Raw genomic sequence first — 285,709 nt, 5'->3', positions numbered from 1 at the left:
TGCATGACTCTGCTGTGATGTCATCACATGCTGCATCCATGGCTGCATGCAGGGCCATTTGACATGTGAATGCTGGTCACAAACCTCCCACCTCCAGGCAGAGAAAAACTCCTTTATCGGATTAAGGAATGGGAGTAGGGAGGGAGATATTCAACCAGCATTGTGTCATGTGCTGTAAACCACTGTCTGACCAGATGTGAGTGGTGAAAACGGACATAATCCCACACAAAAACATACTTGTGGAGTTGGCCTCCACCCCTCTCATTCTCAGGGACTGCAGTATGTGCCTGTAAAGAGTGTCTAAAAAAGTCAGGAGATGTTGTGTATTGTATGGGGGCGGTGGCGCTGTCACTTGGTGTTCGCTCGCTCTGTGGTATAGTATCGCTTCCTGTTCCTGCTCAAACACAGTGGTGTTTCTGAGTAGCTTATTTGCTTAGCAGTTTAATTAACAACTTTTAAATACATTCTTTTTTTCACAGTATAATCTACACGTGCTTCATCCGAAGCACACTGTGTACTCACTACCCAATTTATAGCCAAAGTATTCACTCACTGTCTCTGTACTGTTTCGTTAGCTTAGCTTAGCTCGTAGCCGACCCGTTAGCACCATGGCTACTTCACCTGTCCCTTCTGCACTTTCTTGCTCATTGTGTCAGATGTTTAGTTACTCCTCGGCCTCCTTTAGCAGTAATGATATCTGTAACAAATGTAACATATTTGCAGCTCTGGAGGCCAGGATTACTGAACTGGAGACTCGGCTTTGCACCCTGCTCTCACCCTTAGCTAGCCAGGCCCCTGTAGCTGGTGCAGCCGAAGATAACGTAGGCCCCGCTAGCTGTTCCCCGGCAGATCCCAAGCAGCTGGGGAAAGACGGCTGGGTAACGGTGAGGAGGAAGCGTAGTCCTAAACAGAAGCCCCAGGTACACCACCAACCCGTTCATGTGTCTAACCGTTTTTCCCCACTCGGTGACACACCCGCTGGGGGTCAAACTCTGGTAATTGGTGATTCTGTTCTCAGACATGTGAAGCTAGAGACACCGGCAACCATAGTCAATTGTCTTCCAGGGGCCAGAGCAGGCGACATTGAAGGAAATTTAAAACTGCTGGCTAAGGGTAAACGTAAATTCAATAAAATCATAATTCACGTCGGCAGTAATGACACCCGGTTACGCCAATCGGAGGTCACTAAAATCAATATTGAATCGGTGTGCAACTTTGCCAAAACAATGTCGGACTCTGTAGTTTTCTCTGGTCCCCTCCCCAATCAGACCAGGAGTGACATGTTTAGCTGCATGTTCTCCTTAAATTGCTGGCTGTCTGAGTGGTGTCCCAGAAACGATGTGGGCTTCATAGATAATTGGCAAACCTTCTGGAGGAAACCTGGTCTTGTTAGGAGAGATGGCATCCATCCCACTTTGGATGGAGCAGCTCTCATTTCTAGAAATATCGACAAATTTATTAAACCCCTCAAAACATGACTATCCAGAGTTGGGACCAGGAAGCAGAGTTGCAGTCTTACACGCCTCTCTGCAGCTTCTCTCCTCCTGCTACCCCCCCAAAAACCCATCTCCATAGAGACTGTGTCTGCTTCCAAAAAGACAAAAAACAAACTAAAAACCAGCAACAAACAACTTAAACATTTACAAAGAAAGAACAATACAGTATCCACATCTGAACCAAAGAGTAAAACAGTGAAATGTGGATTATTAAATATTAGGTCTCTCTCCTCCAAGTCTCTGTTAGTACATGACTTAATAATTGATCAACAAATTGATTTACTCTGCCTTACAGAAACCTGGTTGCAGCAGGATGATTATGTTAGTTTAAATGAATCAACACCCCCGAGTTATTCTAACTACCAGAAATCTCGAAGCACAGGTCGAGGGGGCGGTGTGGCAGCAATTTTTCACACCAGTCTATTAATTAATGAAAGACCAAGACAGACTGTTAATTCATTTGAAAGCCTGATGCTTAACATTGTCCACCCCAGCTGTGAAACTCAGAAACCAGTCTTACTTGTTATCATCTATCGTCCACCTGGGCCTTACACAGAGTTTCTGTCTGATTTCTCAGACTTTATATCTAATTTAGTTCTGAGCTCAGATAAAATAATTATTGTGGGTGATTTTAACATCCATGTTGATGCTAAAAATGACAGCCTCAACATGGCATTTAATCTGTTGTTAGACTCAATTGGTTTCTCTCAAAATGTAAAAGAACCCACCCACCACTTTAATCACACTCTAGATCTTGTTTTAACATATGGCATAGAAACTGAAGATTTAACAGTGTTTCCTGAAAACCCTCTCCTGTCTGATCATTTCTTGATAACATTTACATTTACAATAATTGATTACGCAGCAGTGGAGAGTGGACTTTATCAAAGTAGATGTCTTTCTGAAAGCGCTGTAACTAAGTTTAAGAATATAATCCAGCCACTGTTATCATCGTCAATGCCCTGTACCAACACAGAGCAGAGCAGCTATCTGAACGCTACCCCAACAGAGGTCAATTATCTTGTTAATAATTTCACCTCCTCACTACGTACGACTCTGGATACTGTAGCTCCAGTGAAAACTAAGGTCTCTAATCAGAAGTACCTGACCCCGTGGTATAATTCTCAAACACGTACCCTAAAGCAGATGACTCGTAATCTGGAGAGGAAATGGCGTGTCACAAATTTAGAGGATCATCATTTAGCCTGGAGAAATAGTTTGTTGCTTTATAAGAAAGCCCTCCGCAAAGCCAGAACAGCTTACTACTCATCACTGATTGAAGAAAATAAGAACAACCCCAGGTTTCTCTTCAGCACTGTAGCCAGGCTGACAAAAAGTCAGAGCTCTTTTGAGCCAACCATCCCTTTAACGTTAACTAGTGATGACTTCATGAACTTCTTCACAAATAAAATTTTTATCATTAGAGAAAAAATTACCAATAATCATCCCACAGATGTAATATTATCTACAGCTACTCTTAGTTCCATTGATGTTAAGTTAGACTCTTTTTCTCCAATTAATCTTTCTGAGTTAACTTCAATAATTACTTCCTCCAAACCATCAACGTGTCTTTTAGACCCCATTCCTACAAAACTGCTCAAAGAAGTCCTGCCATTGATTAATTCTTCGATCTTATATATGATCAACCTATCTCTAATAATCGGCTATGTACCACAGGCCTTCAAGGTGGCTGCAGTTAAACCTTTACTCAAAAAGCCATCTCTAGACCCAGCAGTCTTAGCTAATTATAGGCCAATCTCCAATCTTCCTTTCATATCAAAAATCCTTGAAAGAGTAGTTGTCAAACAGCTAACAGATCATCTGCAGAGGAATGGTTTATTTGAAGAGTTTCAGTCAGGTTTCAGATTTCATCACAGCACAGAAACAGCTTTAGTGAAGGTTACAAATGATCTTCTTATGGCCTCGAACAGTGGACTCATCTCTGTGCTTGTCCTTCTTGACCTTAGTGCAGCATTCGATACTGTTGACCATAATATCCTATTAGAGCGATTAGAACATGCTGTAGGTATTACAGGTACTGCACTGCAGTGGTTTGTATCATATCTATCTAATAGACTCCAGTTTGTACATGTAAATGGAGAGTCCTCTTCACACACTGAGGTTAATTATGGAGTTCCACAGGGTTCAGTGCTAGGACCAATTCTGTTTACATTATACATGCTTCCCCTAGGCAGCATCATTAGAAGACATAGCATACATTTTCACTGCTATGCAGATGACACCCAGCTCTATCTGTCCATGAAGCCAGATAACACACACCAATTAGTTAAACTGCAGGAATGTCTTAAAGACATAAAGACTTGGATGGCCACTAACTTTCTGCTTCTTAACTCAGATAAAACTGAGGTCATTGTACTCGGCGCTGAAAAGCTTAGAAATATGGTATCTAACCAGATTCTTACTCTGGATGGCATTACCTTGGCCTCCAGTAACACTGTGAGGAACCTTGGAGTCATTTTTGACCAGGATATGTCCTTCAATGCACATATTAAACAAATATGTAAGACTGCGTTCTTCCATTTGCGCAACATCTCTAAAATTAGAAATATCCTGTCTCAGAGTGACGCTGAAAAACTAGTTCATGCATTTATTACTTCCAGGCTGGACTACTGCAATTCATTATTATCAGGATGTCCAAAAAACTCCCTGAAAAGCCTTCAGTTAATCCAAAATGCTGCAGCAAGAGTACTGACAGGGACTAGAAAGAGAGAGCATATTTCTCCTGTTTTGGCTTCCCTTCATTGGCTTCCTGTTAAATCCAGAATTGAATTCAAAATCCTGCTCCTCACATACAAGGTCTTAAATAATCAGGCCCCATCTTATCTTAATGACCTTGTAGTACCATATCACCCTACTAGAGCACTTCGCTCCCGCTCTGCAGGCCTACTTGTTGTTCCTAGAGTATTTAAAAGTAGAATGGGAGGGAGAGCCTTCAGTTTTCAGGCCCCTCTTCTGTGGAACCAGCTTCCAGTTTGGATTCAGGAGACAGACACTATCTCTACTTTCAAGATTAGGCTTCAAACTTTCCTTTTTGCTAAAGCATATAGTTAGGGCTGGACCAGGTGACCCTGAATCCTCCCTTAGTTATGCTGCAATAGATGTAGGCTGCCGGGGGATTCCCATGATGCATTGAGTTTTTCCTTTCCAGTCACCTTTCTCACTCACTATGTGTTAACAGACCTCTCTGTATTGAATCGTATCTGTTATTAATCTCTGTCTCTCTTCCACAGCATGTCTTTTATCCTGTCTTCCTTCTCTCACCCCAACCGGTCGCAGCAGATGGCCCCGCCCCTCCCTGAGCCTGGTTCTGCCGGAGGTTTCTTCCTGTTAAAAGGGAGTTTTTCCTTCCCACTGTCGCCAAAGTGCTTGCTCATAGGGGGTCATATGATTGTTGGGCTTTTCTCTGTATCTATGAAGCGCCTTGAGGCGACATTTGTTGTGATTTGGCGCTATATAAATAAAATTGAATTGAATTGAATTGAATTATGGAGCAAGAAGGGGAATATGGGTGAAGATGCCATTGTCTGAGATGGCTGCACACATTGTAACGCCGGCCCGGGACATCAGTGGTTGCTCTCTGCCCAATGTGATTTCTTCCACGCCATCTGCCTTTGGCCAGACTGAACCCGCCTCATCAACGTATATGAATGTGACAGTGGTTCCCTGGCTTCCAGCTCCATGCTTTCTCCATGCAAACTTTTTTGCTGGGCCCCCCTTTGTTTTACAAGAAAAATGTTCGCGAAAACTGAGATTTTTTAAAACCCCTGTTTTGCGTTTACGTGTGGACGAGGAATGCAGAGTTGGTCACGCAACGTCAAAGGTATGTGCCTGTTTTCACGTCACGCTGTGGCCACGTTATTGTTTACATGAGATGAACTGCAGAATGATAGAGACGAAATACTGTTAATCTGACTGTCTGCAGGTTTTACACACAGTTACTGTCCCTCCATTTACAAAGGCAGAGGCGTCACGGTGTGATTATTTTACATGTAGTTGTTTTTTTCCTGTGTAATAATATTCAACATTGCAATCAAATCAAAAAATGTCTCTCTGTACAAAATGGGTTCAAAAACATAAACAGCTGTGGGATCCTGTTTGTCTGTGATTTGAACCGAGGGAACAAATCATGTCAGGATCAGCCTGATGTTATTTGTATCCCGCTGTAACTTTACTGTATAAAGAGCAAACATCTCCAACATGTCAGGAGTAGTTAGTCATTACAACAAGTGTTTGTGAACTAAAAATCAAGAATGTGGGATCCTGTTTGTCCGTGATTTGAACAGCCCAGCGCTGCTCCTGATGCAGGGAAAACCAACCCTGCAGGGAGACCTACCTCAGCACCTGTGCAGGTGAAACCAAAGGGAAGATTTGCTTCAACATATTTTCTAGTCTTTAGCTCAGAATGAAGTTGGTTTGGAAACATATTCAGCGATGCTTCATCTCCTGCTTTGCGTTTCTGTAGGCGCCCGTGCTAACAGTGTCCAAGCGTTTTGTTTTTTTGCCCCCCTTTTCATACCGCGCCCCCCCGCCATGGCTCTGCGCCCCCCCTAGGGGGCGGGCCCCACACTTTGGGAAGGTCTGCTTTAGAGGGAGAGAGAGAAATGTAACAACTTTTCCTGTGTAACAAAATGCATTTTGTATGTTCTGTGAGTATTTACACAGAATTGTTTTTCTGCTGCATGAAACTACACAAAGTAAAACAGTTCACAGTGCTGAACATCAGAGTATAGAAGACGTGTTTTCCCCGTACATACTGGTGACAGATCTCCTTCACTCTTTCACTGTTGGGTTCAAATGCACTTTGTACAACTGTTTCGTGCACATTTCTTTTCTCTTGAGCACGCTGTCAATTGTTGTAATTGACACAGATCCAATATTGCCAAACACATGGTTATCCTCTATGACAGCGCTTTAAATTTCTTTCAACTTTCTTGCTTTGTTTGCAGTCACCGTTGCACAAACGGCTTCCTCTTGCTGCAGGTAAAAAGGGGCCGTCTTCCACCTCTGCGAGGCTGTCTTTCAATCCTTTGCGGTTCAGATTACAGTAAAATTACAATAATGTGCACTAAACATGAGATATTATGAGATGTTGGATTACTGTCCAGTACTATACATACCTGTTCTCCCTATGAAATGTTTGAACGATTGAGTTCACAGTGGTTCTTCCAACATTTGGTCGCACCCTCCGACCAGCCTCATCCACTGTGAGGCCGTGATTGACAACATGGTCAACAAGTGTTGCCCTACTTTCATTAGGGATCTGCGTATGTGTTTGGCGTCTTCTTCCTCTTCCCCTGTTTTGTCCCCCCCCCCCCCCCATCCTCACCCCTCTTCCACGGTTCATATATGCTTGCCAATTGAGGGTTCATGGGATTGATCCATGAGTGGCTTTGAACAAGTGGCCTGTCATTGGTTACAACTAATACATCACACACCTCCTCATCAGTGAAAGCTGAAGTTCACCTGAGAGAAATTGTTCAATTTCAGGGACATTTCCAGGAAAAAATAATTTGGAAACATATTCAGCGATGCTTCATCTCCTGCTTTGTGTTTCTGTAGGCGCCCATGCTAACAGTGTCCAAGCATTTTGTTTTTTTGCCCCCCTTTTCATACCGCTGTCAAATTCTGTCAAAACAAACAGTAGAGTTCATTTTGACTGACATGACATAAGCAAATGATGATGTTGTCGAGGGCAGAGGATTGTATGAAAGCTGATACATGTTGAGAGGAAGGAGACACTGCTACTGCACAAACGACTAAATGTTGTGCAGGTTGATGGTTTTGAGAATTTTTATTCTGATCTGAGAAAAGCACCAAAGCGACTGAGAAAAACTGTATTTGTGTTTTCATCCTGCAAGTTAACAGATATGTGATAAAGGCTCTTCACCCCTGATGAAACACCAGGACAGATTCAGCAGTGTGTGAGGAAGAGGAGGAGAAAAAGGAGCCAGCAGCAGCTGAGAGGTGCAGAGAAGAACAGGGCTGAACAGACAGCTGTTGAGGGGCTGCTAAAAACATTTAAAGCAATTTCTAGATTTTTGCTTCCTGTATTTGCAGACATATCTCCAACACAAACTATAAGCTCATTTCTGTCGCTTGTATCTTCTTCGGTCACCTCCCACAGCTCGTGACCATAGGTGAGGGCGTAGATGGACCAGTGAATCAAGAGTTTCGGCTCTTTCTTCCACGACGGACCGGTACAGCGTCCGCATCACTGCAGCTCCCTTCTCCTGTCACTTGTGAACAAGACCCCAAGATACTTAAACTCCTCCACTTTTTAAAAGTCAGTGTAATCAATATCATGCTGTTCATCCCGCCCACCTTTACTGTGCAGCAGTTGTTATATAGGTGAACAGCTCAGAGATCCAACTGTACTGCTGTATTTGTACATCTATGTCACAACTGCACCTGAAGCTGAATTTCTTCTTGACCTCTGCTAACCTCCCCTTCCTTTAATCTGTGAAAATGTGGAACCGAGCCAGGTCGGGTGTGTCCGTATGCCCCTTCTATTCTTCATGCAGGATGAAAAATAAACACCTGCGCTTGAAGCTCTCCCATAGGTCACCCTCCTCTCCCTCCTCGTGATCTGATCATCAGTAGACATGCTTGGACATGTCCAGGTCTGTGTGCCACCGATGACCCTGCCAGCATTTTGTCCAGTCTCTGCAGGGCCTAGCAGATGCAAGTGTGGGCTGTTTGGCATGGGACATATGCCATGTGTCTCTGAGGCCATCTGGACATCAGCATCCACAGCTTGCTTTCCCTGCTCTATCATCTTGCCCCCACTGCCTTCCTTTATCTGCATTCCTCGGTCATTTCCACCTTTTTTAATCCTTTTATGGTTTCTTTCTTTTGCTGCATCTACTTTATTTACATGTCAGGCAAATCAACCAATCCGATCGATCGATCGATCGATCGATCGATAGATAGAAAGATAGAGAATAGAATAGCCTTTATTGTCATTGTACAAAGTACAACGAAATTGGAGTGCCACTGCAAAACGCAATAATGAATATAAATGTAAATATAAAAAGTACAATAAAACAACCGAAGTACTCAGATAATAATAAGTACAATATATACAGGATAGCAGCATAATATAGTGACAATGGCAAGTATGGTATAGTTAAGCAGGTTTAATAGTTTTGTGTTTATTTACTACGGCGATAGCTCTGGGAAAGAAGCTATCCCCGAATTTGTCCTAGAAAGGGCCCACTAAAACATAAACGCTAACATAAACTAGGAGGATTCGTTTTTCCCATTAGGAAGATGTGGAATTTCAGATGATGTGAAAAAGAAACTAGTTTACAAAAGATGTTCTGATTGGATGACGAGCCATTTTCAACATAAGTTTAGTAAATTCTTGGGTGTAGAGAGTTACAAGCTGACTGGAGAAGTACATTGTCACACCGTGAATTAGACTTATTCTTAGACACACTCGTGATATACTTTATAATACATAGTGGGTTTGTATAATATCCTGTGTTTCAGGACGTGTGACATTTTTTCATTGATTCTTTTTCATAGCTGTACTGATTATAGCTGTTTTCACTGTAGCTCTGAACGTTAACCAGATGAACTGAGCCTGTAAATCTCAGAATCAGCAGAGTGGTTAATAACCTGCCAGCTGCATAGTACAATGTGTGCATAATATTTAAAGAGTCCATGTGAGAGCACGGTAATTGTCCAGAGACTCCACAGTGAAGGTTGATGTTGGGAGCAGCTACGGGGACAATCATGCTGAGCTGATTCCTCATACGGGACGCTGACTAGATAAGTGGAAGAGAAAAGATAGATGAGTTAGCAAAAATGTATAAATATTGTTTCACTTGAGAATTAAACAGTTTAATTCAAAATGCAGCAATTTAGGGCTCTTAACTGCTTTCGCTCTGCATACATCTCACTCGTTTCAAAAACACTTTTTTTAAAGACCCTCTCAGACTGCTTTAACTACCAATTTTCCGTCACCTGAAAACGTTTAATGTTTCTAATGTTTTTACCTTTCTCTGGCTGTGACTGCTTTACCAAAGTTACTTTTCAAATTCAAATGTTGTCATGCAAAATGCACAAAGACCCTTCAGGTAGTCTGTATCAATTTAACACAAATGAAACTGCATCGAGATGCGTAGATAAAATACTTGTAAAATAAATGTACAAATTTCCTTCTGTCCCGACACAAACAGAGTAATATAGTGTGCACCAGGAGGATTGCCATGATTTAGCCCGAGGTTCTTTGGTTTCCCTGATGTTTAAGCGGATGACACATCACGGCAGAGCCACCTCATCACACCAGGACGCCGCAGTCTGTTTACACCTACAGGCCAGTGGACACTCTCAGTGATGAGGATGTAACATCCTGGACAGGGAGGAATGCTGGTTTGAGGGCGGAGTCAAGGAGGACATTTACGTGAAAAGGGAAAGACCATGCAGGGCTCTAGACTAACTTTTTTTCTTAGGCGCACCCAAATTTTTCAACCGCATCGCTTCACATCGCAGTTTTACATGTGCACCTTTTTTTGGGGGGGATTGGTGTCTATACAGACAATACTCATTTGTAAATGATTCACTAACAATCTTGTGCTTGTGCTTGAAGTGCTTTAGCACTCTTTGGCAATATTGTAGACAATATTAAACTTAATCATCACATCGGCTCCTCTGACGACCTGTTTGCTGCTGCTGCCGCTGAAAGGCCGTGGGGGGGGACACTCGAGCAGTGCATTCATCACGATGTGTTTTTCAGCGTTTAAAGATTGATGGCTCTGTGTCAGAGCTGGCTTCAGACAGATCAGGCCTAACTTAGCAAAAAGTTATCAATAGTTCTTATCTCATCACCCACAGCTACATCCACTTCTGTTGGGCCTAGGCTGCTCACTAGGGCTGGCTATCATCACTGACTAGGGATGGGTATCGTTTAGGTTTTATCCGATACCGGTGCCAAACCGGTACTTTTGAAACGGTGCCGGTGCTTAAACGGTGCCCAAACCGGTGCTTAAAGAATGGAAAACACAAAATTGGTCCAAAAACCTCTCATGTTCAGCTGTTTTTTTGTAAAAAGATAACAATGTTAGTCTTTTCTGCAGGTATACGGCATATATGGTATCACTCTGGGCTGGAAGCAGCTTAAACAATGGAAAAAACACAAACTTTGTCCAAAAACCTCTCATGTTTAGCTGTTTTCCACTTTTTCTTCGGTCATTTTAGCCTTTTTGGCCAGGGTGAAGGGAGTATCTGACATCAAACAAGAAGACAGCCGCATGGTGTTTGCTAGTTCACGTTACATGCATTAATTTAATAACGCGGTTAGCTTACTCAACGTAAATTACACACGAACAACATTAAGCTACTCACGCAGAGAAGAACGGCTGCTGCTGCCATCATCATTTCTGCTACACTGGCAGGGCTAGGTTCATCGGATTTAAAGTGTGACCTCCTTTGACAGTATCAGCTTAAAGCACTTGTTGCAGGCTGCTGAGTTTGCATCTTTTGCTGTGAAGTACAGCCAGACTTTTGACCGCTTCGCCTTGGGCATTTTTAATCTGTAGCTCTGCTCTAAAAGAACGTACGTACCTGGACCCGCCTACTATCCTCGAAACGTAAAATGATTGGCTAGAATCTAAAGTGTATCATTCCATACCAGTTGGTGGCGGTAATGCACCTTTCAGTTGTTTGCCAACCGCCAATAGAAATGTAAGGAAGAAGAAAGTGTATCACAGCTCAGGAAAAAAAAAGCACCGAAATAAAGCACCGAAATACGCGCTGCTTTTCGGTCTGGTTACTACCGTTTATGTCAGAACCGGTGCCATGATGGCACCGGATACCGGTACCCATCCCTATCACTGACTTCTGTAATCCATTTGATTCCAATTCAAGACATCCCGATTCAATTCAGAAATATTATAATTCTGATCATTTTTCAGTACTGACATTTGTGAGCCTTCATCAGAGGTGTGAGCATCACAGCAGAGGCCTTTGTGTCACAGTAACTGAGAATAAAACATAAAAACATGAAGCAGATTTTCCTGCTTTTTATAGCAGATAAACTTAAAAATATTCTGCAATTTTGCATAATTGTAAAAAGTTTAAATTTCTTCATCATAACAGCAGAAATTAGGCTTTCCTGTCCGAGGACATTTAAGTAAAAAAGAAAAACAAGACAGCGGCTGACAGCGCTGTAAACAACGGTAGACTGATGGGTAATGAGCAGTGTTGGGTAAGTTACTTTAAAATAGTAACTTAGTTACATTACTAGTTACTTCTATCAAAAGTAACTCAGTTACTTCAAGTTACTTGTTACTTTCAAAGTAACTAGTTACTAGGGAAAGTAACTTTGGTTTTACTCAGAATTCTCTTGTTAATGTGTTGCTTCTGTAACTGTATACCCAGCCAGTCTTCTAGTTTGCTTACTTGTCACATGTGCACTGTGCCACCTACCAATAGAAAGGAAAAGATAATGTGCATATTTCCACGAGAGAAATTCCACGCCTGGACCGTCGTTGACCGCCGCCATGATTCTAGCCTACGTCACAGCATCATGTGCGCTTTTTACATCCAACACAAAAACTGCAGTCGTGGTGCTTTGATTGTACTCAGAACTCTGAAATTCCGCCTTCTGAATAGGAAGATGTAGGTAACAGCAGACTGCAGATGAGCTGCATACAGGGCTGGACTGGGACAAAAAATCGGCCCAGGCGTTTTGACTAGAGACCGGCCGCCATTATAGGAAAAATCATAAAGCCTTTGAATGAAAACAAATGCTGTTGTGACAGTGATGTTCACTGTTTTGATGGTATATATGCATCAATCTATCAATCGTTTTTTGTAAGATTCAGATAATTATTTTTTTAAAAGCTAGACATTTTAAATGAGAATAAGAAAGAAAAGTATTTCTTTGTGCCCCCCTCTCCCTGTTAATGCCCTACCTGCCCCCCTGGCAACACTTTGCTAGACCCCCCCCCCCCCCTGCACAGTTACCAGCTGTCAGCTGCTTAGAAAAGGATCCTGGGGTTATCTGTCTCTCAGAAACAGTTCATAACTTCAACTCATTCATGTCACCTAAAAGGTAAACCTGTTTCTCCATCACCTGTTCAGCTCTGATGATTCAGTAAGGACATCTCCTGGTTTCATCTTCATGTTTCCCTCTCACCAGATAAACAAACCCACATCATGACCAGCAGCTTTACAGCTGTGGCTCCAGCAAACATCAGCTGATACTAGAAATTAATATTAAATCAATTATAACAACAGCTGATCAAGCTTAAACGTGCTGCTGTTGTTTAACGCGACATCGGCTGGTTTCTTCTTTCTGGCGCAAAGTGGGCGATAAACAAACAAGAGAGCCGATCAGCTGATCATTGATCAGTTTTCATGATTGAAGTAGAAACGGGAGAGGGAAGGGGGAGAATGAAAGAAGAAGAGGCAGCTGTGCAGCAAAGACAGAATAACTCCAGCTTTGTGCCTTTTTCATTGTAGCTGAATTCCGGGACAAACTGTTCCTTTTCACCTCAAAACGCTTAATATTTTCTCTGAATACCAGACGGGACGGTTGGCAACTCTAATAACTTATGAACAAAATAAAGTTCAACATCATTAACTTCATAGCACCCACCCAGCTGTATAGAAACTCTGTCATGCTAGCTAGTACGCAGTACAGAAAAAGTCAGCACAGCTAAAATAAACTCCACCTAAACTTGGTTTATATCTGACCCAGATAGACTGCAGGTCATAACTTCTTACCTGAAGTTCAGTTCACACTTGGACCGGCGGCCGCCTCGGGTCTCTTTTCCTTCTGTCTCCACTTTCCCTCATCCACCTGCTGCCTCCACCACTTGCTAATGTTACAGAATCTGTGGAAGCTCCGCGATGCCACCACACGAAGTAACGAATAACGACCCTATCTAAATCCCAGTAACGACTAACGCGTTCCTGATTTTGGCATAATAACTAGTTACCGTGCTGGTTACCACAAAAATAACGTAGTTACTGTAACGCGTTACTTAATAACGCGTTAGTCCCAACACTGGTAATGAGCAAATGAATAATGCCAAAAACAGAGATTTGAGAAACTGTTCTTGAAGTACAGAGAGAGAGAGATCTTCTTTTGCTGCCGCTTCAGTGAATTTTGGTTGAAGAGAGACAAAACCTGCAGCTCAGACTCTAACGCAAAAAAGACGTCAACACAAAGTGCGACGCATCAGAGTCAGCGAGCTGTCGGCGTTCAGCCCCGACGGCGTGTCCATGTCTGTGTCGTTGGGTAAGAAAGCCGAGAAAGAGAAAGCTGATTCTGATGTGTCCACTCTGTGTTTACGTCTTTGTGCAAAACCCACACGGTGGTTTGAAATATTTGGTGGTTGTTGAAATAGTTTTGTGAGCTTTAACCTGAGATTCTGGCGTTTCTGGCAAAATACATTTATATCTAAAAGTCGATTCAGGATTTCATGAATCAATATCGCTTTATTCAAGACTGACAACGTACGATATGTTTAAAGGCAGCAGCCAACCAAGATAGATGTGTTTGTACACAGGGGTGAACAAACAGGTACAAGCAATGATTGCCTTGTTTCTAGATTTATGTGGTAATCGTTTAAAGACATTTGTTATCTTATGTTTATTAAGGTTTCTAGATGTTGCAGTATTTGTGTAAGCATCATCTGATGAAGTTTAGTTCAAAATGCTCTGTTAGAAAACTCTACGACAATCTCCAGCTACTTGGTGGAATGACCTTCTTATTTATTAGGATTAAAGACACATGATGGCTGACAGCCGTGGGGTGAACCTCTGTTTGAAATGTTACTCAGCTGCTGACGAGGGAATAATCCAGACTAGAGTAAGAGTTATGGACATGAGTGATGGAAACTACAGGGTGGGCCATTTCTATGGATACAGCGTGATAACATGGGAATGGTTGGTGATATTAAAGTCCTGTTTGTGGCACATTAGTATATGTGAGGGGGCAAACTCCTCAAGATGGGCGGTGACCATGGTGGCCATTTAGAAGTCGGCCATCTTGGATACAACTTTTGTTTTCTTTTTTTTCTTTTTTTTTATTCATTATCAAGAAAAGCATAAAACACAACAAGCAAACAAAAAAGAAAAAAAGAAAAAAAACAACACTCTCACTCTCACCTAGACTCTTTGTCCACTTTACTTTATTCCCTTTGGAGCTTAGCTGTCTGTGACAAAAAAACAATATTACAAATGGGGATTAAGAATAACCCAATCATTTAAATGGTAAATGGCCTGCATTTGTACAGCGCTTTTCTAGTCCTTAAGGACCCCAAAGCGCTTTACACTACATTCAGTCATTCACACACTGGCGATGGCAAGCTACATTGTAGCCACAGCTGCCCTGGGGCGCACTGACAGAGGTATTTATAATACAATAAGGGTCTGGGGGGAAATGCGTAAAAGGTTGAGTAGAGAAGATTGCACTTCATTCTTGACTCCTTTACTGAGAAACAAAGATTTTGTTCCAGGAATGTCTCGCAGTATGTTCGATAAGTGGCACAAAAAGGGATTAAGGGTAATTGGCGATTTGTATCAAAACAACACACTGATGAACTTTGAGCAATTGCAGTCAAATTTTAATATTCCTAGAGACCATTCTTTTGGCTTTCGCCAGGTTCGGAACTTTGTTCTAAAATTCCTCAGAAATAGTTACATATGATGATACTGAGACGTTTCTTATTAAGCGAAAAGACAGAACTCGTTTTATCTCAGCGTTTTATTCTCTCCTATATCCTCTCAGTAGCAACACATTGAGCGCTGTTCATAAATGGGAGAGAGATCTTAATAATCAATATACTGAAGAGGAGTGGAAAGGAGCCGTTAACATGGGTCGTTCCACTTTTACTTGCAACCCAATACAAAACCATACATCGCCTTTATATAGCTCCTAATGTCTTGCATAAGATGGCACCTCATATTTCCCATTTTTGTAGTAAATGTCAAAAAGAAACTGGCACTTTTTTTCAGAACTTTTGGGAATATAAATTAATCAAAGGATTTTGGAGCTTCATATCTCAAGAACTAAGTAATATTTTTAACTCTGTGGTTCAAAGGGACCCCGGGTGTTTTCTTCTTGGCCTCAAAAGAAGTAACATTGAATCACTTGCAGCGCAAATTCTGTGACAAACTATTGCTGGTAGCTGGGAAAGTATTCTCATTAACTGGGTTAAGGATAAACCCCCCTCTGTGACTTTGTGGTACAGAGAATTATTTAAAGTTATTCCTCACGAAAGAACTGCTGCTATTTTAGGAGGAAATGAGGGTCTCTTTCTCAATGTTTGGTCCCCTTTGCTTTCTTATTTGCCAAATGATTTGTCCCAACTGTTGAGGGGGGGTGGTTGCAATTAAGATGTTCTCAGTTAAATAGGAAGTAAGCGTAAAGGACAACAATTCATTCTTGGAGTTTATCTTTTTCTCTATGTGGGTATATATGTGGGTAATTGAGTAAAAATATGCTTTTTTTGTTTGTTTGTTCTCTCTCCTCTTTACCCCATATGTGTATTTGTACAGGTATATAATGACTTTAATATATTCCCTTTGGGGTTTTTTCTTTTTTTTCTTTTCTTTTTTGTTTGCTTGTTGTGTTTTATGTTTTTCTTGATAATGAATTTTTAAAAAAAAACTTTTGTCTTTCCAATAGGAAGAGGGTCATGTGACACATCAAACTTATTGGTAATGTCACAAGAAAAACAATGGTGTGCTTGGTTTCAACGTAACTTTATTCTTTCATGCTCCGCTGGAAGCCTCCTGTAATGTCCTGCAGGGGCAGTCAGAGGAGTCTAAGGCTGATACAGAGTCAGGCAGCACGAGCACGGTTATTTCCAGAGGCAAAGATTTTATGTTTACTTTTGACACCAAATGTAGAAGAAAGAGACGGTCGGTATTCTGCTTACTGGCAAGAACAGTAATTATTATTAGAAACAGTAACACAAGTTACTGTGGGATGTAGCCAAATTCAAGTTCACTCCTTTTTTTGCACACACACACACACACACACATGGTCTCAGACTAGGCTGACAGTCCATCTGTCTTTATACAACATCTGGAGCCTCACTGAGGATTTCTTCTTTGTAAAACAGACAGCGGTGGATGGAGCAGCTACAAAGTTAGCTTTTCTTCATCTCGAAGTTTTTAAAAAAATTAAGCCAACAGAGCAAAGCACATGATCAACAAACACTGCCCTAAACACGTTTGTGTTGCAGGTCTGTTTTTAGTCACCAATGTGGGCTTGCGTTTCCATGGTGATAATGATCTACCGCTTTAAATGACGCTCCCAAGCAAATACGTTTTGTCAAGAAATTTTTCTAACCAAATTATTCAAATTACTCGATGAGTCGTTGCAGCCCCACATCTTATTTTATTGTTGTGATCCAAGGTAATCCCTTTCCCTTCCCTGTTTAGGATTTCTGTGACTGAAACAAACAAACTATTGTTAACCAGTGGAACTTTAAATTATTTTTAAATAGAAATAAATAAAATGTTTTCCCTAGTAACATAAGCACATTTACATCACAGCCCTCTCCCATGTTTGTTTCCACTTCCTCTTTTGACTCTGCCGTTGTATCATAAAGACACAATAAGACCACGTTAACGAGTTCAGGGCCTCCATGTTGCTATCACAAACATTATTCATTCATGTAGTCAATCTAAAGCTTCACTCACCTAAGCCATGTCATTGTAATCACTCTTTCACATTTAGCACACGCGTGATGGTGCAGTAGAGCAGATGAAGCATCGTGAAGCTTTGGCCCATGAGTGCAGCAAAGCTTCAGTGCTTCATGAAATGTCATCTCGCCATCATTATACAGAAAAGTGAAACCTTAAACCCTCTTCCTCTCCCTCCACAGAGGAACAAATTGTATGTAACATACAGTTCAATTCCATTTTATTTATTTCACACCAAATCATAACAACAGTGGTCTCAAGGCCCTTTAGACTTTAAAGCAGGGGTGGGGAACTGCAGGCCTCGAGGGCCGGTGGCCTGCACATTTTAGATACGTCTTTGTCCCATCACAGCTGACTCAAATGGCTAAATGACCTCCTCAACATGTCTTGTAGTTCTCCAGAGGCCTGGTAATGAACTAATCATGTGATTCAGGTGTGCTGACCCAGGGTGAGATCTAAACCTGCAGGACACCGGCCCTCGAGGCCTGGAGTTGAACAGCCCTGCTTTAAGGTAAAGACCCAACCAAAATACAGAGACAAGCCCAACACTCAGATGACTCCTATGAGCAGCACTTCAGCAACAATGGGAAGGAAAACTCCCTTTAAACAGGAAGAAACCATGAGTGAGGAAGGAACACTCATTATGCATCATTGGACCCTAGCAGCTCGGGCCTTTTGCAGACAATAAAGGGAGAACTCAGTGTCACCTGATCCTCCCATAACTATATGCTTTATCAAAGATGAAGGTTTTCCTGACACGTTTTAGGGGCACACTAACGTCATGCCGGGTGCCATGGGTATTTAACAGCATCCACGCTAACACAGGGTGTAGCTGCAAATATGGAAGTTTGACAGAAAACAGTGAAGGTTTACAGCACAGCCCCTAGAATATTTCTAATGAGGTATTATGTACTTTACTAAAGCATTCCATAGTATTCCCATCTCTCGATTTTCCTGGTGTGCATTTATATTCTCTATTAGTTATGATAATGACCCTAATATCACTTAAAAAGTCACAGAGTTGCTTTTGGGAACTGTTTACATTTTCCCATTGCACCCATGCATCACGCGAGTTTGACTGCACGTTTCATACATATGCCAGATAAATAATATACATCTACAAAATGTTCCTCATCTTTATTCTTCTTCTCAGTCAGTCACATTTGTTTTGATTGTAAATTAAACATGTTAAAGTGTAAGTACTGACTTTTCAGGTTTTTATTTCCTGTGTGATAATTTTACATAATTAAAAATAAGACGTCTGATCCTTGTATTCATTTTGAAGGTACAGTTTAAAATACACTCATTTTGATTTCTAACACATTAAGTTTAATACAAAGTATCAGATCAGTATCATTGAAAACAGGCTGAATGTTACTTGGTATCAGATCAGAAATCACTGCTATCGCACATCATTAGCTCTCAGTGCTTGTACGGTTGTCACGGTCTGTGGAGACAGGCCGTGCGGTGGTGTGTGTGATGGACCCAGGTGCGTACACAAGTGAGTAGACGGGAGTGAACTTAACAGAAAGCGAGCCTTTATTATGGCTGAAGACAAAGTGTATAAACACAGCAGGGATAGGTGACTAAACTAGACTATAACTAAACTGGGAAAACTAATACTGTGAAAAACTAAGAAGACTCAGAGACGATGATGATGATCACTGCAAAGACTGACCGTGAAAACATGGAGGTGACAACACAGACGACACTGAACACAGCAGGACTGAGGACTAAATACACACATGAGGTGATCAGAGGAAGTGGAGACACATGAGGACACAGCTGACTCGAATGAAACATAATTACAGGGGAGAGTAAACCTGAATGCAGTGAACAAAGAACACCAGACACTTTCAAAATAAAACAGGAAACCCAGAGACATAAAGATAAATCATGACATGAACTTAACATAACCACACAGACATGAAACATGACAGGGAGGCTGAGTACAGGGGGAGATGACAGAAACAATAAAGGACTAAATAGCCACCTAGAAATTAACTCGATCAAAAATGGATACAAAAATACATAAAACACTGGGTCACACGACCATGACGACGGTGTTTAATGTTACTGCTGTTTCTGACACACTGATTCTCTGTCAAACGTCTGTTTGCTCGTGTTGGCCGAATGGAAAAACAAATTAATCCCTCGTCACAAAGTTATTAGCAACATCAGGGGGAGAATTCACAGACCAGTGACGCCGAAACATGAAATCCTGCAGCGTCAGGGTGATGTCGCGGCCTCTTCTCCTCTCAAACGGTGTGCACGCTAAGTAACCATGGTTACAGGGGGATGCTTTCAAAGTCATAATCCCAGTAAAACATGTCAGGTTACGACACACATGTGAACTCAACAATGTGTTCCAGCACTAAAATAAATCTACTGTAATGTTTGCTGGTGTGACCGTAATGATGCTGACTTTTAAAACAAGGTTATTTCATCATTGTAATGACACATCGTGGCACTAATGCTGCTTCAGCAGACATCTCAGTGCATTTTGTTTTAAATATCAGTTTAAAATAAGCATGTGTGTGTATTTAAACCATGCCAGGAACAGGATGACAGAGGTTAATGTGCTTTGTCCTGTTCCACATTCACTGAGGATTAACGAGATCTAGTGGACATTTCAAGTAGCTGCACAGAATAAAGTTAATGTAGATATATGCAAAGAATAGTGTAAATGTGGAGTGATTATTATTATGAAAATGAAAACATAAGTTAATGTGGTGTGAATGAGACACTGTGGGTCCATAAATCACAGTTTTGAGCCATTTTATTGATTCTGGCTGCAGCTCTCGGCTGTCAGCCGTACATGCATCACCTCGATTCCCCGTGTTTCAACGCGGCGGGCATGATTGCGGCCCTGCAGGCCACGCCCCACCACAGTAAACAAAAAAGGAAGTGACGTGATTGTGAACATAGATCTCATTAAGTGTTAAAGTGCAGAAGATCAATAAGCAGCAGCAGGATGCTGTTTGATGCACGTCTGCAGCTGCATTAAATATGGTCTCTGTTCAGGTTATGTGGCATAAAATAACGCATTCATCATTTGCTTTTCTGCAGTCTGGTATTTTTTGAATTATTGGTTGAGTAAGTCTATAAATTAAGTTGACACATCACATGTCCTGAATACTTAATAATCACATAAAATATATAACAAGGACAAAGGAGAGAGCAGAGGAGATGAAGAGTGAAGCAGCCAAAAGAGCGAGAATGATGCTGAAGAGCTGAGCGTCCACAAACCAGGAGAGTTCTGTTAGTAACACTTTGACTCATGCACCAATCAAACCAAAGGAAGCTTCTTCATTTTTGATTTTACTATAAAGAAATCAAAAAGTCGGTATAATGTTCATTCATAAGGAAATGCTCCTGTCTGCATTCTGACCCTTCAACCTGCCCCGACAGACGGATGGATTTAAGAACTCTAATTTGTTTCAGCAAGTGAAGATACAGCTGACACTTTGCAGTGCAGAGTTGAGTTTTTGTTTGTTTGTTTGTTTGTTTGTTTGTTATTAGAAGGGGGATATATCTAGAAACAGCTGCAGTCCCTTGGGCAGATGGTAGGACACTAATTGTGGCATTCATTGAAAACACACACACAAAGGCGGCGCAGCACCATATGTCCTCGGTGCCCTTGTGTGACCGTGGCTGCACCCTGCTGTTCTTTATGGGTGTAAAGTGGAAATAATTGGCTCGCTTGTCTGGGAGAGGTTGGCGAGATTGTTAATCAAAGTGAGAGAGAGCTCTCAGAGAAAGGTCAGAGAGACGGGGACAGAAATGAGAGAGGTGTAATATTTAAGGCCAGGACAGGGCGTGGAGAGGTGGACGGACAGACACGAGAGGTAAAGACCAACCATTCTCCTTCCCTCTTATAGCTCTGCTCTTTTCTTCATTAAGGTCACACTGTCACGCTGTGAAAACAACACTGGGAGAGGCACACACACACACACACACACACAGTAGCATTATTATTATGATTCTTAACTTCCTTCCCTATTTTGTATGAAGTTCACACGTATGTTCACCCAAAATACAACATTAAATTAATGTTGGTTGTAGCTGCACGTGCAGAATGTTTTGGTTTTGTAGAGAAAAAGTCGAATAATTCAGCCAAGAACTGTGGGTGTTGCTTGAAGTGCAGACTTTTTTAGTCACCACCTGTTTTGAATCATTACTCACGTTTATCACCCCAGATGACAGCAGCCGCCTCCTCTAACTGTGATCTAGCACATATAAGTGAAACTGAATCAAAGTGAATGTGCCTGTTTTGAATTTAACGATGCTACTGAAAACTTCAACATAATGATCATTAACATCAAAAATGTAGTTTAATAAAAAAGTATCTACAGTCAAAATGCCGATGTGTGAGTAACAAACTGCAGCCTTACTTCTTCCACAGAGATTACGAGGGCAGGTAACAGGCGCTGCAAGCAAAGACATCAGTAATGAGGTGAAAGCTCTCGATTGGTCGTCCGGCGCTGGAAATGGCCGGCCTTCACCGGAGATCCCTTCAGAGATTTACTCCATGGAAGAGTTGAGGCATCTGAACAAGTGATGAAAACTGATGGTCGGATGATGCGGCCTGAAGCAGCAGGGCACAACATGACCTGCTGATGTTCCTGTGTGACCGCAAAAACAGCAAATAAACGTCACAACAGATGGCAAGAGTCAACGATCTGGAGAAACTTCATTATTGTTCCACTCGTACGTTTTATTACTCTGATTTCAGCGTTTTCGCCTCACGGCTGAATCGCGCAGTTTACTTCGTGTGCACTCAAATAGAGTGGACTCCACTAGCGCCACCTGTGGCCAGGTGCCATAGCTACAGCCAGATTAACTTGTGACACATCTGCTCTGCCACGTTTTAATTCCCATTTCATGCACAAAACATTAGATTTTTCTGAATGTACCACAGACCTTCGAGCTGGCAGCAGTTAAGCTGTGCAGTAAGCCTGCGGTGGCTTGTGTGTCTACATCAACATGGAATAGAGCAAGAACTCTGTGCTAGTTTCTGATTACTGCTCAACGCTGGTAGACTTTATGATGGTTCGATGCACAACTTCTTATCTACCTTGGGAATTCAGTGCTGTGCTCATTGCAGCAGTGTACGTCCACTAACGGCGAGGAGGCGACCAGCGAGCTGCAGAACTCAAACCCTGATGGACTGTTTGTTAGATTTCAACCACACAAATCTCAAGTCAGTGGATCCAAAATGCCATCAACATGTGGACTTTGCATCAGTTGTTTACACAAACATTCCCAGCACGTACAGAGTGAAGCCCCGCCCCCACCGTGGATACTCAGACCACTTGTCTGTTATGCTAATTCCAGTATACAGACCCTGTAAACCAGCTCAGAGACAGGAGAGAACCTGGCCTGCAGGAGCTCTCTCTGCTCTTCAGGACTTGTTCAGGGAGGCTGCAACAAACGGCGTCCACACCAACTTGGAGGAGTACACATCATCTGTGACCAGCTACATCAGCAAGTGCACCAATGATGTCACTGACTCCAAGACTACCATAATACTCTCCAGCCCAGTGGTCCTTAACCACCACCAGTGTCATGTGCATTTACTGAATCCCTCTTTAGTGAAAATAAAATACGATTTTTTTCAAATTCAAGACATACATATGTTTCTTACCGGTGCACAAAATGAGCCGTGCATGTCACGGCGGAGACTCTGCTGAACCCCTGAGACCGACTCACCAAACCCCTAGGGTTCGATCGAACCCAGGTTAAGAACCACTGCTGCAGCCTTTTTGACTTTTATTTTTGGGGTGCCAGCTGGAGGGTTCTCTCACAAAGGAGCTTTGCTCCTGGGTCAATCCCCCACCTCGATTCAGGAGAACACAAACACATACCCCATTAACCCAGCTAACACCAGCTGACTCTCTAAATTAGAAGATTACAACACTTATCCTCACAAGACTGTGTGTTAAAAAGTGAGCCCACACTCTGCAGGCTCTGCAGGCCCTCGCAAAGAAAGTCCAGCAAATAAGTACCCGAAATAATATGAAAAATGCTGTTTCCAGGGATACAAACAACCTCACACACACATACGCTGGGTAAGTTGAATTACTGCCACCTTAAAGGTGGTAAGACGTCTTGCAGGGATGGACTCTAACAGAGACGTTGATAGTTTGGAGAAAGTGCTGACTTCCTCAAGTTAACTCACAGAGATCAGAGAAAATGAGTGTAAATATTAATAGTATTAAAAGTGACTGTACATAATGACATGTCTGTGAGAAGGTTATGAATATTATTTTCTCTTGTGGTTAAAACGTTTTTACTATTTACCCAGAGTTAGACAACGACTGTAATAATAAGATCGTCCACCTCTGTGTGACGAGGGTTTGGCAGCTGCTCAGCACGTTGTTGACACACGATGTTGAAGAAGTTATAAAACAATCAGAAAGAAATCTGCTGTAATGAAATGTGTTCACCACTGCTGTATAATCCATCACTGTGCTTTTAAATGTTACTAAGAACTGAAGGTTTACAGGGAATACTGTTCTTACTATTCAGGACTAAAGTCTTGGATGGGCTCGTTTACATTTTGAGAGAGACCGTTCATAGATCTAAAGAGTCGAGGCTCAGCATCTCCATGTTAAAATCACTCACAGCATTTATTTTATCTCGACTGATTAAACCAGAAAAAAGTGTGAGAAATAAGAAAGACCCTCTGAGTGAGGGCGGGGTGGACACCTGGGGGTGCTGGACTCATGCAGAAACTGATCCTTCAGTAATCAGAAGGATGAGTAGGCAGAACAAATAGTATTAATTATTAAAACTAACAGGGACATAGCATAGGGAGCATAGTGGCTCTTTAATAATCCACACATTACAATATTCTTTGGTGGAGATGAGGACGCTGTGTTGTTTTTTTCTTGCTTAAACTTTTTTTCTATTCTTAAATCGTTTTTTGCCAATTTTTGGTTTGTTGTGTGACGTCTGGGAGCAGAGACACTTTCTATGGACATGGAGGAGACAGGAGAAGAGAAGCTGCACAGGCATGTGAAGACTGCAGTATACCAACTGTAACGGTGGCTTCACTCACTGCCACAACCTCATCTCACAGACATTTGAATATATGTCCGCCATTATGGCGCAGGAAGCCACTGCAGCCATGTACACGGTGATATAGGAGGAGGAGGAGTCAAAACCAGAACTTGACCAGAACAACTTAATTTTTCAAACATCCTCGTCTGTATCTCTGTGAGTCTCCCTACAGGAGACACGAGGCACCAGAACATAAGCTAAGAACTAAACTCTTCACCAGAATAAACTGAAACATAGATTTATATGATTAATAATCTAAAGGCACAACAAGGGAATCAGAAAACAATTCATAATGCAAAATTAAACCAAAACATAAGAACTCAAAATGACAGAACCGTGACAGTGACGTTGTTGAACACAGCTGGTTATTCAGTCTTGAGATTCCTTCCTGTTTCAACCATCATAGGTCAAGTTTGGCTTCTTTTTCAAGCTTTCAACACTATCATCACCTGGAGGACCAAGAACTTACTCAGACAAACTTTCAATTTGATCTTAAAAATGATTGTATGTTTGTTGGGTCCCTGCAATAAGCTCTGAAACTAAGATGAATATACAGCGTTAAAGCAAAAGAAAATGTGTGATGAGTTTTCTCCTCCTTCACAAACCTGTAAAAGATGCTTTGACTCTATAAACTATAACTACTTTCAGATAACCTTTAAAATGTGCATAAGACATTAAAATATATTTTTAAGCATATGGTCTTTTCTTTGTTCTGTGCTCTGAAGCCAGCACCTCCTGACCCACAGCCTCAAACACACGATTAAATGTCACAGTGAGGAGAGAAAAAAGGAAACGAGAGAACGGGGAGCAGAAATTCCATCTGTCTGAATTCTAATGAGAACAAGTTACAACTGTGTCTTTCACAACTTCAGAGGTGAAACCGTGGGAGTCACTCTGAATGAAGGTGAGGAGGTGTTTCGATTTACACCACTGTTAGAGTGAAAAACGCCAGAATGTGTCTGTGTCTGACTTGACCTGGATATCAGGCACAGACAGGACTGTAGCTGGAATTCTAGGAAAAATATCCCAACAGATGACTCCTCTGTTGGGGTATTTTGTTGGATATCTGTTATTTTACCACAGGTCAAAGGTCAAATGGACAAATGGAATTTAATTTTCATCATGTGCACTTCTGCTAAATTATTATGGGTCATGCATACCTGCACACCCAAATCAGGATGTGCTATTTTCAATACCAAGGACACTCCGAAGGCCGTCGTGTGAGACCTTGGTGATGATGTGAGCTGTATGGCATGAAAATTTAATCTTTGATACAAAAGTTGTTATTTCTATTATGAACTGCTGAAATAAATTGTGAAAACTGATGAGAAACCGTCTTTTTGATTAATATCACACACGTGAAGTTGGATTCAAAAGACAAGCATTAATTTATCATCGTGTGAGCAAAACCTGACGTGTGTCAGCAGCTCAGACAGAGTTTAGTCCGGTCTGAATCAGCACAGTAAAGCAGCACACGTTTACTGCCAGTTGTCTTCAGCAGAACAGCGTCAGCATGTTGGCTGATATACTTTTAAAAATGTTATACACACACACTACTGGACAAAAGATTTTTACAGCTTGGACTGTTTGGGTCTTTATCCTGCTGTAGGATGAAGCCCTGACCAACTAGGTGCATACCAGAGGATCCTGCATGGTGCTGCATGAATGCTGTGGTAGCTGTTCTGGTTCAGGGAGCGTCTCTGTACCAGTCACTGACCCTGGATCAGCAAACAGCCCCAGACCATCACACTTCCTCCTCCATGTTTGACCGTTGATGCCACACACTGTGGAACTTTCACCTACTCCACGGCGTACAAAGATCCTGCGTGAAGATTTCAAATGTTGATCCATCCGTCCATGAAACCTTCTTCCAGTCTTCAGTAGTCCAGTGTCGGTGTTTCATGGCCCAGACGAGCCTCTGTGTCTTATTCTGACGTCTGGCTTTCTTGCTGCAGCTCATCCTGTCAAACCTGCAGCTCCAAGTTTCTCCTCACAGCTCAAACTGAGACTTGCTCACTATTAACTATGTACATCCTTCCAGTTTGGGTTACCTTGCCTTTCTTTAAACCTCTGACAGTTCACCACTTACCTTTGTACCATTTCAAGCTGTTCATTGGACTTGAACGACTTAAATTGCAATAATTGGAAAAAACTTTGACCGGTAGTGTGTATATATGTATATGTACGAATACATATATTATTCCTAAACATTCAGGTATCTGAGAGCATCTGATGGATGTAATAAGTCACATGTTGTTTGTTTTTAAAGCTCAATGAAAATTGTAGACCAAATATTCAGATACATCAACCAGAAATGACCACAGAGAAATAATCCCAATGATCTTGAAGCGGTTCTGATTAACCACACACAGGACACTTAACTAGGTTTAACATCAAGATTCATAGAGCAGAATCAGGTCCAGTGTATGAACACACACAAACACAAGCGCAGGCATGTACGGTCCTCTCACTGAAGATGTATGCTTCTGCTTATCTTCAGTGTGACCTGGCTGATTCCTGTCCATCGATAAAAGCAGCTCCACAACACTTGTGAGCATCAGAACTGGACGGGTGCAATGGAAGAAGGTCAACTAATCTTATTAAACATTTCTTCTTTTATATTAAGGGTCAAGCTTTGGTTCTTCTTTCACATTTTCTGCATCTCCTGTGGAGAAACTTCCGGCTCTGATTCTTCTTTCTCCAATTACTTTTTCAACATGAGCTCAGGCCAACGATGCCCCAGATGCTTCAGATAAAACAGAGGGCTATCCTCCAAGTTCAAAAACTTAAAATACATGTTTGTTTTTTTTCTTAGTGGGATTACTGGTAATGGAAGAAGGAAGCTGGCTTTGACCGTGGCAGATGGTGATTGGTTCCTGCTCACCTGTCATCAGACCATCCAGGTTATTTATCAACTCTGATTTCTGTTATTTCTGTTAGTTGGAACAATATCAGCATCTGATCTCCTACAGCCAGTGCTGCAGTTAGGGTCTTTAATTCTTTGGACAATAAGAGTTTTTTTCTTGTTGTTGCCTCTGTGCACCATCACTGTGGAGTTTAAACAACAATACCAATAAAATGCCAACAGAAATGAAGCCTTTCAGTGTAAGGGGTCTAACAACATGATTTAGCTGGTGAGGAATTAAAGCCATTTTGACAGCACCCCATTTTTAAGCTCAAAAGTAATTGGACAGTTGACTGACAATTTATTAAAAAGAAAGAATGAACAAGTCAGAAAAATGTAAGAAGACCACAGAAGACATGATTCAAAAAGTTTTCCTTAGACAAACGTATTTGCAGCATCTAATGACATTGGTATGAAAAAGCATTTGCCTCCTTCCTGATTTCCTATTTTTACATGTTTGTCACACTTAAATGTTCCAGATTATCAAACACATTTAAATTTTAGAAAAGGATAACACAAGTAAACACAAAATGCTGATTATAAATGAAGGTGTTTATTTTTAAGAGGAAAAAGATCCATGGTGGTCCTCTGTGTCTCTATGTCTCCTCTGTGTCTCCTCTGTGTCTCCTCGGTGTCTCCTCTGTGTCTCCTCGGTGTCTCCTCGGTGTCTCGGTCTCTCTTCTGTGTCTCCTCTGTGTCTCCTCGGTGTCTCCTCTGTGTCTCCTCGGTGTCTCCTCTGTGTCTCCTCTGTGTCTCCTCGGTGTCTCCTCGGTGTCTCGGTCTCTCTTCTGTGTCTCCTCTGTGTCTCCTCTGTGTCTCTGTGTCTCCTCGGTGTCTCCTCTGTGTCTCCTCGGTGTCTCCTCGGTGTCTCGGTCTCTCCTCTGTGTCTCCTCTGTGTCTCCTCTGTGTCTCCTCGGTGTCTCCTCTGTGTCTCGGTCTCTCTTCTGTGTCTCCTCTGTGTCTCCTCGGTGTCTCCTCGGTGTCTCCTCAGTGTCTCCTCGGTGTCTCCTCATTGAGCTTAGCTAGCTGTTGTTATTGTTCTCTCTCTCTCTCTCTCTCTCTCTCTCTCGCTCTCTCTCTCTCGCTCTCTCTCCCTCTCTCTCTCTCTCTCTCGCTCTCTCTCTCTCTCTCCCTCTCTCGCTCTCTCTCTCTCTCTCCCTCTCTCTCTCTCTCTCCCTCTCTCCCTCTCTCTTTCTCTCTCTCTCTCTCTCGCTCTCTCTCTCTCTCTCTCTCGCTCTCTCTCTCGCTCTCTCTCTCTCTCTCTCTCTCGCTCTCTCTCTCTCTCTCTCACTCTCTCTCTCTCGCTCTCTCTCCCTCGCTCTCTCTCTCTCTCTCCCTCTCTCTCTCTCTCTCTCCCTCTCTCGCTCTCTCTTTCTCTCTCTCTCTCTCTCTCTCTCTCCCTCTCGCTCTCTCTCTCTCGCTCTCTCTCTCTCTCTCTCTCTCTCTCTCTCTCTCTCTCCCCCCACCTGGGCAGAACTCATCATGGGTTCCTGCCTTTGGCACATGCACTCCAGCCACGACTTAAGGTGGTGTTTAGATTACACCGGCCTTCTTGGACTCCCTGGGTGGGATGCTTGAGGGTACTCCACTCGGAGACTCTGTCGTCCTGCTGGAAGACTTCAAAGCTCACGTGAGCAACGAAAGCCAGACGAGCCTGCAGCATCAGAACCTGAGCAGTGTTCTGTTACTGGACTGCTTCCATAACGAACACCATGTTTGAGCATAAGGTTCTCCATAAGTGGCACCAGGCCACCCGAGGCTGCAGGACGATGATCGATTCTTTGTCATCAGATCTGCGGCCATATGTTCTGGACACTCGGGTGAAGAGAGGGGCTCAGATTAGAGCTACAACTCCTCCACATCAAAAGGAGCCAGTTCAGGTGTCTGAACACCAGGACGCCTCCTGGGTGAGGATGAGAAAATGTATGCATGCAAACACTACCAAAAACATAACCTAGTTGGCAGAGATAATAAAGGATGGAGTGAGATAAAGACAGAAACGTGTGTTTAGCTGATTCTTAGCTTCTGAATCCAGAAAGTTTGGTCTAGTTTTGTTGTCTACCAACAATGTTCACCATCATCTCATCTGTGTAATTTTACTGCATCAAGATACTATAGTTAATCTGACAATGATAAATGGATATAAACAACAGCTATAAATAACAGCGCGCCAACGTTTCACTGGTAGCATGAAATTATTCTAATACAGCTCACCTCCACCTCCCTCTACATTTTTTCAAACTCTAATTATATTTTTTTAACTGCCACTGAAGATAAGAGTGCAAATGTTATTCTGTGTAACAGCTAAGTTATGACTCTCTCTGACATTTTTTAGAAGAAATTATTAAAAACCCGAGACAGATGGCTCCTTTCTTATGTAAAACTATGCAGATAAATGTATTTTCTATTAGCATATATTAAAGTGTTGAAGACAGTGTCAGTGTGCTCTCTCTGCACCTCTCATGGCTCTGCAACCGTTTAGTTTCCAGTGAGAAATTAACTACCTCCAGTATTAGGAAGCACATAATGAAGTGACAACTTCCAGTCCTCACAAAGCGAGATGAGGAAAGGTAGAACTGAAGGGATGTAGAGAGATGTGACTTAGCTGAGGAAGCTCCATCCAACACTGAACACTTGATATTTCATCCATTACTAGAATTTACCAATGTTTTTAAAAATATTACACCATGTGTAAGAAACATGTCCGTGATGCAGAGACCACTCATCCAGTATACACACAGAAACTATTCATGAGTACATTAACACCTAAAGTCAAATCAACAGTTACACCATCTCAGTGATTCTCAGTGTGTGACTCACCCCAGGTGACAGGTGGGGGCAACCTGCCCGGTGTCATGTAAACTAATGTTTAGTTTCAGAATCATTTCTAGTGACAAGTGTCACAAATAGTTGTTTGAAGTGAAAGTTTCTGTATTTTCACAACAAAAGTTACTGATGAATTTAATGTGAATTAGAAATAAGTTTACACTTAATTATAGAAGGTTGGGAAGCGCTGCTTTAACTGGACTGCAGGAGTATAACGTGTGCACGGGGAAACACAAAGAAATCAAATTCAGCGCTGCTGCAATGTCTCATCGTTAGATGGTAAGAGACACAAAGCAAAAATATAAAAGCGCTAACATTTAGAAATAGGATCCTTCAGACTTGTTTTATATTAAATAAACTTCGTCTGCTTCTGTTGTGACTTTTTTATATGAATATAAATGCAGAAACGTTCTCTTTGAAACAATTCAATTCAATTCAATTCAATTTTATTTATATAGCGCCAAATCACAACAAAAGTCACCTCAAGGCGCTTCATAGATACAGAGAAAAACCCAACAATCATATGACCCCCTATGAGCAGCACTTTGGCGACAGTGGGAAGGAAAAACTCCCTTTTTTTTTTTTTTTTTTTTTTTTTTTTTTTTTTTTTTTTGCCTGTCCCGTTTGGTTCTTTTGCCATCAGAATTATTGTCTAAAGGCGAAGAAAGATGCCCAACGGATTTTCTTTACCAAATTGACCATCCCAGCTTTGCCGTAATGGTCCATTTGATTCACCTTTTATTCTTTATTTTATTTTCACTTGCTGAATACGGGACAGACTTGACTGGGGGAAAGAAAAGGGAGAAAGAAAGAGGGGAAGAAAAACAGTTGAGAAGAGGGACGGGGGAGAAGGGCAAAAAACAAAAACCAACAGAATAAGCAGAAGAAAAAAAAAAAAAAAAAAAAAAAAAAAATACATATATCGATCACCTGGATCACCTGTTGAGAAAGAAAAAAGAAAACAAGCAGAAGAAAACGAGAGTAATACAATAAACCACATCACAATGATATATGGGAATATGACAGTAAATACTAAATATTAAACATTATTGTGCAGCACGTAAGATCGACAGCACAGTGTGCATTGAGGTAGGAGCCAAAAAGGGTGTAGTTTGTGTGTGTGATCACCCGTGTGTACACCTGTGAGCATGGACGCGCTTGTTTTCTTAAAAGGTTCCCTCATGTAATGATCTGCTAGAGGGTGTGGGGGGCCACTGCCCCGTCCTCCAGGGCATGAAGCAGGTATGGAGGAGATCAAAACCCCAGACATCCAGAGGCCCCCAGAACACAAGAGACCAAGGAAGACCAACAGAGGGGCAGCCGCGCCACTGTCCCAGAAAGAGCTGAGGAGAGTCCCAGATGAGGGGTCACCCAGCAGCCACGGAGCAGAAGCCAGGGGGGGCTGCAGTGACGTGCCCGTGAGCTCCGCCGGCAGCCAGCTGTGCCTGAGTGACCGAGCCCCAGGCCGAGAGGCCGGGGGCACCCCACCTCCGAAGTGGCCCAAGCGAGCCCCAGGCTCCAGGCCCCGATAAGCAGCCGCCAAGGAGTGAGCCGGTGTGTACCCGGACGCCCACCCCCGGACACAAAGAACCACCAACGCACCGACGTCTGAGGGAGTCCGCCCCCGGCAGGGGAAGTGGTGGGGGGAGATAGGCCTCCAAACCTTGGAGGGCCTGAGCTGTCCTCAGAGAGGTGGCATCTGATACCCAACCTGACATACAGACACAGACATACAGGCACACACAGATACAAACATCCATTCCCACCCTCATGCTCTCATATGCACTTACTCCACACTCAACCAACGTGGAGACAGACATAAAGAGACGCTGTACACACAATCACACTCCCCAAGCGTACTCTACGAACCGGGTCTAGGTACCCTTGCCCCTGGAGGGGGGAACTGCACCCAGACCCAGGTTGTGTTACCCTTTTCCCTGCAGTGGGGAGAAGCAGACCGCCCCGACTCCGCAGCAGCAGGGAGGCCCCACACTCCGGACCCCAGTCGGACGGCCAACTCCTCCTCCTAGCCCCCCTGCTCCAGCAGAAAGCAGAGAACGAGGGTGAGAGAAGACTCCTAACCTCCCTCCACCCGCTCATTGTAGTGTTGATGTATGTGTGTTCTAAGGTGCGTTTAAAACCCAGGAGGGCATGGAGCTACCTGCCAGAGAGCAGCAGGTAAGCGCATAGTCCCTCCTGCTAGCCCTCAATGTCTACGTGTATTTAAAATTGAGAGGTGGGCAACGACGCCGGGGGTGAGGTGTACACCCTGATGGTAATTGGGATTCCGTGTAGCGTGCCCACCCCCAAGATCCTATATTTATGTGTAATGAGAATGTGAGTAATGTGAATGTCTAAGTTGCGGGATAAAATTGAGGCAGAGGCAGCCAGAAGGGGACAGAGGGGGGGGGGGTTACCTCCTCTGCACCCTGGTGACACACCCCCACTCCAAGGCCCTGCATGTGTGGGTGGTTGTGGTGGAGCGGGAAGAGGGAGGCAGCTGGAGATGGGGAGGGAAGGAAGGGAGGAGCAAGTGACCCCTCCCTGGGGCCAGCTCCCCCGCTGACCCCAGTAGGCACCCCCATACTCCGCGACCCACCAGGGAAGGGGGGCCCAGGCCCATCCGAACCGGGGCCCAGCGCAGCGGCGCCGCCCGGCCCCACAGAGCCCGGGGCAGTCCACTCAACCCCACAACAGAGAAAACTGCACCCACCCCATCATCCACTCATCTTCCAGACTACATAAGACAATAGACGCCCAGGCTGAGATCTTCCTCCACCTCTCCTGTATCTCCCCCTCTTGCAGAGAGAGTTCCTGAGAGAGGAAAGCCCCTGCAAGATGTGACAACCCCCCCCCCACCAGTTGAAGAGCCCCCCAGCTGGCTCGGCGCACCGGCGGCACCCTGCGCCAGTGGCGGGCCCCCATATACCCACCGGCCCACAACCCCGGCAACACACCAACCAGGACCCAGGCCCCCGAGGCCCGGCCAGGGCCCCAGGCCAGAGCCGGAGTGCCCCCAGAACCTCACGCCCGTCCCGGACCCACCCAGGGGCAGCCAGGCTACCAGGTCAGTAACCCCCGTCCGTCAGCACAGACCCTCCCCTAGCCCCGCTGCACGTAGCCACGAGGAAGCCGTCACCTAAGAGCCAACAGAGCCCCTAATTGGCCATGACCGCTACCCCGGGTTGAGCCCCCCAAGGAAGATGCTCCCGGGGAACCCCCCGACGCCCCAAGCCTGACCCTACCCCCACACCAATCACAACAGTGAAGGCGAGACCAAAATATGACCCCCCACCCCCACTAGGTGATGGAGCTGATCAGAGGAGCCCAGAGCGATTGATCTGATGTGGTGGCAGAGGCTGTATCAAGACTAATGTAATCTAATAGATAATTTCTATATTGGTTAGAATTAAGATTGTTTTTATTTTTCCAGTTCATGAGGACTGTTTTCTTGGCTATGCATAGAGCAGTGAAAACCATATGGGCTATATTCTTTTCTGAAGTGACATTATCTAAGCTGCCCAACAAACACACTAAGGGGGAAGTTGGAATGTTACATTTCAGACACTTTGATAAGTCTTCACATATCTCGCGCCAAAACTTCTGAACTGGTGGACAGAACCAAAGAGCGTGGATATAATTGTCCGGTGAATTGGTTTGGCAGTGTGAGCAGTTGTTGGTAGATGCAAAGCCCATCTTGAACATCCGATGACCTGTATAGTGCACTCTATGTGAAAAACTCCCTTTTAACAGGAAGAAACCTCCAGCAGAACCAGGCTCAGGGAGGGGCGGGGCCATCTGCTGCGACCGGTTGGGGTGAGAGAAGGAAGACAGGATAAAGACATGCTGTGGAAGAGAGACAGAGGTTAATAACAGATATGATTCAATACAGAGAGGTCTGTTAACACATAGTGAGTGAGAAAGGTGACTGGAAAGGAAAAACTCAATGCATCATGGGAATCCCCGGCAGCCTACGTCTATTGCAGCATAACTAAGGGAGGATTCAGGGTCACCTGGTCCAGCCCTAACTATATGCTTTAGCAAAAAGGAAAGTTTTAAGCCTAATCTTGAAAGTAGAGATAGTGTCTGTCTCCTGAATCCAAACTGGAAGCTGGTTCCACAGAAGAGGGGCCTGAAAACTGAAGGCTCTGCCTCCCATTCTACTTTTAAATACTCTAGGAACAACAAGTAGGCCTGCAGAGCGAGAGCGAAGTGCTCTAATAGGGTGATATGGTACTACAAGGTCATTAAGATAAGATGGGGCCTGATTATTTAAGACCTTGTATGTGAGGAGCAGGATTTTGAATTCAATTCTGGATTTAACAGGAAGCCAAAACAGGAGAAATCTGCTCTCTCTTTCTAGTCCCTGTCAGGACTCTTGCTGCAGCATTTTGGATTAACTGAAGGCTTTTCAGTGAGTTTTTTGGACATCCTGATAATAATGAATTGCAGTAGTCCAGCCTGGAAGTAATAAATGCATGAACTAGTTTTTCAGCGTCACTCTGAGACAGGATATTTCTAATTTTAGAGATGTTGCACAAATGGAAGAACGCAGTCTTACATATTTGTTTAATATGTGCGTTGAAGGACATGTCCTGGTCAAAAATGACTCCAAGGTTCCTCACAGTGTTACTGGAGGCCAGAGTAATGCCATCCAGAGTAAGAATCTGCTTAGATACCATATTTCTAAGATTTTCAGCGCCGAGTACAATGACCTCAGTTTTATCTGAGTTAAGAAGCAACAGTATGGAATAATTGATTATTCCCAAACCTGCTTAGGTGCGAGGTTCTTGTTCAGCATTGGTGTCTGATCTCACAAATGCACTTCTGGAAAAATGGTCAAAAACAATGGTTGGGGGACAGAAGACATCTGGAGCTTTGGAGTAGAGTCAGAGATGAATAATAACTAATGATTAAATACAGAGTGGTGCATAAACACATGATAAACTGGTTCATATGAAGCGTTTTTCTACTCAGAGCACTCAACACGCTTTACACCACTTGCCTCATTCATCCATTCACACATGCACTTTTTTCTATGCTCTTTCTATGTAAGTACTATCCAACATTCACATGCATTCATACTCCGATGGTTAGTGTCTTCCCCGAGGATATTTGGCATGCACACCAGAGCAGACAGGCATCGAACCTGCTCTCCCAGTTAAGCTACAGTCACACCAACACACTTCAGTGAGTGAAGAAGAAGAAGACGACCTCGGTGCATCACAGGAAGGCTCCAGCAGCATAGGCCTACTACAGTGTGGCTATGGGGACACCTGATCCTGCCCTGACTATGAGCTTTGTCAAAAAGGAAAGTTTTTTTGTCCCAGTCCAGCCCTGGACACGACACGCAGTGAATTAATCTGAGGTGCATCAAAAAATAAATGACCGGGCCAGCGGTGCACATCGCAGATTAGCTTGCATAGACACATTAGTTGTGCCGCTTCTTAATGACGGTATCTTAGCTAACAACCCCAACTACCAGATTCAGCTTGTAATTGGCTAAAAACACTTAGCCTACTGGAGAGAGGGACGTTGCTAGCTGGCAGTCTTTTTAACCTCTTAAGCCCCAACACCCCCTGATACGGGGGCAAAAGGCAGGAGATCAGGTAGGCTTGGGGCTTAAGAGGTTAAGCGATGTTGAAATTTCCACATTCAGACACTTCAAATGCTTCAGGAGCTGTCTGCTCAACGCAGCATCAGCACCATGGAAATACACGGATACATCATAGACTCGAGACTGATCAAACCAGAAGCTTTAATGAGCAGCTGGTTTGTCTCACATTAACTGGCTGAGTTAATGCCAGTTAATGCAACATCGAAGCAGCTGATTGAAATAAAAAGCTCGACTCTGTGGGGGTCAAAGTTTGCAGAACTACAGAAGCAGCTGGTATCCACAGCTGTGCGTGTTCATGGAGCTGCATGTTCACCTGCTGGACGTCACTACCTGACAGGTTTAACTGTCTTCAGAACATTGCAGAGGCCTTATTGACAGTATTTGGCTCTAATATCTGTGTGAGCAGATTTTCTCTCACATGAGTCCTCAGGTCTGAATGCTGGACACTGGGAGACCTGTGTCTCTGAGTGGGAGCCCAGAGATCACATTAACATGTGTGTCTGTATTAACAGACATGCCATATTGGCCCAGTTTATTTTTCTTATCATTGTTGTGAGGAGACCATAGATAGCATTTGTATTTTCTGTTGTTCAGTTCATTTGCTGTTATGGATAAAAAGTCTTTGTTTCAGAATAGCTGATAACTATTCGCTGACAGCTGCAAACATCTGTGAACAAATATGATTCTATAAAGTTGTTCTATATAGCGTGTAATTGTTAATATAGAGCGTTATTAAATTTATTGCTAATGCATCATATGGCACACTGACTTCGGAGGAAATTTTAGATGCACTCATCATCAGAAAGGTTGCCGACCCGTGGTCTACACCATGGATCTATATAAAAAAGTTAAGTTAATCTAAGTTTGTCCCAGCCTCTGAACACTGGACCTGCTCTTTAGCCTCTCCAGGATACTTGAGGGTGCGTGGGAGCTTGTCCAACCAGTCTACGTGTGTTTTGTTGACTTGGAGAAACCATTCAACAAAACACATGTAGACTGGTTGGTGAGTGTGGACGCTTCATCTCTTTGCTCTTTAAATGCTTTGCTTCTTTTATTGATTTTTATGCTGATTTTTTTCTCTTTTTTCTGTATGAGCTTACCTGCGATAGCTTCTGGACACTTATAGATCATTAGGACTAAAGTGTTCTTAACAGAAACAGCAACATTTTTATAGTTACCTTATCCTCAGCGCTCCGTGTGTCTGTGGCCTACACACAGCTGAAGCCTGATTACAGCATCTGGGCACTGAACAGCCTCAATAGCCTGGAAAGGTACTAACCGCTAGGCTAACTAGCAACAAGATGCCTTCCCTCTCCACAGATGACTACCACAGCCTCCTGCAGAAGATTGCAGTACTGGAGACAAAAATTCATCGCTTAGAAGTAAATGTGGAGGTAAATGGACTGTGTGGAAATGAAACAACCTTGCCTTTGATTCAAAACAATGGCGATGAGCAAGCTAGTACACAGCTAAGGAGCACAGATAACATGACCAAGAAAGTAGACTGTGCATTATTATAAATCCTCAAGCGATAATAATAATAATGTTTAATATTTTGTATTTACTGTTATATTCCCATAGATCATCGTGATGTTGTTTATTATGTTGCTCTTTCTTTTTCTTTGCTGGTTTTCTCTTTTTTCTTTCTCAACAGGTGATCCAGGTGATTGATATTTGTATTTTTTGTCTGCTTATTTTGTTGTTTTTTGTTTTTTGCCCTTTATCCCCGTTCCTCTTCCCCGCTGTTTTTCTTTCTTTCCCCAGTCAAATCTGTCCCATATTTAGCAAGTGACAATAAAATAAAATAAACAATAAAAGGTGAATCAAATAGACCAATACGGCAAGGCTGGGATGGTCCATTTGGTAAAGTAAATCCGTTGGGCATCTTTGTTTGCCTTTAGACAATAATTCTGATGCAAAAGAGCCAAACAAAACAAAAAAAGATGATGTTTACTTGCTTTTCCTTCTAATTTACTTTATTTCTGTTGTATATTATTTTCAGTCATTGTCTACTTTTATTTTTATCATTTTGATTAATTATTTTTATTATCATTATATACTAATAATATTATTGTTATTGTTACCTTTGCTGTCATTGCTATTATTGTGGAGGTACTGTAAAACACAAAAAGAGGCATAAGTCTTGTGCGGCCTTTGCATTGAATATGTTCTTCCTTCTAATAAAAAACCCTGCAGTGTTTCAATGATGTCTCGTTGCTATCATACCAAAGTGATCTTTATTGGCTGATTCAGTCCTCCTACATGTGACCATGAGAGGATTCTTGGCTCTCTCATTTGTTAATAACAGGTTTTTAAAATTCCCTTACTAGATAAACTTTACACCGCTAATTCATTTTAACAGGCAGAAAGCTAAGATCAGTCCCCTGTGTTTGCTTCTCCAACTCAAGAGACGTCTTGTGTCTGAGCTTGCCTCGCAGAGCCACTGAAAGGAGCACTGAAGCATGCTAACTCTGGACACTGTGAGACTGTCAAGCATGAAACTGGATTATTAGCATCTTGGCACTGTATACATGCAAGCTATTTGGGTGTATCAGCACTGGAGCAGAGAGGTTAACAACCCAAGCAGGGAGATTGACTAGGAACTAATGAAGCATCCATACCTTTCCCATTCTCTGAGTCTATTTATCTGTCTGCATATTCTACCATCTGCCTATGCAATGCTCTATGGCCACTGCTCCACTGCTTCACCTCTTCCATCTGTTCACATTGGTTTCCATTTCTTCATCAGTATTTTTTTCAAATTTTTCAGTTCATTGGCTAGTGTCCTACCTAAAATTATAATTATTAAATATTATATTATTTTGATTAATTGAATATGTCGAGGAGACTGGAATTAACACAGATGAACTATTACACATCATTTAACTAAACGCAGATAGCACAGTAACTATCAGATACACTAATGAGTGTTTATTTACAGCTGCCGGAGGCTCGTAGAGCATAGGACCAGCATGTGAACACACTAACCCTACTGGAACTTTTCTGGCCCTAAACTTTCAGACACCAAGTCAATAAAATGTAAGATGTACATGTGTTAGGTTGTTTATGTTTAGTGCTGTCAGGAAGCAGCAATGTGGAGTCCGTAGCTAGCTGGATAAGCTCGCCTGAGCTCCCAGCGGAGACAGGAAGCTGAGATGGCTTGCCTGAGCTCCTAGGTGAAACAGGCTGTGTTGGTTGCAAAACCTCCAGGTGTCCAGAGGCAGCTGAGACCACAAGCTCAGCCTCTAGGAGAGCTTCGGTCTCTACGTGGCTCCTCCTCTCTCTCAGAAACACACTGACGGCAGGATACCTCTCTCTCACCGAGCCCGCTGGGTCCATTTTGTGGTTGCATCCTTCTGTCATGTCTAGTCCTGTGGCAGACAGGATGAGGATCCAAATGCAGGACTTGAAATAGAAGGTTTAGCTCACAGGTGTCAAACTCCAGGCCTCGAGGGCCGGTGTCCTGCAGGTTTTAGATGTGTCCTTGATCCAACACAGCTGATTTAAATGGCTAAATGACCTCCTCAACATGTCTTGAAGTTCTCCAGAGGCCTGGTAACGAACTAATCATGTGATTCAGGTGTGTTGACCCAGGGTGAGATCTAAAACCTGCAGGACACCGGCCCTCGAGGCCTGGAGTTTGACACCCCTGGTTTAGCTGAAAGAGGCAGCTTTCATGGCTGTGCAAAACTCTGTATAAGAAAAACAACTAAAACTAGAAACAGACTTTGGACAAAACTAGGAAGCCGAGAGTGCTAGAAACACATAGCTACGAGGGACGACCCGACAACGGGCAGAGGAAAACACAGGGATTAAATACACAAAAGGATAATGGGCGAATGAGACACAGGAGGAGAGCACAGCCGGGAGTAATCACACACAACGAGACAGGGGGAAGCAAAGCTGAACACACTACACACAGGAAAGGGAACTATCAAAGTAAAACAGGAAGCATGACACAGACTGAGACATGGACTTGACGCTGGAACCGGGGAAGAACAGACATGAAAACATAACTAGATGTGACACAAAGAACAGAGGCGAGGCACAGAGACAGAAACCAAGAGACTAGAAACTTTAAATAACAATGAAATCAAAAAATATTAATAATTCAAAGACGCAAAACACAGGACCATGACAGCAAGCCAGCTATTTAGCACTTACCTTTTCTTTAATGATGAACAACTTCTTGTTCTTCACCTCCCACACAGGTGATCTGCTCTGAAAGCCTTTTGTTTCCTTGCTGCAGTGTAACTGCTTTGAAGTGAGGGGTTCTCTACAAGCTACATGTAGATGTCCCCGAGCTGGAGCTCAGGAAAGACATCGCTCCACTACTGTGTGCACATATTAGTGAAGGGTTCTCCCATTCCACCTTAACTATGAAACCTGACTTCAGTTCAGACTAATGCGTACTTCAATGACCTGTAGCAATCAGCTGGTAGAGATGCGACCTTACCAAATGAGTTGTAGCCGTCTCTTGTTACTGTCAGAGTAATGAAAACCTGACCGCAGCCAAAATAATTCGCGACATAGTCTCACACATTAAAATGTGCCACCACAAACTGTGACTGTCTGTCGTGTATTTCACAAAGACAGGCTGTCCAAAACCAGAATAGTTCGGTGTAAAGGGCACAGATTTACCAGTTTGGTTTTCAGTAAGTTAGACAGTCATACAGTCCTTATACACACTGTTTCTTTTGTTGTTTTCCCTTTAATCTTTATGAGAATTCTACTGTTTGCTTTCAAATGAATTAGATCCTTTACATGTTGCTGTTCAGTTTTTTTACTGGGATCCTCAGGATGCTCCCTTGTTTTACAGAGCTCTACTGCCCCCTGCAGGTAAACCATCAACACTACACTGGATCCTGCTGTAATCTGCAGCGCTGTGGTTCACTAGTCTATATGAAGCTTTCTGTTTGTGTTCATGAGCCTCTTCTTGCCTGCTTCTCAACCTTCCCTTTGCAGTTTCATTGCACTGCAGTGTTAAAAACAGTAAACCCAACAACCCCTTCCTGTTGAATTAGCAGACCAAACTGCTCTCTAAGATTTACAGTTTATAGAAAAATGCTGAAATAAACCTTCATGCTGTGTAGCCCTTCATCACATGCCATAACTTTTAGTGTCTTTAGTCCATGTTCACACATCACATCACGCATGATCTGATAGTTCCTGAGTAAGCACTCTTGGCTTCACATGAATGTGTTGGTCTTCTCACCTTTCGTGACTTTCTCTGAGTTGATGGAGAAAAAACATCTTGGCAAACAGAGAAGGGCACAATGACTATATTAATTTTATTGATAAGAACTTCACATCAATAATAGTATATAGTATATAAATGATAATAATTCATTATTGTAGTTATTATTGTAAAGCTACAGTTACCAACTTGGCTCGACACTGGCAAAAAAAGAGGAGACTCCATAGACACAGCTTAGCTTGCTCAGTTTATTTAACAAAGAACTCAACAACGATGGTCTGAGTAATCATACCTGACTGTAAACACATGTACAACACACTGCAAGAAGACGCCTGTAACAAACAACATCACAGAGGTTGGCAAGCAGCTTACCAGAGAGTGAAGACCAGAGAGACTGCAGGATCTAGCTCTATACTCCGGTCACTTCCTTTTACTTATCCAAGAGCTTTTTTTCTTCATGTCACAAACCACCATCCAGACCATCTCCCTTCTCATACGTGGACTTGGCTGTGTTCTCCTCTCCAGTAACTGCAACAGAAAACTTGTTCTGCCCTGGCTGCACAAGGACTGCTGCTGGACGAGGCTGTGGCAAGGCACCGACTGATGAGCTGCTGTCTTCAGGAGTATGACCTACATCTCAGTTTCCAGGCAGCGATGGCTTTTCAGGCTTGAACTGGCCTCAAAGTGCAAATCAGACTCCTCACTGAGCTAAAAATCCTCATTTGTCTCTGCCCCAACTGATTGTAAGGTTTCTTCAACAATGTCCTTTGTCATGTATTGAATGACAAGCAGGACCTGATGATTGCAGTCTGTAGAAATATTGGTTCAAAGTCAGAGGAAAAAAAGATAAAAGTAATTTTATATTTAGCAAAGTAACCCCTAAAATCACTACTAAAACCTGCATACACACACATATGTATACACATACATATATACATATACACACACGCTTGCAAAAGTATTCGGCCCCTTGAACTTTTCCACATTTTGTCACATTACAGCCACAAACATGGATCAATTTTATTGGAATTCCACATGAAAGACCAACACAAAGTGGTGCACACGTGAGAAGTGGAACGAAAATCAGACGTGATTCCAAACATTTGTTACAAATAAATAACTGAAAAGTGGGGTGTGTGTAATTATTCAGGCCTACAGACCTCCTGTGTAGGCCGCCCCAGATGATGGAAGAACCCAGTGTGATAGCAACCTTTGTTTTCTGTAATGTTAGAAGTATCATCCTCAGATACAGGAGAGACTGAACTTTTACATAATGATGGTATATTCAGTCCTACAGAAGGTTATATCATGAAAATATAAATTACTTTCTCTGGTTTCTCTGGTATGAATGACTCTGAGCTACTTTACGCTGTTAGCAAAAATCTGTGTGAAAGAATTCAAGATTATTTTTTTTAGTTCACCATACAAGTGAAGACCTTTGATTATTATTTAATGCTGTCAGAAAAAATATCATTTCCTCTTCATGCAGCTGACGATATTCAGTGTTTAAACAGCTACTGCAGATTCTTAAACACCAAACTGAGTTCATGCTTTGGAAGTGGACGAGGATATAGATCTCTATAATGATGTTCCATCCCTTTGACTTTTTGTCTTTACATACATACATTTCCAGCACTAACTCAGAGCTTGATTCTGCTTGGGCTTGTCACTAGTGATGGGATTTCCAGCTCTTTTTAGAGAGCCGGCTCTTTAGGTTGTTTTGTTGCTTTGATTAATTTATTATTAACAACAATACAAAATTATGCACAAAAGGAATTACTAATGTAAAAAAAAAAGTGGTTTTATTTATATATGTTTATATACAAATACATATATATGTACAGTGGCCCCTAGAGACAAAACACGTACAAACTCCAAAACACATTTCTAGCATTAACTGAACTTCCAAAACAGCTACCTAGATCACTTAAATTACACAATTGAAAGCATGAAAGCATATGTGTATTGTTTGTGTATTTATACACAAACACTCATATATATTCAAATAATAAAACATTTTAAAAAAAGTTAATTTACCTGTTACTACCACACACCAAATCTGGTCGTTGGTACTTCCTGGCTTGTGTAGCCACGAGGTAACAAAAGCTCAACACTGCCCCCTAGCATCCTGGAGCACTTCTGTTGTGTTTTGTACGTGTTTTGGAGTTTGTACATGTTTTGTCTGTAGGGGCCACCATAAATATACTTTTATTTATTCACTCCACATAAAATGTAATAAATAAATCATATAATACAAAAACCAACTAGTCACAGTTCAACTTTTAACTATTTAAATTTTCAGCTTTTTCCTTTTAAACAAATTTAACGTGAAACAACACAAAACACTGCAAACCACAACACAATTAAATATAAATTAAAATATGAAAACAAAAAGAACATGCATATTCTCTGTCATATGGACCTATGGACATATGGATGTTGTTCTCTGAACATCATGCTGCCAACTTCAGGACTTCCTCTCTGTAGTCTTCCTCGTCTCCCTTTGAGATGAGTCCGAGTACCGTGGTGTCATCAGTAAACTTGATGATGAGATTATTGTTGTGGGTCGAACTGCAGTTGTGGGTATAGAGAGAATACAGGAGGGGCCTCAGCACACAGCCCTATGGGGAGCCGTGCTCAGTGTGCAAGTGGAGGAGAGATGGGGGCGGAGTCTTACAGTCTGGGGCTGGTTTGTGAGAAAGTCCTTTATCCAGGCACATGTGAGGGGGGGAGGCCAAGAGTGACCAGTTTGGTGATGATGATGTCCGCCATGATTGTATTAAAGGCTGAGCTGTAGTCCACAGAAAGCATTCGGACATAGCTGTGCCGCTGCTCTAGGTGACTCAGCACAGAGTGGAGGGCTATGGCGATGGTGTCTTCTGTGGATCTGTTTGCACGGTATGCAAACTGGTGGGGGTCGAATTCTGGGGGGAGGTAGTCCTTGATGTGCTGAAGGACTAGTCTCTCAAAGCATTTCATGATTACCGGCATGAGGGCCACAGGGCGCTAATCGTTCAGGCTGATGATGGGAGACTTTTAGACAGATTTTGACAGGATGGGGTGGCTGCCTGATCCAGTGAGAGGTTGAAGATTCTGGTGAAGATGAGGGTGAGCTGGTGGGTACATGCTTTTAGCACCTTGCCAGGTACTCCGTCTGGACCTGCATCCTTCCTGGGTGTGCAAATCCCCTGCTGACGCGGCCTCAGGATGTCTAGAGGCAAGAATCAAGCGCACCCAAATGAGCGAATCAGTGGTCATGTGCGCATCACGCAGAGAGTGAGAGACGAAAGGCGCAGAGCATGGCAGTTGTAACGCAGTTTTGTGTGATTCCGTGTGCGTTAATGAAACAGTAAGTGTTATTACCTTTGACAGGTTAACTGGTATGATAATATTTATAGTTGTTTGTGCATGTTAAAGCTAAAGTTATGCCTCGGTACATCACGTTAGGTTTATTTAATTATTTAATTAATTTGCACTAAATCAATAGCAGTGGCCTAAATCTCCTCCAATAATTACATCCCACAGTTAAAGGATTTTTCTGTTGTTTATTGTTTAGTTTAACTGTTGTTGCTTGCCACGTTCTTTCCTTAGTACTAGCAACTTGGAAGATATGAGGTATTTAGCCAACTTGTGGTCTTACAGCGACCCCTTGTGGCCATTGTAAAATATGGTAAATGGCCTACATTTGTATAGCGCTTTTCTAGTCCTTAAGGACCCCAAAGCGCTTTACACTACATTCAGTCATTCACCCATTCACACTCACATTCACACACTGGTGATGGCAAGCTACATTGTAGCCACAGCTGCCCTGGGGCACACTGACAGAGGCGAGGCTGCCAGACACAGGCGCCACCGGGCCCTCTGACCACCACCAGTAGGCAAATATGGGGTTAGTATCTTGCCCAAGGATATTTGGCATGCAGCCAGGAGGCAGCCTGGGATCGAACCACCGACCTTCTGATTAGTGGCTGACCTGCTCTGCCACCTGAGCTACAGACACCCCACTGTTTTTACTGTGTCTGTAAAAACAGTGGGGTTGTGTCTGTGTCTGAGTAGATGATGTGTTCTGATTGTTTCTTAGTTATCTTTGACCCTACTAATTATAGTATTACCTGTTTCTGTTTCCAGACAACCATGCTTATAGTCACCTATACTGTATCTGCTACAATTATAAGTTCATATCTGGCTGCATCACAGTTGGATTTATCATGGCAAGCCCTGCTGTAACCAGTTCTTCTGTGAAGCTTAATTAAAGACAGTGAACTAAACTCCTGGACTGCTGCAGTCTTTCTGACCGAAGACTTCTGCTTCAGCCCTGCTCCCATCCTCATCCTCACCTGGTTCCTGCACCGCACCACTCACTGTAACAGAACACAATGTCAGACGTGTGCTCCTAGCAGTGAACCCCAGTGTAGAATATATATATACTGGAAGTGCTAGGTATAAATGTCTGGCCTAAGAGTGAGTGAGATTGTGACTGAATCTGCAGGTAAATTAATACCACAACCATAAGCTAACTTTAATGTTAGTGCCTCTCAACGCCTGGGGTAAAACGAAGTAGCCTTGTATTTCCACAGAGACACCATACATTAACACTTCTGAGCTAAACATACAATAGAGTTGAGGCGGTCATTTTTAGCATCTACGTGGATGTTAAAATCATCCATCCATCCATCCGTCTTTTTCCGCTTTATCCGGGGCCGGGTCGCGGGGGCAGCAGCCTAAGCAGAGAAGCCCAGACCTCCCTCTCCCCAGCCACCTCCTCTAGCTTGTCCGGGGGAACACCAAGGCATTCCCAGGCCAGCCGAGAGATATAATCTCTCTAGCGTGTCCTGGGTCTGCCCCGGGGCCTCCCAGTGGGTCATGCCCGGAACACCTCCGCATCACTGCAGCCGCAGCTCCAATCCGTCTGTCGATCTCCGGCTCCCTTCTCCCATCACTCGCGAACAAGACCCCAAGATACTTGAACTCCTCCACTTGGGGCAGGAACTCATCCCCGACCCGGAGTGGGCACTCCACCCTTTTCCAGCTGAGAACCATGGCCTCAGATTTGGAGGTGCTGATCCTCATTCCCGCTGCTTCACACTTGGCTGCGAACCGCTCCAGTGCGTGCTGGAGGCCCCCACCTGATGGAGCCAACAGAACCACATCATCCGCAAAAAGCAGAGATGAGATTCTGAGGCCACCAAAGTGAAAGCTCTCCGCCACTTGGCTGCGCCTAGAAATCCTGTCCATAAAAATTATGAACAGAACTGGTGACAAAGGGCAGCCCTGGCGGAGCCCATCACCCACCGGGAATGAGTCCGACTTATTGCCGGCAATGCGAACCAAGCTCTTGCAACGGTTGTATAGGGATCGAATGGCCCATAGCAATGGGCCAGACACCCCATACTCCTGCAACACCTCCCACAGGACACCCCGAGGGACACGGTCGAATGCCTTCTCCAAGTCCACAAAACACATGTAGACTGGTTGGGCAAACTCCCATGCACCCTCAAGTATCCTTGAGAGGATAAAGAGCTGGTCCAGTGTTCCACGACCAGGACGAAAACCGCATTGTTCCTCCTGTATCCTAGGTTCGACTAGCAGACGAACTCTCCTTTCCAGCACCCTGGCTTAGACTTTCCCAGGGAGGCTGAGGAGTGTGATCCCCCTGTAGTTGGAACACACCCTCCGGTCTCCCTTCTTAAAGATGGGGACCACCACCCCGGTCTGCCAGTCCAGGGGTACTGCCTCTGATCTCCACGCAACATTGTAGAGGCGTGTCAACCAGGACAGCCCTACAACGTCCAGAGCCTTCAGGAACTCGGGGCAGACCTCATCAACACCAGGGGCTCTGCCACCAAGGAGTTGTTTAACTGCCTCAGTGACCTCGCCCCCGGAAATTGGCGGGTCATTCCCCTCATCCCCAGACTCTGCTTCCTCCTCGGAAGACGTGTCAGTGGGATTAAGGAGGTCCTCGAAGTATTCCTTCCACCGCCTGACAATTTCCTAAGTCAAAGTCAGCAGCGCTCCGCCAGCACTATACACAGTGCAGGTAGAGCACCGCTTTCCCCTCCTGAGACGCCTGACGGTTTGCCAGAATCTCTTCGAGGCAGTCCGAAAGTCTTTTTCCATGGCCTCGCCGAACTCCTCCCACACCCGAGTTTTTGCTTCAGCCACTGCCCGAGCCACATTCCGCTTGGCCTCCGGAGTCCCACAGGCTAACCAAGCCCGATAGGACTCCTTCTTCAGCCTGGTGGCTCCCTTCACCTGTGGTGTCCACCATTTGGTTCGGGGATTAACACCACGGCAGGCACCAACCACCTTCCGGCCACAGCTCAATGCAGCAGCTTCGGCAATGGAGATGCTGAACATGGTCCATTCGGACTCAATGTCCCCAGTCTCCCTCGGAATGCTGTTCAAGCTCTACCGGAGGTGTGCGTTGAAGATCTCGTGAACTGGGGCCTCTGCTAGACGTTCCCAGCACACCCTCACCCTGGACCCTCACCGGGTCTGTCCAGCGTCCTCCCCCGCCACCTGATCCAACTCACCACCAGGTGGTGATCAGTTGACAGCTCAGCCCCTCTCTTTACCCGAGTGTCCAGAACATATGGTCGCAGGTCTGGTGATACGATTACAAAATCGATCATCGACCTGCGGCCTAGAGCGTCCTGGTGTTTAGGACGCTCTAGGCCGTCCTATAGTGTCCTAAATTTTAAATCATGCTTTTTATATGTTTTTATTTTTTTTAATGTCTCTGTAAAGCACTTTAAATCACCTTGTTGTTGAATTGTGCTATATAAATAAACTTGCATTGCCTTGTCTTGCCTCTTAGTTCTTGGTTCTGTTCCCGTGGGTTCTCTAGTTTTAGGTTCCAGTGTTCAGTCTAGTTTCGTGTTCATGATTTTGGTTTTATTTCAGTAATGTTTATTTCTCTGACGAGTCATCCCAGTGAATAAACGGCACTTGTTTACGAGTACTGCGTTTGGGTCCTCCATCCTGCCTGCTCCACAGCAAACTACGACTTAGGGGTGGGCGGTATAAACGGTATACGGTAGAAACAATATAAATTTGGCCAACAGTAGAGATTTTGACTAATACCGCTCTACCGCGATAGCGCGTGTTGATGGCGTCATCAAGCTGTGCCTGTTTTGGTCGAAAGCATTGCAGTGGCTGCAAACAACATCATCTGCAAATTAAGCCAGGCAACAGTAATAGAAAAGAGACAAAGCACTTTTGGGGAATATGGGGAAAGCCAAAAACTGCACTTCCTCCACTTCCGTAACATTGATTCATTAATGCTGAATTCTCTCGCAGCTGCTCTATTCCCATGTTGTTGCAGTATATTAATGACTAACCTCATATTGTGGATGGATTATCTCAGTTCTCCTGATTGAAGTTTGGTCCGTTTACAGCATCCTGCCATTCAATTTCATTTGTCCCTAACCATCAGGAAACCTCACGTTAACTTTTATCGAGTGGAAAAAAGTTAGTGTTCATCCTCCAGCTTCACTGTGCTAATGTTATGCTAACATAGCTGTTTTGCTAGCGATCATGTAGGACATCATTATATACCAGCTAGCCCAACTTCAGTAACCCTACAAACGTCACTGCTGTTTAGTTTTCTGTCTTCATTTATGTTGGAAGTGATAGCAGAGCTGTATGTTTGAATTTTTTCAGAAATCTCTCAGAACATGGCATATCATGTTTAGGTGGAAGCTAGCGAGCTAACTTCCGCTAACTTCCTGCTAACTTCTAACTCTAATTTAATAAATTCTGTTTTCATGGATGCCTGGGTGTGAAACTTAACTGTTACACCTGGTAAAGCAGCAACGCTGATCATTTGAATGAATTTAGACAGTTTTTAATTCTCAGTGATGCTGTAGTGTTCATTTGACTTTGGGACCTGAAGCAGACGGAGTTTTGGACCCAGGTTACTCCGCAAGGCTCCTGACTACGGCAGCGGTAATACTCCAACAATCCATCAAGCGGTGCGGCTTCATAGCTTACCGAAGTCGCACTAAAACATTTTTTAAAGAGTTTTGAGCGCCGTGTAGCACATAGAATCGGTTCGAGGTCAGTAGGCACAACCAGAATTCATACATAAGGCACACTGGATTATAAGGGGCAGTGTCGATTTTTGAGAAAATGAAAGGATTTTAAGTGATCCTTATAGTGTGAAAAATACATTATATAGAAGAAAAGAATATATCGCGATATATATCGTTGCCGCACATTCTTCAAATTATACCATGATAGGGATTTTAGGCCATATCACCCAGCCCTACTACGACTGCTCCGTGACAGCTACTATTTCTTCAGCTCAGCTTGACTTTTTAGGGCTTAATTTTTAGGGTTTTCCATTGGGATTGACCAGTTGTTGGCATCACTCAAGTAGTCATAAAAGCAACTCCCTCACAAAAATCAAAACCATAATTTTTGAAGCTCAGCAGGAAGTGCTGCACACAAACTAACACTATGGTCCCCGAGACTGAAAGAAAGCTGTAGACAAAGCAGCAGGTATATTACTGCCTTGACATCCTCCATTGTTGTATTTTGTTTGTGCATCATATAAATGGGGGGTGGGAAAGAGGCTGAGACTGTGGCGATATATTCCTAACCATTTTGAAATTTTGGCCAATCATAGATGGCCCATGTTAAGTCTAATTGTTGAATGTTGTCATTGTGTTTCTTAAATTTGACAAGTCTGAGTTCAATCTATAGGATCAAGACGTTCCTTTGTCTCTGACCACCTCTCCAGCCACTCTGTGCTGGGGGAGGTTTTATTGCAGATACATCCTATCTGAAAGATCTGTTTCTTGTGTTGTAAGCTTCCTACTTTTATGACCCATTGTAACCATTGGGTGTTTTATGGTGGGAGGTACTTATGTTGTGTTGTGTATTGTAACTGTCATGGGAATAAAAAGGCTACGAGGAAGCTGCTCAGGGACAGGTGAGGAGCATTGCTCCACCGCCTGGTTCTGACCAAACCTCTCACTCGTTAGCGAGTTAAAGACCGGTTGAAGATGTTCTGTCTTGTCTTCTTCATGAGGAATAAGTCTCTAAACTAGCGGGGTCTGTGGTAACACAGACCCAACAGCGCATAGAAGCAGAACTGAGTCCTCTGTTGGAGGGACAGTAACTGTGTGTGTGTATATGTAAGCATTTAAACACTGCAGAGAGTCAAATTAACAGTAACAGTATGTTATGTATGTATTTTGTCTGCCATTGTAGAAATTCATTTCAAACAATAACGTGGCGCACAGTGTGACGTCAAAAAAGGCGCACACCTTTGACACTGCGTTTTCTCCGTTTTCCTCACGTAAATGCAAAAAGTAAGTTTTTGAAAATCTCCACCCTGGCAGGGATTTTAAAAAAATCTCCATTTTCAGTGACCTAAAATGCCGTTTACGTGTGGATGAAAGGTGCAAACATTAACATTGGCATAGATAAAGTTCTGCTTTGTATGTGGATTTGTGACGCTTCTTCTCCTTTTTCCCAAGTAATATTCATAATCCAGGTAAAACAGAAGTAAAGCAAACCTTATAATTACCTGCTAAAAATGTGTTCTGATTAGGGGTGGGTTTTTATAATTGATTTATCAATTAAAATCGATTCTGGCTTGGATAACGTAAAATCGATTCATTAAAATCCTGAATCGATTTTTTAATATAAATTTATTTTGCCTGAAATGCCAGAATCTCTGGTGAAATCTCACAAAATTTCAACAACCACCAAACAGCTAAGACAATAAATGAGAGCAGGAACACGGATTCTGCACAAAGACTTAAACACACAGCGCGACCCGCAGATCAGAATCAGTGAGATGTCGCCTTTCTCACCTGACCGCACTGACACGGTCGGGGCTGAAAGCCGACAGCGCGCTGATTCTGATCTGTCGGCAGGTCCGAGCTTTGTGTTCACGCCCTTTATGCGCTGATTCTAAAGCTGTTAGTTTTATCTCCCTCCAAACAATATTGACCGAACCAGCAGCAAAAGAAGATCCAAACTACGCTTCACATAAACATCGTCATGTATTCACTCTGACTTTTATTGTTTTGCTTCTACCATGATGCACAGCTCGCTCTCGCTCTCTCTCTCTCTCTCTCTCTCTGTACTGTTTTCTTCATTATTCGCTTGCTTGTTACGCACAAGTCTACTGTTGTTTACAGCGCTGTCGGCCGATGGGTTTTTTTTTTTCGTTTTATATACTTCCGAAAAGAAAACCTAATTTCTGCCGTTCAATACTGAACAAATTTAAACTTTTTAGAATTATGCAAAATGCAAAACGCTGTGTCTCTAATAAAACCGCTGTAACTTCAGAGGTAACGTTCATGTGTTGATTAATGGTTTTCTTTCGTTTTTGATCTACTGCAGAATATTTGTATAAAATCCCAGAACAGGAAAATCACCTTCATGTTTTTCTGTGTTTTATCTTCAGCTACTTTGACACAAAGGCCTCTGCTGTGACGCTCACACCTTTGATAAAGTCTGGAAAGTGTCAGCTTCCTTTTTATAGATACAAAAATATGTAAATGTACTGATCTGAATTATAATATTTCTGACTGTCAAAATTTCCCAGATTCAAATCAAAGTGAATCGAATCGAATTGAATCGAATTAAATCGAATCGTGGATCGAATCGATTCGGGACCCTGTGAATCGGAATTGAATCAATTCTAGAAATCAGTGACGATACCCAGCCCTAGTTCTGATGTGTTCTTCTATCTGTAGAAGAACTTTAGATTTGTCCATTATTGGAAGATCAGCTCCTTCGGTGTGTAGGTCCGTATTTGTCAAGGATCATTTTTTCCAAATCTCAAATACTTGTTAACTAAACATTTATGAATCTAAATGTACATATAATAAATAATTGTTTGGCCAACCTTGCTTAAACAATAGTGAGGCTTAGGGGCCCAGATGTCAAATGGGATTAGGCTTACATCCATGGAAGCGGAAAAAGAATTGGATTATTAGGATTTTCCGAGCCTGTCAGTGTCAGTTTCTCTCTCATGGCTTGGGGGAACTCTCTTGATGACGTTTGATGTCAGAGCAAATGTTGATGAATAGTTACCTACGTCACAACTACTATGGGGTTTCCTCCCAGTGGGCTGACTATTCCTTTGCACACAGACGACCTATCACTGGCTCTGTCTGCTTTATCTTTCCGAGCCCTACAATAAGCCCTACATGAGCGTGTTCTGACGCACCACATGTCGCATGATATCAAGCCTCCACTGATGTATTGTTCACTAACAGTGACAATGTTACCAGCACAAGCATAGACTAAGGAAAGTTTCATATTGTGCACGCACACAGACATGTTTGTGTGTATTGTTATTGGGGGCTAAATGAATGAGGAGGGACTATCAGCATTTATGTCTGCAGTCACAAAGACAAAATACTGCAAGTACATAATAATCAGTCTAATCTGATAAAAACTGCTTCAAAGGTCGGGCACCATTCCCCCAAAATACAAGTCAAAACATTACTGCTTCATTCAGGAGCAATGCTTCTGCGTCATCATGCTAACAAGTCAATTCAAAAAGAAACACAGCTGGAGTTACAGTCAGGGGAAAAACAATGATTTGAACCCCAGCTGATGTTGTAAGTTTGCCCTCTAACAAAGAAATGTTCAGTCTATATAACTGAACAGTGACAGACGGGACAACAACCACAAACTCCAGAACAATGTACTTTTAAAAAAAATCACCTTTGGAGTTTTGCATTAAAACGTAGGTGAAGCTGATCATTGCAGTGAGTAATCAGCCTGCTGTATATGAAAATAGATACTAACAGAAGCCTAGCTTGGCTAACTGATTGTTTATCACTGCTTTAATGATTCTGATAGTAAAAATACACCCTGAGTGTCAGGAATCAAGCGATCCCCTATCAGAAAGCACCTGGTGACAGTGGGAAGGAAAAACTCCTTTTCAACAGGAACAACCCAGGCTCAGGGAGGGGCGGGGCCATCTGCCATGATGGGTTGAAATCTGAGACAGAAGAAGAAGAGCAAGAAAATGAACCATCATGAAAGGACAGGACCCACACAGTATGCAGAGGAAGTGGCTTATTTTTAGAAGTCGCACCAATGGCTAGCAACGCAGCACTGAAAGAAAGCATTAATCATGGCAGGACATAAGGCAAGACCCCAGGTGCAGGCTGTGCAAAGATGCCCCTGAGACAATCCAGCGCATAACAGCAGGGTGCAAGATGCTGGCAGGCAGGACATACGTGGAACGCCATAACCAAGTGGCCTGAAGCTGCAGGTTTTGTCACTCTCCATCCAAGCTACGCTTCACGTTTGATAAACATCCTCATGTTTGACTCTGACTTTGGCTGTTTTACTTCCACCAGGATAAAATCACACTTCGTGCACTCTCTCTCTCAGTGTACTTCAAGAACAGTTTCTCATCTCAAATCTCTGTTTTCTGCATTATTCGCTTGCTTGTCATGCACCAGTCTCGCGTTGTTTACAGCGCCGTCGGACGCTGTTTTGTTTATGTTTTGTTTTGTTATTTCAAAAATGACCTCCAACAAGAAACGTTTTAAAATGATGCCAAACTACAAACTGCTCAGCTGTGTCTGTAATCAGACCGCTGTAGCTTTGCTCTGCTTCACTTCAGCAGCATCAGGTAAAGTGACAGAGAGAATCATATGTTGATGGTTTTCTTCAGTGTTTGATCTGCTGCTGAATATTTTCAGTTACAGTCCTAGTTTACGGCTACATGAGTGGCCAGTGTGGCTCAGAAGTCTGAAAGTCTCTTTCTGATGTCTTTGTTTATTATTTACTGTGTTTCTGTGTGCTTGCGTGTTCCTCTTTGTTTTCTGTCACAATGTATTTTATTGATATCCCAGTTTGTGTTCTTCTACGGCATCTATGACTCACAGGCAGATATGACAGCAGGTGGTGCGTGATGTAATACGGGCCACATATAAGTGTGTTCTCTGTGTGCTGACTCTACCTGAGGACAAAGCAAAATTAGGAAACGCGAAACGTTGCAAACTGGACCCCCGCTGGGTTTTGAGGTGTTTCAAGATGTCTAAATATGCACACTGAAAATGTTTACCGGGCGTTAGAGAGTGCAGGAGCTAAGGTATTGTCTTTATGATAATTCTCTGATCACTGAAGATTTTATCACCAGGTTTTATTCACACTAACTAAACATTCAGTTGGATAAGCACAACACAATCGTTGTGTACTTCTATGACTGGTAGGTAGAGTATGTCATCACCAAGGTCCAAGCTCCCACTTCTTCTGTATGGGATCCTCCTGTGCAGCTCCTCTGCTCCGCTTCCAGTTATCAGCCGGACGAGACAAACGGTACGAAGTGCCGGATCGCTGGTTTCACCCAGCAGCAACATCTGGGACAAGAGGGAAGTGACAGCGAAAGACGGAGAATACCTGCTGGGCATAAAGAGACTGAGAAGGCTTTACTGCAACGTGGGCATTGGTTTCCACATTCAGGTCTTACCCAATGGGAAGATCACGGGCGTGCACAATGAAAACAGATACAGTAAGTAATTTTTCCTTTCCCTGATTCATCACCTTTATCATTTGTTGCTACGATAAGAACAAATATAAAGACCCAACTATCTCAAAAGTCAAAGTTTGGTCGAGTGATTTCTGGATTGAGGAGACTGCTTGTTGCATGCAAACATACTGTACATTATTATATTCTTCTGTTTTGTATCTCTACATCAAAAGATAAGAAATCATGCAGTTGCATTATGTTAATAAATAGCTAAAAATAAATAAATAAATAAAAGAATTCTTGCTGACAGTCAGAAAAATAAAGTCAGGTTTGCAATAAACTTGAAAACAATGGCCAGCAGGGGGCGGGTTTTCTGCAAAAAGTCTAATTATGTTGTCTATAAGAAAATCATTGGAATCACTGACACGTGTTATTTAATAAATGTTTGTAAATTATTCTCCAATAATGAGGAAATGGTTTCTCAGTCTGTCAGATCAGCACATCGGCTGCAGAGATATGAAACGAACCCAGAAGTCGACGTGATTTCATGTTCAAATGTTCCCAGAACACTTTAGAGTGACTGAGTTCAGGAGGCAGAGCAACACGTGCTAAAGTGTCCTCTAACAAAATACCCCAAAATGAATCTGTGCATGTGTGTGAATAATACATTAGTGCTTGCAGTGAAAAGCACTTTAAGTTTTCAGTTAAAGTAAAAAAGTTCTTTATAAGCACCAGTTTGATCACTGGCCTCCAGATGTTGCCTCACAGAGCAGAGCAGAACCTTTAACCCAGTCTCCACTTACATCATCCCAGAGCCCCATTTATAAACCAGGCTTATAATTGTGTGGATGCTTTAAGGCATCCACACTATTGAGTTCCTGTTTCTCTTTATTCTTTATTATTAATCTTTTTCAAGTGGCTTCCGTTCGTTTTTTGGCGTGTTTTGTGTTTTTGTGCTATTTTCACCGTTCAAATTTCACAATATTCTGCTATTTCTGCTAATTCCAGCTATATCTTTTGGTATTTTTTGCTATTATACTTTTTAAAATATTATGCTTTTTTCCTTTAATTTGTCCCATTGAAATGAATGGGAAACTTCCGCAATTCTGCTAAAACTTGCTTGTTTTTGAAACTTAACTACTTCCTCACATTTTCACGTAGAACAACCATTAAAACTTTAAAATGTTCTCAAATTATTGGGCTATTCAGGTATAAATCAGCTTTTTCAAATCTTTTACTGTTTTATTTTTATCCTTCTTAAAGTTTTGAGTTGCAAAATTGTGATTTTTCAGAAAATACATGCGTTGTTATGGTTGCTATGCACTTGGCTTTCAGTGTGCCACTGTAGGTTTCGCAGTCTTCTCTTCATGTCCGAACAACTTCTTGCTACTTGCTCAATTTTCACTCAACTTCCACAAATTATACATCAAAATGTAGGTATTTTTGCTGGCTTTCAGAAAATGGCACTATCATTGTTGTGGGATTTATAGAATTTTGGCAAATCGCCTCAGACCAACACAAAGTCTGAAAACTCTCCATAGAAAGTCAATAGAGAGTTTGTTCAAAATCACCGCTGGATTTCTCTAATGAGAGGCATATTCGAATCGCCATATCTCCTTAACGAAGCGAAGTCAGGACATGAGGCTTGTGCCAATATATCTTCAGACACTCCTGACGCTCACAATTTAAGATTTTTTTTCTCACCTATTACCATTTGGCCATGAATTACGTTTGTTTGAGGGCAGGAAATTTGTCCCTCGCTCAGATTTCTTCAGATTTCAAACTCTGGAAATGAGGCAATTTTTTCTCTCGTCATATCTTTTTAATGGATTTCCACAGAGACCTGAAAATTTCCATGACTGTTCACCAAAGCCTGCTGTCTCTTACGGTGAAAGAATGATATCAATACTCCAAATAGATTTAGAGTTACAAAGCGTTATTTGAGGGGAAGTCAAGGCAGTTTTCGCTTCGCCTCTACTCAGTTATGGTGCATTACAAGTCAAATATCTTTAATAATTCATATTTTAATGATAAATTGTGAACACTTTAAGATTCCCCCATCTCTTCTGAAGAAAACGGTGTAAGAATGACCATTCTAGCCCCTACGGTTAGGAAATTATGGTCATTTGTTTGAGTTTAGTCCTCACTATGAGAAATAGACTGCAAAAATCCTGTCTCTCTGCTGCGTGTGTAAAAACGGCTGCACCTGTTTTGGCGGGAAAAAGTACACGGCCTCTCTGATTGGTGGATTCAAATTTAGCAGCTCCCAGGCTGCTTGACTGACCTAAAAACTTGCTTCTCTCTCTTTCTGTGTGTGTGTGTGTGTTATAGTATTTCTGCTTTTTATAGTATTTCTGCTAAATTATAGTATTTCTGCTTTTTATAGGATTTGTGCTTAAAATAGTATTTCTGCTTTTTATAGGATTTGTGCTTAATATAGTATTTCTGCAAAATATAGTATTTCTGATTAATTATAGTTTTTCTACCAAATCATATTACAGTATTTCTGCTTTTATAGTATTTCTGCTTTTTATAGGATTTGTGCTTAATATAGTATTTCTGCTAAATTATAGTATTTCTGCTAAATTATAGTATTTCTGCTTTTTATAGTATTTCTGCTAAATTATAGTATTTCTGCTTTTTATAGTATTTGAGCTTAATATAGTATTTCTGCTTTTTATAGGATTTGTGCTTAATATAGTATTACTGCTTTTTATAGGATTTGTGCTTAATATAGTATTTCTGCTTTTTATAGGATTTGTGCTTAATATAGTATTTCTGCTTTTTATAGGATTTGTGCTTAATATAGGATTTGTGCTTAATATAGTATTTCTGCTTTTTATAGGATTTGTGCTTAATATAGTGTTTGTGCTTAATATAGTATTTCTGCTTTTTATAGTATTTCTGCTTTTTATAATATTTCTGCTTTTTATAGGATTTGTGCTTAATATAGTATTTCTGCTTTTTATAGTATTTCTGCTTTTTATAGTATTTCTGCTTAATATAGTATTTCTGCTTTTTATAGTATTTCTGCTTTTTATAGGATTTGTGCTTAATATAGTATTTCTGCTTTTTATAGGATTTCTGCTTTTTATAGTATTTCTGCTTAATATAGGATTTCTGCTAAATTATAGTATTTCTGCTTTTTATAGGATTTGTGCTTAATATAGTATTTCTGCTAAATTATAGTATTTCTGCTTTTTATAGTATTTCTGCTTTTTATAGGATTTGTGCTTAATATAGTATTTCTGCTTTTTATAGGATTTGTGCTTAATATAGTATTTCTGCAAAATATAGTATTTCTGATTAATTATAGTTTTTCTACCAAATCATATTACAGTATTTCTGCTTTTATAGTATTTGTGCTTAATATAGTATTTCTGCTTTTTATAGTATTTCTGCTTTTTATAGGATTTGTGCTTAATATAGTATTTCTGCTAAATTATAGTATTTCTGCTAAATTATAGTATTTCTGCTTAATATAGTATTTCTGCTTTTTATAGGATTTGTGCTTAATATAGTATTACTGCTTTTTATAGGATTTGTGCTTAATATAGTATTTCTGCTTTTTATAGTATTTCTGCTAAATTATAGTATTTCTGCTTAATATAGTATTTCTGCTTTTTATAGGATTTGTGCTTAATATAGTATTTCTGCTTTTTATAGGATTTGTGCTTAATATAGTATTACTGCTTTTTATAGGATTTGTGCTTAATATAGTATTTCTGCTTTTTATAGTATTTCTGCTAAATTATAGTATTTCTTTTTTTTTTTTTTTTTTTTTTTTTTTTGCCTGTCCCGTTTGGCTCTTTTGCCATCAGAATTATTGTCTAAAGGCGAAGAAAGATGCCCAACGGATTTTCTTTACCAAATTGACCATCCCAGCTTTGCCGTAATGGTCCATTTGATTCACCTTTTATTCTTTATTTTATTTTCACTTGCTGAATACAGGACAGACTTGACTGGGGGAAAGAAAAGGGAGAAAGAAAGAGGGAAAGAAAAACAGTTGAGAAGAGGGACGGGGGAGAAGGGCAAAAAACAAAAACCAACAGAATAAGCAGAAAAAAAAAAAAAAAAAAAAAAATACATATATCGATCACCTGGATCACCTGTTGAGAAAGAAAAAAGAAAACAAGCAGAAGAAAACGAGAGTAATACAATAAACCACATCACAATGATATATGGGAATATGACAGTAAATACTAAATATTAAACATTATTGTGCAGCACGTAAGATCGACAGCACAGTGTGCTTTGAGGTAGGAGCCAAAAAGGGTGTAGTTTGTGTGTGTGATCACCCGTGTGTACACCTGTGAGCATGGACGCGCTTGTTTTCTTAAAAGGTTCCCTCATGTAATGATCTGCTAGAGGGTGTGGGGGGCCACTGCCCCGTCCTCCAGGGCATGAAGCAGGTATGGAGGAGATCAAAACTCCAGACATCCAGAGGCCCCCAGAACACAAGAGACCAAGGAAGACCAACAGAGGGGCAGCCGTGCCACCGTCCCAGAAAGAGCTGAGGAGAGTCCCAGATGAGGGGTCACCCAGCAGCCACGGAGCAGAAGCCAGGGGGGCTGCAGTGACGTGCCCGTGAGCTCCGCCGGCAGCCAGCTGTGCCTGAGTGACTGAGCCCCAGGCCGAGAGGCCGGGGGCACCCCACCTCCGAAGTGGCCCAAGCGAGCCCCAGGCTCCAGGCCCCGATAAGCAGCCGCCAAGGAGTGAGCCGGTGTGTACCCGGACGCCCACCCCCGGACACAAAGAACCACCAACGCACCGATGTCTGAGGGAGTCCGCCCCCGGCAGGGGAAGTGGTGGGGGGAGATAGGCCTCCAAACCTTGGAGGGCCTGAGCTGTCCTCAGAGAGGTGGCATCTGATACCCAACCTGACATATAGACACAGACATACAGGCACACACAGATACAAACATCCATTCCCACCCTCATGCTCTCATATGCACTTACTCCACACTCAACCAACGTGGAGACAGACATAAAGAGACGCTGTACACACAATCACACTCCCCAAGCGTACTCTACGAACCGGGTCTAGGTACCCTTGCCCCTGGAGGGGGGAACTGCACCCAGACCCAGGTTGTGTTACCCTTTTCCCTGCGGTGGGGAGAAGCAGACCGCCCCGACTCCGCAGCAGCAGGGAGGCCCCACATTCCGGATCCCAGTCGGACGGCCAACTCCTCCTCCTAGCCCCCCTGCTCCAGCAGAAAGCAGAGAACGAGGGTGAGAGAAGACTCCTAACCTCCCTCCACCCGCTCATTGTAGTGTTGATGTATGTGTAGTCCCTCCTGCTAGCCCTCAATGTCTACGTGTAATTAAAATTGAGAGGTGGGCAACGACGCCGGGGGTGAGGTGTACACCCTGATGGTAATTGGGATTCCGTGTAGCGTGCCCACTCCCAAGATCCTATATGTATGTGTATGTGTAATGAGAGTGTGTCCCAAGATCCTATATGTATGTGTAATGAGAGTGTGTGTATGTGTAATGAGAGTGTGGATTATAGTATTTCTGCTTAATATAGTATTTCTGCTTTTTATAGGATTTGTGCTTAATATAGTATTTCTGCTTTTTATAGGATTTGTGCTTTTTATAGGATTTCTGCTTTTTATAGTATTTCTGCTTAATATAGTATTTCTGCTAAATTATAGTATTTCTGCTTTTTATAGTATTTCTGCTAAATTATAGTATTTCTGCTTAATATAGTATTTCTGCTTTTTATAGTATTTGTGCTTAATATAGTATTTCTGCTTTTTATAGTATTTCTGCTTTTTATAGTATTTCTGCTTAATATAGTATTTCTGCTTAATATAGTATTTGTGCTTAATATAGTATTTGTGCTTAATATAGTATTACTGCTTTTTATAGGATTTGTGCCTAATATAGTATTTCTGCTTTTTATAGTATTTCTGCTAAATTATAGTATTTCTGCTTAATATAGTATTTCTGCTTTTTATAGGATTTGTGCTTAATATAGTATTTCTGCTTTTTATAGGATTTGTGCTTAATATAGTATTACTGCTTTTTATAGGATTTGTGCTTAATATAGTATTTCTGCTTTTTATAGTATTTCTGCTAAATTATAGTATTTCTGCTTAATATAGTATTTCTGCTTTTTATAGGATTTGTGCTTAATATAGTATTTCTGCTTAATATAGTATTTGTGCTTAATATAGTATTTGTGCTTAATATAGTATTACTGCTTTTTATAGGATTTGTGCTTAATATAGTATTTCTGCTTTTTATAGTATTTCTGCTAAATTATAGTATTTCTGCTTAATATAGTATTTCTGCTTTTTATAGGATTTGTGCTTAATATAGTATTTCTGCTTTTTATAGGATTTGTGCTTAATATAGTATTACTGCTTTTTATAGGATTTGTGCTTAATATAGTATTTCTGCTTTTTATAGTATTTCTGCTTTTTATAGTATTTCTGCTTAATATAGTATTTCTGCTTAATATAGTATTTGTGCTTAATATAGTATTTGTGCTTAATATAGTATTACTGCTTTTTATAGGATTTGTGCTTAATATAGTATTTCTGCTTTTTATAGTATTTCTGCTAAATTATAGTATTTCTGCTTAATATAGTATTTCTGCTTTTTATAGGATTTGTGCTTAATATAGTATTTCTGCTTTTTATAGGATTTGTGCTTAATATAGTATTACTGCTTTTTATAGGATTTGTGCTTAATATAGTATTTCTGCTTTTTATAGTATTTCTGCTAAATTATAGTATTTCTGCTTAATATAGTATTTCTGCTTTTTATAGGATTTGTGCTTAATATAGTATTTCTGCTTTTTATAGGATTTGTGCTTAATATAGTATTTCTGCTTTTTATAGTATTTCTGCTAAATTATAGTATTTCTGCTTAATATAGTATTTCTGCTTTTTATAGGATTTGTGCTTAATATAGTATTTCTGCTTTTTATAGGATTTGTGCTTTTTATAGGATTTCTGCTAAATTATAGTATTTCTGCTTAATATAGTATTTCTGCTTTTTATAGGATTTGTGCTTAATATAGTATTTCTGCTTTTTATAGTATTTCTGCTTTTTATAGTATTTCTGCTTAATATAGTATTTCTGCTAAATTATAGTATTTCTGCTTTTTATAGTATTTCTGCTAAATTATAGTATTTCTGCTTAATATAGTATTTCTGCTTTTTATAGTATTTGTGCTTAATATAGTATTTCTGCTTTTTATAGTATTTCTGCTTTTTATAGTATTTGTGCTTAATATAGTATTTGTGCTTAATATAGTATTTGTGCTTAATATAGTATTTCTGCTTTTTATAGTATTTGTGCTTAATATAGTATTTGTGCTTAATATAGTATTTCTGCTAAATTATAGTATTTCTGCTTTTTATAGTATTTGTGCTAAAACATAGTATTTCTACTAAATGTAGTATTTATGCTTAATCATACTATTTCTATATATTACTGCCAGGTCCCCAGGCAGCCAATCCTCTGTGAGGACTGAGACATTCAAATTTACAAATCAGAGACTGCATGGCTTCCCAGCCAGCCAATCATATCTGAGGGCTGAGGCATTCAAATTTGCATATTGGGGCCTGCACGGCTTCCCAGCCAGCCAATCATATCTGAGGTCTGCCGTTTTTTCTCTCGTCATATCTCAGCGACGGTTGTACAAAGAGCAATGAAAATCGCAGTCAAAGTACACCAAAGTCCACTGATTCACCCAGTACAAGAATTATGTTTCTAGTCCACCTAGTTTTTGAGTTACACAACGTTTTGTAACTCCAAAAAACGGCGTTTTTCGCCTCTCACCGCGATCTAATTCTGACTGCTCATCACCCTGTTTTCCAGGCGCCCGCTCTCTTCCCCAGTGGCACAGTTGGTAGTGACATGGTTCTGCAACACAAACGTCGTGGATTCAATTACACCTTGGTCAACATGTTTTTTTCCCTACAAATTAATACACTATCACAGACCAGTCATTCATATTGATTATTTATTACAATTCTGCAAACTTTTATGATTTTAGCAGCTTTTCTAATATGGACCTCACATTCTTGTTAACACTCCATGGCACAAATACTGTTCCCTTTAGGCTCTGTGTGTGTGTGTGTGTATCAATATTTCTCCCATTTTAAATTATTACTCCTCCATAATTGTATTTCTGTTAAATCAAAGTACTTTTACTACATCTTAGTACTTCTGCTCAATCATAGTATTTCTGCTAAATCATAGTATTTTTGCCAAATCATGGTTTTTGTGCCAAATCATAACATTTGTGTTATGTTATAGTATTACTACTAAGTGGAGGAATTTCTTTCATGTTACAGTATATGTGCTGATTACAGTATTTCTGCTAAATCATATTATTTCTACTATATTATATTTCTCTTTCTAAATATAGCATTTCTGCTATATAATTGTATTTCTGCTATGTTATAATATTTGTGCTAAACTAGAGTATTTGTGCTGAAACATAGTATTTCTGCCAAATGATAGTATTTCTGTCAAATTATAGTATTTGTGCTAAAACATAGTCTTAATTTAAAATTACAATATTCATAGTTCATCACAGTGTCTCTGGTAAATCACAGTATTTCTGCTATGTTGTACTATTTTTCTAAATCATAGTGTTTCTGTAATGTTTAAGTACTTTTGGCTAAATATATTATTTCTGTTATCTTATACTATTTCTCCTAAATTCTTGTATATTTGAGAAGTTATCATGTTTCTGGTAAGTTACAATATTTCTGCCAAGTATTATGTTTCCTCTAAGATATTGCAGTTCTGCTAAGTTATTACTTTTTAGCAAAGTTCCTTTGCTTCTGCAAAGTTTTTACAATTTCTGCAACTTTTCAGCTTTTTCAGATAGTTTTTGCAGACAGCTTCAGCTTTAAAGCATCCACACTGCATTTTCGCAGGAAATGCAAATTTTTCTAGTTAGTTTTGAATTCAAATATGATCTTTGCAGTAAACTGTGAGTAAATAGATATTTATAAAACGTATCTGATCTGATCTCAAAAGCAAAGTGATCTTCCTGCTAGGTTGACGCTGCTGTTTGGATCACAGTTACAGGTTGAATGGATGAATTATTAAACACTTGATTGGAATTATGGGGCACAGACTCAGTAATGACTGCATGACTGCACTAATGTGTTTGTGCATTATAAGCTTCTCATCTGACCACCTTTTTGGGCTCAGAGGTTTTGTGTTTGTTGTTTGTCTGATTGATATGAGCAGTTCTTCTGCTGACGACACACAGAATCCAAAAGAAGGAAAACACAGCCTGATGCTTCAGGTGAATCATACGAGAAAATAAATGATCTGAAACTTGCAGCAACGTGGCAAAATACAAACTACACAAGAGAGAAGAGGAATGTGCATGTCTATACGTATAGTAGTGACATATAAACACATGCAGGAGATGGCGTTTATGAAGCGTCTCCTTAGCCTTCATGATATGAGAGGTCAGTGCTACAGGCCTGCAGCCCCTGGATGCTTCTTCTAAGGCACTGGGACCAGTCACATCATTTTCCAAAGCACTGGGAGTCTGTGGAGTTGCTGTGGAGGCTGACGCTGTAGAGGTGATAGCTAACACAGGCCTTCAGCACTGATGCTGTTTATGTGAACAAACTGGAATCAGATAATCAAATCAAAATAACAAAGTGCATATTTGTTTTTGTGTCGTGGAAATGGAGAAATATTTTATAAGAATGAGCCTTTAGTGTAAGTGTGTCTGGTTCAACGCCATTGTTCATGTCACAAACACAAACTTTCAAAAGAAGGCCGTGTCGACCCATTATGGTGGAGAACATGCCAGGCTCCAACCCTAAAACAGAAAGATTATATTAAAGTATTTGTTTTCTATGTTGTTTTTATGGGTTTTTCAAGTTTCATTATATGACATGAACCATTTCACTAAGAAACATAAACATACAGGAGCTAATCTTCTGCAGATATGCAGCACCTGATGACTTTACTATAATTACCAACTTGTCCTTTTCATGTTTCTCTCCAGCCCTGCTAGAAATTTCTCCGGTGGAGAGAGGAGTGGTGACTCTCTATGGGGTGAGAAGCGGTCTCTTCGTTGCTATGAATGACAAAGGGAAACTCTACGGCTCGGTAAGAACCTTTAACTGCTGTCATTGTTGCACACGGGGGCTTGTGATGCATGCATATGTTCATGCTGTAACCCTCCACCAGCCACTCACTGACATTTGTAATAAATTTAATAAGTGGAAATGTTTTTGAAACGAGCGGCATCATGCTAAATGCTAAACTATTTATGCCTTAAATGGGCATAAATAGTTTAAGTTACGGTTTAACTGGCAGAATGAAATGACTGCTGGATGGTGATGGTGGTCAGCCAACCCACTCCAGGACTATAAATGAGACAATCTACACTTACTTGTAATTACACACACACACACACACACACACACACACACACACACACACACACATCTGCATTTGTATTTGTTGGCGTTTCAAAAAGGTTTTGAGGGAAAGTACATTAAAACAAATGATACAAACTGTGATTTACTGAAGTTTGTAGAACGCATCTCCAAAAGTTGATTCTGTTCATCTGTTCAGCGTTTTGTGGGAGAAATGTTTCATCATCATCAGGTGACGTCTTCAGTCTCAGCTGACTGCAGGTTTCAATCTTATAAACAGACATTTGCATAATGACTGAAACCAGCCGACTGAAGGAACGATGGGCTGGGAGGTCAGTTTCATGATCATTAATATAACTGTCATGATCAACAACCACTGATCAATGGTCCCATTCACAGAGAGTTGGGGAATGGCTGCGATCACAGCATTTAAGATGGTGACAGATGGACCCTTAGGCCCCTCCTCCATTCAGAGATGGTCTTTCCCTTTTCACGTAAATGGCCTCCTTGACTCCGCCCTCAAACCAGCGTTCCTCCCTGTCCAGGATGTTACATCCTCATCATTGAAAGAGTGTCCACTGGCCTGTAGGTGTGAACAGACTGCAGAGTCCTGGCCTGACGAGGTCGCTCTTCTGTGTTGTGCCGTCCACTCCCGGATACTTGGGGTGGACCAATTTTTATATTTATTCTTTTTTTTATTTTATTTTTTTTTTTTTTGGGGGGGGGGGGGTTAAAAGCCACAGAGATGTAGTGTTTATTAAAAATGTGTCTCAGCTGCTCCAATACTCCTGACACGTACGGGATCACTACAGGTTTTCTCTTGGGCAGCGGTTGTCCTTCTCTCCTGGATCGGCTGGAGCTTTCTTTAGGAGCCTTCACAGCTTTGACAAAAGTCCAGCTGGGATAACCACATTTACTCAGGTACATCAGGTAAATAAGGGTACATCTGTCACCATCTTACATAATGCTGTGATCGCAGCCATTCCCCAACTCTCTGAGAATGGTACTCATGGACATTGATCAGTGGTTGTTGATCAATGGTCATGAGAATTTGCATAATTATGATTAAGGAACTGACCTCCCAGCCCATTGTTCCCTCACTGGGCTGGTTTCAGTCATTATGCAAATGTCCTGTTTATAAGATTGAAACCTGCAGTCAGCTGAGACTGAAGACGTCACCTGATGATGATGATGAAATCTTTCTCCCACAAAACGCTGAACAGATGAACTTTTGGAGGTTTCCTTACCTGGATGATTGAGCATCAAGACATTTGTAAATGCAGTTTGTGTTAAATTGTGCTGAACGTTATGCTGAAACAAAGCGTGTCTTATTTGTGCCTAATGTGTTTGTGATAGTTGCTCTCAGGCTTGTTCATTTATCTGGAAGATCAAATTCAGTTAAATCTAAAATCTTAAAATTGAGACAGTAGTTTTATTCAAATTCATAAGAAGTAAAAGAGTAATCAGCTAAACATAAGTTAGACACACACCTAATCACCAGCTGTTGTCCTATATGTACACATTTATACAGACCTGCATGCACAACTAAAGATTGCTTCAGTCGTGTCTTAATGTGCATACGACTGAACTTTCAAAACAAACCGAGCACAGGAAAATAATACTCCAAAAGCTGCTTCAGTCAATAAGCTGTGAGGCTGATATCAGAAATAAACCTGCTCTAGCTGCTCACACACTGTGCAGAAGCAGAAACCTGACACATGCCGGAGGACAGAAGCAGGCACCGTGGGGTGCAGCTGATCACAGCAGTTCACAGGGACGTGTTTCTGCTCGGTTTGTGGTGCACATGCAGAAATATTTATTTAGTTTATGTTTCTTTTCTTTACTGTCTTTGTTCGGTGCTGAAGGCGTGCATGTAGACATTGTGACATCAGATCACAATCAGCGTTCTAATCATCAGTGTTTGTGCCACGGATGGCAGCTGGAACTCTAACCCAGCGTTTGCACTGACAGTGTTTTACAGTTTGGATGAATTCAGTTGCATTGGAGGCTTTTCCAGCAGCAGCATCTCAGCTGGATTCCAGTCTGGACCTTGACTGCACCACTCGAAAACATTTTTTTACTTACATATCAATGTACTTGTTTTTATGTATTGGAGCCTTTCAGATGTGGACTTGATGTGTGTGTCGGATTATTGTCATTCTGCAGAAACGCTGCCCTGAACTGATGGGGGTATTGTCCATGTTTCTGGCAGAAAACAGAATTTGTGACTCCATCGATAAGCAAGTCCTCCTGGTCCTGAAGGAGCAGAGAAGCTCCCGACTATCATAATAACACCACTGTGTTTGACTGTTGGTACGGTGCTCTTATTACAAAAGAGTGGAAAACAATTCATTTTAGATTTATCCAAACCTACCAAAAAGTTAAACTTTTACCATCAGGGCCTCATGAGCCTATACTGGTGTTTTTAAAAGTTATCTTTGACTTTATGACTTTCTGTGTCGTTTCTGGGATGCTTAGGACTCATATTGCACTGCTGGAAATAGTTTATTTTGATGCATATGCTGCTTTTTTGCAAATCTGCATTATAATATTTATTTTCGTTTTTCCTGCAGTATATAAAAAATTGGTGTATTTCAAAAATAAAACTATGAAGACACTCAAAATAAATTTCCTGTGGTGGGAAACTATTTTGTGCAATTTTTTTGTATTTACAGTTTTGAGGGATAAGCCTCTTAAATTTCTCTAACTAGAAATATATGTTAAAAAACAAAAACTATTTTCAATTTTTTTGTAGTTTATTGCACTTTTTTGCAATTGATGTAATTACTATGCACTTAATGCAGACATATTATTAAAGTTTGGGCTATAATGGTTGTATTGATGTATATCAACTTGAAATGTTCCCAAAAATGGCTCCACAGCATGTAAAAATATAATATAAGCTCTGGCGGACTTGGTTCTATGGTAGGTCTTAAAGGGTTAAAGCTTGTTCTATGTACTTTTGTGACATCTTTAGTGACTCCTTAATACACTCTGGAGTGATTCTGATTCTTTGGCTCTTCTTCCTAAGTGTGTGTGGTGATGCGGTGACACATCCAAACTTGTGTTATGTACAGATGTTTGAGCTGATGGTCTTGGAATCTACAGCTGTTTAGAAATGTCTCCAAGAGCTCTTCCCAACTCGTGTAAATCTGTCTTAGATCGTCGCCGAGTTCCTTGGGACCAATCCATTGAGAAACTACCAGTTGTACTCAGTTGTGATCACTAACGAGATGCTAAATTTGTTTCCACCCTGTGAAAGAATAATTCACTCTTACTCTCGATGAAACCTCAGACACACACTGAGGAGTTCTCACATCCAGGCTGGTTGTCCTGTGGGAGCTGCTGCACCAACATGACTGCACAGAAACAGGAGCACACAGACTAAACGCTGACATGTAAAATCTTTCATGTTTCTAACGTTTCATCTTCCTCTTCCTCTCAGGGACACTACAACGATGAATGCAAGTTCAAGGAGAATATCCTGGCCAACAACTACAACGCCTATGAGTCCGCTGCGTACCCTGGCATGTACATCGGCCTCAGTAAAATGGGCAAAAGCAAAAGAGGCAACCGGGTCACACCCAAAATGACCATGACACACTTCCTTCCCAGAATATGAATTATGATGTGAAAACGCTCGACAGTGTAGACTGAAGTGAAGGGCTCCAACTGACATTTTGTGTTGTCCATTCTACAGTGAACAATGCTGCAAACTGAGACGCAGTTTAAAAACCAGAGTAAACGGCGTGAGATTAACCGACTGTGAACTCAAATACACTAATCACCTGAATTTACCTCAAAACTACCAGATATAGTGACAAGTCATGAAGTTCATCCTAATGAATAAATTCAATTGTTTTAACCCCTTTTTTAAATATGTTCATGTATAATGAATATCAATCGGAGTTTTTGAGGAGGAGGACTAAGTCATGACGGTCGTGAATCGCTCTGTAAAAAGCATCACTGACATTAAACGTTTGAACAGTTTGGTGCAACTGAAAATTCCCCAGTTTGTGCTCATAAAACATCAAACATCAAACCAAAACTGAGCTCTTCTCCTCTGGAAACTCCACCATACCAGTCACTACATACGACACCACACAACATACTGCATGCACACTACACCACACAACATACTGCATGCACACTACACCACACAACATACTGCATGCATACTACACCACACAACATACTGCATGCATACTACACCACACAACATACTGCATGCACACTACACCACACAACATACTGCATGCACACTACACCACACAACATACTGCATGCACACTACACCACACAACATACTGCATGCATACTACACCACACAACATACTGCATGCACACTACACCACACAACATACTGCATGCACACTACACCACACAACATACTGCATGCACACTACACCACACAACATACTGCATGCATACTACACCACACAACATACTGCATGCACACTACACCACACAACATACTGCATGCACACTACACCACACAACATACTGCATGCACACTACACCACACAACATACTGCATGCATACTACACCACACAACATACTGCATGCACACTACACCACACAACATGCTGCATGCATACTACACCACACAACATACTGCATGCACACTACACCACACAACATGCTGCATGCATACTACACCACACAACATACTGCATGCACACTACACCACACAACATGCTGCATGCATACTACACCACACAACATGCTGCATGCATACTACACCACACAACATGCTGCATGCATACTACACCACACAACATACTGCATGCACACTACACCACACAACATACTGCATGCACACTACACCACACAACATGCTGCATGCATACTACACCACACAACATGCTGCATGCATACTACACCACACAACATGCTGCATGCATACTACACCAGTGGTTCCTCCCAGCCTGGATGTGTGGAAGAGACGGATCCACAGCAAAACGTTGCTGATTGCTGGTTTGTACGGTCAACTGTCAATGTCTGATGTTTGCACTTAAGTAGTGTTTTAGTTTTTTTGAACACTAGTATAACACGCTACTGCTAAATATTGGCTGTATATTGATTGTAATGTAAACTGTCATTTGGTTAAACTGGCGCACGCCCCTTGAAATGTATTTATTCTACATATTCTAAAGTGTTACATTTATGACACATTGTTTATCTTATTATTCATAGAGTTCTAAGCTTTGTGTGAATAAATGCGCATCTCATTTTTAAATATGTTTATGGTCTCATTATAAATATTAAGTAGTCAAACCTAATCAATCATCTGCAGTAGAGAAGCTCGATTGAAACTTGAATAAAAGACATGCCGAGCTGGTTCGAAGTTGAAAACCAAAGCACTAAGAGCACGAGAGGATTGTGTGTTCGATTGTGTAGAAAGTGAAGGCTTCAGCTCGGGATTCCAACATGTCAATGCTGCACGAGTGGGAAAGCACACTGGTGGCAGCAGCAGCAACATGCTGATGATGTTTACCTGCTGCAAGAGTGACGAGGAATGTGAGGAGACATGCAGCTGGTTCGTGTACGGCTGCATAAGAAAAACTATCAGCCAGAAAAGATTTGTTTTATTTCAAAATGAGAAACTTTCCTTCCAGGCTGGCTTGACAGGTTGGTCGGCACCAAAGCAGGAACCAGTAAGACGGATTAGTGGATGTGTGTTTGACTGACCTGGCATAATGGCTGATAAACACCTAAGTAGGATTTGGACATATTAGGCCTGAGCATGATTGCCTTCCCTCGCTGACCTGTGCTTGAACTACATTTAAAAGTCCTCAGCTCCTTTTTAAAAAGGACTCTTGCAGGCAGAGTTTGGGGCCAACCTGCTATGTTATGGTGAGCTGCTCCAAATCATGGGTGGGACAAAAACCGGAGGCTAGTGCAGCTGACAGAAGCTGAGCGCAGTAACCCATCTCTGTTCATGCACTGGAGTTTCTTCTCTCTTTGACAGGACTGCACGTGCCCCAAGACCCTACAATATGTGAAAGAAACCAAAACAATCACACAACCTGCAGTGAACAAGCACCCGGTGACCCTGGGGTGTGTAAAACTCCCTTTGACAGGAAGAAACCGTCAACAGAATCAGGCTCAGGAAGGCTTGTCCACAGTTGTGGGTGAGGATAAAGAGCAGAGAGCATATAATAGTGCACTACCTGGTGACTAGCTCTGGTTATGGTTATAATACTATGAGCACATTAGCAGAGCAAAGATGGAGGATGAGCATTAATGTTTTATCGCCTCAATAAAACTGTGAGGCAGAGACAAATGCAATCATACGGCAAAGATGCTGACGATGGGCCGAACTTCACTCAAGAGCACGTCCGTGATCATCCATCCACAGCAAGGTTCATCATATAATTTACTATACAAATCCTAAACTGAGGCTTCATGTACACATTCAAATCTTAGTTGCATCTTTTCTGAACCATTTAAATATTTGGTGTCTGTTCAAACTGTGGGCTCATGAGCTACAATGCACATTAACAAAGAGGCCTGCAATAATCAAAGATTATTTTTAGGAGCTTGTTTCTATTAAATAAAAAGATACAAAACATTTCAATACCTCCAATGGATGGAGTAGGAGTTTGGACCCAGCAGTGTAAAGGACAGAGTTTACTTTGGTATCCTGATGGAAAGCTGCTGATGGATTTACAGTCAAACTGATTTGATTTAATCTTCAAACTGATGGACAGTGTCAGAGCTAAATGCACGGAGTGATCTGGAACAAACATACAGTACAAAGCTCTGACATGCAGCAGCCACATTACAAACTAACTGTATTACTCAGGATGCCAAAGGAAACTCATTGATCGACAGGTTGAACAGTTTTTTGTAACGTTTGTTTCTTGAAGCACAAAGTTTCTGTGGCAGTGAGCAACGACCAAAAGGCCACGTAAGGGAATTTTGTGTTATTTCCAACTCGCCGCCATGTTTCTAGCCTACGTCACAGCGTCACGTGTGCTTTTTACATCCAACACAAAAACTGCAGTCGTGGTGCTTTGATTGTACTCAGAACTCGGAAATTCTGCTTTCTGAATATGAAGATGTTTTAATACCAGACTGCAGATGAGCTGCATACAGGGCTGGACTGGGACAAAAAAACCCACCAAATCCGGTCGTTGGTACTTCCTGGCTTGTGTAGCCACTAAGTAACAAAAGCTCAACACTGCCCCCTAGCATCCTGGAGCACTTCTGTTGTGTTTTGTATGTTTTTTGGAGTTTGTACGTGATTTGTCTGTAGGGGCCACCGTAAATATAGTTTTATTTATTCACTCCACATAAAATGTAATAAATAAATCATATAATACAAAAACCAACTATTTACATTTCAACTTTTAACTATTTAAATTTTCAGCTTTTTCCTTTTAAAGAAATTTAAAGTGAAACAACACAAAACACTGCAAACCACAACACAATTAAATATAAATTAAAATATGAAAACAAAAAGAAGATGCACATTCTCTGTCATATGGGCCTGTATGAATAAACTTTCTGAATCCTTTATCATCTGCAACTGAAAATAGTTGTGGATGATTACTATACCTTTCTAATGTGACGTTGTTGTCCCTGCCTCTCTCTCTCTCTCTCCCGCTCTGTTCCTGTGCTACTGAGTGTAACTACCGCCCCTCCCCCCTCACAAGGCTCGTGTGCGGAGTGAAGCGGGAAATGTGTGTGTGTGTGTGTGTGTGTGTGTGTGTGTGTGTGTGTGTGTGTGTGTGTGAGTGTGAGAGAGAGAGAGAGAGAGAGAGAGAGAGAGAGAGAGAGAGAGAGAGAGAGAGCGAGAGAGGGAGAGAGAGCGAGAGAGAGAGAGAGAGAGAGAGAGAGAGAGAGAGAGAGAGGGAGAGAGAGAGCGAGAGAGGGAGAGAGAGAGAGAGAGCGAGAGAGAGGGAGAGAGAGAGAGAGAGCGAGAGAGAGAGGGAGAGAGAGCGAGAGAGCGAGAGAGCGAGAGAGAGAGAGAGAGCGAGAGAGAGAGCGAGAGAGAGAGAGAGAGAGAGAGAACAATAACAGTTCACTTCAAAGAGTCGGCTCTAAGAGCCACTTCGTTGGCGACCGACACATCACTACTTTGCAGTGCCTTTTGGTGCAGCTGGAGAACCACACACAGATGCAGTCAGCACACTTTCAATGGAGCAATGGTAGGAGATGATCAGCAGCTCCTTCTTCAGGTCCATATTTCAGAAAATGGAGACACTGTTGGGCCTTCTTTAAAACCTCAGAGGACTTTGAGCTCCATTTCTCTGAGTGTGTGTCTATGTGCACACCCAGGAACTTGAACTCTTTCCACGCACTCCCCGTTGATGCCGATAGGCTGCAGCTCAGACTTCCTCCTCCTGAAGTTGAGTGTGGCTTTGTTCTCAAGTTATCACACCATTGAAAAAGCACCAATGGCCAAAAAAAGAAAATTAAACTTTGAAAGGCCCCTGAAATCCTGGAGACATGTTGCTCAACACCACTTATAAAGTTACTACTAAGGGTTGTCTGCAGCACAGCAGGCAGTGCAGGTCTCGACCCCTGCTCCAGGCTACATGCCAAATACACTTGAGCTGTGTGTGGAGAGAGAAAGCACCTATGCAGGAAACTCCTGGAAAAAGGTGTTTGGAGTGCTCAGGTAGAAACTGCACCACCATAATGAAAGTCTCGCCTTCATTATTAGATGTAAAATCTACCGTGGTGGAGCACAGAGGTAAACCGTATCCATGCAAACGTCTTCATGAGAGCTCTCATTTGAACCGTAGTCCCTACGACAAGAACAAAGAAATGAAACACAGCGTTTTCTTTTTGTCAGGATTTATTTAACATGTGCAGTATTCACAAATATCCAACTGTGATTCGTAGGATGACGGTTCCATAACACACGGGCTGGAGATAAATAGCTGGGCCAAACCTGCAGTCTGAATGGACAAGACTAAGCTAAGAAGTGCATTGAATGGATCATAAATAATTGGCCACAGTGAATTAGTGCTTTCAGAGGAATACATTTATGTGGTTCAGGTAACTGAGAAACCATCTTTTTGTGCTGCAGACTGCTGATGCTTCCCTGCACAAAGGATTCAGGCTGAAGCTTCTCCTGAGCCACTTCTCCAGCTACACTCGGAAACTTTGATACTTCTTGGAAAAAAAGACTTTTAGCAGATTTTTTCCTTTTTCCCTTAACGGTTGAGGGTTACTGTGGCAACCTACGGCGCCTGTGTGGTGCCCAAACCCACAGCATTTGCGTAAGCTGACAGCAAATTCACTACTTGTCTAGTTTCCAGTGTGAGTCTGGCTTCAATAAGCCAGTCCTCCACCACTCTCCTGGCCTCTCCTCTCAGCTGGTTCACCAGTTTAGCTGCTAACTCCAGGTCCCCGTGCTCTAAGCAGTAGCTCGCATATGACAGAAGCTTGAAAGGATCTAAATCCTCAGAGCTCAGCTGGCTAGGTGGAGCTTCCTGCCTCTTCTCAAACAGCAGTGCAGCTTGAAGGTAGGACAAGAAATACTGATACAAGGAGTTACGAGATTCATCGATGAGAGCGACGCGGCGGGCCAGCGATCGCAAGGAGTTGAAACGGGCACGCAGAGAGGCCTCGCTGTACACGCCGCGCTGCAGGGATTTCTCTGGAAGAGCCGACGCCAGCGCCAAGGCAAAGTCGTTGTCCTGGCAGCTGTCACGAACAGCCTGAGCGGCGTTCTCCAGAGGCACAGTGGGCACGTCGGCTTCAGCAGTCTTCAGGGAGTAACTGAGAGCCTCCACAGAGAGCCACAGCTGGTGGGCCTTACGAGCCTCGTCCTCTGCTACCACGTGGCCTGAAAAGACAAAGAGCTTTACATGACCGAGTGGAAAAGTCTGTGTGCACGTGGACATCCAGGCCCTTTGCACACCACAACCTGACTTTTATTATTACAGGAAACAAATGATCCAACTATTCCAACACATCACATGACCAACATTCATCGACACACATCATCATTCCTACATATTCCTCTACAGCACTCCAGACAACAACCTCCCCGACCAATCACTCAGTGCTATTTCTTTGCTTTTTTGGATGCGTGTGTCTCTTACTGTCTATAGCTTCTTCCACGCCCTTCAGTCTTGCGTACGCTGTGTTCATGTCCAAAGTGAAGTTGTCGAGCTGTTCCTGGGTCAGCTGACGGTAGCGAGTCTCCTGTTCCAGCATCTTACTGCTCAGTACCTGAACACAACCAAAGCAAAGCTCTGAAGGGCTGAAGGATGAAATGAACACAGCGTGCAACTCGCAGGAACAGAGTATGCTGCAGAAGCCCGACTCGTCTCAGGTGTCTTGGCCACGCCCCTTCTACAGGATATTAGTGGGGAAAAAAGCTTAAGATATGGCAAAGCTGTCAGCTTCCTGTATACAGCAGCATGTTTATTTTATCCTACACTACATCACAGACCTGCAACAAAGCAAAGGCCATCGGGGTGAACACAAAACAGTTTAACACTTTTACTGAAGACAAAAGGTTTGAAAATAAAGAAATGATCCAGAGCAGCATCTTTGCTCCAGATGTCAGTAAGCTGTGGTCACAGTAGTGTTGCAGCATGAAGGAAGTAGCCCTTCTTGTAAGTGCCAAGTCCTTTCAAATGCAATTACAATGTTTCTAACAGCTCAACAATATTATTAGGTACAAGAGAAAAGATCAGTTTACTCAGAAATGAAGAACGATGCGAGAACAGAGATGGGAGCACGTTCAGATTACAGTTACTGTAATCTGATTACTTTTTTCAGGTAACGAGTAAAGTAAGGGATTACTATCGCAAAAACGGTAATTAGATTACCGTTACTTTCCCATAGGAACGCTGCGTTACAGCTGTGTGCAGATCAACAATGGATCATATATCGAGTGCAGAGAGAGTATGAGCGTGCAGCGTTTAAAGCGTGGAAGTACTGACCTTACTTTGAGTTTGATTCCATAAAAAAAAAAGTGACAAAAACATTAGTGTCTGTTGTGCGTGGGAAGAAAACTTCTTTTTACAGCGGAAAAAACCCCTAAACTTCCGAGCAAACACCGAGTAGCTACGACGTAATGGGAAACTCACAGAGAAACTCGCGGATTCTTCCACTGACCGCTGCACACCTGCACCAGGGTAAACCTCCGCCTACCCCACTCCTGCTTTACAGGTGAAAATAGAGCAACAGGACCGCTAGTCTTTGACTTTATTTATTTTCTGCTGTGTTTTACTTGCATCTATTTGAAAGACTGAGTGTAAACACAAAAAATATTTATTTTATGAGCTGGAATGTGCAGAAAATAGGTTTAAATGTTAAACTAATTTCTTCCAGTCAGAGAATGTTGCAGATAATTTAATGTTTGCTTGATGCATAAAGTTAAAAGATTAAAACTAATAAAACAAGTTTTAAAAAGAGACTTTTCCATTTGATTACATTTTGTATGATGATTATGCAGAAAAAGTAGAATTGGGCTGAAAGATCTATTTATCACCTATTCAGGTTGTAAATCCTGTTTTTAAAAAGTAACTAAGTAACTAAGTAACTAATTACTTTTGAAAATAAGTAATCAGTAAAGTAGCGGGATTACTTTTTTGGGGAAGTAATCAGTAATTAGTTACTGATTACTTTTTTCAAGTAACTTGACCAACACTGTGCGAGAAACACGTGAGGAGAAACAAAGAGGGTTTTCAACCAAATACATTCATTACAACTCAAACGTGAGGTGAAACAGAGTTTGGATTCTTTGTATTAATAATAGTTTATGGCAACAAGGACATAAAGAGCTTTTACTTTGAGACACAGTTCAAACATCATCTTCTTGACTGTTTTTACTTTTAGCATTTTGTGCCACTGTTAACATCTATTAGCAAACTTTACTCTCCTGCAGGATGTTTGTCAGACAGCTGTTACCAGTGCAACCTGGTTTTATGGATTAAGTAACTTAACCAAACAGACCACGTTTTATATATTTTGTGTTTACTCTGGTTGCTATGACGCTCCAAACCTGGCACTCAGTGCTCAAAACTCAAAGCCACTGATGTCCTGTAAGTACTCATTTTGATGTGTAAGCAGACTCTGAGAGATCACCTGCTCAGCCTCAGCTTTCAGCTCGTGCTCCTGGACTTTGAGCACATCTTGGACGTGGTCTGTGTGAGCTGCTGCCTGCCGCCGAAGCTGAGTCCTCATCTCTGCCTCCATCACTTCTCTTAACTCAGCCAGCTGCGTGCACACAGAGGAAATCATGACACGTTTTAGATTCGCTCACATTAACTGAAAAATCAGAGCAATCTAAAGATATTTGTTCCTGCACCTTCCTCTCCTGGTCCAGCCGGGCCTCTTCTTTGACATGTTGCAGGGCAGTGTTGACAGCGCTGTCCAGAGCTTTCTGGTCCTCCAGTTTCTGTTGTTCCAACGCTGCATCAATGTGGATCTTCTCTCTGACCTTCTGCTCAGCCAGCTCTCGGTTCAACTGGTCAATGCGGCGATGTGCATGGGCGATCAGAGCGTTGAGGTCGTCTGTGGACAGTTTACCAGCTAACACACAAAAACAAGTTATCCTTGAAAACAGCAGCACATAGTTTTGAATGTATGACAGTAACTAAGAGTTACGGTGACCTGCAAGAACGTGAGGTTTTGACTGTAAATTTCAAAAACCCCGCGAACGTTCAGACGGTGGATTCAGAGCCAGCAAACGTTAGCTAACAAAAGACGCACAAAGCTTAAACAACATATTAGATCATGATTCGATTCTATTTGACGTGCCCGTCACAAATGATACAGGTTATCACTGATGTTATTAGTACTGAAACACTAATCATATGTTACTGCAGCCACAGACACTGAACGTCGCTCTAAAACCTCAACATCAGCATAGAAACCTAAATATTGCTCCTCATTAGAGGGGAAACGTCACATTCTTTCACTGTACTGTCATCTATGTCAGCAACATAATGAGTGTCCTAATGCATGCTTAATAATCTGGGTAAGTAAATCCCAGAAAGCTGATCCTGTTCTTCAGGACATGCTCTCTTTATTATCATACGAGCTGGGAGAAGGTGAAGGCATGAAAGAAAGCTCCAGCCACATAATAACATGGATGAACTGAGGCTACAGTACACGACTAACAACACTGGGAGGAACAGATGCATTGTGCTGATGTTAGAGACCTGGCTTTATTCATCCATCCCAGACACCAGCTATGGAGCTAGCAGGCTACACCGTAACATCTCTGTGGTCAGAGGCCTGAGGCTGCACATGCACGTCGACCATCTGGGAATCGAGCAGGTGCTTAAAGGTACATCTGTCACGAGCTTACAATGCTGTGATTGCAGCCAACTCTCTGTGGATCGTACTCATGGCCATTCATCACTACACATGACAGTTTCCATATTAACACTTATGAAACTGACCTCAGGCCCATCGTTAGTCCGATTAGCGACCAATGAAAACACAACGTCCAGCTGAACAAATCAAATCAAACTTTGTGTGTGTTTGAGTGTGCATGCATGCTCTTACTGAGCCCTTTCCAGTTGGCCTGGATCTCTGGAGTGAGACTGCTGACTTCCCTTTGAAACTGTCGTTTGGCTTCGTTAACCAGTTCACTGTACTGGGAGACGATCTTAGCCTCTGACTCTGCAGACTGAACCTTTGGTTGGTAACATTTGTTACCAGAAGAATAGAGATGTGAATAGAAAAGGACGAGTTAATAATCATGACAGTGGTGAAGATAACACAGCAACACGTTAACTGCACATAGTGCTGCTCACTAGAGTTTAATAGGTCATACACATGCTCAGAGGCTGTGGGCAAAATGATAATCATATTTCTGATGACAGAGAAAAAACATTTTATCAATACTCGCAGCTCGCAGGCAGCAACATTTGTAAGGAAATGAGGAAAATCAAAGGCATTTTGTATCCTTGTTTTAAAATAAGTGTATCTACTGAAACAAGGCGCTGATGCAGTGCAAAGTAGTGATGCAGTATTATATCCAGTCATATCTCAGCATAGAAGGAGCCTACGTAGAGCTCCCATCACATGGACTGGAGCTGCAAATATAGCTGCTGGGTTGAGTCACCTCCTTTTACAAAGTACTGTGCTTTGATGCTAAGGTAGCTCTTATGTTTGGTACTGGCCAACGGAGGCTAACGTGCTGCCGTCACTTTCAGACAGTTTACAGTTGAGAGGTGCAAATGTGAACTCGAGCCTCAGAAAGGAAGCAAACAGGTCACTTTAAGAGTAATCGACTGTAGTCGTACATAATGCACCAAAAAAGAAAACAAACTTTACCTTCATGACCATTTTGTCCAAGTCCACAACCATGTTATGGAGATTCTCCTCTGCTGCTAAAACCAGCGGGCGAACAGAGGATATCTTCAGCCCTTTGGACTCGTCAATCACTGACCTGAGACTGTCCAAGGACTCGCTGCGAGGAAAGAGATGTGCTGATAAGGAAGACTGCCAAAATAACTGAATTAGGCTGAGATGCACTCATCACACCCCTGAAAGCTGAGTGATTCTTACATGTTTCAGATTAACTTTGTGCCACACTGGTCATCAGAATTAAAGAAACACTTTTACTCTAAGCAGAAAAAAATCACATTTAAAGAAAGCTTGAAAATCATAAATGTTCTAAGTGGAAAAGAAGGAGAATTCCTCTTCACACACATTCAAGTTTGTAATAAGTATGTTTGTGTGTGTTTGTGTTACTTTGCTTTCGACAGAGCAGCTCTGGCATCGTTCAAAGCCGTGGTTCGATCAGCAAGAGCAGCTTCCAGGTCCTTCCACTGGTTTGACTTCTCGTCAGGAAGAACCTAAGTTTAAGAAGAACTTCAATAACTGCAAAACAGCGACGCTTCCCATTCAGTGTGCCGTGGCTTAAACATTACTAATACTACTTACTTGTTGGTACACCATCTATCTTAACCAAATCCCACAGCTTTTCCATTAACATTGAAAATTCTCCCACCCTTCCCTCCCCTCAGGTTAAGAGTTTGGGTGTCATACTTGATAATACTCTTTCATTCCAGTCTCACATTAATTACATAACCCGGTCTGCTTACTTCCACTTACGTAATATTAACCGACTCCGCCCCTTCCTTCCTCCCCATGCTGCTGCCGTCCTTGTCCATAGTCTTATTACATCCCGTATTGATTACTGTAATTCCCTCCTATTTGGTCTCCCTAAAAGGTCCCTTCATAAACTCCAACTTCTTCAACATTCTGCAGTTCGGATCATAACTCTACTCCGTCAAGAGCCCATATTACCCCAGTTCTTCAGCAGCTTCACTGGTTGCCCGTAGAAACCAGGATAAACTTTAAAATCTTACTTCTTACATACAAATGTATCCATAAATCTGCTCCTTCATATTTGTGTGACCTGCTCCATATCAACACCGTCTCCCGCCCTCTCAGATCATCATCTGCTGTTCCATCCTCGCGCACACGCAGCTCCACCCTCAGCTGTAGTAACACTGAACAATACTTGACTGGCATCAGATTCTATTTAGCAGTTATTATAAATGTGACCAGCGCACATGTTACCATTAGTCATTTAATGTAAGGTAATCCTATTACTTTGTTACTCTATTGAAGTAGGTATGTGTACTTTACTTGAGTATTTAACATTATTACATGTTAAATACTCAACAGTTACAGAAACCAAACAGACTAAACCAGAGCTGTGAAACACTAAAGAGCTGTGCCCAGAGATTCTACTGTACTCTACTGAAAACAATCTGAACATCACAGGCTTCCTTCAGCCACACCAGCACACTGTCACTCTCCCTCCAGCCTGCGGCCTTTGGCTCAGATTCAGTCCATCACAGATGGTCCATTTACAAAAATACTGACGCGTCCCCTCAGCTCCCAGCAGACTGACCTACTGTATGAAAACCCCGGGGGACTTCCTTCTCGAGTTAACTCATTCACCTCAGAACAAAGACTAAGTTCAAGGACTCAAACCCGTCGCAGGTTTTCAGTAGATGGACCTACGGTATCCAACGTCGCCTTCAGGCTGAGGGGTAAAAAAGGCCCTAAAGGGCATGGTGGCCTGTTTTGGTTTTCCAAAAGTACAATCACTGATTTGTACTTCATATTACATTTGGAGTACCAGCTGAGCACAGCCCCCATTTGCTGGGGGTATTAAAACATAAACGTTGGCACATGCCTTCCTTGCTGTTTACCTCTGCTTCCATAGCCTCCTTCAGTTTGTCGGTGTGCTGCATGATAGCCTGCAGGGCTGCTTCTTGCGCTCCTATGGCCTGCAGAGTAGCTTTGGCTGAGCTCGCCAGTGAGTCTTCAAGACTGGCTGATACGGCTGTAAAGCAGTCACACAGGAAGACGGAGACGATACATTTACTGTCTATGAAATTACACACGTCATTATTCACGTGGTCAGTATGCAACGACGTCACTCTTTGTGCGTTTGTGTGCTGTTGTCATCCTACATGCTGAAATATCCTGTTCCTCCTGTTCTTGTTGAGCAAGTCGAGCAGCCACTTCTTCTACTGGACGCTCTTTCATTGGTTCTGTGGGTGCAGGATGGACCGCTGTCGCCTCCTTGTGTTCATGGCACTCGTTGCACTCTTCGAGAACACACAAAAACACACAAACACAGACCTAAAACAACCCCAGTAATCCTCGAGACTGCTGGACTTTCAGCCATGAAAGAACATGAAGTGCTATTATTGTATGTTCACACCACAAATGAAGTTTTTGCAAAATCTTTGCAAATGTAGATGCCTCAGTGACGTGCACGTTAAAAACATTTCAACTTTGGTGCAGATTTGCTTCATATTCTGTCTCCGGCATTAAATGAAAACTACCATAACTACTTACTCAACCTGGACTATTGCACAAGTTAACTAGTCTCCATCCATGTTTCACACAACATGGAGAACTCACGGAGACCAGCAGGTCAAACCTTCTTGTTGTGAGGTGAAAATGCTAATCGCTACCATCATCCTGACCAACATAATAATCATATGTGCTGCATTTTGCAATGACTGTTATTTTGTTTGTTTCAACATTATGAATTTAATCGTGAACGTCAACAGATGCACAACAGAAAGCATCCTCTATTGTGGAAGCATGTATACTGTAAACAGAATTGGTCCTAGCACTGAACCCTGTGGAACTCCATAATTAACCTCAGTGTGTGAAGAGGACTCTCCATTTACATGCACAAACTGGAGTCTATTAGATAGATATGATACAAACCACTGCAGCGCAGTACCTGTAATACCTACAGCATGTTCTAATCGCTCTAATAGGATATTATGGTCAACAGTATCGAATGCTGCACTAAGGTCAAGAAGGACAAGCACAGAGATGAGTCCACTGTCAGAGGCCATAAGAAGATCATTTGTAACCTTCACTAAAGCTGTTTCTGTGCTGTGATGAAATCTGAAACCTGACTGAAACTCTTCAAATAAACCATTCCTCTGCAGATGATCTGTTAGCTGTTTGACAACTACTCTTTCAGGGATGTTTGATATGAAAGGAAGGTTGGAGATTGGCCTATAATTAGCTAAGACTGCTGGGTCTAGAGATGGCTTTTTGAGTAAAGGTTTAACTGCAGCCACCTTGAAGGCCTGTGGTACATAGCCGATTATTAGAGATAGGTTGATCATATATAAGATCGAAGAATTAATCAATGGCAGGACTTCTTTGAGCAGTTTTGTAGGAATGGGGTCTAAAAGACACGTTGATGGTTTGGAGGAAGTAATTATTGAAGTTAACTCAGAAAGATCGATTGGAGAAAAAGAGTCTAACTTAACATCAATGAAACTAAGAGTAGCTGTAGATAATATTACATCTGTGGGATGATTATTGGTAATTTTTTCTCTAATGATAAAAATTTTATTTGTGAAGAAGTTCATGAAGTCATCACTAGTTAACGTTAAAGGGATGGTTGGCTCAACAGAGCTCTGACTTTTTGTCAGCCTGGCTACAGTGCTGAAGAGAAACCTGGGGTTGTTCTTATTTTCTTCAATCAGTGATGAGTAGTAAGATGTTCTGGCTTTGCGGAGGGCTTTCTTATAAAGCAACAAACTATTTCTCCAGGCTAAATGATGATCCTCTAAATTTCTGACACGCCATTTCCTCTCCAGATTACGAGTCATCTGCTTTAGGGTACGTGTTTGAGAATTATACCACGGGGTCAGGTACTTCTGATTAGAGACCTTAGTTTTCACTGGAGCTACAGTATCCAGAGTCGTACGTAGTGAGGAGGTGAAATTATTAACAAGATAATCGACCTCTGTTGGGGTAGCGTTCAGATAGCTGCTCTGCTCTGTGTTGGTACAGGGCATTGACGATGATAACAGTGGCTGGATTATATTCTTAAACTTAGTTGCAGCGCTTTCAGAAAGACGTCTACTGTGATGAAGTTACAGGTTACATGTATTACAAGAGTCGTTATTACTAAAGGAAGCTGAGGAGTAACTCGACATCTGAGCAGGAAAGTGCAGGAGAGAAAGGTCGGTCGGCTACACACTTTGGATAAAGCACGTAAAGATAACATATCAATATTTAATTCAATTGGCTAAAACACTGCTGTGCTTGGAACAGGAACAGGAAGTGATACTCTACTGCACAGAGCGCCAACACCAAGTCAGAGCTCCACCCACAGGAGAGGATTTAATCGTATATACCATGTGCCCACTGTGGATTTGTCTGTGGTTTAGATACTCGCTCTTCTAAGCTGCCACGCAGAATTTTGCTTTGTGACTGCATAATGACAATAAAGAAGGACATGCAGTGGTTAGCACTGTAGCCTCACAGCAAGGTCCTGTTTCAGTGAAGATACCTTTGACTGCTGCTGCCTCTGTGTCACATGGAGCAGGGACTGATGGGACCTCACTGATGGCTGAGATGATATGAGTCGCCTCTGCTGAGGCCTCTGAATGGGACACAAATACAGAAGGCAAGAGCAGTTCAGGAGCTTCCACGTGTGTCACATGCACAAAACCACTCATACACACAGTAAAGACCATCCATCTACTGGTTTCATCATCACTTCAGCTTCAACTACAGTGAGGTAGTGTTTATGGCAGCATAATGGCTTTAAAGCTATCAAAGATACAATGGCTGCTACGAACTAAGAAGCCTAATGCAGTGCACAATGAAATTTCACACAGGAGCAACAACAGGAGAGTAGAGAAGACAGCTTACCCTGACAGGCTTCTGCTGGGGCTAAACAACAGAGCGCACATTTACAAACATCTCAAAGAAGAACAGGTGGAGCAGCTAACAAAGCACACCGCCCCCCAGAGTGGAGAGTTTGCATCAGCAGATATTAAATGTCGGCTTGGTCTCGTCCCAGAGACGTTTACAAGTGAGGCTGATGTGAATGAACTTGAATTAAAATAATATTAACTTCATAATGTAAATAATGATATTATGGCTGATAATCAGGCTGACTCTGGTGCTGCACGTGAACACGTTCATGAAACAGCTGTTTGGACACCATCACAGTGGATTTTAAATCAAACTGTCAACATGAGACTGACGTGACTTTGTATGACTGACAGCTGTTTTCAGAAAAGATCCATCGCTGCCTTTAATGTAGAATCCACGGACAAAACGCCACCTTTGGTTTTGCAACTGAAAGCGTGCTCTACAAGAGTCAGGTGACCAACTTTATACCATCACAGCTTCCTGGTGCTATTTCAATCAGCAGTTACAATGTCGGCAAAAACCGGTGACCTGGTACAGCACATTCATTTACATACATTATGAGGCGTCTCTAGCTTTTCTTGCACGCTCAGTCGTCCAGGTAAAGAAATGGCAGAAAGGTGATTGTGTTCATGTGGACGCAGCATCTTCAGTGTGTTAAAGCTGGTAAAATGGGTTGGGTTTTCAGCGTAACGCTGGCCTCACTCACTGTACCAACATCACTTTGGAGCGCTTACTGCAAATTCCAGAAAAACAAACCAAATACAAGTCCAACTGGACTTCATCTGTTTCATTTGTAATGGAGTCCTTAATCTCGGGGTCTTGTTCGCGAGTGATGGGAGAAGGGAGCCAGAGATCGACAGACGGATTGGGGCTGCAGCTGCAGTGATGCGGACGCTGCACCGGTCCGTCGTGGTGAAGAGGGAGCTGAGTGTAAAAGCGAAGCTCTCAATTTACCGGTCGATCTACGTCCCTACCCTCACCTATGGCCACGAGCTGTGGGTAGTGACCGAAAGAACGAGATCGCGGATACAAGCGGCGGAAATGAGCTTCCTCCGAAGGGTGGCTGGCCTCTCCCTTAGAGATAGGGTGAGAAGTTCGGCCATCCGGGAGGGGCTCAGAGTAGAGCCGCTGCTGCTCCACATCGAAAGGAGCCAGCTGAGGTGGTTCGGGCATCTGACAAGGATGCCCCCTGGGCGCCTCCTGGGTGAGGTGTTCCAGGCATGTTCCACTGGGAGGAGGCCCCGGGGCAGACCCAGGACACGCTGGAGAGATTATATCTCTCGGCTGGCCTGGGAACGCCTTGGTGTTCCCCCGGACGAGCTGGAGGAGGTGGCTGGGGAGAGGGAGGTCTGGGCCTCTCTGCTTAGGCTGCTGCCCCCGCGACCCGGCCCCGGATAAAGCGGATGAAGATGGATGGATGGGATGGAGTCCTTACAAAATGTGTCTCTGAAAGTGGTTTATCAGATATACAAGTGTCTATAATGAATAACTCAATAATCCAATGCTAGTGTTAGAATCCTTGAAATGAAGCTGTAATCACATCGTGGCTGAGTTCAAACCCACTGTGGTGGTGTTTGTGTACAAATACAACAGCCCCTTCCTGTCACTGCACAGATGCAATGAAACTGTGGGCGCTCCACCCGACTACTGTGAAAGAACTACAACAAAACCGAAATAGAAATAAAGCTGATAAAACTACGCTGTATCAGAGCGCGTGATAAAAGATGGCAACATGAAGCCATGAGTTATGATGACAGTGGGCGGCACACTTACCCTCTAGGCTCTGTGCAGGCTGACTGGGGGCGGGGCTGGAGTCTTTGACTGGACCCTCGGCGCCCTCCTTCTTCGCCGACTTCTTCACTTGTTTTTCTATCATAGAGGGCGGCTGGGCCAACTCCACCTTAACAGCAACCATTTAAATCAAAGCGTACGTTATTACAGTGTGGTTATAAAAATATGTTTATTCTTTCTATACTAATATTTATATTGTATTGTATGGACGTTCATTAGCTGATATTCTGAGTCGAATTTTAACAGACACACACTGGAAAGGTGGAGGTATGGGGGTGGAGGTATGGGCCATTGTAACGTACAGTGAATCCTCCTTAAACCATCAGAGACCAGATACTGACGGTGAAATACAAACAAACTTTGTGTCCTGTAACTGTGACTGGGATGAGCACCGTACCCGTTTCTTTATGGGGAGGCCAGGATCTTGGGCAGCGGGTCCCAAAGCCAAACCCAGCAGCCAATCTGAGTACGGGACGTTCTTCTCAACCGCTGCTCTGAATTTATGGTCCCATTTGGCATAGAGTACGGTCCCTCCAATGCCACCACTTACTGTCAACAAGCCAGTAACAACCACTTTGGAAGCACTACTGAAATGAAAAAGGACAAGCAGACAAGAATGAATGGACAGTCTCACTAACGGCCTTTGAGAAGGGACGCTGCACTCTGTGTGTCCTAGTTCAGCCGACTTGCACATAGTGATCTCAGGATTTTGTTGGCAGGCACAGCACATGTCGCATCTATGTGAGAGGCCCTTAAGAAGACAGCTGAAGCTCATGTGCTAGTCCTAAACAACTCATTAGTGTACTGTGTGTGTTGGTGTGTTACCTGCCCTCTCCTGCGGTGTAGTGCCGACACTGCTGCAGACTGGTAAGAGGGATTCTCCTGTAGTTCTTCTGGAAAGTGGTGAGGAAAGCGTGGCAGTGAAAAGAAATCCACGTCACACAGATCCAGAACGGGCACACATTCACAGCAAGGACAGAGCAACAAATTTCAGTGCAAGCAACAGACTACACAATGTCCTTATTGTCATATAAACGATTGGGGAATTAGGTGCAGAGATGCTGTTCATAAGGTAAAAACAGACTTTGTGCAATTTTAACAAGCCTGAAAATCAGTACTTTGTCTGAACACCTTTACTCTTCAAAACAGCCTGAACACTCTGAGCCATGCTTTGTAATTACATTAAATAGCCTTCAGAAACAGAGGTTTCATTCTCTGTCAGGACGATGCCACGCTGCTTGGGTGGACACGGGTTAGTTTCAGGACAGCTTCATCAACTGAAATTTTCAGTGGGAAGGTGGCAGTCAAGAAACCACAGATTAAGAGGAGAAACAGACAGGGGTGCGGTGTGCCAACATAAACAAGGACTGGACTGAAGCAGCGCAGAGCGCAGTCCCAGGAACAGCTCAGATACTGCGCAGAGCAGCCGAGCTGGAAGGATAGACCGGCCGCAGAGGCGCAGGACTATCCTGACAGGTCGATCACAACCAGATTTCAATTTTAAATTTCATGATATTCACACACGAGCTCGCCCATTTAACTGTAGCGTAAGTAATATATGGATTTTAGTAATAAGTAAGTAATAAGTGTAGCACAGTTTTTCACTTGCTGTTAAATCATAAAAATAATTAATCTATCGTGATTAAATCTAAACAATAATAAGCAAAACTGTTGATTTACCATTTAAAACAGATCAGCAAATGAAGTACAAAGCATGATTTCTGAGCAGGAAACTGCACTCTTATTTTGTAAATACAGATTCAGGTACATGGCAAACAAATCCGAGCTGAGTCCGGTAGAGACGAACATGTTTCCGTGTCAGCTGGAAAGAAGAGCCGAGGCTCAATAAAGCATCTGTGCAACAGTGTGATGCTGTAGACCAGGGATGTCTAACTTATTCCGGTCCACTTTAACAGGTGAAAGCCACTTTTCTGTCACTGTACAGAAGTCTAGCTGCACACTTAATCCCAGAAACAGAACATAAAGTTTTCGAGAGCGCACATCATGCGTTAGTATTTTACGAAGACAACCTGCAGCGTTTGTTCTGATTCATTATAAAGACCAAGTCTACGTGCAAACGCGTTTTAAAGGCTAGTGCCGCTAGTAGCATAAAATACTGCTCCGGTTAGCTGTTATCAAACCTGTGGCCGATAAAAGGTTAAACAGACAAGTTTTGGTTTTTGCCATGATGACCTCTCCGCTCAAACTTAGCCAAACTCGTTAGCTTGGTTATGCTTAAAACGCCATTATCCATCTGTCACCGGAAGAAACCCGGCTAACATTAGCATGCTGCGCTGTTCTCTCTGACAGCTTCCACAACCAACTGCATGGCTTCAAACACAGCGCTCGACAGCACCGAAGAGTTAACAGCCCGAACGAGTACATTCACTGTGGCACCTTGAAGCAGGCTCTGGGTCACTGAATGACAACACGCTAACGTTAGCCCGCGGCTTAGTGCAGGCAGCAGGCTTACCCGGGCGGTAGCATTAGCCCCTCTCAGACACGCTCTCAGCATGGTCGTCTCCTACTTTGGTTTCTGAGTTCGTAAATAAGTCAACCTGCACAGAAACAGATAATTTCTTTGCTGCTCTTCTTCGTCTTCTCACGCACTCTTCTTCTCCTCAGTACTTTGCGTGGATTAAACGTTTGCGTGCACAACAGCGCCCCCTTATGATGTTCCCGTCCTTCTTCCATCTTTTTTGGCACACAAAACCTTCGTCCAAGCTGGATCAGTGACATAAGTCAGACAGATGATCCTTATTTTTCCCAGCGCTCCTAAACTAAACTAAGCAGATTCTCACCAGTGCCGGGCAGTTCTGGTTATCTATACTCTCTAGCATACAACTCTGGTTATGTGTGAGCGCATACAGTATTCCAGTTTAACACACATTTTACACTAATTACTACATCAGCTGTGTGAAGTGTGTCAGAGAGAAACTCTGGTTTCAAAGTCACTATTTAAATCAATGATGGACCAAGTTTTCAACAGTTTTTAGCCAAAAATCACAAAAAACGAAGAAACATTGATTTTTCTTGATTGTTTTATTTGTTTGTTTGTTTTATTTCAAGTTCTATTAAAGATACAGCAGTAAGAAACAATTACATTTGTATTAAAACAACAAAACAGAAAAAGCCACAGCCCAATATTTCTCAAAGATAACTCAAACAACACATCATTGCCTCCGTTTCTATTAAGACGACTCCGAGTTCAGACAGTTTCTATGCATCTGGAATCTTCTCAGGTAGAATATGAGAGATGTAAGCTCACATTTGCACAAAACTAGACGCACACTCCAACAGGCCTCTCACTGGTACAGCAAGTGGGGTTTTTTTGAATACCAAATTCTGAAACATGCGTCGATAAAAATGTAAAATCTTGTCATAAAATACTCCGAACAGAAACTACAACAAATGGCCCAAACGATGGATGAAGAAACATATGGTGAAAACAAAACTTATATTAATTATAATCAGTGACGACCAGCCAAAGACACAGAGTGTGTCCACACAGACTCTTAGCCGGCAGCTGGAGCAGTTTTTTCTGAGTGGACTGTGTGAAGTCGATGTGGGGGGAGGACTGAACCATTCAATAACAAGCTATGCAATATTAGGCTCTGCTGTCCTTTGTACTTTGACCGGAGTACCGCAGTCTTCATCCTGAGCAACACAACACAAACAATATCATTTAATACAGTGTTTGTAAGGGTGGCTTTTTCATCTGTTGATTAAACTTTGCACAAAAAGTAAGGAGACCTGTGTTGTTGTTGTTGTTGTTGTTTCACCTTAAATGAGCCACATTTGCCAGAAAAATCCAAACAGCAGAGTTGAGAGAAAGCTGAGCAAACACGTTTCCTTTCTTTTTGTGCCAAGTTTACAAGCAATCCCATCATCATCATCATCATCTTTATTTTCTTAAAAACTGATGATCATCTAAACAACGGACCAGATAAATATTTAAACCAAGCTTCCAGAAAGATTCAGTCAAAACCTCTTAATCAAACTCTACGATCTGAACATTTCAGCAGCACCTCAGTGACTTCCACTCACCTCCACTGACAGGCTGTGTATCGGCAGCGAGGTCTGGGTGTTCTGGGCGTCAGTAATGGTTGGGAAATCTAGTTCAATGTCCATTACATCATCAAGGTTGAGCTCCTCACTGGTGGGAGAAGGAGAAGTAAACACATCATACATGAGGACGGCCAGCAGCTGACTGACGACGTGCAGAATGTGTACGAGTGTCTTACACGACATCGAGGGTCTTGTCCGGGCCTTCCTCTGCAGGGGGGTCCCAGGCATGTAGTTTGACCTTCCACAGTTTGATCTGCTGGTCCCAGGAGCGACGACTGTACTTCCTGAACTTATTGGGAGTTTTTGGATGAACGCCTGGCTGACGCATGTGTCTGAAAACAAGAAACACGAGGTTAATGCTGACCAGTGTGTCACACACACCAGCAGCGGGCAGACTGGATGTTCCACAGCACGCGTCTCTGTCGACCTACTTAGGAACTTCTTTGATGTAGCGGTCGTAGGCCAGCGTGTTCTTGCCATAGTTGATCTGTTTCTGTCGTCGTAGCAACACAGCTTCATCGGTTTCCATGTTATCTCCCTCTCTGGAGTCACAGCTGCAGCACACAGACACATTTAGTCCACATTCACGTGCACACAATACAAAAAGACACAAGTCTAACATTCAACACGACAAGCGCCCGACTTAATGATTTTACTCGTAAATGATTGTAAACACAAAGTTACTGTTGCGTTAAACAAGCCTGTGTTACCATTTAATGAACAAAACTGAGTTTTTACATTAGTAATGAGTTCAAAGCCTGTGACACGGCAGTTAAAGCGATGTTTGACACGTTGTGTTTCAGCCTCGCTGTCACAAGGACAGAAAACCCTCATCGTCTCATGGCAGATATATTTATCGCATCATATTCTGATGCTGAGCACTTTACTTTTTGTTACCATATAACTGAGCTCCATTAGTGCATCTGTTTTACCTCACTCACTACTTTGTTCAGTGATACTGCATTGATTTTATTTCATGTTTCCATCATTTTGGGGGTGAATACATTCTGTCTTGCCTTATTTAATGGTAAAACTAGATTGCACACTCGTATAGCTGCAGGTGGATGTGGTTTGAGAAGTGAGTGTTCCATCAGTTCATGAATATTCTGAGTTTAAAGGTCTGTGAGAGAATGAGATACCTTCCAGACGAGCCAGACGAGGCCCTTCTCTCCCTCTGGGTGAATTCTGCCCCCAGTATCCTCCTCCTGTAACTGAGCACAGTGCAAACAGTGAGTCTGCAATCCAAAACAGGAAGAGAATATCTGCTTTCATGTGCTTAAAAAGACACCTGAAATGATGCAGAAACTGTTTAATTACCGCTGCATGTCTCTGTGCACATCCCTCCTCATCTCATCGTCCTCCACCTGGCTGCCCCAGTCAGCCTGCCGACCGCAGCGGGACACTGAGCCTGTGCTCTCTGGTGTAGTGAAGCTAGGAGGACAATAGCACAGGTCACACACACACAGGGATGTTACTGCTACAGTTCCAGCAGATGTTGTGGCCACATGTCGGTAATGCAGTCAGTAACCTGATTTTTAAAGTGGTTCATTAGCAGAGACTGGCTTGCTTCACTCAGTTATAGTGTCGTTAGATTTTTTTTTTAAACACTACCATTCAAACTAAAATCATTCTAATAATTGACCAAATATTACTTTACAACCACTGTGTTATTTATTTTAATTAAAAAAAATGTTTTTCTTCTGGAGCCTACACTGGAGTTTGGATGTGAACTACACAGACCAAAGAAATTCTCACACATTTAACAAAGCACCTTTGAACAGGGCCATTAAAGCTGTGGGTTTTTGGTCCAGTCTGAAACATTTCAACAACAAACGCCAAAAATCCACAAAGCTTCAGCCGCCTCGTGGCTTTCCAGTTACAAGTCTGCTGCGAAACATGTTTATCACTTTCCACATTAACTGATCTCACTCTCACCTGGGATGTCTGCGATCAGGGTGTTTGTAGCTGGAGTCGGTGTGTCCGTTCCTTCCTCTATCAATATCATCTGCCTCGCTGTTGCTCCGCAGGCTCCCATTGACCCCCCTCTTCCTGCAGTGGGACCACCGAGATGGGCCAAAGCTACACAAGAAGACACAAAACACGTGCAGATTTAAACATGCTAATTCATTCTTGTTTTGATATTAGATTTCTGCAAACACGTCTCAAAAACATTCTCTTCTGTGTCAAATTAGAAAAAAAAAATCATGGCTGTTAAACAAAAGCAGCAAATATGTGCAAAGACTGCAAACACACGGTGGGACGCACGGCCCCACACAGGAAAACACTCATGATCGTTTCACGTCTCCGTATTCAGAAATGGCAAAGCTGCACTAACTGTCTCAAAATCCGGGAATTTCTTTTAAACCTTCTTAGACAGATTAAAGTCTAGAGAAGGTGAACTTTATTTAATAATAAATGGTTAGTTGAGTACAGTGGGTAAAACTGGAGCCATGCATTTCCTTTAATAGACAATTTCTCCCGCCAACTTCTTCCGATTGTGCGGACCATCATCTGTGAGGCTTGTTTTTCCTGGAGGACTTAGGACCGCGTATTCTAATATCAGACGTTTTACTTCACGTTATAACTACAGCTGTTAACCACCTGTCACGTTTCATCCACTCACTTGTGTGTTACACTTAGCATTCACAGTCCACAATGTACTCGAGTGTTAGCTTTAGCAGTTGTCTGTATTTAACCGTCACCTTTTTACCCGCACTGTTAGCTAGCATCACTGTCAGGTCCACTGTTCACGACAGAGCTGCTACAGACTGCTAGCTTCTACGAGCTTAAAGAAAATAAGGTAACCATGGATACTAGCAAGAACACTGCGTGTACTAGAGTCACGCAGGTCCATCAGGTACAAGAAATGTTTTTTAGCCTTCAAAATGTCCAGGTCATCTTTGCAGACAAAGGTTAAGCTAATCTGACGCAGTGGCTTCCATTTAACGAACACAGACAAAGGTTTAGCCGCTAATGACAGACTGAGGCGGGAATGTCAACAGACCTTTTTTCGTGCTCGATGTTGCGATCCTCACGTCGCCGCTCTTTGGTGAAGTCAGACATGTTCTCGGTTAAAAAACAAGACTGCGTAGCAGGAGACTTCTTTGTGCTCAGCTGGGAACTTACTCTTCAGCACTCACAGTCTGAAGATACGCGCCAACTCTGAAAGACGCGCGACCTCAAACGATCCAATTGGTCACGTGGCCGGAAGTAGGAACGGAGGAAGACCACAGCTGTCGAATATGTGCTGGGCTGAAAGGGTGTGCTCACGCTGTATCTATGGCGTTATTTTTGTGCAAATAACGCCATGTGTATCCCCCTTTGGCAATAGTCGTGCGGTTTCCTTGTGGCCTCTGGTATACGCAGCTTCTCTGAGCTGGCTCCAGGATGTTTAACTGCGGATGTGCTCGATCGACGAGTGGACAGAGAAGGGGCGGGTCTAAGGTGCTGCGCTCCGCCTTTCTTCGTCTTCTTCTTTATGTGGTTTATTGGCGGTTGGCAAACAGCAAAATGATGCATTACCGCCACCAACTGGTGTGGAGTGTGGAAAAGACAAGGAAAAAAAAATCAAATCCTCCTGAACAAATGGGTCTGCCTTAAGAACCAAAATACAGCCTGACAACTTTCACTTATAGATCTCCAAAAGTTGATTCTGTTCATCTGGACGTAGCGTTTTCTGGGAGAAACGTTTCGTCACTCATCCAGGTGACGTCTTCAGTCTCAGCTGACTGCAGGTTTCAATCTTATAAACAGGACATTTGCATAATGACTGAAACCAGCCCACTGAGGGAACAATGGGCTGTGAGGTCAGTTCCTTAATCATAATTATGCAAATTCTCATGACCATTGATCAACAACCACTGATCAAAACCCACTGATCAAAGACCACTGATCAATGGCCATGAGTACCATTCACAGAGAGTTGGGGAATGGCTGCAATCACAGCATTGTAAGATGGCGAAAGATGTACCCTTAGGCCCCCTCCTCGATTCAGAGATGGTCTTTCCTTCAAACATTTCTCCCAGAAAACGCTACGTCCAGATGAACAGAATCAACTTTTGGAGATTTATTTTCCTGGATGATTGAGAATGCATCAAGATGTTTCACTTATAAAGTTCGTGCAAAATAAATCAAGCAAGTCCAACTTCACTCTCATATTGTCCAGCTTTTTGATCAGTTGTCTCCTTTCAGCATCACACTTCTGACAATGCAATAAAACGTGTTCTGTTGTTTCCTGTTCCCTACTGCAGTCACACTCCCCTGTACAGTGTTTTCCTATTAAAAATAATGTGCTATTCAAACCAGTGTGTCCGAATCTAAGTCGAGATAAAACCGTCTCCTCTCTCCTGCTTCGTCCTGTACGTGCTTCTCATTTCCCCCACTTTCCTTTGGATTTTGTAAAACTGCTCCACCTTCTTTCTTTCTTTCTTTCTTTCTTTCTTTCTTTCTTTCTTTCTTTCTTTCTTTCTTTCTTTCTTCTCTTTGACGCGGTTCGTTCAGAGTGTGCTCATGTGTTCTCTCTCTACTGAATCTGTGACGACCAAAGTGACGCGTTTGTGAAGATTCATGTCTGAATGTGCCATTTATAAAAAGCACGTGGCAGCAGTTTAGTCCACAGAGATGTCGTGTTCATATGGTGGAAGAGTTCGTAATGCTGTAGAGAGACTGCATCACAATAGTTTCCCCCCATAGCCCATAAAAATAATTACATCTTACTGTCTTATATTTAAGTGCTGTGATCCGGTGGAACTCCATTCTGCTGATATCATTCCAGTAAAAGCTTTAGTTGTGACATTAGACAAATTTAATTAGATGTGCATTCACCAGAATCTCAGGAAGCTGTGACTTTACATTTTGTGACATAAGGAAAAGGACTTAGAACAATAAGGTCCTGCAGTCCCTGGTTCTGATTATTAGATTTGGAGCAGACGGTCCTGTAAGGTGTTATATTACCAGTGTCATTTAACAGGTGCATCATATACCATATTCTGTTCTGCCAGTTTATTTAACAATAAATCTTTATTCCTAAATACCACATATCTACTGTTCCACAGTGGTGGATTGTGAGGGCTGAAGTTGCTTGTAGATCATTTCAGTATAATAATTATGATGAAATTAGTCTTTGTGTTTTTCTATCACAATCACATCTTAGAAGAAAACTTGTGACCCACGGCTTCTTACATATTCAGTTAATGATATTAAACATAAAACTATCTGTTTTTAAAAAAAAATCTTAGCCATTTAAATGGTAACATTAATGCACTCAATAATGACTTTCATTCCTCTATTTATGCTCTTTATTTATTATTGCTTTTCTAATGTAGTGCATTTTTCTAAATATAAGTGAAGTTAGCCTTGTTTATAGCTTTTACTGCAGTTTTGGAAAGTGGACCAAACTGGAGTCTTCACATGCATTACATTTTTAGTAACTTAATTATGTCTATAACTTTTTCCCTAAATCCAAGCAACTCAGAGGAAAGACGGGAAATGCAATAAAAACTCATTTAACCCAACATTGTTTTTATTTATGTGCACAGCAGCTGTTCAATAACAGAAATACTGATGTAAATAGTATCTAAAAAGACAAATCCAAAGCACACAGATGACTGTATTACTATAAACTGTTACAGTGAATGTCTGCAAACCACAGTAGCTTGGAGCATTTAAAGCCACAGAGCCCAGTGTTGTTGAGCTTGTCACAGAGTTTTGTCATAGCGCTGCTGACTCAGCCTCCTGGAGACGTTGCTTTCGTAAGCTCCCCTCCTTTTCCTGGGAGGTGCTGGTGTTTACATGGATGTGCTCATGGTGCTGGCTGGGCTCTGTACCAGTACTGGGTTCCTCTGGTTTCATACCTCAGTACCATTTGGGGTTCAAATAAAAGGGAATGCAATGTTGTATTGGCCACAAGGAGACTGCCCATTTCACTAAAAAACTGGAAAAGAACTGTTCCCTTTCCATTTGATTTACTATTGTCCTTAACTTTGCAGACATCACCAAGTGTGTTCCATCTGCACACTTTGTCGGGGCAGAAAGGCTTAAAAGTGGCCTGACGACTTCTCTGAACTTTCTTGCCACAAAAAGTGTTTTTGTTTGATTTGGAGGTTGTGAGGTGTGAATTGATTGTATTGTGTCTTGCTGAGTTCATCATCTTCATGATAGCGGTGCAACTGCATCAGGTCTATGAATGAGTATTACAGTCTTCAGGACTTTTTACCAGTCTGTGTGGCCAGTGCCATGCTGGGGCAGCAGGTGGAGGGTCGCAGTAATGTTGTGGGGACGGAGCTGGACTCCCTTAGGGTGGTGTCTGAGAGGTGGATAACACCTCCCACCCACTCCATGATGTGCTGGCTCATCACAGGAGCACGTTCAGTGAGAGGCTGATTACCCATAATGCACCACTGAACAACACAGATTGTAGCCACCTGAATTCTGTTTTCTTACCACTCACGACTCAACTGCATAATCCTAGGTATGGTGGCTGAAGAAGGACAATCAACTCTGGCCACCATTCATCTGCAGTACGTGTAGGTTGTCAGTCCACCATTTAACTTTTATATGATGGCAGGACTGTTTATCAAAGGGAAAGTGTGACGCTTAGGAGCCAGCTAGCTGACACAATGTTACCTTTTAACCACCTGTTGTTGTTATTTAGCCGTCGTGTTGTCATCTGTCCAGAGAATAAAAAGCATGTTCATGCATGTTTTTCCTGTGTTAGAGCCTTGATTTCAATTAAAGACAGGAGGCTCGAGGTGAGGAAGTAGAAGAATGAGGGAGAGCAGAGATGGAGGAAAAACAGAAATCTATAAATCTTCAAATGTATGTTGTATGAGTACTCCGGGAGAGTAGAAAAGCTCTATATAAGAATCAGTTCATTTACCAAATGTTAAATTGTCATGTAGCATTAATGAGCTATTTGCGATATTTAAATTGTAAATAAAGGCCTACTGCAGATGTGGCCGGCAATTTTGGCCACTGTATTTAAAATGACGGGGAAACATTTTGAGTACAATTTAAAATATTATATATTTTAATCTTATGCATTATGTAAATTAACCAACTTTCCTGAAAATAATAACTTACCAGTGATTTTTTTCTTTCCTTTTTTAAACGATTGTTTACATCATGATTGTGTTTTCAGGATAAATGACGTAACATGCTGTTTAATGTGATCGCTGTTTTTATACCGTAGTTACAGCGTTACAGCCCATTACTTTAATTATGTCTGTAAGATGCGGAAGGATCCTCTCGTCGAGGCGCAAAAGTGACGCAGGCGCAAGAGTCACCAATTCGCCGCTTCATGTTTACCATAACAACTGGCGACGCTTTCTCCTGATTGGCTGCAGCTACATCCTGTCTTCCCAGGCTTCTGCCATTCAGATGCTATTTTAAACGCTTCCTTCGTGGATTAACGGGAACGTCCTTAGGAAAGGCGTAAGTCAATAATAAGATAGTTGGCTTCCAGTGAGGGGAAACGTTAGCCACAGTCAAGTGCGGATAGCAGCGCTGTGTCAACGCTAACATGAAGCTAACAGCGTTTCTTCTTCTGCGGGGAAAAAGCCAGTTGGTACTCCCCAGAGAAGTTCTTCTGTTGAGCCGAGATGCCCCAAAGATGGACGCTGAAACACAGTTTTGATAAGTAAGTGTACGATGGCTGGAAATAACACATCTGCTGGCCCTAACTAGCCTTTGTTGAGCTGACTGGTGACTCCATTAGATCATTGCCGATGTTGGAAACAGGAAGATATTAGCATGTTTCCATGTCTAGAAGAAGAGCACAGACTCATGGATACACTGTGAGCTTTTACACCGTCATCTTAAAAGAAGGACAAATGAAATTGGGACATGTACCTCCTGTTGTTGGGTGGTGTTTACATTAATATTTGTCAGAAAGTTCACAGACTGACACTGAAGCAAACATGGGCGAGCACTGAGTTTGTCATGTAGACACAGCAGAGAGCAGTGTGGCTGAACCATAGTGTGATACACAGAAAGCAAAGAGGAAACACTTGGCATTGAGTATAGCAGGCAGCATTTTCAGATGTCAGCTGTTCATAAAATGATTGTGGAGTTCATACCTTGGTTTCATATTCACATCACTGACAAATGATTTCGAATATAGACACTCTGTGACAACAGAAATGTTGGAGAGTGAATTCTGAAATAAACAGGTTCGTGCTTTGTCCTCCCACAGCTTTGTCTGCTATGGATCACAACATCCCAGAGATACTGAAAGATGCTGATGTAGAGCGAGGCCTGATTGGTAATACACATACACACACACAAACAAACACACACATGATTGGTGACCTGTCCAAGATGTGCTGTGATAGGCTCCAGCCCACGACCCTGATGAGGATAAGTGGAAGAGAATGGATGGATAGACTCGCATTACAGATTGTGAAGATAAAATATATTTTAGAAGCTACTAATAAACCAAGGGTACAACAAATAACTGAGTACACAAAGAGCATTATGGAAAAGTTGCAGATGAGCTTTGTGTACTGTGTGGTATTAGTTCTGCTAAAATAAAGACCATTCAAAACAAAACAGAAGGCTCACTGTGAAAGTTTGAACCGGTCACTGTCGGCTTGGATTAATTCTCCACACTGTGGCCTCTCTGCTCAGTTTAGCTGTGGTTTCCCCCACTGGTCTGCACAGCTGTGTGCCTGTAATCCACTCAGCATTTCCTCATTAGTCGCCACGTTAATGATAACACATGGCTAATGTGTCTGTCGGATAACTGCTAATAATGAAATGGCTAATGTTAGCGTGCAGGTTAGCATTCATGAGAACTGTTCAATACTGTAATGCAGCTGAAATGAGAACTTTACTGACCTTTGAGTTGTGAACGTTAGCTGTTAATGAGGGCTGGAGCTGTAAGCTCGTCTATTTGAGGCAGAGACAGCTCTGTTTGTATCCATACTGCTTCAAATAAGTATTTAAGTTTAATTTTAAGTTTAATATCGATTAATACAACCCTAGAATGTAAGCAACAAACGTATAAATGCTTTTGTAATTGATTCCAACCTGCTTTACACAGCTGCAGTTACAACAAGCAGCACAGAGCCCTGTTTAAAATGAATTTCAGATCGCTCTGCTGATTCCCCGTCTCTGCATTATTAGACAGTGGCACAGTAACCTTTAATGTTCCAGTTTAGATTTTACAGCTTTACTGTGCAGTCAGATAAACAGGATCACTGAGACCACACTGAGCAATGAAATGATGAACTAATTTCCTCATTCGTAAAGTGTCAGAGAGCACAGAGGAGCCAATTCATTGCAGTTTTGATTTCTACAAACACTGAAATGTCAGGAAGTTGCAAGTTTGCTGTTCTGTGTTCTTAATATGAGCACTTTTACAGTAGCATTTAATGTCAGCTCAGCATTAAGCCGACTCTGAACAGTAATGCAGAATCACATCAAACGTCTCTGCAGAGGGTTTTACACACAGACTCATCATTCGTTGGTCACAGTGAGGATCTGGACACAGTGGAAACATCTCAGTGAACATCAGGCTAAAATGGTTTTAATGCATGAAATGCATTTGGTCTGGAATCTTAATGGAGACGTGGGGTGTCTCCAGACCTCAGTCCGATCTGTGGAGCGAGCTGGAGCTGAAGAGGAGAAGACCAACAGTGCTGCTGAGATATGTGCAAACCTGGTCACCATCTGAAAGGAACGTCTGTGCTGTTCTCCACCAAATACTGAGTCATCGTTTGCTCGGGGATCAAATAATTATTTCACTCAATGACACGAAAAGTTCATTTAGAACTTTTATGTAACATGTTTTTCATTTTTGTTGTTTTATGAAATTAATTAGATTGTTTATTTCTTTGTAATGAGCCAACTTATAAACTCAGCAGTGGGTGTGAAGTAACCTGTAATTATTATATGTACATGGCCAGTCTGTGGCCACACACATAAAACATGATTAGGCCTAACAGGGACACCTCGGCCTCTGTATTCAACATGACAAGGCAACGTTACAGCTTTCAAAGAAATGGTGCCTGCACGAGAATGCATCAGTTTATTGGAAGATGTATTAACACTCTAACTAAACTATATGTACAGTAATATATATATATTTTATATATATATTACTGTACCTTGAACATATTACATGAACCAATGAAATGTGAGGGATTTTGAGCAGGATGAGCTACGACTGATCATTCATTGTTGTTGTTTCTTTCAGAGGAGTTTCACTTCCTGTTTGCTAAACAGAGGATCTGAGTGCAAATGGTATGATTTATATAAGCACACATAAACATTAATCCTCCACTGTCCATGTGAACATAGCTCCTCCCATTTCAGTCTTTTGATTTGATTTCTTTATGTTTGGAGTGAGACCTTGTAGTTTTTCAAAGGTTTTCTTCGCACTGCTTTTGCCTGTGCCTGACCCTTTACTGAGGACTGTTTATGTTGAGCCACTTCACACTGACCTCTGCATCATCCCGTTCGGGTTGCTGATTACAGATGTTCATGTCTCGTTCCTTGCAGCAAGCTGAGGTGTTAATCAGGAGCAGCTTTAACCCCAGTCTGAAGTGGTTCTTCCGGAGTCACAGTCAGGATCAGGAAGAGAAGAACTTTGTAGTGGCTCACAACCTGGTGTCCCGCTCCTCTGAGCGCCTGCTGCGTCTGCAGCAAGCGCTTCTTTCTGTGGCGCCTCAGTGGCAGCTGGTGGGCAGTGCACAGCTGTCTCAGGTGAATTTATACAGTTTGCAGTGTAACTGGATTGTGATCGGTGTGAATGAAAGCTCTCATAGTGCAGCTCAATCTCTTCAAAGATTATATCCTCAAAATTCTGACTCTTTAATTTTTGGGATGAGGTCATAATATTGAGCATTGGAACAAACATCGATCTTGTTGTAACTGAGTTCATAATCTCCTCTCCTCACTCCCACCTCCTCCCCCGTCTAATCAGGCCTGTTTTAAAGGAATGCCAGATGAAGCTGGGGTTCTTCTCCTGCCCTCCTCATCCTCCCTGCAGGGTAAATACAGAGCTCAGTGGAGACTCCTGGAGCAGCGATCCCTGCTGATTTTTATACACGAGTACACGAGGAGGGCTCGCCTAGCAGCCGTTTACATATCCAGTGTGAGCAGACTGTTGGAACATCATCAGCAACACCTTGCACCTCAGCAGGTTAGGCCGAGCTCTCAGCACTGTGATTATTGAAATGACGGTGTGATCTAAAGCTTACTGAGCACTGTGTCATATAGTCACGCGCTGCACATCACACTGTGCCAGAGGCTACCAGAGGGAACTGTCCAGTTGTGCTGAACGTTTGTGTCTTCACATTCACCTTCACTGGGTGATGAAGAGTCTGTAACAGATCACAGACGTCCGCCACAACCCTTAGTTGGATAATTGTTAAAAATGGTTGCAGGAATGCTTCTGTAACGTCGAACATTTGACATCAAAGAGTTTTAGATTTCTGTATCGCCACCCGTGCCTGTTCACACAGTCATTCTGCTCTCTTTTCCAGACCCCGTCAACTTGGTCTTCATGCAGGCTCGATCTGGGTTCACTGAGTCAAGAACTCAGGGTTCATCTCAATCACTGGTCTTGCCTGTTTTCCAAAGTCCAGTCTGACCACTTCTTGAGACATGCTGCTGGTCGACATACCAGGCTACTGCTAAAGATCAAGGAATCTCTGGACTTACTTGGTCTGCAGGCTCTGGTTTTGATGGAGCACTATGTCCAAGCGATCCTGTCCTCTGTATTCCAGACTGACTTAGACTCTGTACCAAAAGAAGTCTTGGAGGATATTTTAACAGGGACTTATCATTACAACCAGGTTGTTGATGAGCAGAGAGGTCAGCACAGCGCCTCCAAGCTAAAGACTGCAGTAATGCAGCAGGCACGTTTTTCCACATTGGATTCCAGTCTTCCAAGGATCAAAAGCCATCACCCTTCTCCTTTCTCAGTCAAAGAGTTAATGATGATTTTAGCAAGCTATCATGCAGAAATGGCAGCCAAGCAGCTGCACTACTGGGCTTCAGAGCCGCCCTGTTACTTCTGTCAGATCCACAGCAACCATGAGACTTGCACGTGTGCTCAAAACTCCACAAGTGTCAGCTGTGGGATTTCCACATTGAGATCTGAGTGGACCTGGGAGCAGCTACATTATACATATCCAATTTCCTCTCCTCTTTTAAGTCGTCCCACCCTCCAGATCTCTTGCCAAAATAAAAATACAACACCTCCTGTTTACATGCCTGATGTCCATTTGAACAAGCCAGTCTTGGAAAATCGTCCCTCTGTTTCAGCCAATCCCGCAGATACAGAACATAAAGAGGAGAACTCTAAAAAAGAACAAAGAACAAAATGCACGTCCCATTCTGCTTTTACTCAGACCGGTGTAGAAGCTTTGGACTTGGTTCAACCTGATCCGACACGTTTAGAAAGCGGCGCGCTTCTGCAGACAGCTTCACCTTTGTTAATGAGCTCCCAACATCTCCGAGGCATGCCACTGTCAAGGATTTGCCAACTTCAGCATTCCTCAGCAGAGCTGCTTTTTCAGGTGTTTGTTTCGTCCAGTGATCTGCTGGCTCCACTGGTTTCACATACACCCACACCAGAAAGACTCAGTGAACAGCCGCTTCAAACCCCAGTAACAGACGTGGTAAATGGGAAGGTTGACTCAACGATCTTGAGCGCTCGAGCACCAAATACACCCGATCCAGTGGAATTAGATAGAGAGAGCTCAAAACTGAACAAAGACCAAAATGTGGAGAGAATTCAACAGGAATGGGCTGAACTGGAAATAACTGTGCCAGATCCCACCAGCAGGTATGGTCACACCATTGTTACCACCTACTGATGTTACTGGTAGTGTTTCTGCATGCGTCCGCGTCATTCTTTGTAGGGATGTTGAGTCCATTCATATCTGCCTTACATGCTGGGCCAGACCTCTACTTTATTGTTAGAAGCAGACTATGATCCGTACAAGTGTGGTGTTAATTGTAAACATATAGAAAGTGCTGTATGGAGATGTGTCACATTTGATCTCTGACCTCTTCGTCAAGGTCAATAAATTGATCTAAAGATCAAAGTAGTAATAATGCTATATAGAACTACTTTCTTACCGCCTGTTTGTATTAATGACACATGGCAGGTTCTAAAAAGCAAGTTTGTTCCTCTGACGTCTTCTTCAAGCTCAATAAGGTTAAACTTTAATTAGTTAATTTTTCATAAAATTAACAACAATGAAAACATGATCTGGATTTATGGGGATTCTAAATATCACTCTACAGTTTCCAGTATGTTTACACTCAGGTCTAATTTCTGCCACATCTTTCAAGTTGACCCCAGAATGTGTTATTTTAAAGAAAGTGTTGTTAATAGAAATATGCTGTTATATCCTGATTGATCTTGATTCATTCGGGGAATATTTTGAAGTTCATGTAATGATGAAGTTAGTGCTGTTTTGCCACATGCATGAATTTGCACAATTCTCTTGCTTTGAAGTAAGATTGACAAAGTAAACCATGAAACATAGACTGAAGGCAGTTTTGTCCTGACAGAAGTTGTTTTTTTGTTCTTCCCAGTTTTATGTTGTCCCTGTTGGGCATTCCCAAACTAATGACTAAGCTGGACAACTGCAGGTGGAGGACAGTCGCATACAGTCTATCTGATAATATCATGCATTCATTCCGATTCGTACTGTCTTGAAAGTGACGCATTAAAAATGCAGATTCGGGCCAAGAAACACGGTCTGTTTCTGAAAAAATGATCATTCAGGCATGAAACCAACACCTTCAGATGGTGTAGGATTCATGGAAGTGAGTGCATGTTCATAAGCTACTACAGTGTTTCTATCAAAGGAGGGTTAAACATTAAGAGGTGATTTGTATCTTTCAGATCAGAGAAGGAGGAGATGTTTGAAGCAGACACAAAGACACTGGAGCCGGACCTTGTTTGCTGGTCTCACTCAGTCCAGTGGTTAGACCTGGGTGAGTCTCTGGTCTTTGCTGATCTGCTTGAACAGTATCATACCCTGCTGAGGGCTTTCTGCAGCAGAGCCCTGTGGCTGCAACTACAAGTCCCTGTAGCAGGACACACTGCAGGAAGCCTCAACCTCCAGGAGCACCACAGGGGTTTCCAGGTCATCCACCGGCTGTGTCAGGCTTCAGACACTGGTGAGAACATGGCCTCAGCAGCCACTGTGCCCACTGTCTGATGATAGCAGACATGTGGATACGTAAAGTACAGTCCAGGCTGAGCGTGTAGTGCTGTAATGTTTACTTTGCTGCTTTGTCTACAGCAGCTGTTTTGTGTCTGCGTTGTGTGTAAACTCTTCATAATTTATCTTCCTTTGGAATGGACACATCTCTGCTGCCTGTTGTCTTATCCGTGTTTGTGATTGGTCACATGAATCTATGAGCACATTCACATGAAAGTGGGGCAGCACCTTTGATAACTGATGCTGATAACCATCTTTGTGTGACTGCTTTTCCTAAACTTGGAGTCAGTGTACAGAAGATCTTTCATTTATCAGTTATGTTAAATATTTATGAAACTCCGGGGAAAGGCTCTCAGATACTCTGAGACTTAATGATGATCTGCACAATCTGAGTGCCTGATCGTTGTGTTTGCTTCTGGCACACATTTGGACCTGATGGATGGGGATGCAGTGTTTTTATCCCACAGCCTCTCATCAGTAATGATCACAGCATGTGCTGTCAGAAGGAGCTGGGGGAGCTGCACATGGTTGCTGGTAGGAAGCTTCTCTCTCAGGTTAACAGCAAAAACTCAGAGAGCAGCTCGACTGCAAAACTCTTTGAAAGGAGAAAAGCGAGCATATGAAACTGTGTTGTGTGTGACACTCCCTGTTGTATTTTGTAGGTCAAGTTCCAAAGGAGAGTGAAGCCATGCTGGAGGACATGAGTCTGTGTGTGTTACTGGTTACTGCACATGCTCAGTGGGACTATGGTTAGTGCGCTTAGACACACACACTAGGTCTGCTGCTCTGACCTTACATATCACATGTTTTTACATATATGTCGTTTTTGTTTTAGACACAGTGTGATGTCATCAGCTTTGATTTCATATTTGATTGGCCAGAGCTTTAAGAACTCTAATACACACCAAGTTATTTTTAAAACCATGTTTTACTTCATTTTTAACAGCAGTTGATAAATATAAAGTATATTATGGTGTTTTTTTTTTTATTCCTCTGCAACAATAAATAACATCGGACATCGCTCATCTATAAAAAAGAATAACATTATCTGCAGACTGACTTTGAGCTGAATCGCTGTCCCATGCTGTGCTTCTGCTTCGTCGTCTCTCCTCAGAATTGTGCCAAACTTTAGGTTCAACCCTGACAGATAAATGTTTGATAAATCAAAGAAGCTCGTTTGTGGTGACATCATCTGAAAATGTGACAACGTCAGCAACAATGGGGCGTTTCCTTCTGCTGCTGCCACCCCTCCTGTCTTCTCTGCGCTGCCATCAGTCACACAGCGGAGCCTCAGGTAAACGTTTCACCAGCAGCTCTCTAACCAAACCCAATGACATCAACTCATATCTCCAAAAGTTGATTCTGTTCATCTGGACGTAGCGTTTAGTGGGAGAAATGTTTCGTCACATCCAGGTGACTTCTTCAGTCTCAGCTGACTGCAGGTTTCAACCTTATAAACAGGACATTTGCATAATGACTGAAACCAGCCCACTGAAGGAACAATGGGCTGGGAGGTCAGTTCCTTAATCTTAATTATGCAAATTCTCATGACCACTGATCAACAACCACTGATCAGTGGGTCAGTGGGCTTTGATTGGTTGTCTCTCTTTAATATTGCAGAGTCTTTGCCTGTTTTTTCTTTTTTAAAAACAGTTTCTACACAAAATAATAATAAAATTGACTTGATCCCTGTTGTGTTTGTCTCCCCTCCACAGGTCCCTTCAGCCTCTTCCCCTGTACTCTGCAGAGGCAGACTGTTAGTTTGGTGCTGGCCTCTGTGCAGCTGCCTACTGTATGGGTGATGTCCAAGGCACACCAGTTCCTCTCCTCCTGGAGTCTCAATAAGTTCCTGCTTATTACACAGGGGGACCTCACAGTAGGTTACTCATATATTACAACCAGAACACTTGTTCTGTAGAGCTGGGTGATCAGAGGCTGTTTCATAAACACGATGCAGTGAACTCAGATCATATTCACACCACTTTGTACTAACACTGGAGTATAAACATTGCAAAGCATGTGAGCTGTGAGCTTCTAATGGCTGTCTTTGGTGCTGTACTTATTTGTGGCCCAAAGTTCATTTCATTTATTTCCCTTTGCTTCATATTTATGTATTAAGGATTTCATACGTTTCGAATAAAAAAAAACAAATTAGTTTGAGCAGTGGTGCCGAAACGTTTGGATACTTTAAGCTCAGTGTCAGTTTAAACGTGTTTTTGTGTCTGCAGGTGATGAGGGAGTCATTCGAGGTGATGGTGCATCAGACCAAATCACTAGTGATGAATTCACACAGTGACCAGCAGTCTGCTCTACACACCCACAGCCAGCTCCTCCTGCAGCAGCAGCTGGAAACGCTGGAGCGTGCTCGGTCTGCTCTGCAGGTGAGCTGTCTGCTTTCTCCTCACAGCCACGTCAGAAAGCTTCACTGCTGCTGTGCAGACGGGTGAACTGTGTGTTTAGTGTTGCTGAGGATCATATACCAGGACTATACAGAGCCACACATGATTCCCTAACCACATCTAACCAGTAATGTTGATGTCTTCACTGTCCGTCAGACCTTCTCTTCTGTGATGCTGAGGACATTCTCCAGTGACTGCAAGCAGAGGTCAGGAGAGATCTTTGAACACACCATGCCTCCTGCTGTACACTGGAAGCCCAGCCACAGGACAGGTACTCGTATCTGACCGTATGACTTCAGTTTACCTCAGTGTTTTATGTAGATTTATGTTGGAGGTAAGAAACTCCTTTGAGCACTTAGTGACCGTGTGAATAATAACTCCCGTGAAACGGGTTTTAAAACCAGAACCAGAGTCTTAAAAGGTGGCTGTAAGGTTCGGGTGAGAGGGAAGCTGACAGAGAAGTGTGGAGAACAACTATATGCTATATAAATAATATACCGGTCAGTAGAGGAAGAGGAGTTTCAGAGTAGTGGAAAACTTACAGAGACCGAGAGGACAAAGCACAAACTGAAAGACAGAGAAGTTATGAACAGATTTGAATAAAGACCACATTGATCAGGTGTTCTGGTTCAGGTGTTCTGGTTCAGGTGATCAGGTGTTCTGGTGATCAGGTGTTCAGGTGTTCAGGTGTTCAGGTGTTCTGGTGATCAGGTGTTCAGGTGATCAGGTGATCAGGTGTTCAGGTGATCAGGTGTGGCTCTTTAAGGAATGGTTTAAGTACAGCAGCCTTTGAGGCCAGTGATGTCTGATGGGCTCTTACAAAGTGAAACAAAGTGAAGTTGTTTTGTAGGTTTTATGAATTCTGAACATAAAAACTGCAGCAAACAGCAACACATTACTAAACAACTGAAGTTATTGAGGGGTTACTTTTATTCGGCTAAACTCATCAGGGCTGGGTTTAAAAATCGATTTTAGTTTCAATAAAGTGATCCATTCATTAAGTCCTGAATCCATTTTTAAGTATAAATGTATTTTTGTCAGAAACGCCAGAATCTCAGGTTAACTCACAAAACTATTTCAACAACCATCAAACAGCTAAAACAGCAAATGAGAGCAGCTAACAGAGTCCGCACAGAAACACAGAGCGTTCACCCGACGGCACGGACACGCCGTCGCTGCTGAACGTCGGCGTCTCACAGATTCTGACGCTGCAGGTTTCATCACTCAACACTCCAACAGCAAAGTCTCATTTCTGCTGTTAAACATCGAACAAATGTAAACTTTTACAAATGATGCCAAATAACAAACTCTCAGCTGTGTCTGTGATCAAACCTCTAACTTTGCTCTGCTTCACTTCAGCATCAGGTCATGTTCACTTATCTGCTATAAAAAGCCAGGCCAGAAGTTACTTTGGCACAAAGACATCTGCTGCGAGGATCACACCTGTGATGAAGTCTCACAGTGTCAGCTTTGTGTTTATACACAGATAGTTACACCGAGTTTGTAATTGCACATCAATATTCAAATAATTTGTCATTTACCAGCTTTAGAGTTCTTTCAACAGTACAATAAATGATCATTATAATATTTCTATCAGCCCTGCTGATCAGTGCTTTCAGACTAAGCCAGGAAAATACTCATGACTGTTAAAGTGTTTAAATGTTTTCATTCGGATTAACACTCAGTACTATGTGACTGTAATACAGTAAATGTCATTTTCCTGTGAGAGAGCAGGTGTGTGAGCAGGTGACCCTGTGCCACACCGCTGCAGTGCAGCAGGTTCGAGTCTCACTCCTGGCTCTTTGCTGTGTGTCTGTCTTCACTGCTCCAACACTTCCTGATCTTTGTCACTAACAGCTGCAGGTTGGACTTCCAGTCTGTTCCTTCCACAGTGACGGATCCACCCATGCATTATGAACAGAACACCAGCTGTCATGTTTGTGGGTCGCTGTCCTGGCAAAGCAGCAGCTACAGCGTGTAGTTAGTGTCGTTGCTTATGAATGCTTTTATATTCGCACCAACCACACTGAAAATAAATGACTGCTGTAATATTTCAGCAGCATCTCAGTTCAACAGAAGTTTGTATTTCAGTTGCATCGCGACGCTTCATTTTCTCTCTAAATGGCCTTTTTTGTTTGACGCTGTGTTTCCAAAGGTTTTCCCAACAGTCCCAGTGAATATGCATCTCTGGCAGCTCAAACTGTGATTGGTCAAGTGTTAGAGGGCGTGGCTCCTCTGTCTGACGACGCACGAGTCCAAGCATTGAGTATAACGATGACAGCGTTCATGGAGGCGTGGATGGAGCACATCCTGAGACAGAAGATCAAGTTCAGGTGTGTTTTAGAGCACAGACTGTGTTAGCCAACAAACTGACGACATGTCATTAAAAACAGCAGTTTGGTACGTGTGACTCTTCAATCCAATTCAATTCAATTTTATTTATATAGCGCCAAATCACAACAACAGTCGCCTCAAGGCGCTTCATAGATACAGAGAAAAACCCAACAATCATATGACCCCCTATGAGCAGCACTTTGGCGACAGTGGGAAGGAAAAACTCCCTTTTAACAGGAAGAAACCTCCAGCAGAACCAGGCTCAGGGAGGGGCGGGGCCATCTGCTGCGACCGGTTGGGGTGAGAGAAGGAAGACAGGATAAAGACATGCTGTGGAAGAGAGACAGAGATTAATAACAGATATGATTCAATACAGAGAGGTCTGTTAACACATAGTGAGCGAGAAAGGTGACTGGAAAGGAAAAACTCAATGCATCATGGGAATCCCCCGGCAGCCTACATCTATTGCAGCATAACTAAGGGAGGATTCAGGGTCACCTGGTCCAGCCCTAACTATATGCTTTAGCAAAAAGGAAAGTTTGAAGCCTAATCTTGAAAGTAGAGATAGTGTCTGTCTCCCGAATCCAAACTGGAAGCTGGTTCCACAGAAGAGGGGCCTGAAAACTGAAGGCTCTGCCTCCCATTCTACTTTTAAATACTCTAGGAACAACAAGTAGGCCTGCAGAGCGAGAGCGAAGTGCTCTAATAGGGTGATATGGTACTACAAGGTCATTAAGATAAGATGGGGCCTGATTATTTAAGACCTTGTATGTGAGGAGCAGGATTTTGAATTCTGGATATAACAGGAAGCCAAAACAGGAGAAATATGCTCTCTCTTTCTAGTCCCTGTCAGTACTCTTGCTGCAGCATTTTGGATTAACTGAAGGCTTTTCAGGGAGTTTTTTGGACATCCTGATAATAATGAATTGCAGTAGTCTAGCCTGGAAGTAATAAATGCATGAACTAGTTTTTCAGCGTCACTCTGAGACAGGATATTTCTAATTTTAGAGATGTTGCACAAATGGAAGAACGCAGTCTTACATATTTGTTTAATATGTGCGTTGAAGGACATATCCTGGTCAAAAATGACTCCAAGGTTCCTCACAGTGTTACTGGAGGCCAAGGTAATGCCATCCAGAGTAATAATCTGGTTAGATACCATATTTCTAAGCTTTTCAGCGCCGAGTACAATGACCTCAGTTTTATCTGAGTTAAGAAGCAGAAAGTTAGTGGCCATCCAAGTCTTTATGTCTTTAAGACATTCCTGCAGTTTAACTCATTGGTGTGTGTTATCTGGCTTCATGGACAGATAGAGCTGGGTGTCATCTGCATAGCAGTGTAAATGTATGCTATGTCTTCTAATGATGCTGCCTAGGGGAAGCATGTATAATGTAGACAGAATTGGTCCTAGCACTGAACCCTGTGGAACTCCATAATTAACCTCAGTGTGTGAAGAGGACTCTCCATTTACATGCACAAATTGGAGTCTATTAGATAGATATGATACAAACCACTGCAGCACAGTACCTGTAATACCTACAGCATGTTCTAATCGCTCTAATAGGATATTATGGTCGACAGTATCGACGCTGCACTGAGGTCTAGCAGGACAAGCACAGAGATGAGTCCACTGTCAGAGGCCATAAGAAGATCATTTGTAACCTTCACTAAAGCTGTTTCTGTGCTGTGATGAACTCTGAAACCTGACTGAAACTCTTCAAATAAACCATTCCTCTGCAGATGATCTGTTAGCTGTTTGACAACTACTCTTTCAAGGATGTTTGATATGAAAGGAAGGTTGGAGATCGGCCTATAATTAGCTAAGACTGCTGGGTCTAGAGATGCTTTTTGAGTAAAGGTTTAACTGCAGCCACCTTGAAGGCCTGTGGTACATAGCCGATTATTAGAGATAGGTTGATCATATATAAGATCGAAGAATTAATCAATGGCAGGACTTCTTTGAGCAGTTTTGTAGGAATGGGGTCTAAAAGACACGTTGATGGTTTGGAGGAAGTAATTATTGAAGTTAACTCAGAAAGATCAATTGGAGAAAAAGAGTCTAACTTAACATCAATGGTACTAAGAGTAGCTGTAGATAATATTACATCTGTGGGATGATTATTGGTAATTTTTTCTCTAATGATAAAAATTTTATTTGTGAAGAAGTTCATGAAGTCATCACTAGTTAACGTTAAAGGGATGGTTGGCTCAAAAGAGCTCTGACTTCACTCACACGTCACATAAACACAAACCATCTCCAGATGTTGACAAATGTCCTTTTGCTCTTTGTTTTTAGCGTGCAGGGCGCTCTTCAGCTGAAGCAAGACTTTGACTCTATTAGAGAAATGATCCAGTCCGACCAGTATGGTCTGTCAGCTGAGCTCCACCAGCAGCTGCTCAGCCTCAGGTATCACCATCTGCCTTTTTCTCTTATTCATTGTCATCTTCATCTCCCTGATTAACTAGTCAAACCAGTAACAAATATCCAAAACCAGCCCAAACGAGCCGACGTGTTCAATTCAATTTTATTTATAGAGACCAAATCACAACAACAGTCGCCTCAAGGTGCTTTATGAAAGCTTAGCAGCTGTACATACTCCAGATATCTGAGACCACTGCTTTACTGTGAGCTTCACACTGTGGAAGCCGTCATCTTTCTAGTCTTACTGACCACCGAACGTCACATTTTTCCATCTGCAATTTTAAATTACCAATCAATCACACAGTCAGTAAATATGCAACTTATAAAGTTACGTTGAAACCAAGCACACCGTTGTTGTTCTTGTGACATTACCAATAAGTTTGATGTGTCACATGACCCTCTTCCTATTGAAAAAACAAAAGTTGTATCCAAGATGGCCGACTTCTAAATGGCCACCATGGTCACCACCCATCTTGAGGAGTTTGCCCCCTCACATATACTAATGTGCCACAAACAGGACTTTAATATCACCAACCATTCCCATGTTATTACGCTGTATCCATAGAAACAGCCCACCCTGTGTATAAGTCACTTTGACGTGATGTCAGAGTGGGACTCAGTTTTCCAAATGCAGCTGCAGTGCTGGGACCAGATGTGCACAAGAAGATAATCATACAAATGTTGCTATTTTCAGTATTTAGTCACATCTTTGTTGTACACCTCAAACATTGTGACTTCGACTGTTTTTGGTTATCTGCTGGGTCTGTTCAAGTAAAAAATATTAAAGTGTTACTTTTTAATGTTTTACTGTGCTGGGAGAGTGTAAATAACAAGTGATGACGTTCCTCGGTGCTCTCTCTGTCTGCAGGGTTTTTCAGCAGGTGGACTCAGCAGTGGTGTGTCTGCTCCAGCAGCCGCAGGCTAAACCGTACGTGCAGCCTCGACCCTGGGAGCCGTTCACTCGCTGCTGTAAGTGTCACATCAGTCTGCAGCATTCAAATGTTCATCTCCCTGGTTCCTTCAGTACACACACATTTCAGAGGCGTGTTGGGCTGTGAGGAAGAGCACAAATGTTTTCTGTCCTTCATCAACCAAACACAGTGTTCTGTTAGGATTCACAGGCCTGCTGCTGTGTTGTTGCCGTTCATGTGACAAATACAATGAGAGGCGGTGGTGATGAGCCTGCTATAATTCTCCAGGTCCGGCTGACAGAAACAGGGACAGCACTGATGCTGCTGTGGGGAGTAGCATAGCCAACCTGAGGTGCATGGAGGGCGAGGACCTGCCTCAGTCTGATTCCTCATACACGCCTACCGACCTCCCTCCAGTAGACCCATCGACCCCCGCAGAGCCATACCTCGCTCCAAGGTACAGTTCTCCCATTCTCTCTATGGAGGTAGTGCAGAGATTCATCATTTGTTTGACACAGTAATGGTCCTGATGCACACGTTTCCCCTCAAAGTCGCTCCCAGTTAAGAAGTGTTTCCTTTGTGCTCACAGCCTGGTGCTGGGTGCAGCTCAGCAGGACTGGTTAGACCTGAGGATTCAGACCAGTGCCCGTCGCTGGAGGCTGCCCTGCCTGTCCAACTCTGAACACTGAACACTTGGATTCAGTAGCAACATTTGAAGAAATATCATGTAAATACATAAAAATAATAATTTTATTTTTGATAAATAGACATGAGGGAGGCACCATGAAGCAGGTACAACAACAAACCCCAGTCAGACACAATGGGAATCACAACACTGGTTAGAACTTCACGCTCACATATGTTTGAAATGTGTCAAATGAATGAAATGATAATTAATTTAAAAACAAAATGCTCTTATTTTCAGAAATATTTCTTTTACCTCTGTTTTATAAACCTGAATAAATCTGTTTGTGTTTGCATGTTCATGTGCTCGTGCTTCTTTCATTGCTGTTGTTAGTTTATCAGACTGGAACTGGACTAAGTGCACCATGAAAACCATTTGATGCTTCTCATCTCATTCAGTTGAATTCATTTCTGTGCTTTATGACTTTATTTCAATAGTTCAACTGCAGAACAACAAACAAAGGACCTGAAGACAGAAGCAAATGTTACATTGTGTTATAAAAGTGATTTTCTTTTACTTCTGTTCCCCTGTACTCTTGATGGATGAGAAGCACAAATCATTTCCTTACTAACCCCTCCTGTTGTTGTTTGCACTACTCAATGACAGGGAACACATTTCTAAACTTGTCCATCCTGGTTGTTATTAGTGCCACCATCTCAAAGCCATGCATCATCGCAGGTCTCGCTGCGTCTCGTAAGCTCTGTATGACTTCTGTTATACCTGCCTCACATTTACACACATTCTGTCTTGTTTTCACTGAACGCCAACTTTCCATTCTCTCATCTACCTCCTGCCTCACTACAGATCTCAGTATTGTCTTCGAACATCACGCTCTATGGACGCTGACTTCATCTGTGTCCATCACCACAGCAACCAGCAGTCGGGCTTCATGCTGAGAAAGAATGAGAGTCGCCTCTCTTCTTAACCCAGCTTCAACAACAACTCTATCATATCTGAGCTCTGCACATCACCCTTGTTCCTGGAAATAAATACGTACAAATCCTCGGGCATCCTCTCGCTCTCTAAGCTTGTGTCAAACAATTTGGTCCATACACAGGTAACAACATCTGTACCAACTCATCTTCTTCACAGCTGCCCTCCTCTTTATCAATCCTCTGTATTTCCTGATTCACTGACTGTCCTCCATCCTTCTCAACACGTTTTCTTCACTCGTTAGTGCGTTCCCATCTCTGTCTTAACTCACTGCAGGTACAAATCAACACAGACCCCAGGACACGACATTCTCACCATATTTCACTCACTAAACGACATATTTGCAACTTCAGAAATGTTGTGATATGCGGTATTGCAATAACATATACTGATTATTATCACCTTTCTCAACTGCAGATTGTGTGCATACAAGCCCTACATGACCAACCACAATGCAAAGTGTTGGATGCAGTGATGTAAAGCATGCTGCTGTGTAGAGCAGTGGAGGCTTGTCCTCTGGACTTTGGGTTTGGTGATTGCCAACAGAGCATTACTTCTCTGATCGCACTGTGCCAGGTGTAAAGTTTGGTGGAGGGGGGATTATGATGGGGGTTGAATTTCAGGAGTCGGTCTTGCCTCCTTAGTTGTAGTGAAATAAACTCATGAACATTTTCTTTGACAAAGAACAGCTGTACAGAATCTCAGTAGGCTCATCTTGTTCATTTGAATCTTTTCTGCTTATTTATTCATTTCTGTGTTATTACCAGTGTAGGGACTAGTTAACTACGTTAATAACTACCTTATTATTGTGGTAACGAGCACGGTAACTAGTTATTATGCCAAAATAAGGAACGCGTTACTCATTACTGGGATTTAGATAGGCTCCACAGAGCTTCCACAGATTCAGTAACATTAGCAAGTGGTGGAGACCAGCAGGTGGATGAGGGAAAGGGGAGGCAGGAGGAGCAGAGACCCGAGGTGGCCTCCGGTCCGAGTGTGAACTGAACTTCAGGTAAGAAGTTATGACCTGCAGTCTATCTGGGTCAGATATAAACCAAGTTTAGGTGGAGTTTATTTTCGTTATGCTGCGTACTAGCTAGCATGACGGAGTTTCTATACAGCTGGATGGGTGCTATGAAGTTACTGATGTTGAACTTTATTTTGTTCATAAGGTTAGTTAGTAGAGTTGCCGTAAAAAACGGAATTGTCTCTATTCAGAGAAAATATTACGCGTTTCGTATTGAAGTGAAAAGTTTGTCCCGGACTTCAGCTACAATGAAAAAAAGACACAAAGCTGGAGTTATTCTGTGTCTTTGCTGCACAGCTGCCTCTTCAGATGAGCTGAAGCTGTTATCGCTGCAAAGTCACTGAAGTGCAAACGTGTGAAAGGCGGACCAGACTTTCGGTTCGTCTTCTTACAGCCGGTAGGGGGCGCTAATGGCTCAACTCGGTGTTTGAAAACGGCATTTTGAAAAAGCGTCGAAGAAAAGAAAAGACGACGAAGAAGAAAACGTATGAGGAAGTGAGGTAAATATACTCGGACCTCGGCAGTAGTATGGAGAGCCCAGAGCTGTCGTTTACTTTGGCTTACATCGTCCTCTCCTTCTGTTTCGTGTTCACGCCCAATGAGTTCCGCTCGGCCGGTCTCACCGTCCAGAACCTGTTCTCGTCGTGGCTGGGCAGCGAGGACGTGGGCTTCATCCAGTATCACGTCAGAAGGACCAGCATCACCGTTGTGGTCCACTCCGCGCTGCCTTTAGGTAAACACAGGTAGAAGAACACACTGTTCCCCGCGATCCACGTCACGCACAGTGGGTGTTAGAACCGGAGTCACCATGGTAACATTTTGGAACCATGGGTAAGAAAAATAAGAGGCATTAAAAAAGGTTAGAACAGTTTAAATAAGTGAATAATTTGTACTTTAAGTCCACGCACAGGTCAGTAATGATGGAGGACACACCCGTGGGAGCGATAACACTTTGATTTTGAGCTTTTAAATCAGTGCTTGGCAGTAGACACGATTTTATACACGAGACCCCGAGCAGAGGACAGTCATGGTCTGACCTGGTCTTGGTTTGTTGCTCCGTGGAGGGGCCCTGTGCACCACAGCAGCAGCCACGGTGATGTTTGTGTGCCTGATGAACATGGAGCAGGGTTCGTGTTTGTCTGATGCTATATTGTGTCTTCTCTCTGCAGGTTACTACATGGGAATGTGTGTCGCTGCTCCAGAAAAAAACCTGGTTAACATTTACCAGGTGGGTTGGCTGGTTGACTGCAGCCTGCACGGGGCCACACCCTCTGTTGTGTACTTAAGGAAACACATTTATGTTGATGTAGATCCTGGAGAACAGGGCGGTGCATTTGGAGAGTGAGCCGTACTATGAGTTTACACTGGCTTATATAAAACATTATCAAAAAAACAAAATGCATCAGTTAAGTAAAAACACGACACTTTGGAGTCGGTCATTAACTTTTATCCTGTCAGGTTAGATGTAATGTTCACCACTGTTTTTAAGCAAAGTCAGAGAATGGATCGTTAGCATTCGCAGTTCATTCTTCTTTATCCATGTTGGCTCACTGGTAATGATGCTGGTGAAAGTCTGACAGAGACGCAGGCTGACCAGCAGATGGCAGCGCAGCATCTCTCTGTTATTTATTTAAACCAAAACTCTTCCAAACAGAAGAAACGGCTCAAGCTGTTCTGTTGTCATCGTCGTCCACCTCTTTTACTGCAACACGTGCCCACACTCTGCTACACTGCTTGGGTGAAAGTGATGTAACTGTGTGTGACAAACAGTGCATTTTCCACTGATTGTGTGTTTGATTTTTGCCTTGTTGATCAGAGTAAGCTGTGATGGGCTGTGACATGCAGGACCCACACATGCACACTGTCAAAGGACTGCTTCTGCCTACAGCCTTTTAGCCGACTCGTTCCCGGTGCAGCTTCCCTGTCTCTGGGTCCAGCTGTATTTGAAGAAAACCTTATGAGGCATCACATTTCCACGAGGGTTTCATGACTCTGTGGGGTAGAAACGTTTGAATTTATGCAGGAAATGGTTTTGTTTGCAGAATAGCACATTTGATGAATTGAAAAAAGAAGTCAGTTTTCCATAATGTAACCTGTAGGAATAACCAGAACACAGGAGCCAATAAGCAAAAGTGTTGGAATCATTTTGTTGTTGTTGTCTTTTGTTTAGTTTTAGTGGTTCCAACTCTCTTGATCATGAATCTGAAGCAGTGATGTCTTGTGTTGTTGTTTCTCCAGGTTAGTGACAACTGGAGAGCGTTTCTCCTTCTGTCTCTCTGCCTCCAGTTGGTCAGCTGGATAATTGTCTTCTACTGGTCCTGGCGTCGCTGGCACAATCATCCAATCAGTAAGGTGCTGCAGGCCCATGTGCAGCCCCCTTTCTCCAGCTGGGGCTCTGTGGCAGTCAGCATCAACACTGAGTTCAGACACATAGATAAGTTTGCTACAGGAGCACCGGGAGCTAGAGTCATCGTCACTGACACCTGGGTGTTAAAGGTGAGCGTTAATAAATATGTGTATAGCTTTTCTTTGGCAATGCCCTCATAGCAAGGCATACCTGCACAACTCTAGTTTCACGCACTGCAGAGAAACTCCGAGAAATCCTGATCCTGTGCTTTCCTACGAGTCTCAGTTGTCAGGACAACAGTCCACAGAAAGTCCTATCAGAAAAATGACCCTTATATCATAAACATCTTTTTTTTTCAGCCTCTTCTCGCCATCGTCAGAGAAACGTGTAAATGACTGTTTCTGATAGACTGTTGATCATAAATGAAACAAAGCGTCCGTTTGTTTCTGCTTTTATAAAGTCTGTGGTTAAAGGGCTCACAGCTGATTTGAGACCCGTCACAGTTAGGAACCGTTATCACAGACGGACTAGAAGGAACCTCGACCCCGTTCAGTTGAAAACTGATGATATTTATTATTGCCATTGTTTCCCTGCCCTCTTCGTCTCCAAGGCAACCATTTCGGAGACGGGAAAATTGCAGATTGGTTGCACGCTGTCGTAGTAACGCTGTCGCGGTAACGCTGTTGCAGTACCGTTGTCGGAGTGTCGCAGTAACGCAGTGTCGCAGTGTCGCAGTAACGCAGTAGCAGTGTCGCAGCAACGCTGTCGCAGTGTCGCAGTAACGCTGTCGCAGTGTTGCAGTAACGCAGTAACACAGTAACGCTGTCACGGTAACGCTGTCACGGTAACGCTGTCGCAGTAACGCAGTGACGCTGTCGCAGTAACGCAGTGACGCTGTCACAGTAACGCAGTGATGCTGTCGCAGTAACGTTGTCGTAGTAGCGCAGTGTTGCAGTAACGCAGTGTCGCAGTAACGCTGTCGCAGTAACGCAGTGTCGCAGTAACGCTGTCGCAGTAACGCAGTGACGCTGTCGCAGTAACGTTGTCGTAGTAACGCAGTGTCGCAGTAACGCTGTCGCAGTAACGCAGTGTCGCAGTAACGCTGTCGCAGTAACGCAGTGACGCTGTCGCAGTAACGTTGTCGTAGTAACGCAGTGTTGCAGTAACGCTGTCGCAGTGTCGCAGTAACGCTGTCGCAGTAACGCAGTAACGCAGTGGCGCAGTAACGCAGTGTCGCAGTGTCGCAGTAACGCTGTCACGGTAACGCTGTCACGGTACCGTTGTCGCAGTAACGCAGTGTCGCAGTAACGCAGTGTCGCTGTCGCAGTAACGCAGTGACGCTGTCACAGTAACGCAGTGATGCTGTCGCAGTAACGTTGTCGTAGTAGCGCAGTGTTGCAGTAACGCAGTGTCGCAGTAACGCTGTCGCAGTAACGCAGTGTCGCAGTAACGCTGTCGCAGTAACGCAGTGACGCTGTCGCAGTAACGTTGTCGTAGTAACGCAGTGTCGCAGTAACGCTGTCGCAGTAACGCAGTGTCGCAGTAACGCTGTCGCAGTAACGCAGTGACGCTGTCGCAGTAACGTTGTCGTAGTAACGCAGTGTTGCAGTAACGCTGTCGCAGTGTCGCAGTAACGCTGTCGCAGTAACGCAGTAACGCAGTGGCGCAGTAACGCAGTGTCGCAGTGTCGCAGTAACGCTGTCACGGTAACGCTGTCACGGTACCGTTGTCGCAGTAACGCAGTGTCGCAGTAACGCAGTGTCGCAGTAACGCAGTGTCGCAGTAACGCAGTGTCGCAGTAACGCTGTCGCAGTAACACAGTGTCGCAGTAACACAGTGTCGCAGTAACGCTGTCGCAGTAACGCAGTGTCACAGTAACGCAGTGTCGCAGTAACGCTGTAACGGTACCGTTGTCGCAGTAACGGTACCGTTGTCGCAGTAACGTTGTCGCAGTAACGCTGTCACACTTGTGGTCTGACCATGGAAACGTGATTCTGTGCACGGCGAACAAACAAACGCAGACCTACACGGACACAGAGAGACGGCGTGGGCTTCCCTGTGTGCTCTAATGTTGTCGCAGTAACGTTGTCCCTGTGTGTCTAATCATTGTGATGATTAACTGAGCAATGATACAAATCCATTCTGAGCTTTTCATGTAATTATTTTGGTACATAAATATTTTTAGAGCATCTTCACTGGTTTTCTGCATCTTAATATGTTTAGTTTTTTTAATGTTAGTTATTTATAGAGCAGGGACTTGGTAACTTCGCTGCATTTCAACAAGAATCCAACTGCTGACTTGTGCGCATGAGCTTTGTCTGCTCAGGCACGTCTGACCCTCTTTGTCTGCTTCCAGGTGACCACGTATCACATTCACATGGCCCTGCAGAGCGATTGCCACGTCACAGTGACAGAGTCCACACAGCACCTGAGTCCGGATTCAGCCTCGCCCACAGAGATCCTGACCCTGAGAGTTGACAGCATTAACCCTGCTGTCACACCATTCAATATCAAGTATGTGTTGTCTCGACAAAACGGCACGTCTCTTGTCAAAGAGAAATCAAATCATCTTTCCCACTCGTTCCAGGCTCAACTCTACGGAGTATGCAGAGCTCCGGGAGAAGCTCCGGGCTCCCATCAGAAACTCTCCTAACGTGGTGATCCATCAAACGCTCAGTGAACTCTTTTTGGAAACGTTCAAGGCTCAGGTGGACCTCAATCAGCCGTACGCCCTCCCCCACGGACAGGTACACACTGCTGCATTCATCAAATTGTGTCCAGTGCTGAGATGAGATGAGTCAGAAGCATGTGCTGTGTGCGTACACAGGAGTTAGAGCCCTGTATCGGCTGCATGCAGGTTCCAGCAAACGCCAAACTGGTCACGCTTTGCCGCGAAGCAGGTAAAACTACGCTGATCGTTTTTTGGGTGGGTTCGTATGTGCTCGTGTAACTACGCCTGTGTGATTCCTGTCTGCTACAGAGACCGATGATGACGATTCAGACTGCCAGCAGTGTCACTGCAGACCCATGTGGTGTCTGTTGTGTCTGGGTCGATGGTTCGCCAGCCGTCTAGACGAGCAGACACCGGAGACGTGGTTGTCCAGCAGGGTTCCCTGCCCTACTTGTAGAGCCAAGTTCTGTATTCTGGATGTGTGCGCGGTCCGATGACGGGCGCATGTCCCCCCCACACTGACTTTTAATGTTTCGAATGTTGACCAAGGGTTTCTGCTCAACATCCTCCAACCAGAGCGGCACCTGGACTGGATGTGGTCGTGTTCGATTTCTGCTTTTATGGAAACGAAATAAAAACAATCCTATGAAGTATCACTTATTTCATATTTGTGTGTTGTTACAGCACCAAATCTTCTCATGAAGGGCCCTTTCTGCGTCTTTTCTTATGCAGCGTAGCAACAAATATGAAATAAGTTTTAGATGGAACATTTGTGACATTTATCACGTGAGGGCAAAATTCTGATTACTGTGATGTGGAGCGAATGTACGAATCTACAGTTTAATAAAGTTTAACTCAACTTGGTTTGTATTTTAAATGTTTGTATGAATACCAAAGACTGAAAAACGGTGTAAATAATAAATGTAGTGATATGGAAGGAAACCTCGCAGACAAAAGCTGCTGCCTGCAGTGGATTAAACGATGCCTGGAAACGGGGTCACACATCCAGTCGGTGCCAGGCTCTCATGAAGTATTTGCATATCTGAGGCCCGACACTGAGCTAAGGCGACGCTGCATATAACACACGTTTAGTTCAGTTGTGTGTTCATGATCACTCAGTTTGTATGCAGTGAAACCCTCACCGTGGTCACCTGACTTTGTTTTTCAAATGTGAGAAAAATAATACAACAGATAAACGACACATTAATAAATGTTTTCTGTGCGTTTGTCCTGCTGTTTCACATTAGCATCGTTTCCTAGCAGGGGAAGTGGTACAGACGTCTGTGGATTCTCTTCATCTGTGACACTTTCATAATGAGTTCTTACTCTAATTTTAAGTCATTTGTAGATATATAGAAGGATACTTTATTGATCCCATCAGCATGAGCTCAGATTGTGGTCATAAATATTTTGTACTTGTAAATTAGGATTCATGTGTGTGCATAAAGCACCCCTCCAATAGCCAAACCCACCTGTTCTCTGATTGGATAGTTAAATTTGTGATTGACATGACATTGGCCAATCAGATGAAAGGAAGAAAAACTGGGTCAAAATTGGTACTTGAAACTTGAGTGCAGAGTTTCACACATATTTTTTGGCTAAGTCCACACACATCTTGTTTACACACACAAATCCTAATTTACAAGTACAAAATATTTATGACCACACTTTGAGCCCATTCATCAGTGTCCCCCCACATCAACAGGGACCCTCGTGCTTGGGCAGAAACTCGACCTCATCATACTCCACCATGGAGAGCCGAGGGGGGGATTCACCGCTGCGTGGTCATAATCCGACTTTCCGAGTGGGAAATTCAAGTTGAAGGAGTCTATAAAAGATTTCTGACTGGGAACTCACCGTTACCCCGGCCCAGATTGTAGAAAGGTACAATTCAAGCTTTTGACAGCGACCTCCGTGTGTGGACCCTGATGGGCTGCGGAGCTTCTGACTATGGACGAACTACCATCCACATTTGCACATGGACAAAGATATTATTTACAGAAGAAGGCGTCTTCACTTATCTGATTTTTTTATTCAAAACTATTTCTGTTGCACAGCTGTTCCTGACAGAGTCCATGAAAACTAAACGATTGACTCAGATGTCGTGTTTTATAAGGTTTGTGTGGGACACAGAAGATGTTCACAGCTGGTGTATTCTTGAATTTGTTCTTAAACCTTTCTCTTGTTAAGTGCTGTATCACTCTTATTCACAACCACATAAACTGAAGTGGTTCTTTAGGATAGCACCGGCTGCCACTACAGATAAAAACCAAAGAGGAGGAGCTGTGACAGAATATGTACGGAGCCCTGCAGGGGACATGGGAGGAAAAAAAATTAAGATGGACTTTTGCAAGATCTCGCAAAACTAACTCGAGATCGAGATCTTGCAAAAGTTGAATTCCAACAAGCTACTTAGTTGTATATTCCTCTTTCTGGGTCACAAAATAGACTTTTAAGATATTTTGAGGCGTGAATGTGTAAACGTCAGATATCTGCTCGGTTTGCAAGACATCACATATTTGCAAAAGTGCTCCGACGTTTTCCCGAGTTAGTTTTGCAAGATCTCGCGAAACTAACTCGAGATCTCACAAAAGTCCGTCTTAATTTTTTTCCTCCCATGTCCCCTGTGGGGCTCCGTAAATATGGGACAGAAAAATGAATGTAAGAACACTTCAGTGGGGTTGGAATATATCATTTATTTATTGAAGGTATTTATTTTAATTCCAAATCTGCATGGCCGTTCATTCATACTTTCTCTCACCTTAGGATTTGTACCTTAGTTTTAGCATCGTTCACATTTAATGTTGAATTCATACAAGAAATCAAGATGTTTAGTAATGTTGCTTAAATTGATATACAGAACAGAGAGTAGCAAAAAAACCTAGATTTATGTAAACATTGTCATATTATTGGTTAAATATTTAGGTAACTGCCATGTCGGGTAAATTAAGCAAAGTTAGAATGATCATTGTTCACATATTTGCAAACACTACTATCTATTATTAATCCTTCTGTCCACCAGGAAACATTATCAGCTATTTCTCAGGAAATCTAAATTGAATCTGACATGAGCCTCTTTGTTTGTACAGTCAATGCTCCTGTTTCATGCTTTTTTCATTCTACACAGTGCAACAGTAGCGTGTGGCCTGAGGCTGCTGTGTGATCATGCAGTGAGAAGAGGTGATTCTGGTAGCAGCAGTCTCAAAACATCAAACATCCTCGGGCATTCTTCCAACCTGCCAAAATAAAATCATTCCAGTTAATAAAGAAATGTGTTTATTGTGCGTGCTGCATGAGGAAGCATGTGATGAGGAAAGCGTTCATTTAGATTTAAACCAATGACAAAACGTGATAGAAGATAATCTTCAATCCGATATTATTTATACAACAGTCACCTCTATACTGTAAGGTCGACCCTACAACAATACATGCAGAGGAAAACTCAACAATCATACGACCCCCCATGGAAGAAACCTCCGGCAGAACCAGACTCAGCGAGGGGCGGGGCCATCTGCCATCAGCTGGGCAGTGTTATTATTTTTCATGTAGCAACAAAATGACCTTCTTCTGATACTCAGAGTGAAAAGAATCATTGTTTAACTATCACAGAATAATTTAAATGTATTAGTATTTACATGGTAACTGGACTGATGGCTCTTCTCTCCTCTCCTGCAGGACTCAACGCGCTCTATACAACACGCCACATTCGACACACCAGCACTTTCTTCTTTCAGTGCTGTTTAGCTAACATTCACGATGGATGCATCGGAGAGCAACTGGGGGGTAGTATCTTCTCCAAGCATATTTGGCATGCAGATTAGTGGGAGCCCAAACCAGCTGAGGTGGTTCAGGGATCTGACAAGGACGCCTCCTGGGTGAGGTGTGGGCATGTCCCACCAGGAGGAGGCCCCAGGGCCCATATTTCTCGGCTGGCCTGGGAACGCCTTGGTGTTCCCCCGGATAAGCTGGAGGGGGTGGCTGGGGAGAGGGAGGTCTGGGCTTCTCTGCTTGGGCTGCTGCCCCCACGACCCAGCCCCGGATAAGTGGAAGAAGATGGATGGACGGGAGCTTGGATCAAACCCATAACCTTCCAGTCAGTAGCTGACCTGCTCTACCACCTGAGCTACAGCCGACCAACATACCAACTTGTACTTGTACCTCACTTATTTGCTGCACTGTTTGAATGTTGATGAGGGACCTCGAGGAAATCCCACCTTGATTTGTGTGAGTGGGATTCAGACCAAAGACAGCCGTAACGATTCAGTAATTTGTTTTGAGGTTTTCCAAACACGTAAACACGTAACAGTGGCATTATGAATACAAAATACTATTTTCCTGTTATACAGGAATTTACCAGGAATATGCACATTTATTTACAGCCTGGTGATGCTCGAGATGTAACAAATTATCCTTGCATCCAATTTAGACATGACAACTTCACCGCCTCATTGTTACTCTGTGACCTCTTATATAATGTGTATTCCTTGCCTGCTGTCATAAATACCTCCTGGTTTTAATGCTCTCCGATGGTTTGATTTCTTTACTGCTGGTTTTCAATAACTTGTTTTTTCCTAAGAATTACTTGAACCCACTTGCAGACCTCCAAAGTCTGACCCGGTGACCTCGCTGCCGTGACGTTTCCATGAAAAGTGACCAGGCTGCCATTAAAGGTCCCTGGTTATATTTGTGTAAATATGATTAAACATGGAAACTTGCAGGAGTCCTGGATGTTTCGTTAATATTTGAATTAGCCACTTTGACATGTTTTGATGCATCTATCACTGTTACAGGCTTCATGCCCTCACATCTCTGATGTCGTCATGTTTACACTTTCATCAAGCATGTCAAATGTGAGACAGACTGCACAGTGTACATCCACGTGCCAGTATTATGTCACATTAATTGTACCACCCAGTGCAGAGATGAAGGACTGGCGTCCACTGTGTTGGCTGATATGCAGCTATAACAAAAAACCGTATGCATATAGCAACCACTATAAAATCTGATGCTTACTGAGAGTCGGGTAAATATTATCCGCCCTCATAGTGCCACCAAGTAACAACAGGAAATCAGCATTAGGTAACAAACATCATGTGATCTACATGAACCCTTCACTGTTGGTTCCTGGGTATTCTACATATCGCCACCTACTGGTCACAGGAATGTCACCGAGGTGAGCGCCGTGTCGTTGTTGCTCACAGCTTTTACTGGTAACGACAATAATAATGTTTAAGCAGCAAAACTTAGCTCAACAGCTGAAGGTGCTGATTGTCTCGTGGTCCTTTCTTCATCTTTGCATCAGTGCGTTTACTGCCAAGCTGACACTTGAGAGCATTATTAAATACCAGAAATGCCCTTATCGATATTTATAAATGCTGATATAATGAGAAAATATTGTTAATTTTACTTCTGTCTCCTCAAAACTATTTGTTAGAAAGTAAATAACAACCTTGTAATTAGAATTATTAATAGTGATTTTATGAAGCTGTTATAAACATTCTCACAGCAACAGAAACAAAGTGATGCAACAAAATTAAACACACCTGAGAAGGTTAATGGTAGTGTGTATAACCAGTATATAACCAGTATATAACCAGTCTCACCCACAGTAGCACAAAGTGGCCTCTTCAGTGAATGTGTAATGGTTTGTGCTCTCTGTTTTTCACATATGGATACAGATACAGCATGGTGCAGGTACAGAAGCTTCAACATTGGAAGCGGTTGCTTGATGGTTTCCAGTTTATTAGGTCTGTCCTGTATGATGAGTGACCTGCAAACTGGCCTACCATTGGAGGGCTGCCACTGGGCCCAGCACTTTCAGGAGATTTTTTCCTTTAGCCTTGGTTGGGGGTAGGGCTGCCACGATTAGTCGACTAGTCACGATTACGTCGACTATCAAAATCGTCGACGACTGATTTAATAGTCGACGCGTCGTTTGAAGCTTTGTAAGATCACAAAAGACGCAGGAATAAGTAGTAGGATTTAAGAGTGTAATAACGGACTGAAACAGAAGATGGCAGCACTGCATGTACAAGGATGCCAGCTGCCGTTAAACCCCGAAGAAGAAGAAGCTGTGTCCCAGAATTCATAGCGCAGCCCAGCTCAGTTTCCAACAATGGCGGCAGCTAGTTAGTTTTAATATTACTCTTATTATTCTTTCTGGGTCACAAAATAAACGTTTAACATATTTTCAGGCGAGAATGTAGCTGTGTAAACCTCAAATATCTGCTCAGTTTATCAAGACACCACATATTTTCAAAAGCGCTCCGACGTTTTCGGAGACCTCTGTTACCCACTAGCTCGATAGCTAGCCGGGGGCTAGGCTCACTAGAGCCGAGAGAACACCGGACTCCCGGCTAATTGTTTTCAAACCCACCGCCGTCTTTGGCTACTCAGGTTAAACATGATATATAAGTCACTTAGATAACTTAAAAATGTTATTGTTTGGCTTTTTTCAGTATTTTATTTGTTCCTGAGTAAATCGGTTTGGCTGAGATTAAAGTTATAGTTTTTACACAGCTGAATAAATGTCAAGCAGACAGCTGATTATCAGAAGTGTGAGATGCTCGAGAATTTACTCCGGTGTCCTGTTATATTTTAGATAGCAAGGAGTTTATTAAACTTCACCAAAACAATCTGCAAATTTCATTAAAATTTAATAAACGATCATCTTGTCTTTATTTTTAGTTAGCACATACCTTAAACACTTAAAGCTGTAAGCTAATGATAGTTATATAAGAGCAGATGGATGATGATCTGATTAGTCGACTAATCACAAACATAATTGGTGACTAGTCGACTATCAGAATAATCGTTTGTGGCAGCCCTAGTTGGGGGGTTGGTGTGACTCCCGGACCCTTTCCCCCCACGCTTCCCCACTGGGTGCTACTGCTCGGTAGTGAGGCCGAGACGCTCAGTCTGTCCCGGTTGTCATACCACTGTAGCCTCGTCACAGCGACCCACAGTTTGCTTGGGCAAAGGTGACGAGGCCCTTCCTGCAAACCAACCTCAGGACTGCAGTTGTTCAGCAGTTGAATGGCCCTTAATAACAGGCCAAACACCCCATACTTCCAAAGCACTCCTCATTGGATCCCCCAACAGACGTGGTCAAATGCCTTCACCTAGGTCCACAAAATACACGTAGACTGGTTGGACAACCTCATCCGATATCCTCGAGAGGATAAAGAGCTGGTCCAGTGCTCTGCGACCAGGATGCATAGTTCCTCCTATCCAAGTCAGCCACACAACATCCAGGGCCTTAAGGTAAATTATCCACTCCAGGGCCCCACCACCAAGCAGTGACCTCACCCACAGTCACAGTCATGCCCCTCATCTCCAGGCTCAAAATGTTCACTGCCCGACTCCATCCTCAGCGGGGGTCAGCAGCGTCCCCCTGTGAGCAGAGCTCCACGTCCCCATCCCGAGTCTTCTGACAGTTTATGAGTAAAGAGCAGACAAGAGGGTCAACGAATGTTGAAACTCTTCGACCGCGTTATGGCTGAACCCTCCACCAACAGCCACAACATTTCCCTGACAAACGTTAGAGAAATCTGTTTATATTTCCTGCATTTGAAAGAAGAAAATAAGAGCCGATATATTGGAATAATATCGGACTCTAACCTGGTGTTAGCTGTGCTGGTTAATGTTACAGGATGGAAGCAAAACAGCTGCTGTGCCCTCCACACTGATGCTGCCACTGCGTGATTAATGTAACTTTAATTTATATTTAGTATTGACATGACTGCTGACACGACATATTTACATGAAGAGTTTCAGCTTTAACTCGAGAGATTTAACAAAAGTATAGCAGGAACAGAACCTGCAGGCACAAACAAAGCTTTTTATTTTATATTTTTAAGATATGAAACGGCACAGCGGCAGTTAGACCTGTTTTTGTTCAGTCGTCTTTGTCCTGAGTATGTGCGAGCTTAGAGCCAAAGAAACAAAAAGGTTTTTTTCCTGCTAAACGTGTATACAGACTCAGAGGCTCTGAGAAAGCACACACACACACACACACACACACACCACTACCCCCTACCCTGTCTTTCCACCAGCTGCTGCTGTCTGACAAGCTGATGATGACTGTGTTTTTTCCCCTCCTTGTTTCAAAGTATGTTGGAGCAGATGGCCCGGAGAGGCAGAGCACGGGAATGTGTTAGAGAGACTGCTGGGGAATGTGCCAAGTGTGTGTGTGTGTGTGTGTGTGTGTGTGTGTGTGTGTGTGTGTGTGTGTGTGTGTGTGTGTGTGGTTTCAGTTCGCGTGCCTTCTCACTGCCCTCTGCCCTTTATGGCGCCAGCTTTACTTCCCCTTCACTCTAAACATCTGGTGTCTGGGGTTTACAGAACACGCACATGTAGACACACACACACACACACACACAGCACAAAAAAGCGAGCCAGCAGGGAAAAAGCTCTAAACTCGTTTACATCTAAAAGAGCAACGTGACTAGATTAGTGTGAAGTGCAGCAGTAAGAGTCGACCGACTCTGTGGTTCAACAAAAATCTTTCTCCTGCAGCTCACATGTGTAACGCTGCGCAACATGTAAATAAAAAGTGCAACACCTTTCATGCAAAACACAAAGTTCACATTTATTTTAAAGAGTTAAAGTTTTTGAATTGATACGTTCAGCACGTTTCAGCATCAGCTCTGCCTTTAACTGTGAGCTCTGGAGAACTGAGGAGAACGTTTGACAGCAGATATTTGATGGGCAGATTTCAGTTGCTCAATAGTTTGACGCCATCTTTGTCCTACTTTTTGTTTGATACTTCATCAGATATGTTCAATATATCTGCATATAAAACAGACAATGCTTTTGTTAAATGTCTTGAATTAAAGGTGAAATTCTGAACTTTCTACACATTTTGATTGTTTGATTTAAACTTAGTTGTGTTGGTCTACAGAAGCAGAATGACCCAGTCCAAACACTTATGGCCTGGCTGTATAAATACACAGCAGCGCTCTGGATTTGTTTCAGGAAGGTTGTGAAAACACTGACAAATCAAACGCTTGTGAAAAGGAAGCAGCCAAAGTAGCTTTAAGTTACTTCTAAAATATTTCTGTGTTTCAAACTTTTTATTCTCTTGCTAATTATGTCTGAGCACTTACTGTCACAACCAGGTCAACCACTGTTCTCCTCCAATCACACGACTATATGAGGACTAAGATTACTTCACTTTTTATACATTTTTCCAATGTGGTTTTATTTCTTTAGCACATCAACAGTTACCTCGAGGCACTTTATATTGGACCCAATAATAAATAACAGAAAACAGAGAAAATGCCCAAACTCAGATGACCCCCTATGAGCAGCGGTTTCCTCCCTTTTAACAGGAAGAAACAGGCTGATGGGGGCGGAGTCATCTGGCACGACCGGCTGGGAGTAGGAGGAGGAATACACAGCAATATAGATTTTACACCATCTACTAAAGTCCTCTGTACACCAACATAGTCAAACCTGGATCAAACAATGATGTGATGGAAGTTCAGACTTTTATCTTCAATTTGAGAAATTCAATTCAAATGTATTTACACAGAGCGACAAATCACATCAACAGTTGCCTCAAGGCGCTTTACACTGTAAGGTCGACCCTACACTAATGCAAAGGAAACCCCAACAATCATATGACCCCCTATGAGCAGCACTTTGGCGACAGTGGGAAGGAAAAACTCCCTTTTAACAGGAAGAAACCTCCAGCAGAACCAGGCTCAGGGAGGGGCGGGGCCATCTGCTGTGATTGGTTGGGATGAGAGAAGGAAGACAGGATAAAGACATGCTGTGGAAGAGAGACAGAGGTTAATAATAACCAATAATTAAATGAAGAGTGGTGTACACACACGGTGAGGAGCAAACACTCAGTGGATGATCTGAAAATCCGCTGAGTGTGTTCCCATTCTGGGAAGCCCCAGCAGCCTGGTCCAGCCCTAACTATATGCTTTAGCAAAAAGGAAAGTTCTAATCTTGAAAGTAGAGATAGTGTCTGTCTCCTGAATCCGAACTGGAAGCTGGTTCCACAGAAGAGGGGCCTGAAAACTGAAGGCTCTGCCTCCCATTCTACTTTTAAATACTCTAGGAACAACAAGTAGGCCTGCAGAGCGAGAGCGAAGTGCTCTAATAGGGTGATATGGTACTACAAGGTCATTAAGATAAGATGGGGCCTGATTATTTAAGACCTTGTAGTTTCAGGGAGTTTTTAGGACTTCCTGATAATAATGGCTCAAGAGTTGGGAGTTCATCTTGTAATCAGAAGGTTGCCGGTTCGAGCCCCGGCTCCGACAGTCTCGGTCGTTGTGTCCTTGGGTAAGACACTTCACCCGTTACCTACTGGTGGTGGTCAGAGGGCCCGGTGGCGCCAGTGTCTGGCAGCCTCGCCTCTGTCAGTGCGCCCCAGGGTGGCTGTGGCTACAACGTAGCTGCCATCACCAGTGTGTGGATGTGGTGTAAAGCACTTTGGGGTCCTTAGGGACTAGTAAAGCGCTATACAAATACAGGCCATTTACCATTTTACCGTTTAGTTTCTCAGCATCATACATGTCATGTCTTAAAAATATCACTTAAAAAGCTCATGTGTATTCTTTTAGACTGTCACAGTTGTATTGAAACAAACATCTGTAGCCTGCTGGTTCTGTCTGGCAGCCTTAAACAGTTCATGCAGTACTTTTATTAAATCCCCTAAAATCCATTCCTCTTACACTGTGTCTGCTCACAGACCACCACAAACCAAACAAAAGCAATTTAAGTATAAAACACACAAAGAAAGAAGAACTGAATAAAGAAATGTAAAAAAATATTGGAGCCCATGGAGAATGCAAAACACAAACTGGGAGACAGAACTGAGTGACCCTGATGTAAAAACACCTGAGGAGTAACAACAGGTGAAAAGAATCGTCTCTGCAGCCTAAGCCTATAGCAGCATAACACATGAATGATTAGTTATACTGCTAACTATTGGCTTTAATAAGGAAAGTCATTGGCCAGTCAGCAGAGTGGGTGTCGTCCACACTGGTGGCTCTGTCCACAGCAGCCTGACAGCTACAGTTCCACCAACCTGATTCTCTAAATGTTGGGATGCTGTCTCAAACATATATAAAAACAGAATGCGATGGTTTGCAAATCTCATGACCCCATATTTGACAGAAAACTGTCAAACAAACTGTTTAAATTGAGACATTTTACTATTTCCTAAAAAACGAGCTCACTTTGATGGAAGCAGCATGTTTAAGAAGGGGTGGCAGGAGCTCAGGAGGTAGACTGTGTCATCTAATTGGAAGCTTGCTGTTCCAGTGTGCATGCCAAATATCCTGGAGCAGAATACTAACCCCAGTGGCTGTGATGCACCTATCAGAGTACAAATGTGGGTAAATGTTAGATAGAAAGCACTTAGGAAAAAGTGCTAGCTCGAGCAGGTGAATGATGCACATTATACAAAGTCACTCGAGCGCTCAGGCAGAGCAGAAAGATGCTAAGAACCAGTGCAAAAGGTGCAGTGGGAGGAACAAAGTAAGTGGTGCAACAAAGAAACAGCTGGAGGAACATTTAGCAGCTAACAGATTAACTGGCAACAGGTAAGTTCATTAAAACTGTTCTGCAGCCAGCCCTCGTTTAAGTCTTCCTCTATGACACTTAGATGGGAAAGCACCATCGAAGCTGAAAGGCAGATCCAGGTTAGACCAACGTGTGCTCCCATGTAGCCTCAAACAAACACATGAAGCTGTTCAGCAGCACAGCAGCAAACTGCTCTACACAGGTTTGATTTTCAGTCTTAATGCTTCTCTACAGTAAGCTGAGAGAAAACATGTGAGCGTACGTCCTGCTGCTGTCGCATATCAGCAATCAAACACTCGTCAACAACATCTCCAAACGTTCTCTGAGAAACGTCGCTGCCATCAAACACTTTTCTTAAACTGAAACGTTTCACCTGCTTTCTGTGTTGTACTGTGAATAAAATGTGAGTTTATGACAGTTGTTCCAAAACGTTCACGAACTTTTGGAAACTACAGGAAGCAAAGTTAAGCCTGCAACGTGCTGTTCTGGGATAATGTGGTACTACAGTATCTTTAACATGTGATGGGGCCCAATCATTCGAGAACGTGTGTGATGAAAGTTAACTGTAAATGCATGTTTATGCAAAAGGACTTCCACCTCACCTTCCTCTTCTTGCTCCGCCCCTCGGCCTGCAGGGTCCGTGTGCACTGCTCAACACACTGAGAGAAGCTCACACTGCTGTGATCTGAACTGTAGTCCAGCTCCGCCAGCTGAGCCAGAGACAGGATGTAATTGCAGGCTATACGTAGTATCGCCAGCTTGGAGAGCTTCTGCCCGTACGAGTAACACGGCACCTAGAGCACGGTCCGTGGTTGGAGGAAGGAAAAGAGAAGGAAATGATTCTCCTTCAGCCTCTTCTCGTTTATTCAAAGAGAAACATATGGACTTATACTCTATTACTATTGTGAGTACATCACGTATTAGCTCATCACGTGGTACCAAAGAGTCTTTGAAGTTTAAGGAAACCATGATTTCAAACTTCCAAACCTTTTCACCATTAATGGAAGTGAGTAATATCTTCATAAATCTCCATATATGACCTCACAATGCTGAGAGTGGAGCCTCCAGAGGGACAGTGATAAGTAGTGTAGTTAAGGTGTTTACACCGTTACACAGCTACACTGAAACAGCTGCTATCACATGTTGTGATGTAGATTCAGAGATATACATGGATAAGCTTTACTTTACAAATATATGAAGCAGGATATATGGAATCATGTAACTAAAGAAAAAAATCATAATTAAGTCTAAACATGTCTTATATTTGAGCCGCGCTTCGCTTCGTCCACAGTGATTAGTCTTCTCTCAGTGAGCTTCATGAAGCAGCCACCTGACATGGATTCACCTCACAGGTGAGCCTGTCAGGGTTCACCTGTGGAGTTGGGACCATCAGGTTGGTGCACAGCTGACAGCCTGTTTGACTTCATATTATGGTAAGAACCAATCAGAGAAACAACAGCCCATCAAGAGCTATGATGAAACTGATCAGCATCTCTGGGAACAACATCAGACTGTTGGAAACCAACGACCTCATGAAGCTCATGGAGAGAACGCAGAGAGTGAATCAAAGCAAAGGCTGGATATGAGGAAGAATCTGAAATCTAAAACATGTTTGCAGATATTTCACAGCTTTTTGGTTTAATGCATAATTCCACGTGTTCATTCACAGTGTTGATGCCTTCAGTGACAATCTACAATGTAAACAAACAAACAAAAGCTATTAGAGAGAGCTGTGTCCAAACCTTTGACTGGTAGTGTACGATTTGTGGATAAATGTAGATCATAATCAAAGGGAAGTAAGGGTTAGGTGTACAGTTTTATAAATGCTGTAAATCACAGAGCTGATACTACTTAACACCTTTTGCATGATTTATCTGTTAATTCTCTCTGAAAAATTAAGTAAAGTGCATTCTCAATAGTTTCAAACCTTTTTCTCTTTGGCAAAGTGCAAACAAAGGCTGAGGAAAAATTCAGGATGGTGGACAGATAGTCACTCATCTACCCAGGTTTTCAGTCGTGAGACACCTTCATGGACCTTCTGTTCATGTTTCTTTTTAGGGAGATGATGCGTCTCTCAGAAGATGAACCCGGCTGTCAACCAGCCATCAGAAAACATATATTTGTACATAGAGGGACATTATAAAGTGTGAGTCTGACCTGTTTCCTCAGAGCCTCGAATGCAGCACTGATGGTATGGACACGGGTCCTCTCCCTGGCGTTTGCTAGCAGCCTCCTGGTCTGCTGGATGGCTTTGACTTCTGGAAGATGCCCAGATCCATCAGGACTCAACCCAATCCGCTTCCTCAGGGACTCCTGGTGAAACACGGGCCATGGGGTTAGGCCTGGGGTTAGCACACTACCACTGAGCTTACCCTCTAGGATGCATTTCCTACTTACTCTGGTAGCAACCTTTGGATTGTGGACTATCAGACGTTTTTTCCTTTTATTTGATTACTTATCAATCAATTAAATATATATTCAATTATTCCAGGAGTCCTCTTAATCTATAAAAGGTGAGAATTTTTGTGAAATCATAAGTCTGACAATTTAACCCTAAGAACACGATGTGGAGAAGTTAGTCAATGACTTGATTGGCCACATTTCATATGAACAAGTTTCAGTCTATTGGACAATTAATGAGGTAATTTGCTTCAGTTCATTGAGGGTTGCAAACATTGTGCACAGCTCTCCATCGGTCCCACCACAGCATGTCAATTCAGCTGTAGCTCAGGAGGTGGAGCAGGTCATCTACTGATCAACGCTTTGCTGATTCAGTCCAGCCTACATGCCAAATGTCCTTGGGTAAGGTTGTAGTTGGTGCTTCATACATTGTTTCTGTATTTTGGCTTATTTTGTGGTCAGATGAATAAAACCCCGTTTGGCTGTATTTAAATCGTTTTAAACCAGCTAAAGACCAGAGGACTGTTTACTATTTACTGGCAATTAAAACCTTTGAATTTAAAGAGAGTGTACATTCTTTTATGCACGATTATATGTGAAAGTACATATTCACCTTATGCGAAGAGACCTGTGGATCCATATGTTCGTGACACTCGGAGGACTGTGACACTCTGGGGGCAGACTGGCCTGGAGGCGCCTCTAAGGAAAACACCTGGTGACTGGCTGAGTTGCAGGTTGATGTTGAAGGAGGGAATATGGATTGAAGGCCCAGTTTTAGTCTGCTGGACAGAGGCTGGGAGATGGAGGTGGGCCAGTGGGAGATCTCTGGGTTAGAGAATGAGGAGGTGGGCAGCTGGGAAACTTTGGAAGCAGCGACAGGCACATTATTGCCAATTCTCATATCTATGGCACCACCACTCTGAGCTGCAGCCATGTCTTCTTTTAATCCTGACAGAATCCCTGTGGGACTGGCCATCGGCTCTTGTGACATCATCAGGTGCCTCTTGAGTGGAGCCAGCTTGTGGATATTACGCGACTCCATATGGGCGTCATCTACCCAGTCTGCATCGGTCACGTCAACTGTGTAGGTTTTCATCTTGTCGGGCTCGGGGCCATTGAAAAACCGTTTAGGTTCGCGGGACTTCCTCTTGAACTTCTTGTTAGTGCTGGGCACCGAGACCTGCTGCGGGTCTTTGTTATCAGGTCTGTTCCACATGTTACTCAGAGGAAGGGGGTTCTTCATTTTGCAACAGTTAGGGTAACAAACAGATAACGTAAAATCGGATTTGAACACAAAAAACGGTGATTTTGGAAATGTACATTAACTACAGAATCTTAAAAGTTGTCCAGTAAATCATTTCAGTTCTTTCGCTGTAGGAGCGAGCATCAGCTGAGCCGTCACCTCCTGGAAGAATGTGTCTCACTACTGCACAAAAATACTTTTGGTCCCAGTGTTTCATTCAGGAATACACCATTAGCTTATTACTGTGCAACACGTGATTTCATTGCACGGACAACTGCACAATCGTGTGCACTACTTCAGTTTTACACGCAGGTTTTCTGTGGCTCCACTCTGTCTTCATAGCAGTCTCCTGAATAATCCACGTTAGTACACAAAGCTGTGTAACATCTGCTGCTCAGTACAAGCTGTCCCTCTGGATGGAGAAGTGCAGAGCACTTATCCTCTGCTGTAAAGGTTTCTTTCTGTGAATGCAGTCCAGGCCTTCGCCTCAGAATTGGGGTTACAGTGGAACTGTCTGAGCGTGGCTCCAGTCAGTCTGCATAGCAGCACCGTGAATAACCCACACTGATACACACACTGAGCACAGATACGCTGGAGTGCAACTGCTGGACATAAAAATGAGAACAGCACATGAAGAAAGTAGCAGCTCTTCAGGAGCACGATCACACTCGCTACTCCTGCGCTACAAAAACACTTATTTACACTTTGCAAAGCCGCCGGGGAAGCAGACTCTCATCAGAGCTGCAGGATTTAAAGAATAACTTTACATACTCTGCGTAAGTGTCAGCATGGTACCGGACACAGAGTCACACGGTAGTTTCCAAACACCTCAAACTTCCCTGAAGGAGTGTCAGCAGCAGTTGCGGTGATACCCCCGGGATCGATCCATCCTCGGCGAACTTCTGGGCCCTTCTTAAGGAAAGCTCCGGTGAGCTGAGGTTTGAGACTCGGTGCGCTGTAGGCAGAAGCGTCGATCAGGGATTTGCGTTAAAAACTGAACTAGTTCACCGCCTGGACTCGCTCAGTTGTCACCGCACACATCGGCTCTGGTCCTCAGTGTCCTCCTGCTTCACTGCACGCGAATACAACCTCGCGCTCCTCCAGCTCCAGTCGCTGGCGTCTGACTGGCTGGAGCCCCCCTCCCCTCCGCGCGCGTGCACACGCACACACGCACGCGAGGAAGGATTTGCACATTGGTTTGTTGACGTTTTGTTTTTTAACCACAACTTCGCTGTTGTAGCAGGACATCCGCGACGAAACACATCAACGGTGTCATGTGCTGGCATGAGACTCACGAGCTGAGGTGCACGCGCTCACACGACGCTGCGAAACTTACAGTAAAAACAAATCTGCAGACAGTATTTCAGTTACCTGTGACTGAGATGAGACATCTTCCCCTGTGTAACTTGCTCGGTGGCACCACTGAGGGGTAGGGGGAAAAACCGTGGATACCGCAAACCATGACAACCCTAAAAGTAGAAATGGATCAATATTCTACTTAAGCAAGTAGATATTTATTAAGGGTATATGCTGATAACATTATTAGATTTTTTTTTACATTGATTGGTACCAAATACAAAAAAATATGTTAACTTTTTGGAAATGTCATCTATAAAAAGTATTTTTATGGCTTAAACATTTTTATTTGTAACATTAAGTATTGATAAATATTACTTAAATAATTTTTAAACAAAGTATAGCCAACTAAAACAATCTGTCACAGGCAGTGTGCAAAATATGATAGACTCCTTTCCAAAAATGCTGTTTATGTGAGTTATAATGATAATGAATTATTATTACAAAACACATGAAAAAAAATCTGTCCAGGCAAATGGCAGGACTCAAACTCAACGTGCGTTTATTTACAGAACCCTGTATATACAGTAGTGAGAGGAAGGGGGCGCCGGGGGGTCCAGGGAAAGGGAACCAAACTCTTCTGTTCACAGGTCACTCTCACGTCCCAGATCAAACTCCATGCTGACGCTCCTCACAAACACACTCATCACCCAACAAGGGTCCAAGGTGAAGAGCAGGAATCCGACTCAGCCGCCACCTTAAGTGGTGACCGATCAGATGAAGATGATGCAGCAGGTGAGTTGATTGTCAGCAGGTACATAGGAACCCGAGAGAAGTACTGTCCAGGCAGGGAGGAGTGCAGAGAAAAGAGACACACACACAATAACAAGCAGTGACAGGACGCCAGAGAGGACTGCAGGACCAAGAGATTAGAGATGCAATTAGACACATTTTTGGCAAAAGATTTGACTTCTTAAGAAATCAGTGGTGCTGGTTCAGTGTCAGGAGTGGGACAGCTGCCTAAACCAGAGATTAGATCAGTACAGCATGAAGCACGTTGGCACATAAGTGATTTAATACATATATGTATTACATTTCACATTTGTAATTGGTGCAGGCAGGTGCATGTTGGCTAAAATAACAGAAACATTATTTTCTGTTAGAACTGAAGTAAACTAACTAATATTAAGAAAGTCAAGCAGTTTCTCTCATGTGGACTTTGCTATAAGTTTCATTTCCATCTGTCTGTCTTTTTGGAAACATCAGCATCACCTTGGAGCACCTGAAAGAAACCAAACCAGTCTTTGTTGGCAAAAACAAAACAACACTAATGCCATGAAACAAACACGTTTATAAGGACCTTGTGAAGCAAACGTTGATGGTGACATGTTAATACTTTCTGTAAAATAAGTAAATAAAGACTATTTGACTGCTCTACTATTTTTCTAGAGCCCCTGTCAGTCATGGGACCTTAGATTCATCACTTTTCTCCCCCTTAGGGCGCCTCTGAGCAGGGGTGGGCACATGACAAACTGGGAGGGCCAGAGCTGAACTCTTATCTTTGTAGATCCTACAATTATCAGTACAGATGTTGCAATCAGGCAATGAAAATGTGAAATAGGCATAGTGAAAACACGAACATGAGAAACCACGACTAAGGAAAAGCAACAAGCAGAAGAGATTTGTTCGGGTCAAGAAACACGAGGAGACATCAGACCATCTCTGCTTTGGTCTGGTGATGTCACGGTTCTGGGTCATTGTGACCCAGCATTTTGAGTTCTTGTGTTTTGGTAATATTTTATATTATGGTTTTTGTTCTGGGTCCCTGGTTGTGCCCTTGTGTTTATTGTCTTGTTCCCCAGTCAGTCATGTCTCATGTAACTCTGGTTCCTGGACTCTGTGTTCCCTCTGTTCTCTGTCAGTGTTGCATCTCTGAGTTCTGTCAGTTTATTTCCTGTTTTACATTGAAGGTCTTGCTTCATGTTAGTGTATTCTGTTTTACTTCCTTGTCTTGCCCAGTTACTCCCAGCTGTGCTCTCCCTCTGTGTATTTAAGCCTTGTCTCCACCTCTGTTAGTTGCTGGTTTGTCTGCGTGTCTTCCTGCCGTGTGTCTCTCCAGGTTCCACGTCTCAGGTTTTTGTTCCTTGCATTATTATTTTGTAGCTGTTCCCAGTTTAGGTTTTTGTTAGCATAGTTCCCTGCGATGCTTTGATTTGTTTTTTGCCTTTCGTTATTAATAAACTTTCTCACAGCTACGTTGCCATCCGTGCTTGGGTTTGGGTCCACATCCTTCATCTCCTGACGATCTGCCCTGCAGATCGTGACAGATGAGTCCAAATTTGAGCTCTTTGGTTCCACTGTGTCTTTGTGCAGTGCAGAAAAGGTGATGGGATGGTCTCCACATGCATGGTTCCCACCGTGAAGAGTGGAGGTGATGTGAGGGGGCTTTGCTGGTGACACTGTTGAAGATTTATTGAAAACTGGAGGCACACTGAACCAGCATGACTACCACAGCATCCTGCAGCAACATGCATCACATCTGGTTTGCATTTGGTTGGACCATCATTGATTTTTCAACAGGACAATGATCCCAAACACACCTCCAAGCTGTGCATGGGCTGTCTGACCAAGGAGAGCGATGGAGTGCTTTGCCAGATGGTCTGGCCTCCACAGTCACCTGACATAAACCCAATGGAGATGGTTTGGGATGGACCGCAGACTGAAGGCAAAAGGACCAACAAGTGCTCAGCATCTCTGGGAACTCCATCAAGATTATTGGAAAACCATTTCAGGTGACGACCTCATGAAGCTCATGGAGAGAATGAAAGAGTGTGCAAAGCAAGGGGGGGGGGGGGGGGGGGGGCTGTTACGAAGAGTCTTAAATATAAACATGTTTTGAGTCATTTCACACGTTTATGTTTACTGCATAGTTCCACATGTGTTCATTCATAGTTTTGATGCCTTCAGTGAGAATCTACAATGTAAGTAGTCGTGAAAATAAATAAACTATTAAATGAGAAGGTGTGTCCAAACTTGTGACTGGTGGTGTATATGTGTGTGTAACAATTCCCCACTCGCCCTGTGGGTGGTCTCTATTCTTCAAGCTCGGGTCCTCTACCAGAAGCCTGGGAGCTGGAAGGTCCTGCACAGTATCTTTGCTGGTTCTAGGCTCATTTAAACAGATCTCGGGTGTTGTTCCTGGGATGTGCTGGAGCCACTCGCCCAGCTTGGGGGTCACTACACCGACTGCTCCAAATACCACTGTAGCCTTCACCCTCCACACACCAAACTAGTCAACACAGAACCGTATAAGCCCATCTTTCTTCACCACAATAACTGTGGGCTACTCCTGGCACTGTGTTGCTTTTCTTACTCCCATTTTTAACATATCAGACAATTCCTTCTGAACTATTTGTCTCTTATGTTCAGGCAATCCAAAGGACTGTGAACACCCTGTCACTACAGCGTATATTTCAAAATGGTACTCCTGTGAGATTTATATGGCTGGAAAACCACATATGCAAAGTGCTGTTGCAATGCAGCAGTTGCGATGTGCTCTCTGGACCTGTGTGAGATGATCATCACAATGGAGGGAGGCGAGAGTGGTGGAATTTGGCTCTGCAGTAGGTCAAAAACGAAAGAAAACCATTAATCAGCATATGAACATTACCTGATGCTGCTGAAGTGAAGCAGAGCAAAGTTACAGAGGTTTGATTACAGACACAGCTGAGAGTTTTGCAATTCTGCATAATTTTAAAAAGTTTAAATTTGTCCAGTAGCCTATTGAACAGCAGAAATTAGGTTTTCTTTTCGGAAGTAAGTAAAAGTAAAAAAAACAGCGGCCCACAGCACTGCAAACAAAGGTAGACTTGTGCGTAACAAGCAAGCGAATAATGAAGAAAACTGATTTTTAGACGGGAAACTGTTGTTGAAGTACAGAGAGAGAGAGAGAGAGAGAGCTGTGCATGAAGTGTGGTGGAAGCAAAACAGCAAAGTCAGAGTGAATTCATGAGGATGCGTATCAAATGTGAAGCATAGTTTGTTGCTTCTTTTGCTGCTGGTTTGGTGAATTTTGGTTGAAGAGAGATAAAACCTGCAGCTCAGAATCAGCGCAAAAGGGCGTAAACACAAAGCTGGGACCCGCCGAAACATCAGAATCAGCGAGCTGTCGGCTTTCAGCCCCGACCATGTCCGTGCCGTCGGGTTGGACATCTCACTGATTCTGATGCGTCGGCGTGTCCGCGCTTTGTGTTTACGTCTTTGTGCAGAATCCGTGTTTCTGCTCTCATTTTGGTTTTCAAATGGTTGTTGAAATTTTGTGAGGTTTAACCTGAGATTCTGGCTTTTCGTGCAAAATAAATTTATAATAAAAAAAGCGATTCAGTTATTCATCCCTCCTAAGCCAGGGGAGGAGCTGGACGTGTGGCCAGTCAGCATGCTGCTTCTGCCCGGCAGCCGTGTCTGTTGCTGCCACAAAAAACGGATATAAGAAATAAGGCAGGAAAGTAATTAACCCGCTGATGAAAATGGATTGTAAAATATTCAGTTGTGTGTCACTGCACGTTTTAAGCTTATGAGCGGAATAGCAATCCAGCGGTTAACACAACTAAGCTTCCCGGGAGCAGCAACAGCTGCACTCGCCGCAGGTTCGTCAGGTTTGGCTGGTTCGTCAGAGGCTGGGAGGAGGCGAAGCTGAAGGTGTGGGAAACCTTCCCAGATCATTGCTCCAACTTTGGTTCTGATGGTCCGGGGAACAGTCACTTATTTTTTATTTTATTTTTATTGATAATAATAATGATGATCTTACAGATTTTTCAAAAAATATTTCTATCTTTAAAAAGTCATGTTTGATACTCCGAAACAAACACGCGTCTTTTAAAATTCAATTTCTTCCGAAAATGTCTGAAAATGTGGCGAATCTGAAACTTAAAACATGGAGCTTGTTATGACAGGTTGTACCGTTAACAAACAGCAGACAACGTGAAAACCGTTTAATCTGGAACACCGGAAGTTCCGACTGTTTTTTTTCCTTTAAACTGCGACCATTCCTCCCAGTAGCTTGACGAAGTCACTACATTTGGCTTCCTTAGCTCTCGACTGGCCGTGCGAGCAAACCCAGAGATATACGTTCGGGTACAGACTGAGGTAGTGCTGTTGTTTCTATCTGTATCAAACGCAGCCTGTCTGTGTTAGCAGTGTCTGAAACTCGCTAATGAATGCCTAAGGCGAAGTTTGCTAACTTACAGCTAGCAGCAAGTTGAAAAGCGTGGCGGTGTCCGTCGTTCAGCTGGTCTCTGCGTTATATTGTCAGCGTGTTGTTATTACAGTTATTACCTACAACGAGCAGCGGAAGACAATATAGCGTTTTATGCTGTAACAAAGGTGATGATTATGCATGGAAATGGAAATTACGAGTCAGCCCGTCATTGTACCGTACATCACTGACAGTTTTGTTCTGATTTGACTGTCTGTCATAAAACTAAAGCGCCGTTGTGATCCGAGTGTGTGGAGGAAGTATTTTCTCTGAAGGCTCGCTGTTAGAAATGTGCACTAATCAAGCTTTAGGTCAAGTCAGCCGCCAGTCCTCCCTGACGACCTCTGCTCATGTCAGTGTTGTCAAATCTCGCGAGAGGAGCTAGAGTTGAGAAGTCACATGAAATATACATTTGTTTATGTTCTTATATCTGCTCAGTTTCAAATGGCAATACAACCAACCGGGGGAAATATCACCTTATGAAGAGAAATGTGATACGTTTCATCAGAGTAGTGTAATGGGAGGTCTGCATCATCCTTCAGATTACTTGGCAGCTCTGTTCTGTCACATCTTAAATGTACTCTGTTGGACTGAGATCTGGGCCCTACTGCAGGAAGGTGGCTAAAAATGAGTCTGTTAACTGTGAGGTGGTGACTGACAGACTATGTGAACGTAACATGCTCGCTGGCAGATTTTCTTCCTGACTTATCCCTTCCTGCTGCACCTGAACCAGCTCTCTGACACTCTTTCTTCATTAACACAACTGCTTTTACAACAATTCACTCATCAATATACATGTACAGAGACTTTTTAAGAATAAAATGTTTTGTCTCCATCTTTCTAACCCTGCCTCAGTAGATGATAATGCTTATGTCAGCCTGTCAGCCAGTTTTCCTGCAGTCATCATTCATGCTGTAATCAGTCACACTGATTGAGAAAAGGTCTGTCACATTAGGGAACTGGCACATGTTTGAGTGACGACTAGGCTGAAGTTATTTTAAACTTAAGTGGGATGAAATGTGTTTCAGAGCGAGTTGTTAAATGCAGGATGCTCAACTGTCTATGTTGAATTTGTTCACAAGTTAACATTCAGCCATTAAATGCTGGCAGAGTCTGAACCTCAATGTATTTTCCACTGAAAATATCCTAAATCAGTCACACACGGGCCAAAGTCTTGATTTTTCAAAAAGTATTATTAACAATATAATAACCTGAATTAAAAGGTTTGAGCAGACATGGTTAGTTGTCTGTATATTCAAGGAGAAATTAAAATAGGAATAAAAAACAGAATTAGGAGTGTTGGCAAAGCAGCTATATAAGTGTTCAGTGTTCCAGTGTTATTAGACCCAACGTTCGATAATGGTCAGCTAATGGAGTTAACAACTTTTTCACCCTTTAGCATCATGTTGGCCAAACAGAAACATGTCTATTACGATGCTAAATCACTAAAGCTTATTTACTTGCTAATGCTAGCTTTTTTCCATACCAAGCACCAGTCATAACTGATCTCAGGACAGTGAAAGCCGACCCATTGGCAGCTTGTCTCGCAGGTTGCTCTCCCATCAGTTTACTGTCATAGACCAGTGGTTTATCCATAATGTACATGTACAAACCACCAGAACAACACTGCTGGCCTCTGAGCTTACTGCACTCCAGCCGTTATCACTGTGAGGAAGACACGCTTTTAAAACAGATGCAAACTACTGTTTCCTGTGAGATTTGAAATTTCCTTTGTCTTCATGTATCCTCATTTTTACATTGGACATTCAAGCACTTCCTGCCTTGCTTGTCCTGACCGAACACGGCTGACTCAAAGGGAATCGTGTTCGTACAGCGACTCGTTTAACCTTTTTTGGGGGAGGTATATTGCTCAGTTGTCAAACAAAGATGTATTAGCATCTGACTTTTTTTTGCTATTTTCTGTTCTTAACAATCCTACAGGAAGTAAGCACTTTCAGAATAAAGCATGTCCTTCTCTTTGTAGATGCCAGGGGCTGGTCCATGGGTGTGAGCCGACTGGATGTATTCTACCGAAGGCTGCTCCTCACCAAACTCTTCATTGGGGGATGGGGGAAGCCTGAAGACCTCAAGAGGTATGAAGCATCTTGTCATGGCCCTTTCACATAGGACTGGGCATGCACTGCGCTCTGAAACCCAATGTTTTCTATATGTGCACCAAACAATAACGGTTTCCCGCCTGCGTTTAGCAAAGTGCAGCGCAAGTGTCCTGTCGGCGAGTACTACAGTTGTGCTAAATTCAACCACACAGTGAAGCCAACCACAGAAGAAAAGTTGATTCTTTGTGATATCAGAATCAGAAAGGGTTTTATTGCCAAATGTTGAGCAGGTTTACAACATTAGGAAATTGCTGCGGTACGTAGTGCAAACATACTGTCAAATAACGCTTAAATAAACATTAAAATTAAAAGTGCTAAGTAGATAGATATATACACGAGTGCAGGTGGTGATCAGTGCCAAACATGGAATGATGCAGTGAACACAGCGTAGGGTCATGTGTTAGTGGTGCCAACAGTCATATGGTTATTGTTCATGAGTCCAACAGCAGAGGGGAAGAAACTGTTCTTATGGCGAGAGGTGCTGGTGCGAATGGACCGGAGCCTCCTGCCTGAGGGGAGGAATTGTAGATGCCCACTTTACTCTACAGGGTGGCCATTTATATGGATACACCGTAATAACATGGGAATGGTTGGTGATATTAAAGTCCTGTTTGTGGCACATTAGTATATGTGAGGGGGCAAACTCCTCAAGATGGGCGGTGACCATGGTGGCCATTTAGAAGTCGGCCATCTTGGATACAACTTTTGTTTTTTCAATAGGAAGAGGGTCATGTGACACATCAAACTTATTGGTAATGTCACAAGAAAAACAATGGTGTGCTTGGTTTCAACGTAACTTTATTCTTTCATGAGTTATTTACAAGTTTCTGACCACTTATAAAATGTGTTCAATGTGCTGCCCATTGTGTTGGATTGTCAATGCAACCCTCTTCTCCCACTCTTCACACACTGATAGCAACACCGCAGGAGAAATGCCAGCACAGGTATCCAGTATCCGTAGTTTCAGGTGCTGCACATCTCGTATCTTCACACCATAGACAATTGCCTTCAGAAGATCCCAAAGATAAAAGTGTAAGGGGGTCAGATTGGGAGACCTTGGGGGCCATTCAACTGGCCCATGACGACCAATCCACTTTCCAGGAAACTGTTCATCTAGGAATGCTCGGACCTGGCATCCATAATGTGGTGGTGCACCATCTTGCTGGAAAACTCAGGGAACGTGCCAGCTTCAGTGCATAAAGAGGAAAACACATCATCATGTAGCAATTTCAGATATCCAGTGGCCTTGAGGTTTCCATTGATGAAGAATGGACCCACTATCGTTGTGCCCCATATACCACACCAAACCATCACTTTTGTTGTTCCAACAGTCTTGGAGGGATCCATCCAATGTGGGTTAGTGTCAGACCAATAGCGGTGGTTTTGTTTGTTAACTTCACCATTCACATAAAAGTTTGCCTCATCACTGAACAAAATCTTCTGCGTGAACTGAGGGTCCTGTTCCAGTTTTTGTTTTGCCCATTCTGCAAATTCTGTGCTGATCTGGGTCATCCTCGCTGAGATGCTGCAGTAGCTGGAGTTTGTAAGGGTGCCATTTGTGAGTAGCTAATATCCGCCGAAGGGATGTTCGACTAATGCCACTCTCCAGTGACATGCGGCGAGTGCTACGCTGTGGGCTCTTGCTGAATGAAGCTAGGACAGCCACTGATGTTTCTTCATTAGTGACAGTTTTCTTGCGTCCACATTTTGGCAAATCCAACACTGAACCAGTTTCACGAAACTTAGCAAGCAGTTTGCTAACTGTAGCATGGGAGATGGGTGGTCTCGTAGGGTGTCTTGCATTGAAATCTGCTGCAATGACCCGGTTACTGCGTTCACCAGATATCAACACGATTTCGATCCGCTGCTCACGTGTTAACCTCTTCGACATGTCAATGGCTGTGAACAAAGAGAAACTTGTAAATAACTCATGAAAGAATAAAGTTAGGTTGAAACCAAGCACACCATTGTTTTTCTTGTGACATTACCAATAAGTTTGATGTGTCACATGACCCTCTTCCTATTGAAAAAACAAAAGTTGTATCCAACATGGCCGACTTCTAAATGGTCACCATGGTCACCGCCCATCTTGAGGAGTTTGCCCCCTCACATATACTAATGTGCCACAAACAGGACTTTAATACCACCAACCATTCCCATGTTATTACGCTGTATCCATAGAAACGGCCCACCCTGTAGTTCTGATTTCTCCGACTTTTCTGATTTAGTACTCAGGTCAGATGAAATCATTCTTTAAAGTTACAGTAATGGATTACACAGCATTTGGGAATACATTAGATGAAAGTATGTTTTGAAAAGTGTTATAACTAAATTTAAGGACATAATTCCTCCTCTGTTATGCTCTTCAGTACTGTGCACCACACAGTACCCAAACCCTACTCCCACATAGGTTGATCATCTCGTTAATAGACTTACATCCTCACTGTGTACGACTCTGGATATGCTGACCCAAAAACAAAACCTCAAATCACAAGTACTTGACTCTCTTATATCTTAAACACACATTGTAAAGCAGCTGACTGATAAGCTTGAGAAGAAATGGTGTCTTAGTAATTTAGAAGATCTTCATTCAGCCTGGAAAAAGAGTTTGTTGCTGTACAAACAGCCCTCTGCACAACTAGGGCATTTTCCTGCTCATCACGTATTGAAGAACAACCCTGAGTTTCTCTGCAGTACTGTAGCTGATGACCAGTTAACTGCTTTACAGACACACAGCTGCTCTTTCAAGAATTTTGGAAATTAAAAGGAAGGATTGGCCTATAATTAGCTAAGAGAGCTGGGAGGAGTAATGCACAGTTTAATTACTACCACCTTAAAAGTTTGTAGCCCATCAGTGGCAGAGACTGATCATATTTAAGACTGAAGCATTAATTAATGGTAGTACTTATTTGGGCAGCTTTGAAGGAATTGAATCTAATAGACTTGATGGTTTGGAGGAAGTGATAGTTGAAGTTAACTCTGGATCAGTCAGTGTCAGTCTTATGTAAGGCAGCTGGGGTTGGTTCTTCAGTCAGTGATGAACAGGAAGGTGTCTTAGCTTTTTTTTTTTATAATTGTTGGTTTATCATTATTTTATATTCTAGGCTAAATGATCTTCTAAATTAGTGAGACCCCCCAAGAGGGTCATGAACCCCCTCTTGAGCCTCTACCTAATCACACGAGCCAAGGCATGAAAACGGGTGTGGGTCACAATTAGGGCTGCCACGATTAGTCGACTAGTCACGATTACGTCGACTATCAAAATCGTCGACGACTGATTTAATAGTCGACGCGTCGTTTGAAGCTTTGTAAGATCACAAAAGACGCAGGAATAAGTAGTAGGATTTAAGAGTGTAATAACGGACTGAAACAGAAGATGGCAGCACTGCATGTACAAGGATGCCAGCTGCCGTTAAACCCCGAAGAAGAAGAAGCTGTGTCCCAGAATTCATAGCGCAGCCCAGCTCAGTTTCCAGCAATGGCGGCAGCTAGTTAGTTTTAATATTACTCTTATTATTCTTTCTGGGTCACAAAATAAACGTTTAACATGTTTTCAGGCGAGAATGTAGCTGTGTAAACCTCAAATATCTGCTCAGTTTATCAAGACACCACATATTTTCAAAAGCGCTCCGACGTTTTCGGAAACGTCTGTTAGCCACTAGCTCGATAGCTAGCCGTGGGCTAGGCTCACTAGAGCCTTGAGAACACCGGACTCCCGGCAAAACGTCTTCAAACCCACCGCCGTCTTTCGCTACTCAGGTTGAACATGTAATATAAGTCACTGAGATAACTTAAAAATGTTATTGTTTGGCTTTTTTTAGTATTTTATTTGTTCCTGAGTAAATCGGTTTGGCTGAGATTAAAGTTATAGTTTTTACACAGCTGAATAAACATCAAGCAGACAGCTGATTATCAGAAGTGTGAGATGCTCGAGAATTTACTCCGGTGTCCTGTTATATTTTAGATATCAATAAACTATCATCTTGGTAGTACTTCATCAGGTGGTAACCTCCAGCTTACAGTGGAGCAGGTCGTGGATGAGATCAGCACCTCCTCAGCTGCAAACTGATGCGTCTGTTTGTTTTGTAGAATCTTTGAGTTTCGAAAGTTAATTGGAGACAGAGAGAAGTGCAAGTCTCTGGTTCCTAACGACTATCCCGTTTATATAAACAAGGTACATCATTTATTTCCTCTTTTCCTTCTTGTGCTGTTTTGTTTTTGTATTATTAGTTATTATTTGTGTTTGTGTGCAGACAGAGGAGCTTGCTGACTGTCATGTACAAGAGGGCTTCTTTATCTCTCCTCTGGAGCATTTGGTTCCTGGGATCCTGCCACAAGAGGCTATAAAGGCCAGGTACAAGAGGTGCTATTGTTTGCCACTGCGATGAAAGAGAGACAGAGAATAGACAAGATTTTTACAAACCAGTCCAGCTTCATCTGTTTCATTCAATGATCCACTTTTGCTCTTCTCATTCTGCGTCGCCACCATGTGCGTATGTAAACAAAGACACTGTGCATGCGCGTTTTACCCATATTCTATCGTGATATTTGATTTTCCTATCGTTGCCCAACATTACACTGGTATTACTGTGAACGGTATGATATGGCCCAGCCCTAATTAAAGATATAGTTTAATGTGCCATGTTCTGCTGTCCATCTGAGGTTGTATTTGCTGAATCTGGAGCTAGCCACATGCATCGTTAGGGCTGAAATGTGTTTGTGTTTGTGTTGAAAATGTTTGGATTTACTTATGCTGTGGGAATGCTGCCTGTAGACCTGCGGGTTTCATCGTTTGTGTTGTTTCAGGTTCCAGTTCATAGTTCCTAAGAGATGGCAGAAGAACAGACCAGTATGTATCCACTTAGCTGGGACTGGAGACCATGTAAGACTCTTACCTTTATTTTATATGAATGTGCTCCCAGGCATCCGCCACAGAACTCATAATGCTGAAACAAATACTTATAATACCAAACCAAAAAAATGTCTTTGCCACAGCAGCTTTTTCTTTATCAGGTAGAAAAACAGTTGTAGTTGTAACTTCTTTACACTGACAGAAGTGGAGTTTGACTGGTCCAGACCATTTAAGATCAAAGTGGGCCGTATGTTGACACCCCTGGAGTAAAGGCCACTGACAATTTTGTTTTCCTTTGAAATAACAACGAGCAGTGTTCACGTCCCTCCCACAATCATGTAAAAACACATGGATATAAAGAAATAGCTTTTTATCACCAAGTATATCATCCATTATCAGGCTACAGGACAGAGTCCCAAACACAGAGTAACCTGTAATGTTTCAATGTGCTCTGATGTTCAGCAGCTGTCAGAGTGCACCGAGCAGTGAAAGAAATAATTCATATGACGTGAGCTCGTGATCATCAAATCACAAAATCAATATTATAACAGACGAGCTGAAATGACCCGTCGCAGTCAAGACCCCAAATCAACTCAAGTCCTCTGACTTATGAAGAAGAGTGTAGTATGTTTAGTGCTGTTGTTCATTTGAGGTCATATTTACATAATTATAGAAGCTATTGGGGCCAGATGATTCCTCAGACCTAAAACTCGTGCTGTGTTTTTGACATTACTGCAAGAAATCCTCAGAAGTTGAACAGCAGACTTGGTTCAAGGTCCAGATTTACTGTGGAAGCAGAGAAACGCGTCAGACGAGAAGATTTAATAAATAAATGGTGTCAAAGTGTGTGGTTAACCCTGGAAACTGAGTCCAACAATCTGTAGGATCCAGGAGATGTCACTGTGATGATGACCTTGGGAATGCTGTTTCTATCCTTGTGTTTCTGTAACCTGCAGTTCTTCTGGCGTCGGCGGACCCTGATGGCTCGGCCCATGATCAAAGAGGCAGGGATGGCTTCATTACTTCTGGAGAACCCTTATTATATCCTTCTGTTGTCTTTAACAACATCGTTTGTTGGTAACTTTCTTTCACAGTAACTCACGTGTACAAACCAGTATGATGGGCTGTCGCTGCTGCTGAAACAAGCACATGACAAGTTTCTGTAATAACCTGTTTGTAAACAGAGTGTGCACTACGAGCCACATTCACCTGTTCAGTCACATGTTCATCGAGCACTTCTGTTACAGACACGTCCACACTTGGATGCATCGATTCACGATCCTGCCCGAGGACACTTGTAGATCAGAGGAGCTGGGCATCGATCCAGTGGACATGATTAGAAGACAGCTGTGTCTTATTGTTGTTTTTATTTAATGTCTACCACGAACGTTCCTTGACTGATGCTTCACATGGTTATCGAAAACCCAGAGACCAACTGTAAGTTGACTTGATTGATTAAACCAGTTTGGTTGTTGGTTTGGATAATTTAGTTGATTTAAAAAAAAAGTGATTTTTAACTTTGTGACACAACAAAGATTCTCATTTAGTTTTCATGTTTGCAACAAGAAGGAGAAAAAAGGCAGAAACGTCTTCGATGTTTCCAAATCAGATTCATGGGCTGATTCAAACACCTGTTGGCTTTATTTACATTTTAAATGCACCACTAAGGCTGTCGCTTTCAAGCATTGTTTGTTTCTGAACTGATTCATTTGACAAAGCGAGACTGTGTGAGTCACACTGAGCTGTTGGGTGTCGTTATAAAAACAGACTTCACGGCTCGATTTTTCTCAAAGTTCAAATGAATGTATTGTAAATTGAATATAGATATCATTTGAGTGTTTTAGACGATCCAGTCTAAAAAATGTGTCGGACCTGTTTGTGATGGGCGGGGCTTTGATCCTGGAATCAACAGTCCTGCTCCGCTGGCTGGAGAGAGAAGGATACTGGCCCCTGGGAATGACGGGCATCTCTATGGGAGGATATGTAAGTCAAAGAGACGTATTCAACAAACAGTTAATGTTTCAAATAACAATTTACCACTAAATGTTTAGTTGTCATCTTGTTATACGACAGAGCAGCATCTTATTCCAACTTTGTTTTATTGATTTCAACCACGACATACAAAGTTAGCAACAGCAAACCCCCATCCCGAATTCTCCCCCTACCAGGTCCACACGAGACAAGACGCCGCAGAGATCCAGTCTCAGGACCCACACACATAACAAGCATAACAAAAAGGACCAAACTAAACAAAAGGAAATAAATAAATAGATAAATAAAGTAAAAATAAGATCAAATAAAAAAACACCAAACTTATAACGTAGCCTCGCTCAGCTCACTTCAGTCTCAGGAAGTAAAGTGATGGTGTCCACCAGCAAGAGAAATGATTTCCAGGTTTTGTTACATTTCCTAATAGAACCTTTGAGAGACAATCTAAGTTTTTCTAAGTTTAAGTTAAAGAGTACGTCCCTCACCCAGTGGGCTCATGTTGGGGGGTGGGGAAGCTTCCACTTCAACAGAACAAGCCTCCGAGTCCGTAAAGTGGGACAGAGCAGCATCCTGGTTTCATTTGGGGAAAGAAACTTGCAGCCCGGTGTTATCTCTCTAAAGTGTGTCACTTGTGTGTCTTTGTATCCAGATGGCGTCCCTGGCAGTGACCAACTGGCCCAAACCCATCCCTCTAATTCCCTGTTTGTCCTGGTCCACAGCCTCCAGTGTGTTCACCACGGTAACGAGCAGTTCTACCTGCTGCACATCTACAAGGACACGTTCACTTATTATTGCTGTCATACTGTTTCTGCAAAGCTGATGTTACTGATCCAATACTTGTGTTAAATTCATGCTTCAGAGTCTGAATGCAGCTGAAACTGTGTCAAATTGTTTCAGTTTATCAAAATCAGATAAGACTGATAATACTGGTTGATCTGACATTTATTGATCTTTCACGAGTTTATTTGTGGTTGAGCAGGAGGAACAGTTAATGACTGAGAAGTGTGTGTGTGTGTGTGTGTGTGCGTGTGTGTGTGTGTGTGTGTGTGTGTGTGCGTGTGTGTACGTGTGTGTACGTGTGTGTGTGTGTGTGTGTGTGTGTGTAGGGTGTGCTGAGTAAAGCAGTGAACTGGACACAGCTGGAGAAGCAATACGCAATTAATTCCAGGTATGAAGAGGAGATCATCAAGCTGCTGGAGTACTGTGGGGTAAGTGTTCCTGCACTTTCACAGGAGTATAGAATATTACTCAGATTACTTTCACAACTGCATGAGTACAACTGACTGGAAAAAGTATCCGTGTATTCCTTCATCGCTCCCTCTGCACACACTGACACGCTGGTAAAATGTTTTTTGCAAAGATTGAATTTTTCTTTATTTACTAAAAGAAGAAGTTAAGTGTGAAACTGCTGGTTGTGTTTGTGGTGTTTGGTCTTGTGTCACACGTGTAACACATACATGACTACACTACATCTTTTTGTGCGTGTCCACTGCTGGTAGGCTGATTCCTTTAAGATGGGTCCCAAACTTGGAACGAATGTGGACGAGCATTTCCACGAGCTGTCTAAAGACCACAAACTGTCAGTGAGCCGGTGCACCAGAGTGGACGGAGGAAGTGACTGTGGGGGGGCCACAGGCGGAGCAGAGCATCTGTTGTCGCTGGGGAACAGTGTTGGAGCGAGCTTCGAAACTCTGCCGACGTGAGTGTTCGATAACTAAACCTGCTGATGTGTTGGAATTTTATAACATTTGCATTTTGTCCAGTTATTAGTCGACGTTGCTTCTTTTTCTTTTTTAAATGACTCATCCAGCTCAGTCACAGGAGGCTCCAGGCTGACAGAGGCGTGACTGAGTGTGGTACCTTAGCATTGCCTCTGTCCCGCACAGGTGGGCGTGGCTTTGCATATTGTTTTCCTCAGTAATGTTTATATGAACTGAACTGCAGCCGAACAATTTGTACTTTTTTCAGGCGTTTACTCACATTTCCACACAGATTGGTAAACAATGACAGGTGTGTAATCACACATTAATGCTGCATTGTTAGAGTCCAGGTGTTTCCATGTTTGGCCTTTTAAGAGCTGCTACTGATTTGAAAGAACGATGCTGTTGAACATCTGGTTGAGCATCTGTTGCATGTTTCAAACAGTGCACAGTAATATGCAATTTTCCATCAGTATAAACCTTTATGGTTACAGTATCAACAAACATGGACGTCCAGTATCGTGCAAAAGTCTTGAGCCATTTCACATTTTCCTGTTTTGCAGGAAAATGTGAAAAAGGGGCAGAAATGTGAAATGCATTAACTTAATAGTATACAGTGCACTGTAGCAGTGGTCTCCAACCTTTTTTGCGCCACGGACCGGTTTATGCCCGACAATATTTTCACGGACCGGCCTTTAAGGTGTCGTGGATAAATACAACAAAATAAAACTAGTACTGGTACCGAAAAAAAGAAGATTTATTCATAACACACGTGAAAAGACCCAGGAAAACCGAGTAAACGATAAAAACGATAACAAAATAACGCTGAAAACCGATAAAAACCCTGAAAACTATACATTTCACACCTGAGCCTCAACTCTCGTGGCCCGGTACCAAACGACTCACGGACTGGTACCAAACGACTCACGGACTGGTACCGGTCCGAGGCCCAGGGGTTGGGGACCGCTGCACTATAGTAAACAGTGGGGAAAATAATAACTTGATCAAGTGTGACAAGCTTCTGCAGGCAGCTTTCACAGCCACAAACATTTGACCGAAGGATGCAATGAAGTGATATCGATAATGGAATAAGAATAAGCAAGTCTTATCCCCAGTGAGAATGTTTCATTATTAAGGGACATAAAACCGTTTTTACGTGGTCATTTTTTCTGTCTCCTTAGAGCTCTTGGTGGATATAACACACACGGGAGAAGGACGGATGCTGCCGAACGTTGTCGTCCGTCTTTACACAAAGAATCTATAAGTTTCATGAAGGGAGTGATGGATGAGTGTACACACATGGCCAACTTCTCTGGTGAGTGCTGCAGTGAATGATTACACCTCTGCTTAAAGAAGAAGAAGAAGAACACTTGATTAATCCCTGTGGTCAGAGTTGCTCCCAGACATGAAGAACAGTAACTGGATAAAACAACATGTTACAAAGTTACAAATATATACACAAGTAGCTCAATTCTACATGTGCCAGTATACAACACAAATGTATATGGTTGTTGTCAGCAGCACATCACAGCCGTCAGAAATGGTTTTGACCAATAAGGTTGCAGGTGGTGTCGCGTGTCCATCGGCGATCGTTAGAGTTGGCGTGCGATGCGAGCGTTGGCTGCTGACGTTTGATGAATTGAAGGTCGCGCTGCTGACAAAGTCGTGATGGTCATACTGGTTTGTTTGTTGCCATTAAAGTGTGGATACTGGAGCGTGGCACAATGAGTGAGACAACTGACGCCAGAACAGAGAGATGGACAACGACACCACGAAGGCGTTGGCTTGTTTGAAACCATACAGAAGGAATATCAGCCAAGTGTGAAAAGAATTAAGAGACTCGCAACAAGCTCATGAAAAACGATGTTCACCTCAGATTAGAGAAACTTTTTGGCACCTGTGGAGCCTTTGTTTAATCTGGTTTTACACATGAAGTGTCAGTTTTCTGCTCATTGCTAACATAGAGACTTGTCCCACCTGTGTCCTCGTTCCTTGGGCCGTATGTAGACGGTTCCTTACGAGCTCTTTTGTCTCTGTTACTTGAACACAATCTCCAGCGTGATTATTTTTACTTTTAATATTGTGTTCAAAGGATTTATTGAATGTTTGATACTGAAACACCATCAAAAGGCGTAGAAGATCAATCCTGCTGCTGAATGAACAACACAGGGATTGTAATAATTCTCCAGGATTATCATTGTGAAGCTAGAACACTATGAGGGAAACAGGATGACCTTCGACCTGGCTTATACAAGAAGGTGTGAGGTGAGAGGAGGCACAGGTCATCCTCCACCTGGCCTTTAATCAGACTGCAGACGACCCAGCTGATCTTCAGTCATGTTTAACAGTGGTTCCTGCTGCGTCTACCACCCTCTTCTGGCAGATAAGATTTGCATGTGTTTTGCACAAAAGTGAAAGAATGTTGTGTAGATGTCCCTGTGTTTCCCTCTCTGCTGCAGTTCCTGTAGATACCGGTCTCATCGTTGTCGTCCAGGCCAAAGAGGATGCATATGTGCCCCGAACAGGAGTCCTGAGTCTGCAGGAGATCTGGCCAGGCTGTGAAGTCAGATATCTGAGAGGAGGACACATCAGTGCATACCTATTCAAACAGAATATATTCAGGTAAAGTTAGAGTGTTGAAAATGATCAAAAAGGTGTTTTTTAAGTTTCTCATTTATGCCTAATTAAACTATACTCACACAAAAACATGCAAAATCTGAGAATACTTCACTGGCAACACACAATCCATATTTATCTGCTCTGTTCTATAAGCTCTAGTTTTGAAACGTTGCTGTTTTATAGCAGAAAGTTGACATTAGTAACAATACAATGAGCGTTATGGACCAGACCAGATGTCAATACCTGAATGATATCTCCACTGCACCAAATATGACGTCAAAGAAAAATCTAGAAATTGTTCAGAGGAGCCAAAGTTGTTTGTAGAAGTGTCACAGCTGCACTTCCTGATTCAGGCGTGGTACATGTAGACAGATAACTCTGGCTGTGGATGGTTAATCTGATGTTAGAGTTGGGCCACCCTCACAGTATTTCACACATTTCATCATTTTTATGTACATGAGTTGTTTGTCATGGACACCTTTGCTATGTTAACGTTACCTGTTTCACTTCCAGACAGGCCATATATGATGCCTTTGACAGATTCTGCGTGAAGTATCCCAACCTGCACTAGCCACTGGAGGCCAGACTGGACGTTTGCCTTCACGACTCTCAGTGTGGCAGCTGAGATCTTTTGTTGTGAGGCACGTGTGACATTTACAGGGTAGCCTCAGAGAAGGTGGAGCTGAGCACGACTCTTCCTGTTTGTATAAGGGTGTGTGATCTAGGTGTGCGACAAACCTCACCGTGCAGAACTGAAACTGTAGCAGTTTAAAATGTTGTTATGTGTTGTGAAAGAAACATCCAGGTCTCCAGTTTCAGTTTGATAACTGCTGGTGATCATTAATAGCACTGTGTGTTTCCCAGTTGTTATTGCTCCTGTATCACCAGGCTGCAAGTGTCCTGCTGTATTCCACTTCTCTTCCTTATCTGACACAACCTTGGATGTGATACTCGAGCCGAGCCATTCCATATAAAATCACAGAGGTTCCTCAGAGCTGGCCAGTTTATGTTGGACTGACTTTAGCATATTTGATAAAACCATTAAAGATTCTTACTGAAAATTGTTACGGTTGTACAGCTCCCTGAAATTCTTAGGAGCTGGTTGAAATCTGGCGCTTTTTTTATTTTGATGCTCACGATGATCACATGAACTTTTCTGGGCTGAAAGAAACATTGAGTACGAGATGTGGGAACACCGCTCGATCGCTTTTCCCTGGAATGTTGTCCTGATGTCACATGAATCAAATTTAAAGGAGGCTGAAGTAAATGTTCAATCACAACAAAGTTTGATGGTAACCCAACAGAATGTAATGAAAGTCGGTGCTTTGTTCTGTGTCCACTGTGCTGGTGGACTTTGAGGTTAACTGGCTTCACTGTGTTTGCTGTGCTGCTCACACATGTAACGTGGAAACAAATAAATCTCCTTTCTGACAATTTCAGCACATTTCTTCTTCTCTTAGCTGCTCCTGTCGATATATTTCAGCCTGTATTTTGTAAGAACTATAACAGTGTGGACAACAGCAGGACCGTATGATTGTCTGTTATTAATATTATTGAGTCCACCTCTGAACTCTGTGGGAAAAACGTAAGTTGGAAGAACATTGTTATTCAATATTTAACCACAGTGCATGCATTATGATAGAAATGGACGATGAGCAGGACACTGAGTGCTCCTTAGAGGCTGAAACTCGATGATGTCTCAGACAAATCTGTGGAAACAAAGATCGCCATCATTCACTTTGAAATCTGCACATTTTTTAAACATTTCCTCCGATTTCAATGTCTGAAAAAGGACTAAAAGTGGGTGGAGGGACCATTTTAAAAACATATAAAAGTATTTAAAGCAGAAATTTCACATTGTTATAAATATAAACATTTTCTATCGTATAATTTTCCTACCATGTTGGAGCAGGAGGGTTGGTGACCCATCATCCTGTGTTTGGACCTACGACATCAGAGCATCTGCGTTAAAATAGTGATGTCGCTCTATAATGACTGACTTTGAGGAAGATCATTGAGTTTAGTGAAAGAAATGTTACTTCTAATTGTAATTATGAACTATGTGCAGATATTCTTGATGCCATTACAACTGCTGAGCAGTACAGACGATGTTTAAATCGCCACACCTCACTGGAAGTGTTTTATTTGTATTGTTTTCTTTTAAGTGCTTCACATGTTAACTGTGTTGTGTGTCATACATGACTTCTGTTGTTTTGTTTCTTAGATTTCTCATTTCTACAGCTGTGAAGCCTGGATCAGCATTAAAGGATTTGTTCAGCCTGCTTGAGCTGCTGATTTTTGCTTGGCAATAATAATCTTATGGCGGTCACTGATAACGCCCGATCGCTGTGTGTGCAGTTTCTTTCTCACTGGTCATCACTGGAGTGAACTCACTACTTAAGGGCATGGATGGGTGTTTATGTGTATCATAGATTTCAGTTATAAACCACAGACTTTATAATGAAGCAGCTTCTCTGGTTGAATCCTGAGATATCAGATTTCTCCAGAGAGCCGCTGTCTTACAGCCTCCGACTACCTACGTGGTCTCCGTTAGGGGGGGCAGAAGAGGCCCCAGCCCTCCATGCACCAACAATCTGCAACAGCTGATCCCGGGAAACACAGACGTTCCCAGATTAGCTGAGAGACAGAATCTGTCCACTGTGATCTTAGTGATGTGCAGTATAGATGTGATACCAAGTGAATGTATGTCCAGTGTTGCTGATACTTTTAATCTATAAAAGCAGCTTATGTAGGGGAGAGCAGTGCATAACTTATGACATGAATCATAAGTTTGCAACTTCTGCAGACATTTTAATGACCACTGAGTCACTGTGATTCTGCAACAATGAGTTAATAAAAACACACCTGAGCTTTTCATTTTAAACTTTTTGTAGACCTGAAAGGTACGTGTGCCTGTCTGCAGAGCACAATGTATGAAATGTGCCAGAGGCTATAAATGAAATGGACCTGAAAATATTTCCTTAACTGTTCACCAAAACCTGCTGCATCTTACAGTGAAAGAATGACGTCGATGCTCCAAATAGATTTAGAAACAAACCGTTGTTTGAGGGCAAGTCAAGGCAGTTCACCTCTACTCGGTTATGGTGCATTTTAAGCCATATATCTTTAATAATTCATATTTTAATTATGAACTATCAACACTTGAAGATTCCCCCATCTCCTCTGAACAGAACGGTCTAAGAATGACCGCTCTGGCCCCTACGGTTAGGAAATCATGGCCATTCGTTCGAGGGGAATCCATAAAACCAGGAAGATTGAAATTGAATATTCAGAGTGGTTGACTGACATCCTGTGTGTCTCTGTGCATTTGTGTTTCCATATGTGCCCATATTTCTAATTGTGTGTATCTGCTGGCTGTTCTTTCGTGCGTTTTTAAAATCTCTGCCAATTTTTCACAGTTGAACAACAAGTAGTTTTGAGTGAACGTCACCTTATTCAGCTTTTTTCAGCTGCTCATTTTCCAATATATCTGCTTAAGTTATTACTTTTCTGCTAAATTGTAGTGTTTCTGTTTTTAGTTATTATGTTTCTCTTAAGTCACAATATTTTTCAATGTTCAAAATGAGCAGAAGGCAGCACGGTGGTTAGCGCTGTTGCCACACAGCAAGAAGGTCCTGAGTTCAATTCCACCATCAGGTCTTTCTGTGTGGAGTTTGCATGTTCTCCCCGTGTTTGCGTGGGTTCCTCGCACCGTCTAAAGCAGGGGTCCCCAATCCCAGTCCACGAGGGCCGGTGTCCTGCAGGTTTTAGATCTCACCCTGGGTCACCTGAATCACATGATTAGTTCATTACCAGGCCTCTGGAGAACTTCAAGACATGTTGAGAAGGTAATTTATCCATTTAAATCAGCTGTGATGGATCAAGAACACATTTAAAACCTGCAGGGACACCGGCCCTCGTGGACTGCGATTGGGGACCCCTGGTCTAAAGACATGCAGCTTGTGGGGATAGGTTAATTGGAAAATCCAAATTGCCACTAGGTGTAAATGTGCGAGTGAATGTGAGTGCGAATGGTTGTCTGTCTCTGTGTGTTGGCCCAGACTGGCGACCTGTCCAGGGTGTACCCCGCCTCTCGCCCTATGACAGCTGGGATAGGCTCCAGCGCCCCCTGTGACCCTGAAAAGGAGAAGTGAATGGATGGATGGGAAAATGAGCAGATCCAGGCTGTTTCACTGGCATAGATACACACAGGCCACACTCTTAATAGTCCCTGTTCACTCTATGCTCTGTGTGTGTCTGTGTGTGTGTGTCCTAAATTAAAGGTAAAAACACACACTGACACACGGATGCAAATATAAGTCACCTTTATTTATACAGCACATTTAAAAGACATCAAGTGTCGGCCAAAGTGCTGAACAGAGGGATAATATGATAAAAAGAATTAAAATAGATAAGATGAAAACATTATAGAAACATTGAGACATCCGTATATGTTTGTAAAAAAATATGTGTACATGCAAATATGCACATACATATAGAAAAATGTACACATTCACACACAAGCACACGTATGTGAACTTAAAATGCACGTATGCGTGTCTACACATGCAAACATCATCAGATAAAAACCAGAATAGCTGAAACACAATAACAGGTGTCAGAGAGATCCTTGGAGAATAGGAGGGGCTTCAGATTGGATTTGAAGACCTCCAAGGATGAAGAGGGTTTTATGAAAGGGGGGAGACTGTTTCGGGGCAGCAATGGAGAAACCTGTCACCTCTAGATTTGAGCTGGGAGCATGGAACTAATAACAGCATCTGACTGGAGGAGCGCAGAGTTCGAGTGGGGCGGTGCAGGCTAAGAAGATCTGAAATGTAACCTGGAGCCAAAAACAAATAATAAACTCACACGCATGCGTCTTCAGCATTACTGGGTTTCTGCAGCTCCTGGTTTCCTGTTTAATACATTCACACAAGCAATCAAACGCTATGAATTGGTTCCACAATGTTTGCAGTCACTTTCTAAAAGTTGTAAAAAGGCAGTCACTGATCAGCACGATAACATTTGACAATAAATTGTATTTGAATAAAACTGTTTCCTGTAGCCTAAATGCATCTCTGTACCTGAATAGAACTAAAGATTTTTGTCATAGGGTTAATGACACGTCTACCAACTATTTCACGTCCACATTACTGCTGAGAGTTACTCCAAAAACTTCTTTTAGTGGCTCTTCATCAGAATATTTACTTAGTTGTTGACATGAAAATCAGTCATTGTGTATTTTGAACACCTAAACTTCAGTGTGATGCCATTATCCTGCCAAACAACATAAAAGCCTCTAAAAAGGTAAGTAGACATCCTTTTTTATGGAAGAGGAAGGAAAAGTCATATTTATTATTCTCATATTACACAGACTGTGCTGACTGAACAGGCTCAGGCTGAAGCAGTGCAGATCCTGGCCTATTTTCAACTATCATTAAAGTTATCACGTGTATAAATCTCTCCATTAGATGTCAGTGCAGTCAGTGCAGTCACTTTTCTTATCCCTCCTGACTCAAGAGCATAAACCGATCTACGTTAGCTCTGGTAATTCTGACGATCGTTCAGTAAATCTTTGTTTATTCTCTTTATTTGCTTGTTGGAGAAGTGAAGTTACAAAAACATCTTCATTCAAATTTGCTTTGGTGGACAGAAAACAGCCGTTGTAGACTGTTTGGGGTTAACTTTTATAAGTATTGAATTTTCAAAAGTGAAGTCAGTTCTTCTGACCAGGTTCAGACCAGGATGAACACAAGTATGATACTGAACCCACTAGAGAACCGCTCCAGCTGTGGGTTCACCTCCTCCTGCTCAACTCATAGGACAGATCTAATGTAGCATCACTTTCATCGGTCACTCCTGACCTCCTGTGAAACATGACGAATGTGTAATTAATGACTTAATTATTTGGGGTAGGGATGCAACGATACCAATTTTTTCAAACCGATACGATACCGATACTTGGATCTGAGTACTTGCCGATACAGAGTACAAAAAACGATACTTCTACCACACACACACACACACAAATACAATTAATTGGAAGACAGGTTTTATTTTATTCTCTGCCAATAAAAAATTAAATCTTAATAAAAATGACCACAAAAAAATTTCAAGTGAAAAATAAGCACTTCTGTTAAATTATTGCAGAGTCTCCACGTTGTAATTTTACAAAATATCACTGAACTATTGGCACTGTCTCGAGCTTTCAGAATAATAAATAAACACTTCTGTTTGGAATAAAATAAATACAATTTAGGTTTGCGAATAAATTAAACTTTTAAATTATTGCAGAGTGTCCATATTGTAAACAAACAAACAAAATAATCATTATAAAATAAATAATAAATAAAATAATAATTGCCCCCCTAGTGGCCAATCTAAAAAAACTACAACAGAAATGACAAGCCACCCTCTGATTAATGAAATAAATTGGTATCGGTTAACTTTTACGAGTATGAGTACACACACATTTTACAGTATCGGTCCGATACCCGATACCAGTATCGGTATCGGTGCATCCCTAATTTGGGGCATTATTGTTATAAAAAATAATAATTAATAGTATTATTATTATTGTGCTTTGGGCTCAACTGATAACGCAGAGGTCTCTTCTTCCTCTGGGCTGTTTAAAGGGCCAGTTTATCCAAAGCTGTGTATATACCAGCTGCTGTCAGGCTTCAGATGTTTGCATTAGTCCACAGTCCACTGTTTTGTAAGCCACTGCTTTACTGCAAAAGTTTCCATCTACTGTAAAGAAATGGAGATAAGCAGGCACATAATATGAAAAGGCATGCTGTAGGTTGACACTTTATTTACTTATATGATAAGTCTAGTGGAATGTAGTGCAAAATACACAGTGTTTACTTTTAATTTAACAGCATGAAGCTGCATCAAGTTTCCATGGTGACTGCTCAAGAAATTCTGCATTCATAAATAAACATCAGACTGTCAAAAGAGCTCATCTGTGCCAGACCACCGAGCTGAGAGCAGTTTCAGGTCGAGATCCCCGCGTACGCCATCGTTGGAGAGCAGTTAAACGTTTTTCTTCCCGACTGTGATTTGAAAACATCTAAATGGAATCAAGTCAAGGAATCTATAAACCTATCAGGGTATGTGAAGTTTTTGTTTTTACTGCATTTCAGTGATATGAAGAATTTGATGTAGTTTTAAAAGTTAAAAATCATTTTAAGTAACAACGACTAAATTGCTATTTCTTTGACAGGTGTTGTTCAACACACCGATTTATGAAACTGCTGTAAAGATCTGCTGGCATCTTCCGGGCTACAGGACTCAGGTTAGACCCAGATTCATGCAAACCAAAGCTGACAGAAAATATCAGGTGATTTCTGAGGACCTGAGAGTGGTGGTGATTAAATGTCTCCTTTACTTTTAGATTGCGATTATGACGGAGTTTCTCAGACTTCAGCAGGAAGATCTAATTCCACCGAACCTCACTGCTGAAGATCTGAGAGATCTTTTGGTGGAGAAGAGCAGGGAGACACTCAGAGAGCAGTGAGTTACTGTCACACCTGAAAGTCTGTTTGTGATGACGTGTAAATGCTGAGAGAAAACCTCTGCTTTGCTTTCTTTTGAAGGCTGTGGGAGTTTGAATTAGAGGGTTTTGAAGAAGAGGAAGCCAAACCTCTTCTAAGGCTGGTAAGACGAGAAAACCCACAAGACTTCTTTTCATTATGTTCACATAACCTTTAAACATAAGCGCACTGTAAATGTGTTTTCTGTTTCAGGTGTGGGCGGTGAACGTCATCAACAAAATGAGGGACGTTGAAGTTCAAGCCAGGATGCTTCTTCAGTTCCCAGAGGCCGTACCTCCTAAATTTCAGTGAGTCACATGTAATAAACAGTTATTAACCCTGTAAGACCCAACCCATCAAAGAACAGCCAGAAAATTCAGATTCTTTGGAGCTGAGATGTTTATTAACCCTTTAAACAAAAGCCACACATTAGTTCTTTGCTATGTCATGTTGTGTATGATTTACTTTTATTATGTATTTATTTTTTGTATCACATTTGATACACCGGGTGTTTTTGGCAACTTTTTGTTAACGACAATGTTAACTTTAGACAAAAAAAGAGTTTTGTCCACAACATTTAGTAATTATAGCAACTATTGATCATGTTGATGAGATCGAGGTCTCAGAAACTCATGTATGATACAAAGGCGGTTACAGGTTTAACAGTCCAGCTACAGTGTTTCAATATTTAAATGATGCTTTGAATATGTTTAAAAGATAACTCTTATCATGTTTTTCTACAGAGCACCTAAACTCCTCAGCGTGGTGAAGGATTACGTTGAAATCCTGAAAAAGAAGCAGCAGGAACAGCATAACAGCAAACTGCTCACCGCGCAGGAGGTAGTGATCGAGGTAGTTCCCCGCGTTCTCCAGGGCTTCTGGGAGCTTCCTCCTCGTCCCCTCCTAAACATGGCCTCCCAGAGTCTAAGCATCCTCTCCACGAGTGTCACCAAGGCCACTTTAGATCGTGTCTCCAAGAGTCTCACGGCGATGGAAACACAGGCCATCTTCACCCGCTCCATCCGAGACGATATGGTCGACAGCATCCTGACGGAGATCAGGCAGAAATTTCCTCAAGAAATTCTGTCTATCAAAGTTGCAAACTTTGCACCAGTGTTGCTGAAGACCATTGCTGATGTAGCAAGGATCCGGATATGTAAAATCTTTGAGCCCCCTTCAAGTCTTCCTGATGTGAATGGAGAGCGCTCCTCTGACGGTCTTTTAATGGCAAATGTTCCACCAGCCGAAGGAGCTCTGTCAGAAAGTGTTCCAGAGCCCGACGTTCCCTGTGAGGAACTTCTTTCTGAAAGGGCATCCAGTCTGAGTTCCCAAGACCTTACGATCGAAGGAGCTCTTTCCGAAAGTGTTCCAGAGCCCGACGTTCCCTGTGAGGAACTTCTTTCTGAAAGGGCATCCAGTTTGAGTACTCAAGACCTTACAATCGAAGGAGCTCTTTCCGAAAGTGTTCCAGAGCCCGACGTTCCCTGTGAGGAACTTCTTTCTGAAAGGGCATCCAGTCTGAGTACTCAAGACCTTACGATCGAAGGAGCTCTTTCCGAAAGTGTTCCAGAGCCCGACGTTCCCTGTGAGGAACTTCTTTCTGAAAGGGCATCCAGTCTGAGTACTCAAGACCTTACGATCGAAGGAGCTCTTTCCGAAAGTGTTCCAGAGCCCGACGTTCCCTGTGAGGAACTTCTTTCTGAAAGGGCATCCAGTCTGAGTACTCAAGACCTTACGATCGAAGGAGGTCTTTCCGAAAGTGTTCCAGAGCCCGACGTTCCCTGTGAGGAACTTCTTTCTGAAAGGGCATCCAGTCTGAGTTCCCAAGACCTTACGATCGAAGGAGCTCTTTCCGAAAGTGTTCCAGTTCCTGATGTTCCCTGTGAGGAACCTTTTCCTGAACCTGAATCCATGAAGTCCAAAGACCTTCAGATCAAGAAGAAGAAGAAAAAGGGCTTCTTCAAAAGACTGAGAAATCTGTTCTGCTGTTGTTGCAGACCAAAGGACACCGACTGACACTGAAGCTGTGACCCAGTATTGGTGTTCCAGTAACTGTAAATATGTAAATATGTTCCTTGATGATTGTTGTTCATGTTTTTGGGGGTTTCTTTAGTTTTCAATGGGCTGGGTGTTTTTTCTCCTTCATGTTCTTTACTTAATTCTTGTTGATAGTTCCTGATTTGTTTTCCTAGTTCTTCAAAGGAGCTTGCAAAGAAAAGCGTCTGGACTTCTTTAAGTTACTTGAAGACGTTTCACCTCTCATCCGAGAAGCTTCTTCAGTTCTAAGGTCAAGTGGTGGAGAGTCCCAGATTTAAACCTAGTGGGAGTTTACCCCCACAGAGGGACAAAAGGACCCCCTGATGATCCTCTAATCGCCTGAGCCAAGGTGTGGAACTGGGTGTGGGTCCCAATCAGCCAGAGTTTCAGGTGAGTTCATTGTGAAACCTGGCCCCACCTTATCATGTGAATTCCTGAGGTCAGATGGCCCAGGATGTGAGTGGGCGTTAAGGCGTCTGGGAAGGGATCTCAAAACTGGATTATAGATGGCAGAGAGTTGGTGTCGTAAACCACCGCCTCTGTTCAAAGATGGTCGCTCACAGTGGACATAGGCGGTGGTTTACGACACCAACTCTCTGCCATCTATAATCCAGTTTTGAGATCCCTTCCCAGACGCCTTAACGCCCACTCACTTCCTGGGCCATCTGACCTCAGGAATTCACATGATAAGGTGGGGCCAGGTTTCACAGTGAGCTCACCCGAAACTCTGGCTGATTGGGACCCACACCCAGTTCCACACCTTGGCTCAGGCGATTAGAGGATCATCAGGGGGTCCTTTTGTCCCTCTGTGGGGGGAAACTCCCACTAGGTTTAAATCTGGGACTCTCCACCATTTGACCTTAGAACTGAAGAAGCTTCTCGGATGAGAGGTGAAACGTCTTCAAGTAACTTAAAGAAGTCCAGACGCTTTTCTTTCCAAGCTCCTTTGACTACGACCTGGATGACTGAGAACCTTCACAGACATGTTCCTTGATGATTGTTGTTCATGTTTTTGGGGGTTTCTTTAGTTTTCAGTGGGCTGGGTGTTTTTTCTCCTCCGTGTTCTTTACTTAATTCTTGTTCATAGTTCCTGATTTGTTTTCCTAGTTCTTGTTTCTTAGTTTTTAGTTTCTTGAGTCCAGCTGAGTTTCCAGCAATAAAAGCTGCTGATTCAAGTTTCATTCCACGTAAGAGTCCTGTGTTTGGGTCCTACTACCTGCCTGTCACAGCACACCATGACAGAAACTTTATAAACTCATTCATATTTCTACATGAGTCTCCAGCTATGTTAAAGATTTTTTTTCTTTCAAACATTTGTAAGAATCTCTTATGGTTCTCAAAATACTTCCATAAGTCCAGTAAGTGTAGTCCAGTAACATATTGATGCTATTATTTTTAATAATTTTTTTTAATGGAATTATTATTTTTAATACAATTATTTATTTTTTTTAATACAATTTGAACTGAAACTGGTATATAAAATACATTTCCTGTAGAAAATGCAGTGTGAATGCTAATAGCTGAATAGTTTGAGTTGAATTTTTATAATTGCTGAAATCTTTGGTGAAAACATGTTAAATGGGCTGAAATACAGCAAAACATTCACCTGACAGCCAAAGTACAGAACTGAAATTCTCACAGAAGAACTTTGATACGAGCTGAACAGCTTGAAAACGTACATAAGAAAAACTGTCTAATGGTAAAAGAAAATTTAGAACTAGAACACATCTGAGTGAATATTAACAGCTCAAATTCTTTAAATCACTGAAGGTGGAATCATGTGTTTGAAATGTCGAAACTCAAGAATCTCAAATGAAAAAAACGGAATATTTTCAGTTTTGTGTGTGCGTGCATGTGTGTGTGTGTACGTATGCGTGTGTGTGTGTGCGTGCATGTATGTGCGTGCATGTGTGTGTGTGTGTGTACGTGTGCGTGCATGTGTGTGTATGTGCGTGCATGTGTGTGTGTGTACGTGTGCGTGTGTGTGTACGTGTGCGTGCATGTGTGTGTGTGTGTGTACGTATGCGTGTGTGTGTGTGCGTGCATGTATGTGCGTGCATGTGTGTGTGTGTGTGTGTGTGTACGTGTGCGTGCATGTGTGTGTATGTGCGTGCGTGTGTGTGTGTGTGTGTACGTGTGCGTGTGTGTGTACGTGTGCGTGCATGTATGTGTGTGTGTGTGTGTGTGTGTGTGTGTGAGAGAGAGACCCATTTTTTATTCTTTGAGGGCAGCATTTCATTGGTGGATTAAAATTGAGCAGATTCAGACTGGCTGACTGGCAAAGACACACAGAGACACACAGGACAGTCCATGCTCTGTGTGTGTGTCTCTGTGTGTGCCCCTGTCGGTGTATGTTTGTATGTCTGTGTTTATGTTTGCAGCCATGTTTGTAAACATTGTTAGGCATGTCATTTTGGCCTTGTGTACCTGCTGGCTGTTCCTTGCTTTTCTAATGTTTCTGCCAATTCTTCACAGCTGAAAAACAAATAGTTTTGAGGAAACTTTTTGCTTTTCCAACCTTTCTGCTGAAGTTATTACTTCTCTACTAAATTATACTATTTCTGCTACTATGTTACATTTCTACTAAGTTATACTATTATACTACATTGTACCATTTCTGCCAAGTTATTACATTTGTGCTAAGTTGTTATGCTTGAGCGAAACGATTACAAGTTTAACTTCTTTTCAAATACTGACTTCAGCTTCTTCAGCTATTTTCAGCAGACAGCTGCAGCCTTACAGCATTCACACAGCATTTTCGCAGGAAATGCACATTTTTCTAGTTAAAATATTTGATTTAGCTTTTGTTTATTTACACTTTGACAGCTTCATTACTCTGCGCGTGTGTGTGTGTGTGGAGAAGGGGGGTATTACAAGCGTCAAGTGGAACAGGATATGACGCCATCTTCTCCGCGCACACAGCTGATCGGAGACAGAAACAATAACGATCACAGTCGTCATTATTGGCGGTTTGTGACCCAGAGAATGTGAAGCTCCGCGTTAGCATCCAGGCTCACACGGGGCTGACTGTCAGCGGAAGCTGCTGCAGTAGCGACGAAGAGCTAAAGACGCGTAGTTTTGTTACATCAGAGGCCTACCTGCGATGCTAAGCTAAGTGCTAAGCTGTCACCGTTAGCACGGTAAACAGTTGGAGAAACAAGTGAGGAGGGGGGGGGGGGGGTCTTCCCAGCTGTAATTAGAGACGTTTGTGTGTCCGTGTCTGCTGCAGATGTGTGGGGAGTCTGTGTAAGCCTGTCTGCTGACCACAGCCGCTCGCAGACCTCCTCTTGGCGCTTTCGCTCAGCCGTAAGATGTGGTTGAAACTGTTCTTCTTGCTCTTATATTTCATAGTGTTGTTTACGTTGGCGAGGATTTTTGAGGCAGTAGTTTGGTATGAGACTGGTATGTTCGCTACGCAGCTTGTGGATCCGGTTACTCTCAGTTACAAGAAGTTAAAGACCATCCTGGAATGTCGAGGGCTGGGATACTCCGGGCTGGTCGAGAAGAAGGATGTGAGCGAGCTGGTGGAGAAATCAGGTAAAGCCAGAAGCATCACACAGTCTTCATCATTAGTGGTTCATGTACACGAGCTGCTGTCTCATTTATCGGAGCACCACTAAAGTCTGAAAGCATGAAAGTTTCTCAGTTTCTCTCCAAAAATGTCTCTTTGTAGTTATTTTCTATTTGTGTGTGTGTGTGTGTGTGTGTGTGTGCGCGTGTTTCTCAAGTTCAGGACTTTAAAACTGCAAAGAAGCGAACGGTCAGGTTCTGATAGAGAGGGCAGGGCTCACCACGAAGGGTCCTCACAAGGGTACAGCACCATCAAACGATTGCTTCTCCACAACATGGAAGCTTTTCTCAGGCATTGTAATAACCAAGCTGGGTAGGCAGACGAGTCAATACATTAAAACGGCTCTGAAAGACATTGTAAATGGCACCACAGGCCAAAGCATCAGCTCAGGGTTGATAAACAGGGGCTCTTAAGACGGGGTCAACCAGCCTGAGCACTGTCTGGATTGACTACAAGAATCTAATGCCCCACACATGGATACTCGAGAGCCTGGCATTAAACAAGGGTAATAATGTGCTAAAAACATTCAGGAGGAAGTCAGGAGGACTGTGGAAGACAACACTGAAGGCCAACTCCAAGACAACCCCACAAATCACCATCAGCTGTGAAATATACCAATGTGATGCATTGTCCCCACTCCTGTTCTGCATAAGCCTCAACCATTCAGTCAGCTCAGGGTGGACAGACACAGATTCAGCTGCTGAGTGACCATCAGCCACCTCCACTACATGGATGGCATCAATGTGTATGCCAGGAGCGAGATATCGACTCACCGGTCAGCCTCACCAGGATCTACAGCCAGGATACCGGGATGCCGTTCAAACTGGATAAGTGTGGCCAAATGTTTGCAAAGAGAGGGAAAGTGATCCAGACTAAAGAGATGGAGCTGCACGAAGGCAGAATAGCATAGAGGACCGCTACCAGGGCCTGAGTTTCCCATGGACCAATGAGAACCATGAAGAAGATACACAACCATAGTCAAATACGTCACGTAGATGGGACAGGTGCTGAAAGGCATAAGATTCAGCTCATCAGTACATGTTCCCTATCAGCCATCAGATACCCTGCTGGGATAATAAGCTGCCTGCAGGAGGAGATGAATGCCAGCGATGCCACTGAAACACCTCACAATACATGGAAGTGTGTGTGTGTGTGTGTGTGTGTGTGTGTGTGTGTGTGTGTGTGTGTGTGTGTGTGTACAAGTATCGAACATGTCACCAGTTTTCTAAGTAAATATATTTGTAAAGGTGCTGTTGTCCGTCGTAACTCGTCCACACGTGCGAAGAATCAAACCGCAGATGATCATGAATTATGTGTAATAATGAGAAATTAATTAGTTTTGAAATGTTTCTGTAACCAAATCTGTTCTTATGTTTTCCACCAATAAGGTTGTGAATGTCCGGGGAGAGCGCATTGATCTGACCTGTTACAGATGTTTCTTGGACATCTTGGTATTGGAACAGGTTCTGATTGGCCATCAATGGGGACTGAAGCAGCTAATATGAGTTTGCACTGAGGGGCAGGATTGTTTTCTAATTGATTGATCTCAGTTGGTGTGATGACTCCATGCCTGTAGCTGTAGTTGAATTTCTTTGCCGGTGTGGACTGGATCGGTGGTTCCTGACATTTGCTAACAATTTGATGTGTTTGCTCTTTTAAAATCATAATAACAGAAACGACCCAAATGACGTTTTTTCTTCCAGTCCTGCCTGTTTGCCAGCTGAAGTTATTTGTGGTTTTCTTTGCACCCTAAACACTTTTTCTGGAAGTCGTGGCTGTAACTTTTGTTTTGCTACCTGGTTTCAACTGAATCCTTCATTTTTCAGGTCTTAGTTTGAACACTGCTGATACAGTCCCTTGGATAGATTTTGATTTTCCAGCTTTATCATTGGTAGGATTTGTTTGTCAGCCACTTACACTGCGTTGGTGGCCTCCAGTGTGTGTATCTTTGCTGTTCCTTGGACTGCACTCTTCACAACAGTAGCTCAGCGTTCCAACATCTGGAAGGAGTCATTTGTATTGCAGCTGGAGATAGTGTTTGTGCTGTACCTTATCTATGACAGGGGGAAGCCAGGATGTCAGGTAGCCAACTATCAGAACTGGAGAAAAGTGTGATGAAGAAAAGTGTGCCCATGTCTGAGGCTCTGGAAACTGCTAACCTCCTGAAGAGTCGAGTATACCAGAGATAGAGTCCAGGAGAATAAACCAGCTTTTCTGCATTGAACCATTCAAGGTGTGCTCAGTGTTAGGAGAACAATATGAGGACAGCTCCACCGAGGCTGGAGACAGACCAACACTGGAAGGGCACATGGGACGAGGATGCAACACATAACAATGCTGAGACCACAGCAGCCTCCCTGAACAGGCTCCAGTAACCATCGCAGTGGCAGCAGAGGAATGCTTAAAAGTGTACACGATCAATAGGAGTCCGAATGACAGGCCGATGTTATTGCTGTTATTGATCTTAGTGGATCAGTGAGATGATCTCTCATTCACTCCTAGCATGCAGCTCGATGTCATCCATGTACAGGAAGTGGATAACAGTTGCTCTGTTCTGTAGCCAGTAATGCAGAACAGCAGTGGAGGTCATCTCCTAAGTAAATCCTGCACTTAATAGCAATGAAGTGGCATCATCAGGACATCAGTGGGATGTGACAAACCGCACTATAGACCAGCCTCAAGTGAACGGCACACGTTGCCACTTCCTGTACATGGATGACATCGAGCTGCATGCTAGGAGGGAATGAGAGATCATCTCACTGATCCACTAAGATCAATAACAGCAATAACACTGGCCTGTCATTTGGACTGGAGACGTGTAGGAGGATGGTAACACAGAGGGGGAAGGTGATCAGAACTGAGGGGATTGCACATTGCAGGCAGAGCATGTAGCTGTAATACTTGGAGTCCCACAGTCATGTGGGAACGATGAAGAGGCTGTTAGGAAAGCTGCAACCACCAAACACCTGCAGAGACGAGTCCTGAGGAGTCGGCTGAACGGGAAGAACAAGATCCAGCCAATCAACAGCTGCCAGCTGTCAGATGCAATTTCAATTTTATTTATATAGCGCCAAATCACAACAAAAGTCCCTCAAGATGCCCTGCTGGAATAATATAACTGTTTGAAGCCTCTGGCGTCAATACGAGAAAGACGTGGAAGCTGAAGGCAACAGTGACCTCCGTGGTCATCGGAGGACTCGGGCGGAGTTCTCCATACCTGGGCAGGTGGCTCCAGCTGATCCCAGGAATGACATGAGAGATCAAGAGCACAGGAACAGCAAAGATACTGCACAGGACAAGCTCCTCTTCTGACAACGTTGAAGAATAAAGACGCAGGAGGAAGAATTAGGGTTTGTTTTATTTTTTTAATAATATGAGAGGGAGAGATTTATAGATACTGTTCATTTCGTTGTATGATTGGCACAACTTTGTGTGTTGTGCCTTTGATTTAGGTCCCTTATTTATGTTTGAATGATTCGTAGGTCAGCGTTAAAAAAACCCAACTTCCTTTGAAAATGGTTACGTACAAAAACTGGACTGAAGAGTGAAAAATGTCTGTACTCAAGACCACTTTCACTGTCCTGGCCTTGGATGTAAAACAAACATGAGGTGGTTCAAGAACTTTGCACAGTATGTGTGTGTAGTCTTTGCCTGTACGTACACCACTGCTGCATGGATTCAAGTATCAGTGCTCTTTAAAACCTGCTACACTTTGCTCTGTCACAGGAGAGCTGACACAGGGGGAGCTGTACTCTGCCATAAAGAAGCAGAAGGAGCAGACGGAGGCCGACGGCTCCAGCACCACACACTTCAGTGGAGAGGTGCACTTCTATGAATTAGTAGAGGACACTAAAGATGGGATCTGGTTGGTTCAGGTAAAAGCACATTCTGTTAAAACCTGTCAGGGGTGTGTGATTAAGTGTCCATCCCATCATGTTCTTAATCTCATGTCTAACTTGGTTGGAAAAAAGAAACTAGCAGCTACTCAAATGTGTCTGATGAATTAATCTTTAGAAAGTGTGACCACCTCTATTAAAGCAAACATGGGTAGTTTGTCGGTCTGGAGCTTTCAGGAAATGCATTAGTAAAGAATTAACTGCTGCTGCCTATTAGAAAGGGTTTATTTATCTATTTATATATAAGGAACCCCATTAGCTTCCACAGTAGTGGCAGGGGCCGGAGCCATCGAGTATAAGCTAATAAAACATTACACAATAAAGTAGATGCAAAAACATCCTCATAATTTAGCTCCATCCACATTGAGGCTTCACAATGGTAAAAATGTAAGCATGTAAATATCAATAACTCTGAGGCACAATACAGAATCAAAATCAGCTCACAGCATTGGCCTCTTACAATGTTTACAATAATTAAAAACTGTGAAAAGGCTTTTAAATTTTTAAACTAGCAATAGCAGCTAGCTCATTATGGCTGTTTATTCCACTTTAAAGATGCTCTGAATATAACAGAGTTAGTTACTACACTGCAGTCGTGTAGCATAATTGTGTAGTCAAAGTAAGCCATGGTGTAATTTAGCTTGTACTGGAAAGGTGGTGATTTATGGTGACACCAAGTAGTCTGATCTGGGAGACCTGTTCTAATATCGATCCAGCTGTGGAAAGACTCAGGGTGTAGTTGGGTGTAGTTACAGTTACTCACAGGACCTGGAAGCCTCGCAGTTACTGAGGTGACCATGACTTCCACATAGCATACCATAATTATTCTTTAGTCTAATATGAGCACATCTGTTTGACAGCTAAAGGTCACTGTGTCCGTTCAGAGCTTCATAACCCAAAAGCAACCCAAGACTTTCTGCAGGCAAAGAAATGTTCTTCAGTGGACAAGTGGGTCAAACTAATGAAGAATAATGTTGAGTTACTGAAGACGAGATTGAAAGGAGAGATCCACAAACAAGCAGCAGCTGGAGATTGTTTTGGTAGTTGACTAATCTGCTCATTTTTCTTTCATTATTCGATTAGTCAACAAATATTTCAGTAACTCTGATCTCCGCCTCTGTGGGCGATCCTCCAGTTCTTCACCTGTTGTCTCAAAATAATGACGCAGGAAATGTATTCATTTGAAAATAATCAAATGTATTTAATATTTACTCAATAGGTCTATCAGAATGAATCAAAATATTAGGTGATACAAAATATGATTACAGAGTAGCAGCAGCTGCCCCTCGAGCCCGCTGCACCACCCCTCCACTGCAGCGGAGCCAGAGACCACGCCCCCGCCACGCCCGCCCTGCCCCCGCCACAAAATGTTTTCAAAATCTGGCAAAAACTTGTTTCAAAGCAAAAAATATATATTTGCAGTCAGTCTGAGTGTCTGTATGTTAGTCAGCTGACAAACTGAATAAAAGTTTGTACATCCAAAGCTGCATGCTCGCTCCACTGATGATGGATATAAACGTTCACATCCCTGCACTGAAATTAATTTCTTTAGGAAATTCAAGTAAACAAGTATTATTTGGCAAAAATAATGTGGTTTCCTATTTTTCTGCTGCTTTTTTGTAAAACAGGAAGTTTGAAGTTTTAGCAATAACAATAATAATATTTCAGCATTAAAAATATTGTAATTCTAGAACTGAACTTGTGCTTGTGTAAACTATTTTAGTAATTACCCACACTGGGGATTTAGAGCAGCTGTGGCATAAATCAAAGTAAATGCATGGAAAATGGCTGCACTGTCACAACAAAGCTGGTGCAAAAAGACCAGAGAAGCGTGCACGCCGTTGGTTCGCCCACAGTGACAGTCTCACTGCAACATGGGAGCCTTCTGTAATAAACTGGGTTTAATCTGCAAATCACATTAAAAGCTGATTGTCCAGCACTACCAACGTGACCGTATCATGTCCCTGTGTGTAACGGCAGGTCATTGCTCAGGACCGGGAAGCTCTACTCAGTCAGTCCAACTGGGGGAAGATGGTCCAGAAGGTGTCCCAGTTTGGTATCAGAACTGGAACCTTCAACTGCTCCAATGACTACAGGTGATATGCTGTTACTCCACAGAAAGAGACACTACGGAAGTTGAACAACAGTTACACAATCTGACAGTCACACTAGGAAAGAACATGGTGGAAGGCTGCACCGCGGCCCTGCGCAGTGATCCTGCAGCCTTTGAAGTGGTTGCTTTGAAGATGGGGACCAAGTCTAGGACCAGGTCTGTGACTTCCAGCCAGTGACCATTTTCAAAGCAACTACCATGCCACAATAGTGATATTATGGCGATAAGACACGGTGTTGAAAATCACAGATGAGTTTGAATGTCAGTGACCTCAACCTCAAGGTCAGAGGTCAGTTGAGTTTCATTCATTTTTATTCATATAGTGCCACGTGGTGGGCGGCTGTAGCTCAGGAGGTAGAGCAGGTCATCTACTGAGGTTAGTGGCTCCTGGCTCCTCCAGTCTGCATGTCAAGTATCCTTGGGCTAACTAACTAACCCCAAGTTAGTAGTATCAGTGTGTGTGAATGGTAGTTAGGAAGCACTAAGAAACTTAGAAGACAGTGCTTGTGTGAATGGGTGAATATGGCATGTTGTATAGAGCGCTTTGAGTCCTCCAGGAGAGCATAAAAGCTCTATATAAGAATCAGCCCATTTACCATTCACCACGTCACAACAACAGTTGCCTCAGAGCACTTAGGTCAGGTTTTCTGAAAGTGTTGTGAATGTGATAACTTGAGAACGAGGCAACAGTGGATGCCTCAGGTGTGTATCTACCAGGAGGCTGAGATCTGTTTGAGATAATACAACGATTACCTAAAATAAATAAAAACTGTTTACAAAAAATCACGTTAAACAAATACAAATTTATATAATTATTCATATAAACTACTAACAGAGTCCAGGCAGAACCTGACACATCTGAAACAGAAAGGACGGCGGTTTGACTGCAGCAGGTGCTCAGCAACTGTGGAGTACAATCAGATGTTCACAGGTTGACAACCAGTTGATGTGAGTCCTGTACTGCAGGAGGACATGTCGCAGAGTAGTTGTGCTCATTGGCACAGATGGATTCAGACCGATTGTATGCTGGGAAACTGGTTTCCTCCCAGCAGACAGCGTGGAATCAACAGTGTTTGCTCACCTTCAGATGATGTTTTCCAACAGCAAAGAGTCACTGTGGCACCAGCTTGGTCACGAGGAGGATTTATCTTGATGTGACCTGACATGAAAAGCTGTTTTAGTTTCATTGACCTCTCAAAGCCACTTTATCCTTTTGTTGCACAAACCAGGACATGATCAATATTTCCTAGTTTGTAAGACAGGATCTGATTGGACAGCTAAACTAAAACAAGCTGAAGTTACTGTCAGACAGAAGAACCACTCAGAGATGAAATGTTGCTGTCATGGTCTTTGTGATGTGTGACATGTGCTGTTGGCAAACCCACTCTGACTCCACTACATGTTCAGACACACACCCTCTGCCACACAGCAGCAAACCGCCTTTATCTACGACGTGCTGTATAACAGGAGCAGTAGTGGCTTTATATGGGGCCATGAAGCTGAGCGGTTGCAGTGGGACAGATGAAACTGCATGTAGACCTGCTGTCATGCTCTTCACATGCTGTGGATTACTGTTGGTTCTGTCTTCTGTCTGCTAGGTCGTGCATCAAGCGTGGCTGGCAGCGCTCCACCCTGATCATGTCGGTTCCCCAGACTTCAGCATCAAAGGGCAAAGTCATGCTTAAAGAGTACAAAGGGAGTCGGGTTGAAACTGAGCAGATCTTCCGCTGGATGACCTCACACGTGGCTCATCGAATCAAAACCCTGCATCATTCGGAGCAGCTCGTGGAGGAGTGGCGTTCTGACCCAGCTCATCCACTGAAAATGTTTCTGTTTGCCCGCCTGTCCCAGCCGCCGGCCTTTTTCTCCTCGCTGTCTGTCAAGTTCACCGGCAGGATTGAGTTCATCTTTGTGGATGTGCGTCGTTGGGGTAACTATAGCAGCCTATCAGAGATTGGTGTGACACGCAGCCCCGCCTACGTCCTTAAGATGCCTGAGGGCATATATCACTATGGCAACAGGTGATGACTGTTAATGAAGATGTCTGATTTTTTAAAAACACGTTTTGTTATATAAAGAAATTAAACTGCCGTCTGTGTTTCGTCCCCAAAGCACCGGGGAGTTCCTGTCCCTCGCTGCCATGGATACTTTCCTGCGCTCGGTCCAACCAGAGGTCAACGATCTGTTTGTCTTCAGTTTGGTCCTCATCAACCTGCTGGCCTGGATGGACCTCTTCATTACACAGGTCAGTGTTTCAGTTTTCCTTAGTTGTAGAGGTGAAAGGGGACAAAAAGCATCTACTCTCTACTTTACTTTATATTTACTATGTTCTACTCGACTCGAGGTTTACTTGTTCCTGCACTGCATGTATCTGACAGCTTTGATACTTGTAGATACAGTTACATTAGCACTAACTACACATGCTGTCTGTGCTGCTTCATAGACCTGCACAGGAACAGGAAGTTCCTCCCAGAAATGCATCAGTTATCATTTTCTTTCTTCTTCCTGCCAATTTTATTGTTGTTATTATTATTGTCAAGTCTGATTTTCTTCCTACAGATGATTTCAAACAGCATACACATCAACTTTTCTTCAACACAATTTTATTTTCATAATAAAATAAATTATTCAGCTTTACAGTTTTCCCCACGTTGCATTAAGTTACAGTTCTTCTGTCATTGAAACAAATAAAGTTTTCTAGTCCTACTGAGCTGCACAGGGAACTAACTGAAAAACGGCCATGCGCCTGTCTTTACCTGGAGTATTTTAGCTGTTAGTAAGCATGCATGTTGTCCATGTACGTGCCTGCAAAGGACCAGCTTGTAGTTGGTTATACGTGATGCTGATTGGCCGATCCCTGGCCCCATGTCTGGTGCATCTTCAGTCGTGTTACAGACCTGCACGTCACTATAAGATATTCTGATTGAACCGCTCTCTGTAGGTCTTACTGCAACATCTCCAAACCTGATGTTACTTTTTGTTGCTTTGTCTTTGGTCTTCTAGCTTGCAGGTCATGTAGTGCTGTTCTGAAATTCTGATGTGATTCGTTAACATGCTTTCAGGGAGCAACCGTGAAACGATTTGTAGTTCTGATCCGAACACTTGGGACCTACAACTCCATCCTGCTGGTTTCCTGGCTGCCAGTTCTGGTAGGGAATCATCGGCACCTCTCAGTCCTCACACCTGACTTTGTGTTAAGCATTTTACTTTCAAACTGTAAGTAAGACTAAACGAGAGCTAAACAATAACGATTTATTTACATAATTTTAAAAAAGTGATTTTTAGCAGTCATCTAGATTTAAGGCAAATCTTCTGTGATTTATTAAACTTTTATTAAAAGTCATTAATACAAAAATACTGACAGGGAGCGTGCTTCGGGTCCGCAGGAGGAGGCTCTCATACTTTATGCTAACAGGTTCTAAACATATTAGTGGAAACACTAATATGTTTATAAGCTTTTCTGATTTTCTTTTTATAAATAGATTTATAAATGTTTGGATTATTGTACTACAATATAATGTGCTGTATCCGGACTAAATACACTTCAGGGGCACAATGATGACTTAAAGTGAGTTTTCACTTTTAATGGTTAGCCAACTTAAATCTCTAAAACATCTGTTCCAGTGCATTTGCAGTTAAGCTGCATTCATTTGCACACATATTACTTACATAAATTTAAAAAATAGGAGGGACTTTCAAATTAAAAGCGACAAAATTACGATTTTCCACAAAATCACAAAAACAGCCATCCACTGTGGGAGTTTCCTGGAGAATGTTGGTGGACGAACCGGACCTTTACCTGTCGGTCCAACCAAAGGTCTGGCTGTGGCCTGCAGGCCTGGCTGTGGCCTGCAGGCCTGCACGGTGCCCAGTTGTGTTCGGATGTCTGCATCCACAGGACATCACGGGACATTTGCCATCATTAGCGGTGAATCGAGTATAGTGCAGTTGCTCCACATTAACAGGGCTGTGTGTCGCACTTTACTGCTTTCATATCAGAGAGAATCCAACCTGTTCTGACAGTATGTAACAGCAGACTGCATGTTCTGTTTCTACTGAGTAAAACTGTCACTAATCACTGGCTGCTCACTCTCTGCAGGCTCTCCTTCAGCTGCCCTATCTGGACATTCTGCACGGCTACAGTCTGAAGCTGCTGCGTTATGCTGACACTACTACACTGGCCAGCCTGGTGAGAGCTGACTGGACCTTCTACTCATCCCACCCAGCTCTCTTCCTGTCTACCTATCTAGCCCACGGCCTGCTGGTCGACTACTTTGAGAAGAAACGGCGCTGTGGCACCAGGAGCCAAGAAGACAGCCGTACAAACCTGGAGTGGCTGGCCAGTCTGTGGGACTGGTACACTTCCTACCTGCTCCATCCCATTGCATCACTACAGCAGTTTCCGTCTGACCAGTCAGAGTGGGAAGATGATCCTAACTTCTTATTTGAGCATTTGGCTTTTCCTGATCTGTGGCTTCGTCCATTAGTAAACATGGATTACATCAAAACGCTGCCGACCTGGAGGCTCAGAGCAGCCGGTCAGCCCAGGTTGGAGGCCTCATGTGAAAAGGCGGATGAAGAAACACGTAGTCAACATGCAGACAAAGAGAGGAAGGAACCTCCACATGGTAGCAGCAGCCACAAGAGATCACTATGTAGTGTGAACTTCAGCTCACAGCTTCCTGCGTGCAGCGACGTGGATGCCAGCGGCGGCCGTCCGTGTGCTGCTGAATCATCCAGGAATGGAAGCTCGCTGTCAGCTGACAGGGCGGTGAAGGATAACTGCGTCGCATCTGACTGTGTTTCTAACCATCAACACTGTGATTGGTCGATGTGGCCCTGTGACATGCTTCAGTGTTCAGAATGTGTGGTTTGTCTGGAGACCTTTGTGAGCGAGGAGGTACTGATGGGTCTCCCCTGTGGCCACGCCTTCCACCAGCAGTGCATTGTGGTATGGTTGGCAGCGGGCAGACACTGCTGTCCAGTATGTCGCTGGCCCAGCTACAAAAAGAAACAGCAGAGGGCTCAGAGTAGTTCTGACAACACGGTGCAGGACTGAGGAGATAGCCTTCAGTTTCTCCTCTTCGTGTCTCTTCAGACTCTCCAACCATCAAGAATAATTAAGAAGGAAACGTGGTCGGTAAGCGTGATTAGGGCGGCGTTATTATGAGCCATTAGTACTCTTTGCTTCCATTCCTGTTGATGAGCAGGGCCATCAAAGCCCAGCTACAACGCTTCTTATCTAGACAGACGTTGACTCTCACAGTAACCATGTGTGTAGCCACAATAAACAATGTAGTGCAGTGAAAACATTTTTAATTTTGCCTTTGTCATTCTTAAAGTTTGGATGTTGTCAGTCTGAGAGAAAATGCAATCGGCCCAATAACGCTACCAGCTGGATTTCTGTCAGGACGATGAGCTGAATGCATCAGAAGACATTTGTACAGAAATCTGTGTCGACTCTGCTTCGTCCTGTGTCATCTGCACCTGCAGCAAAGAAGGCCTCTGCTTTGTGTTTGCATTTTGTCCTGAACTGTATGAAATGGCTTTGTCTCCTGCACACTGGTCACCGTAGGAGAGGAGTATAATTCAAATAAATTAATTGGATATAATTGCTGAGAAGCACTTTCCTGTAACTCTGACCGTTTTCCCAAGAAACATCTGGAATTATTCAGATTAAACTTCCTGTCTGTTGCAATATTTCACCTGAGAAGTCATCAGCACAGATTATGGTCAGAGGTGTCACACGGTGAACAGACAACTGTTGATGTGCATGCAGGGCGACAGGACTGACTCTGACTGCAGCACTTTGAAGACCTCACTGCTCACCTGAAAATGAGGCTTTGGTGTTTGTAAGCTGCTTCAGAGTAACAGTCAAGTGTGACCAGTTCTAGACTTCGTCACTATTGTTTACCTTGATTTTCTTTGTCTCTGAAAACTAAACCAAAGTAAATGTCACAAAATTGGGGTTCATGTGTGCGAGAGCTAAAATAAGGTTCATTGGCTTCAGAGACGAATCATGTTTGGAGTGAACTGTGTGGGTGATCACACCATCTTACCTCCACTGTAAGAACACTCAAGCTACACTAACCTGACGGCTGCGACTGTGATCAGAGTAAGCAGTACCAGCTGTGCACAGTCCCACCCAGGACAGACAGTTTCAGCTTTTACCAACTAAGAGCAAGATGAGACACCCCCCCCCCCCCCCCCCCCCCCCCCCCCGTTATGGGACCACAACAGCTGCATCATCTGGGAGTTTTCAGACTATCCATCTTCAAAAGAATTCTGTTTTGTGTGATATCAATATGTCATATGTGCCCTGATCAACTAAACCCAAACTATCTGCCTAATATTTCTTTCCTGTTTTGCTCCAAAACATTCTGACGTTCCCACTTGCTGCGGTGCATCCTGTCAATGCTCCGTGGGCTTGGGATGTGTGAACGTGCTCAGCGCTTTGACCTGAGCAGTTTTTCCCATCAAACAACATTTATTGTCCTGCTAGTTGAAGCTGCTGCACCACGGTGGCGCTGTAGGTCTGCAACAGTCGGATGATCTGATATCGTCGTGTTGGTGTTGTTCCCAGATCATCATGAAAATGTTGTTCCAGGTTCAACATTGCAAGTGACCAATCACATTATTGTGACGTTATTCTTTTGTGCACCAACCCATTCGTGCATTTATGAAATTCCAATGTTGCAAGGACAATATCAGTTCTGCTTAGCGTTTATTAAAGGGTTAAGGTTGGGGTCCGTTGATCGGCGGACAAAGGCGGTTTCTCGCAGCTTAAGTACAGTTTTTTGTTTTACGCCAGTTTTTCCTGAAGTCGCAAAAGTATGACATCACAACATTCTGATTGGTCACTTGCAATGTTGATCCTGGAACAACCTTTAGTATGATGATCTGGGAACAACACCAACACGAGGATATCAGATCGTGCGCAACAGTCTGTGGGTGGATGGTACGTCCATCCACATGGATGGATGCAGGTTTCCCTGGCAAATATTGTATTGTAATTAAAAGATTAACGTTATTCATCTCTCAATGGTTATTTGGTGTAGTTAATCAATACCAAACTTGCGTGTGTGTGTGTGTGTGTGTGTGTGTGTGGTTAAAACAAAACCAGCTAAACGTTTTGCAGCTGGTAACAAAACCACAGGTGAAACTAACTGATCGTTAATGGTCACGTACACACTGCTCTGGCTCACCTGCTCTAAGTGTGTCACGTTTCATCTCAATCCACTGCAATATTCCTTTGATGTTAAAGTGCAGTTATGCTCTAATTCAGGGGTGTCAAACTCAAATACACAGTGGGCCAAAATTCAAAACTGGAACAAAGTCGCGGGCTAACGTTAATATTTATTGAAATATTTTTATTCCTCCAGATATGAGAATGAATCTTTTCTTATGGACTCAAACACGTTTGCTGAAAAACTGAATATGGAACAAGCAAAGCTTAATACTAAACAATATATATATATTAGCTGTATAATACCAGTAGGCCAGCTCTAATACTAATTTGGTATGGCTTCGCGGGCCAAATGGAATTAGGCTGCGGGCCAGAGTTTGACACCTATGCTCTAATTCATCCTGCTTAATTGAATATAATATGTATGACGAGTACAGTGAATGCATCACATTCAAAAATGATTTAAAAATCACTTTAGAAATTAGTGAACAGTTCTGCGCAAATTCAACAAGGTTAATGTAAAAAAACACAAATGTAGAAAAATCTGCAATGAAATTAAATTCTACCATTCTGATCAAAAATCCATTAAAATATTCCTTATTCTAACATTCCTTTCTCCTATTGAAGATCCATTTATTTTGCTCATTCCAGTCGTTCCTAAGTTCACTAATGTTGTCACTTAACACGTGACAATAAATAGAGACTGGAAACAGGAGAGACATGAGGTGAGACATGGCTGGAAACGATGGACGTGTCGAGGCAAAGAAAGTAAACGACACGAGTGACAGGAAGCAATGGACACAATCAAAGAGGAAGACAACTGAATGGAGAACACAGGGATAAATACTGACAATAATAATAATAATGACATTTATATAGCGCTTTTCAAGACCCTCAAAGCGCTTTACAATTCCACTATTCATTCACTCTCACATTCACACACTGGTGGAGGCAGCTACAGTTGTAGCCACAGCTGCCCTGGGGCAGACTGACAGAGACGAACTGCCAGCTCTTGAGCCACGATTGCCCTAACCACTATAGGACACCAAGGAAAACAGAAGGGAACAAGTCTGATGAGACAGAAGTAATACTCAACACCAAGCACCCGAGACTGTCAAACAGAACCTTGAAGGAACCATCTGAGATGTCGGGGATGAAAATGTGGAGAAGTTTAAAGCAGGGTCAGGTTATGAAAACATCTCACAGAGCCCTGTTCAAGCCATCGCCCAAACACAGAAAGAGCTATTTTTACAAAGATTACAGTGTCTACACTTTCCAAGCTGGTAGCAACATGCCCTAAAAGACTTAATGAGACTTACATTTTTAATTGTTCACAACCTTTGTAGTCACCATATTGATATTGTTTCTTGTTTGACCCCCAAAACTTTGCAGATTTGATAAACTAGCCTGCAGCTCCCACATTCCTCTTTTACACCAATGACATTAGAACAGATGCTTGTTATTTTACATCATGCAGGACATAATGTTAATGGTCTCTGGTACTTTTGAACCTGCTGTATATCTGATAAAAGTAGCTACTGTGACTGGTAGTTGTGCTGATGCTGATATCAATATAACCCGAACCTCCACTGCAGAGATTAAAGGATTGAAGAACATAAAAAGCAGACACAGGGCAGTTTTTAACCTTCACAAAGCTTAAATATACATGATTTCCCTCAAAGCATTCGTAACACTTGTTTCCACATCTGAATAAAAAGACAGAGAACATAAAGAATCTAAGCAGATTGTCAGCTGACCTGATCTTGGCTGCTTCTGTGCTTGCCCCATATCTGATTATACTTCTGGACAAACGTTGTGCATTTGTCATTCTTGGGGATCATCAAGATGTGTTCTGGCAAAACCGAGAAAACCTTTATGCGGGCCATTTCCACCCATGAACTCTGACCTTAACTTTGACCTTAACTGAGGCCTGCAGTTCTTTACATGTTGTTCTGGGGTAACCTCTTGGATTAGTCTTCTCTTGGGTAATTTTGGCCTGCCGGCCGCTCCTGTGAAGGTTCACCACTGTTCCATGTTTCTAATGTTTGTGGATAATGTTAGGGATGGGAACAGACGTTTCGACACTGCTTCTGAAGCGTGGTTTAAAACATCCAGATCACATGGCTGCGACTGAACAAGGTTTTGGTGTGCTTCACCCCAGCTGGGACGTACCTGCTGCTTTGAGACATTGCCAGGTGCCAGGATTCCATTTTTTATGAAGCAGAATCATTTGTAATTACTGAATTATATTTTTGATACCACCTCTTCTATTTCTTATACACACGTTTGTAAAAAATGTTGTCTACTTTCAACAAAAAATGTTATTTGCTGCATCACATCCTCACTCTAACATCCTGCCGGTGTTACAAGATAAAACCTCCGCAGAAGGATAAAGGAGCTTCTTCGTGGTTCAGTGTTTGCTCAGCAACACGGATGTAAACAGAGAGATCCGTTTGTTGAAGCACTGCTGTCTTTAACAGTCTCAATCTTTTTCTTGCATTGTTTGTACAAGGATTTAGCCAACAGATGTGCAGATCACCATTACTGACAGTCTGGTATTATAAGTAGCTTTGCTGTCTGCCACATTTTTTTCGCAGAATAGCATTATCGACATGTGGCAATAGCCAAATTGGCGAGCAGGTGTCACTGTGGAGACGTTTCCAAGAATCGATACAATTGTGGCACAAATGTTTTAAATGTTTAACGAAGCCTCGCTTTGTGGGGTTTGTTTGCGTGCCAGGGTGGATCCTCTCTGTATACTGTCACTGTATTTTCTTTTAGTTTTGAATGGTTGGTTTAAGAGTATTTTAATACAATAGTAACAAATAAAAACAGCACAATTAAAGTACAAGAAAAGACAGTTGTACAAAAGATTATTTTAAGTACTGATAAAAAATATGTTTAAGTTTTATAGAATTATTTTACTAATGATTTTGAGTAAAGAGTACTATTGTAAACTTGATTTATCTAATGCATAATTTAAGATTCTATGTTAATAGAAATTAAAAATGTAGTTTCACCTTGAGTAAAAACGATTGATTACGGCAGTTTAATGTCAACTAATTGTTGGTCAGAGTGTAGGTAACAGACATCTTTATTGCTGCACAAAACACAAAAATAAGACGAGAAAATAACTGGTTAAATGCTGAAAACTGTTTGTATAATATTCAGAGTTGTGTGACACTATATTTTATGACGCATGAACCTCTAATAATCATGTTGTTAGGCTTAACTTTCCGGGAGCTGCGACAGCTGGAACCGCTGCCGAAAACTGTGGCGGTGACAGGAAAACGGGACGCGGTGTCGTGAGTATCCGCACCGGTGATAGAGTTAAGCCGAGCGGTGAAACTGAAGTTGTGGAAGACCAAAAATCAAGATGCTCTTCAAACTTCACTCCAATTATACAGAAAACCGTAAAAAAAGTGTTAATTACTAAAGCTGAAGGGATATCCCGATTAACATACGCTGCTCTCTCTTTACATCTGGATAAGAAAATTAATAAAGATATTGACCATATGCTCTTTAATTTTATATGGAAAAACCGTCCGCATTATATTAGAAAAACTGTTGTGATGAATAAGTACGAATCAGGTGGGCTTAACGTCTTAGACTTTTCTACTTTAAATAACACTTTCAAAATTAATTGGGCTAAACATTTTCTTAAAAACCCTACCTCTATCTGGAACTTTATACCATATCATATTTTCTCTCGTTTTGGTGGCTTTAATTTAATTTTAAATTGTAATTACAATGTTGAGAAACTCCCTGTAAAGCTTTCATCCCTCCATAAGCAGGTCCTCTTAGCGTGGACCCTCATTTATAAACACAACTTCTCACCTCACAAATACCTTATCTGGAACAACAGAGATATTTTATATAAAAATAAATCACTTTTCCTGGAAACTTGGGTCCAAAATGGGATCCTATTGGTGGCTCAGCTGGTTAATAAAGTGGGACAACTACTTACTTACAACAACTTTATTGCACTATATAATTTTCCAATCAGTGTTCAGGAATTCTCAGTGGTGGTTGGTGCCGTACCCTCAGGGACTTTAATGTTATATAAAAACACTGACAGCTCAATATCTACCTCAGTCACTCTCCCTGATCCAGCTGAGTCACCAATAGGAAAAATCTGCTTTTCACAAGAACTTGGTAACAGCAATAAGAGAATACGTAGTTTATTCCAAGAAGATATCGTCTCTCTCCTGTATATAATATCTTACTGGAACCGATATGTTCCAGATATCAAGTGGAAGACAGTCTGGATGATCCCCCATAAATATTTGATTGTAAATAAGGTGAAAGAAGTCTCATTTAAAATTCTACATAAATGTTATCCAGCCAGTCACTACATGGTAAAATTTAAAAGGGACATAAATACTAATTGTACTTTCTGTGGGGATCATCCAGAAACTGTGACACATCTTTTTTGGTACTGTTCTCATACACAGAGATTCTGGAAGGAATTTAGCAGGTTTGTTATTGTCCATATTTTAAGGGAGTTTTCTTTACGATGGGAAAATGTTTTATTCTGTTTCTTTAAGTTCCCCAAGAAGAATGATAAATGTTTTTTTATGATAAATTTGTTAATACTTTTAGCTAAATTCTTTATCCATAAATGTAAGTTTACTAACAAAACACCATATTTCTGTCATTTTTTTAAGGATGTGGAAATGTACATACAATCAATATCAGACTCCACCAACAAAAAGGCTCTCAAAACAATATATGTATGTGAATTTTTGCGTGTATTCTTATAATTGTTACTTTTTTCTTTTACCCCTGGCTTTCACATGATATTGAACAGGGAACATAAGTTTATGGTTTTGACTGGTTTTTGATTTTGAGAATGTTGTATGGTTTTAACATATTGTTTGGTTTCGTTTAAAAAGCACCGAAAGGTTTTGCGTTAGAAAATTTCGACTTATGTATATGAAATTTAGCCAATAATATCAATAAATTAATCAAATAAAATTCGTTTGCCCTGTGCATGGGGTACTTAAAGAAACCAAACAATATTTTCTTGTAACAAAGAGAGAACTCAGAAAGGATAAAGGAAAACACAAAATTCTTGCCAGAAAAGATTCGTGTATAAGCATGACCAAAATAAATGAGAAATATCTTCCTTCACACAATTACAAAATGTACAGTTAATATCAATGTCCTTTTTATAACGTACAAGAAAAGATCTGGTTGGGTAAAAACGATGAATAACTTTAAAAGATATTTCCTTTACTTTGTTATTTAATAGAAATTTCGACGGTAAGGTCCAAATCTTCTCCCATTCCAGGTCCTGGTATAAGTTATTCCAGTAGGCGACAGCCGTTGGGACACAAGTTCTGTCTTTTTGAAACAGAGTTCGTATTTCACGGTTGTTTTTCCTCTTTACAGAGGGGAAACACACCTGACCGACACAAGTAACAGCAGGATCCAGTGGTAAAGGGGTCAAATCACTAACAACAAGATTTCTAAACAACATTAAGACCCCAGCAGGGATCGCATCAAACACTATGGCATATTCCTTTGGTGGAACAGGAAGACCATATGTATTTACCCCTGGCTTTGTGTGTTCATGTTCTGTTGTTTTGTATACTTCATCCGTTCGTATGTTGTATTCGCATTGTTTGTTAAATAAAGTTTATTTAAAAAAGAAAAAGAAAAAAAAGAAACTGAAGTTGTGGATTGTCCCACGAACTGCAGTCTTTACCAAAGGCAACCGTATCCTAACTTTTGTACACGCGTTGCGTCACGTCTACAAAGTCGGCTAGCTAGCGAACGTTTGCAGAATATTTCCTATTCCCTATTATTGATTAGGTCACAGCACACTAAACTCGCCAGTGGATTACATCAGAAGTACGGAGAAATTACGTTGTTGTTGTTGTACGTACGTTGGAATGCTGTTTTGAGGTATCCTTACTCCAGGTACCTCGGTCTGCAGCACAGCTGTAGGTGGCGGCAATGTGCAGCTTGTTTCAAATCGGTTTTTGAAACGAAGAAGAAAGAAACCAGAAGGAAGGACTGCTCTCTGTGTGATTGGCTGAGATGTGACCAATGGAAAGCTGACAGGATATTATCGCGTGTTCGCGAGCGCGCGCGCGTGTGTGTTTGGTAGTAGTGTGGATAGTGCAGCAGAATGTTAGGAAAAGTTTTGACTTCGCTGCTTCTTCTCGCTGTCTTCTTCCATGAACCCGCTGAGGCGCAGAAGAAGAAAGAGGTGATGTCTTCAGTGGTGTGTAGCCAAGGAAGTTGTTAAACTTTGGAGGGAGTTTTTCCAACTTCGTCAAAGTTGCACGTCGTCTGTTTCCGCATCATTCTTGGTAGCTAGCTTAAGCTAACAGCTGCTAGAAAGAGCTCAGTTACTCATTATCTAAAGTAGTTTTAGCAGTTACAGCAGTAGCTTAAATAACATGCTAATTTCATCAGTCAGCATTAGTTTGATCACAGTTGTTAGCTCCGACTAACCCAGCTACTGGTTGTAAACTTGACTGGGCGTTATTAAACCGGAAATGAATTAAACATTAATTACCTTTATTCTAACGCCTCACGGGCGCGTTTAACTGAACGAAAATAAAATGCACAGACAATAGAAAGACGTTTGTTTTTGCTACTGGAGCTTTAGCAGTTGTGTTGGTGTCTTTGTGTGTGTGTAGACTCTGCTGTCAGAGAAGGTGACGCAGATGATGGAGTGGGCCTCCAAACGATCAGTCATCAAAATGAATGGAGATAAGTTTCGTCGTTTTGTCAAGGCTCCCCCTAGAAACTACTCAGTGGTCATCATGTTTACAGCACTGCAGCCACAGAGACAATGTGGAGTGTGCAGGTAACAAGTAGCAACAGGAAGAACATGCACTGCTTTGATTCCAGCTTGGATTTGTGACTTTAAAACATGTTTGCTTTTCAGGCAAGCTGATGAGGAGTTCCAGGTGCTGGCTAACTCCTGGCGTTTTTCTTCTGCCTTTACCAATAAAGTCTTTTTTGCGTCAGTCGACTTTGATGAAGGATCAGATGTATTTCAGATGGTGAGACATTTTATTCTGTTTTCATGCATTTAAAAACATCTCAGTCAGGCCAACTTGTGTATATATAATGAAGCAATCTTAGAGGAACTTCATAATTTTATAATAATTTAATGCTGGCACTCATTTGGTTTAATGAAAACATGTTTTTTCTTCATAAAATCATTCAACAATAGCTGTACTGGAGCACCTTTTTTTAAAATGAGTGGTTAGATCGCAGACTGCTTCAGTTATTTTAATATTATCACACTTTCGTTTTGTACAATACATTTGTTTAAACAAATTTAGTTGACCTAAAAATGTGTGCAGTGTTCAACCCCTGGGCTGTTTCCCTGTTGTGTTTGCATGTGTTTGCCTGTACCTTTGTAGTAAAAGATGATAAATATTAGAACATATTTGATTACATTTAATCCAAGAGGAGTCTAACTTGTTAAATCCCATCACTACACATATCTAATCTTCTGATTCTCTCTGTATTTTCAGCTGAATATGAATTCTGCCCCAACATTCCTCCATTTCCCATCCAAAGGAAAACCTCGAAGGTCTGATACGTATGAGCTCCAGGTCCGAGGCTTCGCTGCTGAGCAGCTGGCTCGATGGGTGGCAGACAGAACTGATGTACAAGTAAGCGTCAAACGTTTCAATGAGATCAGTGAAGATATTTGCAATAAAATGAATTCAGACTTCCAATTAAAGCAAACAAACACGGGCATGGTGAGAGTCTCTGACGTCTCATGTTTGTGTGTTTCAGATCCGCGTCATTCGTCCTCCCAACTATGCAGGGCCTCTCCTGCTGGGATTCCTTCTGGCTGTGATTGGTGGACTTGCATATCTACGAAGACACAATTTAGAGTTTCTCTTCAACACAAATGTCTGGGCCTTTTCCGCACTGGTAACAGCTACCATCATATACACATACATGCTGAAAGGCTTATTTGCTTTTTCTCTGATCCAAGTTCAGAAAGAAAAGATCAAAATCTTCTGTCGGCCATCTCCACACCATGTCCAAACGCACGTATAGTGTTGTGAAATGTGACATGGGTGTGCATGTGGCTCAATACAAGTCACACCACAAACGAGACAGAAACAAAGTAGGTCTGCTGTAGCAGGTGTCGTTCTCCTGTGGGCGCTTTCCTCCACAGTTACTGTAAGAACTCTTTTCTACATTAGTGTGCAGGAGTCTTGACTTTGTTTTGCTTCCATAAAGCCAGACTTTCAGCTCTCCGAGCTCTCTTTTGTTTCAGGGTTTCTTTAGACACTGGCAGCTTTTTCAATCATTTTTGGTTCAGTACTTGTACCTGACAGTTTTCAGAGGACTTAACACTGGCTTATGTATAAAAAAGGCAAGGTGACGTGTTAAATACAGTGGCCAAGCTGTCATTGTATTTTACAGTGGGTGGAGGAATTTTGCCCCACCACAATCACATGACACCGCTTCCTTTTGGTGTGAAGAGCCTTTGAGTTGGGTGAGACTGCAACAAGAAGCCGGAGTCAGAAACAGATTTTTCCTTGTGTGTCCGAGCGCCCCGAGCGGAGCGATCAGCACTATTTTATCCAATAAAATCATCTTTCTCGTCCCAATCACATGCAGACATTTCACAACATAACACGCTCTACATGCCAATCAAGTCACAAACGTGTTTCTTAGGCTACGTTCACACTGCAGGCGAAAGCGCATCAAATCCGATTTTTTTTGACCCAATGCGACCCATATCTGACCATGCTGTGACGGCACAAATCCGATATTTTCAAATCCGATCTGGGTCCCTTTCGTATGTGGTCCTGAATCCGATACATATCTGATGTTTTAGAAAGCGACTGCTGTTTGATGGTCATGTCATATTAAATCCGTCTTTTACGTCACTGACACAAGACAGCGTCGGAGAAGCACCCGAGAAGACATCGTGAACACTTCCTGGCCATCAACTGTTGGGAACAACGTTGGAGAAACGTGAACATTTTCTTTGTACTGTATAATCTGCAGATTCTGACAGAAATCTGCAACTATCCTTTGAAGCAGCGCTCCTCTAAAACAGCAATAAGGATCATTATTAGGTTATTTACATTATTATGTAAATAACAAAATAACTTAAAGCAAAAATTGGGAAAAGTAAAGGCTGAAGTCTTTATATTAAGGGCCATCAGTCAAACAATACTGTTGCTCTGGGTCTAAACAGAGCGCGTTGTGTGTGACGTCTTCTGTTGCGCATGCGGCCGCTTTGAGCGTTCACACTAGAGCGCGTTTGCTGTCGCATTTTATTTGTAGTGTGAACGAGCAAACAAAATAATCGGATTTGATCAAAAAATCTGAATTGAGCATCAAGACCTGCAGAGTGAACGTAGCCTTAGTGAAGCACGAACAGGAATCAATCAGCACGTGTGCAGGGTAAAAAGCTTGATGTGGGGAGGACATGACTGTGTTTCAATAAGAAACATGTTTGTGGGGTGATGTGCCTGTGACTGTGAACTGCTTAGTTGTAGGTGGGAAAAGAGAGACTGTGATTGCATTCAGTAGTGCTGGTTGTATGTCGTGTTCTGCTCTGACAGCTGATTGTGTGCGTCTGCAGTGTGAACATGTTGCAGCCAGCGACAGCACAAACTCGACCCCCTTAAGCAGATTTTTCATTTTACTCTCCTTATAATCCACTGACTTATTGGTTCTGTTAGCTAACATAAACTAATGTAGGTCTCTTAGTAGCCACCAACCAACCAGATGATGGCGTGAAACAGGTTTTAAAACTTTAAGCACTTAAATCCAGCTTCAGACTGTTAAATCAGTTTTTAAGAGCAGGTTTATACATGTAGTGTTTCAGGTCCAACAAGAAATACAAACATGCAAGTCACAACAATCTAAAGAGCCTAGAAATGTTAAAGAAAGAGACGAAGCTTCAACCTTTCGAGTGATTCAAACAGTTGTTTAACACAGTGTGCTTCACTGACACGTGTGACTAAACACAGACCTGTAATACAAACGTATGTAGGAGCAGCATGTGAGTAAAAAGTCTGACATTAAGCAAACACAGTCTCCAGCTTTTCAATAAAAAGGACAAAATAATTTCCATCATTAAAATTGTGACAGATTAGATGATTTTCATGACAGAGAACTGAACAAAATGCAGCTGACGTGCAAAGATGGGCTTGATGTGTCCTGAAGATCACACAAAGAGATCACACTGTGTTTAAAAGTAAAAGAGGTCATAAATGTAAATGTACTATATACTGCATGACCTTGTGTTTAGAATTCCATTTCAATATTCAATATTCTGGTTTTGTTAGCAAAAGATAAAGAAATGGCGGCGCTCAAGACTTTTGCACAGTACTATACATGCATGTGATTCAGTGTAACTGGTGCAGTACATCGGATGAGCTGGGAAGGACCAACTGTCAGTTTAATTCTGTACATTTGATATATAATGATCATAAAACAAACTCTCTCCATAGATTTTGGAAACACTTGCCTGGAATAATCTGGAGACGGTGGAAAAACCGGAGAGCTGTTTCCTTTTTGTGTTTTTGTGATAAAATGTGTGAACAAGTGAACCTCTTACAGTCCAATGAGATGTTTTTGTTCACGTGAAACACCCAACAGCTCCTACGTCTTTGTGTTTTACGCATCTTCTTTGTGTTTCAGTGCTTTGTCCTGGTCATGACTTCAGGCCAGATGTGGAACCACATCAGAGGACCCCCTTATGCTCACAAAAACCCCAGCACAGGACAAGTTGTACGACACACACACACTTCACTCATGTCACTAATATAACATGTTGGCTCCAACAGAGTTACTACAACTATTTAACACTTAACTCACGTGTGTCACTGTAAGCTGACTGAAGATGACATCATCATGACCATGAATGTCATGCAGGTTACCGTGCTGAATGATTGGACGACACGTCTTTAATGACTCGAGATGAATTTATTTTGGATTTTCTTTATTCCACACATGGCCTCACACATATATACCAGTCAGTAGAGATAAAGGAAGTATAAAGTTGTAGTGAATAATGATCACTAATGAGAAATGAATCAGTCTTAAAAGATTAAAAGTTGTGAGCCTGTGTGGAGAAAATCCAAAATAAATTCATATTCGTTAGAGAGCACGCAGTGATGGTTATCAAAGATGTGCGCTGGTCACCATGACGCTCATGGCCACATTTACTGCTGTAATCTTTTGACCAGTCTAAGAAAACACATCAATTTGAAAAGTGAGAGCTGTGACTGTGTGTTTTCAGAGTTACATCCACGGCAGCAGTCAGGCACAGTTCGTGGCAGAGACGCACATCGTCCTCCTCTTCAGTATCCTTCAGCTTTCTGCAGATTAACACTTGTAGTGGCCCGGGTCGCGCACGCAGCAGCCTAGACCTCCCTCTCACAGCCACCTCCTGCAGCTTCTCCAGGGACACGCTGAGGTGTTCCCAGGCCAGAGATAATCTCTCGGGCATGTCCTGGGTCTGCCCCGGGCCTCCCTCTGGTGGGACACAGGGGATTTCAGCCATGTCTTTTAGTTGTCTAACTTCTGCATGTTTGACAGAATCACAGGCTGTGATCAGCACACCTGTCTCCACTGTTGAAATAACTTCAGTCCACAGTGTAGCTGTGACACAAAGCACCTTTGTAGTTTTTTCTCAGTTTTATGTGCGACGTTGTTCTGAATCAAACTGTAAACACCACCTGTGTTATTCCAAAATCCAATACAGAAACTTTTTGCCTCAAAGTTTTACACACAGGAAAAAGTGAAAGTTTGCTAGCAGCTCTTTCTTCTCAAGCACCATTCGATTTTATTAAGTGTTGGTTTACAGCCATTTCCAAATCTGTCCGGAGGGATTCAGCCACGTTCAGATCTGGGCTCCTGCTCTGCTGCTCTGGAGTATTTCCAGAGTGGTCCTGAACCACTGCTTGTTCTATTGGAAGCTCAGCCTACCCCAGGTCTGAGGTCCAGAGCGCTCTGGAGTTGGCTATCATCATCGTGTCTGTAGATGCTCTTTCCTCGACCCTTGAGTAGTCTCCAGTTTCTGTTGCCAAAGTTTATCCCCACACTGTGATTGCTGCCACCACCAGGCTTCACCAGGCGGTGCCCCGTTTTCCTCCAGACATGACCTCTGGGATTCAGGCTCTGTTTAATCAGATACTATGTTCCTGTGTGAGAGTCCTTCTGGTGGCTTTGGTCCAACTCCTGACAGGTTGTCCTGTGCCTTTCACCCAGGGGTGTCGCTACTAAGACCCTTCTGTCCCGATCAGTCAGCTTGGCCGGGCAGCCAGCTGTAGGAAGAGTCCTTGTGCTTCCAGATTCTTCCATTTACTGATGATGGAGAAAACCTCATTCAGACCTTCAGTGCTGTAGAAATGTTTCTGCACACTCACCCAGAGCTACGCCTCACTACTGTCTACAGACCACTGCTCTGACTTGGTGCATGTCAGAGTGTGACTTTACCACAGCTGGGCCTCAGTCACATAGTAAAGCAGCAGAAACAGCTGCTTAACTTTGACTTTCATGGCAAATAAATATTTATGTACATGTGATAGTTTTGGGTTTTTAATTTTGCATAAATTTGCAAGAATTTCCAGCAGACTTTCTTCACATGGTCATTTTGGGCCACTGTGTGCAGCAGTGAGGTTGTGCCAGCTGCAGGAAGCCAAAATGCAGCACAATGATTCCATTAAATGTTAGTGTTGATTCATATCTGAGTATATTTTTTGATTACATTTTTCCCCTGGAGGTACCAGTCTGGTGCTTTGACACAGAGAACAGCTGGGCCCTGTCCCAGTGGCTCAGGCCTTTGTACCTGCTCAGTCTCCGTACACAGTCCTGTTTCCCAGATCCTTCTGTAAATGCTGGCAGTCTTGGTTCTCGTAGCCTTGTCTGTGTTCATTTCTGGGTGAATGGTGGTAATAAGGTAAAAGCTTAGCTGTGAGTAGATGGATGCTATAAACTCGTTCAACCCTTGACCCAGCTGTCAGATGCTGCTGTTACCATGGGAATAGTTCTACTGTGTGAAGCTGCTACTTCAGACTTGGATATTGGGAAGAGAAAGAGTACGTGTACACACACACACAGATTGTGTCTTCAGGTTGTCTAAGATCATTTCACTTTGTCTAACCTAACCTTCTCTAAACCAGTCAGTAAATCATCCCAGAGTTTGTTTACTTGTCTGCATCATGCATAAGGAGGTCTAATAGCAGAAGCCTGCGTGTCAGTTATGTGTGTTGCAGGTATCGGTCTAGTTATGCTGTTCTTCAGTTGGTTGCTGTCGATCTTCAGAGCCAAGTACCATGGATATCCATACAGGTGTGAACATGTTCATGTTGGATTCTCCTGTTTAATCCACTGCGACTGGATCAGATGGTGCTTTGTGTCGTATGGACTGAAAGTTGTCTCGTCTCTGTTGCAGCTTCCTGATGAGTTAGTGCTGATCAGCTCCTCCAGAGTCAGAGCAAGTACAAGTCAGAGGACAGACGTGCTGCAGGGAGCTGTCCACTGCATCTTTGATGAAAAACTGTTTGCCAAGCCATGATTTGTCCTCTGATCTGTTTAATAAAGTCAGTACATCATATACATACGGTGCCTTTTACAATATCACAAGTGGTTCCTTTACAACAACAGAGCTCTGATCGCTGCTGTGCAACATGAACAGTCAGGTACCAAAAGGTGTCTTCTTGGTCTGAACTTTGGCCATATTTGATTTGTGATTCATTTCTAACCTGCAGACTGTTTCTGTCTTAAAGTGCAGACATGAGTCAGGACTGTTTAGCTCTTGTTGCTAAGACCTCAGCAGACATTATAGTCTGTTAGGATCCAGCAGTAGTACTCTGTGTGCTGTTTGTACTAAAAAGGTTCTGTTAAAACATCTGTTGAGACCATATGTGGATCTGTTGGTGCACTTACACGTTTCTTTTTTTATGTACAAATACTTCCCTCCTTTAGTAATACTCTGCTTGGTTTTTACTGCGTTTGTACACTTGTGCTCCAGTTAGGCAAACAGTCAACAGAGAGCATAGTTTTGATTTTAAACCCACATTTAAATTTAAATGTGATATTTGATTTATTAACTGTTAAAGTTAGCTCTGTTTCTGGAACAGAAAAGTTTCCTGTGTTCGGGGTTAACAAGCTAAACCTGTTGTCGGGATCACGGCCCTCACATGTAAAATATGATGTGTAGAAACAAACGTTACTTTCATTACATGGCTCAGTAAAATCCCATAATCAGTAATCATTGGTGTCTTATTGTTGTGATCACGGATGAAAATATGTTGGTGCTTTGTTGTCAAGCTAACTGTTCATACTTCTTTCCAAATGGGCCTCATCTGCAGAGCATGATGGGACTCGCGTGTCTTCATGTGTGTGTACATGAGGACTGGGAGAAGGTTGCATTTTGTGTGTTGTGGTTTAAATGTGTGTGGTCAAGTTCAACAAAGAGGGAATATTTGATCAGAGCTGACTGTTGCTGATATTAAAGTGTCGTAACTGAGGATCAGTGTGTGTCGTCGTCAGGCTTTACTGAAACTACCTGAATCAGTCTCAAAGTGTTACTGGTTTAGTTTCTCAGATATGGATTAAGAGGCACATTTCTGCTGCAGTCAAACGTAACACATGATTTCTGGTATTTTTACTGTATAATTCCACATATCGCTTCAGAAAACAGATGTCAGTGTGACACTTTAATATTTTATAGTCCTATCAATAAGGCGCCTACACAGAGAAACCTTATGAACACCATCTCGGTTGGCTGCTCCCTCTAAACATATCATACATTATTAGTACTGTATGCTGCTCAGTAACAGTCAACATTTATTATTTACCGTTTCCAGTTCTGTAATTTTTTTAGTTAAAATAAATAATAAAAAGTCTTAATAAAAAATCTAATCAGCTATGACAGTTAAGTGGACAAAGTATAACAAAAGGTCCAGTTGGGGAAATAAATCAGTTTCTTGGCCTTTACACAGTAATTGCTACAGTGCTGAACAGGACAGGCAAAATACAAAAAACATAATAATAATTAATATTATTTTATAATAGCTTTTTTCACCCTTCGGGTCAGATTATGAGCAGTTAATAGAGAGACTAGTATATTTTTATTTCGTGTATCTAAGCCTTACGTGTTATTTTAACGTTTGCCTGCAGGAGGCGGTAATACTCACCTACACTAAGCCTCAGAAACAGAAGAAGAAGAACGAACCCGGAAAATATTGCAAGATGGCGGAATCGGAGAACAACAACAGTGTTAGACAGCCATTAAATGTGGACGCAGAACCTCTTAAATTATCAGAGTTGTTAGATCGTGGTTGGAAAATATTCGAGGAGGTCGACAGCACAAACGAGCCTCTCGGCTCAAACAGTATTCAGGTGAAAGTTAAGCGCGGTGTTCAAATGTTAGAGGAAGCCTCCCGGATGGTCGCTCAGCTCGACTTGTTTAGTCGTAACGAAGAGCTCGAGGAGATCGCCACGGCAGACCTGAAGTACCTGCTGCTGCCCGCTTTGTTAGGAGCTCTGACCATGAAGCAGACCACCCGGGACAAACGGCTGGAAATAGTCCAGACGGCCCGCGCTTACTTTATGGATTTTTTAAGGAGATGTGAAGAGTATAAGGTGTCACAGTTTAAACTGCCAGACTCCACGGGTGAAAAAGCACGGCCTGACGGAGGGTCAGAAGATGGAAACGCTAAAGCTAATGTAAGTACCTAACTAAGAGCAAGTAAATAGCAAATGAGCTAACCCTCCGGCTGTGTTCATAAACACCACCCACTGAGCGTGGTCGTGGTCAGAACTGGTCAGCAGCAGATGGGTGGGTTTGTTTCTCACTAACATCCGTTCTTGTCATGACCGTTTCCTCAGTGGGTTTTCGTGTAGAATTAAAAGTACACTCTGGGATAAGTAATTGATTATTAAGCATTTATTATTTTTGTGCTGGGATTCTGTTCATCTGGACGTTTTCAGTGAGAGAAACGTTTCGTCATCATCAGGTGACGTCTTCAGTCTCAGCTGACTGCAGGTTTCCAACCTGACATTTGCATAATGACTGAAACCAGCCCACCGGAGTGGGCTTAGAAAAAGTCCCGCTCAGTGTATCAGTTAGATCACATCTTCCTAATTTCGAAATGCAAAAGCATTTTTAATCAAATAATTACAGCCTCGTTTATTTTAAGCACCACTGCAGCTGCATGTATATCAGTGATTAAGTTTCAGTGATTTTTATGCGTCATTACAGAAAAACTCCCACTGAACGTGTTTGTGAACAAATTATTATTATATATATTAAAAAAAATCACTTGATTTTTCCACTTAGCACCAGCTGTTTTATTCGAATTCAGATTTTTTTACCCTTTAAATGCCAGTAAGATGACAAACTGCCACCAAAAAAAAGTAGATGGTTGCAGTTTTTTTCACCGTGTAATTGATGAAACCTCTTATTTTTTTCAACCATCATTGCAGATCATTAACTATGATTTTTTTTTTTTTAATGTATTTTGTGCTTTGTTACTTCTTTTTAAGAATGCCAAAATCCCTCCCACTTGGTGTTTTAGTGGCTAAACATGACCATTTATTGGTTGAGTTTACAAAAATGCCATAACAACGTCTATTTCATTTTGTTTGTGTGTGTGCATCTTGGAGAGCAGCAGGATGTGCAAACACTGGTCCTTGCAGACACACTTCCCACAGCCTTGGGTTGCCGTTCTCCTGTAGGGGCACAGTTCGCACCTTGTTCTCATTTTGTTGGTGGGCTGTGGGTCACGCTCTGATGCAGACTAATGTATCCAGGGATCAGTGGCAGCAGCTGCTGCTGAGCACGGGGGGGCAAGGTTGTCACCAGCATGTGCCCCGAATCCAGGAACATCCTTCACTGGTAGCTTTTAGAGGATTCCCAGTCCTGTGCCTGATCTCCACAGGACAAAGTGTGCTTCATGATTGTGCCAAACAAAGCCAGTTTTCTTCTGAGGAGTTCTCTCCTCTCTGTGTGGAGTTTGCATGTTCTCCCCTGGTTGGTGTGGGTTCTCCCCGGGTACTCCAGCTGAACACTGGGTCAGGTGGCCACTATAAAAGAGTCAGAGGTTCAGGATATATTTTGGTCTATAAACTGATTCCATGATTTCTTTTTTAACTCCAGGTGATTATTTGTACCATGGTTTAATTTCAGAGTGCAGTGAGACATCAAACTGCATCATTCTCAATAGAAAACTGCACAAATGTGGTGTTTTCACACTTTTGACCTGTAGTGTATTTCAAAGTGTAAAGACTATCTCCAGGTGGAAAACAGACGGACCAGATTTTTATGTAAATATATTTATATTTTCACACATTTCTGACGTTTACAAGTTCTATTTGCATTTCAAGCCACACTGAACATTATGGTGAGAGAGGAGAAATGTTTCTTTGTTTTTAGTTTTTCTACAAAATTGACATTAAAGAAAAGCTGTTGGAGTGAAATCCTCGAGCTGCTGTTCACTTCATGTTAGCGACCAATGAGTTTTGAAGTAAACAACAATTGAATTGATTGGATGAGCCATAAACTGTCTTGTTGGTCTTTGATCTAAATCACTGGTACATCCTGAATCACCTGTGCCTTTGTTTCTGTATGAACTAACACAACACATTGAATACATACAGCCTTCATATAACAACAGGTTCTTTTATTAACTGCACTGCTAACGAAGGCTGTAAGTCTGGGTTTATTTATGTCACATAAGTCAGTCACAGAAAAGTGTGTCCGATGGGAAAATGTCCCAAAGCTCCACAGAGTTAAGTCACACAACCAGAAAGTGATGCTTTCTTTAGAGTGTGTTTACATGAAGAGTTCACCTGTGTGTGATCTGGAGGATGTGTTAATGAATCAGTGACGTGTGCTTTTTGTTTCAGTCTCTCCCCGGCCCAACCAACCTGGTTGCTATGGCAGCACAGAGACAAGCTAAAATTGAGCGGTACCGTCAGAAGAAGGCGCTTGAGGCCAAACTGTGTGATGTTCGGAGAGCTGTGGAGAGCGGACAAGCCGATGATGAAGTCACCAGAGATTTCTACCTCCTGAATGTCCGAAGATGGGTCACTGTGTGTTTGGAGGACATAGAGAGCATTGACCAAGAGGTGGAGATACTCAAAAAGATGGATATGTTTAAGGAGAACGCTCCCAAGCAACCCACTCACCCACCCAGGCCCCCCATGAAACCCTTCATCCTCACCAAGGATGCTGTGCAGGTGAGCTTGTTTGTTGTTGACTGATTCAGGTGCATGCAGTCACACGGTTGCACATGCAGCTGGACTCTCTTAATCAGCCTTTATTGTAATTTCCTAAAGTGGTCCGCTCGTTAGTCACCTGTGATGCGTCACACAGTTCAGTGATGTTCGGGGTCTGTGGAGGCCAGTCCATGTCTCACACTGTTGTAACAGTGTCAGTGTAATACGGCTCTTTGTCCCACTGATCAACGCTCCAACACGCACAAACATTTGACCACACAACATGTAATGAACTGGCACAAATGTCTTTGATAGGCTGCTTAGTGATGGTGTTCGTGAGAACGCCGTGAGGATCAATAAGTAATATTGATAATGGGATCTGAATCACTGAATTCTTATCAGTTCCCGACTCCATGTGACTGTAACCCTCTGACACGTCTCAGGGTTTCATCTGCCCCCTGCTCATGTTTCATTGCTGTGCTGTTGTTTCAGCCACTACACTGATTATTGATGAGCAATAATCAATAATCAAAAGAGTTCAGAATGGTCATTTTTCATTGGCCTGTGGAACTTTATGTTAATGCAGTTTTATTAATATAATGCAGTGCTCCCTCGCTATAACACGCTTCACCTGTGTGTGTGCAATTTTGCATGTTTTTTTGTTTTTTTTAAAACGGCGTATTGTGTCCTGCGTCCTGATTGGCTACGTTCAGCTTGTCACATTTACATAAATCTTTGATCCCAGCAGTGTGACTGAAGTGCTGCACTGTATGTTTGTACGTTTTCTCCCCAACAAACAACAGTGTTGACGAAACGTCGTCACCTGCAGGTTCCTTTGGTTTCATCCTGTAATACTGGATTTATTTTGAACTTTGAGAGTTTAAACGAGAGAAAAGTGTGAAAATGTTCCTGCCTGTCTGAGAAAAGAGGATAAAGTGTGCAGTGAGGGCTTTACAGCCTTAAAACATCTATAGTAATTGTAAAAAAATAAAGTTGGCTACTTCGCAGATTTAACTTATTGCAGGTTATTTTTAGAACGTAACTCCCGCGATAAGCGAGCGGCCGCTGTGTTTCATCTCACTAATGTTACAAATCCTTGAAGACAGGCTGGGGAGATGGATTTAAACGGTGACAGGATCAAGTGAAGACAAAATGAGCAGCACCTGCTGCATTTCAGTGATGCTGCCAAGCTGAGTGCAGAATGTATAAAATTAGGAGCTGAAATGATCCTGTTTTTATTTTTGAGCCATTTTTTCATTGCGGAGGACAAAAAGGTTTCAAACTTAAACCTCACCTGTGTTCTCCCCAGTGGAAGTAAATCTATAAAGATGAGGCTTTTATGGAAACACTGAATAAAAACGTGCTTCTTTGAAAAAGACTAAAGTTACAGTTCAGTGTTGAATATTCCATCAAACAGAAATGTGTGCATGTACTACACAGACTCAGTGTCGCAGTCTCACAGGTCTGAGTGTGCTTGAAGTTAATTATCATTCCTGTGGTGCTGATCACCACAAAAACGCAGAAAGTTTCAGAGCGTTTCCTACTGATAAAAACCGCTCACACTACACAAAGTCATGAAGCTTTGGACGATTAAATGACATAAAAGTCTGGGTGGTTTTCTATAGAAAGTTGTTTTTTACAGCTACAGTTAAAAAAAACAGGAATCTGGAATTGACCACAAAAAGCATAAAAGTGTTGATATCTGAAGTCGGCTCTGATACATGGATCCACTGACTCATCACAGCGTCAGCAGACTGAACCAAAACATTCAACCAAATACTGGAAATTTAATTTCAGTCTGCTTAAAAATAAGAATTACTGTCATAAATGTAGTTGCTAGTCCCAGAGCTCATTACCTCTAAAGAACACTGACACTGACATTTACACTGGAAGCGGATGAAACATTGGTTGCAGTTTTTAAAGAGCTCAACTGAATAGCTTGAAATGCTGATTAGCCGAAGTTTTCAGGCAAGTGCTGAACTTGAAATCTGATGAGGGATCAAAAATGTCCCTCTGCTCTTTGTACTTGAACATCACGCCACTCAAAAACATAAAACTGTGAAGGTACATTTACTTCATTTAACAAGCTCATATTACATCAGGTATTGTTTAAAAAAATCTGAGTGAATTTGTTCCGATCTGCTTGAACATGGATTGATGTCTTTAAACCCACGTGTTCACTCTGCACACAGGCTAAGGTGTTCGGGGCCGGTTACCCCAGTCTTCCTACCATGACCGTTGATGACTGGTATGAGCAGCACAAGAAACGCGGAGTCCTGCCTGACCAGGGCGTACCCAGGAAGCCCGCCGCGGAGGATCACGGGGATCCAAGCGAGACGGACGAAGAAGAAAAAGAGAAGAAGGTTGAAAACGATGACGAGGAATCTCTGCTAAAAGCCAGAAACTGGGATGACTGGAAAGACACTCACCGCAGAGGTTATGGAAACCGCCACAATATGGGCTAGCTCACGTGTTCAACGGGCTTGTCTCTCGCTTCATTCTATACTAAATGAAGAAAAACACCATCGCATCAATAAATATGTACATTCATTACTTTGTCTGCAGGTTAGTTGGTCTGGATGAACACTACTGCTCATTAACTCGTGTTACAACCGTTCTGTTGATTGGATCACATCCTCCTGTGTACCGTCGTGGTTTCCATTTACAATAAAAATACACAATTTGTCTGGAACCTTGAAACCATCGTGCTTATCCTGTTATTATGTCGTGGGAAGTGTGACCCCTCGTTTCCCCAAGGCTTATGAAGGACTTATCAAAGAGCTCTGAAAGGGTTCGTGATCTCTGACACTTCACTGTCTCTGGTCTGCCTGTGACCTGTGACCTGGAAGTCTGTCTCCGTGCATCATCTGCTCAGTTCAGCTGCGTCCTGGAAGCGTTTTGCTCACTCACTGATTTGAAGATGATGGCTGGTCTCTGTTTGATTTTATATATGAAGACAGCAACAACAAACTTGTCCTACAGCATCGCGACATATTACACTGGGTCAAATCTGTTTAACAAAAGCTATGTCCATGCTTACTGCTCCCACAGGAATGACAAATAATAATAATAAACTTTATTTATAGAGCACACTTAAAAACCAAGAGTATGCCAAGGTGCTTAATGAGTAACATGATGACAGAAAAAGGACCAAAGCAAGTACTAAGTATGCAAGCAGGTAGCTGTCACTGATTCATAGGAAAGCAACAGACAGAACAAACGAGGAATTAAATGAGCATAAAAGTGCATGATATAAAATCATAACAGAAATGTTAACTAGAGGGAAAGGCAAGATTGAATACAGTGCTACAGATGCGCGGATATCAAGAGGACCGGGGCAGCCAGAGCAAACGCACGGTCACCCCGAGACTTCAGCCGAGATCTGGGTTGGTCAGTAAAAAAAAAGGTCGCAGCCAGGCGGGGCTGACGACGCACTCACTGACATCCTCCATGTGCGTTTTTTGCGGTTGGTGTTGATACAGTGGTAAGGAGAAAAACAGCAGCAGCGGTCTTAATGAAGCAACTGCTGCTGCCCATGATTCTGGGTTAAAGGCCAACTTCGGCATTCATTAAGTAAACTCACGGTTACTGTAACACAGCACACTTTATTAAAGTGGATGACACAGGAAAACAGCTCTGCAGGATAGTTGATCAGTGAACGGAACTACAGAAAGTCTGTTTAATCTGCCTTAGACGTGTTTTGTATTTTTTTATTGTTAAGTTATTCTCTGCCAATAGGTTTAGAAGACACAACAATGTAGAAACACATAACAGACCTGAACCAAAGAAGCAACGTGTATGTAACACGGAGCGGAGGGTGATGTCTTTTTTTCAGTGTTCGTTTAAAGGAGGGGGAAACCTGCCTCCAAACGGATAGAGCAGTGGAGCCGCCAAGGGAAAACACACAACTGTAAAACTGTATAATTAAAATATAATTTATTATATTTAAATAGTTAAAAGTGTAAAATGAATTAAAACAACCCTGGCCAGGGAACAACACAATAAAAATCAATAAAACACAACATTAAAATCCGGTGGCGTCCGCCGCGATATAAAAGTCACTAAAAAGTAAAAAAAATCCAGCGGAGCGGTGCAGGAGGGGAACCCGGCGGCGTCCTCGCCTTCCTTCCCACGTTCTGCGGCCCGGTGCGCTAAAAGAGGGAGGCAGCGGCAGTTACTGTTCTTTCAGACGGCTTTCAATCGTTAACAGGGGAAAGTCCAGAGACTTACCCCGGGTGGGCAGAGCTCTCAACTCCGCCCGCCGCTTCTTTATAGCTGTCACTCGGCACCGGCCCGTCTCGACGCCTCCAATTCTCCACAGCCGCATACTCCGGTCTCGCGCTGCTGTAGCAATCGGCCACTCGCTCTGCGTCTCTCGATTGCCGGCGCTGTGTCTTCCTGCTCTTTTTCTTGACGCCAAGCTCCACCAGCCTTATGTGTCTCTGTAAATTACTACTCCATTCCTCTCAGGTGTGTCAAATTAACGGAAAGGGGGAAAAAGGGCGGAGTCTCTCCAGGACGAGTTGACTGATGCAAGCAAAACATGCGACATAAATAAAAACACTCCAGAAGATACAAAACATGCAATATAAAAAAATAAATAAGCACACTTCACATAAAACACAGCAAGGTAAAATAGCATCCGTCTTCCCCTGGATGACATGTACAAGCAGGCAAAGACAAGTTTTGGAAGTATTTGTACAACACATGCATCTGCAAACACTAACAGAGCTGTTATCTGTTATGTGAGTCAAATTTCCCCAGATAGTCTTGGTTGACATCAGGTGACTATGAAAGCCACGGTGTATGATCACGCCATTTTCATAATCAACTACTCAGTCTATTTGTCACAGGACAAACATGATCTCTCATAGCAACTTTGTAATGATTGTACAACTAACATGGCAGCAAAGTGCAACAATGTCTCTCTGTGTGGGTCAAGAGTTCAGGGCATGCCTTTAATAACTTGCCTGTCTGTAAATGACAGTGTCCTGGCATGAATAATCCTTCACACTTTACCAGTAGAAAAGTAAAACAATTACATTGTCTCATCAGGATAAACCTCAAAGACTCCTCTTATGTCTTTGCACATAATAATCACAGAAGAAAAGAAAGGAATTGATTTTCAATTGCTCTTAATTTCAGGAGACTTTCCAACCTGTTGGTTCAAAAGAGCCAAAAGAAAATCCTGATCGATGTTGGAGCAAAAACTAGATGCTTTTATTGGATTTCACACTGATAATGCTTACTGTCCTGTCTTTGTAAACCAGTCAAAATACATAAATAACACATTGTGATGATGCTTAAGACCACAGACAGCAGTGCAGGCGTCAGGTGGGATAAAGGAGCTGAAACATCACCTGATAAAGAAAAAACAAACAGACTGAATGAATAAAAGAAGGCTTCTTCATTGCACATTTTTCACCAATCACAAGCCTCTTCTTTCACTCTAGACTTTTGACCAATCACCGATCAGGATGAATTGCACTACTGTACTGTGCATCCCTTCCTCTCACAGTTTAAGGTCCATATGCAGTTAGCGGTGTTAGGTTAATGTAAATTGCCCATAGGTGTGATTGTGAATGGTTGTCTGTGTCGGGCTGGTGGCCTGTCCAGGGTGTAAACCACGCCCCCTTTGCTTGACGCACGCGTCGGGGCTTCAGTGATGTGTAAAATCACTAATCGTTGGTGATGAGCAGATGAAGCCTCATAAAGCCTTGAAGCTTTCCATCCAGTTGCTTCAAACAAAGGCTCATTTCTCGAGCTTCATGTGCGCACAAAGCCCCCTGCTGGTCAAAGTCTTTATTGTCCTTTCAATTGTCTGTGATTGGCTCTTGCAACAGTGTAGACATGGAAATAAAAACACCTTAATTTGATTTTGTGTGGTGAATTCATTCATCTAATGTGTTTTTGATGAACATGTGGATAATGGTAATAAAGCTCTATCAGTGTTAGAATGCATGGCGATAGGATTTCAGTCAATGTTTGATTAAATGTAATAATGAAATGTTAAAACTGTTCCAGTGGTTTCAAAAGACAGTGACTGTGCGTATGAGTACTGGGTGATGGTAACTTTAGTCATTTTATTAAGAAATAAATATTTTTCTCGCCGTGCTTGGACTCAGTTGATTGATGTTTTTAGAAAGAACCTTTCTGGCTCTGGAGAAAACCCTTGCACACGGTGCCAGGAGGCAGGGTTAAACAGGTTAGTTACACTACACTTGAGAAGGTTCCTCCACCTAACAAATCCCACTTTAAGCCTCGGTGCCACTGCTGCCATCAAAACATTCACAGCATAATCAGTTGTGCAATCTAATAAAACAGCAGGCAGAGCAGGTGCAGGCTCAGCTTTCAGATTTTCATCTCTGAGGATTTCTGGATGTGATATATTTAACCAGTTGTTGTGCCAACAGCACCTTCAGTTTTCATTAGTATTTCACTCCTCCCATAGATATTTATTTGTTTGTATTGTATTTGTATTTTATTGTATTTTCCTTCTGATATCTGTACCTGAGCTGAGGTAACGCAAAAATTTCCCTGTCGTGGGATCAATAAAGTCTTATTTTATATTGACAGTTGACACTGTCACACACTCCTGACACCTTTTAATTCTACTGGTTTTTGTTCTTAGTAATATATCTGAATATACTTGAATCAAGATATAGGCCTGTGTTCCTGAACTCACAGTACACACACTACTAACATATGATTTATAAAATGTGATACTGGAAGACAATATAAAGTATTCAAAATAGGTCAAGCTTAAACATAACAAAGTCCAGCAGGAAAGGAAGCTGAGAGATTAATGAAAGAGAAGTAAAGAAAAACACAGTGTAATGAAGGCAGCATGGTGTTAAATAAGGTGTTTGATCATTCTGGTTTATCAAACGTAGAGTACTTGATAATTTTTCAGTTACTAATAGTTTTTATTGAACATTGCAACGAGCAAAGCTGCTGAAATAAACAACAGAGAGCATCAGTTCAGGCTTACGTTTTTCTTTTACAATATTAATTCATTTAATTTATTTTTACTTTGGTAGTTTATGCACAATTTTCCAGTACTACAGTTTTATGTGTAATGAAGTGTTTTGTTTTCATGCTGTTGTATAAATTTCTCCACCACATTAAAGACAAGCTGATAAGCATGTTTTGATGGACTGCTGTGTTATAGAGGCAGACATCATGTCAATGTCAATAATAACCAGTGATAATAACGAAAACTTTGGAGAAAACCATCAATTCTTTATTGTTTCTGCACAACACTGACCTAAAGGGGGCAGCAACACGTGTTTAATGCGTATGGCCTGCCGAAAAACCCAGAAGAAGAAGAAGAACAAGCTAACACTGGGTTGTGCTAACGCATCTCTGGCTGTGTTTAGTACATTTTCTGTGGAGACAGGATGGCTGAGAAGAAGCTTCACGGAGACTTTAGTAGAAACATACTGGTAGGTTAGAACCACCGTGTCAGGCCTTGATAAAGGGGCCAGGTTGTGACTGCGAACCCGTTGTGTGGAGTACGGTCTTAGCAGCCGCTGTGCTATCTACTAAGCTAGCTTAAACGAAGGCTTCTTTTAACTTTAAAGTATAATTTAACGAACCTGCCAGTCGTAAAATAACCCGAGTGGTAGCCATCACATTTAAATGGAAGAAAAATAAATAATGTGTTTTATTTTTATTAAAATGTCTATTTGTTTTTCTTATGTTTACCACCAAACATGCATATTCGTGCATGTTGATGACGTAGCGTCCCTGAGTGCACAGTAATCATTGGTTTTACATCCTCACTTCAAACACGCAGCAGGTCTTGAACATAATTGGTATTAGCTTAAAATATCCTCAAAGTAGGTCGTGTGGTATGAGTCTCTTACTCCAGTTTACCCATCTTCCCTTATAATGTGTCCAGAACTGAGGTCCCTGCTCGGGATATAGAAGCTCCAGACTTCACGAGGGAGGATATGATACAGCAGTAATGGGTCCAAGGAAGAAGTCTAATAAAGTCCACGCTTTGGTGGGCAGCAGTGGAGAAGATCTTGTCCAAAGACTCAGTGAGCCCAAAGACTACATCAATGAGCTGTCCCATGAAGTCCTCTGTCATATATTCAGGTATGGTGCCCTCAGGCTACACTTATCATTTGTCGTATTTACTATGCGTTGTAGAGACTAGTGTGTTGGCCCATTATACCAGTCAGCATTGGTACCTTTGACTGCCACACACCCACTGGAAAACAAGATAACGTTTGGTCCATGATGGTGACTGTATGTCAAAGAGGACAAGAATGGACGTAGACTGGGAGGAAAGAGAAGAATGTAACCTGTTAATGTTGCGTAGATGGAAATAGGCAGAATGGTACACCTACGGCTTCCGTATAAAGTAGGACGGCTGCTGTCAAAGGAGCTTGCAAAGAAAAGCGTCTGGACTTCTTTAAGTTACTTGAAGACGTAACTGTAACTTAAAGAAGTCCAGACGCTTTTCTTTGCAAGCTCCTTTGACTACGATGACCTGGATGACTGAGAACCTTCACAGACATAGGACGGCTGCTGTTAGGCAAAGTCAAGCTGTATAATTCAAGCACGGTCTGAGACTAAGTCAACAGCTCATCTGCATATGTTATTATAGCTCTGACTTCTGGAGCCTTACTGCAGATTTCTCGCTGTGTAAAACAAACAGCGGTGGCTGGAACAGCTACAAAGTTCGCTTTTCTTTTCTTCATGTTGGAGTTTGTTGATTGGAAGCTTTGATGAAGGACTCCCGCTCGCTTTTCCCAGTAAAAGTTTTAAAGGTGATCGCAGGAACAGCGCTGCTGTTTTCTGTCACTCTACCCGAGCTCAGCGTGTCGGTAACGGTGTTGTGCCAAAAACTGATTTCCAGTGTTTCTGTGTATTTTTTATGTGTAATATCTTTACGTATGTTCGTAAATAGACTTCGGTGAACAGGGTTTACAAAGGGGTTACATAAAGAATTAAAAAATTATCTGTTTTTCAAGTATCTTTACAACTTGTACTCACATTATAACCAATCCGGTCCTTTATCCCCACTTAAAATATTTTTACTGAACTATTGTAATATTTGCTGCCATTTCTGCTGTTGTTACTCTTACAAAAGACATTTTTAATGTTAATGAGATTTTTTTACTGCATAAATAAAGGTTATATAAAAGTCACTGCCAACAACTGATTGCGTCTTCTATCTTGTTACAAGAATGTTGTTTGTAGCTCAAGATGACTTTGTCATCCATAAGGGATGCATTTTACATATGTTTAACATATTATAGCCCAACAAGTTACTTATAGCACTTTAAATATGAGCAATCGCTTTTTGGCACAACAACGGCTCCACCTCTTTGCTCTCCGCGGTGTGTAAACAGACTCCACGTTAAACTACGGCAGCGTCATCATCACTGCTGCTGTTCTGTTATCAGTGTTTCTGTTGTGAAACGTTTTTATTCACACGCTGCTCATAAATGCTTTTGTACTGCAGGTCTGCTTTTAGTCGCACAATAGAGCCGAGAATTAAAGGAAACAAAGAATTTGTGTTGAGAATTTTTTTTATAATCGAATTACTTGATGAATCATTGCAGCCCCAGTGTGTGTGTGTGTGTGTGTGTGTGTGTGTGTGTGTGTGTGTGTGTTCAAATTCATATATATATATATATATGTCAACGTGTTCGAATGGCAGCACGGTTCTTAAAAAATGACATTTTATTACATTACAGGGTAAAAAGCTTCAGAGATTTTAATCATCATTGTCTTTTTTGTAGGTACCTGCCCATGAAGGATATCATGTGTATGGAATGTTTATCTAGAAAGCTTCGAGAAGCAGTAACTCTGTACCTGCGAGTGGTCAAGGTGGTGGACCTGTGTGCTGGTCACTGGTGGGAGTATATGCCTTCAGGTACAGTACAACCAGTCTGCCTTTCACCAACATACAACAAAGAGCTGCTATGGTACCATTTTTTTGGCATTGCCGTCCCGAATATGAATTCTGATGTTGTCAGTTTTAATAATGAATGTATGGAGCCTAAGCTCCAGGTCAGGCTTAGAGTTCAGTTGTGTTTTTACTGGCCTGCAAAAATCTTTTATTTTTACGTCTTAAAATTTTAAGAAATTTACTTAATAACAGTAACTATAAAATAATGGTCCTGAATGTTACAAACGGCCCATGTTTCCTTTTAGATTCACTGCTGTTTTGCTTCTGGTGATGTTTCATATTTATGCAGAGTGTTTTTCACCTCCAAGTACGTTTTAACACCAAAACACAAAGAGCTTTGGTTAGCAGGAGGTCCTGGACGTGTCTAAGTCCTACACTGACAGTGTAATAACATGTGGAGACCCTTAAACACAGAACAGGATGGAGATGCATGTTCAAGCCTTTCAACTTTAAAACTAAAATGAGCAAAAATATCTTTGCTCATATTTCTAATACAGTTGAACCCCGACTTACGAAATTAATTTGTTCCCGAGGGTCTTTCGTTAGTCGAAAATCTTCGGAAGTCGAAGCACCCATCACGCCTTTGGAGTGAACGATCGGCTATAGGCTAACTGCTAACTGCAACAACAATACGTCGTTCAAGTGGAACAGCGAAGCGCAAGTACGAAAGCCAAGGGGGCTGTCACATGATTCGGAAGGCATTGTGGGCATTGTGGGCTCAGCCAATCAGAGCCGGTGGATTTCGTTACGCGGGCATTTTGCCGTAACACGGGCACCTTCTGTTATATGTTTGTAAATGCGTCCATAGTAACCGGTTTATGCTGCGACCCCCGGGCTTTTGAAACATTGAAATAAAGGTATTTATTTATGTTTGTTGTGCTTTATCGTTTAGGCTTCACAGACAGCAGCTTTTTGCTCCTTTTGAAGAAGATGCCAGATCTGGAGCAGCTGTATGGTCTCCACCCACGATACCTGGAAAGGAGACGAATCCGTGGTTTTGAGGCGTTCAGTATTCCAGGAGTCCTGGAGGCTCTGCAAGCCTGCCCAAATCTGCTGGTCAGTAAACAGTATGTGACTGATCTGCTGTGTGTGAAATAATTAACATGTGATTTATGGTCTTTATTTGTTGCTACGTTCTCTGACCTGGTAGACTGATGAGATGTGTAAAGGCCCTTTGCTGTAGCTAGCGCACGCCGGGTGAAAGAGCCTTAAGGTGTAACCGTCGAGTTACGTTTGCAGTTACCTTCGCTGATGTCATTTCAGGGCGTTGAGACTTCCCACCTGGAGCTGGTGGAAGCCATCTGGAACTATATGCCCCAGGTTCACATTCTCGGAAAGTTCCGCAACCGTAACGGAGCTTTTCCCATTCCCGCTGAGAACAAACTCACCGTCCCCATAAACGCCAAGATCCAGACCCTCCATCTGGTGGGTGAGTACAACATGATGAAAGAGACTCAGTCTAAATACATCAGCTACTATCCAACATTCTGGATGTAAGTCGGCGTCGTGTCTGCTGTTGTGTAGATTTGTGGTTGTTAAAAAGAACATAAGGATAATCTTAAGGTCTGAAGTATCTCTGTCCTTTTATATTTACCAACCCAGGTGTGAATGTTCCCGAGATCCCCTGCGTGTCCATGCTACGGCACCTTTACCTGAAGTGGGTCCGCCTTACCAAACCACAGCCGTTTAAGGACTTTCTGTGTGTGAGCCTAAGGACCTTTGTTATGCGCAACTGTGCAGGGCCGACCAACTCTCTCAAATACGTTCCCCTGATCACCGGCTTGGCTTCAGCACGGAACCTCGAGCAGCTGGAGCTGGTGCGAGTTCCCTTCTTGGGAGGGCTGATCCAGCACGTGGTGGAGGACAGCTGGAGATCAGGTGAGCAGCTGTTTGTAGACACTGCTGCGCTTTCAATCTTTAAATCACACTGTTGTTCAGTCGGATTGATTCATGCATGGCTTTGCTGTTGTTGTTTTAATGCCTGTGTTTAAGAATTTAAATGTTCATGAGCGTCACATGGAAATGAATCAAATGACCTGGAAACAGTCGTTAACTCTTTAAAACCTGAACCATGGAATTACTTTTGATGATGGAGTGTTTGTTGAGCCTTTAGACAAAATATATATAAATATATCAAATTTAAATCTGCATATATGAGTTTTCATTAGTATCACACTATATTTTTGCAGTGGCGTCATTAAAAATGTGTCATGCAATTTATATCATTTTTTGAGGGTAAAATAAAAAAGCTACACTGACGATGCAGAAGTCTCAAAAACACGTGGATCACATACGATACGCTCGGCTTTAAAGGGTTAAACTCGCGGCCGACGTCACCCCTACTGTGGCGTGAAGAAATGTGACGCAGTTTGGACCCTGAGGTGACTTTTGTTGTTCGATTGAATATGATGACAGTATGAGCAGAGAGTCCCAACATGCTGAGGTTGTGTTCGCTCAGTGACAAACTAATGCGCACACTTATGTCTGCAGTTTTATTAAACACGCACACAGTGACAGAGGTGCTGCCTCGTGTCTGCACAGAGAGGACCAGTGTGTTCATTTGGTAGTTCAATGAAAAGCTTCATTTTCAGAAATCTTTGTTTTCTTGTTTGTTTTTGTGCTGCTTGAACAGTAAAGTGAGCGCGGCCCCTGACGTCCGAGCTGTTAAAGAGTCCGGTGTTGTGGATTTACATGACGTGTCTCTACTTTTGTCTTTAGCACTTCAAATACGACTTCACGTCTGTACTGTAGTAATATTTTGTTGTTTGCTTTGATGTTTACGGCACATCCAGGAGGATTTCGGAACCTCCACACGATTGCGTTCGGAGCCTGTAAGAATGCCCTGGAGGTGGACTTGGGCTACCTCATCATAACTGCAGCTCGCAGGTACCTGCTTACGAACAGGGATTACAGAGTCAGGACGTTCTGCTGCATATTTTCATAGCTTCAGTGTTCAGCTGTGGTTAAAACACAAACAGTAGCAATAACTCAGAATAATATCTGCACCAGGGCAGTGAAACAGGTTTGTGACACGATTGGATTATTTGATGTTTGCGTGCAGACGCAGCTGTTGCTGAAATTCTCACTTCTTTCTGTGTTTTTCATCAGGCTTCACGAGCTGCGTATCCAGCCTTCACTGACGAAAGATGGAGTCTTCTCAGCTCTCAAGATGGCTGAGCTGGAGTTTCCCCAGTTTGAGACTCTTCATCTGGGTTATGTGGATGAGTTTCTGCTGCAGTGTTAGTGCTTCCTCTCAAATATCTTTTGCTTTGATGAAAAGGCGATAAGCAGCTGACTTAAACCAAGAGGAGAATGAATAGTAACTCTGTAATAAAGCCCATGTTCGGTACACTGATGATGGAAACGAAGCTTTTTCCTGTTTTTATCTAAACTCAGGTAAAATGAGCCATTCGGAGCTGGTGAAATATGGGCTGGCGGATGTTATCGAGAACCCAGGAATCATCACTGATATTGGGATCAAGGTGGTGAATGAGGTGTTCACCAATATTAAATACCTGCTAATCTACAACTGTCCTCACCTCCACAACCCTCACCACTGGATCACTGGTACATGTTTGGTTTTGGTGAATAATAACAAAGCAGCAGAGACAAATACAGCCTTTATTACGCTGCAGTGTTTTTCCCTCTCACATCATTGGATGTGTAAAGTGTTGTCATGCTTTCTGTCTGCAGATCAGTCCAGATGGAGCCGTCTGGTTGATCTCACTCTGGTTCGCTGTCACGCCATCAAACTGGAGTCTTTTTCCCAGTTTGTAGAGCTGCTGCCCAGTCTGGAGTTTATCTGTCTGGACCAAATGTTTCGAGAACCACCCAAGGTACGTTTGTTATGGTCGCTTTCTCGAAACCAATCATCCCAGAGATGCGTCGTCTTCAAAGGGAGCAGATTTTAAACTGCATGGCGAGTGTGTCAGGCTCTTTACAAGGATCCGGCACTGGTGCATTCATGCAGTGCATCAGTGTGACTGCTCTACGTGTTAGTCCTGTGCACACAGTGATTTGTCGCTATCGCCTCACAGCAACAGTTTGTAATCGTTTGTGTGTTTGTGTGTTTGTGTGTGTGCACCTGTGTGTTAGGGCTGTGCCAGGGTGGGTCTGAGTGCAGGAACTGGGATCGGTGTGTCCTCAGCACTGGTCAGCAACCAGAACTCGAACAACGACAACGAAGACCACCATCACCACAACGAGCCAAACATGCCTCCCCCACCCATCAACAACATAAACAACCAACGGCGGCGGCAGCAGCAGCAACACGATGGCAAGTCTCACTGGCTTTAATCATTAAATACCAAGAATTGTATTAAAATAAACGTCGTATGTTTTTAATAATGCTGACGGCCCACAAGTCGGATGTCGGTTAGAAAATGAGGAATTCTGGAGTAAGTTGGATGAAGCGGTGGAGTCGTGGTTGGAGCAGTGCTAAAGGACACATGTGCTGCTTGGAGATGGCTGTGAACACTGAGTAACATAAGACTAGACGCACATAGGTAGATTTTTTGCAGATGGAGGAACCTGAACGAGACTGGAGAGTACACAGTGGTGTCATCGGAGAATGTAGCTAAGCTGCATCGGGTCGTAGCCTAGAGGATACTTTGGATATCGGGAAGAGGAAGTGAGTGAAAGAAGAAGCAAGGAAGTTGGAAAAGGAAGAATGCTGAGAAGGCTCCACGTGGTAGGGAAGTGTTCCCAGATGACATGGGATGTACAGCTGAAGTGGTAAAGGAAACTGTCCAGGAGGTGTTTGGTGTTTCCTCTGAGCAGAGGAAAGAGGACGAGGAGACTCGGTGCTGGATGATGGACTGAGAGAGTACAAGAAAGTATTTAAAAGAAGAGATTTGCAAAGAAAAAGTGTGATGGTGAAGAAGACCAAAGTAGACATGAGTACTAGGAAAAGGGTGTATAGTTAGTGGTCTGTGAGGGTGGACACTGAGAAAGGAGGAAAGGATGTGCAGCAGATTTGGGTGATTAAGGATAAAGACGAAATGTTAAAATGAGGAAAGTGTGTGTGTTGAGAAGGCAGGAGTACGTATACGCAGCTTTTCTTCTCTGCCTGAGCGCTTGATGCGCTACAACATGAGTTTTTCACACATTCATGCAAGCTTTGTTTTCTGTGCTTAACTAGCTAACATTTATACACGTTCACGTGTTGGTGGATGAATCACAGAGGAACTTGGTTTCCTGCTCAAGGATGTTTAGCATGCAGACTGGAGCAAACAGGGATCAAACTTTACAATTAATAGTTTCATGGCTGTAGCGATACCTCGTGAGCTACAGCAGGACTGACTGAGGAACAACCTCCTGTGAGCAGCACTTGGCAACAGCGGGAAGGAGAAACTCCCTTTTAACAGGAAGAAACCTTTAGCAGACCTGGGATCAGGGAAGAGCGGCCACCTGGTCCAGCCCTAACTATACGCTTTAGCAAAAAGGAAAGTTTGAAGCCTAATCTTGAAAGTAGAGATAGTGTCTGTCTCCTGAATCCAAACTGGAAGCTGGTTCCACAGAAGAGGGGCCTGAAAACTGAAGGCTCTGCCTCCCATTCTACTTTTAAATACTCTAGGAACAACAAGTAGGCCTGCAGAGCGAGAGCGAAGTGCTCTAATAGGGTGATATGGTACTACAAGGTCATTAAGATAAGATGGGGCCTGATTATTTAAGACCTTGTATGTGAGGAGCAGGATTTTGAATTCTGGATTTAACAGGAAGCCAAAACAGGAGAAATCTGCTCTCTCTTTCTAGTCCCTGTCAGGACTCTTGCTGCAGCATTTTGGAGCAGCTGATAAAAGCATGAACTAGTTTTTCAGTGTCCTCTGAGACAGGATATTTCTGATATTGGAGATATTGTGCAAATGCAAGAAACCATACTTTAAAAAAAATAAAATATGTGCGTTGAAGGACATGTCCTGGTCAAAAATGACTCCAAGGTTCCTCACAGTGTTACTGGAGGCCAAGGTAATGCCATCCAGAGTAAGAATCTGCTTAGATACCATATTTCTAAGCTTTCCAGTACAATAATCTCAGTTTGATCTGAGTTTAGAAGCAAATGCAAGCCCTGATATGAATCTTGTGACTGTGAGCTTTGTACTTATCGATATAATGTCAGAACGATTGAACCTACCGTGCTGGGATAGTGCCTCGACTGAATCATTGTTGCATTAATTTAACTCAGACTAGAGAAGTGGTTGAAATTCTCAGTGAGGCAGTGCTGTGAGTTATTCATACATGCCTTTCCTGTGTTTACAGAGTCACGTTTATCATGTGTAAACATGATCAGTAAAGTTACACCAATACTCACCAAAATACTGAACCAGTCTGGCTGTTTAAACAGATGCTGTCTGGTTTCCGTCCGTTGTGGGTGAAAGTCTCAGTGTGCAGTCGCTTAGTTGGAGCTTGGGGGGGACACTGATGCATGTTCTCATCCCTCACTCTTTTTGTTCCAACGCAGCTGTAGGTTGAGAGGGCAGAGCACGTCACACACAGCGTGGAAATGTTTTTAAACCCGTGGTTCTGCCATAGTGCGACCTTTAACCTTCATGTCTTCAGTTATATAAAGTATTTTACTTCATACCCTGACGTAGAGTTGAGTTAAAGAACTAGCGCTTGTTTTTACAGCACCAGCAGAAGTAAATGGAATGGAGGAAGAAGATGAAGAGGATGAAGACGAGGTAAAAATGTTCTGTATTTCACCCTGTAAGACCCAACCCATCAAAATAGCCAGAGATAACAGACGTTTTTTAACCCTGATAACAAAGCCCACAGAATGTTTTTGCTACATCATGTTGAGTATGATTTATTTCTATGATAGATTTCTGTATATTTATTATATATTTATTATATATTTTTGTATTATTGGGTGTTTTTGGCAAATTTTTGTTAACAATGTTCATTTTTGTCCATAACATTTGGAGATTATGACAAGTATTGATCATGTTGATGAGACGGAGGACACATATGATAGATTGTAGGCTAATAGAGTCAGGTTTGGGGTTCTGATATGAATGTTAACTTTCTGGGAAGGAGAACATGGACGTTGAGCCTCAGATCGAGCTGAAAGAAGCCGAGGTTGAAGGAGGCGACGTGGCTCCGGGGCCCAGTCACCAGGCTGCAGCATCACAGCCACCTGACGAGGAACAAGCAGGTCTGACGTCGGTCTTTCACGATCAGTGTTTGGAACAATGAAGGTATAAATACACTTTCCACATTAATATTTGATTTTAATTCCAGGTCCCAGTGGTTTAGTCCAGCAGTGCAGATCAGCTTGTGCCAACGTGCCCAAACCTTCACAGGTCATCTCGGACTCGGACAGCGAGGAAGAGGAAGGCCTTGTTTCCAGGTTAATGCCACCTTCATGTTTGGAGCAGCCGGCCTCGTGTACAAAAGGTGATGCACGATACAGCTCACAGCCAGAAGGCACCAGCAAGTGCTTGATGATTGGATCGTGAGATGATGGACAGACATTCAGGATGTTTTGATTCAAGCGTCTTTCTTCATGTATCAGTCCGATATTCTTCATTTGATCACAGCTTAAAACTCGCTGCTGGTGTCAAAGGTTTTTAAACGGTGTGTTTCGTGTCCAGGTAAAGGAAAGACGCCGCTGAGGAGGGGCAACAACGTGGCTATATCCGTGGCAGTCGCTGATCAGCCAAAGACTCAGGCTGCAGAGAACAGCTGTGAGAAGAGCTGCCAGGTGACCAGTGAGCAGATTAAGGCCGACATGAAGGCTGCTACTGAGAGCAGCAGGAGGAGCAGCGGTAAAGGAATCACGACTGAGGCTGTGGAGGCCACGGCAAGACCAGGAGCCAGCGCCACATCAGAGGATACTCCAGCATCAAGGACTGGAGTGAGGACAATGACCGGCTCATTGGTAAGAGTTGGACCTACAGGAGCCACATCGGGCCAGGCGGGTGGATGTAGGAGCGTGGTGATGGACGCCACCCATGGAACAGCCCCCGACAGAGCTGCGAGTGGCAGAGAGGGTGCAGAGCGACCCTCCGTCCCTCTGAGTTCTGGTCCTGCCAACGTGGACAGAGTGGAGCCCAGAGGTGGTGCTGTAAGTAATGATCTCAGGAGACCAGGACCTCAGACTGCTCAGGGGAGGAGGCAGCCTTCCTCTGCTGCGACCTCAGGATCACAGCAGGAGAACTTTGTTCCAAGGCGACCTTTAACCCGATCTTGCACCCGCACGTCCTCTGTGTCGTTGGTCTCAGAGACAGGTAAGACTGGAACAACAGGATACGTTCTCCAGCTTCTCAGGAGGGAAACTTAAAGCTTTTCTTTCTTCTCTTCATGGCTCTGTGCAGATATGTTCGTATACATGAGGCTCAGTACATCGCTGTTTCTAAAACCTCTGTGAAGTTGTTCATGATTCGGTTGATATTTACTTTTGTTCACTCAGAACAAAACCTGTCACACATGTTAACATGCCCACGCTGAGCATAGTGTGAGAGGTGCAACGGATATGAATCTTTTAGTTTTGGTTGCAGTAGCTCTGGAGGTGGAGTAGGTCAGGAGGTGGAGCAGGTCATCCACTGATCAGAAGGTTGGTGGTTCGATCCCTGGCTCCCCCAGTCTGTGTCCTTGGGACAGATACTGACCCCAGTTTCTCTCCGTCCATCAGAGTGTGAATGTGTGTGAGTGTTAGCTGGTGTTTGGATGAATGAGGCATGTTGTGCTACAAAGCTGATTATTAGAGACTGAAGAATTAATTAATGGCAGGACTTTGAGCAGTTTTGTAGGAATGGGGTCTAAAAGACACGTTGATGGTTTGGAGGAAGTAATTATTGAAGTTAACTCAGAAAGATCGATTGGAGAAAAGGAGTCTAACTTAACATCAATGGTACTAAGAGCAGCTGTAGATAATATTACATCTGTGGGATGATTATTGGTCATTTTTTCTCTAATGGTTCAAATGTTATTCATGAAGTCGTTACTAGTTAACGTTAAAGGGATGTTTGGCTCAGCAGAGCTCTGACTGTTTGTCAGCCTGGCTACAGAGCTGAAGAGAAACCTGGGGTTGTTTCCACAGGAGCTACAGTATCCACAGTCGAACTTAACGAGGATGTAAAATTATTAACGATCATTCAGAAGCTAAGCTGAGAAATTTGCCTCAAAAGTGATACGAGTGCGTCCAATACGATCCACAAGTTTCTACAGTGATTCTATAAACACAAAGCACGTCGATCAGACAGAAGCTGAATAAATGGTAATAATTTACACACAATTGATTAAGTTCAGCTTCACGACTCGGCTACTTTTCTCTTTTATAAATATGCGTGTTCGTGCACAGATGTGACATCCCTCTTGCTCTCTTCCAAAGCCTTAAGCGGGTGTCCACGAATCACATGTGTTTTACTTTGCGCTTCAGCTCCACAAATGGAAGCTGTGTTCAGGTTCCTGTGTATAGCTGGGATATCGAGGCTTCCTCTTTGTTACAGAGCAGCTCTTCTGGGAAACAGATTTACCAAATGTAGTGTTCTGTATAGGGCTGCCATGATTAGTCGACTAGTCACGATTATGTCGACTATCAAAATCATAGACGACTGATTTAATAGTCGACGTGTCGTTTGAAGCTTTGTAAGATCACAAAAGACGCAGGAATAAGTAGTAGGATTTAAGAGTGTAATAACGGACTGAAACAGAAGATGGCAGCACTGCATGTACAAGGATGCCAGCTGCCGTTAAACCCCGAAGAAGAAGAAGCTGTGTCCCAGAATTCATAGCGCAGCCCAGCTCAGTTTCCAACGATGGCGGCAGCTAGTTAGTTTTAATATTACTCTTATTAATCTTTCTGGGTCACAAAATAAACGTTTAACATATTTTCAGGCGAGAATGTAGCTGTGTAAACCTCAAATATCTGCTCAGTTTATCAAGACACCACATATTTTCTAAAGCGTTCTGACGTTTTCGGAGACGTCTGTTACCCACTAGCTCGATAGCTAGCCGGGGGCTAGGCTCACTAGAGCCGTGAGAACACCGGACTCCCGGCAAAACGTCTTCAAACCCACCGCCTTCTTTCGCTACTCAGGTTAAACATGATATATAAGTCACTTAGATAACTTAAAAATGTTATTGTTTGGCTTTTTTTTTTAGTATTTTATTTGTTCCTGAGTAAATCGGTTTGGCTGAGATTAAAGTTATAGTTTTTACACAGCTGAATAAACGTCAAGCAGACAGCTGATTATCAGAAGTGTGAGATGCTCGAGAATTTACTCCGGTGTCCTGTTATATTTTAGATAGCAAGGAGTTTATTAAACTTCACCGAAACAATCTGCAAATTTCATTAAAGTTTAATAAACTATCATCTTGTCTTTATTTTTAGTTAGCACATACCTTAAACACTTAAAGCTGTAAGCTAATGATAGTTATATAAGAGCAGATGCTGCTGGTGCAATAAGCTGTACGTTTTATGTCCAATGGATGATGATCTGATTAGTCGACTATCAAAATAATCGTTTGTGGCAGCCCTAGTTCTGTATAAGTTCAGATCTCAGTGACGTTGATCTCACAGTCAGAGGAAGTTTTCTTCTTTTAAATTGTTGCCACAGGTTTGTCTGCTGGGGGCTGAGGTACAAAGCCGTGTTACAGCCACATTAGTAATAAAAATATTATTGAGCATTTCAAGAAAAAAGTCTGAATACTGTTTTGAGGAAAAAAAGTGGGAAATCTACTTGGACAAAAAAGTAAAAATGTGCAGATTACGTTGTTGTTTCCACGGCTGCTGCACCGTCAAACACGCTCCGTGCAGAGGAAACAAACTGATCGGCCTCCTTGTGATACAGCATCCATCCTCTTTATTGCAGGAGTGTGTAACCATCCAGCCTTTTCATCCACTCTCCCACGTTTGTGGGGTTTTCCGTCTGACCTGATACTTACACTTTTCACCACAGTGTGACGAGTAAAAGAGAAATCACTTGTTAATGACACAGATCTGAAGTATTCACCATCTCACAGCAGAGTGTCTTTTCAGCCTCTTTGCCAGGCAGGTACGTTTAACCTTGGACTCTGTTATTTTGTGTAGATCTTTCCAGAGCCAGGCCTCGAATGGCAGTGAGGAGGAAACGAATGGCTGACAAATCAACCAGCACTTCAGACCCCGTGACGGAGGACGACCACGTGCAGGTACCTGTGCACTCAGACACAAACACAGTAACCGACACTTTACTCTGTAATCCAAAGAAAAGCACACAGATGTTTTTGTCCTCGGTTGCTTTTTGGTTAAAGTTTGGTGAAATGGTTCTGCTGTTTTTATCAAAGATGGTTTTGCTTGTATAGATTTTGTCTCTGAAGAGCAAGAACCTGGTGGGAATCACTCTGACCAACTGTGGAATCACTGACCTTGTCCTGAAAGACTGCCCCAAAATGATGTTCATTCACGGTAACTGATATTTGATAACTTATATTAATGTTTTGTTTTGCCAAAAACTAACTTTTAAAATGAACTGCAGTAGATGTGACTGCTGCTACTTTTCTGAGTGTTCGTGCTGCACATGAGCTTTAAAATGTTCTTGCATCTCCGGAGGTTCTTATATTCTGTGTTTGAGAAACGAATTTATCTGTAAATGAGTCACACAATTGTCAGCTGCTGGTCACTGCATATTCAAAACAATTAGTCTTCACTCTTGTTTGTTAAGAGATCATGTTTAGGCCAAACAGTGGGAAGGAAGAAACCTCCAGCAGAACCAGGCTCAGGGAGGGGCGGGGCCATCTGCTGTGATTGGTTGGGGTGAGAGAAGGAAGACAGGATAAAGACATGCTGTGGAAGAGAGACAGAGATCAATAACAGATATGATTCAGTGCAGAGAGGTCTGTTAACACATAGTGAGTGAAGAAGAAACACCCAATGCATCATGGGAATCCCCGGCAGCCTACGTCTATTGCAGCATAACTAAGGGAGGATTCAGGGTCACCTGGTCCAGCCCTAACTATATGCTTTAGCAAAAAGGAAAGTTTGAAGCCTAATCTTAAAAGTAGAGATAGTGTCTGTCTCCCGAATCCAAACTGGAAGCTGGTTCCACAGAAGAGGGGCCTGAAAACTGAAGGCTCTCCCTCCCATTCTACTTTTAAATACTCTAGGAACAACAAGTCACCATTAACTAGTTTTTTAGCTTCAATCTGAGATGAATGTTTTTAATTTTTGACAGATTGTGCAAATACAAGAAGTCATTACTAACTTTTGTTTCAAACGCTCCAAAGTGCCTGAGACATCTTTGGTTATGCTTGTCGGAAGGTCTCGAGTAATCAGCGTCTTTGTGTGTTTACACTCTACAGCTACCAGATGCCGCGTGTTAAAGCACCTGAGAGTAGAAAGTGCCCCCATAGTAAACAGATTTGACTACGCTCAGTGTAAGAAGCTAGACATGGAACAGGTCCTGGATCAGATCCTGAGAATGCCCCCCGAGAGGAATCGCATAATCTACATGCGTCCTATGCATCAGGTTGGTGACCTTTGGTCATTAGAAATCTTAACTGGTGTATAAAATGTTGTAATGTTGCAATACTGCAACAAAAACCATTTTTCCTATGGCCGGGGTGTCAGACTCACGTTACATGGCGAGCCACATACAGCCCACTTCAATCTTACAAAAAGCTTCAACAAAGACAGAAACTGTAAAAAATAAAGGTTTTTACTGCAGTCTTAAAAAAGCAGAAATGTGCTATAGTGGAAAGTGAAAAACAGAAACTTGTTAATTACTTTGTGTTGTATGAATGGCAGTGATGGAGGTTTTTACTGTAGGAAAGACTATAAACTTATACAGATGCAGTCAAATGTTCTGCTTGTGCTTGTTTGTGATGAGCAAACAAACAAGTTGAGAATTATAACTTCATGCAGAGCCTGAGCCATGGCTCTGTGCTACACACACTCTGTAGTTTATTTTATAGACTAGAAGAAAGCGAGAAATGTATGCAAAAATAAGAGAAAGGTACACATGTGTTATCTACTTACTGCTACTATTACCAGGGAGAACACAGGTGAGGTGTTTGAAACGTTTTGTCCTCCACAATGGGAAAAGGATCAAAATAAAAACGGGGATCACTTTAGCCGGCGAATGTGGCCCGTGGGCTGTTTGACACCCCGGCTCTTCAGACCTGTCGTTGTAAATGTTGTGCCTGTAAAGCTGTTGACAGCAGATAAAACTGTGCTTGCTGAAAACTACTGGAACATCCTGGCTACATAAAAGAGGAGCTGTCAGACTCAGACATGTTCTCTCTGCTAAAATAACGTTAGACAAGATAAAGATGAACAAATGTTCAAATATTTGTCTGTTTCCAGACACTTGTGAGTCTGTGTGAAACACTCAGTGTAATTCTGTCTCTCATGTTGTCAGATTGACTCAGTAGCGTTGGAGCGCCAGCTGTTCCAGGGGCCTTATCCTTATCACATCGCTATAGTGCACGAATTCAGCAACCCGCCAAATATACGCAACAAAGTTCGCATTCGCAGCTGGATGGACACCATAGCTAACATCAGCCAGTGAGTAGAGTCACACGCAACAGTACACAAGACAGCAGTGGGCTGCTGTGTGTGGGTGGATGCGTCTGTGCGTGTGTGTGTGTGTGTGTGGGTGGATGTGTGTGTGTGTGTGTGTGGGTGGATGTGTGTGTGTGTGGGTGGATGCGTCTGTCCGTGGGTGGATGGGTGGATGCGTGTATGCGTGGGTGGATGGATGCGTCTGTGCGTGGGTGGATGCGTGTGTGCGTGGGTGGGTGGATGCGTCTGTGCGTGGGTGGGTGGGTGGATGCGTCTGTCCATGGGTGGATGCGTGTATGCGTGGGTGGATGCGTGTATGCGTGGGTGGATGCATGTATGCGTGGGTGGATGGATGCGTGGGTGGATGCGTCTGTCCGTGGGTGGATGCGTGTGGGTGGATGCGTCTGTGCGTGGGTGGGTGGATGCGTGGGTGGATGGGTGGATGCGTGTATGCGTGGGTGGGTGGATGCGTGGGTGGATGCGTCTGTCCGTGGGTGGATGGGTGGATGCGTGTATGCGTGGGTGGATGCGTGTGTGCGTGGGTGGGTGGATGCATGTGTGCGTGCGTGGGTGGATGCGTCTGTCCGTGGGTGGATGGGTGGATGCGTGTATGCGTGGGTGGATGTGTGTGTGCGTGGGTGGGTGGATGCTAGAGCTGGGCGATATATTGAGTTTTTAAAAAACATCGATATATTTTTATACGAGATATAAGATGTGACAATATCCTTTATATCGATATAGTCTATGTTACGTTATAACTATACTTGTGGAGCCGCAAGTTTGCCTCTCTTTCGTCCACTTTTGTCTCTACGCAACTTTACTCGGCCTCGCCCCTCCTTCACTGAACACAACTCCCCCTCCTCCCCCATCGCTTCACCTGCAGGAAGCAACAAGATGGACACGGCAAATCTCCGTTAACGAGTTACTGCGCATCGCCCCGTGCGTGGGGCTGGACGCCGTCAACGCGTTAGCTAGCTAACCACGCTAACGCCATGCACGGCCTGAAATCTTTTCATTTTTTCAAAAGTTGACAGCGCGCCTTATGTATGAATTCTGGTTGTGCTTGATGGCCGCGAACCGATTTAATGTGGTACACAGCGCTCAGCAATCTGTCAAAAATGTTTTAGTACGACTTTGGTAAGCTACGGAGCTGCACCGGTTGATGGATTGTCGCAGCATTACGGCTGCCGAGGAGCCTCGCGGAGTGATACGTACTGTGCTTCAACGTAATATTACCCTACTGTGTATAAGGACCATAAATGGCACCTGTTAAGAGACGTGGTTACGAAGAGGATTTCAAACTCAATGCTGTCAGTCACACAGTAGAAGTTGGGAACAGAGCAGCTGTGAAATCTGTCTTTGTTACTATGCTCAGCATCTGTTAGTTTACATTTTGACTGCACAATTGTGAGCTTTTTGTTATGCACAAAAACAACATTGTTTTCTTTTATTTATGGAGCATTATTATTTAATAAATGCTCATAATTTATTTTTGAGTAAATTTTATGTACATCTATGCTCTATGTTAATAAAAGTGCCTGTGTGACATCTGGGACACAGCTTTGACTAAGAACTCTCTTTTTGTTCTTACTTTATGGCTTAAAAAAAAATATATCGAGATATATATCTTATATCGCCGTCCAGGTAAAAAATATCGAGATATGAATTTTGGGTCATATCGCCCAGCCCTAGTGGATGCGTCTGTGCGTGGGTGGGTGCGTCTGTGCGTGGGTGGGTCTGTGCGTGTGTGCGTGCGTGGGTGGATGCGTGTGTGCGTGCGTGGGTGGATGCGTGTGTGCGTGCGTAGGTGCGTCTGTGTGTGGATGCGTCTGTGCGTGGGTGGATGCGTGTGTGCGTGGGTGTGTCTGTGCCTGGGTGGATGCATGTGTGCGTGGGTGTGGGCCTTTGATGGTAGTGTTTTGTCAGCATCACAGCTGCTTTTAGGGCCACTGACCTGTTACAGTCACACGTGTCATATGAACAGTTTTGCACTAAATTTGCTGCTTTGATCTACCAAACTTCAGAAACTGAAAGTTCTTGTACAGAAGGTAGATGAAGGTACGAGCAGTCAGCAGCTGGACAATGATCCAGGTGATCTGATGTTGGAATCCTTCATGGGGCTGTAGTGGGACATGGTCTGAACCGAGGGCATCCCAGGAGGTAATAACAGAGACAGATATCGTGCTGTATCTGACCTCTCTCTCTGACAGTTACTGTCTGATGTAGACGACAGGTCGAGCCCTCTTACCTGCTGGGACAAAGTGTCCCTCAGCCCTCTGTTCGAGGCGTCCATCTGCATGAATGAAAGGGAGTCAAAAGTTAGGTGTGTGAAGCAGGGGTTCTTCTTTACCTGCACAGATGCTACCTGGCCCTGCTCCATGCACAAGTTTGGCATGAATCTGCAGTGATAACTGTCCCCAACAACCGCCCCACCTCTCTTTTGTTCTTGGGATACAGGCTGTTGTTTTCTCCACCTGAGGACGTCTTCCAAGTGGGCCCCCAAATACTGTCCATCTGTCCAACTGCACACTTCTTCAGGTTGGCTGTAAGCCCTGCCTGCTCCAGACGTTTTAGAACAGTGGCCAATCGCTGGAGGCGGCGGGGCCTCACGAGAAGGCCCTGCCATCTCCTCCTCCCCAAAGCCAGCGTCGCACGACCTCGTGTCACCACTGAGTACAGCTCAGACACTACAAGCCCCGCCCACAAGCTTCCACTAAAGGTTTTTAAAGCCCGTCTCTCAATCCCAATCTGTCGACGCAGTTCAGAGATGCTTCAGGCCTGAGCTGCAGCCTTTACTGCGTTTTGTCCTTGTATTTATTTGTAGTGACACTATGGGATATTTGTGTATGTCCCCATGCACGCACCTAACCTCCACCTGCTCTGCCTCCACCAATGGCCCTGGCTGAACCAGGGTCTGCGTGCAGCGCTGGTGTCCCGGCCGCCCACACCTCCAGCACTTCTGCTTCAGCATTTGCGAGGCTCCCTGCGACTTAGGACATCGCCTGTAGCTGGTGGAACGTGCGGGGAGATGGTGGTGAGCGAGTTAGAGGCTGCAGTCGTGGCAGCTTCTCCACAGCCAGCACAGTTGACGTAGATCCCGACCAGCTGTGGCTGCTCCAAGGGTGACCCGGCCGCTATGTCAGGTTTGCACTCGGCCTGGATCCACCACTGTCTGCATGGTGGTTGGATCCACCAGCATCGTGGCCACTACCTCTACTGGCTGTACTGGTTGCAGGCCTGACGCCACAGTAAGATGAAGGCCCAACACATGCACACTGTTGCAGTGTTTTATTTTAAGCTTAAGTTTGCTCTGTGCAGCACTTCCTGCTGCAGCTCGCTCCTCCGGCTCCAGCTGGCTACTGAAATAGCAGGAAATTATCACCAAATCATTCCTACCTGTGCTGCCAGCCTTTGGCACTGCCCCCCGAACTACTGCACCACCACCACCACTCTGCAGTGCAGCTGCAGACCACATCCCCACCACAGATGGCTGTGGCCTACACTGTGTTCACGCGCTTAAAACAAGCGTGACTGGTTATTCTCAGCACAGACGTTAACGAGCAAGTTGGTAAATAAGTGGAAGTTTGAAACAAGAAAGAGCAAAAACAAACAAAAACAAACAAAAATGGAACAGTGGTCATTAGTAAGGGACTTATACTGTTGTACTGATTATAGAGTCGCTGCTCTTTATAAAGCATATTTCAGTTTGACCTCGAGGACTGTCTTGTGAGTTATAAATGCATCATATGTGTGTTTGTCTCTAACAGAGAGCTAATAAAGTACGAGTTCTTCCCAGAAGCCACCAGGACAGAAGAGGATGTGAAAAAGTTTCCCAAATACCCCTGGGGCCGAGACATCTACACACTGGAGGGTAACGTGTTCAGTGCTTGCTTATATTCTCCCTCCTCTGGGAATCGAGGTTTTGTTTTTAGTCAGTGACGTTATGGAAGGAAGGATTTGTCATTCCTGCGAGAGCTTCGTGTACTTTCACACTGAGCGGGGCTCAGATGGGAGGAAAGGTGGTGCAGTGCTCTAAACGTCACTGCTTCATCATCTCTGATCTTGTTTCTATGTGGATGTAAATAAATGTGATGGCGAGTCTGTGGCCACCTACAGATGGTTTTCACTGCCTCACCCAACCGATCATTCGTGGGTCTTCAGATTAACTGACTGCATGCTCCACCTTTTCAGCCACACTGATAACATCCACCCTTGATGTAGAAACTTTTCTTCCAGAGGATCCTGCATGGTGCTGCATGAATGCTGTGGTAGCTGTTGTGGTTCAGGGAGCGTCTCTGTACCAGTCACTGACCCTGGATCAGCAAACAGCCCCAGACCATCACACTTCCTCCTCCATGTTTGACCGTTGATGCCACACACTGTGGAACTTTCACCTACTCCACGGCGCACAAAGATCCTGCGTGAAGATTTCAAATGTTGATCCATCCGTCCATGAAACCTTCTTCCAGTCTTCAGTAGTCCAGTGTCGGTGTTTCATGGCCCAGACGAGCCTCTGTGTCTTATTCTGACGTCTGGCTTTCTTGCTGCAGCTCATCCTGTCAAACCTGCAGCTCCAAGTTTCTCCTCACAGCTCAAACTGAGACTTTCTCACTACGACCACTATGAAGCTGCTTGAAGCTGTTGTCCTGTGAGCCGCCTGTTAACTCTCAGAAACTCCAGTTCAGTCTTTGGGTCTGCAGACCTCTTCCTGTTTGTTTCTGAGTCTTTGAAGCAAACTGGACTCACTGACACCTCGACTTTCTTTGCAGTCTCTCTGTAGCACACACCGACATTTATAAGTGTTATGATGGTCTGTGTCTCTTCCACTGTTCATTTCCTTTTTCTCAGCATGTTTGTAGCAACACTCTACTTCCTGCAGTACAATACTGCTCAACTGATTCACGAGGGTCTGACACCACAGTGTGTTCAGCACTGCTTTATGCAGACACAGGGGGCTGGAGTGATCCTTCTGTAGGGATTAGTAGCAGCAGCTTTCAGCCTCCATTACTGCAGGACAGATTTTAAATGATTAACCATGTTGTCCCTGAAAAAGGCCTTTTTGTATAATTGTGAAATGTTCACACTCACCTTTGTTTTAACCCTCTGGCAGGTCAACACTTACCTTTGTACCATTTCAAGCTGTTCACTGGACTTGAACGACTGCAATAAATAACTGTAAAACTGGGCTGTTCTCAAACGTTTGGCTGGTAGTGCATGTTCTCACCATCAACTCTTTATGTGATGTCCCTTCTCAGGATTGGTGGATGGAGCGCCCTACAGCATGATAACAGACTTCCCTTGGCTCAGGACTCTGAGAGCAGCGGATCCTAACGGCTATTCCCGCTATGACTTTGAAGACGATGAAAGCAGTGAGTGCGTCAGTCTGTCAGCAGATGCTCCATGTGGCTGCTCTGTACTCAAACTGTTTTCTCTCCCGTGTTAGCCACTATCTACGCCCCGCGGCGCAAAGGACAGCTGTCAGCTGACATCTGCATGGAGACCATTGGGGAAGAGATCTCGGAGCGCCGGCAGAGCAAAAGAGGAGTGTTTCAGAGAGTAGTGGTCCTCTTCCTTCATCACTGTGACACTCCAGGCGAACCCGTGGATGACGACTACATCTAGAAACCAAAGACCGGGAACCAGAAGGACGTCGGCCTCGACGCTCGAGCTTCTGACTGACTTGGTTGTATTAAAAAATGAGGAAGTTGGTTACCTGTTAAAGCTGCAGGTCAGCACTGACATGCACATAATATTTAATGACTCTTCAGTAGCATTACGGAGGAATAGCAGAGTCCAAGGCTGCTCACCAGGGGGCGCTAATGAGCTGGACAGCGAAACGTGGACACTGTGGGGAGAGGGTGATGATGATGTTTCACAGCGAAGGCTGACTCTTTTTCAATTCTTTGAAAAAACACAAGAACATACCTTTAATCTTTATTTGATAAGATCGAGATCTGTGCTGCTTTTCTCTTTTTTATCACACACAACTCTGAGCGTATCGTAACTCCTTCATTCCCAGAGTAAATAAAAAAAGGGTCAAACATATAACGTTGTTGATTTTGTTCCAAATAAAGGCTCGAGTCCTCGCTGACAGCGTTGTCTGCACGACTGCAGTCAGGAACGGTTCCTGTGTCGCTCTGAGTTTGTCCTGAGTTTGTTTCATCAGAAAACAGAATAAACAGAATAAACAGAATAAACAGAGACTGATTGTTGCTGAAGGATATTTAACTGTTAATGGTTGACCGTCAGTCATCTTTGCACGCGAGGCCTTTTGAACTGAAAGCTCTCAGTGAGAATATAGATCTATAGCTCCTAATGTTGACCTGACGTATTCACACTGTACACTGGGAGCTAACCGCTCTGTTGCAGCTGATTATTTCTGTGCTGTCAGAACCAATCAGAGGGCAGCTCGTCTCCATCATCACTCTAAAGTTGTGCTGATATAAGCTGAGAGGCTCATTTCTGTTACACAACAGCTGATGTTCTCAGGCCAGCAGCTACAGTCGTTCATAATCTTTCGGCTTCGTGGATGCTGAACGTGGACCGTCCTACGGAGGCGGTCTGGACTTTGTTAAAGGATTAAGGTCGTCGGGCCTCGTACGGTCGGGCCGCTTCTGTAGCCCGACTCTGCTCCACACGTCGTTGGTGTGTTTGTGGTCTTTCTGCTGTCTCTGTGTTCCTGTTTGTGTGTGAGCTACAGCCCCTCCCCTGCTTTCATCTACTTTGTGAAAGTGATGAGGCAAAGCAGCAGAACGACGAGCATCGTCTCCCTGATGTGCTTCACTGACTCGTCTTCCTCTCGTCCTCTGCTTCACGGACTGTTCAGCTCATCTTTGTGTGAACTTTGAACTAACTTTCTAACTTAACCACCCAACAAGTTTGTTTCATTGTTCCACTGTCTGCTTCTCATCCAGTGTTGGGCTGCAGGAGCAGTCGTCTAAACAGGAGTCCAGGACCTCCCTCTCCACCTCCTCCAGGTCATCTGGGGAGACGCCAACGTGTCTTTCAGCTGAATCAGTGTTTCCTAGATTTTCATTTTTACTTATTTTGAGCTGTCCTAATCATCCCTGCACCATCCTGATGATCGACCTAAAAATTAGCCGCTTTGGTTTGAAGTGTAATTGTGCAGCGCTGTCACGCTTATACTCGAGTTTCAGTTCGTTTTCCAGATGTGTTGTTCAGTCTCGACCGGCTGCTCGTCGAGTTCGTTCTGAAACTGATCAAGTTACCACTCACTGCATTTCATAAATGTATTTATCATAATTCTTAGTGAAATATCCAGATTTACTGTGTTTCTAGTTATAAAGTTACAGGAGAGCCGGTGGGTAACACAGACCAGAGCAGCTGTGGCAGGTCTACCTGCATATTTCATCCCATTTCTGGCTCCACTAATCTGATCTCTTCCTGCTTTGACAAGTCGGAGTACAGCAAGATCGAGTCTTCCACGTTCCCAGTGAATGTGACTCCTCTCCTGCTTTTAGTCAGTGTAAACACAGGACTGTGTCTCCCGCCTCCATCAGGCCTGCACTTCCTCCTGCTGCTGTGGGCTTCGTGTGACATAGAACAGCGTTGATGCTGCAGCACGCTCGCTCCAGGTCGGGCCGATAGTTGCCTGCTGGACCTCACACTGGATGTGTCACTGTCCATGTTTCCTCCTCCTTTGTCTTTTATTAGGTACAAGGACGACTTTTGTAATTCTGACCCTTTGAAAAACTGATACAAAGTCTTTGTTTATAAATAAAACAGCCCTTTGGTGTCTTTTTCCTAAAATATTCCAGGGAATTTTGCTGAATTCGTCACTTTCATCTAAAATCACTTCGCCACAGGTACAAGAGAAAAGGGGGTAACAGTTACAGAGGACAGGAGACCTGCATTAGTGAACAAATTTGGGGTATTTTTGGCAAAAATGCAACATTACATTAACAGCCCTCGTGCCTAAAATGACTCGTTTATAACACATCTCAGTGTCACTCATTATACACGAGGGCTGTGAAATGTTAGCTTTGTGTAGCAAATACTTTTCAACATATATTTTTAATCTTCTGTTGACTCACTTTCAGTGCGTTGAAATCAATATTTGAACACGACTAAAGATGAAGGCTCTCACATCACAGTCAGTCATGACCTGTAACCTGGGACGGCACAACATGTGTGAGTGAACGCACAATGTAACAAACTGTAACAAACTGTAACAAACTTTAGGTTGGAACTCTGTAACTAATTTTATGTGACAATGATGCAAAAAAGAAGCAAAAGTTGTTGGATGATGCAACAAGTGACAAAGATATTAGTAGATTTACTCATTTCAATCCAAACTTCCACATCGCAGAATAACTGAGTCGAATCGTTTTTGCTGCTTCGTTCTGTTTGATCTCGTTTCTGAAGCATTTGAGATACTATGGCTGAAAGTTTATATGCTTCTGTTCACACTGTTGATTCCTGCAGGACACGACTGCTCGACTTCACAGAGATGTTTTTGTTCTTTTCAGTTTGAGTTAATCTAGTTTTAAATAATAGAACTCGATCTGTTAAACAGTCAGTTTATCTGTTCAGACGTGGATCTTGTTTTTTTACTGTTTAACTGAACACCAAGGATCTTGTTTTTTAAACTCACAAATATATTTATATGTATATGTATGAATATGTGAAGAAGGAAAGATGGAAGAGTTCTTGTACATCCCAGAATGTCAGCTCAGGCTGCTCGTGCGGCTGTGCAGCATCACTGCGTCGGGGCTGAATCTGTGTCTCGTCTCTTTAAAGTTCTCTCAACATACTGACGTCTTTAAACACTTGCAGTTTGTTTCTTCCTTCTGCTAAAACCTTCACTTGTTACTCTTATTAGTGAAATTGACTGTAATGGTAAATGACACAAAGTCTAAGGTCAAAGTATGAAATGAAGTGCAGCTGTGGATTCTGAGGTTTGCCTGTAAGTGTTGTTCTACGCACAGACGCACACGACGGGACGGTCAGTGTGTCGACACGTCACCATGAAATAACTACAACGTAAGAGTGCCTGAAGCTGGTCAGTCCTCTGGTGCCTGATACTGACCACATGAGGACGACCCTGGCGTCATTGCCCACCTCTCAATTTTAAATACACGTAGACACTGAGGGCTATCAGGAGGGGCTGTGCGCTCACCTGCTGCTCTCTGGCAGGTAGCTCCATGCCCTCCTGGGTTTAAATGCACCTTAGAACACACATACATCAACTCTACATATGAGCGGGCGGAGGGAGGTTTGGAGTCTTCACACACCCCCGGGCTCTGCAGCATGCTGGAGCGGGGGGGGGGGGGCTGGGAAGAGTTGGCCGTCCGACTGGGGTCTGGAATGTGGGGCCTCCCTGCTGCTGCTGAGTCGGGCGGTCTGCTTCTCCCCACCGCAGGAAAAAGGGTAACACCACCTGGGTCTGGGTGCAGTTCCCCCTCCAGGGGCAGGGGTACCTAGACCCGGGGCTTAGAGTACGCTTGGGGAGTGTGACTGTGTGTACAGCGTCTCTCTATGTCTGTCTCCACGTTGGGTGAGTGTTGAGTAATGGCATATGAGAGCATGAGGGTGGGAATGGATGTTTGTATCTGTGTGTGCCTGTTTGTCTGTGTCCATATGTCAGGTTGGGTATCAGACGCCACCTCTCTGGGGACATCTCAGGCCCTCCAAGGTATGGAGGCCTATCTCCCCCCACCACTCCCCCTACCAGTGGCAGACGCCCTCAGACATCGGTGCGTTGGTGGTTCTTTGTGTCCGGGGATGGGCGTTCAGGTACACACCGGCTCACTCCTGGCGGCTGCTTGTTGGAGCCTGGGGCTCACTCGGGCCACTTCGGGGGTGGGGTGCCCTCGGCCTCTCGGCCTGGGGCTCGGTCACTCTGGCACAGCTGGCTGCCTGCGGAGCTCACGAGCACGTCACTGCAACCCCCCCTGGCTTCTGCTCCGCGGCTGCTGAGTGACCCCTCATCTGGGACTCTCCTCAGCTCTTTCTGGGACAGTGGCGCAGCTGCTCCTCTGTTGGTCTTCCTTGGTCTCTTGTGTTCTGGGGGCCTCTGGATGTCTGGAGTCTTGATCTCCTCCATACCTGCTTCATGCCCTGGAGGACGGGGCTGTGGCCCCCCCACACCCTCTAGCAGATCATTACATGAAGGAACCTTTTAAAAACAAGCGTCCATGCTCACAGGTGTACACACGGGTGCTCACACACACAAACTACACCCTTTTTGGCTCCTACCTCAAAGCACACTGTGCTGTCGATCTTACGTGCTGCACAATAATGTTTAATATTTAGTATTTACTGTTATATTCCCATAGATCATCATGATGTTGTTTATTATGTTGCTCTTTTTTTTCTTCTGCTTGTTTTCTTTTTTCTTTCTCAACAGGTGATCCAGGTGATCGATATATGTATTTTTTTTCTGCTTATTTTGTTGGTTTTTTGCCCTTTATCCCCGTCCCTCTTCTCAGCTGTTTTTTTTTCCAACTCTTTCTTTCCCCAGTCAAATCTGTCCCGTATCTAACAAGTGAAAATAAAAAAATAAATAAAATAAACAATAAAAGGTGAATAAATAGACCATTACAGCAAGGCTGGGATGGTCAATTTGGGCATCTTTCTTCACCTTTAGACAATAATTCTGATGCAAAAGAACAAAACGGGACAGGCCACATGAGGACAGAAGATTAGAAAACGTCTAAAATGTTTTTCTATGAAGTTTAAAACGTGAGACTTCCTGTTGCCTCCATGATTGAAGACGATGATGAAGAAACTTACAGATCGTGAAACACTGAAAGTCAACGAATTATTCAGTTCATCCCCCACTGTGTGTGTCTGTGTGTGTGTCTGTGTGTGTGTGTGTCTGTCTGTGTGTGTCTGTGTGTGTCTGTGTGTGTGTGTCTGTGTGTGTCTGTGTGTGTGTGTGTGTCGGTGTGTGTGTCTGTGTGTGTCTGTGTGTGTGTGTGTGTGTGTGTCTGTGTGTGTGTGTGTGTGTGTGTCTGTGTGTGTGTGTGTGTGTGTGTGTGTCTGTGTGTGTGTCTGTGTGTGTGTGTGTGTGTGTCTGTGTGTGTGTCTGTGTGTGTGTGTGTGTCTGTGTGTGTGTGTGTCTGTGTGTGTGTGTGTCTGTGTGTGTGTCTCTGTGTGTGTGTCTCTGTGTGTGTGTCTGTGTGTGTGTGTCTGTGTGTGTGTGTGTGTCTGTGTGTGTGTGTGTCTGTGTGTCTGTGTGTCTGTGTGTGTGTCTGTGTGTGTGTGTGTGTGTGTCTGTGTGTGTGTGTGTCTGTGTGTCTGTGTGTCTGTGTGTGTGTCTGTGTGTGTGTGTGTGTGTGTGTCTCGTCTTGTCAGCTGCCCCGTTTTTAAACATTACCTTATTAAGACAAAAGCAGAGGAGGCAGGAAAGTCTGAGGTTTGTCTTCTTCTCTCTCAGCAGAAATCTGCTCAGTTTGTATAATTATACTGAATATCAATAATTATTTATTATTAATCAGATCATCACAGTTACATGATGTGCTGCTCCAGCCCACACAGACACTGTGCACATTTTTGTGGAGAAACGTTTGAATTAGTTTGTTTGGCTGTTTGTTCAGCAGCTGGTGATCAGGTCTGATGTGCTCACGGTGTTTTTAAGAACCTCAAACTTCACATGTACATGAATAAATCCAGTTTGATCCACACACATCTGGACCTGTGATGTGGTCTGCTGCAGATTCTCCTCACCAACGTGCTTCCTCGTCTTCGTCTTCCAAACTAAAGAGCTTAGGAACGGCTGGTGTTTGGTGCTTTATAAAAATAAAAAACTGTCAGTTATTTGTCCAAAGATTCCCAAACAGCTGATACGTTTGTAAAACTGCTTGAACTGAAGGTAAACTACAGTCACTGTGATTGTCCAGAGACGTGGTTGTAGCTGCTGGGGGAGGTGCAGTTAGTCTGTCTCAGCCTCCTGAGCTGCAGCAGTGAGGAGATGAACTTCAACACGCCAGCTTTTAATCTCACTTTCTTTCTTCCTGCTTTTCCTTTTACGCTTCCCAGTTTTCCCGCCTCCCTTGGCTGCACCTCCCCTTCTCTCTTCCAGTTGCTCTGGTTTCTCAGCTTCCTGCTCCTGTCACACCTCTTTCCCCACTTCCTCCACTCCTTTGTTTCTCACTCTCTTCTCTGCTACCTTCTGTCTCTCCATCTCCTCGGGTCCTAGCTGAGGATCCTTGCTTCCTCTAATATTATCCAATCAGTAATATCCTAAGGGGGCATTTCCTGGTGTATGGCCCATCCTCTTACAACCATACAAGGTAACAGTGGAATGTCTCAGCTTCATAAGAGCGAGACGCCGGGAGGAGAGGGCGACCCACTCTGATGAGCAATCGTGCCACGAGCTCCCACTTAATGTGGAAAAACCTGAACTTTAGGGAATTTTAAAGGAAGCCAGATACGTTTGTGTCTCATCACCAGCAGCTACCAAACAACAGTCTTCTCAGACACAACCGAAGTAAAGGGCAGTTAATTCATTTCACCAGGCAACACGAAGCAACCGAGTGAAGATGAAAAGCTGTGGAGTCGTCTCATCAGCCCAGCGGTGCCGCAGCTCGCCGACCTGCAGCAGAGAGTCAGGTATGATGTTGGCGATGTCTCAGAGTCACTGTGGTCTGGAGCATGTTGATGTCACAGCGATATTTAACTGCCTGTAGTCCTGTAACGATGCACCTGAAAGTTTCTGTTACGCTGTTTCTTTAGGAAGTTATTTGTTACACTGTTGCATTTACACCAACATGATTGTGTTGCAGCAGCTCTGTGTCGTCACAGTAACACTAACAGTAACCTGCACGTTTCTGTTTCTACATGTGAATCAATGCTCCTCCACTTTTATTAGACACAAGCTGAGGCGATTGTTCACCGAGCAGGAACCTCTAATCTGTGTAACATGTGACTGCACCAAGAAGCACTGATGGTTTGCTTTGCCAGGCCAGGTGTCTCTAACCTTAATCCATGTGATCACTGATTGATTGAAGCTCGTGATCCCCGTGAAAGCGATGGTGTATAAAGCAGTTTGATGAAAGGAACAAAATACTCATGAATGCAAAGCTCTTAATTTCTGCCTTTTTCCTCAGGACGCTGCTTTGTGGTAAATGAGAAAAGATGGAGAAGGAGAATATGTGGAAGCAACAGCCTGGGTAAGAACATTCCCATATATTCCCAGTTAATAAAGTTTATGGAGAAGTCCAAACGAGAACAACACGTTTCATTAAATCCATTTGATAAAATTCCTGCATTTAATGAAGCTCTACTTTCACTCACAGTTACCTTGTTCTTTCATGAGCTTCCATCGTGGCTTCTTAATGAATTCTCTGAGTGTTTATGAGTGTTGGGCTGTAACAGAGGAGAGCTTTCATCTGCTGAAGCACACTGACAGCTGCAGATGGACTTTATTCATTGCAGGTTACTGACTAACTTCGGTTGACTGGAAACCAGTTTGGTTTTCTTTGTAAGGCACAGTCGCAGCAGCAGCAGGGTGGGCTCGCTGAGACCATGAGAGCTGCTGCTGTGACTGTGGGGTCCGTGATGGACGTGAGAAAGTGTAACAGGCAGAGAGGGAGAGAGAGAGAGGGAGGAAATGATGTATTTATTTTCCAAGGAGTCAAAATTCTTAAGGGTAGCATTAGGAGGACATTCACATAACCCCCCCGTCCACACTCAGACTCACACGAGTTCCCTGTGGGACCAAAGAGCAGCGATTCCCAGGACAATCTTCACATGGAAGGCGAGTGGGTTCGTGATGCTGGGGGTGTGGGAGTGGGTCTGTGTGCCTTGTAAGGTCAAAGTGGGAAGACAGAGTTCACACAGAGTTTTGATACTTTTCTGCATTTGTTACCCGTTTGCAGCAGAAATACATCCCATAATTATCAGACGCTTTGTGACAACACTTTGTACTTTTCATACTTTTTGCTCTTCATTCGTCGTCACACAAACGTCACACTTGAAGTCTTTTGATCCTGATCTGTAAAAAGCGTTCTCAGCTCCTCGAGTGGCAGCGTGGACGCCTCAGGTGTCCGTGACGCTGCATCGGCTGCTGTCACGTCTTCTCCTGCCTGCACACAAAACGGGAATTTCAAAGTCAGTGGTATCATTTAACTCAGCCTGCAGATCCCACACAAACGTTGAGATTAAATACTTGTAGATATTTACAGTGTTGAACGTCCGACAATGTTTTCAGCTGATATTTGGTGGTTTTGTTGTTTCTTCTCGTTCAGTGTTTGGAGCCTGAGAGGCTGAAGAAACGACGACTCCTTCACATGTTTGCTTTTCCCTGATTCTTCCCTAATTAGAGGCCACACTGTTAACGGGAGCAGTCAGCTGATCAGGATCCAGTCGGCCTGCTCACATGCTCATGACCATCTTTGGTAGTGATGATGATTTAAGCTGCTTTTATGCTCCTGCTGCTTTTGCAGACTGTGTGACTTTGTTTACCTTTTTATTGGATCCATGAGGCTGTGCTGGAGCTTTTATTTGAAAGAAGATGAACTCCACAAACATAGGTGTGACCTGTCAGTGTGAGGGGGGGGGGGGGGCCACTGGAGTAAGGATGTGATAGATGGAGAGAGGGGGGGGCACTGGAGTAAGGATGTGATAGATGGAGAGAGGGGCTTCCTGTGTGTGATTTAGGGAGCCGAGGGAAAGCGAAAGAAGACCATATTTGGCAATGTTTGTCTTAGCATAAGACACGGCTCTGACTGTTATCACACTCTGTCTAAACACACACATGCACACACACACACACACACACACACACACACACAGATTCCCACTCGCAGCAGCTAAACCGTCACTGATTACTTTATTAACATGTATGATTAGTTCACACTGATGTAAAGATGTTATTATCATGCTGTTATATTCAGATATTTTTGGGCTTTTGTAGCAAACTGCAGTTACACATCTGATAAATGACAAACAGCATCGCTCCTCCCCACAAGAGGAAATGTTCAGTTTATCAGGAGAAACTTTATTTCTTTAAATGCAAAGTGCACCAAAGTATATTTGAATCGTGGGAGCTGCACAGGTTTTGTTTCCTCTCCTTTCTATTAGAAACCCCCAGGACAGAATATCGGCTTCATAGATCATGTGAGACATACAAACCGCGCGTGGAAAAATGTCTTTGTGACGTTGTTTTGATGTGAATCCATATCTTCAGACATGAGCCACTGTGGGACCGCGGCCTCTCTCTCACAGTGTCTGTGAGAGGCAGCAGCAGCTTTTCTTCTTAATATGGTCGTGCTGAGCCCAACGCACGGAGCAGCACTGAGCGAGATAAAGACCTCCTCTCTGCGCTGCCTTTTAAGTGAGTCTTTGACTGGTGTGACTAGAAAAGGGAATGTTGCTGCTGAAGGAGGGGGGGGGGGGGGTCACATACTATCAGTGGGAGCGATCGCAGACTGGAAGAGGGAATGTTTATCCAAAGCGGTGATCCCATTTTCCATGATCCTCAAAATAAGAGACTTGCCTTATATGGTCAGGCTGGGAGTTTCCAGCTGAGCGGAGTCAGAAGATTTCTGGAAAACGGCCTCGGCTTCTCCCGCTGCCTGAAGTGTCTCAGGCTGCTGCACCTTTGATGGATGAACAGCTCGGAGCGTCTGTTTTCATTTTTCGGAAAAAGGAATTCTATGAATAATCTTTGCTTAGTAGTTCTCTCAGATGGATCCGCAGTAACGTGCTGGTCCATCCCGAGCCTCCGAGAGAGTTTTAGCTCATCCAAACTGGAAACTGTGGGAGAGATGAGCAGACTGGTCCGAACAGCCACCACATGTTCCCGTGTCACAGACGGTAACGTGGACCAGGCCACAGCAGAAGGTTTGATGTCCTCCTCGCTGTGAAGGGTTTTCTGTTTTTACTCGTGTGTTGCAGAAGTCTTTCACGTGTTTCAGGTGCACAAAACTCTGAAACCTGAGACGATGTGTGTGTCTGCGCACACAGCAGCTGCACCAGCGCAGCACACCGGTGCAGGCTGAGAAATCAGATCATCTCTGTTTGATTATTCCTGCAAAAATGTTTCAACTCTGCACTTCATGTCAGTCGCTCTTCACACACACACACACACACACGCACACACACACGCACACAGACACACACACACACACACACGCACACACACACACACACACACACACACGCACACACACACACACACACACACACGCACACACACACACACACACGCACACACACACACACACACACACACACACACACACACACACACACACACGCACACACACACACACGCACACACACACACACACACACACACGCACACACACACACACGCACACACACACACGCACACACACACGCACACACACACACACACACACACGCACACACATGATGTGTTCCACTCTTTTATATCTAAACTTCCTGTTTTCCTCCAGTCCACCTCCATCCCTGCGGCCCATGGTGCAGTGCTGCATCTCTGGTCAGTTGGTAGTCTGAGATGAAGCACTGTAGCTCGGGACGGAGGGCGCAAATACCAGTTTAAACATATCCACCACCAGGACACGTAGTCCAGCAGCAGGTCTCCACAGACTATAGGAAACAATCATGGATCCTGTGAAAGGAGGCAGCTGCAGGCTCGGTTGTGGATTTTAGGTGACTGGACTATTAAATTAAATTTCTAACTATTCCAGTTATAACAATGCTGCTTTGTCCCATTTCAGGACAAACGAAATTGGAAACAAGCTGAGAACAAATTGCACCTTCCTCTTCTCCTCTCTCCTGGGGTCCAGTTTTCCCAGGAATCCCTTGACCTATCAGAAAGGGGGATTCCTGGAAATACTGTTCTTGGGGGTGGGGCTTATCAGCAATCCTTTATGCTTTAACTGTTTAATAAAACTGATTGTTTGCACTGACTGACTTTTGAATTCATGTATTTTTTAAACACAAGAGAAACCAAAGTGAGGAGCGGCTGTAATAATATTTACTGTGTCACACGTTGTTAAGTGAAGGTGGAAGAATAACTGGTTTTAAATTTTATTTAAAAAGGTTTCATCCTAAACATGAAGCGTTGTTGTGTCTGTGTCGTGACTCCATCTGTGCTGGAGAACTTCTGTCCGTCTGTTCAGAAACAATAAAGAAAAAATCCTCATGACTGTTCAAACTGTTGATGTCTGCTGTGCTTCTTACTTCCTTAAACAGGTATTAAAGGACACAAAATACAGGAAGTTTAAAAATGTATGTAAAGCTGCTCGTCACAGACATCAGTGGCCAAGGTCATGTGGATCCTGTCACCTATCCCAGCTGCTGCGAGGTGAGAGACGGGATAAACCCCGACAGGCTGCTGATACTGCAGCACTAACACAGGAAGATCAAACTGTCTCACATGTGGCCAGTTTAGAAACACCGAACTAACCTAAACTACTCGTGTCTGGACCGTGGGAACGACCACGGGAAAGAACTCATCCCTGCACGGAGAGAGCGTGTGAGCTGCACACAGAGCGGCTCTGATGGAGGCGCAGTGTGGAGACTGTGGGTTTACAGTGTTAATGATGTCAACATGAAGGTTTTCCAGTGTAGTAAATGAAACGTGTTTCCATATAAATGGGAAGAAAAAGCAGCAACAGAAAATATAAACAAATACAAGCACAGGACCTGCAAACTGCTGAATATGAGCAGCAAGGAATACAAACTTACATCACCTGTGTTCATGAATAAGTAACAAACTGTTAGGGGTGGGGGAAAAATGGATATTGTGTAGTATGGTGATATTTTGTTTGCTAATAATGTATCGATACAGGGACAGCAGAAATCGATACTTTGTTACAAAAAAGGTTTTTGTGCTCTGACTTCAGAGCATGTTGATCCTTTTTCTGAGCAACAATCCTGACATTCCTTCACTGTCCAAATGTGTTTAATAAACATGACAGTTTACTTATTTTAATTTAAGACATGTTTTATTTTAATGAAGTTTAAAACTTTTTTATTTAATGTAAAATTATATTTTGTTTTAATTTACTTTCAAATTCTTCAGTTGCTGAAGGGGCTGCATAGTTTTCATAAACTGCATAGTTCAGAATAGCTATAATTGTACCAGATGGTTGATTCAGTTAAGTTGGACTAGACTGTAATACAAACCGTTCAGTTTGTCAACAATCAAACTGAAATGAGAGAAAGACTGAGTGTGAGACTTTGATATTAGAGAAAATTAATATTGATAAAGTTTACCTTTATGTACAGAATCTGAATATCGCAAAATATTTTAAAAAAATTGCAATAATATCGTATCGTGGGATGTATGGTGATTCCCACCTCTACTAACTGTACACATGAGCACATAAATGGTAATAAAGCTGAACGTGATCAAACATTAGGCTGCAGCAGGAAGCACCACAGATGTGACCTGATCCAAACATGAGGAGTCACATCCACACAAACTGACACGTCGTTCCCCTCGTGGTGGAGCAGCCACACAGGACAGTGTTTCTCCACCACAAGCTGTATGGGGCTACCTATTACTGCTATCCAGGGGTGGGTGACAGGAGCCCCCCCATTTCTCACACTCACGTTTCTTTTCTTTCTTTTCTGTAATAAACAGAGCAGCTCTCCCAGCTCACAGATACAGACCAGCCTGCACACAGTGAGATGTATGAGAACCTGCAGTAACATGTTCACGATTATTAATGTGAGCCTGCAGTTATTAAAGAACAATAAGATTAACGTTTATTCCACACAGATTAAATATATATTGAAAATATACAGAGATTAGGTCAGAGGATGATCCATGGTGACTTGTTGTAGCCTCTGTCTGTCCAGCACGTAACAGCAGGTGATTTAAACCGTGACTGCTGAAGAATGTTTTCTATCTTTGTTTGATTTATGGGAAAAACACAGGTACACACTGGAAGCCCAGATGTCCCAGTTTTACAGTGGAACTGGGAAGCAGCTCACATTTGTGGATCTGTGCGAATTTGTCCCCAAACGCCACGTGGGCACGCGGCGTGATCTGTGCGTGTCAGGCGATTCGTCCATGCGTGTTTAAGGTGAATGTTTGTGTGCACAGAAAGCTCACAATGATCAGATTCCTGAGCTTAATAAACTGAGTATTTGTTCAGGTTGTGTGCATTCAAATGTTGTTTGTTAATTTATTTCAATCATGTAAACAAAGTTCATTTAGCAAAGAAAAGAAAAGGTTTAGAAAATGAAGCTAATAAATTTCAATATTGTTTCAACGGCTCTGCTTCAGTTCAGTGGGAGGAAGTACACACACACATTTAATCCCAGCTCTTTGCCATGTGAGTTTACTCCTGTGGATTATACGCAGCTGCAATCCTGACACATATTTCTCTGCTGCACACAGTCTGCACACGTGCATCTGCTCAGCGGCCTCCTCGGCCACGCTGACGTCTGCAGAAGCAGCGAGAAATTCAGCTTGAACTTTCAAAATGAGCAATTTCATTGCTAAATTGTTTAAAGTATATCAGTAGAAGTCAGCTGAGGCGGGACAATGACGTCACTGGCCTCGTCTCTTTGTCTTCTCTCCTCTTTATTTATTAAACAAACACTGGACAAACCTGTGAAAAAGTCTTTGCCTCCTAAACCTGATATCTCAGCAGCAAGAATATAAATGAGGCGTTAAGTGTTTCACGTCTCTGTGGAGGAATCGTGGGGCACTCTTCTTCACTGAGTCATGTCAGGACCTCGATCACCAGGACACTCGCTGATACGTTTGAAACTGATGACTGAATATAATCCTTCAGGATTTTCTAGCACAGCAGACTTCATGTAATGCACCGAGCGTGGAGGCTGAAGGGTCATAGCTGTTGTTATCGCTGAGGGTCCCAAGTGTGCGCACAGGTCCTGGCTCCTGTTTACATTTTGTTTTCAGAAAATGTATTTTTAATTGTGCTTTGCTCCTCGTTGTCTTTGCAAAGCAAACACTAAATGCACTTTCATCTACATGACCGCCACGGCCCAGAACATTAAAGGTGGTTCTGTTAGTGCAGGTGTGTCACAGCACACCGCTGTCACACACACACCTGGCCATCCATCATCACATGTAGGACTGATTTCTTTTTGCACAACATCTCTAAAGTTAGAAATATCCTGTCTCAGAGTGACGCTGAAAAACTAGTTCATGCATTTATTACTTCCAGGCTGGACGACTGTAATTCATTATTATCAGGATGTCCAAAAAACTCCCTGAAAAGCCTTCAGCTAATCCAAAATGCTGCAGCAAGAGTCCTGACAGGGACTAGAAAGAGAGAGCAGATTTTCCTGCACTGGTTTTGATTCACGGGCAACACGGTGGTTAAAAACACACCCACCACGTCTCTACCAAGCACTGGTTCTCCTCAGGGGTGCTGACGCAAAGTTTAGCACAAATCACATCATGAAGTACAGACAACAGTGCAGATCTCACCTGGGACCAATGAGAGCAGGGAGGAGGTGGAGGAGGTGGAGGAGGTGCAGATGGCTGCTTCTGTCAGACGCTTCTTCCTGTTAAAAGGGAATTTTTCCTTCAGCCATAATTAACCTCAGTGTGTGAAGAGGACTCTCCATTTACATGCACAAACTGGAGTCTATTAGATAGATATGATACAAACCACTGCAGCACAGTACCTGTAATACCTACAGCATGTTCTAATCGCCCTAATAGGATATTATGGTCGACAGTATCGAATGCTGCACTGAGGTCTAGCAGGAGAAGCACAGAGATGAGTCCACTGTCAGAGGCCAGAAGAAGACTCGCTGGTTTGTTCCCTGCACCTTCAGGTGGAGTGGGACGTCACCATCATTGCTGCATATGCAGCAACGACAGTTTCAGAATACCCGGCTGTCTTGGAGTGCCTGGGTGGGGTCCTCCCTTCACCTGGGGCCTCCTGCTGGGAGACTTCAACACTCAACAATGGTGAGATGTGGAGGGGCGTGATTGGGTGGAACAGCCTGACCTGAACCCGAGCTGCACATCACTAACACTGTTCAAACAGGAGTGTCTGTGCACATGGCAGCAGGATATGGAGAAGGAGAGCCATGTGCATCACATTAAAGATGCTTGTGCTTCAGTAATGAACTGCACCATAAAATATGCATTAATAAATTCATTTTTACATTATTTTATTCATTTAAACATTACTGAAGTAATTAACTTAATTTAAAATAAAAACACCATTTATATACATCAATACTTCAAAATGAATTATTACAGTAAGCACACATGGATGATGACACCATGTTCACCTCAGCCCCGCCTCTAACACGCTGCATGTTAGCACTGAATGTTCAGTTTAACCATTTCCTGCACCTGCAGCTACTGCGTGTAGTCAAGTGTGTGATACAGATAATGAAGTTTAGTTAGTAACAAAATAAAATAATGATTCAGTTTATGAATTCCAGTCTGAAGTGGAGCAGGTCAGGAGGTGGAGCAGGTCATCCACTGATCAGAAGGTTGGTGGTTCGATCCCTGGCTCCCCCAGTCTGTGTCCTTGGGACAGATACTGACCCCAGTTTCTCTCCGACCATCAGAGTGTGAATGTGTGTGAGTGTTAGCTGGTGTTTGGATGAATGAGGCATGTTGTGCTACGAAGCTGATTATTAGAGACTGAAGAATTAATTAATGGCAGGACTTTGAGCAGTTTTGTAGGAATGGGGTCTAAAAGACACGTTGATGGTTTGGAGGAAGTAATTATTGAAGTTAACTCAGAAAGATCGATTGGAGAAAAAGAGTCTAATTTAACATCAATGGTACTAAGAGCAGCTGTAGATAATATTACATCTGTGGGATGATTATTGGTCATTTTTTCTCTAATGGTTCAAATGTTATTCATGAAGTCGTTACTAGTTAACGTTAAAGGGATGTTTGGCTCAGCAGAGCTCTGACTGTTTGTCAGCCTGGCTACAGAGCTGAAGACAAACCTGGGTTGTTTCCACAGGAGCTACAGTATCCACAGTCGAACTTAACGAGGATGTAAAATTATTAACGATCATTCAGAAGCTAAGCTGAGAAATTTGCCTCAAAAGTGATACGAGTGCGTCCAATACGATCCACAAGTTTCTACAGAGATTTGGCTTTTAAGGAATTACATCTGCACGCACATGAACTTCGATCAGACAGTTTTTGACAAATCTCTACATTCAAACCTGAATAAATGGTGATAATTTACACACAATTGATTAAGTTCAGCTTCACGACTCGGCTACTTTTCTCTTTTATAAATGTGTGTGTTCGTGCACAGATGTGACATCCCTCTTGCTCTCTTTCAGAGCCTTAGATGCGTGTCCATGAATCACACGTGCCCACGTGGGCCTAGTCAGGTACCCTGAAGCCACATAAGTACCAGAAGCAACGACCGGTGGGGAGTGGCAGGGAGGGAGATCCTCTCCGCTCTTAATAACAATGTCCCAGAGTAACCAAAGCTCAATGAGCCCCAGATCCAGGCTCAGACACAGAAAGTGCACAAAGACACATGTCCACCCCCTGAAGTGTGGATGGATTGGTGCATCCCAGCCTCAGACAGGGTGGAAGATCTGCCTGCTCCCCTGCCCTACTGGTCCGTGTGAAAAGTGGTCAGTGGGATGCGTGTATGGGTGCATTGAAGACACAAATGACAATGAACAACATTAATGACCACAAGTAGATGAACCCTACTGGTTTTTGGTGATGACATAACCTTTTCTCTAGCACCACCATCAGGTCAAAGTTTTAGATTCAGTGCATCTTCAAAATCCTTCCTTTGCACATCCACCACATCCACCCTTCAGGATGAATCCTGCTGAACGTCCTGCTCCTAGAGCCTCTGCTGTAGCGCCGCAGCATCGCTTTCACTCACCTCTCGTCTTTAAAAAAAATATTGGGCACATTTAAATATGGGCATCAGTTAAATAGTCAGGACATGAAGTTCTTGTCCAGCAGTCAAGTTTGTCTGCACTACAGCACACAGGATGTGCAGAGTGTGCATGCTTGCAGTGTGCACGGGTCATGCTAGTCTTAGAATAGTTTCTGGTGGGACAAACTTGGCTCCTGCCACGTTTCCTGCCTGTGGATTGTCCCACTGCTAATTCTCCAGTGTTACAATCCACAGGGCTGTTTGTCTTCGTCTGTCCCACACGATGGCCGCCGCCGCCGCCGCATGAGAAATATCAGGTCTGACTGAGCAGGTGAGAGTATAGGTCACACACTTCAATACTTGGATGTGAACAACTCGCGAGCCACACGGCAGGAAGTATCCAAGTTCTCACGGGAACGTTTCCCCCCTTTCATGTGTCAGCTTGAAAGGACCAACACTGCACACACAGGTGTAAAGATTCAAGGTCACAGACGTGTTTCCACAGCTAAAACAACCCCAGAGGAACACCGATGTATGCAAAACGTGTACAGCTCATTGAAAACATATAAAAAGTTCATGCTCATGAAATATGAAGCCAAAAAAAGTTTAACTTTTTTTAAATTTCTAATTATTTTTTGGATGCTAAAAATTGAACGAGGTGAACGAGACCCGAGGATTACAGGAGAGTTAGAGGTGAAACGGTGGCTGTCATCTGTCAGCGATGGCTGATGTTAGATCAAAATACTGTCTTTAAGCATTTTACACAATAATGATGTCTGACGTGTTTCTCCACACTTCATGTCTTTTATATTTTGTCCTGTTGGGTTACAGATGAATAATTTGATTTAAAATCAAAAGTAAAAGTAGAATTTAGCTTCATCTGATCAAAGTTCAAGATCCCTACATGAATAACTTTCCTTACTCCTCGGTCCACAGGAGTGCAGTGGAGGCTCTGTCCTTACCTGTAGCCATCACGAAGCATATCAGGCTCCATCAATGACATCTCTCTTCTTCTGCTCGTGCACACACACGATGAACATGTGTGTTCATCGTGTGTGTGATGAACATCAGTTGCTCTTAAACTGATTTAAGAGCAAGAGTTTGCTCTTAAATCAGTTTGTTGAACATTCTTCCTAGAAAAGGCCCACAAAGTGTTTCTGATGTAACTGGAGAAAGATGCTCACCGTGAAGGTAAAACCAAACCGTTCCAGTAACTGACTCTTGATGTTGTTAAAAATAGTACGTTACATCTTCTGCTGTATTGGTGCCGTTTCAGCCCCATAACAAACATAACCGATGTTGATCCAGGAGCATAATTAGAGCTGACAAATGACCTCGTCACCAACAGAAGCTCAGCAGTCACTTCAGCTTTTCACGATTCTTCGGTTACATTTTGGTCAGATTTAGCTCCACTTATAAAGGTTTGGAGTTCAAATAAACACGTTGTGTTGGTATGTCAAACCTACGTCAGGACAGCTGTGGGAGTGCAGTACACTACACACACCCACTGTGTAAAATATCAGTGGTTTCCAGGTTAAGTCACGAGCTACAAAAACAGCCGAGGAACCACATCAACACCAACACAGGGACAGACTGTTGCTGGGACGCCCACTCGTGTGTTTCTACTTTGTCCATCGTACTGGAGTTACCTGCTGAGTGCTCACACTGCTCTCCAGGAATAACGGCTCATTAGAAACTAAGCTTGTTTGACTGTTGGGGGCTGATGGAGGTCGCCTGTAAAAAACAACCTCTGTATAACGTCTGGAGCAAAGGATGGAGACACGTCGGTATTTATGGATCTGTTCTCCTGTCACCAGGTTTCCACATATTTGGTGCCGATTGTGCAGAAGTTCATGTTTGTACTGCCGTGTTATGGTTGGTGTTCAGAAATGTTTGCTGCAGAGTTGTGTTGTTATCCGTTTTGTTTCAGCTGGACCCCAAACAGACATCAAGTCGACCCAACAGCTGCAGTAGGATCTCACACATCCAAACATTTAGTGGAAACTAAATGATACAAATATGCAAACTTGCACATTTGTGCAAGTTTTCCTGCCTGGTTTTGAATAGTGTGCAACAGTTTACATTCATATAACACAAACTATGGAGCACCGTGTGTTGTGCAAACTGTTGCTTTGCAGCAGCTGTGCTGCCGTCAGGTTAGCGTCCAACATTCACATTAGTTTGATCTGTATTCAGGGGCCATCTCGGTGCGAGTGTTTTGATCCTTAACATGAACTATAATTCGTGCTCGGCGTCACAAGCTATTGCTAACAATAGCAAGGTGAGGCACAGATGATCAGTTTAGTTTGATGTAGTCAGATTGGACTTAAATATTACTGTTAATAAATGAATAGTTTCTATATTAACAGCACGACAGGGTGAGACATGCCTTTAAATATACCCAGTTTCAACCTGTGCAGGTCATCCAGTCTTTCTGATCTAAATCATTCGTAAAAACAAAACAAAACAAAAATCAAAAAACAAACAAAAACAAAACCCAAAAGCGTCTCAACATTTATTCAGAAATAAGTTGTTTGGTCGAATGCTGGGTACGAGGCTACAGTGCTAATCTGTGTACAGTGTATAAGACTCAATGATGACGAGAAGCTTTTTCCACTGTTGGAAACAAAAAAGAAGAAAAAATAATCAAAGACAACCATATATTTTATAATCACTGAATCTTTATAATAAAGGACATCTCTGAGCAAGAAAAACTGTTTCCCAGTGTTCTTTATACACCTAACAAACGACTGGTATACGTGTGATAACTTGGACTCAATCTTGAGACAGTGCTTTAAACAGTTTGGTCTCATGATGCAGCACACTGAACCTAAAGCCCGAAAAAAGGGACAAAGGAAAAAAAACAAAACAGGAAATTAAAAATTCTCGTTTGTTTACTAAAGAACTGCAGAAGGGATTTTAAATACCACGTGAATATCCCAAATATTCAGGTGAACATGATTTCTTTATGGTGCCGCCTGCTGGGAAAAACAAACCAAGCAACAGATGCACGCTCACATATCATGCCTGGCTGGTGCTTTCTACAGTTTTCATGTGAAGGTGGCTGATAAGAACTTGTGCTTGCTCTGAGTTATGTAATATTTTTATTGGCATTTATGGAGAAGATTTAACAACAGATTTATCATTCAGAGCTCTAGAGAGGGAGAGAGCCAGAGTATCATTCTACCATTGACTGCCATCCACTGCTTATTAACAGGCAAACTCCTAATCACCATAGGAAACAAAGAAAACCAGAAGAAAAAAAAATCAACATTTGATTTTTTTTTTAGTAAATAACATCCAGGGGTGTGTCATTCAATTATATAAGAAACAAAAGGGAGAACAGGTTTTAGGTTTACATGTTTAACATTTGGTAAAAGGAGGGAGTGAAGTAACTGAATGGGAAGAGAAGAGATGCTTTGAGATGTTTCTACTGGGAGGAAAAACAAAAATGGTCAGTTGATCTGAACTTCAGTTTCCAAAGAAACAAAGTCAACACTGAGAGAACAGAGACAGAAGGATGGATGGGGAAGGGGATGTGTGTTGGGGGAGGGGGGGGGCTACAGCCTCCACATCCTAAAAAAAAACCAAAAAACAAAAACAAAAAAAAAAAAACAAAAAAAAAAAAAACTTCCAGAGTGGAGGGTTTATTATATATACACATATATGAATATATAGATAACACAACTGACAAAGGTGTGTGTAAATCTATATATTTCCATTACATAGACAGTTATGATGGAAGGAAAGACTTTCTTGTTTGTCGCTTATCCAGGAAGGGAGACTTATTAGTCCTGGTCACCAACACTTCAGGAGCTCTGCTCAGAGCAGACCCCTCAAAAACCTGGAGACAGACAGAAGCATCATTACCACGGTTGTTCAGGAGCACAGAGATGGACAAACTGAACACCCACACCAGCGAGGTAAGCATGTAGCGCAGTGAAAGCAAAGGTCAGCAGCAAAGAACTACAACCAGCACACAGGAGGAGTATCAGGGTCCTACAACGCTAGTTCCCTAGAAGGTTCCCTACAAATGTCTTGTTGCATGCTGAGTCATCCAGGTGAGTAACTCTGAAAACGCCCGGATGAACAGCATCGACCGTTTGGGATTCCCCAGAAAAGTCCATCAAGCTACCTGCTGTTTCATTTCAAATAGAGTTACTGAAACAACATCAATACTCAACTAGTGTGAGACTGCACAGGTAACACGAGCATGTTTAAGCTCGCATTAAGGTCTGTGGAATTCCAAGATCACCATCTGTGAACAATGTTTGCTAAAATAACTACAAACCCCAGAAATTGTAACTACATGTAGCATTACCATCACTCGCACTACAGCTACATTTAATGTAGGATATTTAGTAGCACTTTGAGCTCACTGATGTGCACTACCAATCACAGTTTTAGAACACCACAATGTTTCCAGTTTTTATTGAAAATGATGCAGTTTAATGTCTCACTGTGTTCTGAAACAAAAGAAACTGGAGTCAACAAAGAAATCATGGAATCAACTTATAGACTAAAGTTGGGTGATATGTAAAAATTTTCCAACCGACAATTGTCAGTCCAATAAAAGACGACAGGCGATACTGACGCAGGCACAGACTTTCTGATGGGCGGAGCCATGTAATCACGCACGGACTGACTTGTGCATTTAGAATTTAGACGTTTTGTTTGGAGGGAATATTTTACCTTCTTTCCCTGTTTCAGTATTAATACAGATATTTATTTGAGATGCGCCAAATCACACAAAAGACTTAACATCTGAGTTTGTTTCCTTTAATGACGGCTGGAAGAGACATTTTGAATTTTAACTGACTTTTTATTTAATCTTTGTATTTGTTGTTTGGTCGAGTGTGTCAGAGACACTGTAAACACCGAGTGGAAAAAAGAAACATCATTGTGCTTTTTTATTTAAATGTTTTTGTTTCTGAACATTTCTTTCTTTCTGTTATGAGTTTGTAAATGGATGGGGTTCAAGTCTGGAGACTGAAGGACGCTCCGTGTTTCCAAGCTCACCATCTTGTTCTTCCTGAGGAGGTTCTGACAAACTAGGTTCATGTAGGAATTAGTAGCACCAGCTTTCAAGGCTTGATCCTCCATTGATGCAGAGAAGCTTTAAGTTGTTAACAATTGTTCCCTGAAAAAGGCCTTTTTGAATAATTCTGAAATTTCCAGTATTAGGCAACCTTACCTTTTTTTAAACCTCTGGCAGTTCACCACTTTCCTTTGTACCGTTTCAAGTTCTTCACTGGACTTGAACGACTTGAATTGCAATAAATAACTGGAAAATTTGGGGTTGCTCTTTAAAAAAACCAAACAAAGCAATATATATATATTTTATTTAGCTTTTTATTTAGTGAAGAAAGAACAGGAAAGCGGGGGCAGAAAGGGCCGTGGGTCGGACTTGAAGGCGGGCCGGCCGCTCTCAGCCGTGTGGCACGTGGTCGCCCGCTGAGCTACACCAGCGTCCTAAAACGGGGGTGCTCTAAAACTTGACGGTAGTGCACATGCCCAACATGTGCGTGCCAAAGCTACATCGAACCATGCTGTAGACTAAACTACTTTAAATGGTCACATATTGCATCTCACCTGAACCACAACATGTAAACAGCAAACCATCAGTCATCCACAGACAGACATACAGGTATGTCAGTACTCTCTATATGCTGGCGTACATGCACCACAAACTGCATGTGGCTTCAGACTGGCTGTGTGGAGTTTGCATGTTCTTCCTGTGCCTGCAGGAACAGGGCACATGGCTGTGCAATAGCCTGATGACTCTGTCCAGGTCTTCTCTGTAGCACAAGCTAAACTAGCATCACATACAGCACTGCATGAGAGCAGTTGTTTTTGACACTGCCCTCTGGTGACTGCAACCAACTATGACATGTAGATTATGGTGTGCAAAACGTTGTGCACAAGATCAACAGACGAACACGCTGATCACTTGACAGATATTAAATGATGCAAGCCTTCTAGACTGCTCTTATTCTCAAAGCCATTTTTCACTACAGAGCAACAAAAGACACAAAGAACATGCTAGTGCTCATCTGTGTGCTGCTACAGCAAGACTATCACAGCCCAAGTCTGGTGGGGCCAAAATGGGTTCTAATGCAAACTGGGCCATGTGATGCTGTTGTCACAATGATGCATTTGAGTGATTTGAGTTTAGAAGAAATTAAAGACAAAAGGCACATAATGTACAGTCAGTATTGGGCAGAATTTATAGCCTTATAATCAGTGAATAAATACATACAACTTTGGAATGTCGTCAAGTTCTGACATTCAAACAGTACACACACGTACACACACATCTGTGTATACATATGTACACGTGTTCCTTTATGTAGGTAGAAGAAGCAGAGAAATCCCTGTTAAACAGGGCGCTGCATCAAAAACATCTGATGCAGCATGTTGCTATTTGTTGATGTTATTCAATTTGTCAAATGTGTACAAAAATGTTTTTATACACAAACGCAGCAGCAGTCTACAGCTGCCATTGCCATACAGTGGTGACCATCTCAATCATGGAACAGCAAGGGAGACACAACATGTTCAGCATTTTCAAGTTTGGATAGGAAATGTTAGCGACTGCAGAAGAATCAAGAATGATAGTTGGTCAGTATTAAAACATTGCGACAGCAGAGAAAGCCTGTAGTCCAACCCCCAAAAAGGACAGAATAGCATGACAGCAAAGTTAGTAGTCAAATTCCCCAAGGACGTCTTTGCTTCTAATTAAATCTTTCTCTCTTTTCCAATATTATTATTATCATTATTATTATTATTATCATTATCATTAATATTATCATTAATATTATTGGGCCTCAGGCTTATAATGTGGCTTGACTTTATTTCAGCAACAATATCCTTTTTGCTGTACATTTCCAATTTGGTGCTTGTTTGTTCTCCAGGGGCACTGGGGTATGGAATAGGGGATTCTAATAATAAAACAAAACAATAAGACAAACAAACAAAATAAACCCAGAATCTAAAAGTCCTGAATATGATGCTGAATGATTATATGAGCTATTGGCGCCTGTAAAAAACGTCACTTGGCTGTTTGCTACTAACCTTTCATGTTAGGCTTGGGTTTGTCAGTTTGCTTGCCTGTGGGGGTTTGTGCCTGCTGGCCCTGGCCCCCGGAGGAGGCCCCCTGCTGAGCGGCTTTCTGTTTCAGCATGGTCCAGTCAAATGTGTAGTCATACTGGTGGTTCAGAGTCCTTAAAACACACACACAGAAATAATATACCAACGTTAACATTGAACAGTTTAAAATAATTTTGTAGGAAAGAAACAGAAATAAGATGGGAAACACTTTAGTTTATTCAAAAGCATACAAATCAGTCTGTACAAATCAGTCTGTACTAAAAGTTTACAACTGCATACAAAAGATTAGCTAATGGATCAGCAATGACAGTGTAGTAAAAGCACGTGTTTGGGGTTAACTACTGGAAAGTGCATTTAGCTCAAAGCTGACAGCCATGTACAGAGAGTGGGACGCGTGTGTTCACCTGAAGAGGATGCGAAACAGCTGGCGCAGATACATGTAGTCTGGAGCCTCCTCAAAGCGCAAGCCACGGCAGTAGTTTAGATACATGGCAAATTCTGCTGGGAAACCCTGGAAATATGCATTCATACAACTGAGTGTGCACTGCTTTGATCATGGTGCCTGTTTAAGCCTGTAAGATGTGAACGTGACATAACTGCAAGAAAAGGCCATTTTTATTTGACTTTATTTGACAAAAGGCTCTATTGGCCCGACTAATGTTACATGTAAAATTCAAAGTGTTCATTTTGCTAGCTCTGGCATCCTTGTACAGTCTATTTAGGTTTCTCTGTGTGGGCACGCTGAACATGTAGGTCTCAAAGTGTTTTTACCTTACAGAGGACCTCAACTGGGGTGGACATCTTCTTTTCTGAAATCTTTTCATACTTCTGCTTCTTTGTGGCAGCCTGGACACAAAAGTACAAACAGCATGTTTACGCCACAACCCACTGTTACACTAAATGCACTCAGGCTACAGGTGCACTCACTGAGTCTGAGCCAGAGAGAAGTTAACTCATGCTAGTGAGCGATAACACATCATGGTGTGCTGTGTCTTTAGTTTGTCTACCACACGTCCAGCACAAACTAAACGACTGTGTTTGCCTGCTGTGTGTCAAAGGCAGCGACATACCTTTAATCCCTGCCATGGCAGACTGGTTCTGTTGAAGTACATCAGCACGTAGCCTAGTGACTCCATATCATCACGGCGACTGAAGAAAACAAAAGTGTTCATTGAGTACACAACGAGTGCATTAGTGTTCCCCTGACACTGTCAAAATATTCATTATTTTTCGTTCTCTTAGAAATGGTTTCTGTGGCAGTATTACGAAGAGAAAGTTACAATGTAAACCAGAAAAAAGACCATTTTTTAAAATTAACTTGATTTTTAACACTGTTGGAAAAAAGGAAGCTATAACGTCCTTTGTCTATCAGATGTTTGCACAGACCTCTGCTCAATGCCCAGGTGTGCGTTGATGGAAGCATAGCGTGCCGTGCCAGTCAGGTTCTTGTCTTCTCTGTATGGGATGTGTTGTCGTGTTCGGTTGTCTCTGTACTTCTTTGCCAAACCAAAGTCAATAAGGAACAACTGATGGAGAGGGACAGAAGACTAGTTAGTTATCGATTACCGACAAACAAAGAGTTCTTTCATTAAAATCATCCTTTTTGTCCTTCTGTAAAACAAACGCTAACATTACTCAACGATGAACGTAACCTTGTGATGTGTCGATATGCAGAAGCGTACGGGTTCATTAAGCTGCTCAGCGGAGTGTGCTTGGAGGGTGGGGGCACTGCACTCTTACTCTGTAACATTTATTATTCATTTATATGAACTGACACTAGTCTCAGGTGAAATGTCTTTTAAATGACTGTAAAAAGCCATTTTGATAATCGATCTATTCCTCGACTACTGAGTTTGCATTTACAGCTCTGTGCAAAAGTCTGGAAAAAGCTACATTTATTCTTTGTTGCGGAAATGGGTGCAGTGATTTATTGACACATGCAACTAATACATGGACATACAAAACAACAACAAAACAACAAAACAAGTTAACAAGCTTCAAAGTGTATTTGGTAGTGAGCACCCTTAATCTTCAACACAGCCTAAACCTTTTGGTGATATTTAAAGTTGCCTTCTGGGACGACTGGCCGAGCTTCATTTGGAGGCGAGCCGTTTTTTGTTCCACTCTCTCAATACGACACCACCTGGCTTCAATAATAATGCGGCCTGGGTTCACAGTTCCACTGTTTTATTTTGGGGGCACCCCCCTATCAGATATGCCTTTACCTCAAAGTGTCTTTGAAATCACTGTCATGTTTAAAACTAAAGCTAGAAACTTTCCACATGGCACTGCATGATGGACATGATCTCATGCAGGCTTCTGCATTCACACTATTACCAAATTTTACCAACGTTACTGGCTGAAACACAGAATGTCCACTCTGCTGTACAGATGACTGCACACACTGAATTACAGCTGCCACTGATTACTGTAATCTGGTATTCCATTGATTAAGTAACCAGGTAAGAGTACTTTTGTCTTATTAAATGAGCAATAATAAATGTGAAAAAACAAACTGCTCATTAATCTCCATTAGTGTTGGTCATGTTACTTGACAGAAGTAATTAGTTACCAATTACTTTCTTGAAGATGTAATCAATAATCCCATTACTTCACTGATTATTTTTCAAAATTAGTTACTTTATTACTTTTTAAAAACATGATACACAACCTGAATGTGTAATAAAGCAACAGACCTTTGAGCCCAGTTTTTTTCTGCATAATCATAACAATTAATGAAACTTGTTTTAATCTTATAACTTTATGCAGATATCACGTCATACTGAGCCGCAGACAACATTCCTGTCACAAGGTAGAAACTGCAATCAGTTTTTAGCAGTGACTTTTAGATTTCCTTCATAAATTAAAAATAATCCAGTTGACATTAAAACTGTCTTCTTTAAGAGTAATCTGGCCACGAGGGCAGCAGAAAAAAATGCAACCAATACAACAGTTATGTTGTAAACATATTTTAAGTGGCCAAAAAGGACCGGATCGATTATAATGTCGGTACAATAACACAAGATTTGTAAAGATACTTAAAAAACAGGCAATTTTATATGTAACGTCTTTGTAAATCCTGTTCATTTAAGTCTATTTACCAATATAAGTAAACACACGGAAATACCGGAAATCAGTTTTTGACAACCGGCGTGCTCGGTGCTTGCTCAGATTTGAAGTTTCATTTCCTCCCATGCAGATGTTTGTCAGTTTTTACAGAATCAAACTCAAAGTACTGTCAGTGCGTCCACGCTTTAAACGCTGCATGGTCGTACTCTCTCGCACTCTGGATTATCCATTGTTGACCTGCACACGTCACACGTGCTTACGTCTTTGTCATGAGACACTCTCACAAATAAAATCACGACGGTTTAGTAATGCGGTGTGCTTACGGGAAAGTAACAATAATCTAATTACTTTTTTGCAAGAGTAATCTTACTTGTTACTTAAAAGTAATCGGACTTCTGCCCATTCTCCATTTTGGAAATTGCAATATGTAATCATTAGGGGTGCAACAATATTCGTATCGATATTGAACCGTTCGATACAGTGCTTTTGGTTCGGTTCGCATATGTATCGAACAATACAAAATTTTTTAATTTATTTTATCAACTTTCCTTCTGACGATGCTGTCTGTGTTGAGCGCTCAGTGGATCTGCGCTAGGCTGCACTGTCGAGCGCAGATCCACTGAGCGCAGCGCAAGCTAGCGAGACAGAAGCTAAGCTTGTTTCAACACGGCAAATTGAACCTCCCCCACCCTCATTCAGATCTGGCGTTTGGAACTATTTTGGTCTTCATGTGACGTATGACCCTGAAGGTAAGCACGTCATGGACAAAAGTAAAACAGTATGTTGGATGTGCCAGCAATGCTCAATTACATTGGTGGGAACTAGTGTGTTAGCGCAGTTAGCTCGTTAACGTGTTGGCCGTCCAGCCCCACGCACGGGGCGATCCTCGGTAGCTCGTTAACGGAGATTTGCGTGTTGTGGCGTTAACGTCATTTCAGATTAACGCTGACAGCACTAGTGGGAACACAACGAATATGACTGCACATTTACTCCGACATCATCCTCGTGCAAAGACAAGTGGAAGCAGACAAAAACAACAAGCACGCATGCTACAAACTTTACCCGAGTCATTTAGACAGCCGTTAGCACATGATTCTCCTTATGGGGACCTGATATGTTTAATATGCTGCTGAGAATATAGCCCAGAAGAAGCGTATAGTATAGCTTTTATTTTGGAAAGAGACATTTCTCTGTAATAAACTTTTCCAAAGATGAGGGATTTCTCCATCAGATAGATTAAATTACATACATTAAATTAAAAAACTGTACTTTTGAGTTGAAATATATATTTATAATTTTAATAAATGACAAATTAAAAAGGCATAAACATTTTTTTTGTATCGAAAAAACATCGAACCGTGACACCAAAGTATCGAACCGAACCGTGAATTTTGTGTATCGTTGCACCCCTAGTAATCGTTTAACTGCATAACATTTGTCAAAAAAACCCAAAAACCTTCCAATGTATTTTTGCTATATTACAATTTCTAACAAAAAAAAAAAAGAAAAAGAAAAAAAAAAAAAAAAAAAACACCCTTAAATGCTAAATACAAAAAAAATCAAAAACAAAACCCCAAAGTCAAATAAAGGCTTGATCACAACACTTGAAAATATCAGTACCTTCATTAGGTTACACCTATGCTAGCAATGTCAAAATCTTACGTCGCCTGGCTCTCAACTTAATCAGAAAACTTGACCTCTGATCTTCAAGTCAAGGTCGGAGAGATTCAAACTCGCCCAAGAGTTTTAGCAGAGGCACCTATGATATCAATTTGAAAATCCCAGGCGGCTTCCTCTAGTTATGGCATTCACAAAATGTTCAGAAAACTTGACCTCGTCCTTGGCCTTGAGGTCAAAGTCACTGAAGTCACTGGTAGGGGGATTTTAAGTCGATACACCTGCGGTATCTATGTACCTATGTCACCTCGCTCTCAAGCTGTCACATTCACAAACGTAGGCATCCAAACTACCCGCCCACCCAGCATCATGACGTCAACACCCCTGTTGACCTTTTACGGCTGAGGGGTAAAAACAAAAACAAGTCCAGAGAACACACACTTCCAACAACAGGAGTTACAACTGGATGCACACTCACAGCCAGTATAATACTGCCATTTATGACCCCGGGGGGGGGGGGGGGGGGGGGGTAAATAAATGAATAGCTCCCTCCCAAATGTGACATGGTCAAGGGGTTGGGAGAAAAAAAAATGAAATTAAGGTGTCTCATCTCTGTAATTTAGGCTTGCAGCCATAATTCTAGTGTTCACACACAAACACCCTGTTACAACATGACCAAAACTGCAATCCTATCAAGACAGAAATCCCACTCACTCCAAGACTGGAGTGAGCACACCTACAATCTCCTTAAAAGTGCAGCCAAGTACAGTTCACTATACTGGCCCATTTCATTTTTCACAACTGACAAATAGTCATTATTTGATATGAGTTTTAAGCACCAGACACACTGCTCAAAAACAAAGTACTGGTGACTGCCAGTGCTACCCGTCAGACCTAAGTAGACACTTATTGTATCAATTTGAAAATCCAAGGCAACTTTCTTGATTACATTGACAAGATTTTCAGAAAAACCCTGACCTCTGACACTGGTTGTGTTGGTGGTAATAAAATTAACTGATGCACTAGATGAGCAACAATAAGGCTTCTTTTTTTAAAGTAGTTTTTATATTTGGCTATGGTCAGTGTCACTACAGGTAGCATGACATGATAACTGGACTCTACACAGGTCACGTGCAGTTCACCTTCACTGGGATGACATATCAATAATGTCCCCCCGCACAGCCTCAGCTTTAAGACTTTAAATGTCTCTTATTGAAAGATTTCATTTTAGGTTTAGAAAACCAAACACAGCAACTATAAGCGACCTTTAAAAAGGCGGATGAAGAACCAGGCAACTTTAATGCCTCAGCATTGAGGCACTAAAGCAGGTCAAACAGTTTATCACTGCATGTCAATCACGTTAAATGCGATTTGCTGCTGTCCTGCTGGTACATGAAGACAACAGTCTTATTGGTGAAAAAGAAATAAACTTCCATTTTTCCTTTGCTGTGTGAAATAGACTTACACAGTGCAGACTGGTCTGTCAGTCCCACCACCCACCAGTACTGGTAAAGTATTAAACACTTAACAAGAATCAACCAGAACATTAGATTCTATGATTCTGCTGTTTCTCCAGTGTTTGTTTCTATTAGCTCACTGACTTCTTCTTGTTATTAAAGTTAGGTGAGATTCATCGCTAAAAAAATAAAGTCATTTCACTTCCTCTTAGGCCAATGAGGACAATCAGGCACTCGTGTATAATTTAGATGAATGCAGCGTCTTTGTTACATCACATGGCAATGACAACTACTTCTTAGCCAATGCTAACAAGATTCACACTGTTAGATGGAGCACATACGCTGGGCATTATGCAACTGCAAGATGGGTGCTGGTGGGCTAATTCATTTTAAACCAGTGTAGTAAAATATGATTGCAAAGCGACAACTGCAGTTGTGAGGCAGCTGGTGTTGTGGTAAAGGTCACACCTGGTTTAATCCTGAGAAAGATGGATCCTGAGAAGAGCTAACAGCCAAGCTTCTTTTCCTCTTCCCCACTGACGAGTCTAAACACTAGGGCAGACAGTAGAGGGGCAGGGGTCAAAATTACACAGCCTCCATCCACCTTCAGTTACAGTTAACATGAGTACAACAGGCAGTTCTGTTTGTACCCACATTGTTTTCTCCTTTTAACAACTAACACTGTCCTGTAGAGCTAGGATATGCACGGGCTTTTGTACATGCGATGCTGGATCTAAATAAGAAATACACTTTAAATAACCGTGCTACAGATTTGATCATTCTGGCCACCTGTCTAGAAGAAATCTTATTATGGTTTTCTTCTGTCAGGACAACCATGGAAAGATCAGATCAAAGTGTGTGTAGTATGGGACACATGGATGCTTCAGTATGATTTCTGACAAACACTTGGGGGAAATAGACAGCAAGTGCCATATCTCACAAAAGACCTGGGCACAAGCGGGGTTTCGGTAAACTGGTAGTGACGAGTGGTGAAGAGTATTTGATATTAACATAAAGCATGTAAAAAACAAAAAGCAAATTCATGGGTTAATGTCTTTTCTACAGTTAGGTTAGTATTGCCAAAACCAAAACCAAAGGTGGTTAATAAGTCACCTGTAAAGTCTGAAACCAACACCCAAGATTTCCTCTGATACAGTGCAACCTTACCAAAGATTTAAGGCTCTAGCAGAGGGACTAAGGTACTGTGTGGTTTGTGATTTGGTGATCTAAAAACAACAACAAACCCAAACAAACCCTAGCACATGAATACTATTTTTTTTTTTAAATGTATTTTTTAAATGGTCAACACTGCATAAATCTGCTATGAAATATGACAGCTCTTATAACGGGCATGCAGTGTCATTTTAGCTCTTTAATAGGTGAGGTAGAAGCCAGCGACTGAGGACGTCCAGTGTTCTGTTACTGGCCTACACTCAAGCTTACTTGCATTAGTGAAGAGCAATATAGGTGCAATATTTACCCAGGGCATTCAAATAGCACAGCAAACAGAGCAAAGCTAAAAATGAATCTTTGACAAAATATACCCACCACACAGATAACGTGTTTTTACTGGACACTTTCCTTTCCACAAACCAGTACGCACCAGTAACACAGGCATAAATGGCTCATGTTGGGATTTTTGAGGCCATGACCAAGCAAAGGAAGCCTCGGTCTAAGATTAGGTGTGCCTCATCAGTATTATACTTCACATGGGAAGGTCTGTACACGCATGCACAACACTATAGTAATTCAGCACAGCTCTGCTTTGTGAAGTGGACACAGATTAGATACGAAAAAGCATTAAACAAATCCATGACTATAGTTTGCACATTGAGTAGAATCTGTGCCTAAATACCAAACTGTCCTGAATAATAACCTTTTTCTTTTGATGAAAATGTTTTGTCCTGTTGGGACTTGTTGTTTCCATAATGACAGCACTCTTCTTCACAGGGCCTGTGGGGTGGCTGCATATTAAGGAGTGGCCCAAAGCCTCACTTTCCTTAAAATTGTCAGGCCAGCTTCTTACTCTCATTTCTTTATCAGTTATACCTCATCAGCATATTTCAATATTAGGAAGAAAAGCTTTACTTTTATTACTATTAAAACCCATCACCAAGTGCTCAGTTTCACCTTAATTTGACTAAAACTGCAAAGCAAACATAATGCTCATAATTTTGATTTACAGCAGCTTTTAACTTCTTCTAAGCAGTGCAGAAAAAAAATGAGCAAGACAGGGACAACGTGACGGTAATTCAAACTCTTAACGGTTAAATGTTGGTAATACTGATAATATTAATAAGTATACACGAGGGTGGGACCCAAGATGCACGTTTCTCAACTTCCAGGTGAGTCACTCAAGTGACTTTCAATGATTATGAAAAATACTGTTGACTAACATCCGATCTGGTACTAAATGTATCAGAAGCCTGCAACGTCCACAACTGAACAGCTGTCAATTCAAAGCACAGCAAATTGTTTCCAGTGTGGACACAGCTTTAGCACCACCTCCCTGTGATCTGTGTTATGTGCTCTACACCACTTGTGTCACACACCAGGCTGCCGGCCTAATCTGCCAGGAGAGATTCAATACAAATATACATAAAGTGACAATAAACTACATATCCCAAAACACAAGCCGTCCCATGAAGAGACCGCAAACTGCCACTAGATTAAAGTGTTCCTACGACACCACTGGGCTTAGTGACCATCTCAGAATCGATGCAGAAGGAAGGCTGTTTAATGAGAAACAGGAAAATTAATATTTGTTATTTAAGAAGAAAAACTAAAACAGCTTGTGCTGTGAGCGTGTCGGTGGTGAGGGAGGTCTATATACGTTGTATTCCTTCACATTTAAAAAAGAAAAAACATCAGTCCATTTATCATTTTAGTCTCCAACAAAAACAAAACGTGGTTCAAGAATTAAAGGCAGACTGCAACCTCAGCAGAATGTGTTCATCAAAGCTGCAGCCCAGAGGGACACAGCACCAACAGCAGCTTTACTGTGGCTACTGCACGTGCTTCAAAGAGTTTCTCAGAGTGTTTTTGAAGCGGTGCATGCCAAGGGTTTGTGACCAGGGATCCACCAACCAGATAAGACTTCTTAAAAAATAATGAAAAATCACTTTGTCAAAAAACAAAACACCATAGCAGAGTGAGTGAGAGGATTTACAGGCAATCTTACATCCGTCATGGAGGGGGGTATCTGGCTTTTTCATTAGCTGTTGATAAAAGCACAGACAACACTGACACAGTGCAGTTAGCAATTTTTATACGGGGCGCTGACGTCTGTCCCGAGGAGCTCTTTCATGTAGCTTCAATGCATGGGACGACGACAGGGAGGGACCGATGTGGTGGAAAAGCCTGCTTGGATTAACATAGGACAAAAGGGGGGGGGGGGGGGGGGTGCCACAAACCTCTGATAACATTACTTCATCATCCATTAAAAAGAAGCTTTGTGTGGATTGTGTGTATGGAGACATGTCATACCATCCACAGAAGCTGAGCAGGAACGTAGTTCTCAAACTATTTAAGCTCAGAAGAGATTTTTTTCATGAGAAAAAAAAAAGCAAAAAGCAAAAACAAAACAAAAAACAAACAGAATTTGTGTTTGCCTGTGGTCAGCATCTCATCTGGATGGAATTATTAACTCCTTTTAACTCAAATCTTCTAACAGTTTAATTTAACTGAAATTTAATGGCGGTGTTTGCATCTTGTGTTCTTTTTAGAACACGGCCTATGGGTGGACACGGCCTATGGGTGGACACGGCCTATGGGTGGACACGGCCTATGGGTGGACACGGCCTATGGGTGGACACGGCCTATGGGTGGACACGGCCTATGGGTGGACACGGCCTATGGGTGGACACGGCCTATGGGTGGACACGGCCTATGGGTGGACACGGCCTATGGGTGGACACGGTTGTGTAATATGGGATCTTGTGGCAACAATAAAGCTACATGGTGTGTTAATTACACACCATCGATCCAACTTCACCAATCTAGTTGGTAGAACTGAAACAAATTTGTTCTTTTAAATGATACACTTTTCTGTATGTGCAGTTATGTATTCAGTGTGCTTGCAGAGCCCCCCCCCCCTTTGTTTAACTACATCATTAGCTGGGGGTAGCTTATGCTGACAATGTGAAGACTGTTCAGCCATTTGTTTCTCTAAAATACAAATCTGTCCCACATTCTCAGCAGCTGCTCATCACCCACTGTGACAAAGTTCACATGGTAAGTTATGAAGAGGTTATTTTTGCTGCTGTAGTGTGGCTTTATTAAACTTATAACTTTAAAAGTTGTTAATTAAAGCAACGTGTCAACATATGTTGTTGCATTTATGCAAATGTTTGAATTATTTGTAACCTAATATCAAAAATCAGATACAGAGACAGTTTAACAGTTCAATTACATTTATCCAGTTACAAATGGTCCTTTGAGGGAAACCATGATGCTGATGAAAATGAGTTCCCCGGCTCTACACCACTCATCACCTCACTCAGGCATGGTGACATGCAGACTTGAATTTGGTAACAGAGAGATTATGAAAGAAACTAACATTAAGTGGCCCAAAATGCATTAGATACTAACACTACCACAAAACAAGGTCACAAACTCAACCAAGTAAATGAAACTTACAACTATACTTCTGAGCCCTGTTATTTTTAAGGGATTCCTGTGAGAAACTGGGGTTTAATATGAAAGCATTTAAGCAACACTACCACAGTGAAGCATCAGTAACTGGTAGATAAGGACATCTGGGAAAACAGACCGGTATGTCCAGTAAACACAACAATAACTTCAGGAAGTAGACTCAGAATTGATTCCCACCAATCACAAAGCTCCTTCAGCATGCTGACCTTCAGTCCACGTTCATGTTGCACTTTACAGGTGTTCAACATTTTGCGACTGCATCTTGCACAGTTGCGATAAGCTCATGTTGACACCACTAAACGGTGTTAGGTCCCTATCTGGACCCATCATTGGCAACAGTAACCCTGGTTCTGCACTGCAGTTTCGGTGAGTGTGGTTACAAAGTTAACCAGATGTCCACCAACTGTATGTTAATGTTAATACCAGTCCTCCCGCTGACAGCAGATCCAGAGCAAAACAACGATTACTACAGAGAAACAAAACGGATGCGAGCAGGGCCGGCTGGTTAGTAGCGATTTTCAAAATAAGAGCTTTATTTACTTATGTTCATGGATGATAATGTTGGGGATCAACGATGGTTCAAGGTTAATGGTAATAGCTTTTATAAAGAGGTATCAAATTTGTATCCAATTTTTCCCACAGATGCATTAAATACCAGCATTTAGAGATTCAAGCCCATTTAAATCTACCTTCAACCAATATTCCCAACATGGGGACGGGAACTCATGAACATGTTCACAAATGCAGACTTACACATGCTAAGTCTAATTTGCGTGTGTTGGGAGAATTTTTCAGATCTCATAATCCTAATCCATAATCCTCTTAATCCTAATAAGAGAAAACAAGAGGACTGACGTTTAAATGAGAAATTCTTCAAGCTGGAAATAAGGCATTGTTCCCTCTTGTAAAATACAATTCATACTCGTGCCCAAGGCACCAAACCCTGCCGTTCAATAACAGGTTACCATGTCCCTTTCCATTTCTAGTAGACCAAAAAAAGAGAAGTTGCTAATATTTATAGTAATAGTCACACCTGATCTGCAGTCTTCCAAAACCAAAACAGAAAATGTCAAAGGTTTCTCCATTTTAGAAACTCAAGAAGTTTAACTGCATCCAGGCAAAAAACGTTCCAACAGTGTTGTACCTGCTGGATGAGACTGTGTGTTCAGGTATACGTGGTTGTGTGTGCAGGATAAACCCTTAAAGATTTTGTGCTCTATAAATAAAACTACAATGAAAAAGAACATGTGATGGCTGCAATGAAGAAAAGTGAGCATATTCTGAAGTTGTCCCTGAGCTTTGCTGCTGAAAACAGCCTCTCTGCCGGTGTCGATGGTAATAATTCAGTTACCAAACAGCTGCAGGTGACTGGCTCAGAGTTCTACTCATGTACATTTATAACTGGCCTGCAAAAAAAACATTTTTATATATTATTACAAATTAATATTTTCTATTATTTTACATTTAATTAAATTTTTTTATGAAGGGCTTGAAATCAATATGGTCTTGTGAAAATCCTCACAGTTTAAACTGCCCCCTGCTTGGTGCAGGTTTCACTGCAACAGAAAGTGGGTCGGCTCTCTTCAGCTTAAACTCCGTATCCGACCAATATGCACATTTTAATGTAGCGTCTGGCTTTTGGTCGCTGCAGATGTGAGCAGCTACAAAGTTCAGTTTTGTTTTTGTCTCCCAGCGTCTTGAGCAGGTGGCTTAATGAGTGACTTTGAGCTTTTTCCCTGGATGGGATTCACTGTGATTACAGGAACAAGTGCTGCTGTTTCCTTCACCTACGCTCACCGTCTTCTGCCTCTTTGCTCGAGTGCAATAATTTATTAATTTTGACTTCTCTGTGAAATCTATTACTCTACACTGTAAGTAGACAGACTGCGGCTCCACGTTAAAATATGAAACCATCATCTTCACTGCTGCTGGTATCAGCAGTCTGTTCTTTAAAAACTTGGGGCTGCATTGTTTTAACGTCATTTATGTTTTTTACATTCACAAGCACACTCCTAGACACACCACAGTTCTATCACAGATCTGTTTTAGTGAAAGGTTCATGTTTCCATGGTGCCGACTGGAGTCATTACACAAAGCATCAAAGCAGAAAATCAAAAACGTTTGTGTTGATGACGTCACCATCAGGAGATTACTAAAGCTAAACATTTACTACCAGAGGTGTCTATTAGGAAGCAGGACTTCAGCTTATCCAGATCACTTCAGGGTTAGTCCTGGTTTTCTGTCGTACAAAAGGTGATTGACTACTTACAGAGGTGTAACTTATGCTATAGATGTTCCAGATTAGACATCAACAGGTATGAAATCACTGATTCACCACTCCTGTAACCTCTGCATGGAGAGTTGGAGGGTGCTTCCCTGATGAGTATCAGTAACAGATCTAAGATGCAACTTTAATCCTGTGTTTTTCCCCCCTGTTGGCAGCAAACACTAACACTTTGGCTGTTCATTTACCATTAATTCATGATCCTGAAACAGGACACTTCCTGTTTGAATTCTTAAACTTTACTCTCAAACCCTTTAAAGACAACGGGGACAGAATAAAAGTGTCCAAAGCAGTTTATGTTTTCACTGTTTCTTTTATTCACAGCATGTTTTAAGAGCAATATGGATTCTATGCTGGGGGCATACATATGCTACTTATTGAACTGTACCTAAACCCACTGAGTGAAGCACACACTGTGTTGCACTGTCACAGAAATGTGCACGTACTAATTTGTTGATTTAGAAAAAGCATAAAATGTTCCTATATTTCTCTTTACACTGCTGTAACTGCAGCTAGAAGAACACACACCAAGAACACAAATTCATTTAACTTTGATCTGCCGACAAATTAAAGTCATTTCCCTTCTTCCACTTGATGTGGAAGAAAAGTCATGTAACCCATGAAAAAGCCCCTTTTAGATGAATTCGATGCTGCCAACACCACCCCTCTCATGTGAACTGCAGGTGAAACCCTGGATTAACTCAGCAAGTTGATTAACCAACTTCATGTGACCGTACAGTCTAGTCGTCAGTGATTCCATAGAACTGAAAGACGCATGTTGAAACTGCTTCATAATATCTGGCCCCTGTCACATCACTATCCTCCAACAGGTCTATACAGTCCTTGAATATGACATACTTATGTACTGGTCCTGCATATCTTACCTTGTTACAGTGACGGCCGATGCCCATGAGAAAGTTATCTGGTTTGATGTCTCTGTGGATGAAGTTCTTTGTGTGTACATACTCGATTCTGCTGATCATCTGAAGATATAAAAATGTGTTTTAAATGTGACCAAATGACTACAATGGACAAAAGTTTCCAGATTATATACAAAGGCAGGATACAGATAATAAACCTTTGCCTAGTTCCCTTTTTTAAAAGCCTGCAGAGAAGTGGGTGTGTGTGAGCTGGATACCTGGTCTGCCAGCATAAGGACAGTTTTCATGGTGAAGCGGCGAGAACAGAAGTTAAACAGGTCCTCCAGACTGGGTCCAAGCAGGTCCATAACTAGGACGTTGTAGTCCTTCTCTTGGCCATACCACCTGATGACAACAGTAACATAGAAAAGTGGGTTTTCACGGTTGATCTCAGTCACAATGCATTCTCTAAACCAACTTCACAGGCTGAATATACAGCGGTGCCTTGTTTATCCCAGGAGTTACGTTCCAAAAATAACCCGCGATAAGTGAAATCCGCAAAGTAGCCAACTTTATTTTTTACAATTATTACAGATGTTTTAAGGCTGTAAAACCCCTCACTGCACACTTTTACTCTTTTCTCAGACAGGCAGGAACATTTTCACACTTTTCTCTCTTGTTTAAACTCTCAAAGTTCAAACCTTCATAGAAAAACAAGTCCAAAGGCTCCTGCAGGTGACGACGTTTTGTCCACACTGTTTGTTGGGGAGAAAACGTACAAACATACAGTCCAGCACTTCAGAGTCACGCTGCTAGCGATCAAAGATTTATGTAAATGTGACAAGCTGAACACAATCTGTACTGTACAGGAGAGACAGCACGAGATTGACTGACAATGGTCTACAGCCAATCAGGATGCAGAACACAATACACTGTTTAAAAAAACAAACAAACCAAAAAACATGCAAAATTGCACAAAAATAAAATCCGAAGCAGTGAAAGGTGAACCGCGTTATAGCGAGGGACCACTGCAGACCCAAAGCAGGTTGGCCTCTTATAAAAGTGTCATTTTACGTGTCCCTTGTGCATAATAAATGAGTCGTATAAGAACAAAAGGTTACACGTCACTTTGAAATAATACTAATGTGTTTTTGAGGTACATTAAAATGTCCTGTAAAATTAAGCCCACACTGTTCCACGGAAGCCCATCAAATGGCGTTCTCTCTTAACACCAATGACATCATTGCTTAGTGGGGTTCTGGTTTAATTTAGTTGTTCCGACTGACATCCTGATGTGTCAGGAAACAAGAAAACACAAGTTATTGTGACGCGGCAGAGGTTGAACTTTTAACCTTTTAAAATTGTTTTAAGACCGTCTCATTTTTTCCCCCCACTCTAAAACACTACTGTGATGTGGAGTCATGTGACTCTGGAAAAAACATTGAACACAATCTGTTCACTAAAGCCAACTCTGTGTCTAGAAACATGGAAAGGAACAAACCAACCACGGTTCTTTGTATATTTATATTTTCAAAACTAATCACTGAAAATTAGTCTTTGGATTTTGTTTTTTCATAGAATATTTTGTTAGTAAATAATATCTGTAACAAACGCCCCTTTGCTTTGCATTGATGTGCTTTCATACCTCTCTAAAAGCTCAATTTTACTGTTTACAGCTTGAACCGAGATTACTTATACAGGGATTATACTTCCCACGTCCACGGGTGCTCAGGTCCCAGTCACCTCATCGTTTAGTTGTTCACTGTAACTGTTAATTTTATTAAAAGGCAAAAGAATGAAATCGCAGATATAGTTGCTGAAAGATAACACCTGTTCTTAAACAGCTCCCATGGCTTCCAGTTCAGTATCAATTTCAAGATCTTGTTTACGTTGACTATCAAAATCATCGACGACAAATTTAATAGTCGACGCGTCGTTTGAAAGGGGGGAGGATTCAAGGCTCACTAGAGCCAGCGAGAACACCGGACTCCCGACACATCATTTTCAGACCCCCTGTGGTCTTTCGCCACTCAGGTTAAACATATATAAGTCACTCAGATAATTTAAAAATGTTATTGTTTGGCTTTTTTCAGTATTTTATTTGTTCCTGAGTAAATCTGTTTGGCTGAGATTAAAGTTACAATTTTCACACAGCTGAATAAACGTCAAACAAAGAACTGATTAAACAGAAGTGTGAGATGCTTGAGAGTTTACTCCGGTGTCCTGTTATATTTTACATAAAGAACAGACGGCCGAGTTTATTAAACTTCACCAAAACAATCTGCAAATTTCATTAAAAGTTTAATAAACGATCATCTTGTCTTTATTTTTAGTTAGTACATACCTTAAACACTTAAAGCTGTAAACTAATGATAGTTATATAAGAGCAGATGCTGCTGGTGCAATAAGCTGTATGTTTTATGTCCAATGGATGATGATCTGATTAGTCGACTAATCGCAAAAATAATCGGTGACTAGTCGACTATCAGAATAATCATTTGTGGCAGCCTTAGTACAGACATATGTGGGTATGTTGATTCTTGCTGATGTGCACCTATTCAGTAAAGAAGCTACAGCGAGTAAACCAGTAAATCTGTGGCAAAAATATGGGCAGTATGTAACACCAGGTCCAGCTACACACGGTGGCAACCATGCTGGTGCACATTAAGTTGTCCATAACATTACAGAAGGTCTCCGAGGGCGAAAAATGATACCTGTGACAATTTTACTTCGTATGCCGTTGGCCTGTAAATGGTGGGAACTGAGGAAAGGCTCAGTTGTCATTAAAGTCTGCCTTCACTGAGGCCCGTGCTATGATGTCCCATGACTTGGCGAATCCAAATAGGTACTAATGGAAGTAGGGGGTTTATTGACCTTCGATTTGAAATGGAATAACGAAATCTTTGTGTTTGAATAAACTTTTAATTAAAAGTAACATAAGTGAGTGATTAATCCACTTTATATTTTTTAAACTATCAAACATTTGGGGGAAATTTTGAGCCCAGAGGGAAACGGGTGTGATTGTGTGCTGCCACTGAAAAAACTCAAATGATTTAAAACAAAACTGCAGTCTCACTAACGTTAATTTCATAGTTTCATTTTGTTTTCACTCAGAACAGCCTGTACTTTTATGTCAACAAGGTCTAGAGGCAATAAACCAGGTGGGGATGAAAGGTGTATGGCAATGAGGGTCAAGCGTCATGATTCCTTGTTAAGGAATTAACGGTTACAAATGCCTTAGTTTTGACACTGCCCATTAGACAGGGACTCAAATTTAATGACATCAGTCTCTTAGCTTTAGACGAGCTGATTAGTCAACTAAACAAGACCAAAAAAAAAAAAGAAAAAAAAAAAAGAGAGACTAAGAAATGAGTTCCCAGGAACAACCCTACTTGTAACTGCCATAATTATCTTATGGCACGATATATTTTCAACCCACAAGTCTGGTGGGAATCAACTATAGTCACAATATGCACACAATTGACAGCTTTACCATGATTTTGAAGTCTGTAACATTCACAGGCCATAATCATGACCCCAACACAAGGCTTGAGTCACTTCTTTACACACATAAAAAAAAACAAAAAGCCTGAGCCACAGTGAGGAAGTTGCACAAACTGGTATAGGTGGGGCCTGAATAAGTCAAGTCAGACTGTAGCAGGAATGTAGGAGAGGCAGCAAGATCAGCAGGTTGGGCAGGCTGTAGGCAGGACTGTTTCAACATGAAACCAGAACTATGAGCACCAAGACTCACTGAACACAGCCTGTTTGCAATACAGTTAAAGTGGAAACTTACTTTACACTTAAATGACAAAAAAGCCAAATTGAAACAACCCTAAACTGGGATTTATGGTTTACAACCATTTTAATAACCCATACTAGAGGCTATTAAGGCTTTTATAGGATTTTCAGGCTACATAACCCTAGAAAACATTTCACAGCATTACAAAGCAACTGTTGACAGGAGATTCTCACCAGATGTTGGTAACAAACCCTCTAATCCACATATGCAAATTCAAACCATAGATGTCCATAAATGATGTGTAATAATGGGATCACAGAGTTGGACACAGCTACTGTCAATCCTCAGTAGGTGGCAGCACATTTTTATCAAGAACGTCTCAGTACATTCGTCCATTAATCCTTCCATCAATGAAGCATGCCAGCGCCGTATGAAAAATAGCCCCACGCTATTATGTTCCCAGCTGCAGACTTCCCTGTTTTTGGGCTAATATGCAGTGTATTTTGGCCTCTAAACACTGTGTGTACTGAGGCATCCCATCCCAGTCTCATCTGACCAGACTATGTTCTCCTCAGACCCCGACGACGGTATATGACATGAACAGATGACTACCAGAATGTAAACACGTCAGAAAAGCTGCAGCATAAACCGTTTAGCACACTGTTAAACACCAACGTCAGTCGTTTCACTGAAAGTCGAGTTTAACTGGGAACAAACAAATACAGTACTCCTAAATATCCACTGATTAGTGTGTAATTATGTCTTTCTACAAACAGATTCAGGCTCAGTTTAGATGTAGTTTATTAAATGAACACACACATTACTGAGATGGACATGGCCGTTCAGCCTAATCACAGGTCATGTATGTTGCTAGAGACCATTCATCTACGTAGTATTGCTAAAGGCTGAGGAGAGTGCTACAGATACAAATTTTAATTGATGTGAAGGATCATAAAATTTAATCTCATTTAGCGCTAAATCACAACAGTTGTCTCAAGGCGCTTTACAGATCCTACAATAACAAAGAAAACAGGTAAAACACCAGCAATCATATCACACCTATGAGCAAGCTCTTTGGCAACAGTGGGAAGGAACAACTCCCTTTTAACAGGAAGAAACCTCCAGCAGAACCAGCCTCAGGGAGGGGCGGGGCCATCTGCTGCGAGCATACTTGGATTCTACGTTTGACAATAGGTAGGGGTTGAAAGAAAGTTGAAAGAAAAAACCCCCGAAAAACAACAAAACTGAATGTGAAAACCACCAACATGTTTAAAGAAAGCTTTTCATTGTTTGAAATAGAAATATAAGGTGGAAAACAAAGTTCTGTCCAACCATTCATATAAAACTGCAGCAAATTCCTTTTTTGTTCGACTTACAGAACAATCGGGTGAGACAAGACGCCACCAATTATTTGTGATAGTTCTTGTCCACCACAACACAGACGGGTGTATTGTTGCTGCCCTAACATTTATGTTTTTATTCCACACAGTTGTTCTACAATGACAGAAGGCTTTGGTGGCTTTTTAGTCGTCTCATTGTTTTAACACACAAAACAAATGGCTACACTACACACCAGCTACACACTCCAAACACATTCAATGTCAAATCTCTCACATTTCAAACTCGCCATCACTCCCAAAACTTTCCTCTCTTTCTAAGCATCCATATGCCACGTGTTGCCACATCATTTTTGATTGGCTCATGTGGTACATTTTGTAACCAATGAAAGAAAAGTGGCTGTTTTAGTTTGGAGGGGATTTTCCCCCTGGTATGAAACCTGCTTGCGAGCGCTGACCTTAGAAAATCCAGCTACAAGTCTAAGATATAAAATGAAAAATGAATTTTTATTTTTTTAATAGAACACTTAAATGCTGAAACGAGTGCCGGGAGCATTAACAAACGGTACATGACCAGCAGCTTGTTCTGAAGGTCAAATATGAACATTATCACGTGGCTGCTTTGGACAGTTTGATGCATGAAGTTGAAATGCCAAAGACAGGTTGATCTTTCTTTTCTTTTTAAATTAAACTATTGACTATCACGCTTTGTCACAATGTGAATATCTGAGTGAAGATAAAGTCTAAACGTTACCTAAATATATTTATTTCTTTGACAAATGGCTGCTGCACCATGGCGTGCTTGAAATCCGTTGGTACAGTTCCCATTAGAAGACAGGTGTTAATAATGGACAACACACGAGGTCCAATAGTTTCAAAGACGTCTTTAAAATGACGAGTGGGGATAATGTCGAGGCGACAGAAACAGGCTCAAAGGGATCAAACAGCTGATAAATTTGGGGGAACAAAAGCTGGAGTGATATGAGAGCTGATAGCAGTGACCTTATTGACAAAAACAAGAGTTTTCACAGGTGGCTGGAGACCCTGGAAAGTGTTTGGTGGGTGGTAGCAGAACTAATGGTGTTAATAAGACACGAGGTCTGTGACAGGAATTACAGATGATGTCTGATAGATACTTCTATCCTAAAATCCTTCCTCTAACCAAACAGGGCTTAACATATCAAAGGACAGCTGAAGGTTTTTTCTTCTTCATTTCTTAGAGCACATCGAGTCACGTTGTTTAGCCAGGCATCTTTTTTAGGTTTAACACCCTCAGTTTTAAAAGGAGCAACAGTATCAAGAGCATCTGAACACAGCAAGCAGGTGATCAGCACTCATCTACAGGGAGCGACTGTCCAGCTGAGGGACACCAATAATCTGTTCTTCAGCAGGAGTGATGATGCAGGTGAATGAGGTTTAACTGTTCATTTTAAAATGCAGTCTGGTTTTGGAATTCTTCTTATTGAAATTTGTTCCTGAGTATTCAGTGACAAACAACATTCGAAGGTACAGTTAGAGTCTGAAGCTCAGCTCAACCGGTCTGTGGGTTTACCCAGAGAGTAGTGACTGAACTAGATCTGCCAAAAGGTAGGCATGTCCAGGATGGGTCAGAGTCCACCTGCACGGCAGCGTGGACTCAAAACCAATAAGGATGAGGGGCAGGTCCAGGTCAGCTCTGCTCATTTCCCAGCTCATCCTGTCTTGATGCCTTTTGGATCTTCTAATAGACGTCTTATTTTGTTTATTTCTGTCACCTACATTTTGCCCCGACCAATTACACATCAATATTAAAAAAATAAAATAAATTAGGATTCCAGCTTTTAATTAAAACTCCAGTTCAATGACTACCACAAACAAAAAATACACGTTATCCAACTTTTACACTGTGTGCCACGATGACAAACTGACCCAAGCTAATTAAATGACTCGTCCCCCCTCTCAGAAAACACAATAAGAAATATCACGGTCAGTAGTGACGCGTGTTCACACTGGATTAAAGTTTGTTTGCTCTGTGGTTACATGAGTGGACATGAGTGGACGGGTGTTAAACCAGAAACCAAAAAATGAACCAGAAATGAGGAAATCCGCCTCCAGTTTCTGCCTTCCAGCACACTAAAGAAAAATCCAGTTGACCTTTGACAGCTGCAGACTGCCTACATGTAACACGGGTCACATCATTAATAGCAGCTACCCAATTACCCATTACTAATGCTGGTAATCAAGGCATGTAAGACCCGTCAGGAATCTATAAATTATTGTGATGTCACATCTGTTGTAAATAAACATACACTAAAGAAAATGTAACGCTTTCATCAAAACAACCGGTCCAACTCACAACTAAGCAGTCTTTCTGGCACAGATATGAACAAAGAGGTGAAATATCGCGACACTGGTGCTCGGGCTGAAGTGTACACACTGCATAGTTAAATATACAGTGCTGGAGTGGGACGCAGCTTACTTTAAGATTACCGCTCACCCTAAATGGTTATTATTAGCAGTTACCGCAACTAATATTACGTGTCCCCGCTGACGGGTCCGGTAAAGGCTTCGTGTACGCGCTGCAAACACACCGTTGGGCATGGTCTGCTGTTTTCGCTTCTGTTCGCCGCCGCCATTTTCTGACAAGGGAGCGGAGGACATGTTGGAAGCTAGCACAACAAAAGAGCGGCCATTTCCAATCACACAGTCCCCTTTCCGCTCCGTAACAGCTGTAAATCAGGATACAAGTACACACCTAGGGTCTGTAAACGGCTGTCACCGCGCAGCCAAACGTGTCAAACGGAACCGAGAGGAAAGCGTTTGAAAGCGGAGGCTGGAAATACATAATACACAGTGTGTCCTCGTAGCTGTTGGGCTGATTAGCAGGCCTAATGCCAGCAGGGTTCACAATCACTGTTAGCCGTCTTTTTCCCAGACGGGACGACATTTATTGACCGAAATAAACGTTTCCACGTTAGTATCGACACAGACGCCGTGCCGCCCAAACATTTCTCCTTACCTGATGTGTGGGATCCCGACACCGCCTTGTAGGATTTTGTATAGTTTGCTTTCGTATAACAACTGCGGATGTCTGGCCTTTTGTGATTCCAATTTAACAGCTACTTCCTGAAAAATAGAGACAACAAATACACTTCAATATTTACCATTCTTTTTACTACTAACATCCAGGGATTCATAAACGGAATACAGCTAAAAGTATTGTGTAAGCCTAGCAGATAAATAGAAGCTGTGCACTTTCCAACCTATAAAGTTATCGCACACATAGGACAAAGCTACCGTCATATTCGGTAAAATTATTTAGCTACTTCAAAAAGACAGCTAAACAATCCAAGATGTAGAAAGATGCACCATATTACCTCTCCATTTGTGATGTTGATGGCCAGATATATGTCGCCGAAAGATCCTGATCCGATTTTTCTGACGAGTTTGTATTTTCCACCGACTATGAACTCTGCTTTAGAGCCACTGCTGCTCGCCATATCCACCAGATATCAAATTCCACCTGATTTGCTTTAGGAAATTCTGTGGCAATTTAGCCCGATTGTCAGCAGAACATACGGCGTCCCGTATATCCACTTGGTGTTACAGGGGGCAATGTGGGCTAGCTGTTACTACAAAATATTTTCGACAACCAATGAACCAGGCTTCGATAGATCTCATATATAGTGTTCTGGCTTTCGTCTGGCTACAATAATCTTAGTTAAAACACAAACTGGTCAGGTAAACGCTCAATGGCGTGTTAGTATCGACGTACAAACATCCAGAACTAAATTAGAACAAGCCTAAGGCCTTTAACACCCAACCAGCTACCTCGAAGTAGCAACTAATGTCCGTCAAACCTAACGTTAGCTAACGTTAGCATCAAGCTAACGTCGTCGTAACAAACGCAACGGAGAAACTGTCCAGGTTTCCTCTGCGGCGAAGGGCGAAAGTTAATCTTTATACTCTCGCGGGTGCCGTTGCTTCTTCGATCTTTTAAAGACGTTTTCAGCAAACTTTAAGGGTCGAAACCGTCTGTACAAAGTACAACCCACTCACTCCGCCATCTTGTCTTCTCTACCCTTTCTCTCAGCTGGTTGCCGTTGGAGGCGATTAGCTAAGGTACCTCATGGCCCCTTCAGTTGCTATCGGAAATTAAAGTAAATATAAAAAATATGCCACAAAAGTTAGTGCTAAGAAAGGAAATATGCTTTATGTATGCCCGCAGTATAAATGCTTTATAACGCAACATTCTTAGTTTGAATAGCCTTAAATTTTGTATATTTAATTCTTTTTTAATTTGTTTTTTTTGTCCTATCGCGTGTCGACGTGTGTTAGAGGCCAATTAAGTAACCGTGAAAAGTTCTTTTTGGGGGGTTAACTTTTGTTTGGTTGATAATTTTGTCAGGTTCCACCACAGAGCACTTGAATGCACCAGCAGGTGATGTCTTCGAACAGACTACGTCATGTGACTGGAAAACAGAAAATATGTTACAAATATTTGCCAGAAATTCTATATGTTCATTCAGAACACGAATATGACAAGGGTAGATGTTTTTAGTGGGCAGTCAGAAGACCAAAAAACAGATTTATGTTCCCAAGTAGACCATTACGCCTTTTGCTATAATGTCATATTTTATTAGGATTTTTTTATTTTGAGATATTAAAATCACAACAGACAAAACTGGGAGACAGAAAAGCAAAAGAAGAAAGTGAGACAAATTTGGCAGGGAGAGAAAAAACACGACAATCTGCTTGAATACCTGCCGAAAAAAAACACACAGCAGTGAAACCACAGCAACAACCAGCATATGTATAACTAAGAGTAACATACATATGATAAGTGTTACTGAGCAGCACACAGTATTAATATTACATGACATGTTTAGAGGCAGCAGCCGACCAAGATGGTGTGTGCGCACCTGTGTGTGTGAGCGTGCTGTGCTCATAAGGTTTCTGTGTATCTAATAGTGTGTGTGGGGAGCCACAGGCCTGCCCCCCAGGACATGAATGGTCCAAGACACAGTCATGTTGCAGCGCTGGGTGCTGCGGTATTTCACCGGGTACGGATCCTCTCCGCAAAGATCTCCAAAACAGGCCAATAACATTCCTCTTCCAGGTCCCAGAGGCAAGTGAAAGGAAGATTTGTGAAAGAGCTGCTCAGCAGACACTGAAACTACCACCCAAATGGACATCCAGACATCCAAACTAGTCCTAGAGATTCAGCAGCACCTCCCAGGTCGATAATAGAGAGAGTCCTCAGCACAGCAAGAAATAACAAGCATGGAGCCAGAAAGTCTTTTTTTAGATAAATGGACGTTCTTTAAAAAGACGACTGTCCTGATCTACAAATGAAGACAGCAAATGTTCACGAAATCAAAAGAAAGGATGTCCAGGCCAAATGTCTGCATCCAGCAAAAGTGAAAATATATCTGCACACCGGAGAGGAGACCATCGCACTGACGGAGCCACACTGCTGCTGGAGAGTCCAGACATGCTGTGGAGAAACGGAGCATGTTGAGGACAGCTGAAGGAAGGCTGGACGCTAAGAGTAAAGGGCAGAGGTCTGTTGACTCAACTGTAAGAAAGAAAACAAGAGGAGGGGAGTTGAACCTACACGAGGAATGATGAATGCCATAAATCCATAAACATGAAGACGATTTGGACAGTTACATGTCAGAGATATTTCTTAATGTCCTGGTGGTTCAATATGAGCAGATTACACTCATTTGGGCCTCTTTGACGTCGCACTGAGCCTTTTTTCCCACAGAGGGGGAAGGTCTCACCTCTCTGACCAGCACAGAGTTAAACACAGGTAAACACAGTTAAACGACCTGGTTGACTGGAGGTCCTGCTCTGTGTTATTAATGTTATTAATGCTGTTTCTTTGCTTTTCCTGACACATGTCGTGGACATATCTCACACCTACAAGTGAAGCACATTTATGGGAAACACTTGTTTAAACAAAAAGGGGAACATATCATAACATCATACAGATATCAGGACCTGTATGAATGTTGTTATAATGTAGCACAATCAATAACCCGATCAAGAGAAACGGGCAGTGATTTAGGGTTTGAGTCAGAGAAAGGGTTTGAGTACGCGGTGCATCATGTAGGAAGGGTTTAGCATGTGTACCAATAATGAGGACGTTTTTTCATGATGATGAAACACATTTTGTCATCTTCACTGGAACAACAGGAGTCGTGAAAATAACAATTTGAAATGTGCCCAAATGAAGACTGGCTAAACTTCTGTGTGGGATTATGCACTAAGATGAAGGAATTATACAAAGAGAAAATGTTACAATTTAAAAACAACAGTTACATGTGTTAACTTATAAGGACACGTCAGATATATGAATAAAACATATTGTGAAATGGGGAATAAAGCCAGCAGGTTAACGGCCTTTCAGCCCAATCCAGCTGAAATCCAGAGACCAAACAGAAACTAAGCAGAGAAGTACAGGCGTTCTGTACTTACGTATTAGTATAAATACTACTGTTTAAAACTACTCACTGATTCAACTTCTTTACTCAAGTAAAAGTAAAAAGTACAGGCTCTATCTTCTTCTATATGAGGTTTGTGAACCTTGTGCTATCATACAAATAATAATAAAATAATATCAGTAGATATTCTAACTACACTCAGCCCGAGTCTGAAGAAACAGAAGGGAATACACACACACTGTTGCACATTGTAGAGGGTGAGGGAGGGGGGGGGGGGGGGGGGGGGAATCCTAAACATGGTTGTAATGGAGCCTCTGAATAGCAGCTAGTCTACCTCAGTTTGATTTGTAGCACATCCCATGATATTAAAAAAAAACAATGTCTTGTGCACAAGATTTAAAAACACAAGGATTTACATTTTATAAGTTTATAAAATCCCACTGAGCAGTCCACACTTTAAACCTAACCTCTCCTCTTCCTCTCCACTCTGAGTGAAGCTCTGTCTCGTTTCTCCCTGTGAAGTGCAGCAGCTGGACCTTTAGCCAGCAGGTACACTGTGCAGCACACAAACAGTGTGTGCGTGCTGATGTTTGTTGAGCTGGTTGAAACGTAGCTCCAGCTGTTAGAAGTGCTGCAACTGTAACTTATTAAGGACACCGCAGTCGACTGGTGTTGTGGCAAAAACAAAACAAACAAACAACAAACAACAAACAACCCCACCATCTGGGTGGCTGTGGCTCAGGTGGTGGAGCAGATCAGCTACTGGTTGGTGGTTCGAGCCTTAGCTTCCCCAGTCTCCATGTCAAATATCGTTGGGCACGATACCAACCCCAAGTTGCCCTCCGATGTGTTTATCGGTGTGTGAATGTAGATTAGTTTGCACCTGTGTGAATGAGGCATGTTGTAGCGCTTTGAGCACTGGGAGAGAAGAAAAGTGCTGTTTAAGAACCAGTCCATTACCACCGTCCCCTTTAACCCCTGACTTTGGCACAGGTCGCCTCTTTTATGCGACATCCTGGTGATTAATAAAAGAAAAGGACAGCAGGCCATGTGCTGCTGATTAGGCTCAAACTGTAAACATGTAGGGAGCAATTTTTCAATAGGAAGAGGGTCATGTGACACATCAAACTTATTGGTAATGTCACAAGAACAACAATGGTGTGCCACAAAATCTGAAAGTTTCCCAACCTGGAAGAATACCTCCTTCCAGGAAGCCAAACACAGGGTCACTGTTGTGTGGACATCACTGTACTTCTTCATTTTCAACTGGATGTTAGTTCTTGGATGCTGTTTTCTTTCTATCCAGTGACGTGTTCTTGTGGGAGCGTCTCCTTTCCTTTACAACGAAGCCAATCAAAGGACGGCTTCAGTCAGTGTATCCTTACACCACAGTGTGTGTGTAAGGATAACATGTGAAACACACACCTGCTGCCAGAGAAACACGTCTACAAACTGAAGCTATGAAGCTGGCCGTGCTGTTCTGGGCTGTTCTGCTGTTTTCTGTCTCTGGTGAGTTCTTTCACAGCACAAACATTTTCTGTCTCGGGCTCTTCTTTAAATCACTTTTTCCTCCTTTTAACAGGTTTTAGGTGCATGAAAATATGTTAGCAAGAGTAATTTAAAAGAATGATTACAGTTTGTAAAAACAAAGACATTCAGTCCATTTCAGTACATAAATTAATGAATTAATTAAACAATACAAAAATGCCTAAATTATCATTCACTGTGTGCTTTTAGGACTCAAGGATAGTTAGAAGGAATAAACAGATTATTTTTTAGTTGCAGTTTTCTCTCCATGGTGTGAAACAACATTAACAAGTGAACTGCATATTATTATTAAACCTTAGTTTACAAGATAAGACCTGATGTCCTTTATGATCAGGAATATATTTGAACTGGAAGAGTTCCTTTGATGTTGTAACTAAAACATGTTTTTCATATTCACACATCAAAGACTGGAGTGGAGCAAAGTAACCGGACGTTCAGATCACACTCTCTTATTCTGCTTACCTGGATTATAATCTGATGGACAAACTGCTGGTTGGGGACATACTTACCGGATATGAAATTGTGATGGTTAAAACAGGGTCAAATACACAAATAATATATGTGTGTATGTTGTGCAGTTGAGACAGCATCTGTGTTTCCAAACAACCACAAGTTGAGGACATCTGGAGGACCGAGAGCAGAAGCTCTTGTTGATGTCACAGAGGTAAGAGTCGGTCTTATTCACTATTTTTATTTCTCCCGTCTTAAATGTTTCCAGGATCTTCTTAGTGGGCGTGGTCACTTCAAATGAATACGACGTTCTTTATTTACGATGCATTTCTACTTACAGGAGTCGCCCCTTTCAAGATGTTCCCGTTAACAGAGATCAAACAAGTTTAAACATGTATTTGATTTCTCAGAGGCTCATGAACTGTTCTTCTCCAGAAACAGCTTAAAGAAAAAACAGTGTTGGGGAACGTTATGGTTCAGTAAAGGTTCTTGGTGGAACCTTTATTAAAAGTGTTGAGATCAAAGTTCAGTGTCTAACTGACGAGGTTAATATTCACCCCTTTATCAGTTCTGTTAATCATAAAATGCTTCAGAAACACTTTTTCTTCAGCGTAGCATGAAGTCAGTACAATGACACTGATCGTTTTCTCTCTACTTTGGCTGTGGTGTCGCTGCTGGTAGCTGGACACAGGTAGTCCTGCTCCTCCAAGACGGCACATCAGTATGTGCAGAGGTGCCAAGTAACAAAGTACTAATACTTTGTTTTAGTAACAAAGTATTAGTACTTTGTTACTGTACTTAAGTAGAATTTGCAAGAATCTGTCCTTTACTTGAATATTTGTTTTTCTTATTTTTACACAAATATCTGTACTTTCAAAACAGACTTGTTGCTTTTGTTTCAGTGGTCACATTTATAGAGTATATAAATGTAATAGAGTATATAAATGTAATAGAGTATAGGAATGTAATAGAGTATAGGAATGTAATAGAGTATAGGAATGTAATAGAGTATAGGAGTGCAGGTGTCCACAAGATGATAAGGAAGCACGAAGCACGTTTTTAAGAGGCAGATAAATTAAAAATCCTATCAGCAAACAAACAAACTGTCTGACTTCAGTTTGTCACACAGTGTGTTGCAGCTGAAGGTCCAGCGGCTGTATTTTCATGGAGAGAAAAGAGTGAGAGATACTTCACTCAGAGATGGAGAAAGATGTAGGAGGCAACAGGACACGAGAGGAAGAAGAGAGGTTCGATTTAAAGGTCCGAGCCTCAGTCCTTCACCAACCCAGACACGTCTCTAATCATATTTCCACACTCGGCAACGCACCTGCCGAGGAACAACTGACGACTCTGTCTCGAGACATGTGACACTAGAAACATCAGCAGCCATAATGAATTGTCTTCCAGGGGTCAGAGCAGGGGAACCTGAAACTGCTGGCTAAGGGTGAACGTAAAACTGTAAAATTCACGTCGACAATCCCCTCACATCCTTAAAAGTAACGTTAAAGTCGTTTTAACGTTGCCAAAACCACTCTGTAGTTTTCTCTGGTCCCCTCCCCAATCAGACCAGCAGTGACATGTTTAGCTGCATGTTCTCCTTAAACTTCTGGCTGTCTGAGTGGTGTCCCAGAAACGATGTGGGCTTCATAGATAATTGGCAAATTGACAAATTGACAAACAGTCAGAGTTTGAGCCAACCGTCCCCTTAATGTTAACGAGTAATGACTTCATCAATTTCGTCACAATTAACATTTTTTGATCGTACCCAAATGTATGTATTGGTGAAGCCAGATAACACAAACCAATTAGTTTAAACTGCAAGAATGTCTTACAGACATGGAAGAAGACATAAAGACACAGGTGACCTCTAATTTAAAATAAAAATGAGGTTATTGTGGCGATTTGCAAGTATTTAGGTGTTCTTCTTGGTCATAAACTGTTTTGAACGTCATGCTGATATTACCACCCAATAAGGTCAGCACAAACTGTACTGAGCTTATTGTACTTGGCCCTGAAAATCTTAGAAATATGGTATCTGACCAGATTCTTACTCTGGATGGCATTACCTTGGCCCCCAGTAACACTGTGGGGAACCTTGGAGTCATTTTTGACCAGGACATGTCCTTCAACACACATATTAAACAAATATGTAAGACTGCGTTCTTCCATTTGTGCAACATCTCTAAAGTTAGAAATATCCTGTCTCAGAGTGACGCTGAAAAACTAGTTCATGCATTTATTACTTCCAGGCTGGACTACTGCAATTCATTATTATCAGGAAGTCCTAAAAACTCCCTGAAAAGCCTTCAGTTAATCCAAAATGCTGCAGCAAGAGTCCTGACAGGGACTAGAAAGAGAGAGCATATTTCTCCTGTTTTGGCTTCCTGTTAAATCCAGAATTCAAAATCCTGCTCCTCACATACAAGGTCTTAAATAATCAGGCCCCATCTTATCTTAATGACCTTGTAGTACCATATCACCCTATTAGAGCACTTCGCTCTCGCTCTGCAGGCCTACTTGTTGTTCCTAGAGTATTTAAAAGTAGAATGGGAGGCAGAGCCTTCAGTTTTCAGGCCCCTCTTCTGTGGAACCAGCTTCCAGTTTGGATTCAGGAGACAGACACTATCTCTACTTTCAAGATTAGGCTTCAAACTTTCCTTTTTGCTAAAGCATATAGTTAGGGCTGGACCAGGTGACCCTGAATCCTCCCTTAGTTATGCTGCAATAGACGTAGGCTGCCGGGTTTTTGTGATGCTCTGAGTGTTTGTCCTTCTCTCACCATGTGTTTATACACCGTCTGAATATGCTCACCCTAAACTGAGCTCGTGCATGAATAGAGAAAGCACCATGGCACTCTGATTAGCCCATATCACATATCAGTGTTATTTAAACATTGCACTACATGTTTCAGGAGAACGGATAATATACTGTCAAAGAACCATGAGTCATAAAAATGTTGACTTTTTCTTTTATTTCACTTCCATGCAAAATGTTTACAAAGAACAAAAGTAAATAAGATGAGAAACATGAAGTCAGTCTGAATCATCAAGCATTCAAAGTACGATAAATATTCAGTACGATCAAAAATGGTCTCATTAATATTCCGCTGATTCTTTTAAACATTTAGTCTTTTTAGCTTTTGAGCAGCTTCTCAGGCGTTAACCTGAACACTTGGCTATTTAAGTTTAATTCAGCACTTTATTGTTCCACAAGGGGAAATTAGCAACAAGGACACCAGTGAGCAAAGGACTGCGTAAGATTAAAACAACATCACAATAAATAAAAACAAAAACAAATGAATTAAAAAAAGAAGAAGAACAATAAAACCCCACACTGATTATTTGATTCTAAGGAGACGAGTTACTGTAGAAATAAAAGAAACTGAGTCTTTTCCTCCTCACAGCTAAGTCTTCACCTTTTGTTTGTATGTTTGTGCAGCCAAAGTAAACACATCCAGTTCAGTTTCCATGGCCTGTATTTGGGTCCACTCTCCACTTCACAGTCTGTAGACGTGACTTCACCGCACGTCCCAGCCGATTCACGTTCTTCAGTCATGTTACCAAACCAAAGAACGACACAGAAGAAAACCACAGATTCAATAAAAGTTCTGCAAAGCAAAGACATGAGAGATGAGACGTTAAAAGTTCCTTTAAGGCTTCTCGTGTTCCTTCTTCCTGATGTTGCTGTCATTTGGAACCGCTATATCGATCACTACGGCCGTCTTCTTCTGTTTGTCTACCACCACTATGTCCGGTTGGTTAGCCACCACCATTTTGTCCGTCTGTATCTGGAAGTCCCACAGGATCTGAGCTCAGTCATTCTCCACCACCCTTGGGGGCATCTACCATTTTGACCTCAGGACTTCCAGGTTATATTCGGCACAGATGTTTCTGTACACTATGCCGGCCACTTGGTTATGCCGTTCCTTGTATACCCTGCTGCTAGCATCTTGCACCCTGCTGTTAAGTGCTGGATTGTCTCATCTTTACACAGCCTGCAGCCTGGTGTGATAGACCCCAGCCTCTATCAATGTCATGCTTAGAGCTTGTTCTTGTGCTGCCATGATTAGTGCCTCTGTGCTGTCTTTCAGTCCAGCTTTGTCCAGCCACTGGTAGGATTTCTGGATGTCAGCCACCTCCTCTATCTGCCGGTGGTACATACATGCAGGGGCCTGTCCTTCCATGATGGTTCCTCCTCTTCCTCCTCTTTCTTGGGTTTCTGCTGCCTGAGGTATTCACTGAGCACGCTGTCAGTTGAGGCCATCTTCCTGATGTATTCGTGGATGTTCGTTGTCTCATCCTGGACTATGGTGCTGACACTCACCAGTCCCTCCTTCCTTCCTCTTAGCGTACAGCCTCAGGGTGCTGGACTTGGGGTGAAACCCTCCATACATGGTCAGGAGCTTCCTTGTCTTGATGTCAGTGGCTTCTATCTCCTCCTTTGGCCATCTTATTATACCAGCAGGGTACCTGATCACGGGCAGGGCGTACGTGTTGATAGTCCGGATCTTGTTCTTGTACCCCCAGGCTGTGACATCTTCATGGTTCCCATTCACCTGTGGGATCCCCAGGTACCTGTAGCTCTCCTCTATGTCTGCAATGTTGCCTTCTGGTAGTTCGATGAAGTTGGCTTCCAGTGTTGTCCACCACATCCCCATTGAGCACTTAGCTTAGCTTAGGGTCCTGTTGATCTTGTACAGTTCTAGGCCTTCCAGTATCCAGCTGTGGGGCATTGAGTCATAGGCCTTCTTGTAATCAGTCCAGGCAGTGCACAGGTTGGTCAGCCTGGTCTTGCAGTCTCAGCTGACTGCTCGGTCTACCAGTAGCTGGTGTTTTGTGCCTCTGGTATTCTTGCCAATATATGTGTGTGTGAATATATACATATATATATATTAGTGCTGTCAGCGTTAAAATAACATCAACGCCGTAACTGAATTAACACGGCAATTCTCCGTTAGCGAGCCCCGTGCGTGGGGCTGCACTGCGCTAACTAACGCGTTAACGAGCTGACCATGCTAACGCGTTGAAATATATATATACACACACACACACGTGTGTTTGTGTGTGTGTGTGTACTATATAGATACTGCTACTTGAAAACATTTGTTCTTTGCATGCAGAGAGCAATTCCTTGTTTGTGTTCACAAACAAATAAAGATGATTCAGATTTTTCTGATTCAGTTAAGAAGTTAAGAAAGGAGCACCTGTGTAGGTCTGTTCAGAGGTCGACCAGCCACTGGAGGTTAAACTTGCTGAAGGGATTAAATTAAGAATGAGTAATCCTGTCACTGCCTGCTTTTGTATCCAGCCCAACTGTGGGAAGTACGAAGGAGGAATCTGCACCAAGGAGTATGCTCCAGTATGTGGGAGCGATGGAAACACCTATGACACCGAGTGTCTTCTGTGCAAGAAGAACAGGCATGTAACACACACACACACACACACACACACACACACACACACACACACACACACACACACACACACACACACACACACACACACAATGAATCTATGTTTGTTTTTCTCTCCTACAGAGAAGAGAAGAAGACTGTGAAGGTGGTGAAAAAGGGGCCATGCGCTTCCTAGACGGCTATGTTGCCCTCATGGGTGTTAAACAGGGCCGATTGATTTCCTGTGTTTGTGTTCTCAATAAAGTTACCGTCTGCAGCATGTCTCTGGTCTAATCCTTTAACACAAACACCCTGACTACAGCACTGATCACAGACATGTTTAATTTAAACAGTAATAACAGTAAGTGGCTGAAAGCTGGACTTTTCTCATAATACTATTTATTATAGGTGAGCAAAATGTGGTGTAGTCAACGATTTGTTCTGAGAAACAGCCATTTCATCATCACACATTTCTGTGATATA

General features: G+C 42.6%; 14 protein-coding genes and 3 long non-coding RNA genes across 36 annotated transcripts; 11 read left to right on the top strand and 6 right to left on the bottom strand.

Moving 5' to 3' along the window:
• The first annotated feature begins 53,515 nt into the window (after positions 1–53,515).
• On the top strand, positions 53,516–69,255 carry LOC146524120 (fibroblast growth factor 4-like). The gene is made up of 3 exons (XM_085132055.1): positions 53,516–54,294; positions 64,256–64,359; positions 68,077–69,255. The coding sequence occupies exons 1-3, from the start codon at positions 54,003–54,005 to the stop codon at positions 68,251–68,253; spliced, it is 573 nt and encodes a 190-aa protein (XP_084988181.1). The 5' UTR covers positions 53,516–54,002; the 3' UTR covers positions 68,254–69,255.
• Positions 69,256–73,423: 4,168 nt separating this feature from the next.
• Positions 73,424–88,224, bottom strand: immt (inner membrane protein, mitochondrial (mitofilin)). Of its 4 annotated transcripts, none has more exons than XM_085181862.1 (15): positions 88,052–88,224; positions 86,404–86,471; positions 85,976–86,162; positions 85,561–85,687; positions 83,782–83,802; positions 83,417–83,509; positions 81,054–81,191; positions 80,790–80,923; positions 79,315–79,418; positions 78,895–79,030; positions 78,121–78,250; positions 76,916–77,139; positions 76,693–76,824; positions 74,697–74,826; positions 73,424–74,437 (listed from the first exon to the last, which is right to left on the bottom strand). In XM_085181862.1, the coding sequence occupies exons 1-15, from the start codon at positions 88,091–88,093 to the stop codon at positions 73,830–73,832; spliced, it is 2,274 nt and encodes a 757-aa protein (XP_085037988.1). In that variant the 5' UTR covers positions 88,094–88,224; the 3' UTR covers positions 73,424–73,829. The 4 variants fall into 4 exon arrangements, with proteins under 4 accessions (XP_085037988.1, XP_085037978.1, XP_085037996.1 ...); XM_085181852.1 differs by having other exon boundaries at positions 85,976–86,165; positions 88,052–88,223; XM_085181870.1 differs by lacking the exon at positions 83,782–83,802 and having other exon boundaries at positions 85,976–86,165; positions 88,052–88,223.
• Positions 88,225–88,605: 381 nt separating this feature from the next.
• Positions 88,606–93,106, bottom strand: slbp (stem-loop histone mRNA binding protein). 2 transcript variants are annotated; one of them, XM_085181883.1, is made up of 8 exons: positions 92,651–93,106; positions 91,582–91,725; positions 90,964–91,077; positions 90,786–90,857; positions 90,078–90,200; positions 89,823–89,978; positions 89,626–89,734; positions 88,606–89,235 (listed from the first exon to the last, which is right to left on the bottom strand). In XM_085181883.1, exons 1-8 carry the CDS (start codon positions 92,707–92,709, stop codon positions 89,176–89,178), a joined length of 837 nt encoding a protein of 278 aa, XP_085038009.1. In that variant the 5' UTR covers positions 92,710–93,106; the 3' UTR covers positions 88,606–89,175. The 2 variants fall into 2 exon arrangements, with proteins under 2 accessions (XP_085038009.1, XP_085038016.1); XM_085181890.1 differs by lacking the exon at positions 92,651–93,106 and adding an exon at positions 92,270–92,621.
• A 3,823-nt stretch (positions 93,107–96,929) lies between these two features.
• Positions 96,930–114,432, top strand: ccdc142 (coiled-coil domain containing 142). 7 transcript variants are annotated; one of them, XM_085181302.1, is made up of 17 exons: positions 96,930–97,282; positions 97,838–97,906; positions 99,844–99,888; positions 100,147–100,350; positions 100,571–100,789; positions 101,133–102,439; positions 103,511–103,788; positions 104,495–104,581; positions 104,947–105,126; positions 105,548–105,708; positions 106,061–106,213; positions 106,388–106,502; positions 108,387–108,564; positions 110,862–110,972; positions 111,856–111,956; positions 112,187–112,355; positions 112,488–114,431. In XM_085181302.1, exons 3-17 carry the CDS (start codon positions 99,886–99,888, stop codon positions 112,585–112,587), a joined length of 3,366 nt encoding a protein of 1,121 aa, XP_085037428.1. In that variant the 5' UTR covers positions 96,930–97,282; positions 97,838–97,906; positions 99,844–99,885; the 3' UTR covers positions 112,588–114,431. The 7 variants fall into 7 exon arrangements, 6 of the variants coding, with proteins under 6 accessions (XP_085037428.1, XP_085037436.1, XP_085037415.1 ...); XM_085181310.1 differs by lacking the exon at positions 97,838–97,906 and having other exon boundaries at positions 99,842–99,888; XM_085181289.1 differs by lacking the exon at positions 96,930–97,282 and having other exon boundaries at positions 99,842–99,888.
• Positions 114,433–114,916: 484 nt separating this feature from the next.
• Positions 114,917–120,425, top strand: tmem129 (transmembrane protein 129, E3 ubiquitin protein ligase). 2 transcript variants are annotated; one of them, XM_085181332.1, is made up of 7 exons: positions 114,917–115,276; positions 115,713–115,771; positions 116,782–117,039; positions 119,247–119,404; positions 119,478–119,637; positions 119,718–119,790; positions 119,871–120,425. In XM_085181332.1, exons 1-7 carry the CDS (start codon positions 115,072–115,074, stop codon positions 120,056–120,058), a joined length of 1,101 nt encoding a protein of 366 aa, XP_085037458.1. In that variant the 5' UTR covers positions 114,917–115,071; the 3' UTR covers positions 120,059–120,425. The 2 variants fall into 2 exon arrangements, with proteins under 2 accessions (XP_085037458.1, XP_085037469.1); XM_085181343.1 differs by having other exon boundaries at positions 115,133–115,286.
• A 427-nt stretch (positions 120,426–120,852) lies between these two features.
• On the bottom strand, positions 120,853–135,889 carry atoh8 (atonal bHLH transcription factor 8). The gene is made up of 4 exons (XM_085181353.1): positions 134,119–135,889; positions 133,263–133,418; positions 131,708–131,899; positions 120,853–122,797 (listed from the first exon to the last, which is right to left on the bottom strand). The coding sequence occupies exons 1-4, from the start codon at positions 134,746–134,748 to the stop codon at positions 122,771–122,773; spliced, it is 1,005 nt and encodes a 334-aa protein (XP_085037479.1). The 5' UTR covers positions 134,749–135,889; the 3' UTR covers positions 120,853–122,770.
• A 4,834-nt stretch (positions 135,890–140,723) lies between these two features.
• abhd18 (abhydrolase domain containing 18) lies at positions 140,724–156,014 on the top strand. 3 transcript variants are annotated; one of them, XM_085171276.1, is made up of 14 exons: positions 140,724–140,742; positions 143,283–143,391; positions 147,505–147,589; positions 147,669–147,769; positions 148,222–148,297; positions 149,224–149,310; positions 149,679–149,704; positions 150,112–150,250; positions 150,906–150,995; positions 151,363–151,464; positions 151,756–151,955; positions 153,138–153,271; positions 154,416–154,578; positions 155,089–156,014. In XM_085171276.1, exons 2-14 carry the CDS (start codon positions 143,300–143,302, stop codon positions 155,144–155,146), a joined length of 1,353 nt encoding a protein of 450 aa, XP_085027402.1. In that variant the 5' UTR covers positions 140,724–140,742; positions 143,283–143,299; the 3' UTR covers positions 155,147–156,014. The 3 variants fall into 3 exon arrangements, with proteins under 3 accessions (XP_085027402.1, XP_085027388.1, XP_085027394.1); XM_085171262.1 differs by lacking the exon at positions 140,724–140,742 and adding an exon at positions 141,026–141,189; XM_085171268.1 differs by lacking the exon at positions 140,724–140,742 and adding an exon at positions 141,201–141,650.
• A 5,121-nt stretch (positions 156,015–161,135) lies between these two features.
• On the top strand, positions 161,136–165,549 carry LOC146524113 (uncharacterized). Its single transcript, XM_085171227.1, has 6 exons — positions 161,136–161,687; positions 161,801–161,872; positions 161,972–162,090; positions 162,174–162,234; positions 162,324–162,418; positions 162,854–165,549. The coding sequence occupies exons 1-6, from the start codon at positions 161,652–161,654 to the stop codon at positions 164,124–164,126; spliced, it is 1,656 nt and encodes a 551-aa protein (XP_085027353.1). The 5' UTR covers positions 161,136–161,651; the 3' UTR covers positions 164,127–165,549.
• Positions 165,550–167,023: 1,474 nt separating this feature from the next.
• rnf103 (ring finger protein 103) lies at positions 167,024–179,039 on the top strand. Of its 2 annotated transcripts, XM_085171211.1 has the most exons (8): positions 167,024–167,287; positions 167,499–167,684; positions 171,445–171,593; positions 173,595–173,710; positions 175,326–175,748; positions 175,840–175,972; positions 176,790–176,876; positions 177,827–179,039. In XM_085171211.1, the coding sequence occupies exons 2-8, from the start codon at positions 167,552–167,554 to the stop codon at positions 178,784–178,786; spliced, it is 2,001 nt and encodes a 666-aa protein (XP_085027337.1). In that variant the 5' UTR covers positions 167,024–167,287; positions 167,499–167,551; the 3' UTR covers positions 178,787–179,039. The 2 variants fall into 2 exon arrangements, with proteins under 2 accessions (XP_085027337.1, XP_085027326.1); XM_085171200.1 differs by having other exon boundaries at positions 167,024–167,684.
• A 7,920-nt stretch (positions 179,040–186,959) lies between these two features.
• On the top strand, positions 186,960–195,401 carry magt1 (magnesium transporter 1). Of its 2 annotated transcripts, none has more exons than XM_085171345.1 (10): positions 186,960–187,145; positions 187,567–187,736; positions 187,818–187,935; positions 188,416–188,556; positions 188,684–188,824; positions 191,564–191,653; positions 192,165–192,228; positions 193,891–193,965; positions 194,128–194,218; positions 194,322–195,401. In XM_085171345.1, exons 1-10 carry the CDS (start codon positions 187,050–187,052, stop codon positions 194,335–194,337), a joined length of 1,002 nt encoding a protein of 333 aa, XP_085027471.1. In that variant the 5' UTR covers positions 186,960–187,049; the 3' UTR covers positions 194,338–195,401. The 2 variants fall into 2 exon arrangements, with proteins under 2 accessions (XP_085027471.1, XP_085027479.1); XM_085171353.1 differs by having other exon boundaries at positions 186,969–187,130.
• A 605-nt stretch (positions 195,402–196,006) lies between these two features.
• igbp1 (immunoglobulin (CD79A) binding protein 1) lies at positions 196,007–201,785 on the top strand. Its single transcript, XM_085171334.1, has 3 exons — positions 196,007–196,600; positions 198,782–199,114; positions 201,286–201,785. The coding sequence occupies exons 1-3, from the start codon at positions 196,124–196,126 to the stop codon at positions 201,556–201,558; spliced, it is 1,083 nt and encodes a 360-aa protein (XP_085027460.1). The 5' UTR covers positions 196,007–196,123; the 3' UTR covers positions 201,559–201,785.
• A 4,598-nt stretch (positions 201,786–206,383) lies between these two features.
• On the top strand, positions 206,384–230,275 carry fbxo38 (F-box protein 38). 2 transcript variants are annotated; one of them, XM_085171168.1, is made up of 22 exons: positions 206,384–206,538; positions 206,997–207,196; positions 208,852–208,985; positions 209,914–210,077; positions 210,285–210,450; positions 210,624–210,899; positions 211,814–211,907; positions 212,130–212,260; positions 212,418–212,588; positions 212,715–212,857; positions 213,117–213,297; positions 215,649–215,701; positions 216,057–216,174; positions 216,261–216,416; positions 216,614–217,249; positions 220,054–220,154; positions 220,308–220,410; positions 221,304–221,470; positions 222,362–222,507; positions 226,272–226,375; positions 227,760–227,873; positions 227,948–230,275. In XM_085171168.1, the coding sequence occupies exons 2-22, from the start codon at positions 207,063–207,065 to the stop codon at positions 228,124–228,126; spliced, it is 3,471 nt and encodes a 1,156-aa protein (XP_085027294.1). In that variant the 5' UTR covers positions 206,384–206,538; positions 206,997–207,062; the 3' UTR covers positions 228,127–230,275. The 2 variants fall into 2 exon arrangements, with proteins under 2 accessions (XP_085027294.1, XP_085027285.1); XM_085171159.1 differs by having other exon boundaries at positions 216,054–216,174.
• A 3,623-nt stretch (positions 230,276–233,898) lies between these two features.
• Positions 233,899–239,622, top strand: LOC146524108 (uncharacterized). Its single transcript, XR_014875850.1, has 2 exons — positions 233,899–235,080; positions 235,578–239,622. It is a non-coding gene; the product is annotated as an uncharacterized LOC146524108 (long non-coding RNA).
• An 8,318-nt stretch (positions 239,623–247,940) lies between these two features.
• csnk1a1 (casein kinase 1, alpha 1) lies at positions 247,941–275,491 on the bottom strand. 4 transcript variants are annotated; one of them, XM_085171295.1, is made up of 11 exons: positions 274,765–275,491; positions 274,407–274,513; positions 266,608–266,734; positions 266,354–266,452; positions 259,001–259,084; positions 253,776–253,915; positions 253,460–253,538; positions 253,161–253,235; positions 252,794–252,900; positions 252,354–252,502; positions 247,941–249,123 (listed from the first exon to the last, which is right to left on the bottom strand). In XM_085171295.1, the coding sequence occupies exons 1-11, from the start codon at positions 274,885–274,887 to the stop codon at positions 249,116–249,118; spliced, it is 1,098 nt and encodes a 365-aa protein (XP_085027421.1). In that variant the 5' UTR covers positions 274,888–275,491; the 3' UTR covers positions 247,941–249,115. The 4 variants fall into 4 exon arrangements, with proteins under 4 accessions (XP_085027421.1, XP_085027428.1, XP_085027438.1 ...); XM_085171302.1 differs by having other exon boundaries at positions 252,390–252,502; XM_085171312.1 differs by lacking the exon at positions 259,001–259,084 and having other exon boundaries at positions 274,765–275,489.
• Positions 256,977–258,994, bottom strand: LOC146524107 (uncharacterized). The gene is made up of 2 exons (XR_014875853.1): positions 257,292–258,994; positions 256,977–257,155 (listed from the first exon to the last, which is right to left on the bottom strand). It is a non-coding gene; the product is annotated as an uncharacterized LOC146524107 (long non-coding RNA).
• Positions 262,101–266,347, bottom strand: LOC146524106 (uncharacterized). The gene is made up of 2 exons (XR_014875854.1): positions 262,431–266,347; positions 262,101–262,249 (listed from the first exon to the last, which is right to left on the bottom strand). It is a non-coding gene; the product is annotated as an uncharacterized LOC146524106 (long non-coding RNA).
• Positions 275,492–279,206: 3,715 nt separating the features above from the next.
• Positions 279,207–285,503, top strand: LOC146524104 (serine protease inhibitor Kazal-type 1-like). The gene is made up of 4 exons (XM_085136151.1): positions 279,207–279,345; positions 279,963–280,048; positions 285,142–285,251; positions 285,371–285,503. The coding sequence occupies exons 1-4, from the start codon at positions 279,297–279,299 to the stop codon at positions 285,420–285,422; spliced, it is 297 nt and encodes a 98-aa protein (XP_084992277.1). The 5' UTR covers positions 279,207–279,296; the 3' UTR covers positions 285,423–285,503.
• The last annotated feature ends 206 nt before the right edge of the window (positions 285,504–285,709 follow it).

This window comes from Neolamprologus multifasciatus, chromosome 2 (genome assembly GCF_963576455.1).
Source record: "Neolamprologus multifasciatus chromosome 2, fNeoMul1.2, whole genome shotgun sequence".
NCBI lineage: Eukaryota > Metazoa > Chordata > Actinopteri > Cichliformes > Cichlidae > Neolamprologus > Neolamprologus multifasciatus.
The sequence above is the reverse complement of the archived record's forward strand: the minus strand, read 5'-3'. Positions and strand labels throughout refer to the sequence as shown.

Excerpts from the sequence above, each read along its gene's own strand:
- LOC146524120 (XM_085132055.1), top strand. The coding sequence starts at position 54,003 with ATGTCATCACCAAGGTCCAAGCTCCCACTTCTTCTGTATGGGATCCTC. Across the intron at positions 54,295-64,255 it reads GCACAATGAAAACAGATACA|CCCTGCTAGAAATTTCTCCG; the intron begins GTAAGTAATTTT and ends GTTTCTCTCCAG. Across the intron at positions 64,360-68,076 it reads AAGGGAAACTCTACGGCTCG|GGACACTACAACGATGAATG; the intron begins GTAAGAACCTTT and ends TCTTCCTCTCAG.
- immt (XM_085181852.1), bottom strand. The coding sequence starts at position 88,093 with ATGCTGAGAGCGTGTCTGAGAGGGGCTAATGCTACCGCCCGG. Across the intron at positions 85,688-85,975 it reads GCCTCCCCATAAAGAAACGG|GTGGAGTTGGCCCAGCCGCC; the intron begins GTACGGTGCTCA and ends GTTGCTGTTAAG. Across the intron at positions 80,924-81,053 it reads GGAACAGGATATTTCAGCAT|CCGTATCAGCCAGTCTTGAA; the intron begins GTAGGATGACAA and ends ACTGCTTTACAG.
- slbp (XM_085181883.1), bottom strand. The coding sequence starts at position 92,709 with ATGTCTGACTTCACCAAAGAGCGGCGACGTGAGGATCGCAACATCGAG. Across the intron at positions 89,735-89,822 it reads GACAAGACCCTCGATGTCGT|TGAGGAGCTCAACCTTGATG; the intron begins GTAAGACACTCG and ends TTCTCCCACCAG. Across the intron at positions 89,236-89,625 it reads TACACAGCCTGTCAGTGGAG|GATGAAGACTGCGGTACTCC; the intron begins GTGAGTGGAAGT and ends TGTGTTGCTCAG.
- ccdc142 (XM_085181275.1), top strand. The coding sequence starts at position 100,123 with ATGTTCATGTCTCGTTCCTTGCAGCAAGCTGAGGTGTTAATCAGGAGC. Across the intron at positions 103,789-104,494 it reads GTGTCAGGCTTCAGACACTG|GTCAAGTTCCAAAGGAGAGT; the intron begins GTGAGAACATGG and ends TGTATTTTGTAG. Across the intron at positions 104,582-104,946 it reads ACATGCTCAGTGGGACTATG|AATTGTGCCAAACTTTAGGT; the intron begins GTTAGTGCGCTT and ends GTCTCTCCTCAG.
- tmem129 (XM_085181332.1), top strand. The coding sequence starts at position 115,072 with ATGGAGAGCCCAGAGCTGTCGTTTACTTTGGCTTACATCGTCCTCTCC. Across the intron at positions 119,638-119,717 it reads ACGCCCTCCCCCACGGACAG|GAGTTAGAGCCCTGTATCGG; the intron begins GTACACACTGCT and ends GTGCGTACACAG. Across the intron at positions 119,791-119,870 it reads CACGCTTTGCCGCGAAGCAG|AGACCGATGATGACGATTCA; the intron begins GTAAAACTACGC and ends TGTCTGCTACAG.
- atoh8 (XM_085181353.1), bottom strand. The coding sequence starts at position 134,748 with ATGAAGAACCCCCTTCCTCTGAGTAACATGTGGAACAGACCTGATAAC. Across the intron at positions 133,419-134,118 it reads CACAGGTCTCTTCGCATAAG|GAGTCCCTGAGGAAGCGGAT; the intron begins GTGAATATGTAC and ends GTGTTTCACCAG. Across the intron at positions 131,900-133,262 it reads TCGAGGCTCTGAGGAAACAG|GTGCCGTGTTACTCGTACGG; the intron begins GTCAGACTCACA and ends ACCGTGCTCTAG.
- abhd18 (XM_085171276.1), top strand. The coding sequence starts at position 143,300 with ATGGGTGTGAGCCGACTGGATGTATTCTACCGAAGGCTGCTCCTCACC. Across the intron at positions 148,298-149,223 it reads TAGCTGGGACTGGAGACCAT|TTCTTCTGGCGTCGGCGGAC; the intron begins GTAAGACTCTTA and ends TGTAACCTGCAG. Across the intron at positions 150,251-150,905 it reads GCATCTCTATGGGAGGATAT|ATGGCGTCCCTGGCAGTGAC; the intron begins GTAAGTCAAAGA and ends CTTTGTATCCAG.
- LOC146524113 (XM_085171227.1), top strand. The coding sequence starts at position 161,652 with ATGGAATCAAGTCAAGGAATCTATAAACCTATCAGG. Across the intron at positions 161,873-161,971 it reads TTCCGGGCTACAGGACTCAG|ATTGCGATTATGACGGAGTT; the intron begins GTTAGACCCAGA and ends CTTTACTTTTAG. Across the intron at positions 162,235-162,323 it reads CCAAACCTCTTCTAAGGCTG|GTGTGGGCGGTGAACGTCAT; the intron begins GTAAGACGAGAA and ends TTTCTGTTTCAG.
- rnf103 (XM_085171200.1), top strand. The coding sequence starts at position 167,459 with ATGTGGTTGAAACTGTTCTTCTTGCTCTTATATTTCATAGTGTTGTTT. Across the intron at positions 167,685-171,444 it reads CGAGCTGGTGGAGAAATCAG|GAGAGCTGACACAGGGGGAG; the intron begins GTAAAGCCAGAA and ends GCTCTGTCACAG. Across the intron at positions 175,749-175,839 it reads ATATATCACTATGGCAACAG|CACCGGGGAGTTCCTGTCCC; the intron begins GTGATGACTGTT and ends TCGTCCCCAAAG.
- magt1 (XM_085171345.1), top strand. The coding sequence starts at position 187,050 with ATGTTAGGAAAAGTTTTGACTTCGCTGCTTCTTCTCGCTGTCTTCTTC. Across the intron at positions 187,146-187,566 it reads AAGAGGTGATGTCTTCAGTG|ACTCTGCTGTCAGAGAAGGT; the intron begins GTGTGTAGCCAA and ends GTGTGTGTGTAG. Across the intron at positions 192,229-193,890 it reads GCACATCGTCCTCCTCTTCA|ATGCTGCTGTTACCATGGGA; the intron begins GTATCCTTCAGC and ends CCCAGCTGTCAG.
- igbp1 (XM_085171334.1), top strand. The coding sequence starts at position 196,124 with ATGGCGGAATCGGAGAACAACAACAGTGTTAGACAGCCATTAAATGTG. Across the intron at positions 196,601-198,781 it reads ATGGAAACGCTAAAGCTAAT|TCTCTCCCCGGCCCAACCAA; the intron begins GTAAGTACCTAA and ends TTTTTGTTTCAG. Across the intron at positions 199,115-201,285 it reads TCACCAAGGATGCTGTGCAG|GCTAAGGTGTTCGGGGCCGG; the intron begins GTGAGCTTGTTT and ends CTCTGCACACAG.
- fbxo38 (XM_085171159.1), top strand. The coding sequence starts at position 207,063 with ATGGGTCCAAGGAAGAAGTCTAATAAAGTCCACGCTTTGGTGGGCAGC. Across the intron at positions 207,197-208,851 it reads GTCCTCTGTCATATATTCAG|GTACCTGCCCATGAAGGATA; the intron begins GTATGGTGCCCT and ends TCTTTTTTGTAG. Across the intron at positions 212,858-213,116 it reads TGTTTCGAGAACCACCCAAG|GGCTGTGCCAGGGTGGGTCT; the intron begins GTACGTTTGTTA and ends CCTGTGTGTTAG.
- csnk1a1 (XM_085171295.1), bottom strand. The coding sequence starts at position 274,887 with ATGGCGAGCAGCAGTGGCTCTAAAGCAGAGTTCATAGTCGGTGGAAAA. Across the intron at positions 266,735-274,406 it reads GTCGGGATCCCACACATCAG|GTGGTATGGCCAAGAGAAGG; the intron begins GTAAGGAGAAAT and ends TGTTGTCATCAG. Across the intron at positions 252,503-252,793 it reads CTGTTTCGCATCCTCTTCAG|GACTCTGAACCACCAGTATG; the intron begins GTGAACACACGC and ends GTGTGTTTTAAG.
- LOC146524104 (XM_085136151.1), top strand. The coding sequence starts at position 279,297 with ATGAAGCTGGCCGTGCTGTTCTGGGCTGTTCTGCTGTTTTCTGTCTCT. Across the intron at positions 279,346-279,962 it reads TCTGCTGTTTTCTGTCTCTG|TTGAGACAGCATCTGTGTTT; the intron begins GTGAGTTCTTTC and ends TATGTTGTGCAG. Across the intron at positions 280,049-285,141 it reads CTCTTGTTGATGTCACAGAG|CCCAACTGTGGGAAGTACGA; the intron begins GTAAGAGTCGGT and ends TTTTGTATCCAG.